At 37.5% G+C, this 243793-nt stretch overlaps 30 protein-coding genes across 62 annotated transcripts; 11 read left to right on the top strand and 19 right to left on the bottom strand.

The window, feature by feature from the left end:
• Positions 1 to 2945: 2945 nt before the first annotated feature.
• On the bottom strand, positions 2946 to 6546 carry LOC122404956 (enolase). 2 transcript variants are annotated; one of them, XM_043409370.1, is made up of 7 exons: positions 6397 to 6546; positions 5763 to 5868; positions 5308 to 5481; positions 5015 to 5172; positions 4488 to 4788; positions 4119 to 4405; positions 2946 to 3997 (listed from the first exon to the last, which is right to left on the bottom strand). In XM_043409370.1, exons 2-7 carry the CDS (start codon positions 5823 to 5825, stop codon positions 3676 to 3678), a joined length of 1305 nt encoding a protein of 434 aa, XP_043265305.1. In that variant the 5' UTR covers positions 5826 to 5868; positions 6397 to 6546; the 3' UTR covers positions 2946 to 3675. The 2 variants fall into 2 exon arrangements, with proteins under 2 accessions (XP_043265305.1, XP_043265304.1); XM_043409369.1 differs by lacking the exon at positions 6397 to 6546 and adding an exon at positions 6206 to 6227.
• A 1238-nt stretch (positions 6547 to 7784) lies between these two features.
• LOC122404681 (breast cancer metastasis-suppressor 1-like protein) lies at positions 7785 to 9339 on the bottom strand. Of its 2 annotated transcripts, XM_043408864.1 has the most exons (3): positions 9229 to 9339; positions 8607 to 8828; positions 7787 to 8527 (listed from the first exon to the last, which is right to left on the bottom strand). In XM_043408864.1, exons 2-3 carry the CDS (start codon positions 8822 to 8824, stop codon positions 8053 to 8055), a joined length of 693 nt encoding a protein of 230 aa, XP_043264799.1. In that variant the 5' UTR covers positions 8825 to 8828; positions 9229 to 9339; the 3' UTR covers positions 7787 to 8052. The 2 variants fall into 2 exon arrangements, with proteins under 2 accessions (XP_043264800.1, XP_043264799.1); XM_043408865.1 differs by lacking the exon at positions 9229 to 9339 and having other exon boundaries at positions 7785 to 8527; positions 8607 to 8839.
• A 1161-nt stretch (positions 9340 to 10500) lies between these two features.
• LOC122404660 (casein kinase II subunit alpha) lies at positions 10501 to 16216 on the top strand. Of its 3 annotated transcripts, none has more exons than XM_043408829.1 (8): positions 10501 to 10662; positions 11795 to 11948; positions 12052 to 12163; positions 12252 to 12464; positions 13186 to 13380; positions 13465 to 13816; positions 14245 to 14322; positions 15792 to 16216. In XM_043408829.1, the coding sequence occupies exons 2-8, from the start codon at positions 11854 to 11856 to the stop codon at positions 15914 to 15916; spliced, it is 1170 nt and encodes a 389-aa protein (XP_043264764.1). In that variant the 5' UTR covers positions 10501 to 10662; positions 11795 to 11853; the 3' UTR covers positions 15917 to 16216. The 3 variants fall into 3 exon arrangements, with proteins under 3 accessions (XP_043264764.1, XP_043264763.1, XP_043264765.1); XM_043408828.1 differs by having other exon boundaries at positions 11717 to 11948; XM_043408830.1 differs by having other exon boundaries at positions 11717 to 11948; positions 14245 to 14338; positions 15792 to 15888.
• A 3325-nt stretch (positions 16217 to 19541) lies between these two features.
• Positions 19542 to 21418, top strand: LOC122404590 (ubiquitin-like modifier-activating enzyme 5). Its single transcript, XM_043408675.1, has 6 exons — positions 19542 to 19887; positions 19974 to 20109; positions 20211 to 20407; positions 20475 to 20661; positions 20747 to 21083; positions 21144 to 21418. The coding sequence occupies exons 1-6, from the start codon at positions 19748 to 19750 to the stop codon at positions 21311 to 21313; spliced, it is 1167 nt and encodes a 388-aa protein (XP_043264610.1). The 5' UTR covers positions 19542 to 19747; the 3' UTR covers positions 21314 to 21418.
• Positions 21419 to 21422: 4 nt separating this feature from the next.
• LOC122404589 (actin-related protein 6) lies at positions 21423 to 22937 on the bottom strand. Its single transcript, XM_043408674.1, has 3 exons — positions 22724 to 22937; positions 21691 to 22662; positions 21423 to 21611 (listed from the first exon to the last, which is right to left on the bottom strand). The coding sequence occupies exons 1-3, from the start codon at positions 22795 to 22797 to the stop codon at positions 21482 to 21484; spliced, it is 1176 nt and encodes a 391-aa protein (XP_043264609.1). The 5' UTR covers positions 22798 to 22937; the 3' UTR covers positions 21423 to 21481.
• A 351-nt stretch (positions 22938 to 23288) lies between these two features.
• Positions 23289 to 36624, bottom strand: LOC122404587 (dynein axonemal heavy chain 7). The gene is made up of 26 exons (XM_043408673.1): positions 36500 to 36624; positions 36141 to 36414; positions 35697 to 36077; positions 35182 to 35275; positions 34674 to 34828; positions 34305 to 34590; positions 34061 to 34222; positions 33537 to 33748; positions 33348 to 33465; positions 33033 to 33276; positions 32732 to 32978; positions 31776 to 32660; positions 29395 to 31690; positions 28726 to 29327; positions 28295 to 28581; positions 27962 to 28215; positions 27589 to 27885; positions 27039 to 27534; positions 26700 to 26954; positions 26092 to 26582; positions 25677 to 26030; positions 25134 to 25600; positions 24676 to 24833; positions 24341 to 24587; positions 23870 to 24275; positions 23289 to 23794 (listed from the first exon to the last, which is right to left on the bottom strand). The coding sequence occupies exons 2-26, from the start codon at positions 36404 to 36406 to the stop codon at positions 23507 to 23509; spliced, it is 9948 nt and encodes a 3315-aa protein (XP_043264608.1). The 5' UTR covers positions 36407 to 36414; positions 36500 to 36624; the 3' UTR covers positions 23289 to 23506.
• A 5963-nt stretch (positions 36625 to 42587) lies between these two features.
• Positions 42588 to 46235, bottom strand: LOC122404581 (muskelin). 2 transcript variants are annotated; one of them, XM_043408665.1, is made up of 11 exons: positions 45793 to 46038; positions 45467 to 45609; positions 45185 to 45389; positions 44891 to 45083; positions 44582 to 44817; positions 44245 to 44525; positions 44008 to 44182; positions 43731 to 43934; positions 43410 to 43601; positions 43090 to 43332; positions 42588 to 43008 (listed from the first exon to the last, which is right to left on the bottom strand). In XM_043408665.1, exons 2-11 carry the CDS (start codon positions 45484 to 45486, stop codon positions 42769 to 42771), a joined length of 1989 nt encoding a protein of 662 aa, XP_043264600.1. In that variant the 5' UTR covers positions 45487 to 45609; positions 45793 to 46038; the 3' UTR covers positions 42588 to 42768. The 2 variants fall into 2 exon arrangements, with proteins under 2 accessions (XP_043264600.1, XP_043264599.1); XM_043408664.1 differs by lacking the exon at positions 42588 to 43008 and adding an exon at positions 46079 to 46235 and having other exon boundaries at positions 43039 to 43332; positions 45793 to 45862.
• Positions 46236 to 46455: 220 nt separating this feature from the next.
• Positions 46456 to 51120, bottom strand: LOC122404501 (ubiquitin-protein ligase E3C). Of its 2 annotated transcripts, none has more exons than XM_043408498.1 (5): positions 50671 to 51120; positions 50110 to 50581; positions 49501 to 50036; positions 47373 to 49417; positions 46456 to 47283 (listed from the first exon to the last, which is right to left on the bottom strand). In XM_043408498.1, the coding sequence occupies exons 2-5, from the start codon at positions 50559 to 50561 to the stop codon at positions 47116 to 47118; spliced, it is 3201 nt and encodes a 1066-aa protein (XP_043264433.1). In that variant the 5' UTR covers positions 50562 to 50581; positions 50671 to 51120; the 3' UTR covers positions 46456 to 47115. The 2 variants fall into 2 exon arrangements, with proteins under 2 accessions (XP_043264433.1, XP_043264434.1); XM_043408499.1 differs by having other exon boundaries at positions 50952 to 51120.
• Positions 51121 to 51800: 680 nt separating this feature from the next.
• LOC122404463 lies at positions 51801 to 58686 on the top strand. The gene is given in 5 exon segments (XM_043408412.1): positions 51801 to 51981; positions 52786 to 52969; positions 53049 to 53242; positions 55212 to 55477; positions 55480 to 58686. Coding segments are annotated over 5 exon segments (3456 nt in total). The 3' UTR covers positions 58111 to 58686.
• On the bottom strand, positions 52829 to 55191 carry LOC122404464 (carbohydrate sulfotransferase 11-like). Its single transcript, XM_043408414.1, has 4 exons — positions 54620 to 55191; positions 54234 to 54553; positions 53975 to 54161; positions 52829 to 53894 (listed from the first exon to the last, which is right to left on the bottom strand). Exons 1-4 carry the CDS (start codon positions 54722 to 54724, stop codon positions 53382 to 53384), a joined length of 1125 nt encoding a protein of 374 aa, XP_043264349.1. The 5' UTR covers positions 54725 to 55191; the 3' UTR covers positions 52829 to 53381.
• A 138-nt stretch (positions 58687 to 58824) lies between the features above and the next one.
• On the bottom strand, positions 58825 to 62293 carry LOC122404857 (solute carrier family 2, facilitated glucose transporter member 10-like). 2 transcript variants are annotated; one of them, XM_043409162.1, is made up of 7 exons: positions 62140 to 62293; positions 61362 to 61766; positions 60740 to 61291; positions 60224 to 60570; positions 59907 to 60135; positions 59605 to 59822; positions 58825 to 59491 (listed from the first exon to the last, which is right to left on the bottom strand). In XM_043409162.1, exons 2-7 carry the CDS (start codon positions 61705 to 61707, stop codon positions 59477 to 59479), a joined length of 1707 nt encoding a protein of 568 aa, XP_043265097.1. In that variant the 5' UTR covers positions 61708 to 61766; positions 62140 to 62293; the 3' UTR covers positions 58825 to 59476. The 2 variants fall into 2 exon arrangements, with proteins under 2 accessions (XP_043265097.1, XP_043265096.1); XM_043409161.1 differs by having other exon boundaries at positions 59574 to 59822; positions 62140 to 62292.
• On the top strand, positions 62291 to 67961 carry LOC122404858 (NF-kappa-B-repressing factor). Of its 2 annotated transcripts, XM_043409164.1 has the most exons (8): positions 62291 to 62417; positions 62904 to 63144; positions 63223 to 63356; positions 63466 to 63703; positions 63768 to 63894; positions 63957 to 64126; positions 64187 to 64360; positions 64444 to 67961. In XM_043409164.1, exons 2-8 carry the CDS (start codon positions 62969 to 62971, stop codon positions 64604 to 64606), a joined length of 1182 nt encoding a protein of 393 aa, XP_043265099.1. In that variant the 5' UTR covers positions 62291 to 62417; positions 62904 to 62968; the 3' UTR covers positions 64607 to 67961. The 2 variants fall into 2 exon arrangements, with proteins under 2 accessions (XP_043265099.1, XP_043265100.1); XM_043409165.1 differs by lacking the exon at positions 62291 to 62417 and having other exon boundaries at positions 62440 to 63144.
• A 162-nt stretch (positions 67962 to 68123) lies between these two features.
• On the bottom strand, positions 68124 to 78021 carry LOC122404855 (prohormone-4). 4 transcript variants are annotated; one of them, XM_043409154.1, is made up of 9 exons: positions 77891 to 78021; positions 77398 to 77493; positions 77107 to 77304; positions 76933 to 76967; positions 76660 to 76822; positions 75582 to 76588; positions 73656 to 73787; positions 71486 to 71638; positions 68125 to 71165 (listed from the first exon to the last, which is right to left on the bottom strand). In XM_043409154.1, exons 6-9 carry the CDS (start codon positions 75709 to 75711, stop codon positions 70972 to 70974), a joined length of 609 nt encoding a protein of 202 aa, XP_043265089.1. In that variant the 5' UTR covers positions 75712 to 76588; positions 76660 to 76822; positions 76933 to 76967; positions 77107 to 77304; positions 77398 to 77493; positions 77891 to 78021; the 3' UTR covers positions 68125 to 70971. The 4 variants fall into 4 exon arrangements, with proteins under 4 accessions (XP_043265092.1, XP_043265089.1, XP_043265090.1 ...); XM_043409155.1 differs by having other exon boundaries at positions 75582 to 76822; XM_043409156.1 differs by lacking the exons at positions 76933 to 76967; positions 77107 to 77304; positions 77398 to 77493; positions 77891 to 78021 and having other exon boundaries at positions 76660 to 76887.
• LOC122404854 (syndetin) lies at positions 77486 to 84185 on the top strand. 4 transcript variants are annotated; one of them, XM_043409150.1, is made up of 10 exons: positions 78251 to 78374; positions 78515 to 78624; positions 79234 to 79749; positions 79830 to 80512; positions 80595 to 80973; positions 81107 to 81397; positions 81498 to 81968; positions 82038 to 82159; positions 82234 to 82423; positions 82505 to 84181. In XM_043409150.1, exons 2-10 carry the CDS (start codon positions 78580 to 78582, stop codon positions 82613 to 82615), a joined length of 2808 nt encoding a protein of 935 aa, XP_043265085.1. In that variant the 5' UTR covers positions 78251 to 78374; positions 78515 to 78579; the 3' UTR covers positions 82616 to 84181. The 4 variants fall into 4 exon arrangements, with proteins under 4 accessions (XP_043265086.1, XP_043265085.1, XP_043265084.1 ...); XM_043409151.1 differs by lacking the exons at positions 78251 to 78374; positions 78515 to 78624 and adding an exon at positions 77486 to 77547 and having other exon boundaries at positions 82505 to 84185; XM_043409149.1 differs by lacking the exon at positions 78251 to 78374 and having other exon boundaries at positions 78398 to 78624; positions 82505 to 84180.
• Positions 84186 to 84398: 213 nt separating this feature from the next.
• Positions 84399 to 89352, bottom strand: LOC122404856 (ADP-ribosylation factor 6). Of its 3 annotated transcripts, none has more exons than XM_043409160.1 (6): positions 89148 to 89352; positions 88419 to 88530; positions 88201 to 88304; positions 87921 to 88119; positions 87618 to 87801; positions 84399 to 85227 (listed from the first exon to the last, which is right to left on the bottom strand). In XM_043409160.1, the coding sequence occupies exons 2-5, from the start codon at positions 88498 to 88500 to the stop codon at positions 87659 to 87661; spliced, it is 528 nt and encodes a 175-aa protein (XP_043265095.1). In that variant the 5' UTR covers positions 88501 to 88530; positions 89148 to 89352; the 3' UTR covers positions 84399 to 85227; positions 87618 to 87658. The 3 variants fall into 3 exon arrangements, with proteins under 3 accessions (XP_043265095.1, XP_043265094.1, XP_043265093.1); XM_043409159.1 differs by having other exon boundaries at positions 84399 to 85181; XM_043409158.1 differs by lacking the exon at positions 84399 to 85227 and having other exon boundaries at positions 87404 to 87801.
• Positions 89353 to 90396: 1044 nt separating this feature from the next.
• LOC122404717 (UDP-N-acetylhexosamine pyrophosphorylase) lies at positions 90397 to 92899 on the top strand. The gene is made up of 3 exons (XM_043408938.1): positions 90397 to 91418; positions 91595 to 91991; positions 92070 to 92899. Exons 1-3 carry the CDS (start codon positions 90940 to 90942, stop codon positions 92604 to 92606), a joined length of 1413 nt encoding a protein of 470 aa, XP_043264873.1. The 5' UTR covers positions 90397 to 90939; the 3' UTR covers positions 92607 to 92899.
• Positions 92900 to 93866: 967 nt separating this feature from the next.
• LOC122404718 (mannose-1-phosphate guanyltransferase beta) lies at positions 93867 to 96080 on the bottom strand. Its single transcript, XM_043408939.1, has 6 exons — positions 95868 to 96080; positions 95383 to 95606; positions 94921 to 95317; positions 94680 to 94841; positions 94354 to 94585; positions 93867 to 94275 (listed from the first exon to the last, which is right to left on the bottom strand). Exons 2-6 carry the CDS (start codon positions 95533 to 95535, stop codon positions 94107 to 94109), a joined length of 1113 nt encoding a protein of 370 aa, XP_043264874.1. The 5' UTR covers positions 95536 to 95606; positions 95868 to 96080; the 3' UTR covers positions 93867 to 94106.
• Positions 96081 to 96727: 647 nt separating this feature from the next.
• LOC122404716 (trithorax group protein osa) lies at positions 96728 to 117359 on the top strand. Its single transcript, XM_043408937.1, has 22 exons — positions 96728 to 96837; positions 96937 to 98352; positions 98539 to 98658; positions 98765 to 98971; positions 99321 to 99380; positions 102693 to 102825; positions 102953 to 103048; positions 103153 to 103484; positions 103567 to 103960; positions 104257 to 104382; positions 104454 to 104635; positions 104830 to 104871; positions 105590 to 105787; positions 106551 to 106770; positions 106854 to 107030; positions 107658 to 107768; positions 107950 to 108109; positions 108177 to 108435; positions 108761 to 108929; positions 109040 to 109350; positions 109888 to 110127; positions 110357 to 117359. Exons 2-22 carry the CDS (start codon positions 97495 to 97497, stop codon positions 112322 to 112324), a joined length of 6363 nt encoding a protein of 2120 aa, XP_043264872.1. The 5' UTR covers positions 96728 to 96837; positions 96937 to 97494; the 3' UTR covers positions 112325 to 117359.
• A 3476-nt stretch (positions 117360 to 120835) lies between these two features.
• LOC122404715 (vacuolar protein sorting-associated protein 13C-like) lies at positions 120836 to 136217 on the bottom strand. Its single transcript, XM_043408936.1, has 52 exons — positions 136077 to 136217; positions 135891 to 135998; positions 135674 to 135800; positions 135295 to 135442; positions 135012 to 135223; positions 134749 to 134923; positions 134189 to 134673; positions 133882 to 134103; positions 133704 to 133816; positions 133417 to 133625; positions 133178 to 133344; positions 132985 to 133102; positions 132618 to 132920; positions 132369 to 132501; positions 132070 to 132300; positions 131863 to 132002; positions 131703 to 131800; positions 131434 to 131633; positions 130452 to 130631; positions 130188 to 130380; positions 129931 to 130100; positions 129472 to 129855; positions 129235 to 129401; positions 128895 to 129156; positions 128691 to 128757; positions 128146 to 128483; positions 127939 to 128074; positions 127532 to 127824; positions 127280 to 127448; positions 127015 to 127206; positions 126697 to 126938; positions 126253 to 126517; positions 126020 to 126174; positions 125755 to 125957; positions 125350 to 125686; positions 125078 to 125290; positions 124544 to 125020; positions 124203 to 124472; positions 123753 to 124109; positions 123504 to 123683; positions 123310 to 123444; positions 123036 to 123187; positions 122789 to 122957; positions 122518 to 122711; positions 122257 to 122443; positions 122052 to 122186; positions 121857 to 121974; positions 121667 to 121787; positions 121539 to 121605; positions 121334 to 121479; positions 121130 to 121256; positions 120836 to 121049 (listed from the first exon to the last, which is right to left on the bottom strand). Exons 1-52 carry the CDS (start codon positions 136215 to 136217, stop codon positions 120906 to 120908), a joined length of 10275 nt encoding a protein of 3424 aa, XP_043264871.1. The 3' UTR covers positions 120836 to 120905.
• Positions 136218 to 136634: 417 nt separating this feature from the next.
• On the bottom strand, positions 136635 to 145967 carry LOC122404714 (zinc finger protein 91-like). 5 transcript variants are annotated; one of them, XM_043408931.1, is made up of 11 exons: positions 145536 to 145967; positions 143657 to 144024; positions 142939 to 143169; positions 142670 to 142870; positions 142170 to 142583; positions 141591 to 142061; positions 140876 to 141163; positions 139903 to 140334; positions 139705 to 139841; positions 139510 to 139631; positions 136635 to 139354 (listed from the first exon to the last, which is right to left on the bottom strand). In XM_043408931.1, exons 2-11 carry the CDS (start codon positions 143978 to 143980, stop codon positions 137370 to 137372), a joined length of 4605 nt encoding a protein of 1534 aa, XP_043264866.1. In that variant the 5' UTR covers positions 143981 to 144024; positions 145536 to 145967; the 3' UTR covers positions 136635 to 137369. The 5 variants fall into 5 exon arrangements, with proteins under 5 accessions (XP_043264866.1, XP_043264865.1, XP_043264869.1 ...); XM_043408930.1 differs by lacking the exon at positions 145536 to 145967 and having other exon boundaries at positions 143657 to 144586; XM_043408934.1 differs by lacking the exon at positions 145536 to 145967 and having other exon boundaries at positions 141930 to 142061; positions 143657 to 144586.
• A 2219-nt stretch (positions 145968 to 148186) lies between these two features.
• LOC122404921 (isocitrate dehydrogenase [NADP] cytoplasmic) lies at positions 148187 to 150648 on the bottom strand. The gene is made up of 2 exons (XM_043409308.1): positions 150135 to 150648; positions 148187 to 149910 (listed from the first exon to the last, which is right to left on the bottom strand). Exons 1-2 carry the CDS (start codon positions 150318 to 150320, stop codon positions 148702 to 148704), a joined length of 1395 nt encoding a protein of 464 aa, XP_043265243.1. The 5' UTR covers positions 150321 to 150648; the 3' UTR covers positions 148187 to 148701.
• Positions 150649 to 151726: 1078 nt separating this feature from the next.
• LOC122404920 (cullin-3-A) lies at positions 151727 to 158968 on the top strand. Of its 5 annotated transcripts, none has more exons than XM_043409302.1 (14): positions 151727 to 152686; positions 153953 to 154336; positions 154421 to 154624; positions 154707 to 154886; positions 154970 to 155386; positions 155539 to 155709; positions 155981 to 156088; positions 156165 to 156342; positions 156409 to 156641; positions 156723 to 156892; positions 157004 to 157142; positions 157225 to 157352; positions 157438 to 157496; positions 158765 to 158968. In XM_043409302.1, exons 1-13 carry the CDS (start codon positions 152627 to 152629, stop codon positions 157460 to 157462), a joined length of 2397 nt encoding a protein of 798 aa, XP_043265237.1. In that variant the 5' UTR covers positions 151727 to 152626; the 3' UTR covers positions 157463 to 157496; positions 158765 to 158968. The 5 variants fall into 5 exon arrangements, with proteins under 5 accessions (XP_043265237.1, XP_043265242.1, XP_043265238.1 ...); XM_043409307.1 differs by lacking the exon at positions 158765 to 158968 and having other exon boundaries at positions 154970 to 155344; positions 156409 to 156478; positions 156533 to 156641; positions 157438 to 158533; XM_043409303.1 differs by lacking the exon at positions 158765 to 158968 and adding an exon at positions 157763 to 157781.
• Positions 158969 to 159468: 500 nt separating this feature from the next.
• Positions 159469 to 161574, bottom strand: LOC122404922 (ubiquitin-conjugating enzyme E2 L3). 2 transcript variants are annotated; one of them, XM_043409310.1, is made up of 4 exons: positions 161045 to 161190; positions 160778 to 160873; positions 160353 to 160539; positions 159469 to 160285 (listed from the first exon to the last, which is right to left on the bottom strand). In XM_043409310.1, exons 2-4 carry the CDS (start codon positions 160844 to 160846, stop codon positions 160116 to 160118), a joined length of 426 nt encoding a protein of 141 aa, XP_043265245.1. In that variant the 5' UTR covers positions 160847 to 160873; positions 161045 to 161190; the 3' UTR covers positions 159469 to 160115. The 2 variants fall into 2 exon arrangements, with proteins under 2 accessions (XP_043265245.1, XP_043265244.1); XM_043409309.1 differs by lacking the exon at positions 161045 to 161190 and adding an exon at positions 161218 to 161574 and having other exon boundaries at positions 159471 to 160285.
• Positions 161575 to 161960: 386 nt separating this feature from the next.
• On the top strand, positions 161961 to 165647 carry LOC122404962 (conserved oligomeric Golgi complex subunit 2). The gene is made up of 12 exons (XM_043409387.1): positions 161961 to 162184; positions 162254 to 162481; positions 162561 to 162827; positions 162902 to 163203; positions 163283 to 163400; positions 163461 to 163783; positions 163872 to 163938; positions 164014 to 164194; positions 164265 to 164544; positions 164635 to 164815; positions 164875 to 164954; positions 165467 to 165647. Exons 1-12 carry the CDS (start codon positions 162113 to 162115, stop codon positions 165495 to 165497), a joined length of 2130 nt encoding a protein of 709 aa, XP_043265322.1. The 5' UTR covers positions 161961 to 162112; the 3' UTR covers positions 165498 to 165647.
• Positions 165648 to 165656: 9 nt separating this feature from the next.
• LOC122404964 (transmembrane protein 183) lies at positions 165657 to 167583 on the bottom strand. 4 transcript variants are annotated; one of them, XM_043409391.1, is made up of 9 exons: positions 167461 to 167583; positions 167231 to 167325; positions 167066 to 167146; positions 166876 to 166980; positions 166735 to 166806; positions 166506 to 166647; positions 166226 to 166427; positions 166002 to 166160; positions 165657 to 165935 (listed from the first exon to the last, which is right to left on the bottom strand). In XM_043409391.1, the coding sequence occupies exons 1-9, from the start codon at positions 167466 to 167468 to the stop codon at positions 165669 to 165671; spliced, it is 1131 nt and encodes a 376-aa protein (XP_043265326.1). In that variant the 5' UTR covers positions 167469 to 167583; the 3' UTR covers positions 165657 to 165668. The 4 variants fall into 4 exon arrangements, with proteins under 4 accessions (XP_043265326.1, XP_043265327.1, XP_043265328.1 ...); XM_043409392.1 differs by having other exon boundaries at positions 166506 to 166644; XM_043409394.1 differs by having other exon boundaries at positions 165659 to 165856.
• Positions 167533 to 169823, top strand: LOC122404963 (tRNA pseudouridine synthase Pus10). Of its 2 annotated transcripts, none has more exons than XM_043409390.1 (7): positions 167533 to 167668; positions 167773 to 167924; positions 167985 to 168089; positions 168240 to 168547; positions 168618 to 168802; positions 168895 to 169020; positions 169096 to 169823. In XM_043409390.1, exons 2-7 carry the CDS (start codon positions 167787 to 167789, stop codon positions 169719 to 169721), a joined length of 1488 nt encoding a protein of 495 aa, XP_043265325.1. In that variant the 5' UTR covers positions 167533 to 167668; positions 167773 to 167786; the 3' UTR covers positions 169722 to 169823. The 2 variants fall into 2 exon arrangements, with proteins under 2 accessions (XP_043265325.1, XP_043265324.1); XM_043409389.1 differs by having other exon boundaries at positions 168618 to 168829.
• Positions 169824 to 170093: 270 nt separating this feature from the next.
• On the bottom strand, positions 170094 to 171756 carry LOC122404594 (aurora kinase B). Its single transcript, XM_043408683.1, has 7 exons — positions 171618 to 171756; positions 171407 to 171532; positions 171132 to 171323; positions 170940 to 171074; positions 170707 to 170865; positions 170393 to 170624; positions 170094 to 170308 (listed from the first exon to the last, which is right to left on the bottom strand). The coding sequence occupies exons 2-7, from the start codon at positions 171517 to 171519 to the stop codon at positions 170219 to 170221; spliced, it is 921 nt and encodes a 306-aa protein (XP_043264618.1). The 5' UTR covers positions 171520 to 171532; positions 171618 to 171756; the 3' UTR covers positions 170094 to 170218.
• A 174-nt stretch (positions 171757 to 171930) lies between these two features.
• LOC122404593 (DNA repair endonuclease XPF) lies at positions 171931 to 176997 on the top strand. Of its 2 annotated transcripts, XM_043408681.1 has the most exons (18): positions 171931 to 172070; positions 172155 to 172208; positions 172617 to 172725; positions 172796 to 172975; positions 173056 to 173236; positions 173315 to 173467; positions 173549 to 173662; positions 173733 to 173881; positions 173961 to 174115; positions 174195 to 174426; positions 174502 to 174670; positions 174791 to 174958; positions 175035 to 175172; positions 175241 to 175456; positions 175512 to 175685; positions 175745 to 175885; positions 175964 to 176152; positions 176286 to 176997. In XM_043408681.1, exons 3-18 carry the CDS (start codon positions 172658 to 172660, stop codon positions 176445 to 176447), a joined length of 2589 nt encoding a protein of 862 aa, XP_043264616.1. In that variant the 5' UTR covers positions 171931 to 172070; positions 172155 to 172208; positions 172617 to 172657; the 3' UTR covers positions 176448 to 176997. The 2 variants fall into 2 exon arrangements, with proteins under 2 accessions (XP_043264616.1, XP_043264617.1); XM_043408682.1 differs by lacking the exon at positions 172155 to 172208 and having other exon boundaries at positions 172001 to 172070.
• An 869-nt stretch (positions 176998 to 177866) lies between these two features.
• LOC122404591 (KH domain-containing protein akap-1) lies at positions 177867 to 196098 on the bottom strand. Of its 3 annotated transcripts, XM_043408678.1 has the most exons (7): positions 187965 to 188207; positions 185618 to 186454; positions 185032 to 185544; positions 184702 to 184917; positions 184494 to 184624; positions 184330 to 184426; positions 177867 to 177956 (listed from the first exon to the last, which is right to left on the bottom strand). In XM_043408678.1, the coding sequence occupies exons 2-6, from the start codon at positions 186408 to 186410 to the stop codon at positions 184331 to 184333; spliced, it is 1749 nt and encodes a 582-aa protein (XP_043264613.1). In that variant the 5' UTR covers positions 186411 to 186454; positions 187965 to 188207; the 3' UTR covers positions 177867 to 177956; position 184330. The 3 variants fall into 3 exon arrangements, with proteins under 3 accessions (XP_043264613.1, XP_043264614.1, XP_043264611.1); XM_043408679.1 differs by lacking the exons at positions 177867 to 177956; positions 187965 to 188207 and adding an exon at positions 195941 to 196098 and having other exon boundaries at positions 181700 to 184426; XM_043408676.1 differs by lacking the exon at positions 177867 to 177956 and having other exon boundaries at positions 181700 to 184426.
• Positions 178141 to 180544, bottom strand: LOC122404592 (probable inactive peptidyl-prolyl cis-trans isomerase-like 6). The gene is made up of 10 exons (XM_043408680.1): positions 180257 to 180544; positions 179985 to 180173; positions 179850 to 179912; positions 179620 to 179772; positions 179345 to 179550; positions 179096 to 179246; positions 178800 to 178986; positions 178546 to 178739; positions 178338 to 178471; positions 178141 to 178264 (listed from the first exon to the last, which is right to left on the bottom strand). The coding sequence occupies exons 1-10, from the start codon at positions 180485 to 180487 to the stop codon at positions 178141 to 178143; spliced, it is 1632 nt and encodes a 543-aa protein (XP_043264615.1). The 5' UTR covers positions 180488 to 180544.
• Positions 196099 to 243793: the final 47695 nt, after the last annotated feature.

Below are 243793 nucleotides of genomic sequence, written 5' to 3'. Positions count from 1 at the left end.
AAACAATTAGAATCGATTGTTAAAATTATAGAGATTTTTAAATAACAAATTTCAAAGTACAAATTTATACTTACGTTGTTTGCTCGTGGTCCACCGCCCGATACCCCCCGGGTGCTGCTGCTGGTTCCCAGGATCATGTTCAGAAACTGTAAGAAAACTGTAAGAAAACAATTAGAATCTATTATCAAAATTGTAGAGATTTTTAATTAAAAATTTCAAAGTATAAATTTATACTTACGTTGTTTGCTCGTGGAGCATCGCCAAATAATCCTCTTCCGTGATGCACTGACTCTAATTCCGGTAACGAGGAGTTTAAATTTCAAATTGAAAAGATAATTAATTTGATTGGAAAGTATTGAATCAGATTACCGCGACCGAAGATTCAAATCGGCGAACAAATGATTCTATTATCGCGATTCAGAAAACAGAAAGAGCCACGATGCTCTGAAAGTAATTTAATACTGCGTAGAAAACACTGCTTCTATTCTCGCGTTTGCCTAACACCGCGAACGACAACGTGCTCGGGGTCACTTTGCCCCGAGAAACAAACTTGTTGCTACGCACGATCACTGAGTCTACCGGCCGCATTGCGCGCGGCCAACAAATTTCCTGGAAAGAAAACAGCTGAAAAGAAAGGGACAGGAGACAAGAAACACAACAAGCACGCCTGTGCTTAGCCTACTGGTTTTCTTTTTTCATCTTCTTACAAGAGTTCGTCAACAGAAATACTGCTTTACTTAATACTATTGTATAGATAGTTTGCCACGAAGGCGAAATATTCTCGATCAATGAGAATTTCAACGATAAAATATTATCTACGAAAATAATTACGTACAAGTAATTATTCAATTTATAAATATTATATCACTAAGTTTCATAGTTAGAGTTGTAAGCATGATTATGTTTGCTTCATCGAATGTGAGAATATCCGATAATTTTTATAAATATTCCGAAATTTGCAAAAATTAAAGTTCGTTAATTATTTATGCTTTAATAGCATATTCCAACTACGTGGTTTCTACGTTTTCTTAAACTTGCATCGAAATATATATGCAAATTGCAATTACAACGATTCATAAAGAAATATAAACGATCAATTAAATGAATAACACTCGGAAATATTCAATCGCGATCAGAATACAGTTAAATATAAACTATTCCAATTTATCGTCGATATCTACCGACGCCATTTCTGTATACTTCGATATATGTATATCGAAGTGGATAAAAAGTTTGTCAAAGATTTTCATAATTTATTTTAACAATGATCGACTACAAAATTAATATCATGCTTGCAACAAATAACGTTATAAAGCGATAAAAATGAATAAATATTAATATGAATGTTAATTTTTGTTATAATTGTTTAAACGTTACCAATAATGTTACCAATATTCTCTTCAAAATTTGTCGACTGGTCTGCCATCTGTTATGGTGTCGTTTACGCGCCAATGAAACTTTCCCATGGCGTCGAATTTCAATCCGAGACTGCAACAGAAATGAAATACAAATTAAATCATAATTAAACAATAATTGATAATAACGAAGAAATATTAAAAGGTTAGAAACACGTATGTACCCCGTTGGTCGCGAAACGCCGACACGTCTTGGCAGGTTCCAACAAGTCTTATTATTTCTTAATTTCGAGTTCCAATAAGAGACTGCAACAGAAACGAAATAACGATGCATTAAAGTACGCAAACGATTATTACAATTAAGTAATGATTAAATCGAAACCGTATTGCAAGAGATCGTAAGCAGTAATACGCGAGTAGTAATAGTGGAAGGATAAACAGGTTAGAAATACGCACCTCGGCCGCGAAACGCCGGTACGTCTCGACACGTCCTGCTATGTTTGTTTTCAAAGTACGAATGATGGCCGTCCGCTGTGCTCGGCAACGCTCGCGAATCAGGCGGCGGGGTGGGGGCAGCTCCGATGTCTCCCGAAGCTTGCATTACGAATCCGAGCGCTGCCTCAGGTAGAAGCCGCGGATAGACTGATTTTAGCACATTATTTACAACTTTAACTAGTCAAGGAAACGCGAATAATTCGTACTTTTCAACTCGTATGTATTTACACGCAACTAGCTGCTGCCTATCACACTAATTCAGTTAGTTTCTCAACTGACCGCCATCCGTGAGAAGAGGCCGCTAAAATCATCTGCGAATTTTCAGGTCGGTATGGCAGTCAGATTCGGCCGCGAAAGATACCGACCTGAAAATTCGAAACTCATATTAGCGGCCTCTTCTCATGGATGGCGGTCAGTTGAGAAACTATTCACTGAATTAGTATTGGCAACAATTGTAGTGTGTGCGTAAATACATGTTAGTGCCTATGGAAGAGATTGAAATCCATTTCTAAATCTGTTGGTAATGTTTCGAGTGACCGTTACCATTCTCGTGTCACTCGCAACGTTACCATGAATAGTTTCTCAAACTGGCCACCATCCACGAGAAGAGGATAAAAATCACAAATCAGCTCCCAATTTTCAGATCGGTATAGTGTGTAAAATCTACTCATATACCTCGTCTGTGCATGAATATGGCAATGGAGCTCTAGAACCCCAGAGAAATAGGTCGAAGAGATACATTAGATGCAACGTCTATTTGTATATCTCGTCTATGCTATTATTAACAATTTTATTTTATATTTAAATGAACTATTTTAAATTCGCGGCCATTAGCTCGAATGCTATTCGCGACGAATAACTTTCGAAGGATCTGTATGAAATTTATTCGTAACATTTTTTTAATGATAAGTATACTAATAAGTACTATTGGGGGACGAGATACTCCGCCTAATCCTTTCTACTGTTTAGATTCTTGACTTGTTTTGGGGTTTGGTCTGCGATCGACTTACCCAATAATCAATAACATAAAAAATACAGAAAATTAGGTAAATTTGTTCTCCCAATAGTAGATAAAGTTGAGGATTATGTTAATACATTGCAGATTATAATTTTATTTATACATTAACATTTACATGTATGCTCGTGATAACAGAATTTCTGTAAATTTTGTATGGATATATTTAAATAAACGTCAATTTCGTGATTGACCCTAATTCTTATTCAAATACTTCTACTGCGTTTATTATGTATGACATTCATACTCATAACATTTAACAATTATCATTATGTTTATTTATGATTTTGTGACTTGCGTTTCTCAATTGGCAGATACCAGGCATTACCATTCTTTTATACATTTAATTGTAAAATCTGACCTAATTCAATCGAATGTCGAATAAGATCCAAACATTCATAAAGCATACAAATAAGGAAATTAACGATAATGAATAAATATTTTCATACATCCACATACCTCGGTTGTTGACATTTTTTCAAGTGCACTGGTAACCTACCTGGATTACGCTGATTAAAATGAGTCTGTAATAATCCAATTATCACATGTTATCCGACACATTACAATAAACTAGTGCAGTGATATTTCGATGATATCTTTTTTTCAGTGGTTCTATATCTTACACTTCGTATCTGAATCTATTCTTACGATGTAAGAATTTCCACAACTCATCACGCTACGATTACAGTAAAATCATTCGACTCTATTTCATCAACACAATGTAAACGGTCGTACAAGTACTAGTTCCATTTGTGTTGCAGTATATATTAACTAGAGCATCATGTTAATAAAATGAATAGGTAGAATGTCTTAAGCTTGAGGATTACGGAATTTATCGCCTGCATACTTGGCAGCTGCGCCCAATTCTTCTTCAATGCGAAGAATTTGGTTGTACTTGGCTAAGCGCTCCGAACGACAAGGTGCGCCAGTCTTAATTTGACCAGTCGAAAGTCCAACGACCAAATCAGCTATGAACGTGTCTTCTGTCTCTCCAGAGCGATGAGACACCATTGTACCCCAACCAGCACTCTTGGCGAGCTTGTGAGCATTGATCGATTCTGTAACGGTACCTATTTGGTTCACCTTCAACAATAGGCAATTGCAAGCCTTCTTTTCAATGGCTGTCTTGATCCTGTAATGCATAGACAATATGCCACACTGTTACCGAGTATGCTCTATTACGTATACATATTACATTTTTCGTTAACCCGAAACAAAATTAAGGAATACAATTATTAAATGAACAACGTTACCTTTCAGGATTTGTGACAGTAAGATCATCACCCACGATCTGAATAGGAGTAGAAGATGTCAGGGAAGTCCACGAGTTCCAGTCATCTTGGTCAAACGGATCTTCGATGGAAACAATGGGGAAGTCTTTGATAAAGTCCAAGTACAAGTTCTTCAAGGCTTGTGGTTCCAAATACGTGCTGGGATCAGACTTTTCATTCTTGAAGTCCAAATCGTATTTTCCATTCTTATGGAATTCAGACGCGGCAACGTCCATACCAATCTTTATTTTTCCTTCGTATCCAGCAACCTAAATTTTATAATTTTACAACAATCAGTAATGTATAGAAATGTTTCGAAATACTTAATAACTACAAGAAATTAACACTTACTTTAATGGCATCGATAATTAAGTTTAGAGCTTCTTTGTTTTCCAAAATATTGGGAGCGAAACCACCTTCATCACCGACTGCAGTGGCATCAAGACCAAACTTCTTCTTGATACCAGCCTTCAGATGATGGTAGACCTCGCTACCCATCTTCATCGCTTCTGTGAAATTAGCAGCACCTGTGGGTAGGATCATGAACTCTTGCATTGCTAATTTGTTTCCAGCGTGTGAACCACCATTGATGACATTGAAAGCTGGAACCGGCAGGATAATGTTGGCATTTCCTGCTAATTCTGCGATATATCTGTAATTAAAAAATAGTTTAAAAAATCATTATTATAAACAACTAAATTCCATCATAATTAATATATACTGAGCAGCATGAACCTTGATCACCTACATATATTATACAATTATGTAACGTATTGCAACTTCATTAATAAATATACAGAATAATTACAATACTAAATAACCGTATCAAAATTGTAAAACGTTTCATTACATATAAGTTAGAAATTTGATTTACTTACTTATATAATGGCACTCCCTTCTTGGAAGCTCCTGCTTTACAAACTGCCAACGAAACACCCAAAAGCGCATTTGCGCCAAGCTTCGATTTGTTCGGTGTGCCGTCAAGTTTCAATAAGAAATTATCGATGTCTGTTTGCTGAGTAACTTCCAAATTTGCCTGAATAACAAATAATTAATATTCTGGTATTATATTCGTGTTAACGAAAGAATCACTGTAGGTAGTACTCTTTAGAAACGGACATTTATTTATTTCATATTCTCAAAAACTTTGCATAGAATATATAATACATACCTTCAACAATTCAGGTGTAATGGCACTATTAATGTTGTCTACGGCTTTGAACACAGATTTTCCATGGTATTTCGATTTATCGTTGTCTCTAAGTTCCAAAGCTTCGTGAACACCGGTGGAAGCACCAGATGGTACTGCGGCTCTGAAGAGACCATTTTCTGTTACAAGATCAACCTGTAAAACACACATTGTATTTGGAATAGTCATAAGAGCATGATTAATTTATGTTCGATAAATCTAAATATATTACAATATATTTCTCGCATAGTGACTAAAAACTCAATAGCAATAAATTATAATTTTTATCGTCGTGTAGTTGTTACATGATCAAAGTTTATAAAGTTATTTATGTGTTAAAAGCTACTGTAATAAAGGAATCTTCTTTTTAATAGTAAGGACGTTGTTATTAAAATATAACTGTATGTATTAGAATATTATATTTTACATAATCTTACCTCTACAGTTGGGTTGCCTCGGGAATCATAGATCTGTCGTGCCTTGATACTTTGGATCGGCATTTTTTCACAGTAACTAATAGTACTATACTTGGAAATTAGAAATCTACAACAGACATATCATTTAAGTTGAATGAGAAGTGTATTAAACCTTTCAAAATGTACAACCATAATTAATAAAACGTCCTAATGAAGAATTCTGGCTCTCTTTAATCCTAAACAGCAATTTTTAAGTATTGTATAATTTGAACGTTTTAAATATATTACGAAAAATTAAAATACCGGTACTCGACAATGGAATCTGAATAGTGTAGTATTTGACCTTGGTCAAGGTCACTGGAGAAAATCCGAAGATATACATTAAAATAAATTATTTCCCCGGTTACAAGGTCTCGGATTCTTAAAATTGATTGTGATCTTCGCAAAATATTAAGAGTAATGACCTTGGAGTAAAATATAGACACGTAGCACACGCGGTGGTTATTCGGATCATTTTTTTTATATAATTCCGAGAGAAAATATCACTTCGAAAAACTCATGAACGGTATCTTGATATCTTCTGTAACATGAACTGATTTTTGAAAATATAAATTTTTTTAAAACGTCGAACAGAACTTGAATGAAATTTGCTCACCTAACGTAACGTGTGACAACCCACTTGAAATGTTCGAAGTAGAATGGTACTCTTCCGAATCTGTCCTACAGTTGACCTCGAATCGTAAATCTTTGCTATCGATTCTAAACCTCTCACGAATGTAACCGCAAAAGCGCCAAAACTAAAATTTCTCGTTCAAGGCTTTTAATCGCACATTTTGATCTCTTTATAAGATTTTAAATTAAAATCTCAAACTAAATATTGAATTCAATTTTGAATATTCTAACGACTAAATAATAAAAGTTAAAATTACCTACTATTTTTACACAATCCCCGGCTGGTTATAATTTCTATAACAATTAACCATCTGTGTTTTGTGTTATTCATGATCCATGCTGGTTACTAATTTGCAAGCGCGGGAATTTTTGAAACATTGCAAAAACAATTTTGTATAACTAAATTATAAATAATAACTAATAAAACATATAAAAAATTGAGCAACAATATAAATTAATTTGTAACATTAGCATATGACGACACATCTGAGTAGGTACAGTGAGCAATGATGATTCTGTCATAAGGTCACAACCCATTACCGCCATCACTCATGTTCTGTGCACAACCATAGAAAATTATTTCCCATCCGCTGCTAAACGATGCAGATTGCAAGACAGACGTGTGCGTCTTTGCGAAAGGAGAAAATCGAGTACCAATACACTAAGATATTAATTTAAGGTGTATCCTCATCTCCAGACTACATATTAAAGTCCGCATCGTGTGAAGTGGACAGTGAATAACGCACATCTACGTTTGCTCATATGCAGTGACTTAAGTGACGATCGTTTTTCCACTGGCGGCGATTCCCGTAACCTTGCGTCAGAATCGCCGCCGTCCAATATACGTAGATACAAACTACTAAAAGATGATTTCATTTCATTTTTAAAGCAGGCACTCGCTCAATGCTGAATGACGTACCACAGCGCAGTGTATAATACTTTGATATCTTAATTATTTATAATTATCATAAATATACAAATTAACAAACTATTACCAACGTTTATGTATTAAAAATATTTGTTTACAAATAACACCAGTATTTTTGTTGAAAGTTTATTCAAAAATATGGAATATATTTATTTATTATGATACAATTTGTACATGATCAATGATATAACATTGCCAAAAATTAAATAAATTGGTCTTCGAAAACGCAATTTTGCAAATAAATTTTGAACTGAAAATTTCTATAATTTTTGATATTTTCAAGAAATTCGTTTTACAAAATCATTTATAAATAAACTGAATGCGATTAATGTCATATGCAACAATTACTTAAATTAGTTTTTTTACACTTAACAATACGTTATTTTAACAGCAAAGTATAACTATTACATTTTTTTAATTTAACGCTATATTCACAAGTAGTTAATATTTATCAGTTCATAAATTGTTTTCTGAAAGGCATAAGTATTGTATGTGGTATTTTTTTCCCACAGGTCACACATATTTGAATGTAGTTCAAAATGGTTTTGTAGAGATCAAAGTCTTATACAGAAAGGCACCCTATACAAGCATTACAAATGTAAAGAAATCGCCAAAATTGCCCTTAAATTGTTTATACAGTTGACTTTTATGCAAGAGCAATAATTGACATTATTAAGACATTAGAAATTTTGTTTATAGTTGCATATAGCATTAGATTATTTCAGTTTTCCGACTGCTTAGGCTTTTTTTTATCAATGCCCAATCCTCAAGAATATCTGCATCATTGAGCATGTAAACAATATAAGGCCCAGCAACAGTAACAGCCCTTCTCCTTTCGGTATGATTTCTACGCCTTCTACCAGTCGAATTCAGCCACAAATCCGCATGAATATCAACATTGTTTCTGTCTTCCTCTAATCTGCGAATCTTTTCTTGTAAATCATTATGAATACAATCCCAGATTAATTCCTTTTCACTTTTAAAATTTTGTAACGCAGCCTGTTCTTCCGCTAGGAATTTATTTTGTATATTTTGTAATCTATACTGCTTTAGTACACCGGCTACTTCAGTTTTTGTTTTCATATTTTCTTTTAAACGTTCCAACGGTACTAAATACTCTTCGGACTTTCCGACCCGAACTTCTCCTAATTTTGTATCTACTTGAGTAATTCTTTCACGGTACAGTCTGAAATTTTGTATCGCATACATAATAGCAAAACACGTTTCCGTCCAATAACATTTCTAATACGAAATAGGTTACTTACTGCTCTTTGAGAAGAGTAAACTGTCGTTCTAAATCTACTAGGTTTTCCATACATTCATTGCGTCGCCTTTCACATTCATCTTCATCCATTTCCGAGGAGTCATCGCTATCGCTATGCTCTGCACTACTGTCACACGATGCAGAGCTTTGATTACTTTCATTACTGTCATGCGACATTTCTTCCCCTTCTGCCTCCGATTCATCTTTAACGCTTGGCATCTGTCTGAGCGTTAAACTTACTTATAGAATTAAATTAAAAAGAAATTATGCGTGAGAAAGTTAAAAATTTTCGAAGCACAAGTACATCTCATTTAATTCTTCTTCATCGGGTCATCTACGTTACTGTATAAATTTCTATTACGATAATATAACCTCAAATGTAATGTTTACAATGTTTTTGAACCCTTTTATTTAAATATCAATGAAATAAAACGAAAACTTATGTACGAATATTTACGAAGTTCAGTTAAAAACGTTAAAGCAAAAAGGTATATTCCAAAAGCTCTAATATTTCTTCCACACAGAAATTTGCAAACATTCTATCGAAATCCTACACAAGGTACAGTATGGAAATATCCTGATAAATAACTTCGCTAATGTTTACATAATATCAATGTACATACTCGCTATGAAACAATTTTGTTTATTTGTATAGCGTCGCAAAATATTTAGTGTCCTGGAAGACAAAATAACGTCTGTCAAGTGCCACGCGAAGCAACCATTTGTAACTGATCATACAAACTACGGCAGAACAAGAAACAGTAATACAACGAGAGTCTGATTTTGTACCTGATAGAAAGAATACGCATCATTTATGCGTCTCTGTCTATCTAATGCAAAATCGGACTCTCACAGCATTGCTGCCTCTCGCTGAGCATGGCTCGTACTAAAGTCGGCGGTCTCCAAACATGTGGAGTTCTTGTTGAGTATGCGCATTAAAATTTTTAAAGATGCAGAGTTTTACAATGTAACACCATTATTGCTATCAACACTTTATTTTGAATTTTTATATTCTCTCTTATTGACACTTTCACTCCAGAACTGTTATTATTATGCATAAATAATAATTTACATATCTTCTATTGAATCTGTACCTATTCAGAACACAGCGTCATGCCGTTTAAATAGTGTTATAAGTCATAAGGTTCTGTTTACATAGTTTTTGTACTCGTTGGACGGAGTATGTATATTTACATATGTAAATAGTAAAGGTTAATAAGGATAAAAAATATGAAAATCAAATAAAGTAATAAAAATACAACTATATTTAAAAGTAACTGTTCGATGAAAACTTTATCATCATTTTTCGGACCTGCGATACATTCCTGACAAGAAGATGCAGCCAATAAGATTTTTTCGCGATCACATGGTTTTGTTTACTCGAGGTCTGTAAAACACTGCAGTACATATACACAAATGCACATAATTTTAACAATGATTTCGATTGGTTAATGTATTTACAAATAAATAAAAACATGTGCAGTTCCCTCAATAAAGATGTAAAATTCCTTTTTCGAATAAAAATTGTCTCAAATGTTTACTACTTTGTTTTCAATTCATTTCCCTAGCAAACATTGTTTTACGTAAAATAGCGTACAGAAAATTTCGAAAATTTACTATTTACACTTTCTCCGCCTAAATGAAATATGTGAAGCGTATATATCGCATGTATGGCAATATATTTCATTGAAGTAGGTATCGTAGTATTTTTACAAAATGTTTAAGGAAACGTAGAAGATTAGCAAGAATTTCAACATTCTTAAACGATTGGTTGACATTCTAAGGAGGTAGCACTGGCAACGAGCTTTCTCTCGAAGACACCGCGAATGGTTTAGAGGCTGAAAGTTTTCAATCTACAGAATTGAAATTTTGTGGCAGGTTTGTTGGCTGCCATCTTGGACCTCGCTCGTTTGAGAAGCCGGCCGCCCGCAAAAATCTTCGAGTTTCACGCGTTCTCGCGGCCTCACGTATTCCGTAAGCGGGTTGCGTGATTTCACGACGAATTCGTAGATCTGTTGCGGTCAATCTAATCAAGATTCGGGTCCGGAATGCATTAGGTGAGTTCAAAATAAGTCAACGTTAATTTCCTGATCGCGATGGCGTGTGATTTATCTCGTACATGTGTGTTCGTGTCCCTTGTGCTTGTGCGTGCTTCTATTCCATGTAGCAGATAGTAGATTAACTTTTACTTCGATTCATAGTCTTCGGTGAAGATATTACCTTTTTTTACGTACAAATGCCTCCTATACAGTCGTAATTGACGTTTCGCGAAGTCATAATTACAAATTCCTGAAAGAAACCGGGAGTCTTCCACGAACTTACAATCAATAGGCATCTAAGGAATATGCAGCTCAATCGTTGCAATTAGTGAACACGTTTTAGCATTTATCAATCTCTCGTTTCATGGCCTAATTTGTCCCCTTGTTATTCTACTCTATATCGCATAATGATTCCTGCTAAAGTTGTTTTGATTTTTCTAACCGCGTAACTTAGAATTTCGATCAGATCTTGAACGATGTGACACAGATGCTTTCAATAAAAAATACATTGTAAAATTTAGAAAAGAATTTGCTCGTATATTGTGTCATTCATATTTCTAACAAATTTAGAAAGTGATTAAAGGTTACTATAGTATTTAAGTTCTTTACATCCTATTTATTTTAATTGTATATAAGAAATATTGATTGTAATTTAATAGAAATTGTTCTCTCTTGATGTGTTACATTTAATACAATCGTTATATAATTAAGTAGTATGATTCATCTTTGTATATGTTGCTATATTGTGTACACGTATTAGCCATGATACGTATACGATGCTTTGACTTAATTGAAAAGGAAGGTTTATGAACCTTGAGAATAGCAAATTTCATTATAATCGTACAGTGCCATTGTTTTCCTATTATCTTATCAGTTTTATAAAAAGTACTCCGTTCAAGCTCTTAAATAGATACTTGTTCGATATATGCGATAGTTAACAAAGCACGAGTTAGTGTTTGTCATGTTTGACTAACATATACTTGTATATACGTTTTAAAATCATTCACTTTCTTTAGTCGCATTAAGGCAAATAATTTTTTCCATTTTTAATGTGATTTTTTTAATGACTCAGGTGTACTTTTTTCCTCGCGCATTCGTAACTGGGTGAGTGGAGGAGATAAAATAACTAGCTCTTATAACTTTTTGATAGACAACGGTGAAAACATAGCAATCAACAAAACAAATAGTAATAGTGATATATCGGAGAGAATGGCATTACCTAGTAGAGCGCGAGTTTACACCGATGTAAATTCACATAAATCTAGAGATTACTGGGACTATGAATCCTATGTTGTTAATTGGGGGTAAGTATATTTAATTAAACATACGTATATGTATATATTTATATTTGTTCTTATTTTACTTATTTATCTTGCTTCGTTCTCTTTTGATTTCTTTATTACGTAGGCAACAAGACGATTACCAGTTAGTGAGAAAATTAGGCAGAGGAAAATACAGTGAAGTGTTCGAAGCTATTAATGTCACAAATAACGAGAAATGTGTTGTAAAAATTTTAAAGGTATGAAAACACAGTTTACTCTTTTTAAGTAAATAGATTATGCAATTGTTCTGAAAATATATAATTCTCGTCTAATTTTAATTTCTAGCCTGTAAAAAAGAAGAAGATAAAAAGGGAGATTAAAATCTTAGAAAATCTTAAAGGTGGGACCAACATAATTACACTCCAAGCAGTTGTTAAAGATCCAGTATCGAGGACACCGGCACTGATCTTTGAGCACGTCAACAACACAGATTTCAAGCAATTATACCAGACGCTAACAGACTACGACATAAGATACTACCTCTACGAGTTATTAAAAGTGCGTGTATTGTTAAGTGCAATGGAACCAAGTATCAGTCCAATGTGAACCTTCGAGATTATTATTTCGATAGATGTAGGTGTATATCATAGGTTCGAAGAAGAGTTCGAAAATATTTAATTCTCACAAAGTTATCGTTTATTGATGCGTATAAGTTTGTCGTCAACGATACAAATTCAGTTTGACGCTAATTTTTACGAAGCACGTTTTTAACCCTTTCGATGCTGCAAAAGATTTGAACGTTCAAATGATTTATTTATAGTAGCATTTTAAGTTCTTATGTGTCAGAAATTATTCTTTTTTTTTTATCCTAATTCCTTAATAATATTATTAACGTACACGAACAAGGTTTTTTATTACATAGTATAGTAATATGTGATGAAGTAACATATAGATAGCATATTTAGTTAGTAAAATTTAGTAGAATAAAATGCAGTACTCTTAGAAGTGTGTTCAGTATAGAAAGGGTTAATCATTATTGTAGTATGTGAAAGTGTGACATTTTTCTATTAAAGCTAAAGATTCATCATTTTTTCGTTCGTCAAAGAACATAAAAGAATCCTTAGTTTCAGAAATTTTTAAAATTTTCGGACTCGTGAATATTTCTTTAAGTAAGTAATACGTGGATAATGCTCAACCCACTTTGTATCTATAGCCATATAAGAAGTAACGGGACATTAATAAACAACACGACATTATTCCATCTTGTTTCTGTGCTTAGGCATTGGATTATTGTCATAGTATGGGAATAATGCATAGGGACGTCAAACCGCACAACGTTATGATCGATCATGATAATCGAAAGTTGCGGTTAATCGACTGGGGTCTAGCAGAGTTTTATCATCCTGGTCAAGAATACAATGTACGAGTAGCTTCGCGTTATTTTAAAGGTCCAGAACTACTCGTAGATTACCAGGTTTGCATTTCTTTCCTATTAAATGTTGAACCGTATATTGTAATCACATTAACTGACATCGCATTTATTTTCTTCGTGTTGCAGATGTACGATTATTCATTAGATATGTGGTCTCTTGGGTGCATGCTCGCAAGTATGATATTCAGGAAAGAACCGTTTTTTCACGGACACGATAATTATGACCAACTAGTTAGAATCGCGAAAGTTCTTGGGACAGAAGAACTGTTCGAATATCTTGACAAGTATCACATCGAATTGGATCCACGTTTCAATGACATACTAGGCCGACATTCGCGCAAACGCTGGGAGCGTTTCATGCATTCGGAGAACCAACATTTGGTGTCAGCCGAAAGCCTCGATTTTCTTGACAAACTTTTGCGCTATGACCATTTTGAGAGACTCACTGCTCGCGAAGCCATGGAACATCCTTATTTTTGTAAGTACACGTAACATTTAAATCTTATTGAAACAATTAAAAATTAGGCCAATAGTGCAGACCATTTTCTCTTTTAACGAATTGCACCTCCAGGATGTATACTTGATGATTTCGGTTACCCACGAATAATGCTCTTATAAACCATATTTTTTTTTATTTACCCGAAATTATTCGAATAATCCACCATTAGCTATATCATGGTGTAGTTGAGGTTTCGATGATACTTGATATTCGAATTGTATCGGTACTACGAAGAATGTCAATAAGCACTGATTATTAAATCAATTACTACTTTGGTATTTATTTAATATTTTGATGCAAAGTGCTTGGAAATTATGTATCGATTTTTAACGAGTATATTATTGGCCCCGTTATTATAGGAGGTATGTTATACTCTGAGCATTAATTTCATACCACTCTTGTTTTAGATCCGATAGTAAAAGACCAAGGTCGATTAAACATGGCATCATCGTCACCTACTCCCATGACAAGTTCGTTACCTGCAGGTGAGTAACGGGCCAGGTAATGTCAGCTCCTCAATTTCCAATTTATAATTATTTAACCATATCATTCACGTATTGCTGAATCGACCACGAGAACGCCATAAACATTCATTCGCATCCTCGAATACGATGCGTATTGATTAAAAACATCCGTGAAATTCGTATTAATACGGACACGCAATTTCTATTTTACGATATTTATAAAGAACGAAAGAATGCCGTCGGGGCAACGAACAACGTTGTGTTTATATCGTAATGTTACCGGATAAACCGTTATTCGGTTGGCGCACGGTTGTATGCATGAAAATCGGCTATCGACATCGTTCGGAGTCGGCGTCCAAAATGTTTAACGAATTCGCAATGGCCAAGCACCGCTCTTCTAAAGTGTTCAAACGTTGAGCGTGGAAACACATTTATGTTGAAATGTATCGTTAAAATAAGGTAGATATTTGTCGGGCACCTTTCTCCATTGCGAGTATGTTAAAAGGAAGAGAAAAAAAAAACTATGTTACGCTTTACGCAAGGTCGTTCCAGGCGTCTGGATAAAATGAAATGGAAATTTCTGGCCCCGCTATTGCCAGAATATGAAAACTTCGCCAACAAATCATCTTTCGTCATCGGTGATGTATCAGACCTGTAGAATTTCAAGGGCGTGGAACGACCAACGCGGTTTATAATAAATACGATAGAGAGAACGTACGAAATAATGTAATAACGGCCCTTACAAAGCAAAGCGATCTTCTATTTTTTACGAGCGATATATATGTTTTTATTTTTTACAGTACATTGTGTACATTAAAATTTCCGATATTCACGACAGCTACGTTTTTTACCTTTTTTTCGTTTTATTAACAATTGAAGATCGTTTCGAGTAACCAATAGTATGACTAGAGATGCGACTAAAGAAATGTGTGATTTTGAAATATGGAAACGATTCAAGTCTGTGTCGTATAACGTCGATTGATCGTGAAATTAGAATAAACTTGTATAAAGCGCTGCCGATTGTTTTTATGTCGTCGCATCTTCTCGATACTGATAACAGGATGAAGCCGCAAGTGCCCGGGTATCAATACTTGCAAGAAAATGTTTGATTCCTCACGAACACACATGGTGAATATTATAAAATAATTATTATATTTGAATGCGTGATCTTACCACCAATAACTATGGACAGTGTAACACGCTCGTGTTTAATTTTTTTTGTATGCAAATTAAATTCGTTTGATTTTAAAAAGTGAGCGTAGCGAGTACGCGCGAATTCCAAAAGATACAGTTTGCAATCTGGTGACTGATAATCAATTTGCAAACGTGTCTTTCTGCCGAACAATAGAGCATCGGTGAAACGACAATAGGACTTGAATTGCTCGATCATTTCAAAACAGGCATTTTTTTTCTTTTTTCTTTCGTTTAGTCGGTGTTACATATCCATTTTACGAGAAAGATTTTACGAAGAATCAAACATTTTCGTTTAGGTATCGACACCCCGCGCAACCGGCTTGATCTCATCACCCCTAAGAAACTGAAGGAGAAACTCAAGATGACGGAGGAATGGGCTCTGTATTCCGATTTCACGTACGATATAGAATTCGAAAAGTGATCCTTCCATTCCACCTCGGCTCGCAAACATAAGAAGACATGTACTTCCTACGATGGTGGACCACTGTTTACGCGAATGGCAATTATATTTCAAGCGATACATAAAGTTCTACGTTTTAGACATTCCTTATTCTACAGCTTGGGAATCACTTAAGAATAAAAGAAAAGAAAAAAAAATAAATACAGATTTTGCGTCTGATGTAATCGAAATGTAATCTACCGTGTACGGTTTAAAGTCGTAACAGAAAATGGAAGAAGACGATGACGAAGACGAAGACGAAGACGAAGACGAAGACGAAGACGAAGACGAAGACGAAGACGAAGACGAAGACGAAGACGAAGATGAAGAAGAAGAAAAAGAAGAAGAAGAAGAAGTGGGAAGTAATCGATGTGTTCCGAGAGCGTTGTCGAGCGTATGACAAACGTTTTAGTAAACGAAAGCTTACGATGATACAGGATACACAGAAACCTATGGAATCGAAGTACGTGCTCCGTCCATATTGGCCGGTGTGCATGTGCCATTAAATACCTTGTACGTTGCTTTTCTCCGTTTTGTAATTGATTTGTACGGTACTATCCTTTTACTGACGCTGCTACTAAATGTCACGATTACGGGAGACCTGTAAAATGCATAAAAAAATGCAATTATTAGATCATGTTTTGTCATTCGAAGGATGATCGTTATTACACGACATTATTACGTGAAGAGGACGATGCAAAGCGAAAACCAACACGTATATTTTGCATCCATACACGTGCGTACGTACGTCGACGCGCACGCCCATGCTTCAACACACCTCTCATACACACACACACACACACACATCTACAATACAACATATACACATACACCACTCACACTTATACATGTACCTTAGGCCGCTCGGTTTAGTACTTTTAACGATGATAAAAATGTTCGTTTATATCTGATACAATAATAGTTGAATAAAATGTTTGTTATAGCCAAGTACTCTTTGTGCTCTGTGAATACCTATGTATCCAGTAATAAATGCCACCGACACGTTGGTAAGGCATTGTTAATCGGAGGACTTAAACAATACTGTTTCGAAGCGGTGGATTGAAATTTCAAACGATTTGCTAATTTTGTGCTTCGACTACGATCATTTTGTTTCTTTTTGTCTGTCACGTTAAACCGCAGTGGTTCTCATTGTTCAATGTCGAGAATTCACAGACACCTTAAAAACACTTGGCGTCAGCAAAAGCCTACCGACACGAAAGATGATATATACAATACCGATAAAGATAGAAGGAAAAGAAAATCTTGTATTGCTGTACATTTGTACGCTCGATGCGCTGTTCCAAAACTTTAAGTGTCGACAAACACGCGATCAAAATCGATCGAATTATTTCGTATACAGCATTACCAATGTGTTTCTTATAAAATTGAACGTGTAATTATTTATATATAAATAAGACAATTTATTATGTACATTTGAAAAATATTCATCGCGCGCGCGCGCGCGAAAGAGAGCAAGAGCGAGAGAGAGAGCGAGAGCGAGAGCGAGAGAGAGAGAGAGAGAGAGAGAGAAAGGGAGAGTGAGAGATACGTACTTTTAATGAATGTATAGGAATAGAGCACACTCCACTTGTACACCGTGTCCTTTCGTATTATTTCGAAAGAATTCGTCAGTTCCTATACGTATAAATTTTTGCGCATAAAGTACGGTCAATTTGATATACATATATATATATATATACATGTATATACATATATATACACGCACCCCACAGAGACACACACACGCACACACACACACACACATGTATGTATGCATATATATGTATATACGTACATATATATATATAGCATATATACGCTAGCGTATTACCAACAAATGCGTAACCGATTCAAGCGGAGTGTGAGTAAAAATTCGAGAAGTAACGCGTGGCTCTCGAATATTATCGGCTAAAAAAGAAAAATAGTACTGTTCGCTTCTTATTCTGATCACTGCGCCGTTTTTGCCTTATTATCGTGTATTTTAAGATTTTATATGTATATATATGTATATTTTATTTTTCAATAACGCATAAAAAAAAATATATATACATATATACATATACACAGAGGATAAGTGAAAATATAAAAAGGTAAATAAGAACTGTGCGAGGCGAAAATACTGCGCTATAGATATTAAAAGATGTAAAAAAAAAAAATGAATACTCTGTGTAATACAAGTAAACTATAAATACATTTTATTTATTCTGCTTATGATTGTCGTATCGCTTGAACGCACGATAATTACTGTTTAATTTCGAAGTAATTTTTACGTGGCAAGAACGGCGCAAACGTACTTGTTTGTCCAAGTTTGATAACCCTCCCTGTTCATACGTTAAGTTTATGATAATCTAGTTTAGTTTTATAGGAAAACAAAAAACTATTGATTAATTACTATTTAAATCTGCAAAATGAACTTAAACGAACAAAACAACAAAAAACAATTAAAGTAACGAATGTCATTAATATAATTAATATATTATGCTCCGTGAATTTTAACTTTGATACTTTATCTTGCAAAGTCATAGTTTCGCGGTATTTTGAAAGCAGAATGTGATGTTAATAGACAAGAATCGCTGAATAACGCCATTCTGTCGTTATAGTGCTTTACGGGCCAGTTTTTCGAATTTTTTTTTCCTTTCTTTCATTTTATTCGAGAACGGTTGTATTCTGGGTGAACGAAGTGCACTGAATCTTTTTATCGTACCGAATGCATGTACGTTCGATGTTTCTAACATCTCATTAATACAAATGCCAAAGCGACAAAATGAAATCGTTTACAGACTTTCTCGTTTTTCTGTTTCTCTCTTCTACTCTGAAAAAAAAAAAAAATTAGTTTATTTAGTTCTTTTAAATAAACGTGGTATTACTTGTAAAATAAAGTATTTTGACATGGTTGAGGTATGACAATAAAATTAGCCGAAGTGCACGGAAATGCTTTGATTTAAACCTCATCGTCGACTACAGAAGCATTATAAAAATGAAAAAAAAAAACGACAACTCACTGTGTATTACGCGACCTCATGTTTTTTAATGTTTTCGCATATTTACTCCCGAAATTAGAAACACGATGATTAAATAAATAACGAAAAGTTATAGACTTCTTTTGTGCGGACACGAGGCACTTGCGCGTATATACGATGTAACGATACATACATGATTTACAACAAAAGAACGTTGTAACAACACTAAAATAACAGTGCTGTATAGGATTAATTAATTAAAAGAAAAAAAAAGGAAATACAATTTCGTTTGTATTAAAAGAGCGAATTCGTTTAATTATTAAATTTACCCTTACCACGTTTATACGTTCTGTTTCGAATTTGTTCGCTTATAATGATGTATATGATTTATTTATTTTTTTAAAAACATTGATACACATAAATAAAGTATAACATATTTTCTAAATAAAAAAAAATCTGCTTTTTGACCTTTCCAAGTAGAAAAATAAAGGAAAAAGCGTATAACGAATCATTGAAAGTACGGGAAAATATCAAGATTTTTGGAAGAATTATAAAAAAAATGACTGCTTGAAAGTTCATTACTAAAAAATAGCAGGTTATGTTTTCGATTATGTAATTTTTATTACAAAATTTTTTACTCAATGGCACGTATTGAGCTAAATTTACGTAGTGCCATTTGTAAACGTAATAATTTGAATCAAAGATTCCATAAATTTGATCCTTGCCGTGGGGTGTACCTATTGTGACACGCATTCGTGAGCATACTTTCCTTCGCGATCTACGGGCGATCTGTGTGCGTTACACGGTTAACAGTTACTCCGCGTTAGCCTCTCGATTGATTTTAAATTCGACGATGGACGAAGTGGAACTATTGCGGAAAAGAGTAAGGGAACTCGAAAACAAATTGCTAGAACAACAATGTAAAAACACGTCGATCGCCAGAGAAAAGATAGAACATATGTCAAGCGAAGTGGTTGATTCAAATCCCTACAGGTGATTCTCTTTTGTACTGTATCAAACATTTTCTATCTCGAACGAAAGTACAAAATATTAATATTATGTTATTGGTTTCTTATTAGCCGATTAATGGCTTTAAAACGCATGGGCATAGTGGATAATTATGAAAGGATAAGAGAATTGACAATTGCTATAGTTGGAGTAGGTGGAGTTGGTAGTGTAACTGCAGAAATGCTCACAAGATGTGGAATTGGAAAGGTAGTTATTTTTACCATTGTTTGAGGATCATCACCGACACATATATGACACATGGTGGTGAATGCGTTAATCTTTTAAACAACGAACATTACAAATTTCAGTTGATACTTTTCGATTACGATAAAGTGGAAATGGCGAATATGAACAGACTTTTCTTTCAACCGTATCAAGCCGGTCAAAGTAAAGTAGAAGCAGCTGCAGCGACGCTGCAAAATATTAACCCTGATGTAGACATCGAGACGCACAATTACAATATCACTACAATGGATCATTTTGATAATTTCATGAACACCATAAGGTATAAAGGAATAATGCTTCGAATATCACAAGTTGCAAAACTAACGGATATTTTACTTTATTTCTAGTACGTCAAGTTTAAGCAAAGGTCCAGCAGACTTAGTATTAAGTTGCGTAGATAATTTTGAAGCACGAATGGCAATTAATACAGCTTGCAACGAGTTAAATCAAAAGTGGTTCGAAAGTGGAGTCTCAGAAAATGCCGTTTCTGGTCATATTCAATTTATTATTCCAGGAGAGACAGCCTGTTTCGCGGTAAATAAAAATAATAGTCGAAATACGAATGGGTATAAAAAAAACTTACGAAAATGGACCAACACTTAACTAACATTATTTTCAGTGTGCCCCTCCGTTAGTAGTGGCAGAAAATATAGACGAAAAGACTTTAAAACGAGACGGTGTATGCGCAGCATCTTTGCCAACAACTATGGGAATTGTTGCTGGTTTTTTAGTTCAAAATGCATTGAAGTATCTTTTGAATTTTGGCGACGTGTCTTATTATTTGGGCTACAATGCTATGCAAGATTTCTTTCCTAAAATGATGTTAAGACCAAATGAAAACTGTGATGATAGATATTGTAGGGAACGCCAACAAGAATACGCGGCAAAGCCGAAACCTCAGAAAAAGGTCGAAGAAATCGTCGAAGAAAAACCTTTACACGAGGATAATGAATGGGGTATGTCAATTAGTTGTATAAAAATAAAATTCCGACTTAAAGGATATTATATTACCACAGGAATTTCACTCGTCGACGAGCAAGAACAACAGATGACTGAAAACGAGCATCCATCGTTAGTGGATGTGAAAAAATGCTCTAATACACCATCTCATTTGCAAACAAATCAAATTTCATCGGAATCTGGTCCGAGCTTAGAAGAACTTATGGCACTAATGAAATCTATTTGATTTTTACCCATCCGTGATAAATAATTGTATTAATATTATATGCATTCCATTTACACTTTGCATACTGTTGTCAGTTATAATTTAATTTGTACAATTTGAAAATAAACCGAGATTTTTATTGTCATATGTACAAATCAATTTTTAGATTGATTAGAAAATTTATTAAAGTTAAACATCAAACTTTTCAAAACAAACGTTCTGCCCTTCCTCCTCATATTCTTCTCTGGTTACTAGGAGATTTGAAAATATTGAATCTTTTGAAAGTGTTTTACCGCCATACCATGAGTATGTGATTGGACTGCAAAAAAAAGTAATAATAAATTATTTAGTTATCGAAATTTTTAATTGTATTAAGATGAATTTTAATGTTTATTTACTTCTCGGGTAAATGAACATTTATCGTGTATTCTGCCGGTGCGAGGCTTCTAACTTCTTTATAAATTCTTTCCTGGAATCCAGGAAACTTTGCATTTCCACCGGTAAGAATGATATTCGACAAAAGATGAGGCCATGTTTCTTCTTCGCATCCTTTCAAACAATCCATAATTGCTTCTGGAATGCCCATTTGTCGGATGCCAACATCAGAGGGGTAAAACAATATTTCTGGTATTGCAAATCTTTCATTGCTCAGGCGTAAAGTCTGTTGTTCGTTAGGGGGCTCTGGATTTTTAAGATAACCACGCCTTAATGTTGTATAATCAGGTAAAACATAGTCCTTGATTATAGGATTATTTTCCAACTTATTTTTCGCAGTTTCCATGTCTTTAAAAAACTCTTGAGAAACAAAACACGAATCCTCTTTCACCTGATTTATTACATAAGTTTCATCCATGACATGAAGTTGTCGATAAGATATAATTTCTTTGAGATGATTCGTAAGAAGTTTACCACCTACGTCGATGCGTCTGATACCTTCTTTAACTTTGGTATCATTTACGTAAGGTACTATGTGCGTGAAACTATATCCGCTATCGACTACGATACAGCACTTGGAATTGGGATTTTCTGTTTTATATTGGTAACACGAGAGGGTAGTGGAATTAATTCTTAATAGACTTTGACACTCATATTCTTCGAAGAATATTTCTGTTATAGCTTCTTGAACTGTGGAAAAGTTGAATAAAGGTTCAGTGACGATCACAGAAAGCTGATTTAAATTTACTGGACAACACTCTTTCGAGAATATGTAATCCCATACAGTTTTCTGAACGTCCCAGTTAACGAGGTATCCCTTTTGAAACGGTAAGATGTAAAAAAGTCCAGACGCGTCCCGGCATTCTTCGATTTGATTTCCAACAAATGGCCTTCGTCGTTCACTTTTTGCTTTCATGATGCAATTAGGAACTAATCTATAAGCGAGAACATATAAAATTATCTTCGTTAAACTGTTAATTTAATGTTGAAACTCACTTCGGATTGTCGGAGGCTAACCCAACTTTTGCGGTGTTGGCCCCATTATCGAGAACAAATGTAGAACTGCTCATGTTAACGGCACGATTAAATTAAACGATAATCGAAAATTTCAGCATTTCTCTTTAACCTCGTATGTTATAGAATTTCAATCGGAAGCATTTGACACGAAAAATCAAATTCTTTCGCCGAATCATGAAAAACGCTTCGAACGAGCGCCATGATGTTTACATGTGAAACGGAAACATTGCGAACTTTGTTTGTATAGGGGGAATAGATATATGTATATTCACTGTAGTAAGAAATTCATGTTACAAGCATTGCAAAATTAATAGATTAAATTAATAAATTTAATTATCCAGTTGACAAAGTAGAGCTAATCCTCTTTTAATCCAGTGGCTGACGGGATATACCGTATCTAAAAGTAGAGACAATACGAAATTCGTCGAATGTCCGGTTGTCTTAAGAACGCCATAACGCGCAGAAGTGATGTAAAGAGGACATTCGTATCGTTGCCCGACATGCAGCGAATCCACATGGGACGGTTTCATCCAGACGATCGGCATAGGTTCCCAAAGGATTTTCGGATAACTTTCTTCGAGTAGCATACTCGGCATATCCCATCTTGCACCGACCAGATACATGCCGTAAACGTAAACGCCATCCGTTGGCGAAGTATTTAACTCAAACGTAGGAAATACCTAACGAATTGCGAAAACTATAACGTATCTTACAATTTTTAAATGTCGCCGCAAAATCAATGTCGATTTAGTCGGATTACAATTAAGAAATGCATGAAACGAGAACCTTGTAATCGAAATCGATTTGATCGATGGGTATCTTGTATTTTCTTGCAAAGTTTTGCGTGGCCGCTGTGAGGAAACCGTGCGCGAACGAGAACCCGGATATCCAGAAAGTCTTTGGCATTCCCTCTGTCAACCATTTTTGGAAGAAATTCAATCGATCGAGAAAGTCTTTGACGAAGCCTGATAATGGTTTCAGAGTCGGATAGGCGCACGCTTTCGTCCAGGACGGTGGTATTTTCGCGTTCAATATATGAATAGCTAAAACCTGTATAATTGGCACACGTTGTACAATTTTGATTACAGTTTTTTGCCGAAAGCTTTTGGCAGCCATTATACATACTTCGAGCGCAGGAGTCATCACTATTAGCCCTTCCACCGCTTTTTCAAGCATATCGAGGGATCTTCGAACTTCGTACAAAAGAGTGTTGTACCTCTCTAATTCTTGTATCAGTACCGTGTTCATGGATTCCATGTACATGACTGGATATCGTTTCTGCGCTTCTTCGATGTCGAACAGCGCGGGCATTTTATCGTATATGTCTTTTTTTATGTTCAGTAGTATCTCATCCTGCTTAGAGGTATCGCCTACCGTCACCGTTCCCTGAATCAACATCATCGATTCGAAGAAATTGTTCGCCAGCTCGAGGTCCCGCGTTATTCCTGCATTCATATGCAATCCGAGCGTCTCTGGCGGTGGATTCAAAGGAATCCCTTCGATCTGCTTGATGTAGTCTTCGTATTCGTGTCTGTCGCGCGTATACAATGGAAAAAATAATAAACAAGTACAACATTACACGAGGGATCGCTGTACCTTTTCGGTAGGGAGTATTCCTGGCCGACGACCGCGAAAGAGTAGTTCGGATCCGTGATCACGTCTTTGTTAAAAAAATCCTGCAATATCGTATTCAAGCATCTTCGATCTCTGTCGTCCGTGACTCTGCCACCGTAATTGCACTCCCCTGTGAGATACACGATCGCTTTGAACGGAACGTCGCTGTAATCGTTTATGTACAATTGAAGTTGTTGGGCGGATATTTGAAGGTCGGATTCGTTAAAGCCTACACCGTAACAAGAATATTCTTTCGTTATTTGTTTTCTCGACGCTTGTCAGCCAGCGCAATAGACAAGGAACAAGGACAAACGAACCATATTTAATGTTCCAACCCTGCGCTCCGTAATTTCGCCTCTCTTGCACCACGGCGTGAAAGAAACACAAAGCGTAGAGCAGCTTCGCGTACGCTCTCTTTTTCTTCAAGTCAGTGTCGAAAAAGTTTGGGTCTCTGGCTGCCTCGGATTTGTACGATCTATAGTTTTACACGCAAACATGAATTGTTCAAGATACTTATACTTGTATCTTACAAGTGTTGTGGGGTCCATTGCTTTCCGTACTTGCCACCAGAGGGACCGTTCCTCTCGCAAGCGCTCGACCAACCTTCCGTTTGTATTATACACTATTCCTCGACCGACTACCCAATATCTTGGCGTCTAAGGCAGGGTCTGCTAGGAGTCCACTAGCAGACTTGTGACGAAATGCTTTCTTCTCCTTTCTTTTTCTATCTCTCATCAACAGGACCCCATAGTGTCTTGCATAATATTTGTCTTACCTCATGATGTTATTCTGCAACCCGGTCGGAGGTTCGTTGGTCATTTTGACGCCATTTTGCAGAATCGTAATAGGAAACTGATCCGAAGGATAGCTAGTGAGCCAGAGACGAAAGTGGGAGTGCGTGTTAGAAGGATCGAAGTGTTCGCAGATGGCCTCCAGCGTGGGCATCCAGGAAGCGGCCAGGTGACAGTTTTGCAAGCAGATCCACTCTCCATCGCCTTGTCCTTTGTCGATTAGCTTCTGAGCGATCGGCCCTTGGCCTTGCCCCAGCGAGATCGAATGAAATTTCTCCGTGAAGTTCATGCTCTCCGCAAAGTTTGTCAACGCCTCCATCGGATCGGAGCCCGGAGAGAGGATAAAGATCAACGGTACCAGGGAATTCGAATCCGCGAAAGACTTGGAGATATCGAAGGGCGGAGGTACGATGAAGTGTAAGCCCATTCCGGCCTCGACGAATCGTTGTATCTAAAAAATTTCGTCTTCGTGAAAAGAAAAATTTAACCATAGATAATTAGCAAAAAGAGTTGTCGTCTATCTTTACCATGATCATCACTTTGTCGGTTCTGATCATTCTTACGACGATCAGCTTTTGAAACGGAGTCAAAGTTTTCTCCCACGGATCCGGTATCGGTGAATTCTCCGGGTCCAATAAGTCGTAATAGTCCTTCCACGCGTTCAGGTTTCGAAGGAAATTTGTCTGAAAGTTGGCGAAACTTGGTAGAATGCGCACTCTGCAAATCTCGCCCCACGATCTTTCCGGAAGCCAATCGGACGCGGGATTTCTGGGGATTTCAGCCAAGGCGACGCCTCCGGTTAAAAAGAACGTTATCTCTTCTTTCGTGATCGCGTTCTCCGTCAGTAAGATCGTCGTGTACAAAACGAACGAGTATAAGACCTGATTGGAAAAGTCAGTTAGAAGACTAGCAACGTTAATCTCTATCACCTCGGAAACGTACCTTGTCTTTTTCGAATAACGATCTGCAAACGTTCTGGTACAGGGTGTAAGTGAAAGTTTCCCGCAAAAACATGAGCCTCCTTTCGAGAATTTTACTCCTGTTCGCAGTTTCGATGGAGTTAACGTACAAATTGATGAACCACATCAACGAATACTGATACATCGGATCGATGTTGGGTAGATCGGTGATCGTGTAGTACAGAGCAGAACTATGTTTCGCAATGGGTTTGTAATTTTGACGAAAACCTTCGATCTGCGTTTCCGTCTTTTTCGCAGCGGATTGTTTCTTCAATATATCGATGGAGAGGATCTTGGACGAGTCTAGGATCTCAATGGCTTCCTCGTCCTCTAAGATACTCGCACCGGATGCTGATAACGTCCTCAGAATATTGTCTTCCACTTGCTGTAAAGCTTTTCTATTCGCGGCGCTCTGAACGATCAGATATTCTCGCTTTTCCTGCAAATCTGGTCTTTCCTTCGCAACCACTATACCTGTTTACAAAATGCACATTAGAGTGGACCTTATATTTATATAAGAAGACGTTTTTTAACTACAGAAAACAATTTTTTTTTATGTTGATTCTTTTTGTTACGATATCTGAACAATACCTAAAAGCTGATCCTCCAAACCACTTATCGTTAAGGCAAAATTAATCAGCGTTACTTTGTTGAACACCTCCGGCAGGTAATGCGGATTGCGTAGCTTCGTTGTGATGTATAGTCTAAAGCGTAAACTATATTCGATTACTTTCTCGCCAAGCGTGATGAACCACAGAGCAGCCATTTTGTATATAGATTTCATTAGAATAGGATCAAGGGGCGCCGCCAGTTCTTCGAGAACGTTTTCGATCAGCACTGGTTTTCCTGAACAAATACATTATTTCTTGATCAAACCTAAACAAAAATCACCTGATTATTATTTACAGAATCGTTCCACGTTAGAAGTACCATATTCTATAGCTTGTTCTATAATATCCATGTAATCCGCATCCGTCAATTTCACGATCTCGAGTTCGTTCTGTTTCTCCATATTGCGGATCCATCTGTTCGCTTGGCTCTGAGGATCGACGAACAAACTCCACCTCTTCGAGTTGTCCATAATGATCGCGTTCTCCGTGGAGAACGAGTCCCGCGGTAAACCGTAAATATTCCAAGAATTGATCTTAATCTCGGATCCCAGGACCTCGACGAAGTCGTAACTATCCGAGCACGGTATCCTCAAGTTTTTCACGTAAGCTCTCCATTTGTCCAGACTCTCGACGCGATAGTTCGTCGTGAACGGTCCTAAGTATGCTATCATACCGCACGAGATTAAAATATCGCCAGGCAGAGTGTCGTAGGACTGTTGTAAACTCTTTGCTGCCGCTGTCCAGCGGTCCTTCTCACCCCCCAAACCGCTGATTAATTTCTCGGCCCTCATCAGTTTGTTCCTACAGTTTGTCACCTACGAACAAATCATCTGTGCATCATTTACAAGCTCGTATACGTGTATACGTACCTCGTTTTCAAGCTGAATTTTCTTCGCCAGGGTTATTTCCAGATTTTCGTTGAGGATGGCCAGCTTCTCGGTGAGCTCGGCTAGCATTTCACGCCTCTCGTTCAAGAACTTGACGGTATTCTCGTAATCGCGCTGCGCGTCGTCCAGCTTTGCTCTTTTTGGCGCGACGACTTTCGCGACCTCGTCGTACAAAACCATAGCTCTGACCCATTTGCAGATGCCCTCCGCCGCTGACGATGCTCTCGCTACGACTTTTGGCTCGAAGTTTTTGTCCGTCATATACTTCTCTTTAATTTCCTAAAAGTACCGAGATGACTCCTCTATTTCTTAGGTTCGACAGGCCCCTATAAATACCATGGTGGACAGAGCATACCTGCATTATGCGCACAGGAATGTTGTCCTTATCGTACTGTCGCAAGGTTTCTAAAAATCTCATGTCCCCTAACAAACGTTTACTAGGACTCCAGTAATCTATCACCTTCCTACCAGTCGCAGGATCTTCGATTTTGGCGGGTGGGATGTCCAACATCACGCATACTGCGGCCATCACGAGCCTCACTCCGGCAGGAGGGCTTCTCATCGTTCTTACGACCGCTATGTCAGCGGGCTTCAGTGTGTTCAGAGCCGCTGCAATTGCAAAACGGCATAAGTAAAACATAGAAATGAATTTGACATAGCTACTAATATTACTACCACAAAAATGTACCAATCGCGTCTTCCAAAGCTGGCAAAGCTTCCGCCAGGTCTGCTTCGCACTCCGTCTTCAGATTCATCGCGATTTTGGCCTGCACGTTCGCCATGTCCTCGTCCCTCTTTACCATGATCCTCGTCTTCTCAACGCTTATATTCTCCGTCTCGATCTTCTTCATAGTCTCAGCCGTTTCGTTCGCTGATGCTTCGAGTTGCGGCCGCAATTCCGACAATGTTATTCTCATTTGGTCAATTTGCTCAGCCGCGTATAGCAGTTTATCCAATCCGTTGATGTATCGATCTCTGGTGTGGAAGGAGAAACAAAAAGAAGTAATTATTTATTGCTTGTTCGTCACCAGAACGACTACCCTAGCCTTACTACCATAGCAAAGTGCGCCACAATACTACTTCTTTTCAATAACGAAACGCCAGACTGATTTTAAGCACCTGGCGAACGTAAGTTCTTCTTGCTTCTCTTTCATGAGTTCCGAGTACGTTCGTATAAGGTCCAGAAAGCCCGCCGTTGTGATGTAAGTTTGTCTACCGGTGAGATTATAAAATCGAACGCTGATGTCTTTGGCGCAGACGTGAAAATATTTGCTGGAGGCCACGGCGTTGACCTTCACTTCTTCGTCGACGTTGATGTCGGTGGTGCTGCGCAGAGCCACCTGCTCCAGGGCGTCCTCCGGCCAGACGTCGAACCAGTCGATCGTGCAACAATTCACGAGGCTCGGGTACAGACGTAGCCTGATCCTGAACGTGTCTCCAATGGGGCTGAAGCACAACAGTATGTGCAACTTCTCTTTGCAACGGTTCACGAAGTACGCCAGGACCGCGAGGACCGATATGTCCAAGTTACGGTTGCCACCCTGCGCTGCTAATCGTGTGGTTTCGATAATCTCTTGCCTCTCTTCTATGGTGAAAAGATTGGGCACTTCGCCAGAGTTCAGCAAGCTGTCTATGTCGTTCAGGAAAATTTCATCCTTGATTTGTCCCTCCGTGAACAGAAACACGTGATCTTTTCCTGCGCCGCCGGAATTCAGAAGTACCTACAGACAATTGTTAATAAATTAGTAGGTGTATGGTGTAACAACAAAAATTAGAATCCTTAAGAACCTTTTTTATATCGTCCCTCCACTCTTGCAAGCCATACGTGCTACCTATCTCCGGTTGAAACAGACCCTGACCAACCATACTGGCAGCCAATCTCGTTAGCGACTGCCTACCGGAACCACCCACGCCTACCATCAACAGACTACCGCAAGGAATCACCAGTATACGACATATTCTCGCGAGATGCTCGAGAGCGTAACGGAACAGAACAATGTCCAATTTGTGCCTATTCGTGAGATTGTAATCTTCCAGACAGGAGATCGCCACTTCCAAGTACTCGTCCATCGACTTCACTTCTTCGTAGCGACGATCAGCAGGTATAGTGTCCACGTCCATGAAGTTACCGAACAGAAGACTCTGGAGACTTTCCTCCGTCAAATGATCGTCGAATTTTGGCAGATAGCCGAACACTGTCTCGAACGATTCTTTCAGGTTGCTACCGACCACGTCCTGGATCTTCAGAAAGAGCCATCGTCGGTCGAATTCGTCGACCAACCGATCCCCGAAGACCCTCAGGATCTCGTGGACCCACAGCTTGGTAAAGTCCGTCTTCGATTCGACGGACTCCTCTCTGATCATCACGCATCCGGTTATCACGCGCGCGAAATCCCGCAGATTGAAGAGATAGTGAGACTTGGTGGGCGTCGGTCTGAGCTCCTTCTGAGCGTTACGATAGACGTTCATCGTCGCGCCCACGATCTCCATGATCGTTGGCATAACCGCTGTAGTGAAGCCGTTCCGTTGCAGCCCAATGAACGCGATGGTCGTGAAGATTCTGGTGACGGTGTCCTCGGAAAAGTTGCTGATGCTGAACAGATTGAAGTGCCTGAGAAATCTCTGGTAGAGCTCCTGTCTGCTGCCGCCAGGCGGTGCCATGGCGCAGACGAACATAGTGTCGAATATATGAATGATTTCCGGCTGTTTGAGGTCGAACCAAATTCCATGGTCGAAGAATTGCCGCAGGAGTTCGATGGGTGGCTGAGAGCCATAGGTTTCTTTCGCGGGCATGTTGACGTCGTCGATGAACACGACGCAGTGCGTACCGGGTAGCGGACCGTACTGGGTCCGGCGTCTCCTATAGAGCTTCAGCACGATCAACTCCTGGGTCTGCGCGGCAGTTATCTGCGGAGTGAACGTGACGAAATGCGGCAAGTATTCTTCTTCGCTCAGCTTGTTCATGATCAGGTCTTTGATGTAGATGCTCTTCCCGGTGCCTGTTTCGCCGTATAGAAGGAAACGTCTGCGATGCTTAACGTGCTTCAGGAATAAGGTCTGATACTTGACGGTGTCGATGGTGGGTATTATCATCTGAACGATGCTTCCCGTTTCCAGGAACTCCTCTTGCCTCGCGATGTCGGCATACCGTCTCCACGCGCCTCTGCCCCGGTACGTGTAGAAACAATCGTGTATCAACTCGTCCGTAGGAAGAGAGATCAAACCTTCGACGAGAAATTCGGGCAGCGGGTGTTCCGTTTGTTCGTTCTTCCACAGGCTGAGATAATAGGCGTTGAACTTGGAGCGGGAATCATGATCCAAGGTGCCAGCAGCGCCCCAAACGACCGAGAGCAACATGGTAGCCTGCATCCACGCCAGGATGAACTGCTCGAACGTTTTGGGATTCAGTTCGACGGCGTCGTCCATGAAGATCTGGAATAGATTCATGGTCGACAGGACCTGATGAATCTGTCCAGCGGTTATGATCACGCGACAACTTTTTCGGATGAATTCCAAGCAGGGATCGATCAGCCACTGGAACAGTTGCTCGATGATCTCCTGATGGCTTTCCTTCCAATCTGGGTTGAGGATGTTCAGCCAGGAACGGAAGAACGGCTGCCAGCCCAGAACGCGCGGCTCTATGTAGATCATCCCGCAGCGGGACACCGTGGCGGGCGAGGCGTGCAGAAGGTCCATAGCCTCGAAGATCATCGACATTTCGTTGGACATTTGCATCACCTCGCCGGAGGTCAGGCAGAGCTTCTTGTTGTCGTCGAGGACGGTGTTCAGGTTCTCGATCCAAACGGCGTCGACCGGCCCGTCGAAGATGATCCATTTCCTGTCGGGTGTGTCCTCCATGCAATAGTTCCGGAACGCGACGGCGCACACGCCGTCCGTCCATTCGGACGAAACCGGGTCGAAGAACCCGTACAGCTGTCCCAAAGTGATGGACTTGGGATTGATCGTGAAGTACTTGGTCACTGCACCGTTCTCGTTGCCCCACTCGTGCATCAAAGTCAGAGCCGCGGCCAACGTGTACAAAACCGACGTTTTACCACCGAAAGGTTCTCCGACCAGCATGAATCTATCAAAGCAATTTTGCGGATAAAACGAATCAAGGAAGATAGCTTGATAAATAGCGTATCCAAATAATAACAATTCTAACAAACCCGTGACGCACGATCATCATTTCGAACGTTTGTATGATCTTCAAGAGGAAACCATCGACTGGTTGTAAGTTTTCCTTTTCTACGACTTCGTGGACGGCCTTCAAGAGCACGTCGTAACTGGGCGAAGGAAGTTCCAGGCCGGGGAATAAATCGGAGACGATGCCTTGGAACAGCGGGACGTCGTGGGCCAAGAATTTCGGCAGATTCACGTCGATCACGGATCTGAGCAAAAGCACCGACTCGTCCTCCAGCGGGAATTTCAGTTTTATATTCTGCGCCGCCGTCAGGACTGTTTTCACAGCTCGCATGCCGTAGTCGTAATGGGATTGCGTGGACAGTTGCTCCGAGCAGAGTTTGTAGGTGGTGACGATCTTCGTGGACAGTTCGCGGGCGGTGCTGAAACCCGACGAATAGAGGAAGATCTCGGCGATCATGGCATAGTCGGGTACCATCATCGCCACCGTTCTAAAAAGGACTTTTAGATTGTCGGGCAACTCGGTGCGGCCTGCGTAGCCGGGATTCATCGTGATGCAAACGTAGACGGCAGGGTTTAGCTTCAATTCCGTCCCTTCGAACAAGAACGTCTCCATTTGGCCGCGCACCGCTTGGATGATGCAGAGAATTTGCTGCGCGACCACGGACAGCACCTCCAGCTCGATTCTGTTGAACTCGTCGAAACAGGACCACGCTCCGCAGGACGCGAGACCTTTGAAGAATTTACCCATGTTCTTGTAGTCCAAACCCTCGGAGCAATTGAACACTACGCACTGCACTGCTATCGCTCTGCTCAGATCTTTCGTAGTCTCGGTCTTGCCTGTACCAGCCGGACCTTCCGGTGCTCCGTTCAAGTGCAAAGAATACGCTCCGATCAACGTGCGATAACATCTATGATAAAATTTTAGAAACACATTACTGTTGATATCTCGATAACGAAGTCTTGAGTTACGTGACAATACCTATCCGTTAAAGGGGTAATGACGAGACGAGGACAATTTCCAATATACTCGTACGCGTACGGCACTGTTGTGTATATAATTCTGACAAATACGTCGTCCTCCCAATAATAACGCAGTTGCGCCAACCATTCGAAGTCCGTCTCGTCCGTGATCTTCTTGTCGATCAAGGACTTGACGACGTCCATAGCGTGCACGTCCAATGTAATGACAGCGTTCAACGTGGTTCGATTTTGCTTTGAGAGTTGCCCTGCGCAATAGATCTTCATTAGCAAAGGTGAATGTTTCTAAATAGAATCTTGGCTACCTCGGACCAGCTCGACCATCTCCAATACTTGAGACATGAGATTCGCGTAGAGCGTTTCCATGGCGGAGAGCATGTGAGTCATCAAAACGTTTTGAACCTCCATGCTCCAATAAATTTGGGAGACGCATAGCACGACCATACCGGGCCATATGAGCACCCACACGACTCGCTTGTTCACTTCGTAATCTAAGTAGCTCATGAGGACTTCGTGCCTTATAGACTTTACCATTTGTTCCTCGACCTGTGATTCGTATTTCCAGCTTTCTGCCTACTGTTGACCTTACGTTTATAAAACTCTATAATTGTGCATACCTGAATGAGCCACCGTTCCACGCAACCTCTCGCTTCAGCCGTTAAGATTTTATCCTGCATATTGACCACCTCGTTGTCTTCGCTAAACATCGAATATATCTCCATTTGATCGTTAAATCTGTAAAGAAATGTTAATGATACGCAAGAAAATGAATTTTTATTCGTTAGCCGGTGTCTCACGTTTCTTACCCTAGTTTATTTATCCCCTCGAATAATTTTCGAAGATGAGGTTGCACCCGCATAGGTTCTTTGGTCTCGGACAATATCTCGAGCATGTCGTCGTTACTAAGGAAAAAAAATCGGGGAAAGAAAAGCCTCTTCTTCTCCAAGTAATTCAACACGCCATCGTTCACTTTCTCCATCAACGTATTTGCTTCTAGCATAATTTCGAGGAGACCCACCTGAAGATCATACACTGGTCGGTATTGATTTATGATAATGATTATGATTATGATAACTAGACTGCGGATGTTTATGCATTTATGGGAAATTTTAATTTTCGAAAAGCTACAGAATTTAGTTAATATGCAAGGATATAAGAAATACTTCAAGTAAGGTACAAATTATTATATCTACAAAGCTCCAATTTCATTAATTTTATTAATAAAAATATGAATGTGCATGAAGATCCGCAGTCTAATGATAACATTTAATAGAGTAATTCCCTTCAAATGAAAGTATTACTGCACGGTGTAATGGATTTTTCCGCTTACAGAGCCTGCGGTTTCTCGAACTCGAGGATCCTTAGTAACGCCGTTCATCGCGCTGCGAAATATTCGATCGACCTGAATGAACAGCATCTCCTCTTCGGGCAACTGAGCCACGATATCCCTGCTCGAAAATATGGGTAACAAATATATCCAGTGTACTTGTACCTATCACAAACGATAACGATCATAAATTGAAAAAATCAAATGTACGCGTAAGCAAGAAATACGAAGAATTTTTTTTAAATACTTTGGTCCATTCTTCGATCGTCGATTGCATTCGTAATAAGAGAGAGTAAAATTGTTTAACTTCCTCCTCGATTTGCTTGACGAACGCCGATCCCCGCATCGCTTGGACTTTTATGATGTGCTCCTCCAAAAGACCTTGAATATCGTCGAGCTGCGACAAGATATGCACACCCGTGTCTTTGTACGACACAGTGGTGAATAACACGTCGTCCCACTCGCTGATCATCTTCGTCAACGATTCCTCGAGCATCTGTTCCTTCGTCGCGCTCGTGCTTATCATTTCATACCTTGAGACACAGAACTGAATCAATCGTGATGTTACACACCATTACCGAGACGTCGTTCTTTTCTCTAGTACGGATTTTGTTACTTTTCTAAATTTTCCATCAGATCCATATTTATAATCTTTCGGAAGGTTGTACCAGCGTTGGGAGTAACGTCGAATCCAGATATAAGCGACATTTCATCCCAGTGAATTTGCCGCACTGCCGGATTTCGGAAAACCGCCAACAGAGGTACGTATTTCTGGATCGAGATAACGACAGCGATAAGAAAATGTCTCGATCAGGGATTTAGAACCCGATTCGGTTCTCAGTTTCATAAGTAACTCACGTAACCGGGTTAATCAATGCACGGAGATATGATTAACCCGGTTAACCCGCTCATACGATGGGTTATACTATTACGATTAACCTGCTGCTACTACGGTTTATTCTGCTACAGTTAACTTCCTTCACAGCTGATTATATTATAGGTTATGTAACAGGCGTATTCGTTAACTAGTAGTCGCAGTAGTCAGTATGACAGCATACAGTTTACGTCCTTAATTTCGTCAATTACGTTAAGGTTTTAAATCTAATCTATGTCGTATGAATCACCTTAAACCATTTGATGTCCTCGATGAGTTGGTGGCAAAGGTTTAAAGGCGCCGGTTGCTGAAACGGATCCGGATCGTCCGGCGATCCTATGAAACTAAGATACGCATATAACTTAATTAATTAATTTGTATGTACATATTTAGTTGTCGCAAGATTGAAATGCTATACTCGGGTCAACGAGACGAATCAGCGAAGAAAAACGAAGCGTTCGTGCGATATCCACGTGGCCCATGCTGCGGCTGCCAAAGGACACTTATGAGTCACGTTCAGAAACGTTTGTTTACTTTTGCTGACTCGTCTCGTTGACCAGTGTATAGATGGTCTGCATCACTGTGTTTGAAAATGAATTGCAATCCGAGATGAACGCTTCTTGCGTTTCGTAGCTTATTCAAATGTAGGAGATGATAGAGAACGAAAGACGAAGAGGGACTGAGAGATGAGATCAGTGGTGTAATACGATCCAGTGTCGAATAGCCGTGTTAGATAACAAAAAGGAAAAGTATGGGATCCTTTACCCGTGCGGATAGCTTATCGCAAGTTCCATTTTTATTCTTGTCCTGTACTGTTTGCTGATCTTATTGAAATCTCCAAAGTACTCGGTTGACTTGTTGTCGATATCGTCCGCATCCAAGTACTCGAACGGGCCATCTAACCAAACGTCACGGCATCTCTGCCAGCGGTAACCGCGATAAATTAAATCGTAATACGGCATTATGTTTTCTTTCAGTTCATTGATGCGAGGATACTGAGAGAGAGGGTACTGAAAGAGCTGCTCCTCGTCGTTGATCGACTTTATCCTTTCGTCCATACGTTCCAGGTCGCGTGCGAATTTTCGCATGAATTCTATGTACTCCCGTATACGATTCATGTCGTCCATGTCGTTCATTATCTCCAACCTGATAATAACAAATTAATGACACAACTTCCACTATCGGGTCGCAAATCTTATAAAAGTTAACCTGGGAAACATGTTCTCGATTTCTTTATTCACGACTTCGATTCTACTTTGGAGCTTGTCCTCCAGCTCGAATTTTATTTGTTCGTAAAGAGCGCTGCTTTGATCGAATATCGGCCTTATCCGCTTCAGCCAATGGATAGTAGTGTTATTTAGCTCAATGTGATCTTTGGTTAAAGCTGTCATTTCAATTAGAGACGCCATCATACGCAACGAAAGAGTAATCTTTTCTTCCAATGATCTCATTAACGTCGACGCGGCCCATAACATATATTCGCCTAAAATAATACTATCTTTATTGTATAAAACGGTACGTGTGGTGTAAAAGACGTTTTATCACATTTTATGCGTAAATAAATATACCTAATTCGAGCAATTCTTTGGTAGTGTTGGGGACATTCGAAGCTCGTTCTCTCACAGTTTCAAACGCGTTGCAAATTTCAAGATTGAAGAGACGATGACTCTTTACCAGTTCCTCGATAATCAGTTCGCGAGCTTCTTTCGTATATTGAAGGAGACCAGCTTTCGCTGCGACTTGATGGATTATGCCTACTGAAAAGTACTCGTGATCCGGCTGAAATAATTATTCATCATAAAAAAGCACGTACTGTTATATAAATAAGAAGATCGATTCATAACGACGTTTGTACGTGTCTATTGAAATAATTTAATAATGATTTTGATTCACGTAGTCGGTCGAAAAGATTTGGCGCTCAAACGTATCTAATATCGAACACGATGGAAATTCATATAATTAAAAATCGTTGATACATATAATTTACCATGCCATTTATTTCCCAGATAAATTGATTAAAATCTTCGACTTTCATCACACACTCTTGAAAAGAACGTCCCATGCTGACATAAGCAACGATGTCGCTGTGTGTCTCCGGACCGAAAACAACGCGAAACTTTTCGTAGAGTTTCTCGACGTAACCGGTTAAGGGCTGGAAAGTATTTTGCAAAATGTACGCGACTCGTCGATGCGTTTCCTCCAAGTACCATTCGGGTAAAATAATTTTGATGTATTCATGGTCGGATTTTACACCGACCCAAGTCTCCAATGGCTGCAGTTGCTGTCCTACGTGACTGATTTGATCGATTATGTTGTGAAATGCGACGCAAATCTCGCGCATAGTTGGACTGAGGAACAGCTCGTTCTGCTCGCATTTCAATCGCAACTACGAGACAGAAAACATCGCATTTGAGTAAAATCGTCCTTCCTGAAATTAGCTACAACGGTCATCTTTCGATTATCGATCGACGAATCGTGATGGCGGTTCAAAGCTTACGATCCTGATCGATAACGTTTGACCTCAAAACAATATTTCCCTCTTTCCTCGACCGACAAAGCAGATTAATTGCATACTTGGAACAATGGTACAGTTTCCCAGCTCTTCAAAACATCGAGCAGATGTTCGATGGAGTTTATCATGTGCGTGATCACTTGAAGAGCGAGCAAATTGTTCGCGCAGTCGAAGAACTCGTGTATCGATGGCGGGGGTACGTCGTATAGGTAACGCGGTTGAGAGATCAGTCGCGTGATGTCACTGTAGTAAGTGCTACTGACGCCGAGCGCGCCTTTTTTCGTATCCGCTTCCACTAGGTCCAAAAACCTTAAACGGTGCAGAAAATATAAAGAATAATTACACAACCGATATCTTATCTCGCGTTGCGTTATCATTGTGCTGTGAAAATAACTGAAACGATCAAAATCCTCGCAAAGAAAGTGTACGCGAATGAAAAAACCAACGAACTATGATCGCGCGTGTGATATACAGTGTTATTTCGAGCAGCGTGAAGTGTGGAACGAGCGACAGAATTACGTGACTCACGAAGGACCAAAACGAAGTGCAAAAATACTCTGATTTTAAATTTGAAGAAATATACAACCTGTTGAAATCGAGACAACCCAGTTCCCGGTAACGTCCGAAATCGCAAATCCACTTTTGCATGAGAAGATGCGCTTTAGCCACTATGTTTCTCATCAATTTGTGGGGTAAGTAATACTTTTTCATGATTGCACAGCGATTTTTCAAATACTTCGGATACTGATCCGTTCGTCCGGCGAGTTTGAATGGCGGGATTGGTATCAAGTCCTCGTTACATACTTCTTGACATTCTATCGCGATCACTCGTTTCACGGCCTGTTCGTGCATCGCTCGATGATATCGTGTTTTAGTTTCGTTCAGTTGATCTTCGAAGATATCGGCATATTTGTATCGTAAGTTGGGCGCTATCAAGTTTCGTATGTTCTCTTCCCATTCCTAAAATAGTTCAAATCAAACCGCGTTATATTGTACTCGATTGTATAATTTAACATGCGTACAGGGAGAAGGTTGTGCGCGGGCAATTTGTCCGCGAACTCTTTCATTCTCGTAAAATAAACGCATTGAGGCTGTTCCAATACACATTCGTGAGCTGTTTGACAAACGGTTGGGTTTCTTTCATGGTGGATCTTCGATCTCGTGATCGTGGATTCCAGCACGTTGTGCACTTCTTCCATATCGAGCTTGAAATAATGATCAGGGAATTTCAGGCGAAGAAATTGGAGACTCGTGTATAACCCCTCCAGGAACAAATTATTTTATTACGAAATGAACAAGAATATGACAATGTTTCTGTGTTATGTAATTGAGAAATTTAATTCTGTACGTTCATTCGCAATTTTAATGTGAATTGAATTGATTGTTTTAAATATTTAAAAAAAACTAAACGTAGACCCTTGAATAGGTTAACTAAAGATACAAACACGCGTGTACCTTTCCCAGTCTGAATATATGATCGGGAAATTCTTTCATGGTTATTTCGGATAAAGAATCTTCTTTTGCGTCTACCATTTTTAATCAATGCTTTCGAATAAATTGTTTCATGTCTCGGTCGGTTGACAAATGTATGAATTCAGCAATAAAACTGAATACTGCCGAATGTTATCGCAAACGCGGTATCGTACAGATAAATGAAAAATAATTAGAGGTACGTTCGTCGTGTATCGTCGTTAGAGCGAGAAATTTATTTTAAATGATACATATTATAGTAAACGCGAACAAAATATCATTAAGAAAATAGATTAAAAATATGAAAAGTTACACAGTTGCGGATTAAATTATTGCGCGCGAATTATTGTTGCGAATAGTCCATCTTCTTTGTTTCACAAAATGGAACGTGAATCACAAAACAATGAGAAATTCCGTCTTCTTCAGTTTTACCGTGAATCACGTTCCACCCTGTATATGTATATGGCACACGCTCATCTTGAATCTAGCATTTTAAACCAAGCGATAGTCAAAATGATAATAAAAGTTAAAATAAATGCATTCGATTGACGTTAACGAAACGATTATATTTGAACATAAAAATTGATATAATTACGCTTAAATATTATAATGACAAAATTGCCACTAAATAAAGAAAAGACAGTTGCTTGAGAAACGATTGGAGATGCAAAATTAGTCTATCAGACTGCGCCAATACGTTCGACGAGTATAAGTAAAAAGAGTATGTAATATAAACGCGAGTCCAAGAACGCTTTGTAAACAAGTTACGACAGGGGAAAAATGGAATATTTTTTCTCTATAAAGAGACTGTATTGATTTGTGTTTTATCGAACGATCCAATGAACATAAATGAATTATTTATTAACTATGGCAAAAAGATGGTGTCAAAACATTATAATTAATAAATAATTAACTTACGTTCATTGTCTTGCACGATACAACTCCTCATCTTTCTTATCTTGTATATGTACAAAAGTAAAAGAACAAACTTTCAAATTATTAATACTTTTGCTTAACTTCGGTTGACAAATTAAATTTCCTATTCTATTATTTGTTATTATCGAGGATTATATTCATTTAACCGCAGTCGTACTTGTTCAAAAGTTTGTAAATAAACAAAGTATATAATTATCGATTAGCTATAATCTGGCGTGTATAACTTCTACTGTATCTTTCGTGTTTAATACTTTTCTTCGAGTAGCATTCTCATAATGCATTTTTGGACGTATGCTTATATAACAGTTTCTTCTTAGTTTTAGGACATATTGGCATAGTTTAATACTATACATTAACAAGCAATTAAAAAACAGTTTGGTAGAAGCGAGTAGATCGTACAAATAGAATGGAAGTATGAAGCGCCTACGACTTAAACGATAATCGTAATTTTAGATCGTTATAAATCGCACGTTCGCCCGTCTCATCGACCAAAAACTTGACGATGGTTTTTTTTTCGTAATCGCACGTTAGTTGACTAGAACTCCGAACATCACGTCTTTACAACTCTATCGAACGTTCTCGCCGATTTTGGTGATAAAGTGTTGAGATAAAATCCTGAGATAATTCTGATATTTAGTATTCTGATATATATATATATATATATATCTTAACATCGTGGAAGTAGTATTTCTCGCTGGCTATACATGTACGCAACGTTACATCCCTTATTCGTAACTCTCTCCTCTCGTGTATGAAACGGTTTTCGAACCTGGCCCGATAAACATCGAAGACACTCGCCCTGTACACCTTAATCGCGCTTAACTATCCGATTAACAAACAATTAAGTATGACAGCCTTTCATCAAAAAAAAAAAAAATGTTTGGTATCGTTCTCGTCGGAAAATCTGAGAAAGACCACAAAAGCGTTAAAACAACATATCTGGCATGGTCCGTTCACGAAAGTTTCACACCCGTTTTCGTTACTTTTATACCTAACGCCACTTGTTCCGTTGTTTTCTTTTCTTATAAAGTTTCGCTATCTTATCCTATGACCGAATTGTACAATCGTTTCGTTCTTCAGCGCGTAAATAGTTATATACAAAGACACACTTGAATCACTTCTCCATACATCTCGTACGGTCTCTCTCGATAAACTTCGCAATAATTACATTCTCACTGCTTCGCGTGTATCCGCAACGGAACTAGGAGCAACTGCTTACAACAGATCTATCGATAAAGCGACGCTATATACAAGATGTTTCACGTTGCGTATTTCATTGGATAACGCTTACAGTCAGCGATGGGACGTTCGAATCTGTGCTTGAAAGAGATTCGAAACTTTCGAGATTGTGAAATTTTTAATCGTTTCGAACATTCTTTTGATATCGGTCAATTTATTAAAATTTAAACAGCTATTGAAATTTATCAAACGCATTTTTTTTTAAGTTTACGAAAAGCTTTACGAATCTATAAATTCATTTATTTGATTATTTGTACAAAATTATTTATTAAGACTTCAAGACCAACCAAGACCGAGTAAGATTTTTAACTTCCAGCGTCGAATAATGTTCGAAACGATTCGAATTTAACGTCACAGATTCGAAACGATCCACCACTATTTACAGTACAATGGAGTTAACAATAATGATGGCTTTAGCTATTTACTTCTTACAGTCATAGAATATATACAAGATGGTAAAAACAAAGCTTGCGCAACGAGTCGCTTTTTATACAAATTCCTATCTTATAAGCAAAAGAGTTGCTATATTTGATCTACTCTTTCCATGACAATGAATAATTAAGTAGTGATGCATGACTGATGTAACATTCAAAATATATCGCGAGAAAATATGTATAAATGTATATACATATTTATGTGTGTATGTTTATGTATATGTATATGTATATGTATAATGTACATTTGTGTGAAACGAGTTCGAGCGAGAAAGACTAAAAATAATTTCATGTCCATTGCCATGGGTAGTTAAGATCGCAGGATATCTCTTCCTAAATTTCTAACATTTCTCACGAGGCATTTATGGTAGACTTACAACGTGAACATGAATGATTAATGTGAGTTCTAACTACGTGGTATGATATATAGACAATGCTCGCGCAACTGTAAAGTGTATAAAATATTTTAAATAGTGAGCGAAGCCAGCAAAATAGAAGAATATACGATTTCTAATACATCTCGTATCTGTTGCATTTGTCCTTTTCTCATTCTTACTTCTACGTTTGACGAGTTTTCGTTTCATGAAAGTCTACGAAGCCTTCTTTTCACATCAAGTGAGGATCTTTTAAAAAATAGTCTCTCTGTAATTGTATCTTTTTTTTCTTTCTTTCGATAACAGTAACAGTAATTTAAAATTAAATTAAAATATAATATTATTAAATCAATTCAATTTATATTAAAAAATTAATCGTAACGGTATAGTAGTTATGTTGATCACATTTTATGGAATAAAGTTTGTAAATTAAATTAACAAATTCTAAATACAGAGAGAACACAGGTAGAACAGTCCAATGCAAACGAAAACTCAATACAGAAGACGTAAATGTACATATTTAATTATTAACTTGTTACTTAGATGTATCACAATGAAGTATATATATATTAGTATCTTTTTTTGTAAGCTATCTTTATGCGAATGAAATCAAATTTAATGTATATATATATATATATATTTATATTTATATTTATATTTATATTTATATGTACATGTATATGTTTGCGTGTGTAAATCTTCCTTTTTAAAACGATACAAACAAGTACACTATATAAAAATAACGTTTCCTTTTTAAAGATAAAATCACGTTTCAATATCATAGTAAATATCTTTGCAAGAAAACAAAAGGAATCTCTTTGCTTTTTATTTTCAGGCATTACTCTATTGGATTTTTTTTAGTTACTGTTGGATCATAACGGTAAAAGATAGATCAAATTAGCACGCGGTTGCGTCAATGACTCCGGAAAGAATTCTGTTAGCTTATCGTACAATTCAGTTCTTAATGTGTGAATATCACGCGTAGTTGGACAGTACAACGACGTACCGATGTTAACTAAATTTCCTATCACGCTGCCCGAACTGTTCGAATTTGTGGCTTCTCCTAATAAAGAGTTTTGTTCTCTGAATAGAATAGACGTTAACAATTGAAACTGTAACGAAGAAATGCATAAAGTTCAAAATGCAAAATCAATAAAATGTATTCACCCGTTACTGATAAAAGATGTTAATACCTCTTTTGTCTGTTCCACATCGTTATGATCGATAATCTCCGACACTTTCGTCTGTAAATACTCGAGCGCTTCGACGCTGTTGTTCAATGCTAGCTCTTCAAACTTGTGCTTTCTAATAAGTAGTTTGCATCTTTTTAGAATTTGTTCATGAGAGGGTCTACATAACTTTAGTTGCCAGAAATCATCGAGCCGTAAGTTTCGAAGACGGGACCTGCCAGGATTTCCACCAAACAAGTAATGAACCTAACGAATAACAATAGTAAAACCCTCTTATAAGCTACAACAACAGGATAGTTTCTCGTAAATGGCATATAACGAACCTTCTTCGCGTGATCGTAAACTAATTGATGAGCGAATCGTGGGCACGGTTCGTAATCTTGCATTTTGTTCCAATATTTCTCGCCAACGTTCTCGTTTCGATAAATGCAAGACCACTTATTGTTCTTAATATTGTAAACCCAAAACGAATGTTGTACGTTATCGTCTCGTTTATCTTTGTCTTTGCTTAAACCCTGAGTGAAAAAATAATCGAGAGGAATTTAAATATCGTCTCCTTCGATATCAGTTTTTTAATAAATAATGATAACGGTTGTTAATTGCGTCGTAATCATTTTCAGTAATAAGAATTTCACAATACTAACCGATAAAACGTAAATTTCTCCTAATTCGGGATCGATCGTCGCTCTTTGTGTATAACCGACTGCTGGAACGTGATTCGAATCTTTTGTACTAAAATCATTGAAGCTTATGTGCTCTATGTGATTTGTATCAATTTCGTATGTGAAAAAGTCACTAAGGTATTCCTTGCCCCTTTGACCCGCAAAAATATACAGTTTCCTCAATCCCTGCGAAAAAAGTATAACTTTAAAATCATATTGTACTAGAAACAATTATGTAAATAACTTTTCGAGTATATACCGGATGGAATAACATAGAATGTCCGGCTCTAGATCTAATCGTTGGTACATTAGTAGGGCATGTTCTCGCAATATCGCAGGCAAGTCTATTCCATGTACCAGTTGGCACATGATAGGAATACAGTCCAGAAAAAATTGGTTCGGTTGTGCCTGGTACCATACCGTGCTCGTCGGAACTGTGGATCAAATGAACGTTTTAAAACGCTAATTGCTACATTTATCGTGACACAGAGCTTACTTTGTCGGGGAAACAAGTACGCGGCCACCAAAAATGTAAATGGTTCGCTTTTCAATATCCATAGACATCTGATGATCAAAAATTAATTGGGGCCCTCCTACAGCTCCTGTATCTTCTGAGATTTGTGTCCAATGATCCGATTCAATATCATAAACGAAAAAATCACTTTTCAAGTTTTCCGGTATTCTATATTGCGTGTCTAGGTATCTACCAAAGGTAAAAAGTTGTCTACGTTCTGGATCAAGGCACATTTTATGACAAGATCTTGCGCTTGGACCACCCTACAATTAGACATTTAAGTTTTCTATCTAACATCTATTCTCCTTCAATTACTTACCACAGTTTCAGTATCCTTACATATGATGGTCCATTTATTAGAAGCTATACTGTATGCCCATAAATCCGATAGGTCTTGATTTCCATCCCATCCACCAAAGAGGTAAACAAGTTCTGCAGATGGATCAAGTACCATTTGATGACCGCCTCTCATTCCAGGCTTAGGATCATTAGTCGACAATTTCGTCCAAACTGCTCTATAAGTCTGAGCATTGATATAGTCGTTCAAAAGACCCACTGCAAATTGTGTTACTTTTTAAAACTGTAGTGATTTAACTTATAACACGAGGACGAATAAATGGAAACTCACTCATAACAGCGTTACTTATGAAACGTTCGGCTTGCAGATGATCACCCTTTGTAACTAATAAATCATACAATCCTGTCATTCTGGGATCTTCCAATGGAACCCCAGTGACTCTCTGTAGAGTTTCTACAATTTCTGGTTGCTCGAGTCTCCTGAAGTGTTTCATACATAGTCTTATAACTTCTTTTTGACGATACTGTCAAAAAATAAGAGAATGTTACTTAGTGGTTGCTCGGCGTATATGTAAATTGACTGTATATGTATATTTTACAAAAAAGTACATATTGCTTTATTTACCAGATTGAACCATTCGATATAAGGCTTGATAATTTTAGGATTGTCGATACCAGTTAATCGTACATGCCAAATAGAGAAATGAAAACTGGGTCCCCAAGATTGTAATGGAAGAATCTTTATATATTTAATTGGGAAGTAATTCTCTTCGTTTCCTAACGTATGTTTCAATTCAAATGTTTCTGACGTAGAGTCATTCTTTAATCCACTGAAAAGATACAAGTACTCGTCAATTACACACGTGTATTTACAGTTTCACTTTAAATCGTAAGCTTTTCGACCTACCTTTCTAAGAGCTCCATCATATTTTCTGCTTCTAGGCTACCGTACACTTTAAACTTTTTTATATTACACACGTGCGTTTTCTCATATTTACCAAACGTAATTGTTTTCACAATTGAGGGGCATTGCAATTTCAATATAAGAAACTGAAAAATCAGGATATTCGTCACATGTATTTATGCTTTCATACATTATATTAACAATATTCAATGTTAAATTTGTTCGGTGAATTAAATAAAGATTCGTGGATCGAGCATTTTACAAATTTTTTTAAAGGCCTCTTCGATTTTGTAAACATATAACTGTGTTATTTTTTTAACAATGTTTACCTGTGGATGATTGTCAATATCGGAAGACCAGCGTGATGTCTGATCCGATGGCTTATCTACGAGGATATTTCTAAAAGAAAGAAGGATAACGTTACTGTTAAGTCTCGTATGAAATCCGGCGTGATCGAGGCAGTTATTTATTTTATAATTTCACGTATATACGTGTTCGCTTTTCATCGTGACCGTTACTTTAGGTTAGAGAATCGTCATCAGCTAACAACCATTTTCTAGCCTGTAATTACGAAATTGTCGTAAGTAAATTGTTAAATAATCGGTAGATGCTTACTCTGGCACGTAAGACGACGAGAAGCTGGAACACTTATAAATTTTAAACTCCAAAACTTTCTGAAAATCGCTATTCTCGTTGGACGCCATGTTACACAAATGACATAAGCTTTAGCACACACTAAACGTGTGTGCCATTTTCATAGATATATATCTAAGGATGAGCGCCATGTGAAAACATGACCCGGTGAACGGTAGTAGTGTATGACAATATACATACTTGAAATTAATCATTTATGCTAGGAACTCTACTAGACTTTTTTTTACATACTTTACGATTCTTATTTGTTTACAATTGTAATAATAAAACATGAAACATTACCATAATAACGTTCAAATTATGTATTTGTAATAGATGTGTGCAACACTTGAGGGTTTCATTTTATTTACACACCGTCTTAACGAATTCATAAATACATATATCCTACTCTTTCATGTACACTAAAAGTAGATGTAGCGTCTACGTTGTGACGAATACAAAACATAAAAATATACACAATTTACAATTGTAGACCAAGGGCAGAAAATTACAACAAAAAAAATATGGTTTTGTGTATATATGTATATAGTATGACGTGTGTAAGTTCGCATATATATATATACGAACAGAACAACGGACATATTCTTACAAATAATACATTTTGTTCTCTGTACCGGTAGTAGTTTTCTCGAGATGCTACCTAATTAATTGGCCCCTCCTGACAATATTACATGTTTATTGCCACGTTCGATGGAGATTTCGTAAAACTGTTATGCCCCGTTACGAGTATGTACTAATATCGACCTATCGGCGGGCGAAACATCGGTTCAAACTGAAATCCATTTATCATTGTTACTAAACGAACATTGTACATGCGGAGCACTTGGTAAACACCGAATCGTATCACTTATCGATTATTAAAATATGACAGCATTTACGTTCGTATTTCTTCCTCTCAAACACGCACTTAAATCTTGATTACGTTTGCAATGTTATATACAGTCAGGTATCACCGATTTAACTAGAAGGGTTCACTTAAGTGTCAGAGAAAATCGGGCTTAACTCAGTTCGAAGCCTGCACTAGCTTGTATCGCATATAAAAGTTTTTCGCGTAGAATTTTCTCATTCGGAAACTTGGGAAGTTTCAGTAGATTCATACAGGTACTAGAAGTTGGCAGGTGGTCTACACTGCCAGCTTGTTGAATGCAAAAAGGTGGCTCGAGTTCCTGAAAAATTGAAAATGTCTTACTATTAATTGGTCGAAAGGAAATAAATAGAAAAGAGACGATATACTTATTGCTTCGTTCGTGCATACCTTGAATCCAAGTAACGGGGGTTGACTACAACTGGTGACGAACTTGAGCAATTGTCTTCTTTGCTGGTCGTTAAATTCATTAACGACCTTCCAGAAAGCAATGATCGTTGGATGATCACGGGTATAGCCTCCCGTGTAGTTGGTATGCATTTTCAAGTCGTTTACGTCGACGGGAATCTGTGCACCCGATATCAATACCTGCAGTTCTTTGTTACTGAACATTTGAAGCCAATCTAAGGGTATCACGTTACCAATGCCACGCTTGAATGCGTAACACTGTGCTCTGATTTGCTTGTTCAGCTTATAATCGGCCATCAGGTGGATATATTCGATACGATTGTGATTTGTAACAGGGATATTGGCACCGCTCGGTTTCAATTCATCGACACGTCGTTCGCCTAACTCGTCCGACAATATGGTGAAATCTAAGCCAAGATCGGCAACGTCGCCTTTGTAACTTTTCAGATATAAGAGGTTCCTATACATAATTGGATCTAAGGAGGCTAAATGATGAACGTCAACGTCAGATTGGCGGCCAACAATTTTCGATAGGAAGAATTCCGCGAACGGTAGTTCGACCAACAAATTCTCGTACAAAGCTTTTCCAAGAATTCTACCAATAAAGTAATAATGTTCCGGGAAATCTTCGACCAGCAAGTGTACCGTCGGATTCGGATACAGCATGTTATCCTTAGTAAGTCTGAAAAAGCCTCTGTTAGGGTCGACGCTTGTTTTTAACAGTTCCGACAAAAATTCTCTAAACAGACCGCCACCGTCTATACCAGGCTCTCCCACCCCAGCTGAATTAACGAATTGCACGCGCATTTTTAATCGTAATTCGGATTCTTTCTTTGGCGATAACTTTTGGAACGCATCCTCGTACAAGTAGTTTCTTCTTACCGATAACTTTATCGACGGTCCTTGCATGAAGTTTGTTACGTCACCTTGCTGTTCTGTTTTGTCTCGATAAATCAACGATTGAAATACCACTACTCGATCACTAAACGGCACAACGAATGGTATCTCGCGAAGGACCGTCAATGTTCGAACTTCCTTCGAGGACAACGGTGGTCCCTTCTCTAGCTCTTCGCGCGTGAACACACGAAACCCTTGGAATAGCACGTACCCTCTGAGTCTACTTCTGCGAAACGTGAAATCTTGAGGTCTATCTAAAGGTATTGCAATGTTCGACGCGATCCAGTGCCCCTCTGGACAGAATTGTTGTCTTAAGTCACGGGTATGCAACTGTCGTAGCAAACCAACTGTTACTTTGAACAAATGCGTCCACATTTGCGTATCCTGTTGACTCTGAATAGTGCACGACGGACCAAGAATAGCAGTTTTGTAATTATCTCTCATAGTAGGTCGGCTATCGGGGAATGCAAGCTCGACCAAGCCCAAACAGACGCCTTTCAAATGACTCGAAAGCACTACCAATTCCGAAATCGTGAACGGCATCGCCTGTTGTTCATTACTATCCAATGCCTGTTGATTTTCAATGAAGAATTCCGTATCGTGTAACGTTGCGATAAGTAAACTGAACAGCGAACAAAAAACGGGCAATAGCGGAATTATTTTTTTTGTATCCTCGTTCGAAAGTGTAAGTCCCTGCGATATAATCTGCAGCAGAGGCGTCGCTTCACCAAATAACGACACTTGACAAACTGAGAGCAGAGCACTCCATAGATTCTTCAAAAACATCGGCTTGAAAGCGAGCATGTATAATAATTTATACTTGTGAATAGCTAATTTGTTGGTAATCAGCAAATGATGACAGAGTTGGCACAACGGTTGCAACACGGCAGGATCTTTGCTACGATCCACCGCTAAGAGTATTTTCTGAACGCGTTGCTGTTCATTCAGCATTTCTAAACACTGATGTAAAACATCGGCTTCGTCTTTATCGATCATACTCGCAATCGATTCTGTGTCCGAATCGTCTGTGTCTTCCATGTTTTCTTCGGTAGCTAACGGGACTATTGACGAACTCGTAGATGCAAGAACTTGCAAATAGTTAATAAGAACATCTTTAAATTTACATGTTGCTGTAATATAAAGAAAAAGTTGTTATTTTATATTCCGTGTTAGTATTCATAATTGCTATTCTACCTCATTTGTATACACTTACAAAATCGATTCGATTCTAGAGATAAAATAGAATAAAGTAAACTTATTGTAGGCTCGATCTTCATTCTGTTGATACAATCGATTAATTGAATGTATGGAAATTCTTTGAATTCGCACAATGATGGGATAATAAACATTCGAATGGGATCGGACATTCTTGGAGAAAGTATACTTCTACAAAGTTCCTGTAAGACAAGCATAGAAAAATCATCTTTCTGATCTAAAAAGGAAATCAAGTCCAGAGGTCGCTTTATCATATCCACTAAACATTTTGAGATCGGGGTTGCTGGGATAGAAGTTGGTTCCAACAAAGGTGGAACTTTCTCGTTTATCAATTTCCTTAACTGATCAAAGTATTTATGCTTTATCAAATATACAAAGATGGTTTCTAGATGTTTATAACTAAATTCTCTTAAGATCTTTTCTGTATCTTCTCGACTAGTAAAAGTTTCTAAAGCTCTCAATGGTATAGCCAATGAATAAGCTCCATCCATTAAGGCTTCTGAATTATATTGTATACACATACGAAGCATCCACCTGTAAATATATTTCTTTAATATCATGGCATAACATGCACAAACATTATAGCATATTGTTTGTAAAAAATTACCTTAATCTCCACAACCACTCTGGACAGTTTATACATTTTCGTTTAATTTCTTGCTCGTGCTTTAAAAAATGTTGAAACGTCCAAACAAGTCTACCAGTATCCACGGTATAGTCGTAAAAGAATAATAATTTTCGAAAATATATTGCTAGGTCATCTAAATTCAAGTTTCTACGACCAGTTATTAGTTGTTCCTCGTCAAATTCCTTCCTCACGATCATTCTTACATGTTTTCTAACAACAAAGCCACGTACAACTGCCTGAATTTTTAATACTGCATTGTGTCTTCTACGCTGCTGCTCTCGCTTTGAACGTTCAAATTGCACATGCTGCAAGAGAACTGATTTCTCTGATCGATCGTTCCTCCTGCTTGCACCAGCTAAATTTTGTTGGGGTTTACGCCTGTAATCTCCTTCGAAAATATACATGTTGTATCGAGGTTTCTTCAATGGCATAACACCCCTAATTCCTATTGCTAAAACAAATAGTAAGAACAATTAATATCAACCTGTTTTCGATTCACTCGACGAATCCAAAAACAGGCAATGTTTTGTAAAAACTTACCATATAAAAAGGGGGGAGGGGGGACTTGATAGCAATTTTAGATGACAATTCACTGGCCTTACTAATATGTATTAAACACAAATATTTCCAGGAGGAATGTCATTTCATAAGTAACATGATACTTTGCGAGTATTTTATCGCTTACCCCCACATCTTTGAGAATATTTAACCCCATTTGAAAATTAATGGCATCACCGACCTCACTTAAAATTTAAATTTACTTCTACGTAGAATGAAATTTTGTTCTCGTCGACAAGGTTAACATTTATAGAAATAATTACTTTTGCCAATTTACGTTTCGGTACAGTTTACGTTGAAGATCGCATGACAGGCATATTATCGGAAGTTCGTTTATCTCGACGCTATGTCAGCAAAAAACAACTGACTGTTAAGCTAGATCGTACATTATACGTCCAGTCATCAAATCTTCGCCATATTTTATTTTATAGTCGTATTGAGAAACATGTACACGATGCGCCTGCGTGTACGGAACAGTAGTGTGCGGTAGATACCGTTCCTCTCGTGTATATAGATAATTTTTTATTTTTATTTTTGGAAGAGTAATAACGTATTCTTGCATCAATGTCAACCGAATTAAAATACGATTTTTGTTACATTTTTTTCTGAATTACCTTGTGTACAAATTTTATGTACAAAAGAATGGTGATTTCCAAACAAATATTTATAAATATCAAGGGAGCTTGGCTTACAACCCGTGCAAATTAACTGCACGAGAGGAAACTGAAAGAAAACGAGAAACTTTCGGGTATTTAACGTTCGTTAAGTCAAATTTAGATTTTATACAAGACACCACGATGGATTAGGTCGGCAGAATGGTTTTGATTGGGGCGTATCTCGCTTGAAAATGAAAATTCCAATAATGGGATTGGCTGTAATTGATGTTCGTGTCGGTGGTGTAATTGTGATGTTTTTTTTTTTTTACGAGATGTCTTCGGTGATTTAGATTTCAGAAGAAACCGATTGTTGCTTTACGTTTGAATATGCCGTGTTTAATAGCGAAATCAATATATCAAGTTTACGTTGTGATATGGTAGAAATAAAAAGTATGGATAGTATATGGGTGATTTTCGAACGCGTTCTTTGGTCTATTGTGTAAAATTAAATCAAGAATGGCCGGGAAGATGGCGGCGGCAGAGTTAAAACATGATAATGTTTCGTGCTACGAAACTGTGAAAAGAAATGTATCAATAGTAATATCGCACAGAGAAATAGAATGTTATCAGTTCAGATTGTTAGACTTAATTTACTACTTGATTTCTGTCAGTTTTTTTTTCATGGATATAGCAACAGGTGAACAAAGACTAAAAGTGTACTATATATTTTCTGTATTTTATTCCGAAATACTTTTTCTTTTAGCATAAAATAATAGAAATTAGCCGATAAATCTGAATATTTTTAACATATGCAGAGTATAAAGTAAAACACGAACATTCTTACAATTTTGTATAAATTGTTTACGCTTGTGTACGTTTATTGTAATATAGTAACAATTATGACAATATAGTATTTACAAATTAAAATGGAAAATTTAATGAATATGACCGGCATCGAAAAATTCCGTTTTTCCAACATTTTACTGTGTAATTTCGTGCGCTGAACTAAAAATTGAAAATAATTTTTACTAAAAATGAAATTAAATCACTGGATTCAGTCACTGAACTTTTTAATTTTTAACTGAAAAATTGCATTTAGAAATTCGAATAATTCAAAAGTAACTTAGACCTTTCAATTGGGTGATTGTGACACTTAGTGACTGCACTTCATTCTGGCAAAAGATTTTTTTCATTTTTGAAGCCAATGCATAAAATTACACAGGAAAAAGTTGATAAAACATTTTTGCCAAATTTATTCAACATTTCATATGATTTTTGTGATTATTATATTGTAAATACTTAGCATAGTATGAAATAAATATAGACTGTAATCGAACAATGTATCTTCAAATGAGATAATTTAATTTAATTTGTGCTTTTTAATTTTAATATTAGTTGTACTAAGATGAAGCTGTTTTTTTTCTAAAATCCACAAAAGCATTATTCGATAGATGCACCCATGGAATACGTGGAAATTATTATAAAATATGTTTTTTTGTAGATAGTATTGTATTTACGAAATACTTTTTACAAGGCCAATTTATTTGGGGATGTTTTGCTTTGAGTTTTACAATTCTACCTGCTGGCGTTACTCAAATGTTTAGTTTAAGATGGTATCACAGCGACGGTTCTATTAAAGCTATACATTGGTTGTTACACTTTTTGTTCTTGGGAATATTACACAGGTATTATTTAAAAAAATTTTCCTATCGGCTTACAATTAGTTCTTGTGTTTCTTTTGAGGGAAAATAATTTTATTTCTAGGTATTTAATATTACTTTATGCTACGATATATTCATTAAGAAGCAAACAATTTGTGAAGGATAAAAATTGGGTGTATAGACAGGAAAGCGATATATGCATGTTGCATTTGTTTGAGTCATTTATGGGAGCTGCTCCACAATTAATATTGCAGCTGTATGTCATGGCAGTATTACGTCGTACACCATTGTGGACAAGTAAGAACAATTAAAATAGTTATGAAATACAGAAGATATTAATTCCATGATAGAGATCATTATTGCGGAAGTTCAGGATTAAATGCAATTATTTATCACATTTATAGTTTTATCGCTAATGGAAAACATCTTATAAATATTATATAGGTAAATAAGAAAACAATTTAAGATCAGTTTCATAAACCTTATTAATTTCATCGAGCAATGATCTAGGAACATTTTGCATATACTCTTTAACCAAAGCGCTAGTTGTAACCCCGCGTGGATTTATATTTCTTAAATCACTTTTTTCGTATAGATATTCGCTTAAACCTAGTTCTTGTATAAGGAATTGTTGATCTCTATCAAACGTATCAAATTTTAAAATGTAATTGTACTTAATTATACAAGGTTCGCATGTATTGACAAATGGTGCCCAATGTTCGTCAAAGTATTTTTCCTCTACTATGAAACGAAGAAATTCTGTAAACGTGGGTTCTAATTTGGTTTCATTTGGTTGTCTGTATTTATGATATTTGTGCACAATGTGTCGTCCAAATCTTTTATAGTAATAATCTCTTCCTTCTATGTGCTCTAATTTATCTCTGTACGCGGATACAAGACGTTCAAACGGGTGACGAACGATCAAGAATTTCTTTGTTTTATTTAATTTCTGTAACAGAAATCGTTAATGTTTTGTAGTGTCTATTTGATACCTCTATTACTTTCTTAATTAGTTGTATTATTTCCTACTTGGAAGGCTTTCTTGATGTCTCGATCGCGTGGAAATGCTTTTCTAACAATGGTATTAATCTGTAAAATATCTCTCCGAATCAATTCCATAGCTGTCTCTGTTAATACTCCCCCAAGTGTTGCAAAATGCTTCATCCAAGTTGAACTTGCTGCTTTGTATATAGGACACCATGATATTCCATGTGTTCTGTATAATACAAATATCGATTAATTTGTGTTTTAAAAAATAATAGACTGGAACAGAATATTCTATACTTACGTATCGATAACCATGTTTGACAATACATTGTCCAAGTTTGAGTCTGTTTTGCCAATGATTTTACAATATTGTTCTAATTCAGCTTTCCTGATACTTAATCGAATCCTAACATTTTTCATTTCTTCCACGGACAAATTAGTTAAAATAAGTTTATTGCTAATTAGATTGCTATGTTTATAATTTCCATTATGGATATAATTTACAGTCTTTAAATGTTTACTTATGTGTGAGCATGAAGTGTATAGCAAATTCAATAAGAATATAAGTGACATAAATACTACAGCTAGTATCATAATTAGTTTCACTAATGTAAGTTGCCTCTGTAAAGAAATAATATGTTAGCACAAACACATTTTACTTTGCGGATTGAACATAAAAATACTTACATGTAATCCTGAGAACACGTTATGAAAAACGTGTAAACATTTTACTTTTAACAAGTACGAACGTATTATTGTTTGACTTTCGAGTTCAGTCATTTTTATTGACATTTTCTATATTCTTTTTCTGGATATATGTATGAAATCTTCTACAGTAATGATACTTTTATTACAGAGGGAATGTAATTTGTAGAATTTGAGAGAAAACTGGAGTTAAGAGACTACATATTTTTACTTCCTTTGACCCGCCCCCATAGATAACAGAGGCAGGAACAAAGATATCATGGACAGTATTCTATCTTCCTGCAGAAAGCACTATTTTTTTATGTTTAGAAACTTGTTGCATGGCTACTGGTTAGATACTCTATCGGGAAAAGCTTACAGCACTGTGACTTTAAAAATAATGTTCTCTGAACGGGGTGGGTGTTTTAAAAGTGCTAAAAATAAAATGACTTCCAGCTACCACTCTCTCTCTGACCAAAAAACTTGTAGAAGTAGTAATTTCTGTATATCTCGTAGAAATACACATAAGAAACGATATTTGCAACATTTAGCAATGAATTGTATTTAATTTGTGCTTAAATGGACAATCAAACAGGTTTATCCGCCATAGTGTCCTTTTGTTCGTTGAGCTGGGCTATAGGTACATATACAAAAGCAATGCACAAAATAAATCCAGGCCATAACGAGACAACATGGGTAGTATTGACTCTTCAGGGTGTCTGGCGGGCTGGAATGCTAATGTCCAGAATAGCAGTATTGGTTTTAACGGCAATTTGTTTACAGGAATGGTTTTTATTATTTCTTGGTAAGTGTACCAGCATGTTACCGCAACAGACTTCTCAAAATAGATTTCTATCTTTTACATAGCTGCCCGTTCCTCTCTGAATGTTACAGGACTCCATTGGCTATTTATGACCGTGTGGGTAATTCTACAGAACACAGACTTCTGTCCCACCTTATGGGAAGAACGTATTTATAATTGTATCATAGGATTAATTTATTGCTTCGATTTTTTTAATTTACGTGTTGGCAAGTCCCGGTACAGAGTACTTATCTTTTACACCATCATCGTGACAGAGAACATAGTGTTTTTAGTTGTTTACATATTGTGTTTTAAAGATGCTATTAAGACCGAGGAAATAGCAATAGTGGCGAGCTTGATAGCCGGAGGGATGATGATCGGTATGTTGAGTATGTTGTTTTATTACGGTAAGTTTCATCCATCGAAGATCGGCGGCGGTACGCCCAACGACACTGATAAGAAGTCCGAGATGACCACCGATAATATAGCCGTTACTCCCAGATCGTTTAAGCAGTGTTATCCCAATTCTTTGTGTTCCATCGATCATTCTCAAGGGACTGTGTCCGAGGAAGTCACGGCGGACAAGCAGTCGTTGTTGACGAACATTGTACAGAGTTCCGAGTGCGCGGAGAACGGCGTCATCAATCGGAGCTGCAAAGTCGAGAACGAGTCGAAGGCCGCGGTTCGCGTGGTGTCGGAGTGCGAGTCGGCACACAGTAACTTCTCGAACGACGAGGAGGGCACTTCGTCGAGCGCGTTGCCGAAAAGCTCGTTTCCCGCATCGGACGGCGCACGAGAATTTGAAATTCAAAACGACTGCAACGATGCCACCGAGAAGGCCATTCACCGCCAGAAACGCAGAGGCATTTGTCTGCCGACCACTCACGGCCTGGACATAGACAAGGACGTTTCGACGAAGGATCCGTCGCAGAAGCGACGCGGGATTTGCTTCTCGACGCGACTTATCCTCGAGATGGAAAACGAGGCGGACGAGACGGTCGCGGCCGACCAAAAATCGATGTCGGACGCGAGCGTGAAATGCGACGAATCGGAGGAGCAGCGCGACAATCTGAACGGCATCGCGATGTTGAGGGACAGGCTGGAAACGCCGACGATTTTCGACGGCGAGAAAATTTCGGAAACGGAAAAACTGACGAAGGAATTGCAACAGAGGGACGAAACGATGAGTTGCGTCACCTCGATACACGACTACGAGAACGTCTGTCCTCTCGGCGTTGCCAGACCACCCTGGTGCATCCGTAGCTGGAAAGGGTACACGGATATAGAGACGTACATCCACGACGACAGCGTTGTTCGCGATAGACGACGGGACACTTTGACGAGCACCACGACTGGGACGACTTACAGTTCAGAGTGCTCTGACACGACGTGCGCCAGCTCGGTGCTGAGGGGAATTCTGAAGCAAGACGATTACCTTGACACGCTTGCGTACGATCTGATAGATCCTCGAGAGTTAAGAGCTTTGTACAGCGAGGACGCGTCCCTGGCCGCGAAGAGGACTTCCGACGTGGACGAACAGAATGCTACGCTTTATATCGCGAAGCCGGTAGTGATAGACGACAAAGGCGGGATGTTCGCGCTAGATACTATCATGGAGGAACACGAGGACGAGAAATTCGAGTACACTCGACCTGGTTGCGATTCGGTCAGCACTTTGGTGAGCACGATCGATCAAATCAGAAAGTACACGGCTGAGAATTCGCCGAGGCACGTGTTTCACACGACGGGCACGCAGTGCGAGGATTTTTATCCGAAGAATCTGATAAAGAAAGCACAGCTGACCAGAGCGTTGTTCAAGAACGATCTTAAAGATCCTGTCACGCGCAATAGAAATTATATAAATCGTTTGGATGACTCGGAGTCGATCGTTCGAGGGAAGTGTGAGATAGACGCGATTCGAGATTTCGTTAAGTATTGCGCCATAGAATCGATCAAAAAGACACCTCTGATAGATGCGATATTATCCGATTCCCCGATCTTAGGCAATAAAGCGAAGCTGCAGAAACAGGTGTCCATCGCGTACGGAAAAGACGACTCGAAAGAGAATGATCTGTACGTTGAGATGAGTCCTTTAGTACCTGTTGAAAACGTCGAGGTTGTACATAATAATTTATCCGAGCTGTCCGTGTCCGAATCTGTCAACGGCAATCGCGAGAACGTGACGCCAAATATCTCGACAAACTCGAACTCCGGTGATACGGAGAAGACAGAGCCGCCATCTTGCGATAAACGTAGGAGAGCGATCAACTATCCGAAACGAAAATTCTCATTGTTGAAGGAAAAATTTGAATCGAAATCGCAGCTAGTTTACGTCGTTACGCCGAACAATGCTATTAAAATAGGACAGTCTTCCGAGCTGGACGCACCGAAGAAAAACGTTTCGGTTATATCGAAAAGGACCATGGACGTTTCGACGAGACACGACAAAGAGAATTTAGCGCCTGTCGCGACATTGAACGTCGGCCATACAAAAAACACACCGAACGATAGATCTCACGCGAATCGGGAGAAAACTGACACGATCTACGAAAACGATAAGTCATTGTGCAATACCGATTTAAACTTAAAAGAGAGGCGACACATATTTTTAGAGCAAGTATTATCGCCACCGAAACTTTTGACTTGGAACAAAAGGAAATCTTTCGTTGGATCCACCGTGAAAAAATCTTAGAGAACTTAGTTTTAGGATTTCCAAGAATCGGAAGAAATTACAATAGTGATTTAATTTTATTAACTCTTAGACGACCGCACGATTTTCTCCTATCTTCGATCAACCTCGGATCTAAAGTACTTAACTTTAAAAACGTAATCACGGTATGAGATTAAAGAGATTAAGAGGAACGATTACCGATAATAACAAGTATTAATTCAATTAAGTTAATAAGTTATTACCGAAATAATGAGGCTGAGATCCCCGATGGACCTCGCACGGTTGTCTAAGGGTTAATTTATCTTTTAGGCTAGAACTTTTATCAAGAGTGATATTTAGTTTAACTTTACGGAATAAATGTCTTCCTGTATTCGTATCGATTATCTTTCGTCATGCGATAAGAAATTAGTGAAAGTAAAACATGTATATTTATTTTCGAAACTGATTCCGACGCGGAACCGCAATAAAGTTATTTTTATAAAGTTCTAAACAGTAACCAATTTGCGAGGAGCATTATTTTCACGCATCAGAAGAAGCAAAAAGATTCTATAATGTACTTTATCCGTTTTATTAAGTATGTAAATCAGTTACATCGTTGCCAAGTACGATATTACATTATACAATATTATAGATCTGTAATAATTATACATATGAAAATTATTTTTATATACAACAATGTTATGTATAATAAAAGACTTTTTTTACATAATAATATATATTTTAAATGGCACCGGAAAACATCGCATGTCGTTACTATACATAGAGAAACTACGAGTATTAAAACGAATTCAGTAAATGTTAATATTTTAAAAATTCCCTAGAAATAGCGCAATTATAATAATTAAAAATAGTTCTATTTTTATTACGATGTGACGTACAACATACACGTGTCTATCTAAATGTCTAATGTATGTATTTGTCAACGTAACTTTTATCAGTGCATTGTTCGACTATACTATAAAATGTATAGTTCGTTATCATTTACTTAATACTTACGTTTCGTTCCTAATCACGCGTTCTTAATTACATTTTTCATGGAAATGATTGCATCGTGCAATGTGACACTCGAAGAAATAAATTAAAACTAAACAATCGATAGTCTGGATAATTATGCATATGTTAATGCGAGAAGGGCAGAAAATGCCGAAAAGAACTAAATTAAGAAACTAGTCAGTCTTTTGTATTGAAATGGGATTGCATGTTCAACATTTTTTTTTTTTTTTGTTACGTCCGTGTGATATGTAATACAACGATCGGCAGTCGGAGAAGTTTTGTTCGAATATGCACGCAAGCGCGCGTTATTAACGCGCGATGCCTTTTGAACACAGTATTGCACAAATAAGTTACGAACTTTGTTAAGTTTTTGCTAAAATTAATAGTTAATCACTTAGGTATAGAAAACCTGAAAAATCAGTGGCATTTTAAATGTTTTTCGCAGACGCATCGTGATTGTATAATAATTACTCTAGCACGCAATATCTCACCTTATATCAAAGTACTTTGCCCGTTACTTACATTTTCGTCATATTTTTTTATCCATTTGATATGACAAATTAGTGGTAAACTACGCAAATTGTTACATATCCGTGTCACGAGCGAAATTTTGCGTATCTCTTGAGCTATTTGATGCAGAGATTTGCCTTTCGTCTCGGGTATGAATAAGAAAACGTAAAATATGGTGACAAGACACATAAAGCTATAGAACAAATACGATCCAGCTAGTGTTAACGATTCTGAAACAGAGTAATTGTATTTGATATACATACTCACATATATGTTAACGATAAAGCATTTATTTTGAGCGATATGTAACTTACTGGCCATAGCGCTGACCGATTCTGTAGCGATGATGTGGGTCACCCATATTACAATTGAAATAAAACTGATGCATTTTCCTCGTATCGCTGCGGGGAAAACTTCCGTAAGATTTAACAGCGGTACAGGACCAAGTCCTAGGGCGTATGCTGCCTCGTACACGAGCAATGTTACTACTGCCAAAATACGTAACCCACCGGTAAGACCTTCGGAAACAATGATATTTTGCATCTACGACGAGAAAAAAACGTGCTTAGGTACTGGACTGAAACCTCAACGGGTGAAAAATTCGTGAACGCGATAAACAAGGGATATATACTTCGCAAGACGCTTTAATTTGAGTCCATGTTTCAGGACTGGGGGCAATTATGGCCAACGGAGTCGGAAGCAATGGAAATGGCGGTGGAGATCCAGCTGGCATAGTGTTTTGAATTTTAACCTCCTCGTTGTGATGATTCTTACAATGTGTATTTACAATATCCAAGCTGTCGTCGCCCCTGTCTATAGTAGCTAGCAACGACAACAATGATATTGTTGTCATGCAAATAGTTGCTGATGTAATTAACGCTGTCCGACGTCCACACCTCTCTACTATGATCAGGGACAGCATGGTACTGAAAACTTTAACGACGCCCAGGGATATCAAAGCTGTGATTTCAGCAACATCTGTGAAACGAATAAAGTAGGGATTAAGTATGAAAATACTCGGTACAAACATACTACTATTTATGATAAAATCATAATTTTGAAAATCTGAGAAACAAACGAATAAAACTTGTGTTTAAAGTAGAGAAAGGATATTTTCAGAAATAAGAAGTATGATTTCAACACTTACTTGAACAAATACCCAACAATGCAAACAATCTCGGCGCATAATACAAGACTTGTCGTTTACCAGTACCTTGTTGCAATATCAATAAAAAAACCATGATCGTCAGAGTCTCGAAAACCGAATACCAAGCACTTTTGGACGGTGTCTTCGAGACATTCGCCATTCTCTTGTAAAGCAAAAATGGCGGGGATCGTTGAAGAAATATAATAGTAATGATACAAGCGGCTAAGGCGGGAACGGCTGTAATGCCAATCGAAAATCGCCACTGGTAGTCTATGTTTTTTACGGCAGCGGCTATAACGGATACTAAAAATCCGGTGGCTGTGCCCAACTGATACAACATTATATTGTATCCGCGTTTATTCGGGTCGGATACTTCTGCCATATATACGCAGTGCGCCACTGCCGAAATTGTTCCCGAATAGCCGCAAATTACTCGCGCAACGAGTAATAAAATATAATGATTTGCCAGTGCTGACAACGTGGCACCAAAAGTTAGAAAAACTAGTGTTAATATCATCGTCCAGCGCCGACCGAACGAGTCAATTAGAAAACCTGTAACGTGTCGATAGTATTTATTTCTGGATTATTTATCATATATGAACGACGCTCTCGTGAAACTTACCACCAGTTACACCGCCAAGAAGCGCCCCAATGAACCAAATACTAATAACAAAATCTCTTTCGAAGCAATTTAAGTTGAATTCATGCTTGATTAAAGGGGCTATTGGTTTTGCTACTCCCATGTCGCATCCGAAAGCAATACCCGCCAGAATTGCAACCGTGGAAACAAAAACATTTTGATTACCAGACGTTAACGGCGTTAAGTTATCATTTTGCTTAGGGATTGGTTTTCTCAGATTTTTAGGAGGTAGACATTGATAATCTTCGTTTGGAACTTTGCTTATAGACGTTTCGATAGTTCTGTTTGCACTGTTTAGTAATATCGCTGTATCCTCTTCATCTGACATTTTTCTTCGATATAAGAACAGTTACAGAAGATTCACATCAAAGTAACTATTCCAAAGTTCTGAAAATCAGTTGTAAATGTAAGAACGATCGATGAATTTTATAAGAACATCTTGACTCAATTTCTTTGTTAATTTGATTAGAATACACATTGAGTTTATGTTAAGGATGTCAAGAGATACTGCCATTTTTAATAGAATGTACAGAACTTTGTTCAAATTTATATTCTATTTACTACTGGACTGTTTTTATTGTTAAGAACAGTGTTGCTTTGTAAATGGCATGTTTTATTTACTATATAATCAGCTGTATAAACGTTATGAGAAATAATGAAATTATTGACAAAGAAATTGTTTTGTATTTTCGGAATTATTTCTGAACATTCACACGATTAACTCGTGTTATATGCAAATTAATTCAAACACGATACTCACCATTTACGTGAAACACAGTTACAATAATTACATTCACTGTTCACGTTATTTTTACTCATTTGACATTTGTAATTTGGACTCGTAGATATACGAATTGACAGTTCTCATGAGTATTCAGGTTCGCAGCGCCATCTTGCGAATCTTTAGAAATAAAAGGACTTCAAGTTTGCGCAAGAGCAAGGCACAGTCGCACAGCCTTACTTTTCTTTTCAAAGGAGGAAAAATTCGACGAGAAATTTCAGTTCTAATAAAAACAAAAACGTCGTTGAACTTTTGTGGTAAGTCGAAGTTGTTTTTAAGCGATTCGAGTTCTTGAAATTTTCCGCGGATGTCGATATTTGTCTTTTTCGCATGACTCCGTCCTTAGAGTGTGTCGTGCGTTGTACTGTACGACCGATACAACTACGAATTTATTGACATTAGGTGTAGGTTGATCGAAGTATTTTTCTTTTGATTCCTATATCAAATATTCTTGATCGAATAAACTGATCAAATTAAATACAATTAAATTTAACGAGCTAGTAGCTTTTATAGAGATTTTCTTTCGATATCTCCGAGGTCATAACCTAAAACCAATCTGAAAACAGTAAAACATTCGTACGATTGTTTTGAAGTAAATTTCTTTTCTCTTCTAATACAAATATTACGTGAATCGTATGAATCCGTAAACGTTTTCAACCAAACGGAAATAATTTCGAAGAATTGATAAAACAACGAATAGAAATAAATTTCATTTGTTGTATCTTTTTGGTACACCGTTGAAGGTTATGTTACATACATATTAAGACGTGTATGAATTGATAATTTGCCCCACAAAACACATATTTTGATGAGAATGAGCTCGGATCACGATTGGGACGTAGAACAATTCAAAACAGAGCACGAGTGCGACGAACATTGGGAGCTTAGACGTAAATTTCTGTTAGCCCATAAACACAAATTTCCAGAAGATGAACTGGTTTGTTTGGCCCAAGTATTTTTTAATGTCGAATTACTAGGCTGCAGGTATGAAATTGCTTTCTTTTAGATCGCGACGTGTATTTTGGATCGTTTTTACATAAATTTTAACGACGTTTATTTTAGATATCCCAAAGAAACAATGCAGCTAATAGCTGAATTAGGTAAAGACATTGTTGGGGATTATAGAGAAAAACAAAAAAAGAAATTACAAAGAACATTTGTTAAAGCTTCGGATGCCGCTAGTTCAAAGGTTAAAGGTATATCAAAGAACTGTGAGTTATACGGTTTGTTAAATAGTATTGAACAAATCATAATAAAGCATACTTTATTGTATATTTCATTCTATAATGCTGTAATGTTGTTCAGGACTCAATGCCCCAAGGTCTACAAATAAAAGAAAAACAAAAAGAAAAAGCACAAGACCATCTAGCAACTCAAAAACTAACGAATTACCTATTAAACGGATCGAGCTACAGGATTTTCCGTTTGGCGATATCGTATTGGTGGAAAGACCGGACGATATGCCACAAACCATACTCACTTGTGCTGTAAATGCATCGGGGGGAAACTTAGAATGGAAATATGATACGATAAACAATTCTATGTATGTAATAATATTTGTTTTATCTTCAAATGTATGATCTGAATTAGTCATTCTTTTTTTACAGTAAATGCAGCATTTCACTCAATTCAATACCGTTGGCACAAGAGTGCGGTTCTACTCGAAAGCTGGCGAAGAAAGAAGCATCCACTGTCGGATTACGAGAACTTCGGAAACATTATTATACGATTAAAGTTTGTAAACGAATTATCTTTTATTTTCCTACTTGTCGGATTTTAACAATTTCCCTTTTCAGATTAAGCATAATATAAATACAGATGCCATCGTGACTACGACAACGATGAAAAATACATTGAAAGACGATTCAATATCGGACGACAACATTGGGAAGAAATTAATGAAGTTAATGGGTTGGGCCGGCGGTGGTCTTGGCAAATCGCAACAGGGAATTACTGAACCTGTTACGTAGGTATATTTTTCCATAACGTTCAATGAAAGATATAAATATTGATTATATTGTTGCAGTATTAAGCAACAAATTAGTAGAGAGGGCCTGGGATTAAAATCCAATAGCTATAACACAAATGATTTACAAACGAAGTCTAGAGGTATTATTAGGAAGTATCTCGCAGGTGATATGAGAGAAGATCTAATATTTTCTGCTGATTTTACCAATGAAGAGCGGGCAACGATCCATCAGTAAGCGCAACGATAAAATCTTTTCAAATAATTTATCGAATCGACAAGTCTGTTCATCGAATGAATCATTTAATGTACTGTAGGATTGCACGACAACTGGGTGTGAAATCTCACAGTTACGGCCCTAAAGCTCAACGAACATTAGTGGTTTCTCGTAAAATAGGCGTCCGAGAATTGGTCGAAGAATTAAGAGGTCTTGGGGGAGTCACAAACAAATACGAATTAATCGAGCCAACCGAAATGTAAATGAAATAGCATAATTATTTTCTGAACATCGCGTAATTTCAGTACAAGCATTTGCAGATATAAGTAAACGTACATCAACATTATGAAAATTAAACTGAAATATATATATACACACATATATATATATATGATTCACGATACATTTTATCTCAATATTGTTATTATCTACCATGATATTTTGCAGCTTAAAACCAATATCTGAATAAAATATTATTTTACTAAATAAATATACCCAGGAGAATGTAAATCGACTAAACAGTTGTATAGTCTTATGATAGAAAATTGCAACATATTGAAAAGTGTATTGATCAAAGAATGATTTTACGGAAGCGAAAAAGAAGATTTCATAGTAACGTAAAAATGGTGTGGTCAGGTACAATTTCAGTTCTCGTGAAATAAAACTGAAGAAACGTTCACTTTATTTAATGATCAATCGCGCGCTAAAACTTATCTTCCAAGAACATTGTATTTGTCAATTAATAGAAGTACAAAACTTTAAGAAGCAAAATTCACTTACAAGTGTACGGTACGTCGCAGTTGCCGTATAATAAGAATCTTTTTGGCAGTAGAACAATTAGAAATCGAGAAAATAACATAGACACGAACGGCGTGTGATTTTTTTTCCATTATAATTATCACATTGTTAAAATCTTGATAACTAAGATGGTCAATTGCGTTTTTTATACGTATACGTATGAGCGCTGTTTACACTCCATCGAGCGGCGACAAGATCCGATGCTTGTTCACGCTACAAAACATTGTTCGATATTGTTTGCAAGGAAAAATGCACGTTTCAAGTTTGTTTTGATTTTAATTTCGATCGAATCCTCTCGAAATTCTGTATTTGTTCCACGGTTTTTATGGACGGATCGCGTAGATATACTCTGTTACGTTGCAATTATTTCATTCATTGATTAAAGATATCGATCAAAGTCAGTTCAAACTGAATACATACTTTAATCGTATAGATTCGATTGAATTTCGATAACTACAATTTTTGTTTACACAACGTAATATGTAAAGAAGGATAAGCTTGCATAAATTATTCTCTTAACCAGGGATTTTAACCCTAATCCAAACAGTTTCGTAGAATAACCAGCTTAATTAATGCATGAAGACGTGGTTAATTTGGTTAACAAGCTCTTACAGCGAATTACAATGCTACGGTTATCCACTCTTACGAAGTAAGTTGCTAATTAATTTACAATGCATCGCTTCCAACAGCAATTGTCCGTGCAAACAGTTTATTTACCCTGGAAATAAACAAATCGGTGTGTAACCATGGTCACTAGAAGACTTTCCGAATAGCACTTGTCTAGAACAGGGGTGATGAATTTTTCCGCCAAAAACCTCAAGATTACCGCTACCACTAAAGCAATTTATAATGGTACGAATATGTATGTCCTAATTAAAAGAAAAACTACATTTTAATATAACCATCAACATGACGGATTTCAATAAAATATGTGCAATCAATGTCTGTAAATTTAGCGTTAATGAGATTACGATTAGGGTTAGGAGATTGTTTGAATCCCTGCTCTAAACATCGTGTATCAAAAAATGATTAGATAGTACACCATGAAACTTTAAGATGTAAACATTTTATTGCATTGAATGCCAAGCCAATTTTATAACAATTTTTCCAAGCTTTTCACGGTTTATTTCACTTTGGTCGTGAAACGGTATTTCGGATCGTTATTATATTCTGTAATTTAGAATTTTCAAACATCTCAATTTAAATACTATTCGTGAACGAATTACGTAAGCAGTCAGCGCTTTAAATCAGACATATACGAATTTAAATATTAAAAACGAAGCGTTGCATCGAAGGTCTGAAAGTGGATTCGACCATTTTATCATTCTTAGTAGTACAAATCGTTTAAAATCAAAAAACCACTTGAATTAAAAACATTAATAGCGGTTACAATCTAAAATGGGCAGAACAGATATGTAATCCCTTACACCAAAGTATTCGAATGTTCGTTCTCAAATTTCGAGTGAAATATGTATGTTAAACTGAAACAGATGTAAATGTTTACATTCAGTCTATCTATATCCAAGCGGTACTACTTTTAAGTCCGTGAAACATTATGAACGTAATTTTTGCTAATGTTATTAGTAAGTTGCTGGACTTAAAATAATGCTAACTTGAAAAATTACTAAAAATATTATAACTTTCGATAACCACAGATAGTGAATATTTACTAGATGAAGACGGATTAAGTGTAAATATTGTTAAAACATGTTGTTTTAGACCTTTCGGTTTAACATAGATATTTCATTTCTTAAATGTAGTAAGTACAGGCATTCGAATACTTTTGTGTAGTTACGTGTGTATGTACATGGCTTACACACCCGTTCATAAGTCACAGGACACTTAACGAATGTGGAGTAAAAACAAATTAACACTGTGAAGCAATGTAAATCATAAAATTAAACTAACGTTTTCTTATTCGTTACATTATAAAGGAAATTTAGTTTATTTATTTAGAAAGTGGTAACTTAAAATGAATGAATGTAACAAAAAAAAAAAGATAATAAGGTAGCTTCAGAAAATTTGATCTCTGTATCTTAGGTACATTGTTCCAGACGAACAAAATGTCCGGTGACTTATGGACGGTATTATACATGTGATTCACAAACTCCTTAACACTAGATCCAGCAAAGGAGTCAAAATGATATATATTTTTCAATATTTTCCATTGCTCTTGATTGTCCATAAAAATACGCGACGCATATTTACCGGGGAAACGTAATTTTCAGCCATAACGCGTATTCGTTTCGTAAACAAGTAATTTCGATTCCTTTGATAGAAAGCGAGTGTACGCAAGTAGTCGGTTAGATCCAGTGTTAATATCGTTCCGATCTAATTAGTAGACTGGTGAACGTGTCGAGCGTGGATAGAATTTTTGGATTGTCTTTCGTTGGAATGATACAAAATTGATGCTAGAATGTATAGTAAATCAGAAGTCATGCAATGTGGCGTGTAACGAGCATCGAACAGCCCGGTCGCCCCAAAAGCGATGGAAACATTCACGCCTGCGCACATGGGGGGGGGGTGGGTTCGTATTTGGTTCGGATCTAAAATTCCAGTTACCATCGGAGCGTTCTCTTAAATGTAACGTCGAGATTGTGGGGCAGAGGAGGGTCGAGTAGGAGGGATAAAAAGGATCAAGATGCTCGTGAGCGGAGATTCGGAGCGCCTTGATCCCTTGAAAACGTTTCATTCCTAAAGCTTACGCGACACTTTCCCTCGGATTCTGTCCTCGGTCCAGGCCCTACTTTGGACCGTAATTGACATTTGGAGGGAACGTTTTACACACGTATCATCCTTTCTTTTCTCCACTTTTTTCACATTTTTATTTATATACCAAAATATTATTATATATATATGTATATATATATATATTATTATTATATATATATATCTATGTCTACTATCTGATAAAAGTGACTCTCTGTCGATTCATAGATAATTATCTATATATGTATATGCATATGTATACATATATGTATATACATATATATGTACACATAAATATAATTAGTTATATTTAATTAGAAGATATGTCATTTGGTTGACTAGAAGATTACGCTTAGTAGGTAGAGATATGTATGTTTTTCATCGTCGAAAGGAATGTCTCTCGTGGATTGGTAGCCGTAGTTGTTGTTCCCCGTGTCCGCTGTTTGTATGCAACGTGTTCCGTTTGATTTTCATTCGTCGAGATACAGAGACCAAATACCGTCGATCGTCGAATCGTTTCGTAAAACGGAGAACCCGGCTCTACCCGAGAGAATTCGGCACTCATCTCCGTTAAAATTACTGATATGTATCTAGACTGATATGTGTTGCGTTATCGTAATGAAAATATTAATACATCGTAGCACTGTATACTTGCTTTTTTTTTTTTTTTTCTTTTGTCTCTTAAGTAAGGTGCGCGTTATACCCTGAAGGAACGCGATACGATGCTCGATTTGTACCTGCTTCGCTTCTCATTCTTAAAATAGATATATGTATACGTACTCGTGTATACAGAGCGATCAAAATACGGATCAAAGGATCCAGAGGCGTACAACTTCGACGAGAATTGACAAAAATTTTCATTCGTGACAAGCATTCCGCAAATCCCTCTTTTTCTAAATTCTGGCAAGTACTATACACCTCGCGATACCTCGATCTTCTGTTCGAATCACTCTGTATACACTATATATATATGTATATATACGCCTATGTGTTTGTATACGCGTATACATAAGTTATTCGTGTATTTATATTCGATTGAAATCGATCGGTTACAGAATTCTGCGATACCATTTTCGACAATCATCCTTAGGTTCGATCTCGTTACGCCAAAAAGACCGGAAGTCCTTGGTAGGACCATCGTGTGGTGTACTGTGCCAGCAGTAATCGTCGGTTCGCAAGCATGTAGGTGCAGTGGACGACGTATAAATCTATAGAGTTTCCTAACATACGCGGTGCAAGCTGATCATAGACGAATCGTTCAGAATAAATCTGCGCTTTCGATCGATCTTTTCTCGAGGCTAATCACGTTTCCTTTGGGTCGTATCACGTGCATTCGATGTCCCGTACGCTAGGGACAATTCATACGAAAGACACGTGATAGTATCCACTGTGACAATAGCGGAGATACACTCGCCAATATACGAATAATTACATTTTCATTATAGTCTATTACGTTGTGCAAAATCTTTGTAATTTAGCTCGCTTTGTCTCTTATATATTTGATGTATATACTATTGTTCTCTCCTGTATCGTTATTGTTGAGTATATGTCCGCGACTGTGCATCTGCAGAGGCGGGATTCACGCATACGCGAACGAAACATGTCTATTGACACGAGTATATCGTGACCAGATCAGAAGCACAGCTTCAGTAATAATCGACAAGTGTTATAAGAACGCATGGGAGCCTGGCGACGGCGAGATTTTCAAACACGCGAAGCATTATAAAGCATTGAAGGAAGTTTTCAAGTTTCCGTGTTATCTCGACGAATAAATTATTCAATGCTGAACGCGTTTTATCCGGATCCGGTTTAAATATTAATTATCGGTTGAAACGAATCGGCGTGTGCAGCGAGCGCACGAATTGAAAGAACAGATCGATAGATACTACGCTTGAAGCAATTCACGCTCGTTTCTCTACCGACTTTGTCCCTTTTTCTGCTCTTAGAAACATATTATAGCAATTGATTTTATTTCACAAGCATCACAAGCATCAAACAATTGCTCTAACAGTTTCTCGAGTTTCAGCAGCGCATTGCAACTTCCGTGAACTATTACATGTCATCGAACGTAGGTGAATCTAACACACTGGTCAACAAATTCTAAACAATAGTTTGTACAGAATCCTGTCAGCTTTCATGAAATTAATACTTTGTCTTTGTTAATTCACCACAGTTTACATTTAGTCTCCAGCAATAGTCTGCTAAAATTGTTCGAATTTAGCTTTAATTATGGCAATTAAAAGAATACATGTTTGCCGTCGACCAGTGTTATTGCTTCGAAAACGAGACACTCTTCTTTCATGTATTTCGTACCACCGTTAAGAACAAAAGCAATTCCGATTATTCGTATACATTTCGATGCTTTTTCCCCCTAAACGAATACAGCAACGTAACGATAGCGTTCGATTAATTTGAATCGTATTAAATATACTAAGAACCGTGGACGACAGGCGTGTGCGGAATACGTGTTTCGAGAAATCGCGTGTCGTGTAACGGGCCGACGCCATGCCGGCCAGGGAAAGTAAACGACGTTAATTAGTATCGATCGTCTGCTGCGTGACGGCCGAACAGAGCTGCCCGGGCAGAATATAATTAATTGACCTGGTAATTACTAAGCTCCTGGACTCCGGCCCTCGTCGCGATGCCCTACCCAGCCTAGCGTTCGTTTCTGGTTTTTTTCCTGTAATTCGACCGGTAGCGGTCCGTAACACGAGAACGATAAACAACAGGCGGGCGTCCATCGCGGCGCGATAGCGAGTACGCGTCGATAAAGGTGCACAGAGAGATACGGGAGAGCTTGTCGACCCTTGACATTTCGCTGGAAAGTTTAAACGTTCGGTGCTCCCATGCTTCCCGGGAACGAACAGGACTATATATCTCGGTGCTCGCCGGTGTCCTTTGCGAAGCAAGACGGAGAAGACATCGAGAGGAAGCGAGCGGAGAGGAAACGAAAGAAGGAGGAGCGGAGATAGGGCGTCGAGGGTGTTCGGTGAATGGCGAGGGTCTCGCGAAACGGATACGCCAGGGGACCCGGGACTTGAAGCGACAAGATAGTGCGATTGTAATACGATACAGTCAACGTGAGAACGCCTCTGCAGTGTTGTCTCAAAGGGATGCCCGTTCAATCGAGGAATCCGGTCTTCACCAGCTTCTCCAGGAAGAACTTCACGTCGCCCAGCTCGGAGTCCTTTATCCCGATGGATTTCAGCATGCCCAGGTCCCCGTTCTCCACCGCCATGAACACGGAGCGCAGGTGCTCCAGGTCGGAGCGCATCAGGTGCAGGGCGGCGCCGAAGTCCTCGATCGTTTGCGATTCTAGGAACGCGGATTTAAATCAGATAGGATGTTATCGTTAAAATTCAGATTGGGGGACCAACGTAGCCAAGAAATTAGCTAAATCCCATTTTTCGAGGTCCTTTGGTTACTTGACCATCGACGACCACGACTATGAAAGTTATTTTTATTTAATATCTTGCAAATTATCAAATGCCCGTAGTTAAAATTTTGTATCAAGCACACCCTCGACCTTACAATTTTGATGCTGTGAATGTTTACCATTTCTACCTTCTTCCATCTCGGTTTATGATGTTATCAAAAACGTTGTGTTTCGGGGTTGGGGAATTAGCCGAGCTTACCAGAAAGTGCTATAGCCACCGCGTTCACTCCACCGAGAGGTTTTAGCGTGTCCCGCGCCTTGGTCCCGAACAGTTTCTCGAGATAATTAGGACCGTGACTTGCCAACAACGATTGCAGGAAACTGGCAGTTTCCTCTACCGGTGGTCTCTTAGCTGAAATACGAAACAAAGTGTTGATTGATGCTTATACGTACTGAAACACTGATAAGTGAAATGTAAAGTACAGTCACAGACGAGGTACACGAGTAGACCTTACATCCAATGTATTTTTTCGCCCCATTTTTCTTTTCATTACCATTTTCGTGTCACCCTCAACATTACCAACAGGTTGCACAAATGAACGCAAAAGGAAGTGAGACAGAAAATGAAATTACAGAATCATTCCTTGGTCACGCATTATATTTTCGATAAAGAATTTTTTTCTCGAAAGTACGTAGGATTTTGGGGGTATGTGTATTCACCAAAAATGACTGTAATTGTCCCCCGCAGACAAAAATAATTTTTCCAGAACGATTTGAAATTTTTTAATTTTGTCAAAAAATTTGGCCACCTACTCGAATTTTTTTCTCGAAAATGGTTAGGATTTCAAACGTATGTCTATTGACCAAACATGATTGCAATTGACCCCTGCAACCGACAATAATTTTTCCAGAACGATTTGAAATTTTTTTTTTCGACGTAAAATTTGTCCACCTTCTTGAATTTTTTTCTCGAAAATGATCAGGATTTCAAGGGTATGTCTATTGACCAAAAATAATTGCAATTGACCCCTGCAACCGAAAATAATTTTTCCAGAACGATTTGAAATTTTTTAATTTCGACGTAAAATTTGTCCACCTTCTTGAATTTTTTGCTCGAAAAAGCGTAGGATTTCAGGGGTATGTGTATTCACCAAAAATGACTGTAATTGTCCCCCGCAACCGAAAATAATATTTTCAGAACGATTTGAAATTTTTTAATTTTGTCGAAAAGTTTGTCCACCTTCTTGAATTTTTTTCTCGAAAATGATTAGGAATTCAAGGTTATGTCTATTGACCAAAAATGATTGCAATTGACCCCCGCAACCGAGAATAATTTTTTCAGAACGATTTGAAATTTTTTTTTTCGACGAAAAATTTGTCCACTTTTTTGAATTTTTTACTCGAAAATGCGTAGTATTTCGGAGGTATGTGTAATCACCAAAAATGATTGTAATTGACCCCTGCAACCGAGAATAATTTTTTCAGAACGATTGGAAATATTTTTTTCATCGAAACGAACAGAGAATTGGAATAATCCGACAATGAAAACGGACACAAGGTTACGAGGAAGTTTCCATATGGCACGACTAGAGTACGTTCAAAGGTTGAGTTATACTAGTCCGGTATTACTACTTCCCTACCTATTACGAGGCTAGCATCGCTAAATTGTGCAGCAAAACATCGATAAAAAGCATCCCAGTCTGAAAACAACCAGCGTTGTTTCGCGAAGTACAGCGAAGAAGTAGCTCCGTAACTTCATTAAATTTATAATAAGTTCGTGGAACTTTTACTGAACTTTGTAGTCGATTGGAACTTTCGTAATAAGAGGCTGGAAACCGCTTTAGAAAGAAATATCATAAAAATTCACGAACATCTTGGATAATCAACGAACCAGAGACGTTGCGCCTAGAATTTTTCCCTTCTTTAAAAATATAGCCAACCTGAAACGAACTGATTTTATCTAAGATTTGTGGATTCAATCGTGGGGCGTTTACGGATTTCGAATTTGAAAGAATTTAAAAAAAAAACTGCACAATAAATTTAAACCTAAACGTTGATTCACCTGGCAAAAATACAATAATTAAAATGTAGATTTTCACTTTGAATTTTAGGGGCGATTTTCATCTATTGAACACGTTTCATAAAAATTGATGATTTACAGTTTGATACGTTCCCTTATAACTAGACTGCGGATCTTTATGCAAATTCACAATTTTATTAATAGAATTAATGAAACGGAAGCTTCGCAGAGGGCTGTCTCAACCCCTAAATATAATAATTCGTATCTTACTTTAAGTATTTCTTATTAAAATTTCCTATAAATGCATAAACATCCGCAGTCTACTTATAACTCAACTGAAACTGTGCGATTGGAACAGATGGATTTACGGAACGAACCGGTCGTGTTTGTAATTGAAAAGGAAATTTACCAGCTGTGCACAATCGTGTATCTTCGTCGTAACCGTCCTGGCAATCCGGCGCTCCATCGCAGAGATACTGAATCGAGATACATATTTTGTCTCCTGGACACTTAAACGGCTCGTACGGACGACAAGCGTCTTCTGTAACACGCAAGAATAAACATTGTTCAATCCCCTCAACTTACACGTCGATTACATATTTCTTTTTAATGTTTTACCCAACCACTTTGTTTCACAAATACACAAACAGGTAAATCAGAAACTTCGAGACAAGAAACATGTGCGTAACACGTTCGCTACCACGCGTTTACCAACACCGATCAAGAAACTAAATAATAGTAACACGATTTTACTCTAACACAATTTATCGAAACAGCGAATTTGACAAAAAAGTGTGAAGATAATTAACGAATTCGTCCAAGAGATTTGTGCGCGTGGCAACGTTCAAATTAATATGCATAGACGGCATTTATTGGTAGTCAACAGCATGTGCGATATTGACCGAGCAATATTAAAGAGGGAGAACGCGATCTCTTACACGCGACATTGGTGCTGCAAACGGTTTCTTTTCACTAACGTTTAATGGACTATTAATTTCATTACTCCGGAGCGACCGTTCGCGGCACTTTCGCAAATTAGAAGGGGGGTTCTTAAGCTGAAAACCAAATATTAGTAACGTTCTGCGTAACATTTTAAAAAAATACATTTTTGTAGCATTCTTTACGCTGAATCGAAATATGAATGAAGCAATTTACCGTTCGTGACGTTTTCCCAAATTAAAGAGCAAGGGGTAATTTAGTTGCAAATTGAAGGGGGGTTTTTAAGCTGAAAACCAAATATTAGTAACGTTCTGCGTAACATTTTAAAAAAATACATTTTTATAGCATCCTTACGCTGAATCGAATTATGAATGAAGCAATTTACCGTTCGTGGCGTTTTTCTAAATTAAAACGGAAGGGGGAATTTAATTGCAAATTTTCTAGGTAATATTTGAGAGAAAAAAAATATATTTTTTAAGACAAAATGTATTAAGCCAAGGGTTAAAGGAGGTGGTAGATACGTACTCGTTGCATGATCATTACTGGTACTGGTCCCATAAGGTACCAATACTAAAATAAAATAAATTGTTCGTAAACATATGTCTACAAGACAGAACATAAAAATGACTTTAATCCTTGCTGTCTTGTTTGATTTTTAAGTTAACCAGAAGTAACTCTGCGCCTTTCAAATACATACACATGGAATGGAAATTTATTTATATCCTTCCTGTACGATATTACCAGCTAGAGAATCTAATGCTAAGAAGTGTTCGTAAGTGTACGTCCGCCACTGTACATCGATCGTTCAACCACGAAACGTCGGTCGACGAGGTAATTCGAGCTCTACTCATTACCGTAAGAAACTTAACGCTGTTTATTCTTGGACGGAATTTACCCTTTAAGTGACGTTTATTGCTTGAAGCGATTGAGCTCTACTCACTGACAAAACGGACCACCTCTCCGCTCATTGAATCGAATGAACAACGTACAGCGTATCACGGTTCGTCTTCGTGATACGCTTAGTGTACCACGTGGACTCAAATTGCCACTTAAACGACGCTGCCTTAAACCGTTATAATAAATTGTACAAAGATTACAATTTATATACGATACAACATCCCGGCTGTTCGGCTCGTCCCTGTCTTTTTACATGTTTTTCCTAAAAAAAAAATTACCAGAATAAACCCACGGTGGAGTTCTACCGTATTTAAATGCGAATTTCTAGCAACGATGCACCGAAACAGTTCGTCGTCGCCATTTATCGTACGCGATTTCGGTTTAATCGCATAAAATGCGCGGGACCGTCCATAGTCCAAGAACAATTCTCGTGCGAGCGTATCGTGGTTGCGTTCGAATTCGATTTTCGGCCAAGTTCGAGGCGAACACGGTGACTTACCTGTACGCTTCGAGTTGAAGTGACCGTAAAATCGACTCAAGTCGATCGCCATGACGGCACGCGGAAAAACAACACACGTACTGAGGGCGAGGCTAAGCGCAGCCACGCTGGTGCAGAACCTTTGGACCATTCTCGGCCGGCAAACGGTTGACAACTCTCCCGACGAGCGTGTTCACGCGTACTGCGTGGTTTCTTTTGGTCGGGCGGGTAGGCGACACGGAACTACCCTCTACAACGCGACGCGAACTGTAGCGAATCTCGAGCTTGTACGGGGAGAAACGACGTAAATCGAAGGACGATTGTCTGTACGCGCACCGACCCCTCCGAGGAAAAATACGAGTACGATTGTTCGCCTCCACTCTTCCTTCTGTTTGGCTTTTTATTTTTTTCTCTCGTTTTTCACAGCCACCCACCGTCTCTCTATGACTCCGAGTGGCTGGCGCGTGACACGGGGTGCATAGGCACTGTGAACACACCTGCGTACGTACGTACCATACATGCCGTGTCGAGCCGTATCACGATCCCCCACTCCTCGCGATACCTTTCCTCGGCTGGGTGGGGGCTCGCGTCGGAACCCGTTCGGCCAATCGACTCGCGGCTCTCGCTGCCCGCGACCAATCACGGCCACCGACATCAAACATCCTACCCTGATACACCCACGCAACCCTTCTTCCGCCGAGTCGCATCGATTTCAACCGCCCTGCGCCCGTGCGTAACTTTTGTTTATCGTTATAACGTTGCGTTTACGCCGCGATAAGAATACGCGGGCAGGATATGCCTGCCGTGCGCCACCTTTGGGAACCAATGGGAAATGGTTCGTACGATTTCGAGGAACTCGCTATTTAATCAACTTAACGCGCGACCTCGACCTCGCCCAAACAATTGTCTTTCTCCATGGCGAGCGGGCTCAGCGAAATTTTCATAATTCCGTGCAATATCTCCAGAATACAATTGTTATGTCGAGAAGGGGCTGTCTATTCCCAGAAAATGTTGACACCTCGGTGTTTCTACAACAAAATAGAATGTTAGTTGAATAGAACTACTTCTAAATAATTTGTAATTATCTTTTCTGATTTACTCGTGATCCTGTTGCCTTAACAAACATTATGATAACTCTTCACAGTTAATCTTCTAATGTAAATCGAGCTAAAATCAAATTTACTTCTCCTGTGTCAATAGACAACGTACTGGAACTGCGACGTATCTGTTAATTTTCTCCATCGCGCATTATAATTGGCGGGCTGAGAATCAGAGGTGTTCGAATATCAAATTCGAAAAATTTATATTAACATCTTTTTTTCAAATCTTGAAAACATTGTCTGTTTGAAAAATGATAAAAAAGAGAACAAACCGTTTAGATACATCATAGTGATGCAAGTCCACCTTCTGAGTTCGTTAGAAATAAAATGGCTGCATTAGTAAAACGTACAAGTATAGTCTGGATTAGGAAATTCCGTTCATTCAAAAATTATGTGCATTTAATAAACAAAATTTCTATTTTTACCGACTACAATAATTATCTTACCGATATGTTTATTTTTCTCTTTCGTTTGCCCTTTTTTAAATTCGGCACAATACGAAGACGAACTTCGAAGCACGGTAAACTTGTCGAAGTTTTACACAGTGATTGATCTGCATGATTTTTAAATGTTTCTAACGGCTATACTTTGTACAACTTTTTTTCTTTGCACCAAAACTAGGTCTACTTTAGTTTCGGAGATACCTATTAAGAAAAATATATTAGTATCTACAACATATCACACCGTGATTACATCGTTTGGCGATTGTTTACGCTAACGGAGACGTCTAAAGTTACATCGGTCTTTGTCGATATGTGCATTTGATATTCAGCTTTGGCTTGGATCCCGATTTTCATACAGTTATCCTATCTCTTTACAGTACATTCATACATCTGAAACAAATACCGATTGCGTTGTTAAAAGAAACGACGCAACGACGAAATGACGTAAGTCGGATGCGATTAAGACGTTTGAAAACCGAATGCGATTTCAAAGACAATCGCTAGCTAGAAGCACGTAGTGTATCGCATGGCTTCGTGAATTTGATATACATTATTCATACTCATCGATAAAATACTCTAAATATTGAACGCGATTCAAAAGCCCAAGCTAACCCGCAAACACCGCATCGTTTAAACGTCATAGTAGTTAATTAGATTTTTGATCGACTTCGATCGACAAATTGATCAATACTTCGCGTTGCAATATTACGTAATAATATAATGAGTAACTCTTAATTGCAACGAGAACAAGATTGTACGCCCCATGTTTTCGCGCGTGTGTACTTACTTTGAAGATAATAAAAAAATGTCGACGTAACTTTCCGAGTTTGTAGAAACTTTAGCCGAGGCTACAAATTTCAGGGATCCAGTGAAAAACAGAAAAAAAAGTCGAGCGTAATTTAGCTCCGTGTTCGCGTAGTACATAGATACGTTTACGTATTTAACAAGCATTAAATTTTCTTTAGCGAAAGGTTCTAAATTCACGGTGTTAACCATGAAACATTTTAAATAAACATACCCGATTGTTCGGCACGAATACATTAAGCGTAATGAATATGTATAACATTCGAGAAATGCGTATGAATATATTATCGAATTACTTGCCTCGCTATATTTTACAAATAACAGCATTAATTACATGTATTATTTTTCTACTATATACGAATACTGTCTGAAGATAGCAATGCCTGAAAATCTGATATATTGATACGAACTCGCAACTTTCGCGGTAACTTCGTAACCTACATAACCTGAGAAAAATATTGATATACGTAAGTACGCACATAGGTACATACTTACTAGGTGTTCCGATTGTTCTTAGAACGTATCGTTCAAACAATAAAATGGTGTTAATAAAGTAATTACGACGAGATAATGCCGATATTATTTGCTATGACAATTGCATTGACAGAAACGCCACGAAATCGAGTAAACAGATGAAAATGTGTCGAACCGAATTTTGAAGAAACGAACAGAATGGAGGATCTAAAATTTAAATTCCTTGGTCTTATTAACAAACAGGTAAATAAATTTATATTAAGTTTGCGACGATTAAATATTATTTTACATGTAACGATAACATGACCACGATTATCCTTTGTATTTTGTGCTGGTGCTTTAGGTTATGTTGCATTGGTTTTCTACATGGTTTTATGATCTATTTCATGAATTACTTTTGTACGGTTTTAATGTTGCTTCGTGTTAACCACTTGTGCTGGAATTAATTCTCCAATGTGCGTTACCAAACTGTTCACGATAATTCCAAATGAACCATAACTCGAAATTAAAGGACACGGTAGCGTTCCACACCAAAATGTCATTTCTATATAAATTTTAGGCAGACGCGTACAGTAAATCTGTTTGTTAATAATTTTATATGGAATGATAAACTTCAAAGCAATATGAAATAAGAAATGGAACAAGAAGTTTCATACAATTCCAGGTAGTTTCACTGAATTTTTTGTTCTCTGCACAAAACTTAGCACCCTCTTCGAGGGCTTTTTTTTTAGCAAAGTTTTCAACATATCGCTCGCTTGTTACACGACATAAGGCTTTCGAATAACAAAGTTATTCCAGCACAAGAGGTTAAAAGAATATAACCTAGCATTTATATTTTTCATTATTGTTTAGAATGCAACCAAAGTACCCCTTATGGGTTTACATTCAGACTTGCTCAATCCACCGGAGACACAAAAATTAGAAGACGTACAATCAGAAGCCGACCAGTCGACGGAAAGTGAACCTGTCCCTGATCAAGACATATTAGAATCCATCGAAGAAATTTATTTTAATACAGACCATAATTTTGATTCTAGTAGGCACGAGCTAGAAAAATTACCAAATGTTTTGCAATCCAAAGAGATCGATAAATGTTGCAAAAAGCTTAAACAACAACATCAGGTCGTTTCGAAGAAAGTTCTACAGCTTATTTTGCAGAAGCAGAATGCTTGCAAAAAGGAATTTGAGAAAATCTTGCTGATTCAGGAACAACTGCAGGATGTTCTAGAAATATGTAGAATGGGAAGAGCGGACTTAAAATTAGCTGAAAAGCAATTTACGACAGCCAGCTTGGGAATACTAGCAAATTATCAAAAACGTCAAATTATAGAGGAGTTGTTAAATAATTTAAATACTATAAAGACATTGGTACGTTTTTTCCTGATTTTACTTAAATTATTAATACGATGAATGCGCCACAAATTGTTGCTTTTATTTTTTCTTTGTAGCAACGTACGGGAGACCGATTACAGGAGCTTTTGAATGAAAAGAATTATCCTAGAGCAATTTCGTTACTTTTGGAATGTCAAAGCGCTGCGCAGACTTATAAGCATTTCCATTGCATTGCTGCTTTAAATGGAAAATTACAAGATATTTTAGAACAAGCGGAAGAAGCATTGGATATTATGCTTTCGAAAATGTGCACGCAGTTCGATGTAACTATTTATACATCGATACAAGAAGCATATTCTCTATTAGGGAAAACTCAATCTGCAATAGATCAGCTGCACATGCATTTCACAGCGGCAATCCACAATACTGCCTTTGCTGCTGTTCATTCGTACGCAGGTGGGGACACGAAAAGGCAGTACAAACAACTCTGTCAATCTGTGCCCTGTGAAAATTGCATTGCTTGTCTAACAGAACTGTGTAAATCGCTCTGGACGATATTAAGCTCCTATTACTTGGTAGTAAATTGGCATAATACACAAGAGAATAAAGTAAAATTTGATCCTGACGTTAAAGATTTAGAAGGGACTTTTAGCAAAGAGTATGTAAAACATAAATTAGGGAACAGTATGATTCGGGTATGGCACGATGTCGAAATGAAAATATCAATATTTTTAATGAATGCTGATTTAACTTACATCAAATTTGAACAATTTGTTCAAGTTTTGGGTATAGTTAACAGGTAAAAGAATGTTAAGCTATCCCGTGTTAATTTTGCTATAGGTTAAATATACGTTATGTTTACAAGAAAAAAATATTTACAGATTAATGGAAATTGGAGAAGAGTTGTGTGGTTTCAAATCGGAAAATTTACAGGAATCTATACGAAAACAATCATTATCATATTTCTCTCATTATCATGCATCGAGGCTGGATGAACTCAGAATATTTTTAGAGAATGATGGTTGGGAATTGTGCCCCGTGAAATCTAATTTTGTAGCTACTCAATTGCAAGAGTTTAAAAGTTTAAAACCGTCGCTGAATATTTGTAAAGTATGGAATAGTTTAGATAACTCGAACGTTAGCGAGAATGATAATCCTATGGGGTTAGAATGGGTTCAAAAATATTTGGAAGGAGGCGTATCCCCGTTTTCCATAGGTTTAGACGATACGATGGACGAAGATATTTTGGTAAAGAATGAGGTATGATGTTGTTTCGCGTAAAAATAATTTACTACTGGAAATTAATCGAGTTTTTAAATGAACTGTTTCTTTTTTATGTATTTATTTGATCATCTATAAAACATATGTATCATGAAATGCACGTATCGTTTAGGACAATCCACCGGGATACTATTCCGATGAATCAGACGACGATATTCCTGATGAATTGAAGCACGAATACGTCGATGACTCGGATCATGTTAAAACGAATAAAAAGAAATGCAAACTAAAACAATCAGGACCCATGGTGACGAACACTACGTTAAGTATATTGCGCGTTTGTGGTAAATATCTACAAATGTCGAGACTTCTGCGCTCGATCGCGGTCACTGTCATACAAAGTATGATACAATTTTATGAACTGTGCTTCTACACGGTACATTTATTCTTTACTTCGGATCTTGTAAGTTCGTAGTTCCATATACTTACGTATACACGTATACAATAATGATTTAAATACACAATATTTGATAGCGACGATGAACGATTTTCGTTTCTTTCAGCAAATAAATAGCGACTCGTTGTACAGTCCAAAGTTAAAATTATCATTGGCAAGAATTAAGGAGAACTTAATTATCTGTGAGAACGATACCGAGGACAATATTAAATCGAACTCTGATAAAGTACAACAACCGCAGCTTTCTTCCACCGTAAATTTATCACAGCCGGAAAGGCTTCACGGTTTGATCGAACGTATCGTAGCAGTGGAGTCTTTGATATTTTTGGGCCAGCAATACGAAGGCTTAAAACCGTATCTGGAACATCTTATCGCGACTAGTCCGCAGCGCGGTTTCCTCCATCAATTTTATATGCAAACAATAGCGTCGACGACGGATTTAAGAAAGCCGGTATATATGGCGGTTGCGTCCCAAGCATTCGACGTTACAAACATTTTAATTTTAATGAACAAGGTCAATTGGGAGGTGACGGATGTCATGTCTCAACATAGTGGTTACATTGACTCGTTGCTTCAAGTATGTATATTTTTAAGTAAACGTGAACAATTTATTATTTATGCATTGAGATTTTTGTAACACACACAGGAAATAACCGTGTTGAACGAAAGACTGGAGAATATTGGAAGTTGTCTTCCTTTGTCAAGCGATGTATATAACGCCGTTTGGGAAAATGTCGCACACCTAATAACTCATACTTTGGTAGAAGGGTAAATAATTCTACATATTACGGCTTTTCTATCTTTCCTAGCGCTTGCCTTACCTGTATCGATACGTGTTATAGATTCTCGAATGCCAAAAAGTGCTCGAACGGAGGTAGAGCACTGATGCAACTCGATTTCACGCAACTGAAGTCAAAATTCGAAACGTTAACTTCTCTAAGACCGATGCCGCACAGAGAATATGTCGAATTATACATTAAAGCATACTATCTTCCAGAAAATAGTTTGGAAGAGTGGATAAAAGAGCATAAGGTAATTAAATACATCGGTATTATTTTACGTATCGTTGTATTGATATTTTTAAATAAATTATCGTGGATGTTTATATTACAGGAATATTCTGTAAAACATTTAATTGGCTTGATTTCTTCGGCGTATCAGAATAATAAGAAAACTCGACAAAGATTAATAGCATTAATAGAAGAACAACGGCCCGGTAGATAGCATCAGGCTATACATTATAATACATCTCAAGACTACGTCGAAATAGGAATTGCTTGAACCACGAATTCATAGAAATAACTAACAGAGGAAGAAAAATGTATTTTTTTTTCCTTGTAAATATTTGGAAAAAATATTATTGTACCGCTGAAGTAAGTGGGTCAACTTAATATCTCTCTAGTTTTCATGACAATTACATTTTTTTTTTTTAATCAGCGTGTGTATCTCGGGTCCATAATATGGCTTTTAATCGGGGGTTGAAAAGCTTCCGAAGGTAACTGTTTGAGAACCGAAATCGATAACGTAACAGTTTCCAATTCCTGGTTTTAATAGATCTGTCGAAAATTAGTTTGTAAAATTAAAGGGGTATGTGATAAAATTCAAAATCTAGTATCACTGGGATATACATCGTTAAATAATTAAACGAATCTCATATCGAAATTTATAATTATTATTAGATTCGTACGATACCGTTAGTAGTCCTATACACATGGAGATTTATTAGAGGTTTTACTACGAGTTTCGTCGACCGACCTTCGTGCTGATCATTATTGACGAGATAGACGATCGATGAAATTTGTGAACAAGGGTTCCGGTAAACCCTTTGTTATGTACGAGTCGCTTCGCGTATAAACATGTTTAATACAATCGTGTATTTTTCACTCCGTATAATAGGAAACGTATAAAATTTATTACAGTATTAACGAGATTTTGAATGAAAAGTTGCGTGCGCTTTCAATTTCGAAATTCAAACGTTATTGGATCTGATAATGGTAATAACTTTACGTTTGACTTACGCTTTTCTATACTTAAGTTCAATGGTCGCTAACCTTAAAGAATATAGAAGCTAACTATATAAGGTTTACAATTTCGATGAACTATACGTGTTGAAAGTGTATAGCCAGTGGCAGATTATTTATTTATGTTCGCAGAGGTCCCGCCTAATATTTTAAAATACCGTGATTTAAATGGAAGAAAAGCAAGGCATCGATTTGTATTTAAACGTTTTATTTGTATAGTAAAATATGTAGAACAAAGTTATAAGTACTGACCAATAAAGTCAAAATAAATAAAAAGATAATTTATTTGGTTGGTTTGGGGGTCCCCCTGATGCATGCCAGGCTCAAGGTGTACACTTCCGCTGACCATGCAATAATCTGCCACTGCTTTTATATACATGTATGCGCGCGCGCGCGCGCGCGTGTGTATCTATAATATGTAAATGACAAAAATGGAGAGAATTTTTTGGAAACAAAAATAGCTGTACTTCTAGGGTATACAAACGTTAATACGGGCAACCATAATTCGTTTCTACGATCGACAGTTCGACAACTACTGTTTTTTTTTGTCGTTGTAGAAACGCCGATGTAAATATTATTCTTCGTATTCGTTTTATTTTTATAGATCTTTTCATATATAATATAATAATTGAGAATATTTTTTAAATGTATGTTATTTCTTATGAAAATTATAACATCTATAAGTTTGTTGAAGTTACGATTGAATTTTTTTTTGAACGAAAATCACAATCTGTCGTTTCTTTGATATTTTTTACATTTCCCTGTCGATTTAGTAGCAGAATATTAATTGGATACTTGCAAAAATGTTTTAATGTATTTTAAAAACGATTTATAAATATTAGGTGCAATTACAAATATCATATTCAAATACATAGTATTTTCGCATTTTGAAAAAATGCTCTTATAATTTAAAAGTGTCTTTATTATACAAATAATAATAATTATTATTATAATAATAATATACAAGTACATATATTTTTTCCAGGTTTATCGGTTTTCAATTTTGTAAAAATTACCGTTATTTATCTATATAATATTTACTGTAGTATTACACTTATCATATATTTATATTGTAGCTTTTACTTGTACTAAGAACCAAAAAATTCTATTGCACCTTTAGTTGCTACTCGCAATAATATTTTAACATTCACCACTTTGCGAGAAACAATACTGTTCTTTAGCTAACAACTTTTTACACCCAGGAAAATTTATATAAAACGATGATCGATCAATACGTATATTATACGAACACGTGTAACTGTCTCCTGTTTGCTGATTAAAAAGTATTTTTAATGTTTCGTATAGCTTTTGTAAAATGAAATAAATAATTGCAGAAAAACAACTTTTCTACGTGTAAAATGAATTTTCTAATTACGGACATCATTGTCGTACGACTGAAAAAGAATTGTTTTTTATTTGGTTTTCGAACAGTGTAATTTAATAATATTCATCGATGTTGGTGCATTGAGAATTCTCTGGCTAATAGTATAGGTCAGCGTTTCCCAATTTTGAACTTCGTGGACCGTTATCGTTAACCAAGTAAAATTTATAGTTGATAAAAAAGGCGATCATGTTTTCTAAATCTACTTTCAGTTTTCTCAAAACATTTAATTACAGATGAAACACAGCGCCTTGAATCATCGCTAATCTTTTTAGAAATAAACGATCCATGAAGTGATTGTTAAGAAACGCTGATAATTTATTGAAATAACTGATTTTCTTCCTTACTCCGAAGCGTTTTATATTGAGCCCTGCATTCTGAATGGCCCCTGTTAAAAAAAATTGTTGGAAAATATAAAGGATACGTACTTGTAACTGAATGAACAATGGATACGGTGATATCGATTGCTTACTTTGACAATAAATCTGTTTGACAATGTTATGTACTAATATTATGTAAAGACGTATGCCGTAATAATTATAAAACTTGCATACGCCCGTTCTGTTTTTTTTCCTTAAGCAAAATCAGTATCTTGATTATAAATACTTTTGTTATTTCACATTGAACAGAGAACGAATAAATATATTGCTATTAGATGAAACTCGCCTTCTTGTTAAAAAGAGAATTACTAAAATATATGTTGCAAACAATTTTACTATCGCTTGTAAGATTTGTATGATCTCAGGCTTTGGAGATTTAATACTGCAATATGTACTCTATGGTTACAAAACATATGTTACAAACTATCGTGAATAAAGTTCGAAAAACGAATTTTCCATTGGTTATAAATTTAGTAATTCTCGATAACAAATAAGTCGAATGTGAAAAAGTGTTTGCAACTATAAAATAATGTGTAACTACGCTTATATTAATTTTTTTTTTTTACGTAGAAAATTCTATTTGACGTCACACATAATTCATATTTTCCCCGATTTCATTTCTTTAAATTTTAATTCAGTTATAAGTACATTATTCATACGAATAAAGTTTATTGCCAAAATTTGTTTGCCGTTTCATAATATTAAAACATGTTTTTTTTTTTTCTTTAACAATAACTAGTCTTCAACAAAGCTACTCCAGTTACAATTATTCCATCTCTTTCATTTACAATTAAAACAAAGGAAAAACAAAAAATGACACAACATTATATACCTTTCATATGAACACAAAACTGATGGTAATGATGCAGTATAAACATGTATAGCCATAGAGCACTATTCAGTACTAATGAACACACCTAGGAATAGTACATTACATCTTTTCCAAAGCCTGTCCATGACAGTTAAACATTAGCTAATCATTTTGCACATTATCTTTCATTAAATGTGACGCTTAACGTTAATGGTACAGATGCCAAGAAAATGATTCCGACACTTGTATACCTGTATAATCATTACCAATATTTCGTGTAAAATAATACAATCTGTTAAAATCCTAATGCCTTAATGTAATTGTGGAATGCAAATAAAATTGTTGATAGAGCAACAGATTGAAAGGATAACATACCATTGTTACTTTGTTTTAGTTATAATGTGTAATTCTGGTATGCGTTACGAAGTTCGTAAAAAAAAAATTTCTTTCTTTTTTGTCGAATTAATAGTTCATATTGATAAATACGTTTATCACTCTTATTCTACAGATTATTACTTAAGAAGGAAACAAACTGAGACTCGCTAAAAACGTATCTGACTCTTTCCCTCTGCGATCTAATTCTAGTTTTGCGTTATCTGACCACTTAACTGGTAAAAAATATTGGCAGATTCGATGCTGTTACGTTTCGAGTAACATTGTTCCTACTTTCCTTCTCTGTTTTTTATTTTTTTTTTGTTTTGAGCTCGTAATAATAACAGATTAAAAATGTCATATTAAATCCCGTGATTTGCCATTTGTGCGTACAGAACAACCCCATCAGTATATATACGTGTGTTTACGTATATTTAATGCATTTTAATGAAAGTAAAGTATAAAAAAAAATATGTATATAGAACCGTGAGAAGTTTTTGAGGAAAAAAAAAGAAACAGTAAATTGATCGATATGCGTTAAGATGTGACTGAATTGGAAGACGATCCAAAAAGGAGAAAAAAAAAAAAACGAATGGAACGGCGAAGTAACTTTTTAAGCAAATGGTTGTTTACAAGAATTTATCAATGAATAATATCTTGGTGCTATATGAAGCCAATAATGTAAGTGCTTTGAATGTTTACTCACATATATCAATGAGATTATATCTATGAATATTATGTGATACATATTTATGTAACATTGACAACGACCAATGAAAACTTAACTTCATGTCTGTGTTTTGGGCATGACAGTTTCAATTAATCATTGTATCAATGATTATTCTCAAATTGAAAAGAATTTTTATATAAATGCATCCCTTAATATCATAAATGGCTCTCATCATTTTTGTATTCACTTACAATTAGTATCCCATAATACGATACACACGCGCATATACATATATATAAATTATAGTAAAATGTTGAACATGATAATCTAATCAATATTGTAATAGCTATTTTCATGGACTTCAATGAACAGTTAGTAACAAAGTCTATATCTTTTGGTACTTCGATAAATTTCTATTTATATAGTATTAGTATTACTGAAACGCACAATTCAATATTAATGGTTGTGTTACATTTGCTGTTGTACGCTTAAAATGATCTCTTTTTCCCTTATGGATCTTTACGATCATTATCGGTTGCATTACAGAGCCTCTACATGATAAATAAAAATGAAAATACAAAGCAAACGTACATTCTTGGTATGTGGCTAATCGATGAAAAATAAATATTTGCTCATAATTTATGATTACTGGTCAACCATGTAAGGCCTTCATAAAGCCCATCACCAGTTGTGGCACATGATGGTTGAACATACCAATTCCTGTCTCGTATCCTAGTTAAACCCAACTTTTCTTGTATTTCGTGCGGTTTCATTGCTAGAAATTTTAAAATATTCAATATACCAACGTTCTCTCTTTCACTCATTTTGTATACGCGTGCATGTGTGTAAATATCAAATCTTTCAAACACATAACCGACAAACATTAATACTCACCATCAGGAAGATCTTGCTTATTTGCAAAAATTAAAATAATAGCATCTCGCATTTCTCTATCATTTATAATTCGATGAAGTTCTTGACGTGCTTCATCAATTCGATCTCTGTCTGCACAGTCTACTACAAAAATAAGTCCTTGTGTTCCAGTATAATAATGACGCCATAATGGACGTATTTTATCTTGTCCTCCAACATCCTGAACGAAAAAAATCAATTTGTTCAAGCTACGAAAATTTCTGCGATAATGTGGTAAAAAGATTTAAGATCCATTGCTTACCCAAACATTGAACTTAACGTTCTTATAGGTAACTGTTTCTACATTGAATCCTACAGTTGGTATAGTTGTTACAGACTGTCCTAGTTTAAGTTTATATAGTATTGCTGATATATAATTAAGGAAAAACTATCGAGTACAAAACACAGTGCAGTTTTAGATGTTCTTTTCCTAGTTTTCAAAATGTTCTATGTAAACAAAAGAATACAAATAAAGGATACTAGTTTTCCCAGCAGCATCCAATCCTAACATAAGAATTCGCATCTCCTTGTTGCCAAAGATCTTTGACAACAACTTGCCCATCTTGCCAGCTGCTTCCTACACGCCTGGCACCTAAATTTAACAAATTTCAACCTTTAGAAAAAATTATTTACCTACTTTCTAAACGTTTAAAGTGCAACAACAACATGGCAAATAAAATAACAAGTTTCTTTGATCTTTTACTCCCAAATTAATAGCAAATATTTTTCGGCATTATTGGGACAATTTCTCATACTAAATATTCTTCTTAGAAAAATGCGGTGTACCAGAAACAACGAATTCTATTAATCTCTAACCTATATCTGAAATTTGTTACTTTAAAGTATGAATAACAATTTAATAAATAGTGCAACTTTTGAATATCGTTAAAACTCAAGGACGTTTCCCCTAACCTATCGAAACAACACGTATAATTTAAATAAACAAACGTTAATAAAATAATACAACGCGAATAAATTCTGTGACACATTCGGAACATAATCGGGTACACTATTAAAAATTTTGTTAATTTAAAAAAAAAAAAATGAGCAATAGACCGCGGAATAATACCGAACAATCGTCGCGATAAATATTCCGATCGGTCGTGTAACTTGCATGACAATTGATGACGAATTTTTTTTTAAAGAAATCCTTCGAGTCAGCAATCGCTCGAAGGAGTGTAACACGAAGCAGGCGTAAATGTAACTCACCGAAATACATTTACAAAGGGCGAGTACTTTATCATGAACGCGTAGACATATCACATCGCTGCACATAACTTATCGTTACAGCCGTAATATTGCCGCAGCATCGCCAGAAACGTTATTTAGGCATGTACAGCATGATGTCTCGTCGTAAGTCACAAGCAAACACGCGTGTAACTTGAACGAAAAATCGCGATCACGTCTGTATGCATTGGGGCTCTGACAGAGAATTTAAAGCGCCACCGTCTGTCGCGATCTTTTACTAACCCGTAATTGGCGATACGTTTAAAAATTTTACATCGCGTCGGGTCTAGACGAGTATATATTTCTATTTGGATGGACAGCATTAAAAATAATTACAAGGCTTTGTTAGCCCACTGTCACATGCGACACGTTCAAAATTAAAATCGACGTAACAGCGAAGATTATTACGATACAAATGCATCTTGATGACTCAATACGAAGCATAATAATATCTACGAACGTAAGCGCGGTACCGGCCTATACGGGCCATCCAGTAATTTATAGCATAACTGTAAGGAGGGACACTCGTTTAAAGGTAAATGAAGAATGTGACATAAAATATTCTTATACAATGCTCTGTTTAGGAAAATGAAATTGTTTCGATGACATAACGGGCGCAGCATCCATACTTACGAACATGGATAAGGTAATAAAATTTTATGTATTGTAATTCTATATTATGTTATATATTACATGATAATTACATATCATATTACATTCCACGTATAATTAATTAATCATTATTGTTACGAAGTTACAAATTATATACCTCTTGTTAATCTTTCTTGACGCACCCTTCTTTAAGTATTTAAATATTTTTCAGCTCTACGTGTCTACGCATGCGCACGCCGGTAATCAACTGATTAACCGATTAAAAACGATTAAGAGCATAGATCTTTTCGATGAACATCTGTCATATTCTTATTATTACTCCAATTATTTTCAAGGTTTTCATACACGAGTAATCGTACATAATTCTAATTTTATGAAAGATTTAACACTTGAACATGAATCGATGCTTCAAATATTTAAAAAATACCACATAAAAGACACGAATATTATTATTTTTTAGTTTAGAATGACATTCAATGATTACAGGTAACGTAGGTTACAGATGCTCTCTTGGAATGAATTTTAACGTTATTGTCATGAGTATCAGACTCCAAAATATTTTAGTTTTGTATGGCCGGAATGCAAGGTCGTTGGTTCACTTCGCATCCTTTCACTTTCCGCTGTCGTTCGTTGTCGAAGAGATATAAAATTGTCTTCGGAATCCCCGTGAAGTTATTGAAAACCCTTCGGTTTTCTCAGCCGTATCTCGTAGATAAAACGGGAAAACGAGCCAGTAATATCGTACGGCTACGAAAGGTTGCGGTCTCGGTGTTTATATTTGAGACCCGAGTAAGAAACGATGATCTTTCACGATCGTCGTCGCACGTTCGTAAAAGTAAAATATGTTAGAAAGGAAAAGGAGAATCGACAGAGAGGCTGGAAGGGTGAGAGGGACCGATAAGAGAAATCGAATCAAATGTGCTACGTGGAATCGTGAAAGTGAAGGTGTACCCCGCTCTACCTATGAGTTGGGTTAGGTTACAAACATCGGCAGGATACCTGTTGCTTGACACGTTTCAAATACATTCTCATTGATGCTAGAAGCACAATACGTATCGTCAGACGCATTTTTTTATCGCATTAATGATAACGGTGCCACGATAACGGAATACTGCAATTGTTGACAGTGCACTCAGGATTGTCAAACGGGAAACATACGAATATGGAGTCACTTCGAAAAAGTCTCGTCGATTGTGGCCAGGAACATTTGTTAAGATTCTGGGATCAACTGTCAGAAAACGAGAGAAACGAGCTTTGCAAAGATATACTTGAATTAGACCTTGTGGAGGTGACATCGTATTACCAGAAGGCAATATGTACTTCCTCTTGTATGCTCACGAACACATTAGACGATAAAGTATCTCCTATTCCGAAAGGGAATATTGCATCTGTTAAAACAACGAACAAGGATACGCTGAAAATGTATGAGAAATTAGGATTGCAAGAAGTCGCGGATGGCAGAGTGGCTGTGTTATTGTTGGCTGGTGGTCAAGGCACTCGACTGGGAGTACCTTATCCCAAGGGCATGTACAATGTTGGATTACCTTCTGGTAAAACTCTGTTTCAATTACAAGCAGAAAGAATACTTCGTTTGCAAAATATGGCAGAGGAGGAATGTGGGAAACGAGGAGAAATAACATGGTATATATATTATTTTTATCGATACAACGATTTAGAAATTGTATAAAAGTCTATATCTTGAATAGAATAATGTTTGTTAATGTTCATGACTTCCAGATGGAAGCCGTGAACATCGATAAGAACTCAGGCTGCTAAAGCCTCGAATCTCAAAATAATATTTAATTTTTTCTCATTAGGTATATATTAACCAGCGAAGCTACCCATGATACGACCGTTGCCTTCCTTAGCGAACATAATTATTTTAATTTGAAAGAAAGCAATGTTAAAACCTTTATGCAAGGCATGTTGCCGTGCTTCACGCTCGAAGGTAAAATTATTTTGGACCAAAAACATAAAATTGCTAAAGCACCGGATGGAAATGGAGGATTGTATAGAGCTATGAAAGTACAAGGAATATTGGATGATATGACGCGACGTAACATTCGTAGCGTCCATGTTTATTCAGTTGATAACATCTTAATAAAAGTGGCTGATCCTATTTTCCTAGGATACTGTTTGTCTTCGTCTACCGATTGCGGAGTTAAAGTCGTAGAGAAATCATCGCCAAACGAACCAGTAGGAATTGTCTGTAAAGTATGTTTATAGACATCACGATCATTTATAGAATACCGTTTTATTATTCTATTTTTTATATTATTTTCGTTACCACAGGTCGATGATACTTATCGAGTCGTCGAGTATAGTGAAATATCGAAAGTAACAGCTGAATTACGTCATGACAATGGACAGTTGGTCTACAATGCTGCAAATATATGTAATCACTACTTCACGGTTGATTTTCTGTGTTCTGTTGGTAATGAGTACGAGAAGGAAATGGAGTTGCATGCTGCAAAAAAGAAAATTCCATATATCGACGAAGATGGGCGTAGAAACGTGCCTACATCGTCGAATGGTATTAAAATAGAAAAATTCGTATTCGATGTATTCATGTTTGCCAAAGAATTGGCAGTTTGGGAAGGAATTCGCGAGGAAGATTTCAGTCCTCTTAAGAACGGAGATTCCGCTGGTCAAGATTGTCCAAGCACCGCTCGCAGTGATGTACTTAAACTTCATAAAAAATGGTTACTAAATGCTGGAGCGACAAGTGTTACAGACGATGTAGAGGTAGCTCCTTTGTTATCGTATGCAGGAGAAAATTTGAGCCACGTACAAGGACAATCGTTCGGTGGTCCTTATGTTCTGGAATAATACAATCAGTTATTGTTCTGCATTGTTTTTACAGCAGCGAGATTAAAGTATATCCTTATACTTGTTAAAGAAAATCTTTAGCTCGTTGCATAAATACAAGCTTCATTTTTCTGTGATTTAATGAAAAAATTGAGAACTTTAAGGACGTTAAGAACTTCGAACGACTATATCAAAATTTTATACCAGCGATAGAAAAAAGGAATCGTACGTTTTAGTCGCATTACGTATCGAATCATAAAATATGAGAAACAGTATTTCGTATATACGCATATATACCTTCATAAAATGAATTAAGCCAGAATAAAAACAATGTGCAAATAAATTTTTAAGAATTCTTCGTATTTTTAAATACAATATAAATCGTAATGCTTTAAATTGCATTATAAATATTGACAATTTGTACATCTATATGAAGAAAGTATAACAAAATTCATATATTTTGACACTTTGCATTTACAAACATTTTGTATAGTCAATACAAATGCAATAAAAAATGGAGGAAATTTTTAAATAATAAAGAAATGCATATTCATTGATAATACACCTAAATAGAACTTTTGCAACGTCTCTCGTTCTATTGTAGTCTTTTTAACCCTCAGAACTTCATATATACAAAATCATGTGACTGCAATAGGCTCGAAACAGTACAGGGCTAAGGAAGCAATCGTTATGCTTCAACAGATTTTACCATTCTCTACCATTGATTTCTTAATATTAGTAATAGTATTAAATAGGTATAATGGTCATGGTAATGGGATAGAATATTTACCAGGAGAACAAATTGAAAGACTTAAGGTGAAGTCAATTGTTTTATTATTTGGTTGTGGTAGTATAAAATTACTTGAAGTGGGAGGACGTTATCCACCGGTGTTTCAACTCGTATCTAATAGCAAGCAGGTAGTAAATTCTAAAATTTAAAAATTATTGTGCGATTTAACATATAATTTAAATTGAATTGTTACACAAATCAAGAAGTGTTTTCCAGTAATTATTTTATTTTTAGTCCATGCGTACTTGGTATGTTATGAGAAATTACAGATGTTCATATTGATAAAATGACTACAAATTTCATTAGTAGATGGATTCCATCGCCATTAAACAGACCATGGGCTGACGTCGACATATTTTAAGTTAGTACAAATACTTATACTTTTATTACCATAATTCTATTAAAATTTTTTAATCTAATTTTTCAATTAGAATTTCCAAAAAATTCATAAAAAAAGTCGCTCAAAATATTCCTCTGGAACCTGAGATGTTGAGAGCAGTGGCAGTGTAAATATGTCTGTTCTCAGTATATGACCGCGGCTGCAATAGTGACACGAGGATTGCCAATAAAGTTGATTTAAATTGTAAATGTAAATACGATACAAACGAATACAAATATTCGATATTAATTTACATAAGGTTAAAAAAGCTGGTAAAAACTTTTTATTTATAGATTTTGTAGTTTGGTCATTCATTATGCCCAATGTGTCTACTTTAAAGTATTGTCTTTAGTCACATTATTATTTGTGGTTCCGGTACAGAACTGGAAATACTTTTGTGAGGTAAAACCTGACCTCCGTTTATGTATAATTCATCCTTAACGATCACGTCTTCACCAAGTACCGTAATACCTTCCATCCGGACCCAACGTCCTACGACGCTCCTCCAACCTACGATGCACCTGTTGTAAGATATTACGTTATTATATATATATAATAATGTTTAACGAAAATATCGACCATATTGTTTCGAAACTTACCCATCTAGCCACGCATGTTCTTTTATTATAGCCGATTTAAGGATAGTACTTCTTTTGATACAACATCCGTCAGACAATACAACACCAGGACCGATTGTGACATTAGGTCCTATTCTGCAGTCTTTTCCAATCTTTGCTGTTTCGTCTATTAAAACGTTGCCTACCACACCTGGACCAGAATATAATTTTTCTGGGGACTTCTGTCTCAAAAACGTCAGGTACATACTCATTCCTACATAAATCAAACGTAAAAAGATAAAATATACACCTTTATATTTACATATTCCTTGCATATGAAACAAAAACAAAAACTTTGAGGCATATACCTTTAAGAAAATCTTTTGGTTGTCCGACATCCATCCAAAATCCTGTTAGTTCCATTGCATACAATTCTTCATCCTGAGCCATCAGTGGAAACACTTCCTTTTCTATACTTGTAGGCTTCAGTTCTATTCTTTTTAAGACACTTGGATTCAAAATGTACATACCTGTAAAATTGTAACGAATGTTGCAATTAAATATTCGAGAAGCAATCAATTCTTCTATTAAAAATAAAAGAGACAGAACCTGCATTTATTTTATTGGAGATAAATTCTTGAGGTTTTTCTACAAAGCTTTCTATTTTCCCATCATCTCCGTAAACAACCACACCATACTTTGACGGTTCCTCCACTTTAGTAACAACTATCGTACCTTCTTTACCATGACTTTTATGGAACTCGAGAAGTTGCTTGAATGGAAAGTCACAAATAATGTCAGAATTTAAAACAAAAAATGGCTCATTATCCTCAGAGCAAAGAAGGTCGTGCACAAGCGCGAGCGGTCCTGCGGTACCGAGAGGTTTTGGCTCGTGTGAAAATATTAAATTCACTCCCAATTTTTTTGCTGCATCGCCCAAATCTCTTTCCATTTCCTCCGCACGATACGAGACGGCTAGTATTACCTCTGTCACATTTGTTTCCACCTAACAATCAAATTCATTACGATTAATTTATCAAAGTTTCAAATGTATTTAAACATTTAACGTACCAAAGCCTCTATTTGATGTAGAAGCATAGGTTTATTAGCAAACTCGATCAACGGTTTAGGTCGACTTAACGTGAGCGGTCTTAATCTAGTTCCATATCCACCGACAAGAATTAATGCACGCATTACTCCTGATTTTTTCTTTTTCTGTTGCATTATTCTCTAATGTTTATTAAAAAATTTATTCATAATAATATGAATTATAAATGAAATCTGGCTGTTTTTATCTAAAAAAAATTAGAAAACAGAAATATTAAGAATTGTGAAAGAAACAAGCAATATTTTCTACATTTGCAAGGTATTGATACACTTTTTTTTCAAATAACATAATTGCAATCGTTACAGAGTGAAAATTTTTTCAAGTATGCTACCAAGAGAATGAAAAAATCTGTAAAAAATCAACAAAATAATAACGTGCGATAATAATTTATTTTCCCGTGTTAATTACAATGTATTCTTATTTTTCTAAATTTTCGAAAAATACATACCAGCTATCTACATGTCGGCTCATTAAAATAAAGCTATAAAATAATTATTACTGTTTAACATTGCCACGTAGGATTGAAATACCGCGTACACGTATGTATATATTGACACACATAGGTGATAACAACACATCCATAGTTATTGCTACCCATACAACCGTACGGTATGGAACACTATACTTTATATTTATGATATTACTCTTATCGGAATTTCTACCTTTCACCTTCGAGTAAATTTTTTTTTGTAATTAATGTTACACCGCGTACCGCTTATCGTCGGTAACAAACTTCAATAAACGCCACGCTATTATTTTGACCACGCTTTTTACGTTAATATTAATGACTGTTTTCGCTTTTCAAAATCATCTAATTAAAACCATGTTTACAATTGCGTTTTTCTTTTTTTCTTTTTTTTTCATTTAATTTATTGGTAATTCCGTGAGCTTGGATTTTTTTATTGTTCGACAGAACATTTCAGAGTTTAACGATCGAGATGTACAGTTACAATAACTGCAATAGGTATTTAAAATTTTGATTATTTTCAGTTAATAGTAAGATCTTGATTAAATTGCTTTCGAAAAATACGTGTTGCCATTTTCAAAGTCTGTAGCTAATTAAAAATCGCGAAAAAAATATTGCACAAGTTCTTTTTCCCATGGCATGATTATTTTTTAGTTTCTAGAGGATTAGTATTCTGACGAACGACGTTCGGAAAATTTAAAGAGAAACGCATATTGTAAATCTTTGTTCGGTTATTGTTAATATAAAAAAAAAACAAGGCTAAACATTGCACAGGAACGCAACGTTACTGTATCAAATCTATCGTGTCATAGCACGTTAACCTGTGCGCTTGCGCCAGAGTGAATAGTTTATGCATGGGATCACAAAACAAAAAGAGGCAATCGTATTATAACATAACCGATTCTTTTCATCTTCGCGCTAATTTCACGACAACGAAAAGAAAGAAAGCAACGTAAGTGATGTCACGTTTAATTTACTATTTATCATCTCTCTTCAGGACGATTTATCATATTTCTATACTTTTCTCTAATTTTTTCTTCCTCGATATTAGATACATCGAGACACAGCGTATTTGTGTCAAAATATTGACACCTATAGAAGCCATCGTGACGTTACATTAACGATCAAGATAAATCGGCAATCGCAAAGAATAAAACGTTACAAGGCAATTGGTATTCTGTTTATTATTTTAGACATTACATGATCGGAGAGTTTTCATTATTATGTAGAATTGTGTAGTGCTCGGAAAGAGGATTCGATGAAACCACGGTCTTAAGAAACGTCGCTGATTGGAGATTAGCGTTTAGGGTACCACCAGTTCACGGCAGAGCCACAAGATGGCGTAATACGTGCGACGCTGCTTTTGACGTTCGCGTATGAGTTTTTTTTTTTGGTTCCTTCTACTTTGAAAACGGCAGGAAGCGAAAATTGTTTGTACGGTGCTTAGTGCTCGCTGGTTTGATTGAGGATGTGGTGGAAGGTGTTGAGTACGATAGGAGAGATTCAACAGGAAAGGATTTCGATTTCGAGCACATAGTACGCGAGACACACGAGGTCCCGCGATTGGCCAGTTTATGAGACGACGATGGCTCCGTGAGGAGAGAAGAACATGGCTGCGACGCAAGCCGAGAGCCAACAAAACGATGTGAAGCTGAACGAGTCCGTGAAATGCGCCCAGAAACGTTCGCAAGTCGGTGGGAATATTGCGAGTGTTAACACGAAGCAGCAGCTGGATCCAGAGCCGGGTGATAAAGTGCCCCGGGGCGCGGCCCAGCTGCTTAAATATGTGAATCGCGGCGGGGACACGGGTTTCGAGATGAGTCAATACCGCGAGGACATTGGTGGACACACTGCCGGTGAGGTAAAATCACCCAGAGAGGCTGGTCAGGCGCCTCAAGAATCTATCGGCAAGCAGGAGCCTATCGACGCGCCCGGGCATCCGAACCATCCCGGACATTCGAACCATCCCGGACATCCGTTCACGCCGAACGTTATACGCGATTACTCGGACGAATATACCAACAAATCGAACGAGTTTCCCTCTAAGTCGTTGACCGATTATCCGGGCAAACAAATACCAGAGTATGTGGGAAAGCATGGAGATTTCCAAGGGAAACAGTTGGATTATCATGGTAAACACATAATACATGAAAGTGAAAGAGTTCATCGTCCCGAAATGGAAGAGCATTATGCACCTTCCAAGATTGAATCGCGATTGGCATACGTAGGACCTACGTCGAGCAGTTTTCCGGGTCAGCCAAAGTTTCTATCGGGACAAAGTATATCGCAAGCTACCGGTCCGACACCAACGTTGAACCAGTTACTTCAGGCATCTACACCTGTGCATCGGTTTCATGGAAACTATCCTGGAATGGGACCCGAGCCTTATCAACAACCTTGGCCCAATCAGCGGCCACCGGTTGTTCCTTCGGTTTATCCCCAACCTGGTCAACGGCCTCCACAGACGGTAATTTTATTACAATTTTTGTTCGTACAATTTGTATAAACTATGTTTAGATGAAAGGAAAATAAGTTAAAAAACAAATTACTGTTGTTGTTTACAATAGTCTATGTACACTCTGTTTTATTATCAGATATAATGTTTATAGTTTTGTTCGTTGTCTCATATTTGAATATATTATGCTGTAAACAGGGATCACCAAGATTACACGCAGGGCCTGGAGGACCAAGTTCTCCAACTCCTATGCCATATCAACAATATACACGTTTTCCTACTCCTACGAGATCTCATGCACCATATAGTCACCATCAGGTATATTTGAATAATGTTTTTGCGCAAGTTTACAACATATAGTAATTGATAACCAATTTTTTAGCAATGCGATAATTAATATTAATTTAATGGTTGTTCCTTTTAGCTAAACTCATATACTACGCAAACCAGCCACCCTTCCAGTCTATATACAGAACAGAGGGGATGGAATCAAGGTGGACCACCAAATCCACCACCACTTCCAACTAATCAAGCTAATCCTTCCAGTCAGTCACCCCAACGTGCTCTTTCTCAATCTCCAGCACCACCACCTTCGGCATCTCCACAGCCACAATCAACCAACCAATCGCAAGTAAGTTACACCTATAAGAAATATATTTCTTGTTTATTTCAATTTTCACTTTGCAAACGAATATAGAAAATACAAAGACATAAATGTATAAATATATAATTATTGTTGTAATTAAAATCTTTGGGATAGGATTCTTTTATTATTTTAGTAACAAATGTACATCCCTTTTGTATAGAAAATGTTTTCAAGGCATTATTGTTTACTACAAAATTTATACAGACATTTGAATTTACAAAGAAACTTAGTTCTTATAGAAGTAAAAGAAAAATAATTATTAGTTGCTTATCTATATGTTCTTTTCCATTCAAGTTAAAATTTATAATAACAAAGAATTTTTTTTTGTGTATAGAGTTTTCACAATCTGCAGCAACGATCCACAACACCAAATACTCAAGGAATCGATTCGGGGGTGAGTGTTTTTGTTATCTCAACACTTACATATTAACATACACTATATCCTAGCAAACTCTATAAAAACTCTATAAATAGCATGCTTTTGGATCGCCAAAGATCGTGTCGGATACCTTTCTTTACGAATATTTGTATTATAAACGCGAAAAAAGTTAGGATTCTTGACAGTTCTTTTAAATTTCGCGTATCTCGCTTTAATCTTAATTATAGAGCACATGCGCACAAATGCACGTGTGTACACGTGTTATTGTTATTTTATCTTTGTGTTCGACGATTGGTCTCGAATCGATTGGAAATAGAAAAAGTGACGAACGACGTAGTCCTTTATCGGTTGAAAGAGTTAGTTATTGCTAAGCAATTCTAATTTCACGTCGCATAAAGTGCCATTTGATCTTGGATACAGTGGACGGAAGGTACTTGAATACTTTCCTCGTGTAAAGAGCAAGCATGAGTGAGCGAAAGGGAGACCTCTCGAGTATGGCTTGCCTACGGAAGGAGGGGCAGGGTGTGGGAAGTGGGGATGGAGAGTAAGCGACTTGTAGAGTTCGATTAGGGCGCGAGTTGCGCGGCCGCTGGAGCCCCAGATATTAGCGACTTCCCCTTCTCTCTCGCTCCCTTTACGTGTATGCGTGTGTGTCCTCCCTCCCTGTTGGCTGTCTCCTTTCCAAACACATACATTTGCACGCGTTTCGCACACGTACACATCCCTCCCACGGCACATTCGGTCTCTCGCTTCTTCCAACATAGATGGGCGGGTTAGTAAGAGGCCGGTGTGTAACATAGGTTACACGGGTGGGTACAGGAGAGAGGAAGAGCGAGCGTGCGATTCGCTCGAATTGACGTGGTGGGGAGAAAACAGAGTATCCGAGGCAGTTCCCCCCACCATTTCTGACGTTTTATATCGTTCAGCTATATTCGGTTCGTTAGATCATGCAACTGTCACTCTGCGACATGCTATCGAACTTCTCGTATTCCCATGACGCGGTTCAAAAGTGTCAAATATAGTTTAAACGTTCGATGAACAGTTTGTTTAAAACTACATTAAATGCAGCCTTATTTATTCGTATACAATCAGGAACCTTTTAGGTACCCGTAAATCATTTATTTGTCATAAACGCAGGGATAAAAATCAGTCTAGCGTAATATTTAATTTTTCCTTTTCCCCTTTTCTTTCGCATCGCAGATGCAAGATAATTAATTTTACGTATGGATGAACTTTCGTTCAACGACTAACACCTTTTATATAGCATGTTGTACAAATATGCTTTTGAAACTGGCAAGGTTTTACAAAAGTTGAATGTACTCTAATTTAGAATGGCTATTGTGTCATCGAATCCGTCTTATTGCGATAGCGACGTTACGGCATTAACAGATAAATATATTATTATATAATATCCCCAATAATTGTCTCGAAGCAACGTAAATTTACTCGTGTTTTATTATCTACGTAGTTCGCTGTATAACGCGCGCGTTACTTTGCGCTAATAAAGAAATATTTATACGATGACGTACGTTGCTCCTATACAGAGTAATAGGAGTCAAAGATGTTGAAATATTTACGAGATAAATGTTGCAAAATTTAACCGTTACTTTTTTTAAAATAGATTACTGACGCTTACACTTAAAACATTATCGAATACAATTCAATTAATATGTTATACATTTCCATTTAATTCATCTTGTTAGAAAAGAAAAAAAGAGTTCACTTCCATAGTGTTTGGGCTTTAGAGCAGTTTTCTCTTTCGTGTGTATACTCTCTCGGGGTTTTTGGAGCACACGGGTGCTTTTCGTCGAACTACGGCGAAAACGACCGACGGTTACCGAACGCTTGCCGCGCCACGAAAGAACGCCCTCCAACGAGCAGCTAGACGCGAAATCTGTAAACCGAAGTCACGGAACACTCGATAAAAAGAATCACGTTTTTAGTTACTCCCGGCCACGTATACTTACGTAGACGATCAACGCTCCGAATTCTAACCTATTACTAGCCGTGAGTCTGACGATCGAACGTAGCCGTTCAGGATTAAGAATATTGGAGGGTTGTTCCTTGCGATACGAAAGCGCTGTGGGGCTTATTGACACAACATGCGATGGTCGAACGAAGCACACGGTGAACCAGCAGCAGTTCTATAGCGCACTGACAAGATTATGCCCGCTTTCATATGGTTCTAAACCACCGACTCTCTCGACTGCACATGATCCGAGTACGATGTGTTATTGTTACACGAGATTCCCGTATAACATGTGAAAATCGTACGGAGAACATACGAATCGTTCATGGTGGGTTTTGTCGTAGTGCGCGGGGTAACGCCTCTCCTTCGATTCTCGCGTCGTGCAGAGAGTCCTTGTGTCCGACACCGTGTATACTATACGTTTCATGATACATCCGAGGAAGTCTCTAATCGTCTTCTGTACGGATGAATTGTCCACTGTCTGGTAGGTGTAATGATGTGCTCTTTCTTTCTCACTCTTCCCCTTCTCTTCGTGTTGTCCTCTCTCTTTCTCGCTCTCGCTCTCGCTCGTTCTCTTTCTCACACGCACACAGGCATACATTCGGCCCCTTCCCCCCACCTCTATCTTTATCCATTTATCTGCTATCTTTTGCCTATCCCTCCATCTTTCTTTATATCTCGGTACTCGTTCTCTCTCTCTATTCCCCTACTTCTGTCTCTTTCTCTCTCGTTCTTAATGTATCATTGTGACGACCTGTGCGAAGTGTTACGTGTATATATACGCAAATGCACATGCAAAAGAATGAATATCATTGAAACATGTGCCTGTGTATGACGTGTTATGTTGCACCGTACGATTAGTATATCGAATACCGCGTGTAGTGTATATCACCGATTTTCTCGTGGCCAAAATGTGACAGCGAATAAAGCATATTACGTGCAGAGGATAAATTTGCGTGTCGTGAAAAGTGATGTCTTTCGTCGATCGTTTTTCATCGAGAATTCGTTTATTTGATTTTATCGATATACCAACATCGTCTGTGATCGTGTTAGTGAGTCGCGCGGTCGTGTAAATTGATTGAAAAACGATACAAGAAATAACGTATCGAACGATTGCTCAAGAGTGACTTCAGTGCACATAACCCTTTCCCGTTTACTGCCAGTCGCTTTTTATACATTTTACTTCAATAATGTTATGCTGCACGTTAGTATAGATTTTATAAATCATTCTAAACAATTACTAAATTACAATTAATTTATAATAGACACAAGATATATGGTTCTACTTAAATCTTTTCCATTGTATTTTAATTCAACCTTGGCTTGTGTAACACAGTTCTCCATTGTTTATATTGCAGGAATTATCAGGGCAAAATAGTAATGATAGTTCAAATGGACCAGCTTGTCCAGGAACACCAAATTCACAGGGGATGAGACCAACCCCTTCGCCTACAGGATCCACAGGTTCTCGCTCGATGTCCCCTGCTGTTGGTTTGTTCATTTTCAGTTCTTATATCGTATTAGTTAGACTTTATCAATACGTAGAATTGTACTTTAATTATAATTAAAATAAATCTTTTGACCCTGTAAATTGAGCTTTGTGTTTTTCCTTTTTTAGGCCAACAAAACGTTCAGATGCCTCCACGTCCGTCAAGTAGCCAGTCAGATGGTAGTGGACCAGCACGAATGAGTCATTCTCCTATGACAACACAAGGTAAACAGGGAATACTATATATTTAATTTTATTATGAGATAGAAAAAGTTCTGTGTCTTTTTTTTTATGTAAAACATTTATAATGGAAATGTTTGTAATTTCAGGAGCATACCAGCAGCCATTGGGTCCTTCATCACACATGCATAGCTATAAAATGAATAACACTGGTCCTGGTGTTGTTCAACCAGGATCTGGTTCTACAAGCCTTGGTGGAATAAACCCAATGGGTGGTGGGATGGGATATGCAGCTGGTGGAACGGCTGCTGGTCACCCTGGGGGTTATCATACGCAAAGTACCTATCCGTCTCCACCATCACGTCCACATATGCAGTTTCCACAAGGATATCCATCGCCAGCCAATTCACAACTACCACCTAACAATCAATATCAGGCTCCTAATAGACCCAACAACTTGGTGCAATATTCTTCATATACAGTAAGCTTGTATAACAACTTTGAAGAATAGCGTGGAAGTTGTGAGTTCGTTCATTCAATAAATATATATTCTTTATTTTTAGCATAAAGTGGGATTTAATAGCGTGTCACCGGGAATGCCACCTAGCCCGGGACCACCCCAAGTCTATGGAGGTAGTAATACAACAGGCATGGCACCACCAGGTACTCCCGGAGTGGCTGTGATCGGTAATATGGGACCTCCAGCAAGCTCTATGGGACCTCCACCACCATCACCTAATCATGTCAGCAGTCAGCCACCTCCAACAAGCTCGACTGTGCCGCATTTACATACTCCTGCAGCCACACCACCACTCAATCATGAAGGAAGTCCAATGCCCCCACCAAGTACTACTCCTAATTCACATCCTACTTCGACACCAACACCAACCAGTCACAGTTCTGCAGATCTTACTACCGAGACCTCCAACGATAGTGGAATAACTACTACTGCTTCAGGTATTTGTCTTTTTCAGCTGTATATACGTAGATACCTAGTTGTGCCCCCACTTATGTCCTTGTATATATTAAATGAAGTTTTCTTTTCATCAAGGAATATTTTTAGAAATTTGTAGTCTAATCAAAATATTCTTAATCTCCATCTGATCTTTCTTTCACCCTCTAATATATCGTATTTATACAATTCGACTTATGCGAAAAGCTCCAGAACGAATTAGTCGCAGAAGTCGAGGACTTACTGTACTTCTCTTCTAGTACTTGATTCATCTACGTTAAAATATGTATTATTTCTCTAGGAACATCGGCTATTAATGTCACATCCACCTCGAGTGGTACTGTTACATCTGTAATAACAACTGGACCTGATGGAACATCTTTGGATGAAGGATCTCAACAATCTACGTTATCAAATGCATCAGCTGGTTAGTATATAGTTTTAAAAATACATTAAATTTTTTTTTACATAAAGATACATAAATGTACGTCATTCTAGCTTCTGGGGAAGATCCAGCATTTACACCAAAGGTTCGGAAAGAAATGATAGGAGGTTATCACAGCCATCCAACTACGCCACAAAGTACAGTTCCATCTCCTGGTGCCGCGAGTATCAATTCAATACACGAAGAATATCCTGATATGAACAGTCCTGGTTGGCCACGTACTCCCGCTAGTCCTGTATGTATTTTGTTTTATCGTATGACTCTTTAAAAGTTTTTACATAACAGTTCACTACTTCGTATGTATATTTGTATCTTTTATACGCATGTTTAATGTTTCCACATGAAAATTCTATGAAAGATATACGATTCAGGGTTAATGTTTTTATACTGCAGCCTTTTCGATTTTTCAATATTTTATATATTTTACAGGTTTTTAACAGTCATGTGCCTCAAGACCCGTACAGATCTAAGGTTACTGTTTTTTCACTATAAGTATTTATTATACTGTTGCAAAAGATACCACTTACACTGAATGCTTCAGCTTTGTTTAATCCCGATAAATCTTAGTACCCGCTTAGCAATGTCCTTTGTTTTTCGTTATAACATTTCCCTTTTCACAATTACATACTTTTACAAAAATAGTTATATATCATCCTTTCATTTGTCTGTCATAAAGTACTAGTGTGTTCTCTGTATTTTTTTTTTTTTTTTTGTACAATTGCTTATAATGTAGTCAACAAAAGGTTATTGAATAGCAAGTACAGTTTTTTATACACGTTTGTGTATAAAATACATTTGCTATTTATTAACTTCAATAAACAAAAATTAAAATTCAGAACACAATAATCTCATGAACATTTTATTTGTTAATTTTTTTTATTACCAAAAGAACCCTACATATTACTTTGCTTCGCATAGCTGCATGATACCTTCGATATGTGTTTTATGTTCAACCATCATTTAATATAGAATTCTCAGAAATAGCACTTACTGCATGAAAACTGTGGGTTATGGCAGCACTTAACATACTCAAACAAAAGTAATAACGGTTCCAAGTCTGTAACATACAATAATATGAGAGTATACGTGTAACATACGTTCTTAGAAATAGTACATGAAAATTTCAGAACAATCATCTGTAATACTTATTAAAGGGTAAGCTAATGGATGTCACAAATGATTATTGCAGAAATCCGACAGCTTGGCAAAGCTGTACGAAATGGACGACTCGATGGAACGAAGAACATGGCTGGACAAATTAGTTAGCTTTATGGAAGAACGAAGAACACCAATTACAAGCTGTCCTACCATCTCCAAGAACCCCCTCGACCTATTTCGGCTATACCTCTACGTGAAAGAGAGGGGGGGCTTCATGGAGGTATGCAAGGTGCAGTGTAGTTCCATCTAGCCCTCGGTGTCTACGTAGTTTTTTTATTGTCTCTATGTGTTCACATTTTTCTTTTCCAAATATTTGTATACACATCTAGATGCCAAATATTCACAACTCGGATGATTTTCATCCGAGTTTCGTTTTGGCATTTTAAAGTATCTACAGTCGTTGAAGTACTTGATACAACACAGAACACGCTTCTTTATGTTTGCGCTGAATTGTGCATGATCACATTGTATTTTCTTCCCTTTTGTTTCTATTTTTTCTTTTTTATTTCTTTTTTTTTTTTTTTTGCTATTAGTGTTTCTTTTTTTCGTTTTCTTGTATACTGTATGAAGTATGAGAAAAACAACAAAGAAGTCTTAACACGTCTTTTCTTGAAGTAGTCATTCAACGCGTATGGAAAACGCCCTGATCTACAAACCTTGGTGCTATATGGAATTATTCTAATAATCAGCGAAGATAAACTTTTAATATCGATATAATAACGGTAATTCGTTTCGATTGTACTCTTGTCTGTTCGTTTCGTTTTTCACACTTGCATGGTCAGGAGTCGAAGCATTTGGACGTAAAAAATGAAAAGAGCTGGTTACTTTACCAAGCCGGTATTTCGTTTCTCTTAGATTAGTCGCCGTAATGATTTTTGTTCCACGTGTTTTTTATTTTGCGTTTTCGAGATGCAGATTTTTGCTGTTTGGATTTTGTTCTGGAAAGCTTGGCACAAGGACTAACGAGGAAAAATGACGTTAATTCTCTATAGGTAACAAAGAACAAAACGTGGAAAGACATTGCTGGTTTACTTGGCATCGGCGCGAGCAGTAGTGCGGCGTACACGCTGCGAAAACACTATACAAAGCATTTGTTGGCGTACGAATGTCACTTCGACCGTGGAGGTGTAGATCCTCAGCCCATTATAAATCAAGTTGAAGCTGGTTCGAAAAAGAAAGGATCGAAGGGAACTGCCTCTGTACCCTCACCAGGTGGGTGTTACAAATATCTTCATAAGATGTTTCAAACTCGTTTCGATCAAGTAATATAACCGTCGTGTTTTCTCTTCTTTCAGGGTCTTCCAATTCACAAGATTCCTTCCCTGCAGCTGGATCGAGTAATGCTTCCATGGATGGTTATGGAAGTTACCAAAGTGGTTACACTGGCGGTACACCCGGAGGACCTTCTTCAGAGTATACACCTCCTCCTCCTAGACCTCCCAGCCAGAGTAGTGCTCCTTCTCCTCATCAAGGTAAAGAACGTATACGTTATTCTAATATGTTGATACGTATTGCTTTCATTCGATATAACGTACACTCAATTCTTTTTTTAAATGGTTTCGATTCAACACGGTCCCAAAATTAATTATTTAAAAAATGTCTATTATACAAATACATGTTCTTACGTAGGACATTTGTGACACCAATAATTAAATCTTGAAGTTATTAGCGAACGAACCCCAAAATATTTTATATACTCTTGATCTCTCTACGTTACATTGAAAATCATCGTATCTTTTTTTGAAAGGGTAATGTGATAAATCGGTTACACAGTTCAGGTCATGATTGTCTTCAAATATGAATTTGATTTTATTTGGTACAGTTAAATACGTACATTTATTAAATACTTATTCATACAACTTATCATATAAACTTTTTTACACATTTTTTTGGGGGGGGGGAGCTTTCCCTTTATAAATAGTTTTGTTTCCTTTTTACATAATGTATGTTTGAACATATTTTCCATGTAAAAAGAGAATTGAGTGTATTTGGTTGGTGTATGTAATGTTGAAACTAGTCAATGTGAAATCCACCAACCTAATAGCTGTACGTACAATCTTGTGAAAGGAATTGCGGTTGAGAGAATGATGTTCTGGCAGGTGGTTCGAACCAGGGCGGGCAGAATAGTGCGAAACCGTTCGACAACGGCGTGGGACGTCTTCCTCACAAGTCGAACGCAACGCCCTATCCTGGTCCACTACGAACCCCAGGTACTTCTCTCTTCCATGTCTCCTTTCACGACTCACTATGTAATACATTTCTCCTCTCCGTCAATGTTCCTTGTGTCGCTATTTACTTGTTATAATTTTCTTCTCATTATTTGTGACGTTGTTACAATCAAAAAAAGGTTCTTGACGACGTGCTCTTAAAATGAATTTGCTTGCGTTCAAGGTATACAACAAGGCAGTTATCAGAACACAGGTCCCTACCAAAACTATTCTCAGGATCAATATATTCGATCTCAGGGAAACACATTGGCTCAACAAGGGGAGTTCAATCAACCCTATTCACAGAGGTCGCATTATTCATCTTACGTACCGGATGTTGATAGGTGAGAAATAAAAGTTATGCAGGATTTTGTGCGAAAGGGACAGAACTTGACTGTAAGTACTGTACAGAGTGTATCCTGGAGGAAACATGCCGCCGAACAACGCCAGCGGACAGGATATATACAATCGATATAGTAGTAGTCAACAACCTGCAAACTATCCAGCAGGAACACCACCTAACGCAAGAAGTAACAGCTATCCATCTGCGCCGCAACCTCATCCAGCTACTGTGCCCCAACAAACTGCTACCAGTCAACCCTCTTCGCCTTCCCAGCCTTCTGCTGCTTCATCCTATTCTTGCCCTCAGGAATACTACCGACCGGAACAGGTGACGTACATCTTCATCTCCTATCTCTTATGTTTTCATTTCTCAAAAACTATCATTTACTCCCGAACTGAAAATGAGTATAAATTATAATAATACAGGAAACCTAAAATAATTTTAGTTACAGTATTTTTCGTAGACATTTACAGTCATTATTATTAAAAGGTATGTATCCCACATAATGTATTTCTTCAATTCCTTGTGAGACATTCGATTGTTTGTGTTTAAACGTGACACAGTGTATACAAAGAAAGAAAACCGTAATTCGTGTAGTGAACAGCAAATTAATTCACAATATTATTGAATCACAATATAATCCATGTTAAAGGGTGGTGGGTATGGAGCTCCTGCAGGAACTCAAATATACTCGGGTGGTGCGAGCGCAAACAAAAATATGCCACCACCGCCACCAGGTCCAAATCCGCCGAGGCGTCATCCTGATTTTGCCAAAGACCAACAGTATCCTCAATATAATCAACAGCGACCAGCGTATCCAGGTAAATCAATTGTTCCATTAATGTAGCGTTGGTAATTAAATGTATTTTCCGTTTTCAATATTTTGTATGAGCGTTTTATTAAACGGCATGTGATAATGTTATGATTGCAGGATGGCCAAATACAACCAACCAGTACAATAGTAGTAGCGGGAACAACAGAGTTCAATATCCATCTCAGCCACCGCAGTCGCAAACGCCGCAACAGCAGCAACAATCGCAACAGCAAACGCCGCCAGTTGGTCCTGTTCCTGCTACGCCTTCGACAGGAGTAATTGCTAGTAGTCCACAGTGGGGTAGTCAACAGCCAAATAGAACCACACCTCAGCCAACTTTGAACACTATAGCGCATGCTCCTCCACCGTGGGATCATCGTTATACGAATCAACCGTCCCCTCTTTATTCTGCACCTGGAAATCATCAGGTACTTAATGCATGGTTAACTTTCACTAAAATCTATATCAGTACTATTTTCAAAAAGATAATATGAAAATGATGTATCATAACTACATATCATAGTGTGAGCTTATTCCTTCTTATAATTCCACAATTAAATATCAATGTGATCTTGGATTTACAAAAATAAGCAAAAGCACACATTTATTTACAAAAGACATTGGTATATTAGAACACATTTTTTTCCTTAAGTAGCATTATTTCATACATGACACCATTTTGCAGATACGAAAATGCATACTGAACAAAAAATAATGTAAATAGATGGAATCGTATTTAACATGCCTAGTCTCTATGATATTCTTATAGAGTCATACCCTGACTCACGTAGTTTCGCACTCATGTTGTTTTTAGTAGTGACACGATAGACGTTGATTCAAACAATCAAATAAATACAAGTACACGGTAAACTTTACTTCCCTAGTCAAATAATAAAAAAACCTATCTGTTTGTATGACTGTACTTCGCGTTGAAGTGAAGGGTAATACACGGATGTTGTTTGCAGAATCAGCTTGGGATAAATCCTATGATCAGTCAACAGCCTACGTCAAAGAGAGAAATGACATTCCCTCCCGATAGTGTAGAAGCAGTAACTCCACTTCTTTACAAACGGCGAAAACTCACGCGAATCGACGTGGCACCGGTAGAAGCTTGGCGCATTATGATGACACTACGATCAGGCCTATTAGCTGAAAGTTGTTGGGGTCTCGACGTACTGAATATTTTATTATTTGATGATTCATCTGTGAGTTTCATATTCTTTGTTCTTACTTTGCAAGAATTTGAGCCGCTCACTTGCCAAATTGATTAACCCCGCAAAAGGAAAAGCAAAGAAATTGACAAAATAAAATACATTCTTTCTTAAGCTTCCCTTTAAAATTTATAGCGTTAAGAATAAGTAGAGCTAATCACTTTGGCTCGTAAATGGCTCAATTAATGAACGTAAACACTAACTAGTCAAAATAAATTTACAGGTAAGTTATTTCGGGTTAATGCATTTTCCTGGGCTATTGGATGTTCTGGTGGAGCATTTCTCCCGTTCCTTGTCCGACATGTTCGAATCACCGTTAGTGAACGAGGACGATCCAAACTGGAATCAATCTGCAGACGGGCCCGAAGTTGATCTTGGCGCCGTTACACGCCCCATCGACCCCGAGGATCGAACCAAACTGCTTTCGACGTCGAATTACACATTTTTGTCGAGAAGGGGTCGTCCAGTAAAGATCGTTCCAAGAGACGAGGATCTGTTTGTCTTAGACACTCGGAGGACTTGGGATCATCAAGATTGCGAACTGGAAACCGAGCCTTGGCAAGTCGACATTAACACCACCAAGTACATAGTGACCTGCTTTCAATCTGAAATAGGATCATCAGCACCGTTTGCGCGTCTACTCAGAGACGAGAAACCGCCCTTGCTTCAGAAAGAGGTAGAGTGCACGGACTCAAAGGACGAAACCAAAGCGGATGCCGGTATGCTTGAGACGCCGGAGTTTTCACAGAAGACCATCGAGCCCGATGAAAAGCCGAAAGAGATCAGCGAAAAGAAACAGCTGGATAAGAAAAAGAAAACGAAGACCTTGAGCGACGTTCTGTCGAGGATCAAGAAAGAACCGGTGGAGATGAACGATCTTACGAGAGAGTTGTTCGAGAAGAAGAACGACGGATTCAAGAAGGAGTGCGAAACCGAGGCGAAGGTGAACAACAACATGGGCGAGCACTTCGCAGACATACAGAAGCCCGACGAGGAACTCGTTCCGACGCAGAATGGATTGAACGATAACGCGAACAACGTCGAGCTCGATAAAACCGTGATCAAAGTGGAGAACGAGGAGCAAGACTCGATGACGAAAGACGACGATAATAAGGAGGGACCAAGATTAAAAATAAGAGATCCGGCGGGAACGTTGAAGAGGAGACGAATAAGCGATTACGAGGACGAGAGTTATTCGAGGGACGAGGCGAGTTTGTACCTCGTCACCGAAACCCAAGACAGCCTGGCACGACGTTGCGTTTGCCTGTCCACGATCCTAAGAAATCTCACGTTCATACCGGGCAACGAGGCCGAGTTCGCGAAGAACGTAACGTATTTGAGCCTTCTCGGCAAACTGTTGCTGCTGCACCACGAGCATCCGGTCAAGACGCAAAAGACGCGCAACTACGATCGGGAGGAGGACGCGGATTTCGCGGACTCCTGCAGCAGCTTGCAAGGCGAGAGCGAATGGTGGTGGGATTTCTTGCATCACATCAGAGAAAACGTGCTGGTGATGGCGGCGAACATAGCTGGTCACATGGATCTAAGTCAGCATCCGGAGGAGATATCACGACCGGTCCTGGACGGATTGTTGCATTGGGCGGTGTGTCCCGCTGCACACGGTCAAGATCCTTTCCCCACGGTCGGCCCGAACTCGTCTCTGTCGCCGCAGAGACTAGCGCTGGAGGCCCTGTGCAAGCTCTGCGTCACGGAGTGCAACGTGGACCTGGTCGTCGCCACACCGCCGTACTCGCGACTCCAGAGACTCTGCTCCGTACTGACCAGGCTACTTTGTCGAAGCGAGGAGCAGGTGCTGCGCGAGTTCGGTGTCAATCTGCTCCACTTCTTGTCCGCGGCCGACAGCGGTGTGGCGCGCACCATTGCCCTACAGACACCATGCGTCGCGTTGTTGGTGGCGTTCATCGAGCAGGCAGAATCGAGCGCACTGGGAGTCGCGAACCAGCACGGATTGGCCGCATTGCGCGACAATCCCGAGTCGATGGGTACCAGCTTGGACATGCTACGACGCGCGGCTGGCACCCTGTTGAACCTCGCCAGGCATCCGGACAACAGAACTTTACTATTGCAACACGAATCCCGGCTACTCGCCCTGGTGATGAGTCAAATTCTGGATCAGCAGGTGGCCGCGATCGTTGCTCGTGTGTTGTTCCAGTGTTCCAGGGGCGCGTAACTTTGTTAAGACGGTATTCTCATTTTTCTTTTGGGCCCGCGGGTGTGTTTATCCGTGTTTGTTTAGCCTCCCTTGTGTAAAATGATGACCTTTTTCCCAAGGTGTTGAAAAGACAGCTATAATTATAGTGGCTGCTAATTCTTTAGAGAATACGAGAGAGAGAGAAGGGGCGAGAGAGAGAGAGCGAGAGCGAGAGAGAGAGAGAAAGATACAGTGTTCCCAGACGGGTGGTACCATCGGTCAGGGTGTGAATTCTACGTGTGAAAATAAACCCGAAAAAAAGGAGTAACACTCTTTCCATTTGAAGCTTCGTTTGCGAGAAAATTCAAGATTGAACATTTTTTTCAATACGCACGCGTATTTCCCCCCAGATTTAGGAATGTATATATTAATAAATAAGATGTCGCGTCAATGTGTAGATAATACGTTTATTATTAGTTACGTTACATTAAATGAATTGTACAAAGTGTCGACCTTGCTGACGTGTACATAACCACGCTCTTCTCATCAGTGAATCGTGGACTGATGCCACAACGTTTCGTTGCTTTGTCGGATCGGAAACATTTATTATTCTTTCGTTCAACCGTGAAAGATTCTCACTGGTTTGGTTTCAAAATACTAATTCTACTATTTCTTCAACGTGTCTAGTGGATCAAGATCTTGCTGGTAAATTTATATATATACACAATCAACATTGATGTCATTCATTTAGTAATAATCGTACGTTTTGCGAGAGAATCTTAATTTTCGTATGATAAACAAGGGTGCATCCTACGATGCACGAGTCGACTATCCCTGTTTAGACATTAACTTTTTCATTTCGTTTGAGTGTTTTTCTTGGATCGTGCGTGGATCTTCGGATAACCACCGGTGAACGTGTCGTCTATTGATAGCAAAATCTGGAGTAAATGTCGATTCATCCGTCCATAAAATGTATGATGTAAACTGTTTGATCGTTATCATACTGTTGAAGCAACTAGTTGCAAAAGCTTAAACGTCTCAAATTATCAGGTTTTTCGAGTTCCTCCGCACCGAGTATCTAGTAGAGATGCATTTTGTTTTTATGTTACAAGCGGGAATTATATTTATTTCGGATCGTTAACAACGCTGTTAAAAACTGCTGTGTCTAAATTTTGCAGATCCTTTACGACTACCAGATTTATGATAATCATAAAATGAATCGCACTCGATTAATCTATTGTTTTGTTGTCTGTAATACTCAGCTGCTGCTGTTGCGCTCTAGTTACAAGCCCCTAACGCTTTCACCTTGTCAACGATATATTCACGATTGTTGTAGCGAGACATTGTTACAATCGAGACCCGATACAAACAGACTAAAAGTAATCGTATGGCGGAGGGCGGAGTGTAAACGTTACAGAAGGCAATGAATATGGAAGTGTTAGCGAAAAAAAGAATGTTTTTAACAGGCACTTCATCGGAGAGCTAGTATTAGTGTGTGCATACTCGAAAGAATTTTCAAGCTTGATTTTCTTGTAAACGGAGCTTCAAACGGAAAATATTATTACTTTTCTTTTTTTCGATTATATTTTTACACTTCAAATCAACCGCCGTCCAATGTATCGCTCGTCCGGGAACGCCCTGTAGCGAGAGAGAGAGAGAGAGAGAGAGAGAGAGAGAGAGAGAGAGAGAGAGAAAGAAAGTGTGCGCGCAAGAAACGTAGAAAGGTATAGAAAGCGTACGAGTGAAAAGGAGAGAAAGAAAGAGTGGAAGAAAGGGAGGGAATAATACACATAGAGCAGCGAGAAAATAATGGAAATGCGGGATGGTTATAAAATGTGTAAAAGGAACAAAGTGTCGATATATAAACGCCATGACAGCGTGTGGTTGTAGTTTTATATCGAGTAAACTCGAAGTAAGAAAGTTAATTATTGGTGTTAGCAGCGAGTTAAGGTATAATTCGACGCGACTAACATGATAACGTCGGATATACCTTTCCCCCCTTCGTGAATTGGAATAATATCGATAGTGTAAGATATTTACATAGTTAATGAAAAGAAACGGAAGTGGAACTGACGCAAAATAGGAATGGTCAAGTACGACGAATGAAATAATCGTGATGGTGATGCAGAGGGGCGGAAGTAGCGATAGAGGGAGAGGGAAATGGAGTAAACACGAAGACGTCGAGGAAAGATGAGAGGACGGAGAAAGGGAAAAGTAACAAACGATTATTAGCAGCATAATAATATACAGGGTGTCCCATTTTAATCTCCCCAGGCAAATATCTCGAAAGGGTAGTGAAGATACGAAGAAATGGTACGGGACAAAAGTTGTACGATATCAAGGGGGGCATATCCAGTCGTCGTTTGTTTGACCTTAAGATGTCCTTGACCATGCTTACGGAGGTTAGTGTCAGATTTTCAAATTGAAACCTATATTTTTCATAGGACTAGGATTTTATGGTTACAATTGCTTTCTGAGCAACGTTCTGTATTTACATTCGTCAATCCGAGGTTTAAAAAATGTTTCCACCGTCTGATAGTAAAGTTCAACGAAAAGCTTAAATGGAAAGATTTTCACTATTGTGAATCTAGCAATATGTTAATATTATAGTAACGAATGTAGTGTAATGTGCGTTTTGAATTTGTCTTTACATCTCACCACAATATAATAAGACGAAAAACATGTGTTCTTATTTGAAATACCCAAGGTGACCTTAATTTCTCTATGAAAACATACTGGTTTCAGAATCTTTATTGTTGTCATCTGTTGTACACTCGATACCAATAAATTTTTGTCCAAACTTATTCTTTTTTGTCAGAGGCCCCCCTTGAAAGAGATGGCAATTTATTTCGAAGACTTCTATCTACGTTAAAAGACCATCGATCTTGACGGAGCACTGGACTAGAAATCAGCTACGTACGAAAAGAGTAGGCAAATTACGAAGACTTCCAATTTGTCTAAGGCTTGTCCGAAGATTTTCTGCAGCAACTCTTAATTCACAAAATTAAGTACAAAAGAGCTTTTTATAAGACAACCATGATGTACAAAGTCCAGCCATGTATCTCACGCTGTGTACATTGGATAATGTTAATGGCGCAGGTGCATCAAGTTTTTAAAAAGTTCATATCTCGGGAATGGCTCATGCAAAAGATACATATCTGTAGTACTTTGAAAGCGTATAATGCAAGCTAGAAGAATATACAGAGGTTTCAATTTGAAATATCAACATTGACCTCCAAGGACATGTTCAAGAATATCGTAAGGTCAAATAATGGCATCTGGAACTGTCCCCCTCGATATCGTACAACTTTCGTTCGAAACATTTTTTCGTATCTTTACTACAGTATCCCTGCTATAAATGAGCGAAAGCACATCGCGTTAAGCGTGAGAATGTTGTCCTCGCTACTAGGAGAATCAGCTTCAGAATCAGCAAAGCGATTAAAAAAGTACACCATCCAAATGGCTTATTTACAAAAAAAACAGATGAACCTTAAATTTGTTTTCTGAGGTAACTATCTAGTAGCGTAACGAGATTTTTTTCGCTCATGTTAAGCAACAACTTACCTTTTTTTATCGAGCAAGATTTATTACTTTATTAGCTGGCACCCAATAGATCTCAGAGAAAGTATTCGTTACTTTGTTATACGTGTATTTTTTGTTGGCGTTTCTATTGCGTTTATTTCGGTGCAACTGCTTCGTCGATCCTCGACAGATCGCCAGTAACAAACAGAAATCGATTGAGTTGATAAACATGTGCAACGCGATGAGTATCAAATGTGCAAGAAGCATGTAAACCGATTTTTAAGGGTCTCGAAAACCCATCGTTCGTCGCGTGACCCGCTTCGAGGTGTGTCTCGTCGTTCAAGAGGTCCCTAAACGCATGTTTCACGCGGGAGCACTGTATCTTTCGAGATATTTACCCCGGGAGATTAAAGTGGGACACCCTGTATAAAGAATACCGAGAGATGACGAATGAGACAAAACTATACAAAAAAAAAAATCTGTTTGACGAACCTTAAAATCGTGCGATGCGAAACGATAATATCGGAGTGATGATTACAGTGTTCCCACGTTAAATGTACGTTACTTGGAACCGAAGAGGCACACTGATCGAAAGGAGTCAACGTTCTTTGCGTTTTGCCACACGGCGGAACGTACAGAGAGATAGAAAGCGAAGGACGAAGATCAACTGAGTGTCGAGCTCGTTCTATTCGAATATTCGTGCGAGGCAACAACGAGGAAAAAGCAAAAACTTTTTCAGTTTTCTTTCTTAACATATTCGAGACATTTTCCTGATTAAAATGAGTTCAAAAACGACTTAATTTAGATAATATTTACATGTACATAGCAAATTTCTATAAATAATAAAGTTGTTTCGTACCATGAGCCTCGTTTCTAATTTACGATAAATATAAATAAAAACAAGAACACTTTTGGCTTTATTATATTAGAATTTACGATAAATATAAATAAAAACAAGAACACTTTTGGCTTTATTGTATTAGAATGTACTATGTACGTTTAAATATTATCTAAATTATGCAGTGTTCGGTCTCATTTTAATCATGGAAATTGTCACAGATACATTATAAAAATTTTATTCAAAAATACAGTAGTTTTGCTTTTTTTCTTAGCGTTGTTTCGCACGAATATTCAATACTGAATCTTGTCAGACTATTCGGCGTCCGACATCTATAATGTCACATTAATCGCTTCACTGATCCCATAGTTGATTTCCCTAGTAGCGGGGATTATAATTTTCACATTTAACATAATGTGCTTTCGCGCATTTATAGTGGGAATACTGTAGCGGGGATAAAAATTTTCACATTTAACGTGATGTGCTTTCGCACATTTATAGTGGGAATACTGTATGTATATAAATATTAACGATATAATATAATGCAAATTTTTATATTTGCATGTTTTGTGCTGTAATTAGCGAGTAATTAAGATATTTTGTAGATAACACACATACACGTACACACACACACACTACACACACACACACTTCCATTGAATCTTATTCGAACTGCGCCGCGCCGCGCGTGAGAAGTAACAAAACGAGGGGGAAGAAAAAAAAAAGAAATGAAGATACGAAAGGAATACAAAATACATAATGCGGCGCGAACGCCCCACGGTGGTTTACCTTGCGATAAAAAAAAACAAAATATAAGAGAACAAAGGCGTAGTCAGAATTTTTGTCTAGGAAGGGGCAAATGTGCTAGACTAAAAACTTAATTACTAATTACTTATTTTTTAATATAATATTACAATATTTATACAATAATCGACATTGTATTGAACGCTTGTGATTCTCGTTATCTTTCGATGCTACAATCGCGTTGCACCTTTCGGTTGTTTATTTTCAAAGGAAAATCGAATGTAAAATTTATTTATTCGTATGTAATTAGGATGGGGGGGGTTACCGTGCCCCCCGTTTGTCCCGACCTGACTACGCTCTTGTAATAGAAATGCAGCAGGCCACCGAAAGTCTCGACTTTAGAAGCACAGGCAGAAACTAGAACTGAAGAAAGACATTATTAGAAAAGGATGGAGAGATCGATGATCACGAGCGAGCGAGAGATGAAAGAGAGTCGAAGCGTGAAAGAACGAACGAGAGCATCGAAGAACGGTGGAAGAAAACAAAAACCGAAGCTGAGAAGAGAACAATTAAAAAATAGCGTGATCCTTCTGCCGGAGAGAATGCGTATGTTACGAATGGCGTGTGAATGGTAGAAAGGGTATGTATATACGCGAATGATTATTTCAAGGGCGAGCAAGAAAATGAGAGAAGAAAAAAGGCAAAGACGAATATAGAAAGTTCACAACGTTAACGCGTTCACGCCGGGTGTGTATCGCCGGTGGTACACACGAACGACCGTCCCAACGGGTCGCGTGCGCCACTGGTGGTACATAACACGATCGTTCTGTCGGGCGGTTTGTACCACTGGTGATACAAACGGATCTGATCTAAATTTATCTGTCTTTTTGTTAATAAAATTAGGAAAAAGTTTGTAAATGGACCGAATCTAGGCGATTGCTCGAATCTGAATAGTTACCATCTAAATATATATACTCGTATATATATTAATACTATTCGTACCAATTAAAAAATTTATTACTGTAATCGACAGATTTATTTAATTCATTGCATTAAAGAAAATTATTTATTTTATAACAAAAGGCGGTTAATTTTTATATAAAAAGAAGAAAAAAACGCAAAACGTCGTAGCGTTTGACTTTTTCACAGCACCCAATATTGTTCAGATAATTTTTCACAACATTCTCTACATCGTTTGCGTACGTTTCTCGCCGAGCCTAATATGTTTCTATAAAATGATTGTTTTTTTATTTTTGTTTGTTCTTTTTTGTATATTAACAAAAGAGATACACTGGTCGGATAAACGACATCATGCGATCGAGTTCGAATCAGCGACGCCCGATGGAAGAAAGTACAAATAAAATAGAGCTGCGCCCACGGTAAGGCACAAGAATCACGGCCCCCCCGTTGTGAACGCGTTAGACGCCCCGAGCCAGTTTTGTTTCGCTTTCCATTTAGGCGGCGTGTAAATATAGAAAAATGCGTCTGTTTTTTGAACAAAAGTTAACCAGCAGGAAATTACATTTTTGTTTAAAATGTTTCAATAAAGTCCATTGAAAAAAAAAATGTCTAAACACATTGTTTTGGAATTTATGTAAATTGCTATAAGGTATTATTTTTTTTTTAAATTTGACACTGTTGGTCCCCAGGGACCGACGCCGCCTAAACGGAAAGTTTAGTGCCGGTCCCCAGGGACCGGCATGGCGTTGTTTACCCTGTTAAAAAAAGATACAGGTTAAGGACAAACTTACAGATTCGCCTCGTCAAGTATGAATGCAGAACGAGAGAGAGAGAGAGAGAGAGAGAGTGAGTGAAAAAGAGAGGAAGGATAAAGGGAAGCGAATAACGAGGACAAAACAGAAAGGAACACATGCAGTTTTATGCGCGCGCGGCGACCCGTCCGCGTGCGTGAAAATTTTGCGTGTGTATCGAACAAGAGGTAAATGAAGGAACGAATGCCTCGGTTGCGTGCACGAAGGATGGGGGTCTGGTAGAAAAAGGGGTGGGGAATAGTGTCTGTGAAATAAACAAACCGCTAATATACACATTATACGAGCTTACGAGAGAGAGTGATTGAGAGACGAAAAACGTAAGCGACGGTAAAAAGAAGGAGGAAAGTTTGAACAGCGAGTGTGGTCACGCTTTAAGGTAAAAAAGAAAGTTTATCTAAAATATTTCACGTATTTTGTTTTTGGTAGATATTTGTTTTTATTTTTTAATTTCTGATTTCGTTCTTGCTATTCTCCGGAGTTACGGGAGATCTCTAAAAAAAAATAGATAATGTTTAATCGCAGACTTTGTTTTGTTTCGGGATAAACGTAACCGAATGCCGTTGCGATCAAATTTGAACACGTAGCGTAAAAGTACGTAATAAGAGGGGGGGGTGTCGACGAGTAGTAACGTTAGCGATAAATAACGGTTCAGAGGAACGGAAAGAAAGTAAAACAAAGTAGAGAATGTTTTTTCGGTGATGTAAGAAATGAAATATAAGCGACGGGTAAAAAGAAGAAAAAAAACAAAAAACACGGAATTTTTAAATCTTAAGCTCTCGATCGTGCCATTAAACGATTCTAATGGGATGTATTTATAATCTCAAGACTTTATGCTTTTTAAAGCGCATATGTATCGTAAAAAAGAAACTAACAAGTACTATCCCCCCGCCCCCCATTGTCAGCTTTTGCACATATTTCGACGTTTCTTACATATACATTTACCTAATGTAACGAAAATGGAAAGAGAAAACAGAAAACCACCCTCATTTTTAACGTCAGTTGGATCGACGGACATTTTGCATTCACACCACCTTCCATGCCGGTACTTCCTTTTTCATTTCATAGAAACAGAATAAAACGAACGAACGGTGTTTCAGTTCCCACGAGGGTAGCGTATGTATAAAAAGAAAAAAAAAAGAAACAAAACGATCAGATTCGACATTGTTCGAGGATAATTTGGCGAAGAGGACGAAGGAAAATGAAAAAAAAAAAAAAGAAAAAAAAAACACAAAGGATGAGGTAAATAAGTTAAACAGAACACTTTCCCTGATCCCAGCTTCTCCCTGACCCCAAAGTATCCTACTCTATAGATATCTAAATACGTGTAGTTCTTAAATTATTTACTTTAGTTCGAGTGGAGATGCCTGTAAGTGTAATTTACTAAGACTTTTTGTAAATAAATTATGAAATAAACTAGACGTACTTTATCCAAATGACTATATAATATGCAGATATATGTCTAACTCTCTGAAAAACAAATCTTGATAATAGCGATTTAAGGGAAGAGAACAAACTATTGTGAGAGTATGATATACTTGAGTATCTTAAACTTGTGATGGCGTAGAAGATTTCTGAACTATACGAAAGTTGAAAATGAAACAATTGTATTTGTAGGAAACGATGTTGCTTTTTAGGTATTGATTTTCAATATAAATGAAAAAGTACTGCGTTCGTCAGAGAAATTTATTGTGCCTGATTAAATATACAATGATCTTTTTTTTTTCTTTTATAGTTTGGATTCCAATTATACAACTTGCTTTGAACATATACTGTTCTCCATATTCAGGATCATGGCTATATTTATTTTCTGGCATAGCCACTCCAGAATATCCGTCGCTTCGCTTTCCAAATACCAGTCTGCAACGGGCGACAAAGCGTCACCTCCATTCTGTGGGTAAGATCAATTCATTATGCTTTACGTACATACGTGCATGTTAGATTTTATAATAGATATACAAAAGTAAATACCTTGTTCACATGTAGAATAAGTTTATTGTTAACTACGGTCGAGGGTGACAGCAACTGATGAGTTTCTAAAGTCCACTTTACATTTAAAGATCCCCATGTACATCCTTTTTCAATGAAATACAATCGTCTAAACAAGACGTCGAATTAATAAAAGCGTATTATCATAGACAAATCAAACGTTCTGTTATATTCGTGTGTACTTACTCTAAGGACACAAGAGCTATATGTTTTCCATCGTTAGAAAGAGCAGCATGCGCCCAATATGTATCCATTTCGACACAGGGATTCTTGTTTATTATACTTAGGAAGTGCATTCCTTTTGCTTTATGCGCCGAGAATATCTCAATTCCCTAACAAAAGAACACATCTTAATTTAATATTACTTATTAAAAATTTTAATGCGCTTTACCTTGTATGGATTGATATAGCGTGGTAAGCGTATCCGGGATATAAACTTATAACCTATTTCTTGTGCCCTGAAACATACGATTCAGTACAAACGTGTTAAATTACACGCAACGTTATTTCGATTAGTACCTTTTTATGATATCTGGTATCATTTTCGAATCTTTCAGTAACGAACTCTCATTATTAAAAAATATTGATGTCTTCTTTCCCAATGTTTTGAAGAAATACTTCAACTCTTCTTGATGGATACCTAAAAATTATAACATCGAGTAAGAACCTTTGTTATCGTTGTCTTCGATAGCAAACATTCTGCACTTACTATTTATAAATGCAGTTACCAAGCTGCATGTTTCTAGTTCGATTTCTGTAGAAAACGAGGTACGAATCAAAGGATTCGAAGGAGGTACATCCTTATTTTGAAAGCATGGCTCTTTTACCTGGAATCAAATTTTTTATTGTCATTTAAGATCATCAGGAAAATGGAATTATTGTGTTTTTCGGATTTTCGATATACCTTAGATGGAATTGTACGTAGTTCGAAATCAAAATTAAATATCGAATTTTGTATAGTATCCGCGGTAGCGTACCCCAATTGACATGCCACCTCGTGGCTCAGTTTCTCCGCTATTTCATCTCCGCACAAGATCAACTGCAAAGGATGTTGGAAAATAAGATTTTTAAATATCAGTGAAACATTATTCGATTCAATTTTCACCTACAGTGTTAGACTCGTAAAAGTTGTCTCCGGGCGATTTAAAATTATAACCGTATTGGTTCCCCAAGACGGTGGTCGAGCGAATTAAAACCTGAAATTGCTGAATAATTTGAGCCTCGTAAGATCGCGAAAGATCCAACAGAAGTTCCGTATTGTCAACAGTGATAAAACTTCTTTGATAACAAGGGAGCCTAAAATACGAAAAAACGAAGTTCGTACATGACAAGCGCATTAACTCTAAATATATTATCGTATACTTCAGAACCTGAATTCAGCATGCTTCTCAGATCCTCCCTTTTCAGAGTACTCAAAAATAAATTTTACGATATTCTTGTAATCTGCGATATCACTGATATTATAAATATTAGGTCTCTCTGTATCAGCCAACAATATTAAGCGTATTAAGATTGGAGAAATATACATATCTTCTATCACATTCTTCCTCTTAACAGTTGAATTCTACAATCAAGTATGTTGCTATCAATCTATGAAGAATTTCTTAGTACGAGTAATAGAATAATTATAATCGAACATACATAATTACTTTTGTTGGAAGGCAAAATATGAACGCTCGAAACATCCTTTCTCAATTTTGCGGCAATAGAATATTTAGTTTCTGGTTTCCTTGGGATCAAGTTGATCAAAGACAGAAGGAAACCTTCCTGTAGATTCAAGTCAAATTCTCTGATTATAACACAAATGCCTCTGCAAAAATATGTTCGACGATTATAATAAATAATATAGCGAACATTGATACAAATAGATATGATAATGATCACGCACTTGTAAACATTATAATTCCACTTCTTCTGTTTCAAGCACGCAAATTCTATACAATGCTTCAATTTATGACTCCCCGCGTAATTGATAACACTTTTCTGCAAATTTGAGTACAAGACAACTGGAAACATAGTGTTGCGAATTTGATTGTCCACCTAAAATTCATGTCAAGTATTTTGTTACGTATCCGAGCAATAACAAATATAATATTTTCTGAGAAGTTGTCACAATTTATAACTTCTCAGAAAATACTGTAAAAAGAACGACGTATTTATACCTGTATTCTATGCACATAGCCTTGCAAATAGGTCAGCGATAGAGATTTTCTGCAGTGTAACCAAATTCCTGGAGAATAGGTTCTTCTTAGCTTTCCAAAGAACGGTTTGGTCATGTGCATTTTTACAAGGTCGATCTGAAAAGTCATGTATACATTCATCCTGCTCTATGCTAAAAATTTACGAACATACGTACATCAATTAAATTATCTAACTGCGCCTTTTTACAAAAATTTACATATTTGCTTTCGATCCAAGCACTCAGTTCCAAGGACAAACTTTTCCATTTTCTACCAAAGTAAAGTTCCCAGTGAGCCGCAGAGTTCGTTATATTCGCGTACACTAATTCCTTTAGAATTTCATTGGATTTTGTCACCTGCAATGCCATCGATACGTTAAAACAGCATCGTCCTTACTCCCACTTTAGCGATCGGTGTGTACTTACGATGCTAATGCCGATACCAGCAAAAGAAAGGAATATCTCCTTTTTACTGGATTCAGGATCGATGATATTTTTTGCTTTTAGAAATACCGTCTCATGCTGCGTGAACAGTAAGACTCGCTGGTTACTTTCCATGTAGCTCACCCAATAAATTATCGTTACGTCCGATTGTTTCTGTTTTAACATGGACGATTTTACATCGTCGTCGCACGTATTGCTTTCGCTGCTGCTAAAACTTCCAGATTTCGTTTCTAGCCATGCTGATTTATTGTTTAGCTGTTTAACGGAAGATGTGGAAGTTTGTACGCCGTTACATTTATCGACGATCACAAGGGGTACAACCTCTTGTCCGTATCCGTCCTGAAAGTAAAATAATTGTGTTGGTACTATGTGCCTTCTTCTCGTGGACACATGGTACAACAGTAATGTAAGGATGATGATATACGTCTGTACCTTCTCGAATTTTGCGCTGTATCCAGTTTTTTTATTGTTATATACATTCCAAATAAGCTCCCTGGGCTTCGTAGGATCGTCCCAAGTGTACAACAGACTTTGAAAGGGATTAATAAGGGCTACTTGTCCTAAATTGTGTTGACTGATCTTTAAAAATAGATCGTCACAAAAATTATCTATTCTTACGGGTATATCGCCAGGCATACACTTTTGGAACGTAACATAAAACGGGGAATTGATGCCACCTTCGATTTCTACCCTGACTGCCGACTAGAAATTAACAAATTCTCTTACCATAATTTCGAATTTTTATTTTAACTAAAAACGTCTCGATCACTTACGCCGTTATCCATTCTCAATATTGTTTTCCCCGAATGAGTAATGTTGAAGTGTTGAGACACCAGTTGACTGTTCCTCCATTTTATTCGCATTCTCATTGATTCCGTGACTGGCCAAAACGGCATGCTCTGTCCAGATAGAAGGTCGTTCCACAAGTCCGCTTGATCGTTTTCTTCCATGAACCTCAAAGTTCTTTTCAGTTTATTACTGATGTAGAAATAAGGTAGGAACGTTATGATCTTGGTGAAATTGGGCGAAAGACGGGAACTTTCGATTTCTGTTAAAATTTGGTATTTCCGTCCGCGTTCTGTGTCTTTGCACACGATCAAAGACATCGAAGTGATCCCTTCCAGCCCAAATGGCAAAGACCATTCGGATTGATGAGCTCTTAATCGAACCGTGCCCTTTTTGTTATTTTTCTGAGAGAATACTATTAGTTCTTCTTCCGGTAACTCATTGATTGCATGAGAATGACACTCCTAAGAATAGTAAATTGTTAAGCGTATTAATATCCACATTGAAATCGAGCAACTTACCTGAATGAACAAAGGCAGTCCAGATTTATTTATCATCCAATACTGAGACTGAATAACGATGTGCCAACTTGTAATTTTACACAGTTCTATACATAATAGGAACGGCTTTGTTAAATCTGACTCGCTGTCCGCAGTCATTAAAATGAATTTCCTTTCCAAGTTCGTGTTCAGTTTTGATGTACCAGTCCAGTACGCGCCCAAATAATTTGGAATCTATGAATAATTATCAAAACTCGATTCAAGTCGATAGTTTGTTACATCAACGTACATACCTTAAAGACAAATTGAATATCGTTGTTACAGTTCAATGAATGCATATTAATCTTCTCCCCTGGCTCAATTTTCAATTCGTAGTTAATAATAGGTATGTTAACATCAATAACGAATGGTAGCTGATTGTTGAAAATAAGAGGCGAGTAAATGCTTATCAAGTAGTTCGGTACTTGACAACTTGGTCTTACGGCCAATGGAATTTCGTTGCAAGAGACTTTTACACAGAACACAGAATTACTTTCATCTTCTTTCATTTTGCAACAGATATCCTTAGCTAGATTCATCGTTGCGCTTAATTCTTTCCAAAAAATCCCTTCTTCGCTGACTTGGTACTTTCTACGACAAATGGTTCTGTTTAAACATAGGATTCAATAAAGTTACATAGTTTCTAGGCTTCCACTTACTCTAAATAAGCAGGCAGTATATGTATAGGGAAGTGATAGGCTATGTATAAAGGAATACTGTAAGTAGAGTCAGGTTCAATGATTGTCATTCGAATGTTGTCGTCAAAGGGATTTGTAAACTTCCCGATACACGTGAGTCCCAGCTTATCCAACAATGATTTCTTATAATAAAGACCCAGAGCATAAGAAGTTTCGTTTCGAAACTGAAATGAAAGCACCATTGTAAAATATAACAAAACGAACGGACAAGTATTAAATATTTTACCTGTAAAGGGGATCGCACAGTAATCGTACGATGCAAATAATTATCAATCGTAGCTTCTATAACTAAGTGATAGCGAATCTCGTGCCTGATAGGTCGAAGCGGAATTAGATTGCAACCTTTTCTTTTAGGACAGTATACTAATACATCGTCAAACCCTATGGATATGAGTAATTTAAAAAAAAAAATTGCTTTTCAATATATTTGTATATGTATGTAAAAGAATGAAACAATACCTTGGAAAACAATACGTAATACTTCTCCGGTGATTGTCTTATATATTCTGATCGATGAATCATCTTGAAACATTTCCCCGATTGGCATCGAACAATTCTGTAAATTTACGTCTGGATCTATAAAATCCATTTCGTTTTCACTCCACTGGGGGCTACCGGGGGCCGATTGGGCCTCTGGTTCCGGACTACTCGGAATACTAGGCGGTGAATCGGTATCATGAAACTCTTGACTCGCTATAACGCGAGTAGCATTTTTGCTATCTTCCTGTAACGGAACAAAAACAAAATCATTTCTGGAAATACATTCTTAACGCATTGGCGTCAAGCGTTTCGAGTAGTCTTTGTGTAACTTTCTAACCGATTGATGTTTTTCAGATTCTTTAGCCTGGTATCGTCAATGTGTTTAATATTTAATAGTATATTAGTCGAAGTGTATATACTAACGTCTTCCGCAGCGAGAAGCTCTATGCGACTTTCGTGGCCAATATAATTTTGTAGATTCAATTTTTGTATACTAGTAAGTATAATTGGTATTCCGCTGGTAGCTTGCTGAAATGCGTTCAGAAGAATATCCGTTACAGCGATTAAATTCGGAGTAATGATAACGTTGAGTTTCTCTTCCGCGGACACGGTGATGTAAACTGCCAAATCGTTTGATTTGATCGATTCCCGGCCAAGGGGACCAACTGTAAATGAAAATTTGTTGCATTAACGAAATACAAAATACATTGAGATTTTTAAGGAAATTTATAATGTCCTTACAAGAATCTACGTTGCATTCCGGTGTTAATTCAAGTCCTTCGTCTTCGTTCGTGCTAGAATCATCGCTTTCAGAATCTTCTTCTTCGCTACTATTATTGTTAAATAAATAATTAGACGTTCTCGTTAATTTTCTCTGCCTTTCATCATCATCCGTGTCAGAATCTTCCTCGTACGTCGAATATAATTCTGTCTCTGAAACACTTGTGCTTATTTTACTTATATATTTATGAATTATAGTTAATCAAACAATCGTAATTCGAGGTACCGTTTGGCTTTGGTACAGCTGCATGATCCGGAGTTATAAAAACCATGTCAGTAACGTCTTGATCGGTGCTTCTAAGACTTCTCTTCTTGGTATTCGATGCATCCAGTTTTATCTGCTGATATGGATCGGTCCAACTAGAATTTATCATAAAAGCTTCACCGTGACGCATCTGAATATATAATCAAAATAACAGTTGGTTAAAGACAAATATGTAGACAGGATAATATTAACTTCACGCGAGAGAATATTTACTTTCAACATTAATTCCCACGATCTGTAGTTACTATCATCCTCCGAACACAAATCGATCAAAGGTTCCCAGCTTTTGTAATCAGCATTGTAACAGAATGCATTCAATTTTATACTGGATTCAAAATTGAAATCATTAAACCAATCGTTTACCGAGGCTGTGACTATACTCTCTATTTTTATAACAGGAAGCCTTTCCGTCGAGTATTCGATCTCTAATAACAACCGAACTACCAGCGGTTTTAAAGTAAAAGTCACCACTTGCTCGCTGTATTCGCATACTAGATTCGAATCATCTGTAAAATATGATTTAGTTTGCCAGTTAGTTAGTTAGTTTGCCAGTTAGTTAGTAAGTTTTACAGTTAGGTGAATATTTAAATTAAACGAAACTGAACTATTAAAACACTTACCATCGGCAAGCTTCTTATACGGCACATTTGATATTTTCTTTGGCGTCCACAAGTTAGTGTGAATGTTTGCGTCTTGACTTTGAAATTTTTCTTCTATTTTTAGATTACCACCAAAACTTGTAATTTCGTTCAGTATCTGCAAACAATATAAGTATTATTCTCCAGTAAACGAAACATCTCTTACCATAAATTTAAAAAAGCACTTACATCGATAAATGTGCGTACGATGTCTGCGGTTAGGTGAACATTGATAGTGTTCACAGCGACGATGTATTGGACGTTACATTCAGGCGCTTCTTCTTTTCTGCAAATTTCTATGTCGCAAGGACTTAGCAACCAATACGAAGTATGTTTCGAATAATTCCCCTGTCTTTTTGATTTAGCACGTACGTCGGTAAAAGTGCAGACAATCGACGACGAACAGCTGTGCCTGCTGCTTTCGATCGTCACCTCCGCTTGCAATAAAATCACATGTGCGTTGCTTGCTTTCAGATCTCCGAAGAATAAAATCTCTGGTTTGTGTATCCTCACGGATACAGAGGCATCTATATAATCATACAAAATAGCTCCGTTCAACTCCATGGTAATATAATCTCTCAACGATTGCAAAGATAAACCACAGTGTACATGCATAATTATATAAATGCATTACAAATGTCAATTCCATGGCCTTCTAATTGTTTAACTGTTACACCGTGTATAATTGAAAAAAAGAACAACGAAAGCAACGGCATTTAAATGTGCGTAAATACCTGGTTCCTCCTTAAAATATTGTGCGTATTTTAATTTATCTTTTTCTGCACTGGTAATGTCCCTGCTCTTGATTTAAAATAAATATATTTTGAAAAACATATTCAACGTTACCAAATGGATACACGGAACGCTCAAAGTAGTCGCAATATACTTGAATAAGAAAGTAAAATGAATTTCAGTCGATGCAAGAGCCAATCACTTACTACTGTTTGATTGTTGCTTTCGTAGCCATGATTGATGATTCCTTCATCGACCTGTTCGCTTGGAAAAGAGTCCGTGATGTATCGTATTAAATGCATTACGAATGGCACGGACAGATTTATTCGAAATTCTTGAATCAATGCGTCCAAACATTTCTCTCCAGCCGGGGCACAAGTGTACGCGATGTCAACGATAGGCGACATCGATACGGATATACAGGATTCAGGATGTACCCCTATTAGTTTCGCAGGCGACTGAATTATCCTTCAATTCGAATTAGTATATTAGTATTAACAGTTACATTAAAAGTATGAAGAACAAAATATATTTATAAATACTGACGTTCTCATGACATGGGAATCTTTCCGGGTGTCTTGCAACATGCAGCTTTGAAGAGACAGTTTCATCTTCAAACTCTTATCACTGTAGAACGCGTACGTAACGATCATCTCTCCAAATATTAGCCTGCATAAACCACGATTCAAGTCACGAACCGGAGAACTCAGTACCTAAAATTGAAACAAATGATTTAAATGGTTAATAAAAACTGAAAAAACCGAAATTAAGTTCCGCGTATACCTCTTCTGGATCTAAAAACAAGTTCAGTTGAAATCCATCCATAGTTAGCTTCGAATTAATTTCGCAGACAGAATTCTCATTATGAGTGAGAAAATCTTCCAATTTTTTCACCATCTCGTCTTCTTGATCAGATTTCTTGGATTGACTAGCCATGGTAGAATGCGGCTCATTTTCATATGAATCTTCAAACGGTATAATTTTTGAAATGTTATCTTTCCACACTAATATAATAGATTTCAAATCTCTCTGGCTTAGATTAATGTATATCGTGTCTATGGAGCCTTGTATATTGAATAAACCATATATTTGAAATTCCATCGCGCGACGATACTCGGTTTTTCTCTTGATATCAAAGTGAATATGCACGGGCTCGACCATGGGTTCCTGCGAGCAGAAATTTAACATGATTTAATTTATTGATTTAATATATTTGCATATTTAAAAAGTATTAAATTTTACTTGAATTATCAGGTCGCGGCTCAATGTCATAATCGCTCTAGATATAGTCATGTTCTTCAATTTCACCAAAATATTATCAATTATCAATTGATACGTGTCGTTATTAGGTGTTTTGATATTTTGAACGGATTGATCGATCTTTTTGAAAAAATTTTCAACCGACAGTACACCTGAAAGTCACAACGCAAGCGTCAATGTTTATGTTTATGCTTTTTACAGATAATTATTGATCATACATAGTTTTCAATAATCAGGACCTGTGTTTAATACTAGGAGACTGCTCGAAACATCCTTCCACTGAGGCAGAAGAAGTATCGGGCCTTGAATGTCAATAAAAATATGTAGCTTTGTCGCGCTTCTTTTAAACTGCTTGATACCACTTATCAGCTTGTTGATTACATAATTTTTTAACCACAAACAATACGTTGAAGTGAACGGTGTTAAGAAATGCTGCGCAAATACATAGAATTCGTGATTATGATACTCTTAAAATATTAGTAGAACATATGTGAAGTTCGTACCTTTAAATCGTGCAGTATTTTAGAAATAAGTACGCAATTGATTCTCCCGATAGAAAGCTTGAATGTTCCATCCGACATTACATCGTCCTGACTCGTGTCGATGTCAGAACACGTATACAGTCTTGGCATATGCCTTACGTACTTTAGATCAAGAACTTTATCCTCGTCCGTAGTCAACAGCTTGTAACAGAACATAGCAAGTTCAGTACGCATATTACATTAACACTTTAACGACCGCCCGTCTACGCAGTCAAACGTCGCCAGGGGCCGGCAGTATTTTTGAAGAATTAATTTTAAAGAACTTTATTGAATTCACGAAAAAGTTAACATAAAACAAAAAAACAACAACAATTTAACGACAAATTTAATATTTTTCCTTTGTATGATAATTATTAAAGCAATCGCCTACATGTAATGGTATTTTACATGTCTTGCACATAAAATATGTAGGTTTTCTAATTTTATTTGCATAGAAAACATGGCAATCCCTTCGTACACCCTTTTTTATTGCCGATATTTGAACTAATTGATGTTTTATTCCTCCAGTTAATCTTTCCACTGGATTGGAACGAACGACGCGATGATGTAGTAGGCATCATTAGTAGTTTTAATCCACGCAGTTCCTAATTTAATTAAAAAATCATGGTAATTTGAACTAGAAAACGCGCGCGACACTAGCGCTTATACGGCAGCTTAGCGTACTATACCAACGTCGACCGGCGATATTTGCTCCATAATTTACGTGGTACACCACTGTAGTTTAAAATCAAAAATTAAAAATTTGCCAATAATTACCTAAAATCAAAGACGTGGCGATGAAATACGAAGCCAATAGTAATATCCACGCTTGTTCACATTCATAAATTATCACACAAAGAGTGTGGTACTGGCCCAACAACCTTCGGCGGTAGCATCACACACATGTTGCGTGATCGGTCGTTAAAGTGTTAAAAATACAACAGAAATAGTTAAAAAAGCTTACTTTCGAATAAAGAGTCTCCTCGTTCAAATCTTCCACGGACAAATGTCTAAGATGCGCACGCAAAACCATTCTTTCGTTAGCATTGTAAATGCAATCGTTCTCCAGCCCCAAGATTTGAATTTCCAACAAATCCAGGTCTTTGTCGCAAAATTTTAGAACGAGCGCGTTAAGCCTTGCAGAATAATTCAGTTTAATTGCACCTGAGAGAGGATAGAGTAGAAACATTTGACGATAAACGAAATTTACAATAATTTTATCATATGTCGTACCAGGAGGAATGGGTGGATCGTCCTCTTTTGCTTTCCACTGCACGATGCTATGGAATAACTTCCCAGCGAAACCAATGATATCATTGTCTTCGAGAGTGCTGGAAAAAATAGTACTTATGAGCGAAACAATTCATCTTTGTTAAGGATAAGAATAACTTACTTGGCCAAATTGTACCAATATTCTTTTATTTTCAACAGAGCGGGTCTGTGAAGATTTACATTGACGTTCAGTATGTTCATGATGAGGGATCGCTCGATGCTTTTAAAATGGGATTTAAAATCGGGACAAGTCGATTTCACCTAAGAAATTCCACGCTTAGATATATTTTACGCAATGGACAATAATTCTAAGTGATCTGTAGAGTACCTTACGGTATGATACAACAAAAACTTCATGGGGTTCCTCGGTAGATATTAATTCCAAATATGATCCCGTTACACCGGCGTTTGTTTTGTCCACCAAAAGAACAGACCCCACGCCAAATTGTATAGCAGGCCCATACTGCATTAACGCAGTTTCAAGATACAATGCGTGCAACCGTAAGTTTAAATAAGGCTCTTCCCTTCCGTGATTTATCGTTATCAAGTGGACTGATAACTGGAAGTTTGAAAATATTATTAGAATACTGTGAATGTACTTTATAACAAAGTACGTGTATGTAGCACCTCTCCAATAGCAAATCTTAATAACAGATTGATATGGTTACATGGGGAAATGTTATCGTCGAATCCAGACAAATTGATAGTCTTCGAGAGTAATTCCAAATCTTCTTCACTGACCTCGGAAGACACAACGCTCCTATAGCGTAAAATAATTGTCAACTGTTTTGTATGCGACTAACTGAATAGTTCGTGACTCAGCAAAATATTAAAAAAATATATCTTATGCGTTAATATTTAGTCTTACTTCGTTACCTATCGAGTTTTTGTTTCTGCACATTGTTCGTCAAAAGTTCCTTCGTAACGTGCGTAAATTTATTCTGCAACGTTATGACCGATAACAGACATACACTGCGCTGCACAGTTTTCAGTTCTTTCATCGTTACGATGGTCTTGTTCCAACTTTTCTTAGAATCGTGTAGTTTCAAATCATTGTCATATTTTTCAACATTCTTTTGATACGTCAACAATAATACATTCAGGAAATGAACGATCATCTGTATCTTATTTTCTGATAAATTGAACTTTATACTCGAAATTGAAACGTTCACTTTGGTCCTAAAATATTGGGAGACAAATTAGATTAAATCTGATTTAATGTTAGCTGAAAATTAGAAAATACCTTGGCAACTGATGGTATTCCGGTCTTATGTTGTATGATATAGTTGTGTTTGCCTGTATCTTTGGTATAAAATGAAATTCGGAATCTTTTCTTTTCCTAGCAGATCTCCAATCATCTCCTGTAGTATAATAAGGGATATTAAACACAGAAGTATCAGCTTGTACAAAGAGTACATAGAGATAATAATGCGTACCCGAATGACAAAATAAAACTTGTGCCCCAGAAAATTCAAGGTGTATTCTATCATACAGTAATTCTTCTAATTCCATGAGCGTCGCGTCTTCAAGTTGTAAGTTCGTCGCTTGAAGTTCGTTAGACACACTCACATCACCAAAATCCATGACAAGTATATGCCCGCCTCTAAAATCCCTTTGTGTTATGATAAAGACCAACCACAATTATGCATTTATAAATGTCACGTATCAAACGCACTTCTGTATCGATCCATGTTCAGGAAATATAATGTACGGCCCTTTGATATCTATCTTGAAACTAATCCGAAGCGTCTGAGAAACGATATTGTCAACCAGAACCAAGAAGTTTCCTTTTATGTATTCGTACAATTTGTAAGCCCACAGAACTGTGGTTTGAATATTCGCATCGTTCAATTTAAAGAACTGAATTATCTCCATCGTGGCATGCTGAAATATAATAAAAGATAATTACAATAACAATGCACCTATATATACACATACATTTGTACATTATATTGTTATTACATGATAATAAGTCACTTCGATCGATTCCAGTGTTATGGACACATCAAAAGTCGGATCCACATTTTCTCCATTTCTCTCAAAGTCCACTGCCAAGAAATTGGTCGATACATTTCCTAAGTAAACAAATCATAATAAGATACACAGTGCAGAAAATTTCTGAAAATTATTATCGTTATACCTGTTAAAACATTATCCACTGTGATTAAAGGTACTAGATCACCTTCCAAGGAAACACCCTCGACTACGAAACTCTCAGCTCGAGCAGATACTTTAAAAGCAGAGAGTACAGACTGTATTTCAATGCTTGTCAGAAATTGAGTTATAGTTATAACGAGAATTTCTTTGTCATTATTTAGAAGACTTAAACAAGAATTGGCTAGGGTGAAATTGAATTTATAATCTGAAACAAAGTATAAAAAATTACATTTACTATTCTTAATGAATCTATTTGGTTTGTATTATTGTCTAAGCTTTCAAGATTGTACCGATCGGTTGCGGTAATTTTTCCAATTTTATCTTCCTTCCTGATGCGCTATTAATACTTTGATGAGACAACTTTCGAACTTTTTGTGTCTTGTCATTCTCAATATTTGTATGTTGTTCTTCTCCAGTTAAAGATGTATTTTCCGCGATCTTTTGCATAGAAATACCAGCATTCACATTTTGGCATTCTTCTTCTATGGTTTTATTTTTCAATTCCTGTCTAGCATGTTCTCGGGCAATCACTATATTCAATATTGTTAAACAATCTTCGTATTTTTGTAAATCTAGCTTCAATTCCGTGTCATTCGGCCGAAGCAAACTCTGCAGACATGTCTCCTTGTACTTCCTATAATTCTTTCTGTGTTCGATCACTCTTGCCCAAGTGTAGGGTTTTATGTTATACTCTAAAACTGCATTATAGACATACTTCCACCAAGCCGATGGGCATTTCTTCACAGTTTCGTTCGGGCGATATTTAACATAGGGTCTAAAATAATATTTATTAATCGCAGTAAACAAAATTGTATTTTATCTAAAAAAATATTATAAATAATTTACGGACCTATTAATAATTGCACGTAATAATGAATCATAGAGGCGGCAAAACGTAATGTATTGCGTTTCGGAAACTTGCATCGCTACATCGTGAAGAACAATGTCGACCAACATACGAGACATCTGCGCCTCGTTTCCTTTATGTATGATTATTTTTATCTTTGCCGTGAAAGGCTTTAGAACTAGAAAACAGTTAGTATTGTTAATTTTTCCAAACACTACAGTTACATTATATTCGAATTAAAGAGAAACACAAGTTCATACACTTACGAAATTGAAATTCCTTGTTCTTCATGCCAAAAGTTTGCAGAGATCTGTGCATTATATCCTTCCATTCTAAAAAACTAGATATGTCCCACTCGTGATTATTGTATGGAAGAGAAGATTCTGTGTCATGATCCATATATATACTCAGAGATTCTGCCCGTACTAATTGGTAAATCGTGCTCGTGTTACTTGCACAGACACCAGGTTTCCATTTACTAAAATTTGTTTAAGTTTAATATCAACGAAGAAAATGTAATTTAAACAAATAGACAAAAGAGATAGCTACCTGTTCGTGGTCATCACAGATATACTTTGTATGCAGATGCCACAAGCGCATAAAGATTCATTTAACTTCTCTTCGTACCTAATATGTACATTATTTATAGATATCTGAAAATTCTTTGTCACAGATGCCAATAGATTATCGAATAATTCTGAAAACAATTGTAAATATTAATGATTGCAATATGAAGCATATATGACCTATATTGTACATTGTCCTGCATGTGCCATACTTCATTGAATTCAGTGCACACTAACAGGATATCTCTGTAATTTTTCTACTATTTTTATCAAAATTTACAGAGATATCCTGTTAGCGAAATACAGAGATTTATGAACAAAGCCATTGCGATAAATGTTTCAATTTTTACTCTGTAAACCACCTGTTCTATACGTGTCATCTTCTTTTAAATCTTCCAATATCTTTTTCTTCTCCGCTCTCGTCAACTTCTTTTGTACTTCTGCATTATAAGTGCCATAAGCAGCAGGTACTGCTACTATATATACATCCTTAAAAGCAAAAATTTAAATATTACGTACCAACGACAAGTCATCGCAATGCTTGACAGTAAGTAATTTTAAAAGTAACAAATTTCCTACCTCTATGCAAACTATAATGGGTTGAGAAAATAATCCGGACCATGGTATCTTTAAAACTATCTTTCCTATTAATCCTACTTCTACTCTGATGGGTAGACCAAGCTGATACTGCAAACCATAAATTATTAGGACGAGTCTGTCTATTTATTTAATTAAATTTGAGGGAATTATTATAAATTCGCTTACCAAAGCCTCGGGTTTTAATTTAAGATCGATGAGACACGTATCACCGGAAAAGATACCAACATTAAACTGTTCGGTGTCTAAATCCTCGACATATTTGCCCAAAAGTCTATTCAGGAACGCCGCTATGGCACCTTCGAACATTGTTCCGCATTTACGTAGAACTACTGCGTTGTTTACTTGTCGCGTTCGGTATAACACGGTTTTCTAGCACGGGTTTCTTTCATAACCTTAAGAAATTCGTAAAATAAATTTTGTCATGCGCGAAAGTACACCAGGAGGATTGTATTGATCTTGTTTTCTCTCGCTTTGGGATTCCCGTGTTAACGCAAATACGTTAACACCTATCTACGCCTACTCGAAAGATTTCTATCGAACATGTGCTTTGCAGTTATTATTTTAACAAAAAACAAACGTAATAAAATGAAGTCTATAAATTTGTAATTGGTCCACGGAGACGAAAAGTTTAAACTTGAATTAAAGAGCTAATTCTTAATAACGGTCTCTCGAATTGGAAAGCATTACGGGATATATAAACACCAATCTTTAATAGTACTTGTTTATTATTGTATCGTACAAGATTGATAGTTTTAAGTATTATATACAGTAACGTTAAACTACGCCTGGCAAAATATTCGATAAATCAACAAAATATGGCATGTCGTCTAAGTTTACACATTTACGACGCAACGAATCTCAAAAGTATCCAGCCGGAAGCCACGACCATGATCAATCATCACTTACAATTATTGTAATAGACATTATTACCGGCAAAAGATTTTTTCTTCGATACAAAGCGCCACAAAATTCTAATGTCACCACCAAACACAGTGTGATTCTAGATCTCTGGATCGGTGAAGATCTATAAAAAATTCTGCCCGCAGAATTGTTCTTGACCGTCTTTTCGAAAGTTAAATTTTTTTACGATTGCATTATATTCTACTAACGGTAGAATTCTGCGGATAGAATTTTTAATAGATCTCCACCAATCCAGAGGCGTGGAATAACACCGTGGTGGTCGTGATATATAATTTTGTGACACCTTGTACATGCATACAAATAGATAGTAATGATAAAAACCGAGTTATATTAATTTCAATACGGACTCGTTCGATAAAGATCCTACGATACTTATGTTACACTTTGTCGCATAGCCTAATAATCGAAAACATAACAATTTTTTAACGGTTCTATTATCAAAGATCTAGAAAATGCAATGTAAACACCTAAAATATGCGATATACTAATATTATATACACAAAAATATATACATATTACATGATCCTTAGTATCGTTTTAAACGGCCAAATGTTTCGTCTCTCCTGTGTTAGGATCCACTATAACTTTTTCCTTGCAATTGTTCACGGTAGACGTACCGCCGAAGGAATTCGCATCGGCGAGCGGAAAGAATCTTCCGTCCGCGCATTCTTTAAACAGTAATTCCGCAGCCTTTTGTTTCTCTTCTTTACCATTCGTCGCTATTTTTCTCATTGTCAATGTCAAAAGTTCTATGATGAGATAGGATTCCGGTTTGTAGAGTCTCGTGAAATGTAGCCTGATATGTTCGCCGACATTCTCATCTTTACGCGGTATATAATCGCAGTGTGGACAGGACGGTGTCATTCTCTCGATGCCGTGTCGACGTTTGTGGGAATCCAACGCGTCTTTGTCGCACGTGGAGAACGGACAACTTTGGCAGCGTAAAGTCTCCACCTCCTCGTTGGGCGACAGAAGCATTCCCTTTTTCTGTAGCAGTAACAAAGATTGTTTATCTTGATTCGAGGCTTGAACCCCGCCGTAATTCAACATCGATGTCCCGTTCACGCATATCGTCACCGCGTTATTCGACGACTTCAGAGTCTTGCCCGAACGAGACACAGAGCCTATATTGTCTGTAAAGTTGTCGCTGTCGATAGTAATCGTGTCGTCCTCGAATTGTCTGCGCGAGGCTTGTGCCTCCGCGTTCGCCTGATGTTTCTTCAAATGTTGAATGTAATTGGCATAGTACTTAACGGAATAGTCGCAAGTGTCGCAACGGTATCTCTGTTTCGCGCCATGCAACGTCAAATGAACCCTGTACTGTTCTCGTTTCTCGAACGCAGAGGGACATTTGTGACACTTGTACCGTTTCTCTTTCAACCGACCGTTCCTTAGATAACCAGGGTACACGAAATTGGGGTTTCCACGCATGAAGATTCCGAACTGTGGATCAGGGGGCGGCGACAGATTCGAGGTCAATTCACTCGCTTCGTTCTGCCGTCGATGAACGACCTGATGCTTCACCAGATTCTGCGCCGTTTTCGACGAATAATCACACTCGGTGCATCTGAATCTGTTGTTCGATCCGTGCAACGTCATATGGTACTCCAGAGCGTCCAGCTTGAAGTAACGAGCCGGGCATTTCGCACACGTGAACACTTGATTACCCGTTCGTTGATTCGCGTTGTTATTGAAGCTGTTGCTCGAGTTTTCAGAAACTTCCACAACGATCCACGCGATTGCGGCCGCGGCCGAGTTGGTCGAGTCTTGGCCGCCTGCTTCGACGCAAGCCGTGGTTGGAGGTGAGTATCGTTGCGAATGGCCGTACAGAGACAATAAATACTTGGTACGCTCTTGATACTCCGTAGAGTGTGCTTTTTGGTGGGCTAACAGATGGGCCGGTTGGCGGGCAGCGTACGAACACCATTGACAAGAATAAGCTAATTCCGTGGAATGGTATCGTAAATGGATCCTCAACTCTTTCTCGCATAGGAATCGTGCCGGGCATTTGCTACAGCAGTGTACCAGCCTCGAATCTCGCAGATCAGGCTCTGAACCTAACACAGGAGGATGCGTGAATCCGAGAAGCGTAACTAAGTCGCTCAATTGTTGCGAATCTGGTCTCGTATCGTCTACTAGACAGTGAACGGTACCCAACGACCCGGAATGCATGTCCGTGTGAGTAACCATCACGTCTCTTCGCGTACAGGTGAAACTACAATCGGTGCAAGCGATCACGTGTCCATGATTAGGGGAATCGAGATGCATACTTTCGTGATCTCGAACTTCGGCACGTCGCGAAGAAACGAAGGGGCAATGACGACATTTCAGCATTTTTGAGAGCGTACCGTCCGGGCGAGTCACCCAAACTAATGGGGCCTCTGGCAGCGCTCGGGTATCTAGAAGCAGCGGTGGCGGTGTATTGGAATTCTTTGAAGCGTTGGCGATACAAGTCACATTGTTCTGCGTAGTTATATGAATCACCTGTTCTACGTTCTTCTCTTGTTTCATTCGATTAATATCTGAAATAACAAAAATCAAGGCTTAAAAACTGTTATAATATAGGTTTAAATTCTTAAAACAGTTACGAAGAACTGAAACCGATATAATTCGACTTTGAAATCCTTCATGATAGTTTCAACCAGCTCAAACACTGCAAAGAATTTGTTAAACTTACTGTTATCGATATTCGAAGCGTGTTGCGATTTATATTTAGCAGATGTGTAATTATAGTCCATATTTTGTTGATGAACAACAGCAAGTTCTTCGCCGTGAAGTCTAACGTGGTCCAATAACTCTCTGCGATAACAGGAGAAGTAAGTATTTTCTAATAATGTTATGAATACAGTTATAACGGTACAGAAATACATACACTTTCGTGCTGACGTAGTACGGACAGAGGTAGCATTTGAAAATGGCTTCCAAGTTCGGACGATGATGTACTCTGTGCATTGACAAAGTTGTAGCATCGGGCGCGGAAAATGGACAGTCGCCACAGCCAAACGGATTCTATAAACAAATAGCATTCGAGTTAATGTAAAAAATATAATAAGTATTCAAGATAGCATACTTTTTCTTCTCCGTGGCGTTGTTCCGATTCGTTGTGAGATTTCACGTGCAACGACACAGTGTCCCTATTTGAATGTCTAAAGTTGCAACGCTTGCACTTCCACATAGTGCGTTTGCTTTCTTCCGTGATCGAAGTAGAAGGAGATCCGCATTGTCCATGCGTGGAGATCAAATTATTTTTTAGCACAGATTGTCCTCGATTTCTAGCGGCAGCTTTAAGCGGAGGCGGTGGTCTCAGACCAACATTAATACTATTAGCGTTATTACTCTCTTCGTTCGTGGACACGGTTGAAACGGGAGTGGACGTAAGCTCTGGTGCTTGTAAATACTCATCATTGTTCATTATTAACAGCTTAGTCGGCGGCTCGTCGGAAATAGATTCTTCCACGCTACGTTCTTCCATGTTTTGTTCGTCCCATGACTGTTGCTCGACCTAAGAAAGAAACAATAACGCTGCAATGAATTCTTTTTATCCATCGCATTTAACGTACACGCGCATTATTATATTTGTTGCACGGCGGAAAACAAACTTGTAACTCAGCATAAAAACGAAATTGCTCGGCACACTGAGAATTATATTACAAAAATTAATGTCACGTTCGAGGCAATGGAAACATTTTGAACGTTATCATGTCGGTTCCATTTACTAAGAATATGCTTGTTATTGCAATCAAATTTGACATCATAACACCAATCAAGTGTCCAAGCGCTTCGATACAGGAAGTACATTTTTCGTTTGTAAAATTGTTGTTCCGTTGTTCAGTTTTTACATGTATTATCCGTCTTCTACGATTAACTTTATCTAAGGATCATCACTCGTGCTTGTCACAGAAAGAAAAAATTGAACGAAAAAAAAAAAAAAAACAGCATTGAAACAAACTATAGAAAAATCAGTGCGCCTATAAAAATCGACAAGCACTGTCACTAATAATGTGAACTGGTTTGCTTAATGTAAGTGAAATTTGTGCTTTCACCTGTGCAAGATACTTGTTATACTTGGAATAATTCCGTCGACCTGTTTCATCCGTCATAAGTACCCTGGCAGTCATATGAACTGGATCTTTAGCTGCTTTAAGTTTAATATGTTTTGTGATGTCCCACCGCCAGTTAGAGCGATACGCGCACAGGGAACACTCGAATGGCTTCCGATTTAAATGACCGACAATATGAACGTGAAAGCGACTTGCGGTGGATGCCCAAAATGGACAATGCGGGCATTTGAATACCCGTCGGCCGCTTGGATGTGTCGAGGCGCCTTCAACCTGACAAAAGATTTTACTGCCTTTATCAAAATAAACTGTTAACACGCTCGAAACACAACGGGCTACGGTCTCGACTGTCATAAATAACATTTAAAGCACATTCTTAATAATAAAAAGAAAAAAATAATCGTGGAAAAGAAAAATATAAATATAATTGTACACAATATTTATCACAATAGCGTTGCATACTTGAATGAAAAGACTTGTGGCTTCAAGCTGAACGGAAACGTACTTTAACTATGATTGTTTCTAATGGCCGTATGGGGTGCTTGCAATCAAAAACATTTAGTGTAAAATACGACGTGAATAGAAAATAGTCAGATCTGTTGACTCTCGTATTGCAATTCTCATATTCATTCGTGTGTTCGTTTATTGTTCATGTGCACGCGTTATGTAAAAGTATATTATTTCTGTAGAAACACCATACCGATGATCCAGAAGAATTCAGTCCACTGAGATTAACGTCCCAATCCGTTTGCGCAGGGAATGCATATTCACCGCGATACGAGGTCACACGTAGTTCTGAACAATTCGATAATTTTTCTAAGCTACTGTCTATGGACGTATCGTTGCTTGTCGAGCGACAACACTGCATATGCGCTTGTAGATCAGTCGAACTTTTGCAACGTCTTCTGCACTTAGGGCAACGCGTTGTACCCACAGATACACTGAGAGCAGTGTGGTGTGTTTGTTTGTGACAAGCCAGCTCCTCCATGCTACTAGCTTTAAAAGTACACCAGCATTTCAAATCGTTCGTAGTACTTACAGCTACCTCCGCTACTCCGTTATTAATTGACGCCGATGTTGTAAGCTTTTCCTTTAACTTATCAAAGAAGGACGCATTTTTTTTTTCAAACAAATCTGCTGCATTATTTGCATCCTTCTTTAAGTTGCTGGCCTGCAAAAAAATCAATTCCTATCGTTAAAAAAATTATAAACACAACGAATTTACGAATTTTTATGTATATACATATATATATATACTAATCAATAAAAAAGAACTCACTTCTTTATTCCCATACAACTTGGCCAATTCCGTATCTCTGGCTATTTGTGCGAGTTCTGGTCTAACTCTCACTCGTGGAACTTTTAATAGTGTAGTGGAAGGTCCACTGGTACCACTGCTACATTTACTAGGACTCAATGGTATCAACATTGGCAGTGGTTTTCTAGATTTATTAGGTGTAAGCGGAGCATGACATTCTGCTAAGTGTCGTTGCATTTCAGAATCCCATGCAGTAATAAATTGGCAGCCTTTCTCTTCGCATTTTAGCGCTATGCACTCTGCATTAGCTATTGCAGTTCGTTTATCATCTATGGAATTCATTGACTGATCGGAAACGAACGAATCTCCAGGACTGAGGGACAGCATTGTACTCCCAGATATATGTAATGTTTCCCGAAAGTCACTTGCACCCACCTGAAATATTAAACACAAATTTTCACAGATTTAGACACAGATTACGCCTTAGAATACAGGAAAATATTTATAAAAGAAATTATTACCTGATTATAACGCTTGGGACTATTTCTTGGTTTGCGCTCGAAAGGTGCATTAGACTTGTGGTTTGTTTGACCTACAGGTGGCTCATGATGATTGGTCTCGTGCACTGTTAAACTCTGCCTGATATCAGCTGTGAAATTGCAAACACAACACTGAAAAGCACCAACTCCTCCATGATTTCGAGTATGTCTGTCCAAATTCCACTGCAAGGGTATATTTATCATTATTATTTTGTCATATAAATTTATCAGTTTATAGAAACTTCATTGACCTTGTACGGTGTACGAAAATCACAGGCATCACACTTGATCATCGGCATAGAATGATATTTTACATGTTTTGTATAACGAGCACGTACATGTGTTACATAAGAACATTTAGCACATCGAAAGAATCTTCTTTTTAAATGATGCACTCTTTGATGTGTTTCAAGGTCCCTTGAATTTAGTGCAACATACGAACACATTGAACATCGATTGCCAGCATCGCGTACAAATTTTCCCTAAAAATCATTATATGCCCATTGTAGAGTTAGTAGTAACTCTATTTCAATAATTTTTGTAAATGATTTTTTAAAACATTGCTATAGATTACTCTTGTCCCATCTATATTAGACAAGACAAGAATTTCTATTAAATTATTAGCTATAATTTCTGCCCATAGATTAAAACCAAATTGTTGTTGATACTTCGAATGGATAGTAAAATGAATATATTGTTGCAACTTAAAACATAGTTATAATTTGAAAACAAGACGATAATGATTTGTATATAAACTTCTTTCGATATCTTTCAGTCTCAAATCAATCTCTGCAATACAGTCCAGATTCTATCAAACAATATTATTTATAATTCTGATTTTTAAAAAAAATTCGTAAAAGATCGTAATTACCTTACACCCGCTATGTTTCTTTTCTTTAAAAAAAAGAGAGAACAGCAATTTAGTCATTGATGAAATTTGATTTTCGCCCATTTACAATATCAATGTACCTTTTGTTTGTGCTCCTTTTTCAGATGATCGAGGTACGCCTTAAGACTTGATAATGACTTTGATGGTTTGCATGTTTTGCACTCGTAACTTTGAGAAGGTCCCGAACCGTCGAGGAGGCCATCATGATCGCCCTTCAAGTTGCTCTTCGCGGATCCATCATTTTTGTCATTGTACGAGGTCTTCTCGATATTATTGTGCGACTCGTGCTCTCTCATCGCGATTCCTTGTCGGTCCTCTTTAAGGTTACCTTCCTTGCGTAGCTCGGTCTTGAGCTGTTGAGGTCGTGGACGAAGTGCACGCAGACGGGGCAATCTTCCTGACATCTTGGACAAGGCTCGTTCTGTCCCACGTACGTCCTCTCGCGTTCCTGTCGCGCATCGAGATACCCTTTTATTTCCCCTCAATCTCCTCCCAAGCGCGCGTATCTTTCAATGGGGTAAAAAAAAGGAGAACGACATTCACTTCTCCGTCGGTCTACTATGTTTTCTCCTTCCCGATGACATTACGCTACGAGCCACTATTTCATGGTCGCATATTCGCGTTTTCCACTTTCGTGTCGGTCTCAAAATGATTCTTTTCACGATTTAGATCATCGTGAAGCAAGGTGTATGGCTTTATTTCAGGTATAATACTCGCGCCGGAAGCTCCCTTCGATTCTCGATTTATTGAACCGCGACAGGAGACCTTGTGGTGTACGTTACGGAAGTACGAGTACGAAGTACTCGGTGGTCGTGCGATCTAGAGGCTGCAGGCCGCCATATTTTTTTCTTGTCAATGAAACGGCTACAAGGAAGAAGGCGTCAAAGCGTTCCCGCAAAGGAATCCTACTTTTACGAGAATTTAACTCAAGATAAATACGGGGACTAAAACGATGTAATTTTGTTGGTTTTCCCCTACCAATTTTCGTAATGCTAACTGGATAACAATAGAACCCGTCGAAACTTCACGAATGTACGTCGATCACGCGAAACCGTTTAATTTCTATGTTTACAAGATCCGTCTAATGATAGCTAAACATGGAATTTTGTTAGAGCATCAAAAACTGAATAGTTACATTTCATGTCGTACGATAGACTTGAATAAATTACCGCTGAAAATTAAACTAGGAAACAACAATTTAAAATAATATTTCGGACTTTTAAACACAATAATATAGATTGTAATAAATTGAAATAAATCAATTTATTTAATGTAACGGTCATTGAACTGTTTTCTTTTCAACTAGCGATGAGAAAATAATTAATTAATTATTCCACATTATCACGTTATAAAAATTATATGACCTTTGTATCAGTTTCTTATTAAAACGCGTTAAAATTATTTTTTTCGTTGGTCAACGATCAACAATTTCACAATTGCGAACATTTATTTCAACGAAATGCAGTTCGGTAACCTTTTTCCAACGTAACGAATGCTCGCATCGAGTATAATTATTTCGAATGGCTCGACTTTCCTACTACCGACATCCGGTTTACACGATACGACGGTCGATCGCAGCGGGTCAACGTGTCGTCGAAACGTTAATCGTTTCTCTGCGCATGCATTTCCTTCCATTTTTACAACAGCTTATATTCGTGTGCCTTTATAATAGCGAAGTACATGAATTCCGTATGATTTTGTACGAAGATAGAAAAACGTCTGACGCGAACGATCCAACGGAGAGCGACACGATAGATGAACAGAGAAAGAAGAAGATCCAGTTTCCCGACACGCGTATGCGATTTCCGTTTCTCTCCCGGCGATTTCCGGTTTACAGTTGAACGATTGACCAACAGACACCGTTTAAAACGTGTTGCACGCGTGTGCGTGTGCGCGGAGCCAAGAGGAAACGGGGAGGAGTGAGAAATTCAACCTCGGATTCGTCAATAGAAAACAAACCTCGAGCAGAGTTAATTCGCTTGAAGCAGTAGGTTATCTTCCGATCGAACGACCGTTGGAAATAGGTACGTCGATAAATCCCCACGATCCGAACAGCCAACCAGGTGCACCGGATTTACCATCGCGACTTCTTACGATTTTCGATGACCGAGAAAATCGGATACGCTCGCTGGACCCACGGTTCCCTCCCTCCTTCTCTCCCTTTCTCCTTTTTCTCGTCACGGACTCGCTCGTCTTATTATCTCGATACCGTGATTTATCTTCGGAACACCTCGTCGTCGTCGGCGCTAACAGTAGCCGACAGACCGAAGGATGAATTGTAGTAAGACTACGAAGACCGAGCGAACCAGCAGCCCCTCCCTCCTCTTTGACCGACTCGGACAGGAACGTTAGCGATGCCGAAGTGGCGCAGGTCGGGCGCCATCTGCAATTCCAATTCTGATTCCGATTCTGGTGTCCACGGTACAGTCCTCGCACGCCCCCACTTCCTCTGGCTGGTCTCTCCTGCAGCCCTCGACGGAACAGCAAGAGAAAACAGTCTCGACGAATTCTCTTCGAGATTAAAGTAACAAATAATAATTTGAAATAACAGTTTCTTCTACTGAATTAAACTGCATTGCAAAAACAAAATGGTAGTAAAATAGAATAATACGATATTCAGACTTATAGAAAGTATCAAGCTGAGAGAAAAAGGAACGTCGATCATTGCCGATGACATCAGTAGTGACTTTATTGAGTTGCTAAGAATTAATTAGTACATTGAACCGTATTAATTTTGACTTATTCTACTGTTACTGTCTTTACTTATTGTTACTTTGGTATTATTTTCTAATTAAAGACTATGGCAAAGATAAGGTGGTCAGATTATTATGCGAAATGAAAAAACAAATTTGTCGTTTGAATATGAGAAACGAAGAACATAATGAGACCTTCAGCTTCTCCTTTAATTACTTTATTTAATTATTCAACAATGTACATTTTTAGCAGCACCGTTACAAGAGTTTATACAAAAATGTAGTTAAATATTATCAATCTTATTTACTGGTTTTTTGTCCACCGTTAATTCTTCGTTCAGGGGGCGTTTTTCGTCGAAACGATTAGGCCGCTTAACAGGTGTTAAGTTTGTATGTTTTATTGTTCTACAAAATTGTCTTCTGACTCACAGTCATCCAATGGACTCTTGATTCCTAAAATTCTAGTTCTTCAACGAACCACTTTTTGTTATTGATTCCTCTTTTCCTTTACAGTTTTCGGCGTTTCGTTCCTTATTCGCGGTGCCGTGAAGTTCTGTTTGTCGGAAGCTTTCTCGATCGGTATAATAATTTTGTTATTTCAGAGATTGTTGACTGTAAGCTATCCTCGATTTGTTCGTTTTAATATCATCGGTTGTGAGGCAGAAAATACTGTATTCCCTAAAAGCATGCGTGTTGTACATATGGTCTATATTTGTATTAAAAATATTTTATGAAAGTAATTCTTTTTATAAAAGTAAAAAGTGAAATAAAATATTTCTTCGTGAGTATTTGTGTTCTTTTTAGTTTTTAATTAAATTACAAGGTAGTATATTACAGTCGGAAGTACATTATTTGTAGTATGGTAATTTGCATTCCAAGTTATAGATATTGGAAACATTTCTTCGTCTATATCATTTGATAATTGATTTAACATAAGCTAAACGAGCATGGTCTATCAACGACAATTTACGAAAAATGTAAGTATGCCAAGTTAGCCTAGATGCACATGAGTCGTGCGTTGTCGTTGCGTTTCTATGTTGTTCCTTGTCGTGCAATTGAAAACAACGAAGACAGACAAGACCGGCGATCCCATGTCTGCCTTGGTTGTTTTCAATCCCAAGACAAGGAAAGACATAGTAAACGCAAAGGCAACGCACCGCTCATGTGCATCTAGACTTATAGTCATAGCCCTGCATAAAAACAATTCCAGGAGAAAAAGAATACGCGAAACAGATACATATTTTCTACACGATACATGGAATGAAATAACAAATTTGGTTACACTATTGATTGCATAAAAATAATGAAAATGTTTATTAATCGTAATGAGCATAGAATTTTGAACGATATTTATAGTTATCGTATACAAATCACGGCACAAAGAAATAATGTTTTTATCAACTTGATGTCTGACTATTTAATTAGTTATTGGTCACAATTATTCATTAAAATACAGCTTGTTTTTTGCTGTGCATATATAAATAATACGATATTTTTGCAGCGTACGATTACTTTTTTTATAGAATGTTCTGATGATAAGATAAAATAACTCATCGTAGAATAGTCTTCCGATATCGACCGATTGATAAATAAATTATTCTCCATATTTTCTAATCCATATATATTGATTTGTCAATTACTTCACCTCGTACAGTAACTTTTGAATCAGAATGAGACAAATGCATGAATGTACTAAATAACCATGCATATGTATATCAAATAAAAAATGGAATATACTGTTGTAGTAAAACAAGATCAATCATTTTTCTTGCAATCTCTTATCATTAAACTCGAAAGAAGAGATAGAAGGATGTTGGAACGAATGCAATATAATTAAAAAAAATGTATTTATCATTTTTCTTTATTTTTAAACGCTATAGAAACAACCCGTTACAACATATAAGCAACTATATCATCGAAGAAATTATTCAAATATTGCGTTAGTGTGCAGTTTGTCAAAAGTTTATTATTACTTTTGGAAATATATCGCACATTTTTCTGATGAATGTATTTAGAAGGTTATGCAATCTAGAATGACGTTGCAAGTTGTGATTCGTAAAAAACACGTAATTTCAAAGTTAAACATTTTTATATATTTTATAGAAAAATAGTTGGTATATAAAATTCTAAGCAGAGTTCGACTAGAGTTATAAATGTTTAGGCATAATCATTTAATGAAACGATCATAAAAATATATCTGTAAATCACAATTACATAATTCGTAATGACGAAAATAATCTTCTTCTTCTTGATGAAGAAAGGATAAGGAAGTATAACGTTCGATTTCTTTTAATTTTATTTACGTGCTGTTTTCACAATTTACTGTATGCGTAATAAATGTAACGTTTTCCCCCAACCCGCGATATTTATAATTCGTCTTATATGTGTTTTTAATACTTTGATTGTATCATACAAGGACAATCGCTCCCAAGTCATTTCCATTGCTGTTTCAAGTTTTCTGCCAATTTATCCATAAATGCGAATGTTTCTAAGTAGTCAGAACTAGTGACATTATCAGCGCCTTTAATACAAATTGCAAGATCTTTTGTCATGAAACCCGCCTCCATAGTATTAATACAGACTGCCTCTAAAGTTTCTGCAAATTGCTTAAGTTTGTCATTGTTGTCCAATTTCGCTCTGTGAAGCAAACCTCTTGTCCATGCAAATATCGAGGCAATTGGATTAGTCGAGGTCGGCTTTTTTTGCTGATACTGACGGTAATGCCTAGTGACTGTACCATGAGCAGCTTCTGCTTCCACAGTACGTCCATCCGGGCAAATTAAGACCGAAGTCATCAAACCCAAGGATCCAAATCCTTGTGCCACAGAATCAGACTGAACATCCCCGTCATAATTTTTACAAGACCATACAAAACCACCCTCTGATTTCATCGCGTATGCTACCATATCGTCTATTAATCTATGCTCGTACCAAATCTTCTTTGCTTCAAATTGCGCTTTATATTCTTTCTCGTATATTTCTTGGAAAATATCTTTAAATCTGCCGTCATATTTTTTAAGAATTGTGTTCTTTGTCGAAAGATACAAAGGATAGTTTCTTAATAGAGCAAATTTAAAGGAACTATGAGCAAAGTCACAAATGCTTTCGTCCGTATTATACTGAGCTTGCGCAATGCCAGGTCCTTTGAAAGAATGTACCGTGAACTTTATATTTTCTCCACTGTCTCCAGTCCATTGTATTTCAAGTTTACCTGGTCCAGGTACTACAAAGTCTGTAGCTTTATATTGATCGGCATGAGCATGCCTACCAATAATAATCGGTTGCTTCCAAGTATTTACCAAGCGAGGAATGTTTTTACAAATAATAGCTTCACGGAAAACTGTACCGCCTAAAATATTTCTAATAGTACCGTTGGGGCTTTTCCACATTTGTTTCAAATTAAATTCTTCTACTCTTTTCTCATCGGGCGTGATAGTAGCGCATTTGATTCCTACATTATATTTCTTAATAGCTTCTGCACACTCTACTGTTACATTGTCATTGGTTTTATCTCGATTTTCAATACCCAAGTCGTATGTGTGCAATTCAATATCTAAAAATGGTAAAATCAATTGGTTTCTAATAGCATCCCAAATGACGCGTGTCATTTCATCTCCCAAAACTTCAACAACAGGTCCAACCTAAAATAATTTGCAATAAGGATATAGCAAGAAAATATAAAAATTATTTTTATATAAGACTCATTCATTTTTATTTATCAAGTAAAAACAATTCTCTTCGTAACATGGATAATATATTCGTCATTGACTTAAGTATTATTAATTAAAATTCATATACGCGTATAGTACGTACATATATATGCTACATAACAAATGTCTGTGACATTACGCTACTGATTGCTTACCTGTATTTTCACCATAGCTGTAGATGAAACACTAAATGCCCTAACAAGAGAGTATCTCAACTGATCGTGAGACGGACAAACTTTCAATGGCGGTATCAACGATGAAGCAACGTTGTTACTAACCAATTCGATATTAGCGACACTCTTTATAAAATTTGCTCTGAGGAGACGGTGGGGTGAAAACATGATAGCCTTACCCACGTTACCTACTTTCGTGTTTGTACTATTCTTTTTAATTCTATACGTTCACAAAATCTTTTTTAACCAATATCTCTTTAACGGATTTAATTACGTTCGTAGTTTTACTTATCGCAAATATTTGTTAACTTTTTCAACTAAATTTATCTTGACACATATATAAATATCACGCATTAAACTTTCACAATTTCTATAAACGTTCTTTCTATCTTGTGTATCTTACACTGTATTACAAAATGCTAATGAAATCGACGTTAGATACTTGTATAAGGACGTTTTAAATCAGTAATTTCTCTTTAATGATAAACCGTTAATGCTAGTTTCCCTTATCTATAAAAACTTTATATAACCTTTGGAGTTTGTACCATGATGGTAAACAATGTCTACGCACGAAAATGTACGCATGGTAGCCATATATTTTCGGCAAACACATTTGTAAACAGAATATTACATATTCGTAAAATAAAATTTGTACCGAAGAAGAAGTAAGAGTTCTACCATTCTGTGAAATCATATTTCGTTTAAGTATTGAACGAAACCCAAGTCCATATAACCTTACGAAATTAATTTAAATTTGATTGTACAAAGATGTACAGTTCTTCTACGATTACTACCAATTATATCTAAAGAATGAGAATGCATTAAACGATTGCCAACAACTTCTTTCACGTCCTTCGAATTTGCATTTCGTAGGTATACATGTAAATCTCGATTAATGCAAGGCCAATGTAAGCAAAGCACATGAACATCACAAATACATAATTCCATTTCACGGGTTCGTATGCATACATAAATAATTACAAAACACATATTCGGTTAATTTGATAAAAGAAAATTTTGCTAATAATTAGTACGAATGAAGCTTCCAACAAAATTTGAAAGTATCGATTATTATTTTTCTAAGTTAATCGCATAGTTGCGTGAAAATGAATTCCCCTCTTCAAACTCTTTGAAGTTCGAACATTTCGAGCACACAATACGAAAATAATTTCCGATTTGTATGACGGCGATCGTAAACGAAAAGTCAGCTTTTCAAGCGCCAAAAATGAAGTGGTCGAATGACACGTTTCATGTAAATCATCCTTTAAGTATCGAATTTCTATTGGTCGTTGAGTATTAAATAATTATTTTTAGTGCACATAAGTCGACAAGTTATTTTTTAATTCAACTTCAGAAATAATGTCTCAAAATAATGTTTTAATCTTTTACCTGGAATTATATGTTTTATAACATAATAAATAGTATCTGAAGTAACTTGTACAATTCATATGCGACGAAAGAAACGTGATTGGTCGCGCTCAAGAGATAACGTTGCGAAAACTATAGGAAGGCCGATCCGAAATCAGCTACGTTTAGTCGCGGTGATTTCTAAATTTCTTAAGCGTTCTAAGCCGAATATGTTAGTTTTATGCCGATAGTGTCAAATTTAAAGTCGAAAGCGTTACGCAAATGCAATATACGAAGGGTATAGATTTTGTTCGTTTCTCGACGTATTGTGGAGTAGTGAAATTCATGATGTCTAACTCGCAGCAGTATTCGTGATTCATGCGCATGGAGTGTATCGTGAATGGTATATCGTGTAACGAGCATCTAGTCGAGTAGGATGGAAACTCGAGTTTTCACGAACCGAATCACACTATGCCTCGAAAGACGCTGAAAACGTACCGACGATCACGTTAACGTGTTCAAGGACCAACGAATATTCGTGTACGGTCTTTTTTCCCCCGAAATCTGACAGAATTCGGTTTGTTGACAGGTGCGCGATATTTTCTTTTTCCGTTTTGTTTTTCTCTCTCGTTTCACCTACGTTCAATCCCCCTTATCTGTTTTTCCTCTCGTGTTCGTTTCCCTTTGCCCTTTCAACCCTTAAGCGCCTTATCCCCCATTTTCATCTGCCGGGCAAAAAAGAGAGCACCTCTTTACCCTCGCCGCCCCTCCTCCCTTGTATTCGTTCGTTCGCTCTGTCGCTCATATTTTTCGATACTCTGTCTATCTCTTTCTCCGAGCCTCTCGTTTTCTCTCCCCCTCTTTCGAGAATCGCGTATTTTTCTTTCTTTTATTAAATGTACACGATAACAAGACAATTTTCGGTTCCCCTGCATATCGTAAACGTGGATGAGTGAACGTATTTTCGTGCGGTGGCCGATCATCATCGGCCGTTCTGCCTCCTACGTGAACGTGAATGCTCCCTACGTTTAACTGGTGTCAATGTACACACGGTGTAACGTTATCGTAGCATCGGTGGCCAGAAAGCATTTTTAAAAGGGATCTTCCGTTCAACTAGAAAATTCGACATGATGAAGAGCAGTGCTATGCTTAAGAAAGAAAGTAAGATGCGCATACGTGCTTTTCCGGTGAGTACTCGCTTGTCGTTTGCCTTTATTTTTTTAGCCTTGTCTCGTTTGGACCACCGAAATTCTATTTCTTTCTCGCCCGTTTCTTTTCTTCGTTCAACCTACAAACTCATACATATACTTTTCAACTTAAATTTACATACACGCATATATGCACTCACACATATACACATGCGTGTGATATATGTATATATATTTTTTTTATAACCTGTTCTTTTAAACTATATGCCAATTGGAAAATTGACCATATTTCTATTTGTCATAATTGCTTATAGAAGCACATAGTTTTTGTTACGTGATTCTCTATCTTAAATCTAAATTTGATATTTTGACACCTATAAATGTATATAGGAATATATCATTTAGATGTTATTTACAATTAAAGTGTTTTGTTTTTTCCACATATCAAGGGTCATTTTCAATATTATTGTGTTCTGCTACATGTATGAACGTATCGGCAGGAATCAGTTCGATAAATTTATAGTTGCTATAGTGGCATAAAAGAGAAGCAATGAAATATAAATGTTGCAATGTTATAATGTTTAACGATGAATTTCAGTCTGTCCTGTCATTAAAGTTTGGAACATTAAACTGTAATTGTTAGCCACTAAATTTTTAATTATAAAATTATTCGTATTAAGTTGCATGTTAAATAATAACACAACGTTAAATTAAATGAAAATTATCTTTAATATTTCAACTATCAAAGGAAACATTTGTGTATCATTTTATGGTCATGTTTTATACAACTATATGTAATTTATTAGGAAACATTTTTGTATTATTTGTTTACTTTAATTATTCCAGTTATTAAAGTAAATGTGACAAGTAATTAATGTTTGTTATCAATAATTCTTTTACCTTCATATAATAAGATAAGATATTATACAATATATATATATATATATATATCTGTAAAGTGATAAAACAATGGTCTTTAAATATTTTTGTTACTGTAGTATAATAATTTTATATAAAACTTGTACAAAAAAGGAAGAAATTATGACTCAGCATCGCGATCAACAAAACATTAAAAGAAAAGCAGTACAACTAATAAGAGCAACTTGAATACCCTTGCAACGAATAATATTATTAGGGTTTCATCATTCATATATTTAGCAATTACAGTTGTATTAATTTTATCTTAACAAAATCACTTTCTTAATTTTCTTTCCTATTTCAATATAAGCCTCTTAATTCTTAAAAGTTACTCACTTATATCCATAATAATATATTTTAACATTACATATCTTCTTTTTTTTTTAGACTAATATGGATGAAAAGTATGTGGAAAATATTTGGGCTTTACTAAAAAATGCAATACAGGAAATTCAGAAAAAAAATAATTCCGGCCTTAGTTTTGAAGAACTTTATCGTAATGCTTATACTATGGTCCTTCACAAGTATGGAGAACGTTTATATACAGGTTTAAAAGAAGTTGTAACACATCATCTTGAAAATAAAGTACGAGAAGACGTATTAAGATCACTCCACAATAATTTTCTTCAAACATTGAATCAAGCTTGGAATGATCATCAGACGTCAATGGTGATGATTAGAGATATTTTGATGTATATGGATAGAGTGTATGTTCTGCAAAATGATGTAGACACTGTGTATAACTTGGGTCTTATCATATTTAGAGATCAGGTGATTCTTTACGAATTAATAACAATAACAGGACAAAATCCATTTTTCAAATAAATGTGCAATAATTTGTTTTATTATTTTTAGGTGGTCAGGTATGGTTGCGTAAGAGACCATTTAAGAGAAACATTATTAGGTATGGTAGTAAGAGAAAGAAGAGGAGAAGTAGTAGATCGCATTGCGATAAAAAATGCCTGCCAAATGTTAATGTTACTTGGTATTAACAGTCGTCAAGTTTATGAAGAAGATTTTGAAAGGCCTTTTTTACAACAAAGTGCAGAATTTTATAAAGTAAGAGAATCTTTTGCATATGTTTTCTATACCTATTCTTTGCAAATTTTTTTTAAACTGTTTTGTTTTGCACCCCTTACAGATGGAATCTCAGAAATTTTTGGCAGAGAATAGTGCATCCGTATATATAAAAAAAGTTGAAGCTAGAATCTGTGAAGAATCTGACAGAGCAAAACACTATTTAGACGAGTCTACTGAACCACGAATAGTAGAAGTTGTAGAAGAGGAATTAATTAAAATTCATATGAAAACTATTGTTGAGGTATATAGCGTGTTACTTAATACTTTATATTTTGTATATTTTTTAGCCTTCTTAAATTAATTATACTTTTTTCTTACTTACAGATGGAAAACAGCGGTGTGGTACACATGCTCAAAAATCAGAAAACCGAAGATCTTGGTTGTATGTACAAATTATTTTCACGAGTTTCGGATGGCTTGCGTACAGTATGCGATTGTGTCTCACAGTTTCTTAAAGAACAAGGACGTGCCATGATTCAGGAAGAACATGAATCGACAACAAACGCTGTTCTCTTCATTCAGAATTTGTTGGATTTAAAAGATCGTTTCGATCATTTTCTTCACTACTCGTTTAATAATGATAAAAATTATAAACAAATGATAGCTTCTGATTTTGAATACTTCCTCAATTTAAATACAAAAAGTCCAGAATACCTTTCACTCTTCATCGACGACAAGCTGAAAAAGGGTGTCAAAGGGGTTAGTTCAGTTAATTGTATTTCTATAAATATATACTTAACGGTAGGTAGTACCATGAAATGTTATTAAATATTCTCTATCATATAAAGAATCGTGCATTTGAAAAACAAACTTGTTTTTAATGCTTCAGATTTAATAGGTAGTTGTTGTATGACAATTTATATTCAAGAAAAGCGTTCATTAATGCATTTTAGATGACAGAGCAGGAAATTGAAGGTATCCTGGACAAAACCATGGTTCTGTTTCGATTTCTCCAAGAAAAAGACGTGTTTGAACGATACTATAAGCAGCACTTAGCCAAACGTCTTCTTTTAAATAAATCCGTCTCCGATGACAGCGAGAAAAATATGATATCTAAACTTAAGGTAGATGTTTGTTTTCGTTATTAACCGATTTAGTCCGTGAGATGACTACAGTCATCGCAAAGAGATTGAGCAGCCTGTTTTTCTGTTACGCAGTTTTTTAGTTAGAATTTTTTTTTATTTGATTGTGCACGTAGTTTAAATTCCGTCCAGCCGTGTTTACAGTAAGAGATTTAAATCTGTACTTGAAAGGTTAATTATCCATATTGAAGTTGACTTATTAATGCTTGTACTTAAACTACGTATTGACGATTATTTTTTAATTACATTATAGACTGAATGTGGGTGTCAGTTCACATCGAAATTGGAGGGAATGTTCAAAGACATTACAGTCAGCAATACTATCATGGATGAATTTAAAGATCATGTCCTTACATCCAATGTAAGTTTCATATTCAATATATTTAGAGTAATTTCTGATGGTTAGACAGCTCTGCTACTTTCTTTTTGTATTATAGACAAATCTACACGGTGTGGACATAAGTGTAAGAGTTTTGACAACAGGTTTCTGGCCGACGCAATCCGCGACTCCTAAGTGTAGCATGCCATCAGCTCCGCGGGATGCTTTCGATGCCTTTCGGCGTTTCTATCTCGCTAAACACAGCGGCCGACAGTTGACGTTGCAACCACAATTAGGTCCGTTAAATATCATTATCTAATCTTCTTTTGTTATTTGTCATTTTTATTCTATATATTTTTTAGGTTCCGCGGACTTGAACGCCGTGTTTCACGGGCCACGAAGAGAAGAGATCAGTTGCGGCGATACACCTTCGTCTTCGAGTTCCATTGGTAACGGAAGCGGTAGCACTAACGGTAATCTATTAAGTCAGCGTAGCAGCAGTTGCGGAAACACTAGGAAACACATAATACAAGTATCAACTTATCAAATGTGCGTGTTAATGCTGTTCAACAAGAGAGACAAATTAACGTATGAGGTCAGTTCAAAATCAATTCTGTAAAATCGATTGTATTGGAATTTCGATGTTTCACAATACAATCTATGAAACGTTGTGTAGGAAATTCAAGGTGAAACCGATATTCCAGAGAGAGACTTGGTTAGAGCGTTACAATCTCTCGCAATGGGTAAAGCTACACAGAGAGTATTACTAAAGCATCCCCGTACAAAGGAAATAGAACCTTCGCATTATTTCTGTGTCAATGACAGTTTTACCAGTAAATTACACAGGTACCGCGATTGTACTAAAATAACATTACCGGAATTAATCGCTTCGCGATAAACGAAATTTATTTGAACCTATTCGATATCACATTGTAAATTGCATATAATTTTACAAAGAGTGAAGATTCAAACAGTGGCGGCGAAAGGCGAATCTGAACCAGAAAGAAGAGAAACACGTAACAAAGTTGATGAAGATAGAAAGCATGAGATAGAAGCTGCTATCGTTCGTATTATGAAAGATCGGAAACGCATGCCTGTATGTAACACTGCTATTCTTACGTTTCTGGTTATTCATGTGCCTTAACCTGTTCCAATTTTACTTTTTACGTCTTTTCCAGCACAATGTACTTGTAACAGAAGTAACGGAGCAATTAAGAGGACGTTTTTTGCCTTCTCCCGTAATAATTAAAAAACGTATCGAAGGTTTAATCGAACGTGAATATTTGGCACGCACGCCAGAAGATAGGTGCGTGTAACTTTTAATTAGCATTTGCATTTATCGTAATATAAAATTTTAACTTGCTATTCATTTCGTTAATTTCGATTTGCAGAAAAGTGTACACGTATGTTGCTTAATGCTCGAATTCAAATGTTGGATCTGTACAAACATGTAAGTATTTTGTAATAATACATATTTCTTTCAACGTATTTCAATGTTTCATTATACTTAGCCGATTAATTTGTATCGTTACATCATTAGTTTTCATTAATTAGAAATTGTTATCGTCTTTATTATTGTTTCACAAAGATAATTAAGATTACCGCGATTGAGGCATTCCACATCACAGCCCGTACATCTCTAAAAGAATATCGATTCTACATTCCATTAATTATTGATAGTACTTTGTAATAATACACTTCTATTTTACATTTTAGGTTTTGATAAAGTATCACGGTTAAATAATTTTTCGCGTTGAATAAACTTATTACATGTGCTGCGTATTATACACATTATTATTAGACAAGATTCTTTTATTTGGCTCAAAACCTAGAATTTAAAATGGAAACCAATGATAAAAAAAAAAAATTAATGATGTTACAAAATGAATTGGTGTTTAAACGATGTTGATTGCCTCAAAATTTGAAGAAAACAATTAGATATATTTTCAATTGACCAGTTTGGTGGAAAAGGTTGACGTATTAATCGAGAACCGTAAACTTTATACTCTCAAGTTTAAAACGAAGATTTATGAATATGTTCTGTAATATTTATGACATCCTCTTCCCTGAATTCACTTCATTGTATTTCAGTCATAAGCGGTTAAATTGACTGAAACTTGCGATAACACCGGCTATAATAGAATATTGCGATTTAAATTCAATAGTGTTTAATTAAACAGATGTTTCTTAATGATAAATGAAAAATAAGATACGATTGTTAAACACGATCTACACATCGTTCTTATTACAATTAAGGAATTTTTCTACACTTGTAAAACTGTGATTATCTACTATCATATACAAACCACCTGGATGTACCATGAACTTCGCTAAAATATTGGTGTTATACCATGACTTTATTTACGTTTATGGTTATCTATTATGTGTGTACATAAGCAGTGTGAATGTATATCTAAGAATATATTTGCCTCATTTTCAGTGTTCGATGTTTTATTTTAAACATTGTCCATGTCCTTCTACAAACTTGCTATGCTCCTTTTTTTCCAAATTTTTATCTACTTAAGACTGAAGTTGATTAAGTTCCATATGTTATAATTTAATTATACAAGCCAGAATTCAAATCAATAAAAATACTAATGAGTAAAAGTTTTGGTACATTCTTCGTGACTTCCACCTCTTCCACCTAGCTTATCAGTTATTTCATTACAATCCAGAATTAATTCAGTTCTTCGTTAAATCATAGAATATTTATTGTAGTATGCCAAAAGTGGAATCTACGTATCTGTAACAGATGTGGAGTTTATTGGTGGAATTAAAAAAAGTGCGCGTATGAGCTTATATAAAAAATGAAGAACTTAATAAAGGAATGCGAAGTTATGATTGAAAATCGTATTATATTATAGGCTCGAGTGTCGAAAGATGGATAGCACGTGAAATGCATCATATTTTTATTTTGATTTATATCTTTATTTATTAATATAGAGTTTTAATATTTAAACAAAAGGTTTTACCTTTTCTTACACAAACTGAATAAAAAATAAAACCCTGTAAAAGCAATCCTTAGTTCGAACACGTTTTAAATACAATACGTCATGATAATTCTGCTCTACCTTTCCTGTACCACTTTTTAACGATTTTTAGAAAATAAAGTCTATCAATAGTCATGTATGTGCATCTAAATAATGGTTTAGCAAGGTAAGTTTAACAACTTGATATATACTTAATTATTTGCTGAGAAAATTAAAAATTTTGAAATTGCTATTATAATATTATTATGTCGCTATAATACTCTAGAATTAACGTTTTAATTATTCTGCGCTGCAATACTTTGTATGACACGACAAAATTAAGAAGGATGCTAACATAATTTCTTAATATTTAATATATTAACGTTACATCAGAAACAAAAAATTACATATATGTAAAGTAGTACCATCAATTATAATTGTATGTGAGATTACTAAGTTAAAAATTAATATCATTTAGGGGGATTACCGGAGTTTTATATATTATTTAGGAGATTACTGAGTTAGAAATTAATATTGTACATTAAAAGGTGAAATCAAGTTTTCAATATAACACTATAGAAATATATCATTACCAGAATTAACATCAAAATGCGATTATAATATCAACTTGATTTCCAATAATCACGCAAATTTATGTACATTCATGACGATTGTTTAATGTTTACAGGCTCGATTGATATGTATCGACAAAATTAAAGTTGCAAGAATGTATTTCCCACTATTAGATGTAAATGCAACGTTTTAAAATTGTTACTGCTTCGCTGGCAGCAGAAAGAAAAGAACAGGCGATACTCTTCAAGCCTTTAAAAATCGTACAGAACGTGATCACGTAACGGTTGCAAATACGAATTGTATACAATATCATACAGTTAGTTTATCATAATTTACTTTGCTCTGACAAGTTCATTAATCCACTTTATAAACATTACAATTTGCACGTATTCATATCATTGTTGGTAATTAACCAATACTGTACACATGTATCTCAACTTGTTTTCATGTAACACATAAGTCTATGTTGGCTTGAATTAAATTAGCTGTCGGGCGGCAGGCATCATGGTGAGTAGAGCCACTCATGGTTATTCGTTGGAGGAAGATGACTCTCGCCTTTTTTCCGCGTGCTTTTTTGTAAATTCCTCTGCGTTCTTTAAAAATTTTTTCCTATCCTTTAGAAATTCTTCTGCAAGATCTGCCCTCAACGGATGTTCCGGTTCTGGATCATTCACTAACGCTATCAAAGCTTGTACAACTACAAATAAACCAAGGCAGTTATGCTTCTCAACTTAACAACAAGATGAATTTAAATATAAGTTTACCTTGATCCGCCTTTGTAGCCGGTTTCCAATTTTCAGCACTTACGATCGGCAAGCATACTTGTCCTTTTTCATCCACGTTAGGATGATATATTTTTGTCTTGAAGTTTATTCTCGGGGGTTTAAATGGATATTCTGCAGGAAAATTTATTTCAATACGAAATGCCCCTTTATTATATGGTGGGTTATCCTGAAATGTTTCGAACAAAGACAATTGAAATTCTGAATTTAATAAAAATGTTGCGCCATATGCATTTGCAATTTGTATTACAGTGTACGATATACTTTTAAGAGTTGTTTATACAACCGTATGAATATCTTTAAACTCAAAGTGTTATATATTATTGTATACATTTATAATTATCTCTATAAGCAAGATTAGGTTAGGTTAAGTCGCCAGACCCAAAATTATTATACCAAAAACATACCGGCAGTATAAGGCCTTGCCAAGTAAGAATATTCGATTCGTCTACTTGGATATTTGTAAAATGTTTCATCAACGTCGCTCTTATATCACAGAGTTCCTAAAAATGGAAAATAGTTATCGTCCGAAAGTATCATTGAAATGTGATGATAATGGGAACAATTTCAGCGCAAGTAAACGAATGCATTTCGATAATTTTAAAAGAATCATAAATGCCCATAATAAGATTGAGAATCGGAAAATATTCAGGAATAATAATAGAAATATTAACGTTCTATATCACGATCGAAAACCTTGGTGTCATCAGAAGTAGGGATGTCATGGAAATTCTGTTAATCGACCTACACGACAAACGTGCCATAATTTTCGATGATATTTTATATCGGTCTTATACACATCGAATTTTCTACACGATCACTCCTACTGACAGAAACTTCGAATTACCTTTTGCAATCTTCTTATAGCTGCCATTTTGAAAATAAATTCCACTAAAACTAGCAAAACTTGTCAAGCTCTTTAGAGATGGCTTGCAACTATGTTCTGTCCCCGAAAATTCCCCAGCGTTCCGTAAGAAAAATTGTACAAAAACGAAATTTTACAAATATTTCTTAATCGTATTTCGTGTTACAATACTGCCTTTGTATCGATGCGAATATAGATATTTACTGTCGATTATGCGAATAGAATCGTTATCCCATTTATTCGTCCAGCTGTACGAGTACACGCGCATGTAGCTGCACTACACATATATATTCTGTACACTGCTATGTACGATTAAAGTTTACCTAAGAATTATCTGTAAACACAATAATTGCCGTTAAAAGAAGATAGGATTTAAATGGTTCAAAATTTCAGGCACTTTAAACAATAAATTTGATCGTGTTTTGTAATTTTAAGTTAAATAAACAATTCATGCTTTGTTCCGTGTCATCTAACTTAAAATGTTTTCGTTGATAAATTCTTATCCAACACGATTATCTACTTTTCTTAAACATTCTGCATTTTCAATTCATGAATGTTTTATGACTTTCATTCTTATTACAGACGTCGAATCAGTGTAGTCAGATTTGGCATAATTGAGTGCATCAACGACGACACTAGTAACGACGAACTTCCTTAGCGTCTAACGAAGATATGATCTACGGTCTACGGTAGATCATGTTCATCGTGTCTAGTGTCACCGTCGATGCACCCAATTATGTCAAATCTGACCACACTGCATCGAATTCTTCGAATAAAAAATTGCGAATACATCAGTTTATATAAATCTGTTTGCAAGCAAGAAGCTGAGAGTTAATGCGACGAAGTAGTAACATTTCTATACAAAAATTCCCTCACCATGTCGAAAGAAAATATTAATTTACCTAAAGCTCCAAAAGACTTATGTTTCATGGAACTTGAATTCATTCAGGTAGATTGCTATTGTTACAAACATCAAACAATACAAATACAAATCAATTTGATGGTTTGTAATTTTCAGAAAAATTTCAATGTCGATACCTTCCTCCAAGAGCACAGAAAAAGTTCAAAATTGGAGACAATGCGAGATGATTTGGGAATATATTTAAAATTATTGAGATCTGCGATGATTGATTTGATCAACAGAGATTACATAGATTTTGTAAACTTGTCAAGTAATTTGATTGGCCTAGATACAGCTATCAATGACCTGCAAACACCATTAGGTCAATTAAGAGAAGAAGTAATGGTAAATTAAAGAAGAAACTCTTAAATAGCTAAATGTCTATGCGTAATGCTCTAACTGTATTTCATTTCTTTTATGGCAGCAAGTACGGCAGACGTTAGACGACGAGATTGCAGCAGTTTCTAATAATATAAACGAGAAGAAAAAAATCAGAGAATACAAACAGAGTCTGTTTAGTCTGCAACATATTTATAAATCATTGAATAAGCTATCGTCTGTGTTATCTCTAAATGCATTCCTCGAAAGCCCCACTAAAATAGATATTTTAGAACAAGCTGCCGCGGAACTTAATCTGTTACAGTTTCACATGTCCAGGTGTAAATTAGATATTATAAATGATAAGAAGAAGGTATGCGCGTGTGTAATAAACCAAATAGTCAATTTGTTTCCATTGTTATTAAAAGAGAAATAATTTTACAATAGGAAGGCGAACAACTTGAGCAATCTTACATGATGCATCTTAATGAATTTTTCTTAGCATGTATACAAGAAAAAAATTCAGCTCTGTTAATTCGTTGTTTGAGAATTTATGTCATACTTGACAAAATAAGGGATGCAGAGAATTTAGTAAGAAAAGAAGTTGTTGGTCCGCTGGTCCACAACGTGATCAATGTTGAAAATATACAAATTGACTTACTCGGTTTGCAAAGTATCTATAACAGATTGTTAAATATTTTGAGTGTAGAGCTCAAACAACTTTTATATATTACACTACATCCTAATAGGTATAAATTTCATCTTATCTCGTATAAAATTCAATTTTATGCATTATTATATGCAAATCATGTTTGATCTTTGTTTTAGATTTTCCGTAAAAGGCTTTAATTTCTTAGTAAACAGTTTTTGGATCGACGTGGAAGAGAAAATTGAGCAATACATAAAATGTATTTTTGCTCCGGGAGATCCAGTATTATTTCACTCGGTAAATAAATAAAAAGAAGCAAATAAAATAGAATTATTTCGTAATGTTTCATCATTTCAGAGATACGTAGCGACTTTGGAGTTTTTAGAAAAATTAGAAACTGAATGTGTCACGCCTGATTCTTTGATTGCATTAAAAGAGAACGAACAGTATAAGAACTTTCTGAAGAAGTGGAATTTACCAGTATATTTTCAAATACGATTTCAAGAAATAGGTAGTGTCGTTGAGTCGATTTTAACAAAATCGATATCGCCAACATCCATAAAAGAAACTTTGGATTCTCTCACTCAAAATGAATTTTCTCTTCACGCAACGCACGTTGTGTGGGAGAATCTGCAAAGAATTTGGGCCGATGATATATACCTTTATCAGCTCTTTCATCAGTAAGCATTAATATTAATGATGAAAATAGTAACTTTAAAAAGAAATAGTAAAATATCATAAATTATCACTACCAACTTATATCTTTAGGTTCTGGAAATTTGGTCTCCAAATATGTGCCAGATATCAAACGTGGTCCCAAACGGCGCTCAAAGAAGTATTAATATGAAATATTTTTCAAATTATGTATTATATTTAAATAATAGATTCTAACTAGATGTTTTGTGCAAAGGTATGGTCGATGGAAAGTGATGTCGGTAATTTCAACAAAGCAGAACATTCCACGAAACTTAATTTCTTAGTATGTTTATATAAGGATATAGAGAAAATGATAAAAATGCTTCCCTTCCTTCTGGAAACTGCTCGAAAGAAACTCAAACAACAAACTCCAAGAGTATTAAAATTATTAGAAGGTAAGAACGTTAGATATTAGTAAACGTTAGATATTACATCGTTTAAACTTATTTGTTCGTTTTTCCGTAGATTCTCTCGACGAAACTACAGAAAATTTAAGAACACTTTTGCCATGGGTCTCTGAAGAAATTGTGAATGAACTTTTGAGACAATGTGTAACTCATTTAAAACAAGTCAGTGACATTCCAAGATTATTTAGACGAACGAAGAGAGACGTACCGACAAAACCATGCGCCTATGTCAAGAACGCGCTTGCTTTCCTCATTAACTTTCATTCAAATTACAAGAAAGTTATACCAGATAATGTTAATTGCTGGTTGGAATCAGCTTTCTCTTCGCTGACTGAACAGTAAGGAGTCGTAACAGAAACTATTTGTATTTGTTAATATTTTCATCGTTATTTTATAATAAATTTATATTTTGTATATATTATTATTAGTTATCTAGCTTCCGTGACAGACGTGTTGACCTCGGTACAAAAAACTGAGGAGAGTTTAAGGAGATTGAAAAAAATACGTGACAAATCCACGGGTGCCCTTTCTTCTGAAGTTCAAGGAATCAGCGACGATGAAAAAATACGTATTCAACTGCAAGTTGATGTACAAGCTTATGTGAACATGGTAAGGTTTATTATCAAATCGTTTATTTTCTCTTACATAAAATTTGTCGCATGTTTCAGATTAGTGAAATCGAGATTTCAACTTCGAATGTACGCTATATAGAAGAGCTATTACATGCCGCTGAAACATCAACAAGGAGGTAATGTTCTTTTCAATTGCTCCCTTTTGTTCTCAAAGAAACGAAAACATTTCTTCTTCTTCTTCGAGATTACCTATTTATTGTTTCTAGGTGTACATTAGGTTTAATGACAATACTTTTTATACAATATCCATAATAAAAAAATTAACATATTTTACGTATGTCTAATGTTCAATATTTTTGGCGATTTTATGCAATTTCAACGATCAAGTATTGAAATAAAAATTTACTTAATATGTTTACCACCGCGCCTTCGTCGAGTCTCTTTTTCAAGTTTTTCAAGTTTTGTTTTTGCCCATTAATTAAACGATCAGAGAATGAAGTGATATTTGGTGAGAAATTCAAATAACGTTGAAATGGTAAGTGTAGAATTTAGAGCCATGTTGGATAAGGATCCTAAACTGCGTCTCAAACAAAAAATCTCGATAGTTTATTGTCCCATCGCTTTTTAATAAATCATCGAAATTCTCCTGTTCGAGATTTACGATTTAAGACCCGCTAACGGTTTTCAGAGATACCGACGAAAATACTCATCTGACATAGACCTCAGACGGGAATGAAAACATTCGATAGAACGTCTATAGCGTATGTAGACTTGGCAACGAACGTGTTAACGGTTAAATTAATGTATTATTTACATACATATATTTATATTATACAAGTTGCGCTTACATTTTATTTACGCATTGGTAAAATATGGAATTCTTTTACATGTTAGTCCTGATCCCAAAAATCACTTTGTGGTAATTCGATAGTGGTAATCGTGTCTTCGTGAGGATAAAGTGGGTGCCACCAATCTAAAACTTGGCAATTAACAACGCTATTTAAAATCACTTGGTTCGTTAACGAGCTGGCGATGTTTGATGTTCCAAAACCAAGTTGTAATCGATGTTCCTTGAAACCTGGCATCAAAGTCATTGTCACTGATTGTAAAATTAAGCCGATTACCAGTGGCAACATACTGTATTTTAAACAAATTACCTATAAATTTCACAACAATATAAACTCTGTATTATAATGTTAATTGTTTTATAAAATGATAAATACCCTAAGTACTTTACAATCCTCTTCTGGATTTGCAGTTACATCTTCCAATATTTCAAGAAAATCTCTCGTTTTACTCTTCCGTTTTTCTTTTAATGTGTTTCTACTAGAGTTCGGTACTTGTTTTAATTTGAAATAAAAATACCATCGCAATTTTCCTTCCTAACAGAAATCGCAATATTTAAATTAGCGTAAGATATTATCATTCGTGTTTTTATATTGCTTACTTTGTGCCACATGCTACAACATTTTCTTTTTACAAGGGAATGTGGCTCATCTTGTTGCAAGTAGAACACATCATTAACTTTTCTGTTCAACACAAAGTAAGTGTAATGTAACGTTCTGATAACAGAAGCACGTAATCCGTGCATGTGAACCATGCAATGCGGTTGAAGACGTTCGGGTAAACCAGGTATAAACCTATAATAACTATAATCACGTTTCGTTTATTATCATCGTACTAATATGCAAGATGACAAATATTATTTATATAAAAAGTTAACTTACGACTTGTATAAATGAAACCAAAATTTGCCTGTCGTTGTGACGTAATAAGAACTTCTACATATTCGAGCAAACTTTCCTACTGCCTCTGGATTAATATATTCGGATATAATAAACCACACATCCAATGGATAGTCTATACCTACTAAACGTTTTAAAAATATAATCCAATTTTTATCGTTGTAATTTCACTGATCTCAATTTTATAAGTTTCGTTTCATCTGTGTCTTACCTTCTGTTTCTTCTTCCGTACTTGCCTCGGATATTCTTGATTTCCTATTTCTTCTTTCGTTCGTTAGCACATCTGCACAGTTTCAGAAAAATTTGAGGAAAAAATTGAACAGAATAAAAAGATATTTTCAAAATAATCTACCTTTGCTGTTCTTCTTAGATTTGTCCACATCGAACGGATCAACTGCATAATTTTCATTCATTTTATTTAGCAGCTCTTCGTCTTGCGTTGCGCCTTTCAGCTTCACTGTAAAACAAATAAAAATGATTCCTGAAAAAATACAGAGGTGAAATCTATCGAAATGCGTTGGATAAAAGAAAGAAGGAATAACCTTCAGAGGAGACGTTCATTGCAGCCTTTTTGAACCTCGCGTGAGTTCGCGACGTATTTGCGAAATCGTCGATGGTAACATCTGTCGTAGAAATACAAAACAGATAATTATTCGAGGAAATGTACTATTTTTAGGTGATATGATAATTGTAAAATGACAATTAACCTCCAATCAACCTGCTATTTTCGTTCTCCGTGTTTGTCTTTCTGCTTGATTTTTTTCGTAATATCGGCATGTCGTTGCGCGGTACGTTATTACATCTAAGAATTCATCAGGTACTTGTTACAACAAAATAAAACATAAAATTTACAAATATTTACACTACAAATAGGCCACACTGTTAACCATTCGTCATTCTGCTTTGCAGTCGATAACACGTTCACAATATCGCGTACCTAGGCATAAGTATTTCGTTCAACGTGATTCACATTGTGCCGGGTTGCATTTTCTCTCTTTTCAACACCGATAGGCACTGTTGATAACCGAAAGAACGATATAAAATTACGTAAATTTTTACTGATTGGCTTGAAGTATGTTGCACTGATAAGACATGTCAATTTTTCAAATATAGTCGATTATTTTAGAGCACATGCGTTTCAGTTGGTAGGTTAACATAAACTTTGTATTTTTTGAATGTTACGAAAGAAGGAAACGATACTATTTCAAAAAGCAATTTAATTCATGTTGAATATTAAAATGTATTGTAGAATTTCATCTACAAATGAATCTTTCCGCCGAAGAAGAGAAGCGCATCTTTGGTTTTCTGCAGCAACGAAATTATTGCTTAAGATGTTGTTTTCGTTTCATTGGTTGGCATTCACCAGAGTGTTTTCAGAATCCTTTTAAATTTGCAAATAGTGTAAGTTACATTTATGATGTTTTTTATTTGCATTTTTCTGACAAAATATCATTTCCACAGTTAGGATATATTGCTGCAGAAAATACTTCTTCTAACGATGAAAAGCCTTGTCCAGCTTGCTTGGGGATTCTTCAAAAACCAATGCAAGAATCTGTTATTCAAAAAGTAAGTTAAAATGTTTTATGTATAGCATAAGATAACACACTGATCAAGTTTTAAATATCATTTTTATCATTGCAATATATTGTTTCAAAAATTAGTGTTTCAAAAAACAAAAATTTTGTTGCAAAAGTATAATAATAATTTTCTAAATAGATTCAAGCAGAAGTGGAAAAACAAAATTATGACAGCGAGACATTTATAACCGCGTTAACAATACCTACGTGCGTGGGCCTTAGAGAGCGCTTATTACACATGCAGTGCAGCCTTGAACTTGGTCTTTCAGAAAATACATTGATCAGCCTCAAAACAAAAATACAAACTATTAAAGATATTTGGAAATTGGTAGTCATTCCTAAAGTAGAACAGGCTATTAAAAAGAAAGTGGATGTAACAACACCTTCCGCTTTCCTCATTGAAATCATCTTATCGTATAAATACAACGAGAAAGAATGCGAAGTCTTGTAAGTCAATAACATTTGTGTTTTCATTTAAAATAGACAGCACTATTAATGGCATTTCTTTTTGCTGTAGATTAAGCAAGTATAAGGGGACAAAAAATGTGGTAAACAAACGAAAAAGAAAGTTTAATGATACTAGATTTAGTAAAAAAAGTATAGAAACTTTAATGACCAGTATAACGGACGAAGAATTTACTGAATATTTTAAGGACTTCTCGCTTGAGACAACTGCAAGCGCTGATGTAGAAAATATTATGTGTTCGCATTCAAGTATATTTGTAGGAGGTAATGTATCATATTGGAAATATAAAGATAATATAAATCATACATATCCCGTATCATAAATTTAGGTCGATACAACAAACTGTCCAGAGAGCTTAGTCAGACACCGTGGTTTATAAATGGTGAAAAAAAGATGCAAACATCTGTTCAAGATATACTGTGCAATCCTATCGCTGAAGCTATAGGAGCTCAATGTAAGTTGAGTATTTGATGCAAGAAACAATTTCGTTTAAAATATAACTTTTAATATAAATTTTACACACATGCAGCTATTAAATTTTTATCGTCTGGACGGGAAGATGTGGACGTTAGAAATATACACTCTGGAAGACCGTTCGCGGTTGAATTAATAAATCCTCGAATTTCCAAAATAACGGAAAAGGCATTATCGGATCTAGTCGATAAAATTAATCACTCTTCCCAACAAGTACAAATCGCGTCAAATTTAAAAGTTTTATCTAGACTTGATTTGAAAACACTAAAGGAAGGTGAAAATGTTAAAACAAAATTTTATCGAGCGCTTTGCATCTGTCGTAATATACCTAAGGACACTGTACCCCTTGAAAAATTGAACGATCTAAAACGAGTACAGATAGTACAAAAGACACCGGTTAGAGTCTTGCATAGACGGCCTCTTAGTCCGAGAATACGTTTAATATATGAAATGAGAGCTCGCTGGGCAAAGCCTCAAGAGTTGAAGACATTATTGAACACCACAAACGAAGACGCCAGTGTGTTTTTTGTATTGGATATTAAAACGCAAGCTGGAACGTATGTGAAAGAATTTGTGCACGGCGATTTTGGACGGACCAAGCCAAGTTTGTGCGACATTCTTAATGCCGACGTTGATATTGTCGCATTGGATGTGACAGGTATTAATTTAAATTGGCCATGACAATTGTTTCAATATATTGAATATTGTTGTAATTATAAAGAATGTAAATTACTGTACTTATATATTAAGTGTACTTGTTGAAATTGATTGAAATATATTTTCAGCCCAATTAAAACCTTTTACATTCTGTTGGTTTGTCTCTTCTAAAAGAGAAAGTTTTCTTTCCTCGACAAAAACCATCGACGCGCGTGTTGCGTATCGCGTTTCGAGATACAAATCAACAGAGTACATCTGTGTCCCTTCCTTGGCTTGTTTATGATCTTTTCAATCTGAATGTTTCTTTCAAACTATGCAGACGTGCCTTCCAAGTGTTTCAAATAATATTAAAGCTTAGTTAAAAGTAATATCGATCGATTGTTTTTTATTCCACCACCTTATTTCCAATAAATTCAATTACAGAAAAGAAAAAGTTGGTCGTGTAAAATATGATACGTATAAAATACTTTTCGTCTAAAAACTTTACAATTAATAGTTATCCCAATGAAACTAAATATTTTCTACCAATGTACTTCCTTGTATTTCATTATCCAATAATGTTTCTTAACAGCAGCCATAGAAATTCTTTCCGAGCTTTTTCGTTTAATTAACTGCAATTAAAATATATATTACGATTTACATGAACAAGAAAATGTATTAAAGACAGAAGTAACGTGGGTACAAGAAGAAATTACCTTTGATATAAGATCTCTTGCTCCAGGTGTAATCTGTTCCGGCCATTTAATATTTATAGTTTTTATTTTTAAATACGTTTCTTGTTGCGAGTCGCTAAGGAAAGGCGGTGAACCAACCAAGAATTCGTAACAAAGAATACCCAAACACCAATGATCAACATATATATCATAGGTTTGACCTGTTACCATTTCTGGTGGTAAATAATCCAGTGTTCCGCACAATGTATTTCTCCTGCAGTCATGTATATTCTTAATAGTGTTTCTTTTATATCTTTTCCGAGCCTATTAAATAAAGTAATTTTTAATAAACTCACTTGGACGATGGCGCATGAACAGACCAGCCAAAATCTGCTAATTTTATGTCACCGGTAGACGTAAGCAACAAATTTTCTGGTTTTATATCTCTGTGAATCACATTATTGCTATGGCAATATTCCAACGCGTCCGCAACTTGATAAGTATATTTTGCAGACCTAACAAACAAAACGATAGTTTATTAAAAAACGAATAGGTTCGTTAGATTATAAATTGTTCTGGGAGAACGTACATATGTTCATTGAATCTCTCGTGAGGTTGACGTTTTAATTCTTTATACAATTCTCCTCCGGCTGCAAACTCTAATACAAGATAAATACGTTTGTGGTCATGGAAGTATGTCAGCATTTGAAGAATATGGGGATGCCTGAAAATAATATATTATGTATATTGGAACAAAACTAAAACGAACAAATATAGTTACTTCAAATGTGTTTGAATTTCAATTTCACGCATTGCTTGCTTCTCCACACGTCCCTTCACTAACTCCACTTTATACAAAGTTTTCAAAGCGACCATATACTGTGTGGTTTTCTCCCTTGCCAAGTATACCCGGCCAAATTTACCACGACCCAAAGGTGCGCCAATTTCAAAATCATCTAGGCTCCATTGATATCTACAACATGTTATTATCTTTTTAATAACGTAGTAGAATATTCAGCAGTTTCTATAATAACGAAAACAATAAGTTCCACATACCTTGAACCTCTAGCTTCTATGTGATCTTCCATTTTACACAAAGTATTAAACACAACATCCTTATATTCTTTTGGAACGTTGGAAGGAAGTTTAAATGTTTCATTTTGCATCATAGTCAATTGCACCCTAAAAAATTTTCACATTAGTCTTGTGTTTCTCATTTACACAAATGTAAGAGAACCTCATTTTATGTATAATATGCTTCACGTACCTTAAAATACCTTAGAATTATAGTTGTCTTACGCTGAGTATCTTATAAGATGTAAACAAGTAATTAATCGTTATTACACATTCGACGGACTTCGATACTTCGTTTCCCACACTTTAACTGACATTACTTTTAATTCAAATCTTTAAACATAACCTAACGATTGAAGCGACATCTGCGAATGTAAATCACATTCGGTTTTTAAACGGAGGGATTTAAGGCAGTATTCTCAATGCCGTATTCATAGTCGAGTTTCTAACAATCGACTGTACTACGAGCTATACTGAATTATACCTTAATTCAATATTATTTTTTAATAATATTAAAGAAGGTTAATCGTTTTACATTTTGTTCAAATGGTATTTTATGGGGATTAAGTCGAACAAATTTGTAGTTGCATATCAATCATGTTAAACTGCACTGACTATGAAGATGAATTTTAATGTTATCGTTTTGGTAAGGTAAATTTTGTAATATTTGTAACATTATACCTACAAACTACTTTATTATTTTAATTAAACAGTATCATTCCTATTTTAGTGGGTACCCTATGTGTTTGTATTTAAGGAGAAATTATTGATAAACTTGCAACAGGTTTGTATAAATATTATAATAACAATGAAATTCCAATTAATAGTAAATAATAGTAAAGTCAACTTATAAACCTAATGAATATTGTCCTCAATCTGCTACATTTGGAGAGGATAATATTCTTATTCCTAATAAGTAAATCAAGAATAGTTTAGTCTAATACAGCAATTTTTAGTTTTTGTACCTCGAGAGTATTTTATAAGAAATTAATAAAATGTTAATTTATGTTTATTTTTCTATATTAAGTGTTAAATGATTACATTTTATAAATATTATTATAATATTTCTAAGTTGGGAAATTGTTTATTTACAACTTTTTATGTCTTTTTATACAATTCACTTTTAATGTTTCAGGAACAAAACATATTAATGTTAATATTTATATAGTTTCTTGTTGTTTATGCTTGGTAGGTGACTGCAATGATTTTTACTAGGTAAATTTATAAGCAATCATGTTGGAATACGAGAATCAAATGTTTTTGGAAATACTCCATGAGGATGGTTTGGTTGTTACAGCAAAGTAATTACATATTATTTTGTTTTTTTGTGTCATATATGATACATAATATATCACTGTATTGTTATTTTAGGGGACTCGGAATAGAAACTGTATTTGCAAATATATTAAGAGCTCACACAGATCCTGGAAACCTAATTATAGTCCTGGGGACTACGAATTATGAGGAACAATACTTCATTGACATGTTAAAATCTTTTGGAGTGAAACATCTGCCCCGCGTTGTAACTTTTGAATGCTCTTCCGACGAGAGGTTGGAATTAATATTTTTCTATATTAATTTTAGTCTTTGTTTTCAATGTCATTTATTAAATTATTATTAAATAATTACAGAGCAATAATGTATCTAGAAGGCGGAGTGTTATTCATATCAGGTCGAATTCTTGTAGTAGACCTTTTAAAAAATAGAGTTCCGTTAAATTTAGTTACTGGAATTCTTGTATATAGAGCCCATAATATTTTAAGATCATATCAAGAAGCATTTGCTCTTCGTTTATATAGACAAAATAATAAAGTATGTATCAAAGAAAATGATTAGTATATATATAATGTAAAGTGATATTGTTTTTATTAATTCAATGAATTTTTATAGACTGGTTTTATAAAAGCATTTACCAACTCTGCATTAGCATTCACTGTTGGATTTATGCACGTAGAACGAATAATGAAAGCCTTATTTGTCAAACAATTGTATTTATGGCCACGTTTTCACACACTTGTAAATAATAGTTTAGCAAAGCACAAGGTAACATTTCATTGTATTGTTCTACTACGATATGACGTACACTTTATATTAAAAATTACACAAAACTATTTTATTACCTAGCCGGAGGTCATCGAATTGCATGTAAAAATTACACAAAAAATGTTGAACATTCAAACTTGTTTACTCGATGTGATGAACTATGTGGTAAAAGAACTGAAAAGACTTAATAAATATGTAGGTATAGAAATTTTTCTAACAAATTATACAAAGAATATTAAATCTCATTTACAATTTATTCTTGCAGTTAGACTTAGACGAATTAACCGTTGAAAATGCAATAGCTAAAAAGTTTCACAAGCAATTGCAATCGCAGTTAGATCCTATTTGGCATCAGCTTAGCTCAACTTCAAAACAATTACTCTCTGATTTAAAGACGTTACGAGCTCTTCTCGCGTAAGTATTTATATATCCTAATTGGTTAAAAAGAGTAACTTGTTTTAAAAAACAGAAATATTTGTATAAAAATATGCAGATGTTTAACGTATGAGGATTGTGTATCATTTTATGCAATGTTAAACCGCTTACGTACTATGGAATATGCTGTAAAAAATAGTGGGTGGTTAATGTTAGATTCTGTAGACAGCTTGTTCAAAAATGGAAAGAATAGAGTTTACAATGAAAAGAATGGTAACCCTATTATTTACATAATTTATGATAAAAGAATATTTACATTATCTTTCCCGTAATCGAATGTAATTGTGTACAGAATTTAAACCCGAAGAAAATCCAAAATGGAAGGCTTTAACGGAAGTGTTGCTCGAAGTACAGCATCAAAATAAAAAAGAAGGAAGTGACGGAAATAGTGAAAAAATTCTTATTTTAGTACACGATCGTATTATATGTTATCAGTTAAGAAATTTGTTAACTAAGGGTTTCAAAGAATATTTACTTCACGAGGCGATGAAGAAACTTTCTTACAAAGGGACAGAAAAAATAAAGTATGTAATTAATGCGAAATTAATATACTATAAAGCGTCTATCATTAATTATACTTTATTTGATCATTGTAATAGCGAGACTATAGAAAAAGAATCATCGTCTGATGAGAAAAATAAGGAGGATGATACGAACGATAACGAACAAGATACTTACGTATTAACTCAAAAAGTTAACGAAGAAAATCAATCTAATTCATCAACAGACGATAACAAGCATGAAACATTATTTGAGGATTGTTCACAGGTAAGATTTACATATATCGTTTTGTACCATTTAATCTTTTGACTGTCTGTAGTCAAAGGGTTAATGGAGATTTAATATAAATATGTGAAAAATGTAATATGACCTATGTTCCTCTAATAGATGGCAGACTTGGATTTAACAAATGTAACAACAAACGCGCCTGTTATCATAATACAATCTTTGAAGAAGTACGGTGATCCAATGTCTTTACATCGCGCTTTAGCAGAACATATGCCAAATAATATTGTTATGTACGTAGCTGATATTTCGGCTGTGCGGCAAATTGAAGTATGTATTGAAATAGATTTAGATAATTTATGAACGAAATACTGTTATGGATATTTGAATAAGTATACCTTTTCAGATTTATCAAAATAATAATCCATCGATAGATTTGAAAGTATATTTCTTAATTTATGAAGGTTCTGTAGAAGAACAGGAATATCTTACATCACTACGACGAGAAAAAGAAGCATTTCACAAATTAATCAATGCTAAAACTGTAATGTTACTATATTATAAATTTATATGTGTTTATATGTATCCTAATTGTATGTTTTTATTCTTCAGACTATGGTCATTCCTGAGGAGCAAGATGGAAAGTCTGATTATTCGAGTCTTGCACCGGAAACAGATACAGACGCGACAGAAAATACACGCAAAGGTGGAGTTCCAACTCAGCCTGAACTTCCTAACACTGTAATAGTTGACATAAGAGAATTTAGAAGTGAGCTGCCTGCCATACTATATACACGAGGCATGACAATTGAACCTATAACGTTGCAGGTATGAATTCGACCACTGCTCATGGTATATTTTCTTTATTTAATATTGTTTGTAGGTTGGAGATTATATTTTATCACCGGAAATTTGTGTAGAAAGGAAAAGTATTTCTGATTTAATTGGTTCTTTGAACAGTGGAAGATTATACAATCAAGCTGTTTCTATGACAAGACATTATGCCAAACCAATGCTTTTGATAGAGTTTGATCAAAATAAATCATTCTGCTTTCAGGTAAATATTATTTCTGTACTATGAAAAGTATTTGAGATTTTTTAATTTTGTAATTACAGGGCTATTACTATGCTAGTAAAGATGTACAGAATATGTTCGTAACTTCAAAACTTCAGTTATTGACTTTACATTTTCCTCGATTGAAACTCGTATGGTCTCCTGGTCCTCATGCAACAGCACAATTGTTCGAAGAATTAAAAGTAATAAAATAAAATTACAACGAACAAAAGGTCACCGTTATTCTACTCGTTTTATTAATTTTCAATAAAAATTTGTAGCAAGGAAATAATCAACCGAATGCAGCTATAGCTGCTCAAATTGGATTCGAAGAAAATAAACAGGCACCGGAAAAATTCAATCCACGCATTCAAGATTTAGTTGCCAAATTACCAGGAGTTACCACCAAAAATTTGGAAACAATTTTGAATAAAGGACAATCATTAGATCATCTCAATACGCTTACAAAGGTATTAAATTTATAATTTATAAATATACATATAATTGTATATCAAATTTTCTAGGATTAGTTCACATCATGTTTTTAAATAATACTTTGCATTATTTTATTTAAACAAAATTTTAAATTTACATATTTTGCAGGAGGAACTTACGAAAATGATCGAAAATAAGAACGATGCACAAATGTTATACAATGCGTTTCACGAGAAAAGCTCTCCGGTTGAAGAAAAATCAAAGATAGTTAATAAAAAGGTTGTATTCAAAGGTCGTGAAAAAAAATTGTTCACTAAAATCAAGCAATGATGTTTGAATTATATTTTAATTATATATGAAATTTGAAATCATGTTCACTGTGTGATATAAAAACAATTATATGTAGATAGATTTATTTCCTGCTTCCCCTTAGGGTTACACTTCCTCCCCACCTTACATTTCCATCTCTCCCTTAACCTAACTTATCCTACTTATCCTACTTATTCTACTCTTACTCTACTCCTCACTGCCCTTACATCCTCCCCCCGCCGCTTTTCCCCTCTCTCTCATTTCCTTTCGCCGCACGCTCTTATCCTAATCCTACGCTACTCGCTCTCTCTCTCTCTCTCTCTCTCATCTCCCTTCGCCGCACGCTCTTAGCCTAACCTTACGCTACTCGCTCTCTCCCTCTCTCCCTCCTCCCTTCTCTCCCACTCCTCCACCCCCGCTCGCCCTCCCCGCCGTCGACTTCCATTTCCGCCCTTGCATTCCATTCCTTCATTCACTCCTCCCCTCATCCCCCCCTTCCCCCCTCTCCACCTCTTTCTCTTTCCTCCTGACCTCCAGCCTCTTTATCCACCCCTCCCCTCCCCCTCCCTCGTCCAAAATCTCCCTTATCCTTTCCCCGATCCCCTTTCCCTCTGCCTCATCCCCCGTACATCTCTCCAAAACGTGCTCCCATGTCTCCTCCTCCCAACCACATACCCTACATCTCCTCTCTTCCTCATCCCCCCAGTACCTCCCCCCCCTCATCTCGTTCCCCATCCTATACCTAGCTAGCCTTCCATACCTCACTTCTCCCCACCCTGCCTTCAGGTACCCCGGTAACTCCCGTCCCACCAACTCCCTGTACCACCTATTATACCTCGACTGCACCACTTTTCCCCATCTCTCCTCTTCCTGCCTCCTCCCATCTTCCTCCTCCCATCCCTCCCAGCCCGCTCGCCCACTTGCCCCTCCCTCTCCTCCCCTCAATCCTCCCAACCCTCTACACCCCAACCTGTCTCTCTCCCACGCCGACAATTCCTCTCCCCCTTCCCTTTCCCTTTCCCTTATCTCTTCCAGGCACCACCTAGCCAACTCCCCTCCCTCTCCCCTACTCAGTTTCTCCTCATATCTCCCTGCCCTTCCCTCCGCCCACGTCCTCAACTTTTTCCTCTTCGTCTCCTCCCTTACCATATATCCTGGCGTCCTCCAGTCCACCCCCAATGACCACCTTATATACCTCTCTTGCATCCTCTCCATCTCTTCCCTCTCCCTCCACCCCCAAATCTCTGCCCCATATCCCGCCACCGTCCAGACCAACGTGTCGAACAGCCACATCCTCCTTCCCCAGTCCCTCTCAAACTTCCTTTTCCCGATTCCCCATGCCTGCCTCATTACCACCCCCGCCTTCCTCACCCTATCCCTAACCTGCGCCTCCTGACCCCCGTTCCTCCTGAACACGTACCCCAGGTACTTACCCTTCGAGCCGCCTAATCATACTCCCCATCTCTTCCTCGTCCTTCGCCACCATCACCAGGTCATCCGCATACGCCAGCGCACACACTCTCCTCCCCCCTATAAAAAAAAAAAAAACAATTATATGTATATAGAGAATAAAATACATTTTTATTTACTAAAATTTAATACAACTTGAATATAAAAATTTATAATAAAAATAAGGAACTTATTGAGACGCTAACGTGAAGTACATTTATAAATGTGATTTTTATTTAATTTTTTATTCTTCTTTATACTTCGTTTATTGATTTATATCAAAAGTTTTCATAAAATATAATATGGCTGCATTTAATATATCTTGTAATAATGGTGTACAAATTTTCGAAACACGTATATCAGAATCGACTTGCTTTGCTTCAAATATACTGCAATTAGAGAATTATATAAATGTAGTTAAATAATAACTACTTTTTCCTAGTTGAAAATTAAATGTCTTACTTAGCAGTTTGTAAATCTCCACATTTATGTGAAATTTCAGTCTTTGCAACAGTTTTCGACGCTATTTTGTGTGCAATTTCAAATATTGTATGTATAATTTCACAAGTATCAATCGAGATATGTTTCGAACAAAACTAAATAAATCATTGCCTCTGTTATATTTATAACAAATATGTATATAATTCTACTTTATTATAATTCAACTTACTTTATAATCTTTATAACAAAAGATATAAGCTAAAATAATTTTAGAAATTTCTACAATAAACATTAATTTTTCTTTCTCTGTCATTAAATCAGGCTGAAATTTTAACAGTAATTCACGAAGCATGTCTGTACTCGTGATATCATAGTTTTTTTTAGAAATTAGGCGAGTCTCTTCACACAGACACATATCCGCACCTATAAAAAATGTTTGATGTACAATATTGATATTCTATATAATTTACAATCTGTGTATACCTGGTAAATAATTAATTGAAAGACAACAAAGATCATTCAAATATCGTTCTGCCGTTAAAATCGACGCTGTGTCACAAACATTTCTATCCACAATATCATCAAGCCATGATGTGTTAGAATAAAAATTAAAGGCAATATCACTAAGTTTCATATCTTCTCTGTCAACACTTATTGATGATCGACATTTCTATAATAAAAGCAATAGTGACACATATTCAATTGCAATAATAAGTTATGAGTGAAACTAATTATAATCTAAATTAAAACATTAAACTAATGGAAAGAATTTTACTAACACAGATAACTTTTGATTCTGTCTCCATTATAGGTTCATCCACAAAGAGATAGTCTCCGCAACATGAAATTACTATTTGCTTTATAGGATGTTCGTAGTACGTTGACATATTCTCTAAAATTTTTAAAGTTTCTGCACCGTCCACGAGTTGACTTTGTATAAATTGTAGCAATGAATTGTTATTTTATAATTCATTAATTTAGTTGCAAATAAATACTTATACTAAAAAGATTGTCTTTACTTGACTCACCCAAAAGCAACATAGAAATAATTCATCCAAGGATTAGGTTTTAAGCATACAATAAACTGAGATTCGTTGCAATGTTTTCCACTATTTGCTAATGAAAGGACTCCACGACGGTCATGGGGAATGCAATACGATTCATCAGGTATTGTAATATTACTTACAGATTCCTCGTTTATTTTGGGTAATGCAATACCTGTGACGAATAAGATCTCAGATTGAATTTAAAAGCAGTTACGCGATACTAATGAAAATTTAATGGAACATAAAGAATAATACACTTTACCGCCGCATTGAAGCCATCCATTTTTTACTATGCGATGTACACATGTATTTATATAGTAAGAATTATTGTAACATTTTGTTACATCATCATATCCAGTACAAAGATTTAAAAAATGTTGGCAAGTTAATGGTAATAAATCAGAATACAACTAAATCAATGAAAAGTTGAATAGAATTATTTAATAAAACGATGTTATATAAAATCAAAACAAATTTAAATTCTTACCATAAATATAAATGACCCAATGGTACAACCATCTACAGTGAATGTAAAGTAAACATATTTTCTCTAGAATTTAATAATATTACATTATTATGTTACTTACATTCTTACATGAAAATATTATGCAAAATAATTTACTTTGGATTTTTCCATAAATTGTTTATACCGTTCTGCTGCAAGAGATTCATAATACCCTATGCCAATAGGTAAACAAAAAGTATAAAACTCACTTATATAATGCAAAAGGTTCACATCACAACCGATAAATTTATCATTTATAAAGACTGCTACAGGTTGCTTTAACGACCATATTTTACCTCCAATTTGCTAAAAATAATTATACATGAGTTATGATTTGTATTAATATTACTTACAGGCATACTGTATTATGTAAAAAAAATTATAATTACCCTTTTTCGTTTTTGAATGTATTCAACCCAATTCAATTGAAACATTTCTATAATTTGTGGCCTTATAAATTTATATGGTAAATGTTGATGTAACTTTTCAGCCCATATTCGAGCCTTTTGAAAAGCAACAGTATTTATAACACCTACTACTTTAATTCTAACATAATCGTCATCAGCCAAACTTGAAAAGTGCTTTTTCGATAATCCATTTTTATCTTTATTTCGTATCATTATATTACTAAATATATTTAAATCTTCCTCTCACTATTCTATTTAAACAATGACTAAATTTTTACGAAAATACATGAAACTAATTCAATGTAAAAACAATTTAAAAAAAATATATTCCCAATTATGGCATGAAGGTAGTTCCATATATATACATACATGACATTTAAAATGCATATTCACACATAATATCTTTATATACTGTGATAATTTACTTTTGTAGATGGTGAAATTTTTCGTCGAAAAAAAATTTTTTCGAATCATTCTGGAAAAATTATTTTCGCTTGCGGGGGTCAATTACAATCATTTTTGGTGAATAGACATACCCCCGAATTTCTACGTATTTTCGAGAAAAAAATTCGAGTAGGTGTGAAATTTTTCATTGAAAAAATTTTGTTTCAAATCATTCTGGAAAAATTATTTTCGGTTGCGGGGGTCAATTACAATCATTTTTGGTGAATAGACATACCCCCCGAATTTCTACGTATTTTCGAGAAAAAAATTCGAGTAGGTGTGAAATTTTTCATTGAAAAAATTTTGTTTCAAATCATTCTGGAAAAATTATTTTCGGTTGCGGGGGTCAATTACAATCATTTTTGGTGAATAGACATACCCCCGAATTTCTACGTATTTTCGAGAAAAAAATTCGAGTAGGTGTGAAATTTTTCATTGAAAAAATTTTGTTTCAAATCATTCTGGAAAAATTATTTTCGGTTGCGGGGGCCAATTACAATAATTTTTGGTGAATAGAGATACCCCCGAATTCCTACGCACTTTCGAGAAAAAAATTCAAGTAGGTATTGAAATTTTTCATCGAAAAAAAAATTTTTCAAATCATTCTGGAAAAATTATTTTCGGTTGCGGGGGTCAATTACAATCATTTTTGGTGAGTAGACATACCCCCGAATTCCTACGCATTTTCGAGAAAAAAATTCGAGAAGTTGTTGAGATTTTTCGTCGAAAAAAATTTTTTCAAATCATTCTGGAAAAATTATCATATCATGATAACATAGCCAGATATATATGTATAATTTTCTGTCTCACTTCCTCTTGTGTTCATTTGCGTAACTTGTTGGTAATGTTGCGAGTGACACGAAAATGGTAATGGGACTCTAGAGCCCCAGAAAAATGGGCCGAAAAAATACATTGGGTGAAAGGTCTGCTCGTATTCAGTGGTACACCGCATCAGTTATAAGATCAATACAATCTATCGGGATGTATTAAATGTGCATGTCTGTTGCAAGAACATTGTCGGTTATGTTACATGCGGTATCACAAACGAGGTATACGAGTAAGACCCTACACCTTATGGACTTTTTTGCTCCAATGTCCAATCTGACTCGAATCCATGAAAATTCGGAGGTGATTATAGCGACCTCTTCCCATGGATTACGATCAATTGACAAACTAATCACTGAATTGTGATGTAAGGTAGAAAGTAAAGATAATGCGATTAAAATGATGCAAATTTAATGAGAACGCTGAAGATTACATTGAGGTATATACAAAATGAACTTAATTTAGTTAACAATGGTAAATGAAATACGATATGGAGCCAGATAATGCGATCTATCGTTTCCTATGCAACGTAAAGGGCTACGTAAAATTTCTGAGACCGATGTAACAAAATTATTAACTGTACCTCTGTTGGAGAATTTTAAAAACGTATCAACTGTATAACAATTTCATTACGAGAGATATTATCGGAACACTGCACTGGTCGGTATAAAACATTTCGATGAATAAAAAAATTTTCATTTCGCGACGGTGGTATTATTAAGTACATATGATTTAATGCAAGCGACTTCGTGACTGTATTCTATGCATATTCCTAGGAAAGTATTTCTGTCAGGTTAGAATTTCACCAACAACATTTTACCAACAACAGTAAATGTTAACACGTAACAAGTTTTAGATGTGTTCGCATCTAAATATATTAAGAAATTTCAAATGATTTATTTCCGATTTTTTGACACATTTACAGTAATTTGTATAAGTAATCGTTACAACGTTTTAGATAGAGTTCTGAATTACAGAGAATAAATGAAACGCTTGATGCAATTGCCTGAACAACATATAATTACATATACTTAATAAATCATATAAATCCTCTATATCGTTATAAAAAAAACAAAACGACCAACCTTTTCGTAGTTAATTCGATGGCGGTGTATCAATTAAAATGCGATATTATTTTCACTAAGAAACTTCAACCGAAACTTAAAAAGCGGAAAGATGACAGTTTACTTGCTGCAAATTCCGAAGCAAGTTACAGGAAGAAGTTATTAATATTATCATTACACAAGAAAAATTAAGTTATATATATATATATATATATTTAACTTAGTTAAATTAATCAATATATATATTTATATGCGATAAGCCTCTAATGTTAAGTGTATAGATAATATCGATAATACCGTTTTTAACAATTTTAAGACAGTCATCCCAATTTCTGGGATAACAAGTTTTTCAGGACTTTTATAATATCAAATACAACATGACGATACCTATATGTACTAACTAAAAGGATCGCGTCAATGAACAAGTTTGACCTGTAATAGATATTACGATCTCGCAGAAGCGAATTCCCCGATTCGATTGGAATTGTTAATAACGCGGCAATGATACAAAATCACTTAATTTTTCATTTTGTGTGTTGAGACATGTAAAATATATAAATCTACTATCATTATCTTGTCATATTTATCATCGTGTAGAGCTAACTAGCGCCTTACAGTTTTCTTTTTACCATTATTATTAAAGACATATCATAAATATTTTATAAACGGCGAAGTAATGTTACACTATGTACAAAAGTATGATCAAAATCTGACTATGCAAAACTAAATATGCAAATGCAATAAACAGTTGCATTATTTTTTTTTTTCAATAACAGTCTCAGAAATTGCATTTTATTCATTGTTTTTTTTTCTTCTTTTCGTTTTATTTTCAATTTAAACTTAATATAAATGGTTTTCAGGTTTGTATAATAATTATTGAAGCCGCCTCAGTGGTATCTGCAGGATTTGTCCTACGTACGTTCCGTACAACGTGAAAAAAACGGCAGTTTCGAAGATAAAACTATCACGGAGTAATTTTTTGCAATTCAAGAAGAGCTTCTTCGACCTTTTCGCTACGTTTTAAGAACACATAGTACACTATCATACCGTAAAAAACCTGTTCCTACGTTATAAATCGTTTGGATATTATATTAAATGTACACAGGTCCTTTTCATTATATCTAACCTTCTTAATCGATTTATGTCGCTAGAATGTGGTGGTCGATTATCGTACACTTCAATGGCATAAGTGAAATGACAGAAACAAAAACGTTTTGTTCATGCGATCCCTTCACTATAATGGTCCGTAATATCCGATCTAAACTCTCTTTCCACTTGGTAAAGTGGAAACATTATTAAAAACAGCATCATTAACCATGCACATAAAAACACCACATTCTAAACATAATTCGCATTTGTACTTGTCGTAAATCATTCATGAAGAGAAATAAATGCTTATTAAATATTACTCTCGTTCACCCTAAAGTGTCCAATGATACTGAATCAGCATGAAAATTATACTATGACGTGAAAAATTAATTGTAGTAGAATAAATATATGGAACAGAATTTTTAAAAAAAATCACTATTTTCCACGACTCTCGGCCAAGAGAAAGTATCTAAATCTTTGTATCGAGAAAACAAAATCATAGAATATGAAACTTCGAGTATGAAAATTACTTCCAACACGGATATAATGACTATAAAATTATACGATCACGTATTATCACCGCACAGTTTTTTTATACAGCTCAATTATTAAAGACTAAATTTTTATTCATACCTCAAGTGAACGATACATCTTCTTCTGGAACTATGCTCTCTAACGGTACAAATTCCGCATACCCACGAGCTACCAATTCATCAGCAAGGGATACCACCTATGGAAACACAAACGTAACGTAAAAGTTATTTAAACGTTGGTTATTTTCATTTAAAAATACTCACCCCGTGTTTCTGAATATTCAAATAGAGACTAACGTATACGCTTGAATTTATATAACCTTCGATTTGAGCTTGTCCGGAAATACCAGAACACATATGAGCAACTACATTGTAAGCCTCTTGAGCCCACACACCTGATACAAAATACGTAATTAAATATAAAATGATACTTAATTAAACAGTAAAGAATAAAAATACAAGGATGTCCTACCATTTTTTGGCTGCACATTCGTGAGGAATATTTCAATCGCTTGCAACGGTAATGCAAGGTAATCTGACCTAATCTTTCTCATTTCTACATTACTGCAATACCAATAACCCCCGTGATCGACAAGCCGCACTAAATGCCGCTCGCCAAGAGGATCCGGTTGCTCGATATATACCCTAACCCACCTACTGAACCATTTTGCAACGAACACCATACCTTCTGTAAATTACAACGTGCGATCTTAGTGAATGTAACAACGTAGAGGATTATTTTATTAATTTGCACAGAAATCTTTGGATATTTGAATCTAGATGAAGTAAAACGTAAACCTACTGCTAAGTTCATCCGGAACTGGTGGTGATTCTGTCGTGTTATACAATAATGTCATGCTTTCGTCTAAAATTCGCAAGGATGGGTAGGTAGGATGAGTAGGAAGCTGCACGAAGAATCTGTTTGGTTTCACTATATGACATACAACAACGTCGTTGTTCACACCCTCCACTAACGACAATTGCACCAGTTCTGTGAACCACGAGCTCTCGTTTAGCAATGTCAATTGAAAAATCTGTTCGAGAGTGACGTGCGGATACTTCTTCTTCGGAAGCTTTTGACGTATCATGTCCAGGGCAATGTTGATCCCTTCCGTGGAACCCTCTATGCTACAAATCTGCTGATCTCTGAATATAGGATTATGTCTGATGATTATATGAACTTTGGCTTGCTCACGAATGCTTTGTAAGAAACTACCGTGACGGCCGATTACTTTTCCAACTAAATTCTGTGGTACGTTAAATTCGTACACCATCGGGATTGCATTGTCCTTCGCGTGACCCGTGATACTTCCTCCTGTAACAAATACACGATTACGACCAGCGTCGGAACATCCTAGACTACGTTTCAATTAATTATTATACCGTACCCTTTCCACTGTCCGTGCTTCCTTCGCTCCTTGCTTCGTCCGTGACGCTGCCCTCCAAAACGCCAGAAACCGGACTGTGATTGGCAGAGTCCCGTTCGGATAACGTTTGCACTTGAGCTTTCGCGCTGTCTTTTATCGGGGTGACAACAGGTGGCTCGTTACCCGGAGCGTAATTGCATTTATTATTTGTCTCGTTCTCCCCGTTTTTGTCAACAACCTCCAACGGCGTGTCTTCGGGAATTGTCGTTTGCTCTTCCTCCTCGGTAACATTCTCGAATATCTTCCTCGCGTTGGTGCTCGAGTCGACGGCGTTTTCCGCGGAAGCCACGCTTCTGCTTCTGACGGCCATGTCGAAGTTACTCGTTTTAGGATTGCTGCCCAGCTGTATGTCCATTTTGTGGGACGCGGAGCTCAGAAAATTGTGCCATCCTTGATCATCCTCGGGCGTTATCGAACGCATGGAAACAGACTGCGAGCCGTTCTTCCTTTGAGGGATATCCAAGCTCTCGCTTCTCTTTCTCGGGCTACAAACCGTTTCTTCTGTTGGTTGACAAGAAGAACTCACCGTGAACGACTCATCGATTTGCATATCAGAACCGCGGTAGTTCAAGCTAGATTTCACAGTGGCAGCTTCCTTCTCGGAATCGACGACACCTTCGTCGGTGCGATCTGGATTATCCACTCCGCCTGGATCTGTTCTGTCCACTCGACGACGTTTATACCACAGAAGGCCGATAATAAGCGCAAAAGCTGGGAAACTCCACTTCACAATTTGGATATGAGTAGGTGACATGTTTCAAATCCACCGTAGCTGTTGTTGTTGAAGAATTTCTTATCCTAAAATAAAAAAATTCAGAATATCTTCCTTTATCGTTTGTTTGTAAAAACATAAATATTAACGCATCTCAAAGAATCCAGCTTTTTGGCATTGCGTTGCTGTTATTAATTTAATAGCGCGTTCCATTGGAATTGCATCGATAGTGAGAATTCGGAAACGATCGAAAATAATGGTACAAGTTCGCTTTTACACCGACTGTGCAAAGTCGATGAAATTTAATTCTTCGTCAGATTCTCGTCTTACTCGGTTTCCTTTGTTAATTATCGTTCCACAAGCGTAACTTCCGGCCACGACTACACTCGATGGAATAACTTAATTCAGGAAAGCATAATTGAAGACTGTTATAATTTCGTGAAGTAAACAGACTGTACGAGCAAACATTTCGCACTTCAAATGTAAATGATTAAATGCGAAATCGTGTTGAAACATTAAATAGATTATATCAAAAATATTATGATATAAACTATACAAAAATATATTTTATAATCATAATTAAAATTATGTTATTTTTTATTAACATTAATTGATACTATCTCTGTTTCCGTACAAAGTACAGAAATTAATAATATTGCGTCAAATTTAATTAATGGATATAGGGCAGAACGTTTCGAAAATAATTTAGATATTTCAATTATAAACCTACATTAAACATTTATGTACTGATAAAGTTATAGTTCGTTCGGCTAGGTCAAGATTTTAATTGATTTCGCACCATTTCAAACAAACATGGTTCAAATTTTAACAGTATAGGGAGTTTCAAAGTTTAACTTGTGCGAGTCGCGGCAGAATAAATAGAAATTCGTGTTACATACGGTGCTTCGAAGTAAACGTGATACGAATTCAAAGAACACGGTATAAATTCGAACTGTACACGAAGCGAGAAAAAAAACATGTAAATTCAAATTATAAGGGTGTTCTGGGATACACAATATACAGGATAATCCAAAATATATGTTTGAGATCAAGGTTAAAGGGTTAAAAGAAAATGTAAAAGGTGTGAGCAAGTATTTGAAAAAATCGAGCGTGCTTTTTGAGTCGTCCTGTACATTGCAGTCGCCTACGCCAAATGCGCGCCGAAGGTTTCCATCTGTGACGTCTAAAGTTCAAATAAAACGCACGATCGGCGGTAAAAATTTTTCGAAAACGATAACGAGGCGAACAGAAACATTCTTGCAGGAAGAAATAATTAAAATTCTCTGATCTACGTGAAACGATACGTTAGGAAAAGACGGAACGGTACACATATGTAACGATATTCCCTTTCTCTCTGCGCCTCTACTCGTAACCGGTAATTTTCACGATGCAGAATTACGTTCGAAACGTCCGTAATTTCGTGCAACTTCTAACACGAATAAATAAAATCTTAACCTCGTCCGCGAGATAATTTTATTTCGTATGGTGGACGCGAGCAATCGACGTCGAACCAAGGAAATTCAGGGTACATTGTAGATCAGAAGGCAAATAGATCTACGACGAAGGTCGAACTCATAAACGTTTAGATTCACGTACCGTCGTTACATCCATGCTTACTGCCATCTGTGAACGTTGGTAGAACAAACGGGCCGGTTCGGTCGTTTTCTAAACGTCGGTGTCGTTAAAAGGGAATTGAACGTCTCGTAATAACGAACGATTAATCGTGGAGTCGTAGGGGCGCGTGAAATAATTCAGCAAGCGAACCGAAGGCACTCTCGCGTTAACGTGACTGACGCGGCACTGCGGTTTGCGGAACGACCGCGGCATTCAGCACGTGGTAACTCTGGAGACCAGTTCGACTGGAATCGCTCGCGATTGCGCAGACGCGATTACGTTAAGCGGCGCTCACACGGTGATAACGTTGATAACGTTAGATTTACTTTTTTTCCTCTACCTTTTCCTTCGACGAGACTCGTTCGATCAAATAGCACTTAAGTTACATAATGTCGTAGTTGATAATATTGCGCGCGACAATGTAACGAGTGCCGTTTTGAATGTTGTTCCAGTCAAGGAACAAACACTACTTATAACGAAACAGTCCTTTTACGACACTGTTCTTTATCGAGGCGTTTGGATCATCGTGGTCAAAGTGTGAAAAGACACTTATAAGATGCAATTAAAAGATATTTTGTGATTTGGCGACGTCGTGCGCCCTCTACCAGTCGCTGCGGCAACTAGAAAAGTAGTGGAGGGGATAGAGAGACTTATAGCGAGTACGAATGAGAACTTATAACGAGAGAATTCTGTAAACCCTTTAACTTCTTCGATACTGAGATTTTTCTTGGTGGAGTGGGCCCCTTTTTAATGGAGTTGTACAGTGACGGATCTAGAAAAGCTCGATTGGAGGGGGGAGGGACTAACACGAATACAAACGAAGAAAATTCGAAGTTTCAAGGATTTCCCTCTTGTATTCGCCGCTGTAAATATACACATATCATATGAATAAATTAGTAAAAATATACATAAAAAGATTGTGTCAAAAATTAATTTAATAAAACTTAAAAAAATTCCAGTCATTTTCAGATGCAACAAAAATGAATTCAGAATTTGTACAGCATAAGGTTAGTCGTATTATGGTATTTTTTTTTTGTTTTAGATCAACTTCATTGTTTCAATGGAATCTGATACTTTTTTTATTCTTAGTGTAACGATGGATACTTAAACGATTTCAACGAACTATGATACAAGATCATTGAAGGTCACAGTATATAGGACATGATAGAGAGATGATAGACTATAGGTATCGATACAATGCCTCACATTTTCCTGTATTGTTGGTTTAGTCTGTGGCATACATGTAAACGGATAGATGGCAAGAACAATGACGGATACCTTGAATTGACATTGTTGAGAAATATTAATTACTCAACCTTGTGTCATTAGTGTCAATACAACTCTTAGTCAATGATTAGTATCGAACAGCTGTGTTCGTGTAATCATTTGTTAGACTCAACAAATTCTATTTAACGAGTAACAGATAAACAATTGTTTATCTTCTATTATTCAAGTAAAAGTTTTGCCCATTTTCGTCGACAGTCCATTCTACAACCGAGTCGTAGAATGAATCAATTTGGAACAGACAAGACTTTCTCAATTCTGCTGGGCGATGACCAGTAACGGGATCGAGAGCACCTGGGTTGATCACTATGAAAGTGGCTTAAGTCAAATATCTTATATATGTATATATATATATCATATATTAACGCAATATGATATAAAATACGTGATAAATTGAATTTTGAACAGGGGTTTAGGTATTTTGCCCAAATATTTTTGAGGTTATTTTTCAAGATCCGCCCTTGTCCTTTCCAATAATGCGAACAAGTTGGTCTATTCAGTTTCTCGTAAAACGAATACTGAAAGTAAAAGGATCAAAACTGTCGTTCAAAGGAAGAGATTATGCAATGCTGCATGAAATTATAGGTTTTCATCGCATGGGCGTTAACACGGGACACGATTCCAAACAAGCAGGTAATCAAACACGAGCTAGTCGCAAAAATTTTTCTGCTAACACGATAAAAACAAAAAAATACCGATGATTGATAAAGTAAAATAAATCTACCTTGATTCATCAAAGTTAACTATAAATCATATACGTAAGTAAATGTCAAGCTCTGGACCCACCATCTTGGGGAAAAAAAATATTTGTCAAAACAATAAGATTTTCATCGTTCGAATGTTTGGAATCGCCAAACTGCTTCTTCTTTCCTTGTATAGAAATATCTATAGACGTGAAAACTTTCTCCCCTTCGTTTTCAGTAGAATTTTTATAGCGTGTCGAAAATATAATTACGTAATAATAGATTAGAAATTCCGAATACTTTTAGATACTTCGTACGCGAAAGCGATAAATGTATTACATCATTAGAAGATTCCAGCAGTCACAATTGAGTAAGGATGAGTTGCAAACGTAAGATACATAGTAATGCATAACTACGATTTGTATTCCACGATCTACATCGATACAGATTGTGAGCATATTTGCACGAGTCATATTTCCTATCTAAATAAGTTTCGAAGCTTTTCTGCAAATATTTTTCACTATAAACTTCATCGAAGTTCACGATAATATACAATTGTAGTTATAAGCATAATAGTAGTAATTATAATTTACAATCGTAACATGGGTGAGGTTAGAAAATTATAAAATAGTTTCTAAACTCGTGTTTCCTTAACCTTCACGAATGTTTCATTCGTCACGATTACGTGTACTAAGCTAATTAATTAACTGATTAATGAATCGGTATGTAAATTGTTGTCGAATGATTCCATCGGTAGGTTAAGTGACCAATGGCCGCTTAATCTTCTACGATGCACCGTGCACGAGTGAGAAAGGAGATTGGTCGCATGTGAGGTATGAACGCGATTTGAGCTCATGCTGTGTGAAACGGAGAAGGGATATGCACCGGAGGAAAAACAAAAAGTTAAATTAAAATGAAACCGGTAACTGTTGTCCGACAGAGATCGGATCGGCGAGCAGTCACTCGAGGAAGTGGGTTACGTGCAGTTTCACGCGAAAGAAAAATTTAGAAACGAAAAACAAAAGGAACCGGAAGATTATGCACAACATGCCCATTAACTCTCTTATACACCATATCGAACAATTTTCAATGAAAATTTCGATCGTTTGAACTTTATTCGCATTTAAACTTGTTACACAAATTTGTAATGTCACGATCTTATGTAAAAGAAAAGGATGTTTCTTAAGACCATATTGTTCGAGATTTTAGGACCACGTTGTTTTAAATGGTTGACGTATTTCCATTGATGGACTATTATCGTCGACAAGAAAGGCAAATTCAAGGCTGCAACAGACGAGAAGAAAAATTTAAATAAAGAAATTAAGAGGTTAATGAGACTAATAAAAAAGGGCATTGAATCTTTTGAAAGGGAACCTAACCCTACTTCGTCTGCGTTATTTCTAGTCTCCGCCAGATAGTGTAACAATCGCTTTGCTAACTCTTCGGAAATCAACTCCCTAGAGATAGTTCTCTAAGCTGTCACTGTACTTACAGCATTCTTGTATCCTTAGTCAGTTACAGGTTAGATTTACCTTACCAGGATGCGAGAATATTTGTATCGCGCGAAATGAAATCTAGGTCCTTTCGTTACTTTTCCAAGCTACGACTAAACCATTCTGTGAGCTGCAACATTGATTCCAGGCGGTAGACCGGTTCCCATCAGGAAGCTGCCTCTCCATTTATACATACTAATGCACATTCGCGCGTACGTGAGCTACGGAGCTTCGGACAGCTTCGGGGAGTCGACAAAGAAGACGAATATGAGTCTTTCTTTGTCGTTCTTAAGACACCTCCAGTCGAATGAATGGTCAAGTTAATTTCGCAGATAATAAACACTTTTGATACATTAGAATCTCGAGAATAATTACTATTTACGTAAAATAACGTTAACTATGGAATAGTTACTCTTTTTTAAATTCAGAAAATTATTATAAAATGAAGAAACCGCAGTAAAATCTTTTAAAAGATATCCATATCTAGCAGTTGGCGATTTTTTATTTAAATACGAACAATTCAATACATTGATAATTGAGATTGAAGCAATTCTGAATTCACAACCTTTACTCCCGCTATCCTCTGATACCAATGATCCGACACTCGTTCATTTCTTAATAGGTGATTTGTTGTTGTAAAGAGTCATTTTTTAAATATTCCAGATAATAAATTGTCCTTGTGGCGACACATTCGAAGGGTCAAGAGGCATTTATGGGTCACATGAAATAACGATTATTTGCAGAAGCTGCATAAGCCAAAGTAAATGGCATTTTGGAGATTATACGCATTAAGGGGTTGCTTTTAACGTCTATACGTGAAATTGGGGTACAACTACTAGCAGTAGCTGTAGTAGATATAGCCATTTAGAGCCTAACCTTGTTTGCAAAAGTAAAAGCAGGCAATTCGACTGGGGGTGATTAGAGAGGGCCAAAGAAAGGTTCACATTCGTTTTCTTTCTCGATTCTCCGAAATCGTCCGAAGCGCCGGAACTCGCGTACGCGTGAATGTGCATTAGTATGAACGAATGGCGGGGCAACAGTTCCCTAATAGAACCGGTCTGCTGTCTGGAATCACTAGACTGCAATCGTTTATAATATTCTTTCATCGCCCCAAAGATGACATATATCAGTTCCAACCACGGTCAACGTATCGATAACATAAGTGTACACGTTCCTACATATATTGCGACGAAATGTTGCAAACGTTGCTTAATTTGTTTCGCGTGTACAAGTCTATTCGTGGACAGAGGGCGACACCCGCCTGATCTGGTGATTTTACTTGAGCAGGTTATCACGCACAGAAGGTGGGCTATTCAAAAAAATTCTTATTGAAATAATCGTTCCAAAAGAGATTTATTCCAATAAAATATTCGTAGAGTAAACCTTTTAGAATAAAGAGTAAATTGAACAAAAAAACAGCCAGAAACATTCCGTGTCGTTTGTTGAAACTAAATTCAACAAATTATATTTTTATACACAAGCTGATATTCCAATTATTAAGTAGCAATTTGAGACGTTTTTTCGATTGACTATTTAAATTTTCATTTTTCCATTGTACAATATTTAATATAAACTATTGTTCGAATTAAATTTTTGTCGTTTCTGGTTGGAAGACGTATAGATACGCGTGAAATAAAGATGATCGTGGTTCAACGTGCTCTTGGAATGTTCAACCTGTACGCAGAACGATGAAGTAACCAGGCACGGGTAAGAGTATCGAGCAGAAGGAACAAGAATACATAGTTCGCGAGAAGGATAGCGAAAGCCATAACAGAAAAAGGACACGCAAGAACCTTGCTGCTCTTCTGGATCACGTTTTCTTACAAGCTTCCCAGCGCCCTCTGTGGCCGTTACACAGAACTAATGGCCACAGTTCAAATCATTCGCGAGTGGCAATTATTCTTCCATAAATAACTCGTAATACTTGATTCTCGGAAAGAAAAAGAAAATATGTATAATTCGAACAATATGTTAAGGATCAAAGAAGTCACAGATCATGGCCTGGTTGAGAGGGATGAATACATCGAGCTTGTTATAAAATTTAATAATTGCTACAATGTTATACAGGGTGCAAACCCTAGGAAAAATTTTAATAGGGGATTCTAGAGGCCAAAATAAGACGAAAATCAAGAGTACCAATTTGTTGATGGAGGCTTTGTTAAAAAGTTATTAACGTTTAAAGTTCCGCCCGTAATGAATTTTTTTCTCGAAAATGCGCAGGATTTCGGGGGTATATTTGTTCACCAAAAATGATTGTAAATGACCCCCGCAACCGAAAATAATTTTTCCAGAACGATTTGAAATTTTTTTTTTCGTTGAAAAATTTAGACACATAGATTTTCGGTAAGGAATTTTTTTCTCGAAAGTGCGTAGGATTTCGGGGCTATGTGTAATGACCAAAAATGATTGTAATTGATCCCCGCAACCGAAAATAATTTTTTCAGAACGATTTGAAATTTTTTTTTTTCGTTGAAAAATTTTCGGTAAGGAATTTTTTTCTCGAAAGTGCGTAGGATTTCGGGGGTATGCGTAATGACCAAAAATGATTGTAATTGACCCCCGCAATCAAAAATAATTTTTCCAGAACGATTTGAACTATTTGAATTTAATTGTTAATAACTCTTTAACGAAGCCTCCATCAACAAATTGGTATTCTTGATTTTCGTCTTATATTGGTCTCTAGAATCCCTCGTTAAAATTTTTCCCAGGAGTGGCTGAACACACTGTATAATCATTAAATATAAGTCCCAATAAGTTTGTTACTAAGAAAAGCTATTCATTATAAGAAATATAAAAAATTGCTTATGTATCGAAGTTATTAATTAAAAAGCCCTTCAGTACCTTCAGCCAGTTACGCTTGTGAAGGATAAGAGAACTACTTCTTATCATTAGAGATTATGATGACTTTGATACGTTTATATCTGTCTACATTGTACTTGTAATGTTGATAATTGTATATATATACACACATTCATGATAAATACTATCTATTGCAAGTAAATTGGCGGAAATCTTATGTTTCAACTTTGTCGATTAAATGCGCGACCTTGTGCACGCGTAAACATTTACTTATTTACAAAGCAAACGCACAATAAATCAGCTTTATTAATAACAATTTTGCGCGCTTGTTAGAACCAGATTTTATGAAACATTTCAAACTTTGTACGCATCTAAAATAAATATGTACTTTCTCCAATACGTTTCACAAAATTATATAAAGACAATTTTGAATAAATGTATATTTAGGCGGTTATGTTTCGTAATAATTGTTTGTATATTCTATACGAATAAAATATAATTAAAATAATAACAACGAGCACCAAAAGAATATTTCCATTGATAACAACCTTAACGAATAAAGTATAAATCAAGGAGACATATATTTTTAGCGAATATAAATTTCTTCGTCAAATTATCGTTGAAACGAGCACGATAAGAACGAAATTAAAATCAATGAAATATTTGTGATTTGGAAACTGCTCTACGATTTAAAGATCCGTTTTATTTACAAACAAATCCGGACTAACTCTTTGCCAGGGCGATTTCAAGTTTCGGCAAGCTGTCGCGTGTTTTCAATTTTCGAACAATTAACCGACGACTCCAGTAACCAACGAAAATAACCAATACCGTATTCAGGGCCAGCTACCTTAGAAAGCAACTCGTTGGTGTACGAAACGGATGTATCTTAGAAATAGCACGTAACTAAAAGCGACTCCGTCGTTGACCCTTTAAATGTCCGTACACAGATGGAGGGAACAAACAGAACCAACACGCCACAGCCACTTACATGTGGAACGCGTCGTTTTTAGAATACTTTACCGACCGTCGCTAATAATTAAACGGGATAATAAACACGAACCAGCGGATAGCGTTCATTACAAAATTTACGGTGGAACTTATAAATACTACGATCGATGTATATGAATGTATGTCTTCGATCGTGCAAATACAATTTTACCGTGTTCTACGAACGTCAATTTAAACACGTGAAAAAAAACACGCGTAACGGTCGTGGAATGGTCTACAAATACGCTATAACCATTTGTCTACACCTAATGTCACCTTCCAAGAACTTTCTGATTGAGTTTAACTAAATCAATATTACGCTTTACGAGGGAAAGAATCCGTGTGGGATAACAGTCATCGAGAGAACACGATTATCAAAACACCGGTTAGCCGAGATGAAGCATGTCACGCGTTTCAGGTAACTGAATTCTGTCCCGTTTCAGACGACCACGCGATCAGCCGAATTTCGGCGAGGCAACTGCATGCGACCCATAATATAATATGTAACCACAGTCTCCGTAGGAATCATGTACGAAAACGATCATGGTCGATAAACAATCGAATTTTGTTAACTGAACATGTGTCGTGAATGTCGCGATGGATCGATTTAAGAGTTGTACGATCTTCAATTGAAGATGAATAAAAGATAACAAAGGAAAACCGCTAGACGAGTAGCACGAGCATATGGTCTGCGTAAAAATGATCGACATACCTGTGTAATTAATAGTAGATCGGCATTCAATTATATATCAATCGTCTGCACGTCTGCTGCGAATAATTATGATGAACGTTCTGGCACACCAAATAACCAACTTTCTTCGGATTTTGTAGAAAATTATACCATAAGAACACAATGTTTTTCCTCGCACACGAGAGACAATATGGCGGTACAAATTCGGGCACAGCATGTCCGATATGATGCGACCGCAGCGCCTCTCACGACTAACGGATAACTAAATCGTGGCGCCAAATGTCACTCCACTTCAAATTCTAAACACACGGAAAAGTTTACGAATGCTACATTTGGATAATCTGTTAACTTAAATAAATAGATACTTGCAAGAAAACAGCCAATATTTGTTATAATGCAATGAATAATCAATTTCGTGTTGGAGAATAACCAATTTCTACTGTTTGATGACTATTGCCATCTTCTGGGAAAGAGTTAGTACTATGCATTGATACGATATCGAGTACTCCGTGATAAGTGAAACAAATTTCTTTGTTATTGATCGTTGCATATACAGGTATCTGTAGGTATAGGCCACGAAGATTTTCGAAATATAAATCAGAGACGAGGTATAAAATAGAATACAAGTAGACCTTATCATAGACGAGATATACGAGTAAACCTTTCACCTTATGGAGTTTCGTGGTCCAATCTGACTGCCATATCGACCAGAAAATTCGGAGATGATTTTAGCGTTCTCTTCTCATGGATGGCGGTCAGTTGAGAAACTATTCACTGAATTAGTATTGATAGGCAAACAGCTGTAGTGTGAGTTGACCATGGAAGGAATTAAAATTAATTTCTGAATCTGTTGGTAACGTTGGGAATGACACGAAAATGGTAATGGGGTTTCGAGACCCCATAAAAATGGTGCGAAAAAATCAATTGGGTGAAAGATCTACCTGTATACTTCGTCTGTGACAATACTCTTGAATCTTTGATGAATCAATGAGAATTAAAACTAACCTAGCGAAGAAGTTCTATATTTACGATGATCTATGCAAAGCGGATCGCAGCCAATTTGCTAATATCATTTAGTTTTTAATTGATAATTGCATTACCCAGCTAAGAGCGATACGATTATTAATTAAACGGTAATTAATATTACCCAGGTCTCACCACGTGGAGGTTGCTGCGAATGGAGACCCGCCCTAACCGATTCCCAACCACCCTCCATTAATAAAAATCTTCTCTGACCCACGATCGTTGGTCGAAAAAAGAAACAAACGAAAGTGCAACCAATGAAAGATGCATAACCAACAGAGAGAGTTAAAAGAATTTTCAAAAGAATTTGTCTTCAAATAAAAATAACCTGCCTAACATAATGGTTAACCAAACACCTGCCTAACTATAAATCGAAATTCGTTTATTATATCAAGAAACAATTCGAAATTCGCAGCCATTAGCTCGGCGTCACCCATGAAGAATAACTTTTCTGTCGTGGGTGACACCGATTACCAGGTCTCACCACGAGGAGGTTGCTGCGAGTGGAGACCCGAAGGGAGATAGATGGAATCAAAGTTCCATCGATCTCCCTTTTAGCTAAGCTTAGCTACCAAGTAATTATTTCGTTTGAAAAGGGATGAAGCTAAATTATGGGATACGCGACGCGACGCGATGCTGAACCGTGCAGCAGATCTTCGGATCGAATCAACACTGCCCTTGGTAGATTGATTCCTATTTCTAGCAATCGATCTATCATGGGTAGGCGACTAGATCTTTCGGACAAACTGGACGGCCGATCACATGTTTCGATCGATGAAACAGCGGTGATCGAAGCTAGGAACCGGAGAACGAGTCGAGAGAAGCTACTTGTTAAATAATTACTTGGAAATATTGGGAGACGCGTACGATAGGGACTTAAAATTAACGTCGAAGCTCGAGTCTGGTCAAGTTGAAGCTAAAATTCGAACGATAAAAGGAAACAAAGTTCCTTGGATGTACCAAGCAATTATTTGGTTAAAAAGAGGGACGAAGTTAATTCGAGGGACACGCGACGCGACACGACGCGACGCGAAGCTGAACCGTGCAGCGGATCCGAGGATCGAACCTACTGCCCTTGCTAAACTAGATCTCTATGGGATAACGGACGGCTGCGACTCCGAATCTAAGGTCTCCATTGCTCCAACGCAACCCGCCGGGAGCCCGAAGGACCCGACTCAAGTTGTCTGACATAGAGAGAGTACCTCTGTTTCAGTGTCGACTTCCGCTGGAAGGTATGCGTTTCCGCAGGATACGGAAACTCCACACCTTCCAGCAGAGTACCATTTTCCCTGGATCTAGCTACCAAGGGAAGGCGGTTAGATCTGTCGGGCCAGCTACACGGCCGATCACATGTTTCGATCGATGAAACAGCGGTGACCGAAGCTAGGAACGAGGGAACGAGCGAGAGACAATCTACTTGTTGAATAATTGCTTGGTAGGGCACGGAGACACGTATAATAAAGAAGGCTTCGACTTTAATTTTAATACTCGCGACGAAGCTTAAGACTAATCAACTCGGAATTAAAAGTCCCTCGGCGGGCGCGGCGTTCTCCCTCGGTGTCCTTGCGATTAATCCAAATTTAAACTGAAATCAAAACTAATACTTATATTAGTGAGACATGGTAGGAAATTTAATAAACGCTTAAAAATAATCTATCACCTAGCTAAAGGGGCTAAACGTAAAAATAGAAATCTTATATCGATCAGTGCCATCGAAACAAATATGGCATATCCATCGACACCATGTTTTACGTATCAAAACGAACATTCTTCTAATGATCGGTATCGTCGAAACGAATACAGTATATATCATCGACGCAACGTGATACAACTCGAAACGACCATTCGTAACAACGATAGGAACTTGGATCGAGACACCAAATTGAATCAACACCAAACAATCAAACGAAATGGAAGAATCAAAGAAAGTACCTCCGCAGAATATTACGAGAATTCGAGCAAGAAGGTAAAAATAAAAATTCATGGAATCGTGTAGAAACGAATATAGTATATGATTGAAAACAATACTACATTATTATATCCTGCAATACTATACGTATCAAAGCAATCGCATAAATTCGACGAACAATGTAAAAGTAGAAACATAGAAAAGGAACATTCGTAATAACCAAATAAAATCAGATAGATAAATACAGTTGAATTCACATCGAACAAACAAATGAAAATAATAAAATATAAATAAGTGGAGTGGACTTACTACTTGTTGTCAGTACATAGGGTAGTTACCATAAGGGCCAGCTGTAAAGTAAGAAAATATTCATATTATAGCAACATCGGTTAGATAAACAAGGCAAAATCAGTTCATTGAAGCAAAATTGCCATCAAATGATAGAATAGAAGAGGGGAGAGAATTTTTAAACAGTTCTTACCGTTGGTCATCACCGTCCGGCACTGGTCAGTAGTGGTCAGTAGTGGCAGGAACGCGAATCAGCACTGGTCAGTTAGTGGTCAGTAGTGGTCAGTAGTGGTCAGTAGTGGTCAGCTGTGGTCAGCGCTGGCCAGTAGTGGTCAGCAGCGGCCAGCAGAGGTCAGCAGCGGTCCCCGGTTCTCTTCTGGCCATTTGTACACTCCCGAATTCGCGACGCGACTGAAGAAATCTTCGCAGTGACCCTGCTTATATGACTAAGGTGATGAAAGGGTGGGGAGACCAGTCAGAGCCAAAGTTGAAGATAACAGGTAAGACTGTCTCGTCTACAAAGAAACTATTTCGATTGGTCCCACCTCTTGACCATTTCTGGATCTTCACTGGACCGCTGACCTTGATGTCCACCTCACTGTTGACCACCAGTGACCATAAGCTAGTCATTGTTCATCATCGACCCATTAAAACCACCACAAACTCGAAGATTAAAGCCTTCTTATGATGATCCTCTTACAATTTGATGCATGATCTTTTTAACATTTTACGATAGCGTTCATGCCACTAACGATAGGTCTATTCTTTACCTCGTTTATGTGCAATAGGTATACATGGGTTGGAAAATAAAAATGGGCAGTTGAGACTCAAAATCGTATGCAGGTTGACAGAAATCGGATTTCAGCTGTTTCGAAAGCAAGAAAGAAACACTCACATTCGCCATCTTTCTTGAATTCCCGAAGCTGTCCAAAGCACCTAAGCTCACGTACACATGGCTGTGGATTGGTGTGCGTAAATTTTAACGTCCTCGTCGGTTGAGAAACTATTTACCGAATTAGTATTGATAAACAGCAGTTGTAATGTGAGCGTAAATAAATGCGATTTGACTATGGGGAAGATGTTGAAATTCATTTCTAACTCTGTTGGTAATGTTGCGAGTGACACGAAAATGGTAATGGGGTTTCGAGACACCAGAAAAATGGTCCGAAAAAGTACATTGGGTAAAAAGGTCTACTCGTATACTTCGTTTGTGCTTACACCCTATGGACTTTCATGGCTCAAGCTGACTGCCATACCGACCTAAAAATTGAAAGGTGATTTTATCGTTCTCTTCCCATAGATGGCGGTCAGTTGGGAAACTATTCGAATTACCATGGTAGACATACAGACTGTAGGGTGTGCGTAAATATATGAGTTGACTATTGGAGGAATTGGAAAAGCTAGTCGTAAAAGTTGACCACCGGCAATTGATTATTTAAACTGGCCCTCTATTTTATTTTTACGCCATTTTGAATTAGTAAAAAATTTGACCTAGACATAGGGCGATGCGGAGTAACCTTGGCGTTGAAACGCGTGCGCATCGATAGCCTATTTTTAACTACTCGATCTCTATGGCGTTTCTTGAATGTTCAGTTACTATTCTGTACCATTTCACTGCAACATTCATAATGAAAATCAAGCCATCGGGTAGCTCATGACATTAGCGCACTTAGGGGTGCGTTGACTCTCATAAAAATGTATATGGTAATAAGAACGACATGCTTCATATCAACAACGGTGTCCTATGACGCGCAACGCAAATCTGAAAGATTTATTTCGATTTTATATTGCCAGACTTGACGCGTGAATGCAGGACCTTGTCAATAAAACAAATAATGTTTGCTCTAAGATCGCCAACAGTTTGTGGTCTGTCGGAGCAAATGAGAGACAGAACATGGTCCTACAAGTAAAACTGTAATGGCGTCGAGTCGCAAGATCTTGGTGCCCCCAAGGTGACAGCTGCGATTCTCGAAATAATCATTGAAACTCGATCTCACCGAAGCGATAGTTTTAATAAACCATATAATAAATTAATAAATTAATAAACAAATTTTAATAATCTCCGTGTATTTCTCCGCGATTGCCTGTAAAGTAAATAACAAATATGGCGGCTGTGACAATTGAGATTTCCGTCGCTCTCATTGGAAAACTTCTATACCAGAAAATGGTCGTTGGAACGGATAGGTAAATGAATTCCGATTTCGACGGGTAAGTTGGGAAAATTCAGTATGCAATCGTCTAGAATCCGAAGGTCTCTAGATAATCAGCGAGATGTTTGATCTGGATGCGCGGCATCGGGACGCAAGGTTACAGCGGTCGTCGGGTCAGCAACACCACGGCCGCCCCCCCTCCTCACCGACGCCCCTGTCCCTTCCCTACCCTCTCCGACGCTCTCGCCCTTCCTTCCTTCCTAGCCCTCCTCCTCGTCCAGCCCACCAGCCAGCCCTTCCTCCCTGCCCGTCTTTCTCCTTTATTTATCCGCGCGTCGGTCGTGCCACGGTGCGCCATCTTCTTCGGATCCGGCGAGATTCTTATTAACAGTTATTACGCCCGGGGTTTCTTTCTTTTTAGCGGGATCTTCATTTCTTCGGATAATGCGTCTCGTTCCTTGAATGGCCGAAAAGCTTTCGAACGGCCGTCGTCATTAGCGATTACGCCGCGTCTGGAAACCCACCGGTGGCGTTATGAACAGATTAATAGAACCTGGACGATTCAAAACGCGGGGAACCCCCGCGAGGCGAGACGTTCTTTCTTACCAACCGGGAATTTCTTTCTACCACCAGATTCGATCCTTTATCTCGATCTCTCGACGATCCCGCTACCGTTGCAGCTGCCTGCAGAGTTTTCTTTCAAAATCGATTACTATCCAATTATGTATCGAGTGAATACACGAACCTAAGTGCTATTTAAAAGGGAGAATAGTGTTAGCAACGAATTCATTTTTATTACTAGAATCGACACTTTATTTTAGGTTATGTTTCACAATTTTTCTAAAAGTTTAATTAAAAATAATAGCAGAAGAATGCATACAATTTTAATACATTTCATCCATTCATTTCATTCAGTCATTTCATTGCTTTCCAATTATGTATCGAGTACATACACGAACCTATGTAGAATCGACACTTTATTTTAGGTTATGTTTCACAACTTTTCTAAACATTTTCGTTTTACTAGAAAATTAAAAATAATATTAAAAGAATGCATACAATTTTAATAAATTTAATCAGAGTCATTTCACATGCAACCGGAAACATTCGTGTTTGTTTATTTAGACGAGGCTTTTGCTAACTTTTGATCCATCGATAAGCAGCTTACGTTCTAAGCCACCGAAACACATCATTTTCGATCGAAGTTGCGAAACTTCTAAATAGATGAAGCTAATATTTTATTTGATGTATTTGGGAAATCAGTTAGGTGTCGAGGGCCCAGAAACTTTTGTGTCTTTTGAAAATTTTAGCCACGGAGGGAATAATTGAAATCCCTCGATCGTTATTTTACTTTTCCCTCCGACCTTGAGTGTTATTTTAATTTCGAGTAGTAGCCGGCTCATTTGATTATTACTGCTTTACCAGTGCATTTACCCCTCCGATTGTTATCCAATGCGGTAGTCGAGCTGTCCCCAAACAACGGGATGGAGGGGGTGTCTGGGTCACCCCCTCTCATGTTTGTCTGCCTGGCTGGCTAGCTTGCTGGGGTTCGCAACCCCAGCTTTCGGCGCAGCGTACAGACTGTGACACCGAAATACACCGATTGTTTACATCGAGGCCACGTGTATTAATCAAGAGTATTGATTAAACAACCGTAATGACTAAATAGGATCGCGCTGCACGCTTTCTGAACGCGAGCTACCAATACGAAAAACTTTACGTTAATCCTGCGTCGAAGAAAACCCCAATGCTCCCATCGAACGAAGAAGAACTACTCCTATGGCTTCGTAACATGGATACAAAAGAATCAAAAAAATGAATGTAACAAGATATAGTTCATTGCCAAAAGAACAAAAAATGACTCGAGATGAGTCAGTACAAAATTACCCTCAAAATTAACTGTCTATTGACACAATTTCCTTAAGTTTCCCAAATGGCACATTTTTGGGGCAGAATCTAATAGTATAAATGCAAAGAAAAAATAAGCTGATTTAAAAAACTAAGAGACTGAGTTTTCTTAGAAATGAAACGAACCGTTTGAATTAATTTTTGCCCGATAAGACGATAGGTCTCCGAGTCATCTGCGTCCGCAACTAGGGAGAGGAGAGTCGATGATCGAAGGCGAACGATTAAAATTGTACGTTGCAATTGTAAATTACAGATAAAGAAACAAGTTCACTGGTCTCCCGATTACGGTACCGTGACCGTAGTTTCTGTTTTGTTGGCAATCGTTAACCGTGACGAGGCGAACGAAAGGGAAAACCAGAGAAAATTTATCACTTTCGTGGCAATTGAAACGATGATCCCGTGCGCTAGCGCTCTCTAATAACGCGAGCATCCATTAATCTTAATTAACGGAGAAAGTGTAATAGCTAATTGCGAAAACGTTATTAGCGAGAGCCACGCTCGGGTTTTGATTCGGTGATCCACGGACGCACGATAGTTTTTCGATCGTTCTCAAAGAAAGAAGATCGTTCCACGACCGTGGATATTTCGTTTTGCACCAAACATTGTCCACGTTTCTATCTTGCGAAGTCCTTGTGGTTTGCTTTTAAAAAATTTCAAGGAAGTTAGACATTGTTAAAAACGGAGTGGATACAAGGTGATCTTTTGATCCAACGTTCTTTATTTTTTGTCGAGGAAGCAATTCTAATGGCGCCCTATTTTCTAGAGACGCGGTGAACGCATTGAAGTCACGTATTTTTCAATTAATTTGACCAGAAAGCACCCTTAAACGATAAGGAAAGGCCAGTTTCTGTGACGAACGAATGCATCATATTGCGTTTATCGTGCGTGGGCGGTGCAACGGTTTATCAGACAGACAGGGTTTCGCACCCCGTACCATCGACTGTAAGGGTAGGGTTTTAGGAGCAGCTAGAATCGCGGTGGAGGGAGATTCGTCTGCTGGAGGGGGTGTCTGGGGCAATCCCCTCCAGTCTGGGGGTTCCCAAACTCAAACGCATTTCCCGGGGTTCGCAAATCTCGCGTTTGTTCCTGGTCGACGCCGCTGAAACTTCGCCTTCGATGGCACAGTTTCGACAGAACTTGCCCGTTTCGAACGTAAATGGGCGTAAATTGGTATCAGCGATTTCCAGACGGATTATTATTTCCGTCGAAGCACGCGAGGTTGAAATTCTTAACAAATTTTTTACGTTAAATATTTGCCTTGGCGATTACGACGATACGATACATTTTATCGTAACGTATGATTTTCTTGTTGACTGTCAGGAGTGTATCGATTCGACCGAGCCCGGTGGTAAATATGCGATTCTGCGTAACAGAATCGGCTAGATTCCAGGTTCAAGAGAAGTCCGGATGTTCCGGTGAACGCATACCCGGTCGATACGTGGAATTCGTTGACATTGATCCAGCGTATTCGCCGTATAGCTATCGGTGAGTCACCGTGGCTCAGTGCCCTTCAGCCAGCTCCTCCGTTCGTTTCCTAAACCGGACAACCACGGCGCGGCGAATATTCGATCGGCTTTCGCCGCGTTCAGCGATGTTTTCTTTTTATTTTTTCACGCTTTTCGCGCGCCATGGACACTCGTTTTCAAATTCCATTATTTATCAGATAGATCGTCTTTGATCAGATATACGCGCCGGGGAATAACTTTCTAAGCTTCCTTTCGCTGGAAAATGAAACGCAAGATGGGTCTCGATAGGACGAAAAGTTTGGACGCTAGAAATTTTCGATTCGAGGTTCAGGGGGGGTTTCGATACGAAAGAATCGAAAGCTCCGGGGTGGATGAGCGCGTACGGAGTCGGATCGATGGCTGTACGAGTGTTAAAACTCGGCAAAAATGAGCCGGAGGAGCATAGAAGTGGCACAATTGGTTCAGTGGGGCGGTGCCCCTGCGGCCTTGGCTCGGGACAGTGAACTCCGTGGCCATGCGAAACGCGGTGCCCCGTGGACTTCTCGCCCCCTCCCCCTCTCTTCGAACCATCGGCCAACCCTCGTACAGCACGCTGTTCGAACGCATGCTGCACCCGTTTCGCCGCATATGCAACGTCCACTCCCGGTCGTTTCACTCGGAACTGGGCCCCGCGAGCCTGGCAGCCAGACACGCACGACGCTCGCCCGACGCGCCTGGCTGCGTGCGCACTCGCCCGCGCGCCTGCGCCCTGGATATCGCCGGATCGGTGACGAAACACGAAACGAACGTCGCGCGCAGACGAGGATGCTCGGAGTCGAATTTATACGACTGGTCGACAGATTTTCAGGAGGCTGATATTGGACTAAGCTAGTTAGAATGTTTATAAAATATGATAGGTAGGGCCAGTCGTATATTTAAGGGTCGTAGGGGAGCAATTACACCCCTTGACATGAATATCCATTTTCTATCCAGTGGAATATTTTTATATGTAACAGAACAGAGACAATCACCAGATAAAAACACTTCTTCGTTTTTTATGTCGATGTTCTATATAGCACACCATACACAAGCATTAAAATAGAAGATATTACATTTAATTTCGTCTATAAAAATAATATTCAATCATTTTCAGTTTATCGAAATACAGAGTCTAAGAGGAAACAATTTCATCGATTCTTTTTGCTCAACATATTCAATGGAAATGAAATTCTGTAAAAATATAAAATTTGTTGTTTCTGATGATTGATTCGTATATATTGTGTAGTTTCTGGTGTCCGAATATTAATGCTAGTCACCGTCGATGCTCAAAAGTTTACGGAGTATCGTATTGGCGCCCATCATTAGGAGGGATGAGCGAGAAAACGCACGAAGAAGCGAGAGGACGAGTTTACGAGCTAGACCTGCGGAGAGCGTTCACCCTGCCTGGTGCGTCGGCCCTTCGCAGCGTTTCTCAAACCTAAGCGTTGTCCCGCATCCAGGAGGTCAGCCCTTAGGGAGAACGGTCCGAAGGGTGTCGGTAATATAGATAAATTGGGGTTGACTTTTATGGAGAATATTGATGACGCGATAGGGTCGAAGAGACGATCGAGTCTACAAGACAGAGACAGAGAAATTCTAATCTTCGAGCGACGATCGATGCGAGTTTCGAGATCGATTGAACACGCACGCTTGAAAATGGTAATGAGATCGAAGCACGAGGGTAGTCAGTCCCAAAGTTGCAATAATCTATCGTGGACGTTACGACGTTGTCGAAATGTTTACGCCGAATCCTGCACGTGCAACGCCCTGAAGGGCCCGGCATAGCGTCACGATCGTCTTTTTGCCGCTTCACCGAAGTCGCAAGAATTCGAAAGCCGAAGGACATCCGCGGAGACAAGAACACGCGAGAGCATCGTTTTCAAGCGTATTGACGCGTGCGTCATATACGCAAGCGTGCATTCTTGGTCTCGCATTCCGGCCTGGAGAACGAAAGAAATCGCCGTGCAAACTATAATATCAACTCGATAGTTGAATTTCCATCGATTTCTGCAAAGGTCGATACCATCGAATAGAAAAATAATTTTATTTTGACTATCACTGGCTTTAAACTTTTATCAATAAAGGTGTGAGTTATGACGTTTGGTTCCAGATAAAGCTATTTTGGTGGAAACCAATATAGGATCCGCTGGAATAGTCACCATTTTAATTAAAACGTTCCTATACGACGCGTGATTTTAATGATATTCTTTCAACATGTCCATAGCAAAAATGTAATAAGCAGACTGCGGATGTTTATGCATTTATGGGACATTTTAATTTTCAGAAAACTACAGAATTTAGTTGATATGCAAGAATATAGGAAATACTTAAAGTAAGGTACGAATTCTAGGGGTTGAGACAACCCTCTACAAAGCTCCAATTTCATCAATTTTATTAATAAAAATATGAATTTGCAGGAAGATCCGCAATCTAATAATAAGTATTTTTGTAATTAATATATTTTCAGGAGTTATACGTGGACAATATTAGTATTTTTTGCTCGTATTATTGGAGAAATTACTAGAAAAAGACACGTTTAACGTAAAACGAGAATACTCGTTTCCCGTCGGTAATGTGTTCATATTAGAATTGGCGCCTGAGTGGGCGTAGAGTTGCGCTTGCGCGAGCATCGGGTTGCCCACTGTCAGGGGCACTTCGAACGGGAGGAATTCATAAAAAAGAAAATTTCTTTATAATTTCTTCATTATTGTTTTTTATCGTAGATCTCTAATTTTTTATTAAGAAAAATGATAATTTGATTGCAAGTTAAGTAACCAAAATTCATTAAAAAATATCAATATAAAGGACGTATAAAAACTCGTTAAATATTTCGAGGACAATTCGATGTTATTTCATATTTTGAACGCATTTTTGACAAATTTCCCATCATTTAACAGGAAAGTGATGCCTTTTTTTATTCCTTGCAAGACACTCTATAAAAGATCATGAATTTTTCATTTCCAGATGATGTCAAAAACGAGCAATTTTTAACATCCTTCTTTGACTATCTTCGTAACATCGATGTCACTCAGAACTTTTTCGATTCTCTTGAGTAGAACTAATTATATTTCATCCCTCATCTGGCCAATTATGCTGTTTACTTTCGTTTGACAACAGTCAAGAGAGTGATTGGATTTAGGAGTTTGAAACGTACAGTTTACGGAGTGGCTGTGTCCTCTAATGAAATATGGCCAGTTCGTTTCGGGCATCCGGCAGCCTCTATGCTCCGTTCGGCGCAGCTGTTCGCGTGTCCGCGCGGCATTGGGCATTGCACTCGGCGCTTCTCTCGAAGGCGGTCTCCCGGGTTGATGCACGCGGAATGCAGCCCGAACCCGGCCGAGGATGCACGAGGCTGTCTCGGAGCGCGTCGCGCGTTCGCAGCTGCAACGGTCATCGGGTTCGATGCACTCGCGCTTCTGCACGCACGATTCTGCACGAATGACTCAGCCGACCCCGGCGCACGAGGGATACGACCTTGACCCGGCTGCACGTAGGTGCATCGCACCTTCGCCGGGAACTCGCGTGGCCGAAACGCGGCCTCGCGAAACGGCCACACGGCCATTCACCATCCCGAAATTTCACCGCTTTATTTATTTTACACGAACGGAAACGCCCCACCATTCGCGCAGAACCAAAATTTCACCCTCGAACGGCCAACCAAAATCTTGGACAATCGTTTAACCCTTAAGCAGACTCTCAATTAATTAAAAATAGAAGATAAATGGTTTACTACGAAGCCGATAGTGCTTCGTAGAAGAAGAAGAAGAAGTAGACTCTCAATCTCAACTGAACTATTTTAGTGTTGATTTTTACCAAATTGGTGAATGGAAATCAACTTTCCTTTAAGTACAGCATTTAAAATAAAATTTTCAAATAATTACATTGATATGTATTAAACAGTTATTAGTTTTAACTTGCAGAGGGTAATGAAATATTTGTAAAGTAATTCTTTTATTGTTTTTAGCGAAACATTGCATTATAAATAGGAATATGTAATTTTTCTAGCTACGAAAAGAAGAGTCTAAAGTGTGAAACCATCTTTGACAGACTAGTCGATGCCATCCTCAGATAGCGAAAAAATAAGCCCGGAAGAAGGAAAACATTAGACTGTTTTAATGTGTCTATGTTAATTTGTAAATGGATCTGAGAATGAAACTAAAATATTTGGTGGGATTGTGGTGGTAGCGTTTCACAGTTGCCACGTAAAGTAATTTTCGCGTCACTAATTGAAGGTTAATGGACCGCTGCCAGAAACGCGAAGTCCTTTGTCAATCAAAGGACCTAGGCGCAGTTAATTTGCCCACACGATATGCATAGTTCAAAGTGTGTTGTCCTCGGCGATCGGGTTCAACGTCTGCGCGGACGGGAATGAGACAAAGGCTAAAAGGCTCTACCTCCTCGGGGTATCTTTATAGAACACAGTGTCATCGACATGCGATAGGGTGTATCCATTGTAAAGGTCAACGCAGCTATTGTGAATAACCTCGCGCGCGAGGGTCCACCGAGTAGGGGATATTCAATCCGTTTCACCAACAGACACGATTGAACGGAATGTAGTCCCTTTACCTTGAACGCCCAGCGATCAAATACATTTATCGATCGCGAAGATCTAATAAGATACGTCTTTCATTATCTGCAACCCAGTGTCGTTCTGAGTTCTGAAAAGATCTCTTTCAATCGCGAATTTGTCAACTACTATCCCTTTACAATTCACAATTTTCAAATTTCTTATTTTGTAATTATTGAATATGTAGGAATAGATGAATTTTTATGATCTGACGTAGATCGAAACAGTCGAAACGATGGATTCAGTAACTTAGTGAAAAATTAAAATTAACTAGCAAACTGTTCACATTTTTATTTTCTGTATGTCTTCTTGGCGATCTCCCATTTGACCAAGAAATAAATCCAAAATCCATGTTCTCCATTGCTGTTAACGCTTCAATTTTCACATGTTGAATCCACCAATCCACCAATCCATGGAATCTTGAATGAATTTCAACCATTTGTGGAAGTAAAGAGTATAAATTCTATCGCGTCCGCGTCTATTCCGGAAATGCTCTACTGCCAGTTGGAATTGCCGTAGTCGCGTAGTTTTAATTACCTGTACTTATCCTAACGTTGAATGGATAATTATCGTGGACTTTAAATCGCCCGCTCTTTTCCTTGACTGGCTAATAGTTCCCAAGGGAATGTTTGTATCTGTTTCACGCTTCGAATTATAGCCTGACACTGACAGTGAGAGTCATTTTACTCCTAGCTGGGCTCTAATTCTTTCATTCGAAAGTGAAAGTTCCGCTGGAACGAATCGAAATTACAACTAATAACCAAAGCACGGTTTCTCCATAAGTAATACGCATTGCAATTAGAAATTAATTAAAAAATGAAGGTGTTTTTTAAAATACTCTAGTTATACTACGTACATACGTTATTAATTTATATCGAGAATTGATTAATATAAAAATATCTATTTTACCCCTTCTGTGCTTTAATCCTTACTCTCGATCTCAACAGAATTATTTTACTTAATGTCGATTTTTATCAAATTGGTAATTGGAGATTAACTTTCCTTTAAAGCATTTAGAAAATAATGAACTAATGGAGGATTGCATAAATTTTCAAATAATTACATTTACATATATGTAGGATTTAAAAAAAAAAGAATTGTATTTGGAAGAAATGTACAAAAGATATAATTATATGAACGAATTTGAAATCTTTTAATCACCAAGCACACGATCTTTTTACACAAATTAAAATTACATTAATTGACAACACAAATTTAAATCCCGTCTAATCACTCGTTACTCTTTGCCCGTTGTCTCGCTGTCCCTAGTAACCCCTTCTTTTTTTAACAAAACACTTTCAACCCTTTTGCACATAAGTTAACATTGAACCAAACTACAGCGTGACACAAATATTCAACACAAATCTCCTACATATATTAAACAATTGTTAAACTTGCGGAGGTCCCAAAAATCCACTTAGATTGTAATAAATCTATGCCTTGCAAACTACAAGCTTTGAAGCGACTAAACCAATATGGCGGCTACCACAATTGAAGGTTCTATCGTTCCTATTTATTACACTTCCCAATAAAAAAGTATCACGTGCCATCCTTTGTCCCTATAAACGAAAACATGCCACCCTTCGTGGGGCAAAATGGCCGCGTATCGCGGGAAAAAGGTACCAAAATGGCGGTCCCTCCGAAGCAAACGAAATACCGATTTTCTCGACTCGCGTCGAATTAGAAAATAAAAGGGAAAACGGTGAGAGTGCTCGAGAATCGCTCGAAATACCGTTAGTCGAGCGAGCATGTCCGATTTCGTAACTCCCTGCTAAAAAAACGAGGCAGTCGAACGATGTCGCGGAACGAAAGTTCCCTGGTGGATGACTGGCATTGCCGGGGCTCTCGATGCGTCTCCGATAGATCTAGGCGAAAGTACGTCGGGTTTACGCCGGTTGGTGCATCGTCCTCCAGGGTGACTGTCCAGGAATAGCTCAGGACGTGGCAGTCGGGTGGTGGCTGCGTACGTTCATCAGTTCAAGGTTAGGAGCGCGCGGGCCGTCGCCACCGCGTGGTAGCGTCAGCGTCCGCGGACCAAAATACATCCCCCCGCTGATGTATAAATACTTAGTTGCAGCACTTGGCCGATGGAAAGGGACAACAGATCCGTCGATGCATGCTGGTAACCTTGCTGCACGCGTCCCGGAATCGATGGAGCGATTTAAATAATTTATGTATTTATTTAACCAGGAAGAAACGTCGTACGTAGAGCAGGGGACAAACATTTAAATCGAGTCTTGATCGGTAAAACAGTTCATCGGTGAAAGCTCGTGCTTATTTTTAGTTCTTTTTCTTCCTTCGAATCGGAGGGTTTCGGAACATCGAACGGAGAACGACGGTTTCAAGATTGTCATATTGATTTTCAGAAGGGCATCCTTCCTCCCGAATCGAACACGGTTCCAAGAAGTTTACACATCCTATTCGAGCATCTCTCATTTTTCCCTCTAGATTGTTCGTTTTCTCGGTTGCCACGATAGTATCACCCACCGAATTCGACCGTGGAGGCTGTCGAAAGGAAATACGGGACGCTCGTGTTGATTTTAAAGTCGATATATTATCGAAACGCGCCTTATCGATATCAAAGAAGAACTCGAATCTCTGAATTTCTTTTATTTTAATTCTGGTAGGTTTCTGAAACAAGTAATCTCACTTTAGCAGCGCGTTCTACTTATAACGAGGATGAAGAGTTGTATAAATCTGAATTTGCAAACCCATTCTTCCAGAATTACGATCTAACCACGCCAAGAATGCTAACCGACTTTAGAATTGCAAATACTGTTATCATTTTATTTCTGTGTCAGAGTGTCTATAGTAACTTTTAAAAAATTAGTATTTTTTCGTAGTAATTACTGTACCGATACTGTAGTTGCGCACACGTAAAATATTTAGCCTTGGTAAACGTTACGTTCGCCCTTTTATTCGTACTATAATTTCTTTTTTTGTTATGCTAAATGTATATACATGTTCCGTTCTCAGACGGAATTATTGTGAAACGTCTGCAAGGAAATTTTATGTTTCGAAGCATCTGCTAACCAGAATCAAGATACCATCCCTCGTAGACAATATTTCGCGTTTTTATAGCATTCAGCCCCTCGAGCTACTGGACTTGGATGTTCCCGTAACGCGCATGGGGTTACAACTTGGAACCCCTGTTGCCATCTCTTTCGGCGTCGGGCAGCTTCACTCCATAAAAGGCGACTCGAAGAGTCATTCAATCAATCAGAAATACAGAAACTTTCGAACTTTGCCTCGAAAGTTAAGCACAAGTTAGTGAAATCTAAAAGCAATCGAAATTCAATCTTTGGGTTCGATTCTCGTCCTAATGCTTACGACCAGCAAAATGTACCTCCCATTCAGACATAATTTGATCTCCTTTCTTACCGAAAGATCCTCGAAAATATTAAACATTTATCAGAAAAAGTTTCATAGTTACGCCCAAAAAAATTCTTGAAAATTGTCTTTGTAATATCCACATTATTGTCTTAAATAGATCGTGTCGTTAGGGGCGTGGAAAATGGCGCAGAAGATTTCTCCCCTTTGCACTCCTATGTCGAGTATGATTCGACATCAATTTTTATCTCAGAAGCTCCTTCGTCAAGTCCCACTCGACATTTTTGCAAGTCCAAACCAAAGAGATATCGTACACTTGGAACTTGGACAAAATACAACAACAGTGTAAATAAAACAGATATTTTAACAGGTAAATATCAAATAAAACACTTGAAGGCGTTGGGAGCTGCTGGTAACAAAATTTAAATAGAATTCGGAATGCAAAGGGTTAAAATGCTTGCGACCAGCAAAATGTACCTCCCATTCAGACATAATTTGAACTCCTTGCTTACCGAAAGATCCTCGAAAATATTAAACATTTATCAGAAAAAGTTTCATAGTTAAGCCCAAAAAAATTCTTGAAAATTGTCTTTATTTCCAGTCGTCAGAGTGGTTTCCCCCCCTTGAAGGTGGCTACCAATATCCACATTATTGTTTTAAATAGATCGTGTCGTTAGGGGCGTGAAAAATGGCGCAGAAGATTTCTCGTCTTAATGCTTACGACCAGCAAAATGTATCTCCTATTAAAAGACATAATTTGAGCTCCTTGCTTGCCGAATGATCCTCAAAAATATTAAACATTTATCAGAAAAAATTCTTGAAAATTGTCTTTATTTTTAGTCGTCAAAGTGGTTTCCCCCCTTGAAGATGGCTACCAATATCCACATTATTGTTTTAAATAGCTCGTGTCATTAGGGGCGAGGAAAATGACGCAGAATCTTTCTCGTCTTAATGCTTACGACCAGCAAAATGTATCTCCCATTAAAAGACATAATTTGAACTCCTTGCTTAGCGAACGATCCTCGAAAATATTAAACATTTGTCAGAAAAAATTCTTGAAAATTGTCTTTATTTTTAGTCGTCACAGTGGTTTCCCACCCTTGAAGGTGGCTACCAATATCCACATTATTGTTTTAAATAGCTCGTGTCGTTAGGGGCGTGTAAAATGGCGCAGAAGATGGTAGAAATAAAGGGCAGTTCCCCGAGGGAACCAGAGTCGCGTAAATGCACCAATTTTGATCGGTCCATTGTACACGACGAGCTGGGGACCCGATAGGCCGATCGCAGCGAGGGTGAACTTGACTTTCTTAATGCAGCACAGGTTGTCCACCACTGCGTCGTCATCGGCATCGACCACGCCAACCCCCGTCGACGTCGTCGTCGTCAGAGGGGTCGAGACAGAGGATATGAAAGTCGGAGGGCGAAGTGGCGAGGGTGGCCGGGGCCAGGGTGAGGGAAAGTGCAATGTCTGTCTGCTCCATTCCCTTGGTCGTCGTCGTCACACATCGAGACGGCCTCCAGCTCGTCTGTCGCGCACAGGAGGGGGGAGACAAAATGCATATACAGCGTGGGAGGACGGGCGACGGGGCGGCAGACGCCCCGACAGCGGTAAACATAGTGCTCTTGAAAAATAGAACACTCGTTAGCGTATTCGAGCGTATCGTCGTGTCAGAAGGGAGTGGAAGGGCTGACTTTCTTGCCCGCCCTCTTTTTGTCTACTGCTCCCAGGCCCAGGACTCCGGCTCGGTTCGGTTTTCAAAGACCGATTTAACGAGGATCCAGAACGCCATTCAGTTTCAGTTTTATCCTTTCGAGCGGGGGCCGCTCGCGGACGGACGCTCGCCGCGATATAACGTTAAGCTTCGTTAAAAATAATTAAAGGCCTCTCGCGGGGACCAATGGAACTTTTCGCTTCCTTCGGTCCGCTTATTTGTTCCGCCTAACGCCGGAAGAAGGATACAGGTTCCTCCTTGGAAATTCGATTCTCTATTTCTTGCAACTGCAACGCGGTATCAGCTTTTATTCGTTGGTAATAAATACGGTCCTATTAATTATACAGAATGGTCGATAACCTCTGGGAAAAATTTTATGGGAGACTCTAGAGGCTAAAATAAGACGAAAGTCAAGAACGCCAATTTGTTGATTGAGGCTTCGTTAAAAAGTTATTAACGTTTAAAGTTCTGCAGAAACGAGATATACGAGTTGACCTTAGATGCAATGTATTTTTTACAGAGACCCATTAATACGCATTGTTTGCATTTTGAAACACTAAAATCCACCAATCCATTCAGGAGTTATGATGTTTTAAACATTCGCATGAAATTGCAGTAGAATATTCCTGGTCAGACATTATATTTTCAGTAAAGAATTTTTTTCTCGAAAGTGCGTAGAATTTCGGGGGTATCTGTATTCATAAAAAATAATTGTAATTGAACTCTGTAACCAAAAATAATTTTTCCAGAATGATACGAAATTTTTTAATTTTGTCGAAAAATTTAGGCACCTACGCGAATTTTTTTCTCGATAATGCGTAGGATTTCGAGGGTATGTTTATTCACCAAAAATGATTGCAATTCACCCCTGCGACCGAAAATAATTTTTTTACAATGATATGAAAATTTTTAATTTTGTCGAAAAGTTTCACACCTTCTCGAATTTTTTTCTCGAAAGTGGATAGGATTTTGAGGGTATGTGTATTCACCAAAAATGATTGTAATTGATCCCTGTAACTGAAAATAATTTTTTCAAAACGATTTAGAATCTTTTTTTTCGTCGAAAAATTTAAGAACCTACTGGAATTTTTTTCTCGAAAGTGGATAGGATTTTGAGGGTATGTGTATTCACCAAAAATGATTGTAATTGATCCCTGTAACCAAAAATAATTTTTCCAAAATGATACGAAATTTTTTAATTTTGTCGAAAAATTTAGGCACCTACGCGAATTTTTTTCTCGATAATGCGTAGGATATCGAGGGTATGTTTATTCACCAAAAATGATTGTAATTGATCCCCGTAACCAAAAATAATTTTTTCACAATGATTTGAAACTTTTTTTTTTGTCGAAAAATTTTCCTGTTATTATGGCAGTCAGATCGAGCCATAAAAGTCCATAGGGTGTAAGGTCTACTCGTATACCTCGTCTATGATGATCTTGGACTCTGCCCTATTGATCCAAAGGTCTATTATCTAAATTTTAATCGGACTTTAAATTGTAATATCCTTATTTTTCGTTCATGACGTTTTGTTAGCCACTTTGTTTCTCTTCAGCAGCACTTTTTTGAAAGAAATTGTTAATTATCCGCTGAGAAGCGGTTTTATCGCGTTCCGGAGTAAATATACGAGCCAAGAAACGTGATTTTTCGCAGAAGCGATTGCGTTCTCCCATTTCTCCGAATATTTTTAAGGGAAAGCGTATCACGATCCACGAAGTCGGAAGGCAATTTGTCATAGCAACGTGGAGAACGTTCGAGTTGGGTTTGGAACGGGGGCATTGGTGCCATCCTGGCTGCTGCAGCGCCGTGCCGCAGCATCCAGAAGAACAAGAAGATACCAATCGTCCGGGCCCATCTTGGCACAGTTTCAACAGAGTTGAATGCACCGTCTAATTTTATGCACACCCTCGGAACAGTGTTTTTCTCTAGGTCTAGTGCAAATACCTCGTCCTTTCGCGTTTCATTGCTTCGAACTACTACCAGTAATTAAGCAAAACTAAGAACCCTTATTATTACATTATCCCAAATACATTGACAATATATAATAAAATTCATATATCTTGACACTATTGCTAGTTATCCCCCAGTCGAGATTAAGAATCGTTTAAAAATAATTCAAGGAAAGTACGCATCGTTATTCATCGGAACGCGTCGCGCGTACGTTACCTTTGAAATAATGGCTGATTTACATGACATACGATCCAAGCAATTAGTCGACGATTGATACTAATGGCGGACACTGGACGAGCGGAATTGAATTAAAATTGCAGTCACAGATTTGTCGTTTGGTCGCGGCTTCGCCGGAACAACGGCCGAAGATTTCATCAAGAATTGCCGGCGCGCTTCCGAGGAATTGCAAAAGGATGCAAATGACCAGGGCGAAGGGGTGAAGTCGAAGAGGGTGCTCAGGACGCATGCGTGGTCTGAAACGTGTTCTTGCACAGGTTCGAACCGCGACTACGTAACACAAGCATCAGACAGGGACGAGGGAGGAGGGATTAGCGTTCGTCTGATGTGAAGAGCCACGAGAAAGGAGGCTCTCTCTTTTGAATGTCAATGTCTTTGTCTCTTGGCCGCGCCACTGCATCCCGTGAAACTGTTCCCACTGGCGTAGCCTCGGGGGTTCGTTTACCTACCACGTTCCGTTCGCAGTTTCGAAATATTTCCCGAGGAATTTTTAAAAGTTCAACGAACGATCGTAGATCCTTCAATTCGCGTTTCTCGATTGTCCAAGCTCAGTTAAATCTGTTAATTAATTTTCAACAAAATCGTAAATTGACCGTAGTTCGTTGCTCTTCGTACAAAGAATTTTAATAGATTGTCTGACGGTTAACTTCGATTTAATTACGTTATTATTAGAAGCACTGTAAAGCTTAAAGACGATTTAGCGTACCGAACCCGTCTATTTATTCGTTCGCTGGTAGCTCGAAGACATTTTAGTACTACGATAATAGAATTAGCAAAACCAAGTAACCAGTCGTGCCAATGTCTTCCAGAGACGAACGTTTCTAGCTACGGAGAGGGAGACACCCATCTACATTGTGCAACAACCCCATGACCATTGATTTTCACTCCCCAAATAGCCGATATCGTCCTCGAGACGAGACACCCACGAAAATCCAATAAAAGCAGTCTCCGTCGCCTGCATCTTACGACCATCCCTCGTAAGACACTCCGACACAGAATTCCCATAACCCTTTCCCCCGTAAACAAAGACCGAGCCCCGGAGTGGCGATAGCGAGCAGTCGATTAGACAGGGGCGAAAGTAGCGTTACGCTTCGATCCACCCCATAATCGTATTCCTGGCAACACGAAAATCGGTTTTTGAGCCAGGCAGCCAAACAAACTTTTCAACCCTTAGACACCGACGGGGGGAACGCTGTGGAGCTTCGCTGAAGGGGTGAGAGGAACCGAGACACAGACGAAGTCGTAGAATTCAATTCAAGGGACGGGAAAGGAAATCGTCGGGTCTAGCCTAGAGGGCGGAGTCGAAAAGACGACGCAAACAAGGAAATGGATGTACAATATTCTTGCTTCCAGGAACCAGAATACTACGATTAATCTTCAAAATATTGTCCACCACTACTGTACCGCGGATCGTCAATATTATTGAACTTGTGATCAACTGTGAAATACCTTTCTCCAAAAATTGTGAATTTAGATTTTTTCACGATCTATACATAGTTCTGTTGAAGATCTGTTTGCATTTGTGTATTCCGTGGAGGCCTATTGTGTATGATTACAAAAGAGAGGTCTCGAGGCCTGACGCCCACTTTTTGATGAGGTTTCTTGTAGTAGCTTTGTAGTTTCTGATATATTTAACAAGAACTTACAGAAATAGAATTGCGTTTAGCTATAGCAGTTAGTAGCGTGTGTGTAATATCTTTAATATTAAAAATTAAAGATACCAAGTGTTACCAAGTTAAATAATTTCTGCAACTTCGATGACCACCAAATAGTCGGATAGAACATTTGGTGACCAATGTTCGAACTACGAAATCTGCCAGTTCGCGTATTTACATTTAGGGCCCGTATTTAGGGGCTCGTTTTCGACTGGTAAAATATGATCGCCAAAAGGGGGTTCCGAGAGGGGTGTAGCAGGCCCACTGATTTATGTGCCGCGTCCAAGCGAGCGGGCAGTAATGTTTGAGAAACACTGCGACAGACAATGGACTACCGTGATCGTATGACGCAACGTCACGATTACTTGCTGAGTTACGACAAGCAGGAGCGATCGAAGGATCGGAAGCACCTCGACGGAAATTATACGATTCGAGGCACGTTGCGTCGCGTCGAACCGGTACGATCGCCCCGCCGGTAATTGATCATCGCCCAGGTGTTGATTGTGTTCTCAAAACTGCTGTCAAAACAAAGTCTCGTCCCAAATTGATGGCCGAGGCGAGGTCTCGGTGCTTGGAAACTGGTCCATACGCAGTGACCGTAACTGCATTAACCCTCTGCACTTCGAATTATATTTCAATTATGTCAACAGCAGCTCCCAACTTACGCGTCTTATTTGAAATTTACGTTAACTAAAAAATACGGCAATTTAACATCTTGACGTTCATGCCCGAGTCTGACCGCTTTGAAAAACAATATTTCTTTGATCCAACGGGTTTAAGGGATGATAATATTTGTTTTCCCTCAAATTATACATTGTAATTAACAAAAACCGTATTTTTAGAAACAAATCCAATAAAGAAAACTGATCATTGTTGGTTAACCCGAAAAATATGGGCGTTAAGGGGTTGAACAAACAGAGGAACAAACAAACTCAATCAAATATCCGTTATGCTTATACTATCGTTGTATTTTGTAATTTTCAAGTGTATATCTCTTGAAACAATTTCCAGGGAGCTTTAGAGTGTTGTTAGTTGACAAAAAAAATGTTCTCAAATAAAAGTTGAAAAATTCGATTTCGAATCATCGTTTTCTAGCCCAGTGTGCATCGTGGTAGTAAAAATTCGGGTATCCAGGTTATCGAACACCCTCGAATACTTGGAGTGTTACTAAATCGAAGATCTTTCGTAACGAGAGAGCTACAGAGCGTGCCTAGCGCGTTTACGCGTCGAGAAATTGGCGGCAAAATGGTGGAAACGGTTTATTCGATCAACTGCTGGCGAAGGTGACCCTAGCCAGCGGAGGATTAAACGGTGACCCCATCCCTGGCGTCCTCGTCCCGGTGGAATTCGACAAGCCCGATCCGAGGAAAGGAGCGCAGAAACAAAAATAGGGTCCGCGACATTAGGTACGAAATAAAAGTAAAAATAGGAGGACAAGAAACAAGGTGAAGGAAGGGGGCAGCGCTGGGACGCGGTGGAGGAGGAGGGGCGGCGGAGAGGTATCGTCTGGCTTCGGGGTTCTGGAAGGAGATTGTAGGCTAGGGAAGGTAGGAGGTTGAGGTCGTCGGCGCTCGCGGGAACGAGGCATTGACCTCCAGTGAGTTAGGATGTCTGCCGGTATTGATTCGGCGGCGGTGCAGCGGACTCGGGGGCGGCGAAACAGGAATACGGGAGTACCGGGATGTCGGAGAGGGTTGGCGGCCTGTGACGCCTGGAGGGACGACACCCCGTCGGCGAGGGGAGTAGGAAGTGGGGGGGAGGGAGGGTGTGTTGGAGCTGGCCGTCGTTGCGACAGAGACGTAGAGCGGCTGCACGAAGGGCGGAGAGAGAGAGAGGGTGCAACGTACTGGGGCAAACTTTCCTCTCGCTCCGGGGTCCTATCCACGTCGGTGCGCGTTCGCACGAGCAAAAAGAGGACCGTGCTCTCGCAGACAGGGCGGTTGCCAACCTGAAAGACCTATTAAAAAATTCTACGGAACCGGAGCCAGTTCTACGAAGATAGAAGGAGGAATCGTAATGGAGGTCCTTTCGTAGCCGCGCTCTCTCGACCGTCCTGCGCGCCTCTTTCACGAGGGGTGGGTTTCTCGTGCCGGTTACTCGGCCGTAGGACCGAGGGGTGCACGTTTCTGGAGCGCTGCTGGCTGTCAAGGTTGAGATCAATCTTTACGCCGAAGAGGGGCAGGGCAGGGGTTGTTTCGCCTTTTGCAGAGCACCGGCGGGGGCATTTAATCAGTGGGAATCTTGTAAATGACGAGTCGCGGTCCACGGTTTGCGACAGGAAGTCGATGAGCGGAAACGTCTGAAAGTCGATTGCCAACCTTCGCTTGGGACGCGATATTCTTTTCGCGGAATACGCGTTGCAATTATTTTTATGATCGATTTTAATAAACGAAATTGTGATTTTATTTATTAAACTACTTTAGTCTCGTCTAAATTATTCCAGACGTTGCTCGAACCGTTTTGTAGGTCTTTTGTACAATAGCGAAACCTCGAACATCCGAAGGTCGTTCTTTTAAATAGAATCGTGTACTTTTCTCTGGTATTGCTTCAGAAAATACGAAAATAGTGATTTATTTTAGATTTTCTTGCGAATTAACGTTAACGTTAATATGCCAAGCCAATGAAACTTGACGTCAGCATTTAAAAAAGTATCTCAAGTTCGATTTTATATACGAGTTTGTTCGTTCAAAGATATTGCAACGCATAATAGAGACCTTCAAACGTCCGAATCATCCCCGCCAATAACTGCGCCCACGATCTTATATTCTCGTTCGGCTCACCCTTGCAGATCCACGGTTACAAAAGCGAAAGGTCTATATTCAGGGTGTCGTAATAATTTTATCTTTCTACGTCACGTCGTTTTCTACGATACTGCACGATTTCGCCACCAGTATTATACAACGGAAATGTGTATTTTCATTTTAGACAGATGCCTCGGGAGGAAACGAAAGTCACCTTAGCTTGTTTCACAAGGTAACGTATTTAATATTATCCGATACGTAAATAGAATTTTATGAAAGACATAAATAATACATAGCAAGTGTATTACCATTAAAAATTGTATTGCTCTCACCAGTCTTATTAAAATTAACACATTTTTACATTCACGAGGCATTCGTAAAACAAATCTACTCTTTCTCGTGGCCATTCTTCGCACGAACAAAATTATATCGTTCGTCAATTAACGAAGATTCCAGTTTGCCTGGAACGCGTGTACGGAAACAATGGATCACTCTTTTCGTCGCGTTGGTAAATCTTTGGTATTTGCATATACGTAACGGGACACCTCGAATATTCCCGTCTCGCGTCGAGGCATCCCTTTTAGCGTTTGTACATCCAACAAAAGGAGTCGATCATTCGTCTGTCGTTTGCAAGTACCTGCATTAGCGGATCTCGTTACAGAAACCGTAGCTGGTTTCGCCCGGAGAAAAAGGGGCGGTGGTGCAACGGGCGAGATGAACGGTGGGTCGCCCGGACACGGGGGCTGGAATTCTGCAGACAGGATGGCGACGGCACTGGGGCGAACTTTCGCTCTCCTCGCGCCGCACTACCACCACTATGCCGCTCTGTTCCGATCCGTGACACGATCGCAACCAGGTGGAACTTCGTCGCCAGGAACAAGACGCTCCTGCCCCTTTTAAATGCCGGGACACGCGATTCCTGGACATTTAAAGGGTTACGTGTGCCCAAGCAGCCGGAAACTATCGATTTCCCAAAAATATTCCGACTCAATTCAACGATTCTCCGTGGAAAAAATGGAAGAAAATTGTTTAATCGCGAGGCCAAACCCTTCAAATTGACCACGAAAATGACCACCAATTGTTTTTAGACAATTGGAAACTAGCCATAATTCGTCTCAAATTCAAGAGTCATATTTGGATTTATTTTCTTTAACATTTAATTTTGAGAATTTTTTCATATGTGGGTGACGTGGCAATCGATGTGTCAAGCAAGACTCGACTTGGAAGGTTGCACTTGCAATAGATGAGTACTGAATGTGACTATTAAAGTAACTCTCTTTGTGGAGATTTTGTCAAGAATGATTTAAAAGAAGAGTCTTTATTAGCAGTTTAGGTGGAACACGAACCTCGAGTTGAACTATTTTAGAAAAGATCATGTGGATTTCGTTTATCCAATGAAGGATCCAATCTAGTGGCCGATTATACCATCCAGTCTGGTTCCTAATACACAACTATTTAGCATACACAGACGTCATTAGAATACGGGGTCCGTGTACATTGTCGTGGAAACGTAGTCTACAAGCGGAGTCAAGGAGCGTTCCCCTCACTTCGTTGTACCCCTCGAAACTGATCTTTCCAACTCCTAATAATACCTTCCAAGCTCTTTCACACGTGCACGTGACATCCACCACACCTAAACACCAGTACCTAAACACTATAAATGGGAAAGAGGAAGATCAGTCTTGGGTGGAAACTTCCCATTACACATGTTCCTCTCACTCAGAGATTAGCAAAATGTTGAAACTTTATTGCACAGTATATTATTTTAATTAACGTTTATTAATAACTAATATATAGTATTAGAGAAGGTACAAAGAAAGACAAAGCGGTATGACACGTGTTACAGTTGGTACATTCCGAGACTGATCTATAGATCAATACGAGATCCAATAGGTGAGACGATTAGGCTTTATCTTGGTACTCCTGACACAAAATTCTTATCTAGATACAAACGTTGAACATCGAATGAAAATTTTAATAAATTCCTGTACGTTGATCTTATTTTGCATGATATTATTGTGAAATTTCCTGTGAAACCAGATCTTCGAAAGTATAATAATTCATAGACCCTGTGCGCGTTAAGCCAGCACGAAACACTCCGTTCTAGTAAGACGAATTCCGCGGATGATTCGCGCGACGTGTACATGTGTTTACGACGGGACGTTCCCGCCATTAAAACTATAATAACGTCGCAGAGAAAATCCCATTTACGCTAAGCCACTCGTCGTACGAGAATTCGGCCGCGCGGGGGTGGAAAGGCGAGGGTCCGTTCCTCGCTGCCATTGAAATATAATCTGGCAAACCACGGCTCCCAGGAAAATCGTGCCAACAACTGTCTGCCCTCAGACCCTCCTTTTTTTCGACTCTGGATGAAACATCCCTCTGCACCCACTTTCCTTTCGACGTACATACGTTTTTCAACCTTCGAACGTAACTTGGGAGACTTCGTTTCCGCTGTTTCGCACAAACTTTGAAACTTTGTGCTCGTTAGAATTCTCTTCGAATGGAATGCAACTTTAAAACAATCTGCACAATGCCTGTTTTACGTCAAAAATTCAGATCTCAGATTTTATTTTAGGTACGAGTTGTTTGTGCTACGTTTAAAAATTGCAATGCACGATCCAGTAGATCTCGAACGATTTAAAAACGTTCGTGGTTGTAGTTGCGAAGCATTTCGTTTAAAAAGACGCGAATGATTAGGTGTATAAAGAGCTCCGTAATGGGAATCCCCCTTAATCCGGGTCTCGACGTCGTAGCTGCGTTGACACGCAACGGGGAGGGACGCGGCCCGATAAAAATCAACTTTTCACCCCAATTGTGCGCGTAGAATCGAGGCTCGTGCGCACTTCGGCGCGGAATAAAGGCGGTACGGGGAGAGATCAGACAATTCGAGTGGAGTCTTCGCGGCTGCATACGCGATGAGAGTGTCCTTTGCATGAGCGGACATGAAAGGAGTGCGTCCTGTCTGCGTAGGATAGGTTGCAACACAGCGGACGACGACCCTCCGCGATCGATGCGCGATTTCAGGAGGGTTGCACGCCGACATGCCAAAGCCATTTTTAATTAATCGAAATTATGCGCCGTGCTCGAGATTACCCGGAACGGTCTTCTTTGAAACGGACGATCGAATTTTAATTTCTCAGTTTCGTTTTATTTCTCCGAGATATATTATATCAACAAGAAACAAGGTACTTTGTTTCACTGCACAAAATACTTGGACGAAATGTTGGGATAAAATGAAAATACGGATACGAGTAATACCATTAAACCTAAATATAATAATTCGTATCTTACTTTAAGTATTTCTTATATTTTTGCATATTAAATGCATTCTGTAGTTTCTTGAGGATTAAAATCTCCCACAAATGCATAAACATCTGCAGTAAGGCAAGGGGTTAACCCTATGCACTCCGAATTATATTTCGATTTTGTTTGATTTAAAATTTACGCTAACTAAAAAATAGAGCAATTTAAACAGACAGAGGAACAAATAAATTCAATCGAATATCTGTTTCAAGTGTATGTCTTTGGTTTGGACTTGAAAAAAGGACAAATGGGACTCGACAAAGGGTTAAGGGGTGTATCAACGTCTAGTCGCCCTGTAAAATTCACGAACATTCGAAATTCCTGTTACATTTGTGCAACGACGACGATACACGAAGCTGTTACGCGGATTCCACTGTTAAATCGTCGTTCCCAACCGTCGTTGTGGAATACAAATTTGATGTAATTTAAGTTGCGGACATGCCATGTAAAATTCAATTGTCCCTCAGTGTTCTTCCGCCTCTTTAATCTCCTAAATGGCCGGTACACGTTTCGCCGTATAAAATATGCGACGATGCAGGTAGGACTCGTGCGTGCACGATTCGCGAGAAACACGCGGATATCGCTGGATTCGTAGCGTTTGACGCACGAGGTGTTTCAGGCCCGTGCAGCATCGCGTAGCCGTGAATACATTGAAGTAGGCGCGCTACGCTAGAAAACAAAAAAGAAGAAAAAAAAAAGAAATAAATGAAAGGAGAAGAAAGAAAAGGTGGAAGGTTCATCCGTGGAGGGCTGTCTGTCTAGACGGATCGTTGTTCGGTGCAAACTGTGACCGTGAATTGGCGACGATGTAGTCGCGGCAGAAAGGGACGAAGCAATAACGAATAGTGCCTGTAGGTAGACTGCGTGGGCGATGCATTGTTTTCAGATGCGCCCCCAAAACTCCCGCGAAGAACGCAACCTTCGCAAGAAACCACAAGTCCTGTTCCAGTTCCATTCTCGAGCCTTTCGCGGCGGTTATTATCGGTAATTCTCTCCTGCCCGAGCTTTCTTGGAAATTCGTGGAAGCTTTTAAACGGTGATCCTCGTACGTTTCGATAGTATCGCGTAGAGTTTCACAAAATGTGAAAATAAATAATGGAAAAAAAAATTCGAATTTATAGAGGTTGGTTTTTGGGTGAAAATCGAGTAAAAAAATTCGCCGAGTACGCACGCACTTGACTGTACTTGGATCGAGCTCGAGTGGCCGCTCAAGGCTATTTCCCCCACCGCCATCGCGCCAGACACCACTCCTGCCTTTACGCCTTGCCTCGTTTGCCAGGCAGAAGCGTGTACCTACAGATTAACGGAAAGAGACAGCAGGTAGAGTTGGTGGGGATGGCCAAGCGAGTGGGGAGACCCTTCCAGTGGCCTTCAGCGGCCACTCGATTTTGTTTGGTCTGTGCAATTCGAGCTGCAATATGAAACGGAATGCATTGTTAAACAGGCTGAATTGCAACGAAATTTTATCCCCACGAGAACTGAATGCACATAATTGTACGTAGCATGATACCTTCGTGAATTCTGTGCGTATAGTTATTGTTAGTGTATTCTGATTTGACCGATCGATGAGTTCTGAGTTCTCTGTGACGTCTGACTGCGTTCTTGCATCAACTCCAGCAACTTCGTATGGAAACTTACGAGTAGAGAGTAGACGTGTCTGTGTATGGTCACCTCCGTTGTCATAGTTAACGAGAGAGCTTTATTCAGAAATTGCATTTAATATACCATAATATCCCCAATTCAGAGTGTATTTCAGGTAACAAAAGTGGCATGTACAAGTATCATTTTCGTTCTCTCGTCGCTCTATATACGATGACATAGTAACTGATTACGCGAGGCACCTTAAATACTGTCGTGGTGTCGAGCATAATTAGACGCGTTCGGGAACGTTTCAAAGTGGCCATTGCCCCCGAAGCTTAATGACCCCGTGACTGTGCAGAAGCAGCTGGCCAAAGGCCCCGCATATCGCGTGCACGTACACTTTGCACGGTTATCGCTCGAATAATAATATTCTGTGTACTCGGCGAATCGGTCTAATCGAATCTACTCCCGAACCGCCGATGAAAAACTTTGCGGAGCGCGCGGTAATCGCGCAAAGCCGGCGCTAGGTTCCTTGACCTGATCGCGAGTGGCGTGACCTTCTGGCACCGCCTACAAACAAATTACTGTACGCTCCGCGTAGGTACGGCACTCGAAAGAAATTTTGCATTATGCTGCTCGTACATACGTACGACGAGAGGGGCACGGAGTTGGGAAAGGAAAAACGAAAGATACGAGTGGCTCGTCTTGGGTGTTGCTGAAACCGAATTTACGCTTCCTCGCTTTCGTTCACCATGGCGGATGATTCATTTACATTCGTGTATCAAAGTTTCTTAGTTTTGTTGAGGTTTTACTGCACGGTTGTTGAAAAAAACAATAAGCGGTGCGATACGTGTTACAGTACATTACAGATCTGAAAATCAATACGTGATCCAACAGGTGGCGATCGATCACCTGCTCTACTTTATCGACGCAAGTGAGATTTACGACTAAGTTTTGTCTTTTAAGTCCTGACTAGTTTAACGACTACTTTACGTTTTGTCTTATTCGTGGAAAAAATCATAGTTCATGTAGGTACTGTCTTAAGAGAGGAAATTAATTATGACCACCTGAAATATTAAAGTAAAATTCGCAAAAATTAGAAAGCTACAGAAGATTTAGTAGATGTAGAGGCTAGAAACTAACTTTACTTCGGTACATTCATTTGAAACTCTTTTATTATTTCTGCTGTGGTAATGCAAATTATTTCTGAAGACTAGTTTTGGAATTTAAAAAAATATTATTAATCGTACAGAGCAAAAATGAAATTTAATTTCGTTGTGATATTTATTTAATTGGCATTTAAGAACGAGTTTCTGTAAGATTGCTAAGGGGAGTCCGTGGAAAAATACGATTAAGAACAACTGCTATGGATGAAACGTAGAATCACTTCCCCCGTATTTAGCTAATCTTTCTAAAGATCCACGGGGGCCAAACAATCGTTTCCGCTGGATTTCCTTCGACGCGATCAAACACGTGGAAAAATCCATGGGTTCTAATTGGAATCAGGTCCGATTTCCCATGGTGTAGTTGAGACCTGATGGATTAATCTTATTCAGGAGTGTAACAATCCGCTGGGCAAAAGGATTCGAAAGAATGTAACCTTTCGTTTAAAGTATAATTATTACAATACAGGGTGAGTCATTTAACTCTTTCACCTTAATTTTTCTTGCAAACTACATGTTGCTTAAAAACATGTTTCAAACGAAAGTTTGTTTGGTATAAAGAGGGGCATAACACGGCAGTAATTAATTTTTTGCAGTTTTTCTTTCTTATCAAATCTTTCTGCATACTCAACCAGACAACTCAAAGTGTTCTTCGTATTTTGATAAAAAATTAATTCTTGCCGTGTATGCTCCTCTTCGTACCAAACAACTCGAAATATTTTTTTATACACGTGTAATTTACAAGAAAAATTAAGGTGAAAGAGTTAAGTAACTCCATCCTGTATATAAATAAATAAAACACGTAATTTTGAATTATTACTAACTTTGGTCTGTAATGGTGTGTGTTTCGATATGAACGAACCTAGCGATAGTGCACTTTGACAGCCGTTGTCACGCGTACGTGATTTTCCATCCAGAATCGGGACTATTCGGATAGCTTTGATCAACCTCGTTGCAATCTTTGCAGAAGTTAGCCTACCATGAAGCTGAATTCGCTCGGATGATCTCGGATGGCCGCCTCGAACGATCGGAGACGAGTCGACAAGGGGGCGAATCCGTGGCTTTCTTTCGTCGAAGATGACGGGTGCATTACCCGTCGTGGTCGGATGTCTGATTGCGTTGGTTCGCATTCAACGAGACGTCGTGACAGAAAGAAACACGTGGAAGAAGGGGGTTAGGTAGAGGGGTGGGGATATCAATGCAGTTTCAGTAGCAGAAGTGCCTACGCGAGACGGATTAATTGCGCACTTCATCCTCCCTGAGAAAAACCCCATGACATCCCTCCGCCCCTGAACCCACGGTCTCGTTGCCACGCAACTCTCGAAAAGTACTGCTGCCTCGATTCTCTAATTAGCAAGTAATTGGATTCGTTACCCGGTAAACGGCACGCAACCGACACGAACGGTTACGAGGCTGATCCGCGATAGAAGGTTACTACGGAGGATTGGACCCCGGAAACGTTTCTTATGTAGGGTTTTTCGATTAAAGCGATCGAACTTTCCATTCCCATAGCCGCCATATTCTTCGTTGTTCAGTGGAAATACCTTTACAAATCGCCGTAGAGAGATACAGATGATGTAAAAGGCATTGGGAATTATTAAAAGCCATCGAAAAGCACAACTGATGACTACTGACGATTTTAGAGCAAACATCATTTGTGTTATTAGCACGATTGTGTTTCATCGATCTACGTCAAGTTAAAAGAGATTTTCTTTTGTAGATTACAGTTTTACTTCGATTGAAACTTCCGTTATTCTAAATTAAATTTCAACACTAGTGTCACATTTTTAACAGATGGGATTGCTAAACGGCTTGATTGTTCTTTGTTATATTTTACACACGCTATCACTAAACATAAACAAATCGTCATGAAACACTACACTGTGCAACAATGTGTACAAATTGTTGAAAGCTCCGTTCGAGCTTGTCTTCGACGCCTCATTACGCTTAAATGACGTAAGGGTTGATTTAATCGAATACTTACGAATACAGTAAAGTTTATGCTTCAGAAAATTCTAAAAATATATCGTTCTTCGATATTTCAACGGACTGGATTTCATCAATTAGCTGATGCTTGCGTATTGCCACGGTCCACCGCGACACCACGGTTTCCCAGAACTCACCCGTTACTAATTACACAAATTTATTATTTCCTCCGTGGGCGCAGAACCGGAGATCAGATTTCCAATATCGTCCGTGGTGTCACGTAGTCCGTTGAATATTTAATTCGGTCGGAAATACCGGAAAGCACGTAACATCAACGAGATCCCGATCGACGATCCTCCGGATGGCCGGTTACATCGGGGACGTGTGAGATAAAGGTGTCCCGACGTTAAATTGCCTCCTGTCCCTCCGCGACAGTGAAAACAGGATCAAGGTACTCTGTAACGTCGGGTTCCTCTACAACTTGTACCGATTTTCATTTCACTCTTGCTGGAAGAGTGGTTGGTTTTACATGGGAACGAACGAAAAGAATCGGAGAGCAGCAAAATCAATAACACGGTAGAATGTTCGATGTTTCCTGCTGCGAACGGGAGTAATCGTGTAAATATTCCAACGACAGAATACGGACTGAATTTATTGCGTTTAAAATTAATTTGCTCGTTTTTAATGGTATATTGTTAATTACTAAATAGATTCGATGATAGGGGAGACCGGAATACAATAACTCAAAAAGTATCGTACTTGGAATAAAATTATCTGACAGTATTAACTCATGTTCGAGTATTCTGCCGTTTGGCACATTCGATTTTGGAATATTCGAAAATAAAAATAATTTGGATCTGCTTAAGTGCTCGCTACGTGGTCGTATAACAAGATTTTTCAATATAAGCTACCAAAACATCGTGTAAAAGAGAAATTATTTATATCTAACCTTCTTTAATGAGCCCTTACAAAAAGACTCGATCTAACTGCCTGGTCCCCTGCTCTTTTGGACTCTTGCAATCCAAAGAAAATTATTAACCGTTCGCGAGGGCGTTTGTTAATTTTGGCTAGCCGCCTCGTAGATTCGAAGAATGGCATAAAATTACACGAGTGGCTGGGAACGATGTTAAGAACCGTGGTGCAATAGGGAAAACAATAGCGATCCGAAGAACGAGGCATTCGTAGAGTCGGCGGCAGCGACGGGCATCGATTCAGATTTTCGCTCGGGGAAAATACCCGGGGGATGATATCGGATGCAAATTGGAAAGCAGGCTCGTTTAAACACGCGTCGCGGGCGCAATGAATAACGTCTCCGACGTGGAAGTGTTGGGAGGGCTCAAAAGATGCCCCGGCCGTCGGGTTTTAAGTATTCTTTGGCTACGCGAAATCGAGCAGGTCGAGAGAAAGAGTGAAAGAGGAGGAGGGGTGGGGAGGTAGGGCGGGACCGGGGAAGGTAGGGGTCGAGCAGTCGGTGAACACGTTCGCGCAAAAGCCTCAACCGCGTTTCCATGTGAGGGTGCAGACAGGAAGGGGTGAGCAACCCCTTGTCGGCGTCTGGCGCATAGGCGTAGATGCAACGTTCGTGCGGCCTGTGACCGGGTCAGCGAAACCCAGCGAGAATAAACTTTTTCCACACCTGTCGATTCCTCCTCTTGTCGCAGGTGCGCCCCCGGAAATTCCCCGAGTTTCTCCCCGCTTCCTACGCGGAATATTAACGAATCCGCAGGACTCGGGCACCGTTCCCCGCCCCGGCGACATCTCAAATTCCTGACGAACTTATAATGTAAACCAAACAGGGGCGTAAAGCTTTCGAGGAATTTTCTTTACGCGACTTCCTCGTAGACGGCGGGTTTGTCGTCCTATGGAATTAGAATTAGCCATTTTCAGGAACGTTATGGAATCGAATTATTACGCGAAACCCAAACTCGATGCTTCGATTTATTAATTGTATTTTATTTTTTTTATCGAGTTACGAAATATGGTTATTATTAAGTTATGAAAAGAGCGTCGAGGGGACGGGTGGTTATTTAAAAAATAGAAAAGATATCTTCTCCCTTCTTCCAAAAAATCCAGAAATATTCGATAACGATCTCTACACAATTCTCCAATTCTCAACGCGATTAGGGGACGCGTGACCCTTGTTGCGGCCCGCAGCCGCCAATTAAAACTGAAAACGAACGACGCAAGGCTGAAAAAAATCGTTGTTCGTTACGAAATGACGCGAACGAGAGTATCGAAGTCGTGCTAATAATATTCCTCACGGTCGCGTCATCCCTTCCCGAGCGAAGAGCAAAAAAAAGATCCCTGACAATGCAATCGAAATACAAACCCTCGAATGCCGCCCCCATCCCCACCTACCCTCGGCTGAAAGTTCACTGTAACCAGCCAGACAATCTTCAGTCTCAAGTAATGACAACCCACGGTCCGTTTCAACCCTCTCCACCGTCAGCGACCAACCGCCTGCATCCCCGAGCGACCACCACTCCGGGCACCGGGGGTGTCTATGCTTAGGTGAGGCCCGTCGCGTGCGCGCGCATCTACGATGCAGTGGAGGTCATCCACCTGAAAGGTCGGGGTCACACTCTTGGTCGTAGACCGCCGCCGTCGGGACGCGGGGCGACGCGGGACGACGCGGGGCGACGCGGGCGGGGGTGAGTGTGTGTACGCGCGTTGGAGGGGCGGTTATCGCCATAGCAACCCCTACGCGCAGTCAAGGCTAGACCGTAGGTTCTCAGCGGTGGCGCAATACAATGTGTGCTACCGTCTGACATCTACAGGGGGGTTTGGAGGGGGGGAGGAAAAGTACCGATTCGGTGAATTCGCCGTGCGTGATGATTTTTACGCATGTTTAAATTGCGAGGATCGCTGTCAGGATCACCCCCCAAGCCTCTACCATCTATCGTGGATTTATTTTTGTTTCTGTTTATCCGCTGATGCGTTATCAATTACAGCGTCTAGCCGCGGGGGTCGCAGACGTTTCTTCGAACGCGTCGACTGGAATCCGACGTCTCCTCTCGGCTTCTCGCGAGATGAAAACGTTCCGTTGGTCCGTTTACTCGATATCGATCGGTACACGTTTGCCCACGTAACATTTTTTAAGAACTCGCGACTTTTGCCAGTTAAAATTATGGACGAACGTAGGAAAGTATTACCAAATGCGCGAGCGATCGGGGAGCTGATTAATTTAATTTGAAAACCTGCGGACGACTCCGATAATCGACATGAATATTTAGTTTTCGTGAAACTTGAAATAATTTAATAACTACTTCTTGTTAGATTTATTCGAGAACGATCGCGTATCCTTTCGACGCGATTTAACCTGAATATACAGATATAGCATTCGAGTAAGCGTTATTAAACTTAACAATTTGTTTTCTATTTGCGATGAAACTCAAAAGCCAAGCAAGTAAGTTCGAATGTATGCCCAGGGCTTGCAATTTCGATCATTGAATGATTAATTGTATCAAATGCTTTGCAGAAATCGGTATGGATAACGTCAACTTGCAAACCTTTTTCGACCGATTTTGTCAGATGGTGGTATTCAAAGAGATTGGTTCGTTTTGCACCGGGAAATAAAGTATCTTGTAATCACTCATCCTATATTTTACGTGTAAATACAAGTCTCGATGTGGTTATTTATTATTCTCCATGCCGGAGCAGTCTGTCTCGCGAAAGAAAATTTAGGCGTACATGTATTTCCCAGCGTCGCGTGGGTGGTATCTGTCACGAGCGGCATTTTCGTGCGATATTCCGCGAGGATTTGACTGGCTACGGAGACCGATCATTAACGGGAGGATAAGTAGTGGCGAGTACGTAAGTACATAATGCGCGACAAATTACACGGCGCGGTGTTTACGAGCACGATAGCTTTTAAAAATGCAGCTCGGAAGCCTAAGGGTGGCATTACGCTCGAACGCGACGAGGGGCTGAATTACGAGGGAGCATTGAGACTTTCGCAGTCGGTGGCGGTGTTGCGACATGTGACGATTCTCGGCGAAATCTTTCTTCCCGTCGAGCACGCGTCCCTTGTAAACCATTCCTAAGATCATCAAACTGCGTTTAGAGCTTTACGAAATTAGTAATCTACCCGTACGGTTCGAAATCGAACCTGAGAATTATTTGAGTAAAACGATTAAACACTTGTTGTTTGCAGTTTACTTATTACGATTTTAATTATACGAATAACAAAGTTGTTTCAAGGTTTTGTTCCCTGAATCCGCTGTTAATATCACTTCCTCCTAATTACAAATTCAATTTCAAAATGGAATCTCAAGGAGCCCAGATTCTTCCGTCCACAACGCGAGACCATTCCGAAATGTTAGTCCAGTAGGGAGATTTATTTTGGACGACGAATTTGTTTTCGAGAGAAATAAAAATGCAGGATCACGCCCGATGACGTTACATCCGTCTATTTATCCAGATGGGCCACTATTTTTGGACCCATGACCTACCGTATTCCTCGACGACCCACTATTTTCATGCGTGCTCCGAAGCACGAGATAATTCGTCTCCAGATACGTTGACGTTAAAAACACGCAAAATTATGATCGAAAATTATGTCGAACAACGAATAAAATTACTTCGTTCGTTCCTTGTTAAATGGAAATTGCAATTAGAACCGAAGCGATATGTTTCAATGATGAACCGTTGGATTTCCTAACCGTCTCACGTTGTTACAAAAATCATGTCCAGTGACGATTATTTATGTCTGGAGTTTTGGCCATGGGTTCTACGAACTCAATGGTGTTTATTATACAAATATAAGAGTTCGTCACAGTCTTCCAACAGATCTCTTAGAGAACAGAACTGAACTCTTAGATATACCTTCTATTTAGTAATTATTAGTAATTATTGTCGTTTCATTCGAATAACACGTCCCATAGCCCTGCCTTTTCCAACATGAACGAACAAAAATAAAGATGGCGTAGCCCCTTAAGCGAAATTTAACGAAGTTTTTTGGTCGCTGTATATTGTCTGTTTAATCAACGCGGGCTGGCAATCGGCGATCCAAAAATATCCATTCATGGCGGGGCAACGGAGTCGTTTTCCAGCAGACAAAGAGATTACAAGCAGCGGCCGTTGCACCGTGACGATTTGTCGCTGCATATTTTCGTGGTAACCCCGGGTCGAATAAAGGCCGATTCCAACTACGGGCAACGTCGATATCGAGTCAACGGTTCGTCGAAGTTACGACAAACGTTCTCTGACACAGAGTTTACCAGCTAGAGCGATAGAACTTTCAATTGACATAGCCGCCATATTTATATTCGGTAGCAGACACACAGTTGCTCGTCAGATTGAAATTATTAATATTTATTACGTTTATCAAGTACGATGTCTCTATTCTGACCTAATCAACTTGTAAATTTGAGGCCTGAATGAAGCCAAAAGCCCCTTGCATCGTATCGATCGCGTTTCTCGCGGTTTGACAAAATTCAATGTCATCGATAAGCAAATCGCCAAGGCGCGCTAATCGTCGAGCAAACAACAAATATATCCACCGAAAAAGACGATTGCATTGGCGTGGGGATAGAAAAAATTAATACGTAATAGATATTCGTGACCAACTTAAATAACTGCAACGTCTATTTAAGTCTATGTATTACGTTTATGACGAAAAATCATTTTAAGCAAATATATTTGTAAAAAAATTTACACCGATGTTTGGTCGATCGCTTAGCCTACTATTTAAGATTAGTGAGTAAACCCGATAATGAATTCAATGTCAGCCGTGGTAGATTGCGGTGTCTTGATGTTACATAATTCACGAGTATACATTTTCAACCTTGTCGTAGGTCGCATTCGTTTATTATTACATAAAGAATTAATGACAAACGAAATTAAATTTGTTTGGTTCAAGGCGACTGCAATTTAGTTTATTTTATCGTCTAAACAGCTTTCACCAATTCGAGCATTTCCTTCGTTTGCACTTAATGCTATTTTTCTCTAAATCGTATGAATTTTATTTTCAGATGGCAAACAAGGGTACGACGGACAACCGGTTGCCAGAAGACATGTAACGGGTCGTTAAAGCATTTAGGAGTGGCGATACGGGGATTAATGTCGTCTGTCGAACATATATCGTGTCATAACCAATCTCGAAACGGAGATTGGAGGGACGAAATTTGTTTGCTTGTATGAGCAAAACAGTGTTACACCACCCCAAGATTTATCGTCTGAAATTAATATTAGTTACTCAATAAAAAAAAGAAGAACGAAGAAAAAAACAGTCTTCAAATTCTGAAGTTGTCCCTTAGAAAGGAGCAAAATTTAATACTTGGGAAATTTGAAAATATTGCACTTAGAATATAGACTTCGGTTCTTTTTACGTTTGTTTATTACTGGACAGTGCGCGACATCGACGTCTGGCGAGAGCCAATGATATTCTCGATCCGAGACCGCGTTCACGCGATGAAGGCTACGAGGTTAAGGAAACAAAAAACGTTGATACGAAATGCATCCACGTCTGTAGATATGATATCTGAATCAGGAGGGCCGTCCTCTAATCGACCGTGCTCTGTCTCAATGTTAACACAAATTATCACAGGTGATAGGAGACGGGCTTACACCGTCGTCTGTGCCGCGCGATAATTTCGTAACCGAGGCGGTCCTCCATATTTCTCCGCGTTTAGGTCTCTTGCTCACTTGCACTAGCCTAAATTATCCTGTTTTTTACAGACTTACAGACATATGGAGTACAAAACGAAAAAAACAAGCAGCAGATTATTGCAAAAAACCTCAATTTCTCTCATTTTTATCACGACCTTAGTTTGACCGTAGTTTAACCGTAGTTTGTAGAATTTAAAATTTTTATAACCGTATTCTTTGCTTCGGTGTCATCTTTATTACCGAATCGAATTAAATAATAACGAGAAAAGAACCGAAAAGCAAAGTTATTTTAATAATTATATCGGCCCCGCTTTGTTAGCCTGTGATTCACTCGTTCCGCGACCTTGCGAGTTATTGCAGAAGTTCAGATAATTCCGTCGACTTCGGAAACCTTCAAACGTCCGTGAAAAAGCCGCCCAAGGTTTCGTAAATTGTGCTCTCGCGCGACACAATTGTAGCGAAGTTAGAATCTACCATGCGAACGACTTATCACCGGATAAAATCGTATCCCGTGCGTGCGAATGAATTCGTTGAACCGGTGAGACGAGATAAATCGGCTCGAGAAGAAACAAGAAATATTGCGAACAACAGTGCCGATGTTTACTATAAATCTAAAAGCTGGGGAGGGACCGATAAGCGGTCGTTATTAGTCGAGCGTAAATATAAATGCGAAAAAGTGCACATCTCCAACGTTCGAGCGACGATAATTGCCGTTGAAAATATCGCAAACAACTTTGCAGTTGACGTCGAACCGAGTATCGCGAGTGATCCACCGTTACAAAATTAAATTTCTCAATTTTTCACTTTTGCACGACGTAAGATTCTTACGTTTTGACCCGGAGGATGCGCCGCGATCGACTAATTTATGGACAACGCGCGGTAAAAACTTGCCCCAACTGTCAATTCTTTATCAATTCGATGACCTGTTAATATTACATAAATTGCATTAAACGTATCATTATTATATACAGCGTATTCATTATGCAAACGAGTACAGCCGAAGGCTGCTTTTAAGCTTCACCCCGATGTATGCACGGTGTATCCGGTGCGCGCAATTATTCCTTGGAATATTGAAAACAAAAGTGTATAAACTCCATTCTGAGATTCGAAATTTCTTCAGACTATCATCGATAGAGATTTCAATACTACTTTCGATTTTTTTAATAGCATAATTAATTTTTAGTACAACATACACCTAACGAGGTAAACGAAAATGAATCTTTCTTTCTCTACTTTATTCGTTATTAAAATATAAGAACATTACGTTAATCATGAGAGTGTTTGTACAGACTGAACTAAGGTGGTTCTGGAATAACGTTTTGCAGGCAGTTATCAAAGTTGTTAATTGCCCTCGCGAAAGTGTTCCAAGAGTTATGTAAATCGTGGATTTTCATGCTTTTTCTATGAATACGGTTTTGCCACTTTCTTGCCCCGGAGAGTGAAAGCCGTCGTATTAATTAATTCTGAGACACGCGAATCGTAAAACTGGCAACACGAACGCAGAAGTCACGCGAAGCGGCTTATTTGAGACAGGTCATGGCTTTTCCGCCCGTCCGGAGATTAAACTTTGTCCTCCTTAAATTCTCGTTGTGCACTCGGTATCAATAACGACGCGATAAGGAATTCGAGGCTCTTCTCTCTTTTTCCCCCCCCGTGACAAGGCTGACAAAATACTTCGGGCTCGATAAGATTTCGTACGTCGAAGAAAGATTGCGCGCATCTGTGAGTTTCGTGGACGACGATGATCGCCAAAATATCATTCGTAAAATTGAATAAAATTAACTTTAAATAATAAGTGGTTTAGAATACTTTTACTAAAGTCAACAATTATATTGGAAAACGTGGGCCTCGAATTGTATTTCAAATTATCATTTATTTGAACGTTTTCGATCTCTTTTGGATCTTCAATGTTTATCCATACTTGTTGAATAATATTCAAACGTACAGAGATGTGTTTCTCTCCCGGGAGAGATAACTATGTTGGTTATGAGCCGACGATTATACAGGATGTTTAAAAAGGGCAGTGTAAGAATTTTGGGGGCTCGAAACGGAAGTTGAAAACATATTAAAAGTTTCTTATGAAAACAAATTTTTGTTTGGAATAAGTTTAGTTTTGATTAAATTATAAGTATTTTAAAACATGTCTACTTATTCGTAAGTGCACAAAACGATACGCGTTCGAGCTTATCAATTCGTTGAAAATATATCTTCTTCAACGAAACGTGTATTACAGAAAATAAAAGGCGACACAGAGTTTGGCAATCTTCAAATATCGCAGATAAGTGCAAAAAAGGAGTTCATTTAAATTGTTTTTAATACAGTCGATTAAAATTCTGGTTTATTAAGATAACATGCAAAACGTCAGCATTGTATTCTCGCGATTGTACATCGTGTCGAAAATATAAAATGCGTCAAGTTCCGTTTGCGTCCAGCTTGAAGCTCACATAGTCGAACACAATAGTAATTTAATAAAGATAAACAGTTCTATATACTCAGATATTAATTATCTCGAATAAGAATTTATTTAATGTCTTTATTGCACAATTATATAGAGAGTTTTGGTATAGTTAAATGTTGTTTCAAACCTAAATTCGAACATACGTACGTCCATAAATATCATCGTGAGTCGATAAGTATGTATAAAACGTGAGATCATTCGAGACTCATTAACATTGTGAATTTACAAATACTTTCAAATATATTGCATCGTTGAATGTTTAATAACACATAATATTAAACGTAAGGATTTTAGAAACTGCGACTAGTTGTAGCTCTTTTCTAAGAGGAGATACAAAAACGTAGGAGAAAGTTGAATCCCGTAATGGGGGACTGTCTTTTAATGATATAATTCTTTTTGTTATGTAACGGTACAGGTAGGTAGAATATGCACGGTGGGTTGTGTTTTAAATGGAACCATGTTTATATAAATTAATTTGGTTCGTTTGCTTTTCTATTAAATTTTTAAGTTATCTAATAATTACACGTTCATAATCACTTCTAATTCTTATTTTCATGACATTGCATGGGAATGCACATTTTAAAACACCATAAGAAAAAATGGAGTAGTTTCGAACTTGGTTTAAATCGATGAAACGTCTGTTAAGATTGAAACTAATTGCCCAAGTATAATTGCCGTGCAACGTAATAACGTATCGTTTAAATATAAAAAAGCAAGCAAGAAAGTAGACAGATCGTAATGGTACACCCTTGAACACCTGCCGTTATAAGGAACATAATTTCATAACAGAATATATGAAATATCTCCTAATAAATTACGTCCCCAACAGTCGCGTGTTAATATTTTTATACGCAGAACGATAAGAAAAATTGATGCATGTAAAAAGAAATACGTCTTTCCATATAATAAACATGTGCAAGCGCATATTGCATTTTCAACGTTGCAGAAAAAAAACGATAATATCAACAAAAGGTAATCTCCATTGCGAAATTCAACTTTCTCCTTTCTCCACTGGTTGTATCCTCGGTTAGAAAATGACTGCAGATTGTACCTGTTTTCAGAATTTTTCGTCGAAATAAAGAATTTTCAAATCATTTTGGAAAAATTATTTTCGGTTGCGGGGATCAATTTCAGTCATTTTTGGTCGATAGACATACCCTCGAATTCCTACGCACTTTCGAGAAAAAAATTCAAATAGGTGGAGAAATTTTTCATCCAAATTAAAAAGTTTTGAATCATTCTGAAAAAATTATTTTTAGTTGCAAGGGTCAATTTCAATCATTTTTAGTTAATAGACATACCATTGAATTCCTACGCACTTTCGAGAAAAAAATTCGAGTAGGTGGAGAAATTTTTCGTCGAAATTAAAAAGTTTTGAATCGTTCTGAAAAAATTATTTTTAGTTGCAAGGGTCAATTTCAATCATTTTTAGTTAATAGACATACTATCGAATTCCTACGCACTTTCGAGAAAAAAATTCGAGTAGGTGGAGAAATTTATCGTCGAAATTAAAAAGGTTTGAATCGTTCTGAAAAAATTATTTTTAGTTGCAAGGGTCAATTTCAATCATTTTTAGTTAATAGACATACCATCGAATTCCTACGCACTTTCGAGAAAAAAATTCGAGTAGGTGGAGAAATTTTTCGTCGAAATTAAAAAGGTTTGAATCGTGCTGAAAAAATTATTTTTAGTTGCAAGGGTCAATTACAATCATTTTTGGTGAATAGACATACCCCTGAAATCCTACCAACTTTCTAGAAAAAAATTCGACAAGGCCTGAAATTTTTCAAAAAATTTTAAAATTTAAAATCGTACTAAAAAAATTATTTTTAGTTGCAGGGTTTAATTACAATCATTTTTGGTGATTAGACATACCCCCGAATTCTTACGCATTTTCGAGAAAAAAATTCCTTGCCGAAAATATAATCCAAGGCTTCCCCGAAATTACATTCGAATCTTTGAAACATCATAACTTCTAAACGGATTGGACGATTTTAATGTTCAAAAAGGCAAACTACGCGTATTTTGATGGAGAATATGTAGAAATTTTAACAATATTGAAAAAGTTGTTCCTTGACCCCATAAAGTGAAAACTCACACTGGTTGCTATTATGACAAGAATAATTAATATTTTTACACAAAATTTTTGCAAGAAGTATTTCAAGAAATGTACTTTCGGAAAACATTAAACATTTATCAGAAAAAGTTTCATAGTTACGCCCAAAAAATTCTTGAAAATTACCTTTAGTTTCATCCGTCACAATGGTTTCCCCCCTTTTAAGGGAACCGAAGAAGCGATCGAAATTCAGCCGAGTCGTCAGCGTCCCAAGACAGACCGGACGTTAGCGTCGAGAGCAATTAATCAGCCTCGTCGTCGAGCTAATAAAACGAGGCCCGAAATTGGGTCCAGGAAGCGTGGTGAATCCTGATCGAACGTAAAGTATGCAAATGAGAGTCTAGAACGAGGCTAGCGCGGGGTGTAGATCAGGTCGCTGGCTCCGAAGACCGTGAACAAAGACCGGTTCTCGTATGAAGGTCACTAGTTCAATGGCGCCCATATACACGCGGAGGAGCCGCGTTCCCGAAGGCCGTTTCACTTTCGTCGAAGGCGACCAAAAACCGTTTCTTTAGGCCGTGTACGGGGGTACCCTTTCTCTTTCTTTCTCCGCTCTTGCCTCGATTCGCTCCGTGGCCGATCCACTTGCACTTTCGAAAACAGGTTCAAGGCCAAGGAGTAACAGCCAGAGAAGATTCGCTCTTTATTTCGAGACGGCTTCGTACGCCAAAACGAGACACTGCTGCATGCTCCAGATATGGGTCATACTCGCTGCCCTTTCGATCCCATCGTTTCAACACTTTTTACATCTCCAACGGGTTCAAATTTAGCTAGTTCTTCTATTTATGCACCCACACTTGCGTCTACTTCCTTATCATGGAAATTTTGTCGTGTTTTTGGACCTTACTATATGTTTTTCTTGTCAGTGTGGTGGTAACTATATTTGATCGTCAGTCTAATCGTCGACTTCTTGGGATCAGTGATTTTCAATAGTTGTTAGCGTATCTAACTTTGTATACTTTCCAAAATCGTGATTACAATTGATCGAAGGAAGAAATCGGGAACACAAAAGATCGTTTGCGTTTGCTCGAGGTCGTAGTAACCTGGCGCTGTTTAGGCGGTCATTGAAGCAAGTATCAGGGTATCTGGCGGATCGCGAAGCTCGTCGATTTCACCTCCAGTTTGGCCGCGGCGGGTGATAGCGAAGAAAGTTGCGTCTGCGTTCGCCGCGCGCGGAGAAACAGAGTTTCGCTTTCTTAAACGACTCTCACGCTCGCTCTCGACGTTCCCCCGGCCTCGTGGCGAGTTTTCAAGACCTCCGGTGATCGCGATCCGGTTTCTAAAACTCTCGCTGGAGTGTCTCGCTTTCGTTGGGCGATCGCCATTCCGCGTCTACCCACGGAGAACGAAAGTGGAGAACGGTCCGGATGACCCGGCCGGGTCGACAAACCCCGCCGGAATTCCCTCGTGTGACGCCATACCGCTGAATTCGAACTCATTTTCTCCTCGACCATACAGTGAAAGCATCTCCCGATTTCGTCCTTTTCGATTTCGATCGCGAGAGCAACGCGATCCCGGAAGCCCCAGTGTTATTTCAGTCTATGATTTTCCGCCATTTTTTGGGGGCAATCTAAATATTTCCGTGCAACAAAATTCGTTGCTTTATTTACTATAATATCCTTAAGAGAATTTTTCAATGTACGAAATACGTAAAAGTCAAACGAGGCAAGGTGAATTACAATGATTGGGATAGAGCATTGCTAAATCCCAGAGTTCAAAAATAAAAATTCTGGAGTTATTTTATTTTGTGATTTTCATTACATTAAAGTGCATAATAATAATAAAGTGCAAAAATAAAGTGTAAAATAAAAATAATTTGTATTTGTTGAAGCAATAAAAAATTGTTTAAGCTATCAAAACATCGTGTAAAAGGGAAACTATTTATACCTAGCCGTTTTTTTGTTAATAAGCGCTTACAAAAAGGCTCTATTTGACTGCTTGGTCCCTTTAAGGCATTCTAACCAAGCGAATCTAGTATGTGCGGTATCGGGTAGCCGAAGACTATACCGGCAACGAGACCACGAACAAGGAAGGCTTTCTCCGGTAACCTTGAGCCCCGGAGCTACGTGAACTTGAACCAGTCTCGTGTTCTCTCCTTACGTTCGACCTCTGTTTCATTCTCACCGATGCTTTCGGAACCATTACGCCAGCGAGTCATCCGCGCAATTTGTCTTTATACCCCAGAAATCGATCGATTCCTCGATCTGGTCTTCTCTGTAAAGACGCTGACGGGGTATGGGACGACCATGATTTACTCTGGTACGAATTTATCGCGAAAGGTCAACCGTTTCGTCCACGAGGTTCGCTGGAAACGATCCGAGACCGACTAGAGAGTTCGCCACACACGCTGGTTGCTGCGATTTGAACTAAATTAGCGAAACAGTTGCGTAGAAAGTGTAGTACGAGTATAGTGAAAGTGTAACCCAAGCGAAACACCGTTGCACAAACTGCTCACGTTTCAAAGGAGATGACCAGGCTACAGCTGCGAACGACTCGAGCGAAAATGCGGGGAAGATAATTCCGTGCTTGCGTTAATTCCTCGATTTTACGGTTAAAACATTTTCTCGATCACAGATATTTTTAATCACGTTCTTAACCGTATCGCCTTCTTAAAATTTCTATCGTCGATACTCGTTGTTGAATAGAAAATATCGCTGTAAGTGCTGAGAGGATACTTGTTAAAAGATACAGGCGAAGTTTCTGCAAACTATGGGATTTTATATGAAGTACGATAACAAATGACACGACTTATGGGATCGCGTAACGTGTCAGAGGTCTCCGGAGAAAATTGTGTTATTAAAATAGCGAAACACGCGCGTCGAAGACGAGACAAATCGTATCGGTTTGAAGCGAACAGGCATGCAGAGGTATTCTGTAAATAGATTAAACACGCGAGGACCTCCCTTGAGCATAAACCGACATTCAGGTCTCACCCAAATGTTTCTTCTTGTTTGAATCGTTTTGTTCCATTTTTCAGTCGTAGAATTCCCCGCGCGATATTTTTTCCTCTCGGTTGACTTTCTATCCTGGTCTCGATTTACCATTGCACTTAATTTTCCATCTACGTTTCTGTTTTGTTGGTTTAAATTGAGTTTTGGATTAAAGTAGAAATTGTAAAAATTCAATTTTCTTTGATACATCACTGCGTGACAAACAATTTTCTTTTGACCCTCTAAGAAATTTTTAAAGATCAGCGCCGCGAACCGTTTCTTCTACCTGCGGTTGCAATTTTCACCGCACAAAGGGTAATTACCGTTTAAGTTGCTACGTATACGCCATTATTGTGGCTTCCCGCTAGGTCATCATTTGGAACGATACGCCATTGTAGTGGCTCGCTTGTTTATCTCGCGTTGAAAGCCGCGTACATTCCGTGTCAAACAATTAAAGAATTAGTAGATAAATACGGCAACATAGATAATAATTTAAACAACCTTGAAAATCCACCGATCATTCCTTTAAATTGTAAAGTATTTGCTATATCTGAAATCGGTTCACGAAAAGGTGAGGAATATAAATTTCAATCTTCGCGATGTTTCGATCCATTGGAGCATTAAAAATTATGATTCTATCGAGTGTTGAGCTATTTTGCGTTCGTTTAAAAATGATCCAGATACATATTAAAGTTACAAAAACACTTCTACAAGCTCAGAAACGTGTCATAAAATGCCTGTGTAGAAAAATTGAAAGACGTCTAAATTCTGGAGTGAAATAACCATTGAGATGTACTTACTCCACTGTTTCGAAAATAATTACTAGTACTT

This window comes from Colletes gigas, unplaced genomic scaffold (assembly GCF_013123115.1).
Source record: "Colletes gigas isolate AHSC1104 unplaced genomic scaffold, ASM1312311v1 Colletes_gigas_Sc00003, whole genome shotgun sequence".
NCBI classification, from domain to species: Eukaryota; Metazoa; Arthropoda; class Insecta; order Hymenoptera; family Colletidae; genus Colletes; species Colletes gigas.
This window is presented reverse-complemented; position numbering and strand designations above follow the sequence as displayed.

What these genes read in the sequence shown, in the direction of transcription:
- LOC122404587 (XM_043408673.1), bottom strand. Translation starts at nt 36,406, where the DNA reads ATGTTATGGGCCGCGTCGACGTTAATGAGATCATTGGAAGAAAAGATT. An exon ending in GCGATAAGCTATCCGCACGG is followed by an intron (nt 35,276 to 35,696) that starts GTAAAGGATCCC and finishes TGCGTATCTTAG; the next exon opens with TTTCATAGGATCGCCGGACG. An exon ending in AGCTTTGGAAGACGCGATTG is followed by an intron (nt 28,216 to 28,294) that starts GTACATTTTTGT and finishes TTGCAATTGCAG; the next exon opens with CGGCTCTGAACACACTGAAG.
- LOC122404590 (XM_043408675.1), top strand. Translation starts at nt 19,748, where the DNA reads ATGGACGAAGTGGAACTATTGCGGAAAAGAGTAAGGGAACTCGAAAAC. An exon ending in CAAGATGTGGAATTGGAAAG is followed by an intron (nt 20,110 to 20,210) that starts GTAGTTATTTTT and finishes TACAAATTTCAG; the next exon opens with TTGATACTTTTCGATTACGA. An exon ending in GAGAGACAGCCTGTTTCGCG is followed by an intron (nt 20,662 to 20,746) that starts GTAAATAAAAAT and finishes CATTATTTTCAG; the next exon opens with TGTGCCCCTCCGTTAGTAGT.
- LOC122404857 (XM_043409161.1), bottom strand. Translation starts at nt 61,707, where the DNA reads ATGTCAGATGAAGAGGATACAGCGATATTACTAAACAGTGCAAACAGA. An exon ending in TCTTGGCGGTGTAACTGGTG is followed by an intron (nt 61,292 to 61,361) that starts GTAAGTTTCACG and finishes GACACGTTACAG; the next exon opens with GTTTTCTAATTGACTCGTTC. An exon ending in ATCGGTCAGCGCTATGGCCA is followed by an intron (nt 59,823 to 59,906) that starts GTAAGTTACATA and finishes ACTCTGTTTCAG; the next exon opens with AATCGTTAACACTAGCTGGA.
- LOC122404956 (XM_043409370.1), bottom strand. Translation starts at nt 5,825, where the DNA reads ATGCCGATCCAAAGTATCAAGGCACGACAGATCTATGATTCCCGAGGC. An exon ending in GAGGCAACCCAACTGTAGAG is followed by an intron (nt 5,482 to 5,762) that starts GTAAGATTATGT and finishes TGTGTTTTACAG; the next exon opens with GTTGATCTTGTAACAGAAAA. An exon ending in ACTGTCACAAATCCTGAAAG is followed by an intron (nt 3,998 to 4,118) that starts GTAACGTTGTTC and finishes TATGCATTACAG; the next exon opens with GATCAAGACAGCCATTGAAA.
- LOC122404589 (XM_043408674.1), bottom strand. Translation starts at nt 22,797, where the DNA reads ATGAGCAGTTCTACATTTGTTCTCGATAATGGGGCCAACACCGCAAAA. An exon ending in TTAGCCTCCGACAATCCGAA is followed by an intron (nt 22,663 to 22,723) that starts GTGAGTTTCAAC and finishes TCTCGCTTATAG; the next exon opens with ATTAGTTCCTAATTGCATCA. An exon ending in AATGTTCATTTACCCGAGAA is followed by an intron (nt 21,612 to 21,690) that starts GTAAATAAACAT and finishes TTTTTTTTGCAG; the next exon opens with TCCAATCACATACTCATGGT.
- LOC122404920 (XM_043409302.1), top strand. Translation starts at nt 152,627, where the DNA reads ATGATGAAGAGCAGTGCTATGCTTAAGAAAGAAAGTAAGATGCGCATA. An exon ending in TGCGCATACGTGCTTTTCCG is followed by an intron (nt 152,687 to 153,952) that starts GTGAGTACTCGC and finishes TTTTTTTTTTAG; the next exon opens with ACTAATATGGATGAAAAGTA. An exon ending in CTATAAATATATACTTAACG is followed by an intron (nt 155,387 to 155,538) that starts GTAGGTAGTACC and finishes AATGCATTTTAG; the next exon opens with ATGACAGAGCAGGAAATTGA.
- LOC122404660 (XM_043408829.1), top strand. Translation starts at nt 11,854, where the DNA reads ATGGCATTACCTAGTAGAGCGCGAGTTTACACCGATGTAAATTCACAT. An exon ending in TCCTATGTTGTTAATTGGGG is followed by an intron (nt 11,949 to 12,051) that starts GTAAGTATATTT and finishes TTTATTACGTAG; the next exon opens with GCAACAAGACGATTACCAGT. An exon ending in ACCTCTACGAGTTATTAAAA is followed by an intron (nt 12,465 to 13,185) that starts GTGCGTGTATTG and finishes TTCTGTGCTTAG; the next exon opens with GCATTGGATTATTGTCATAG.
- LOC122404854 (XM_043409150.1), top strand. Translation starts at nt 78,580, where the DNA reads ATGGAGGATCTAAAATTTAAATTCCTTGGTCTTATTAACAAACAG. An exon ending in TAAATACTATAAAGACATTG is followed by an intron (nt 79,750 to 79,829) that starts GTACGTTTTTTC and finishes TTTTCTTTGTAG; the next exon opens with CAACGTACGGGAGACCGATT. An exon ending in GTTTTGGGTATAGTTAACAG is followed by an intron (nt 80,513 to 80,594) that starts GTAAAAGAATGT and finishes AAATATTTACAG; the next exon opens with ATTAATGGAAATTGGAGAAG.
- LOC122404962 (XM_043409387.1), top strand. Translation starts at nt 162,113, where the DNA reads ATGTCGAAAGAAAATATTAATTTACCTAAAGCTCCAAAAGACTTATGT. An exon ending in TGGAACTTGAATTCATTCAG is followed by an intron (nt 162,185 to 162,253) that starts GTAGATTGCTAT and finishes TGTAATTTTCAG; the next exon opens with AAAAATTTCAATGTCGATAC. An exon ending in CCCAAACGGCGCTCAAAGAA is followed by an intron (nt 163,939 to 164,013) that starts GTATTAATATGA and finishes TTTTGTGCAAAG; the next exon opens with GTATGGTCGATGGAAAGTGA.
- LOC122404964 (XM_043409391.1), bottom strand. An exon ending in AATGAACGTCTCCTCTGAAG is followed by an intron (nt 166,981 to 167,065) that starts GTTATTCCTTCT and finishes TTTGTTTTACAG; the next exon opens with TGAAGCTGAAAGGCGCAACG. An exon ending in AGGATTGTAAAGTACTTAGG is followed by an intron (nt 165,936 to 166,001) that starts GTATTTATCATT and finishes TGAAATTTATAG; the next exon opens with GTAATTTGTTTAAAATACAG.
- LOC122404858 (XM_043409164.1), top strand. Translation starts at nt 62,969, where the DNA reads ATGAGAATGAGCTCGGATCACGATTGGGACGTAGAACAATTCAAAACA. An exon ending in GATACGATAAACAATTCTAT is followed by an intron (nt 63,704 to 63,767) that starts GTATGTAATAAT and finishes CTTTTTTTACAG; the next exon opens with TAAATGCAGCATTTCACTCA. An exon ending in GGAATTACTGAACCTGTTAC is followed by an intron (nt 64,127 to 64,186) that starts GTAGGTATATTT and finishes ATATTGTTGCAG; the next exon opens with TATTAAGCAACAAATTAGTA.
- LOC122404922 (XM_043409309.1), bottom strand. Translation starts at nt 161,244, where the DNA reads ATGGCAGCTATAAGAAGATTGCAAAAG. An exon ending in CTATAAGAAGATTGCAAAAG is followed by an intron (nt 160,874 to 161,217) that starts GTAATTCGAAGT and finishes TTCCATTTTTAG; the next exon opens with GAACTCTGTGATATAAGAGC. An exon ending in GGCTACAAAGGCGGATCAAG is followed by an intron (nt 160,286 to 160,352) that starts GTAAACTTATAT and finishes GTTTATTTGTAG; the next exon opens with TTGTACAAGCTTTGATAGCG.
- LOC122404714 (XM_043408931.1), bottom strand. Translation starts at nt 143,980, where the DNA reads ATGTCAGGAAGATTGCCCCGTCTGCGTGCACTTCGTCCACGACCTCAA. An exon ending in TACTACGTCAGCACGAAAGT is followed by an intron (nt 139,632 to 139,704) that starts GTATGTATTTCT and finishes CTGTTATCGCAG; the next exon opens with AGAGTTATTGGACCACGTTA. An exon ending in CGCTTCGAATATCGATAACA is followed by an intron (nt 139,355 to 139,509) that starts GTAAGTTTAACA and finishes TTGTTATTTCAG; the next exon opens with ATATTAATCGAATGAAACAA.
- LOC122404855 (XM_043409155.1), bottom strand. Translation starts at nt 75,711, where the DNA reads ATGGTCCAAAGGTTCTGCACCAGCGTGGCTGCGCTTAGCCTCGCCCTC. An exon ending in TACACGATTGTGCACAGCTG is followed by an intron (nt 71,639 to 73,655) that starts GTAAATTTCCTT and finishes TTCGTATTTCAG; the next exon opens with CTAAGAGACCACCGGTAGAG. An exon ending in GGTGGCTATAGCACTTTCTG is followed by an intron (nt 71,166 to 71,485) that starts GTAAGCTCGGCT and finishes CCGCGTTCCTAG; the next exon opens with AATCGCAAACGATCGAGGAC.
- LOC122404464 (XM_043408414.1), bottom strand. Translation starts at nt 54,724, where the DNA reads ATGTCAATAAAAATGACTGAACTCGAAAGTCAAACAATAATACGTTCG. An exon ending in TCAAACATGGTTATCGATAC is followed by an intron (nt 54,162 to 54,233) that starts GTAAGTATAGAA and finishes TGTATTATACAG; the next exon opens with AACACATGGAATATCATGGT. An exon ending in ACATCAAGAAAGCCTTCCAA is followed by an intron (nt 53,895 to 53,974) that starts GTAGGAAATAAT and finishes TTTCTGTTACAG; the next exon opens with AAATTAAATAAAACAAAGAA.
- LOC122404581 (XM_043408664.1), bottom strand. Translation starts at nt 46,167, where the DNA reads ATGGCGTCCAACGAGAATAGCGATTTTCAGAAAGTTTTGGAGTTTAAA. An exon ending in GTACTTGTTTCCCCGACAAA is followed by an intron (nt 44,183 to 44,244) that starts GTAAGCTCTGTG and finishes TTTGATCCACAG; the next exon opens with TTCCGACGAGCACGGTATGG. An exon ending in TTTACGATCACGCGAAGAAG is followed by an intron (nt 43,333 to 43,409) that starts GTTCGTTATATG and finishes GTTATTCGTTAG; the next exon opens with GTTCATTACTTGTTTGGTGG.
- LOC122404593 (XM_043408681.1), top strand. Translation starts at nt 172,658, where the DNA reads ATGTTGGAATACGAGAATCAAATGTTTTTGGAAATACTCCATGAGGAT. An exon ending in GGTTTGGTTGTTACAGCAAA is followed by an intron (nt 172,726 to 172,795) that starts GTAATTACATAT and finishes TTGTTATTTTAG; the next exon opens with GGGACTCGGAATAGAAACTG. An exon ending in TATATAGACAAAATAATAAA is followed by an intron (nt 173,237 to 173,314) that starts GTATGTATCAAA and finishes GAATTTTTATAG; the next exon opens with ACTGGTTTTATAAAAGCATT.
- LOC122404718 (XM_043408939.1), bottom strand. Translation starts at nt 95,535, where the DNA reads ATGCAACAGAAAAAGAAAAAATCAGGAGTAATGCGTGCATTAATTCTT. An exon ending in TACATCAAATAGAGGCTTTG is followed by an intron (nt 95,318 to 95,382) that starts GTACGTTAAATG and finishes TTTGATTGTTAG; the next exon opens with GTGGAAACAAATGTGACAGA. An exon ending in GAACATGCGTGGCTAGATGG is followed by an intron (nt 94,276 to 94,353) that starts GTAAGTTTCGAA and finishes ATCTTACAACAG; the next exon opens with GTGCATCGTAGGTTGGAGGA.
- LOC122404963 (XM_043409389.1), top strand. Translation starts at nt 167,787, where the DNA reads ATGAATCTTTCCGCCGAAGAAGAGAAGCGCATCTTTGGTTTTCTGCAG. An exon ending in GAGAAAGAATGCGAAGTCTT is followed by an intron (nt 168,548 to 168,617) that starts GTAAGTCAATAA and finishes TTTTTGCTGTAG; the next exon opens with ATTAAGCAAGTATAAGGGGA. An exon ending in TTCAAGTATATTTGTAGGAG is followed by an intron (nt 168,830 to 168,894) that starts GTAATGTATCAT and finishes TCATAAATTTAG; the next exon opens with GTCGATACAACAAACTGTCC.
- LOC122404501 (XM_043408498.1), bottom strand. Translation starts at nt 50,561, where the DNA reads ATGCCATTGAAGAAACCTCGATACAACATGTATATTTTCGAAGGAGAT. An exon ending in GAGTGGTTGTGGAGATTAAG is followed by an intron (nt 50,037 to 50,109) that starts GTAATTTTTTAC and finishes ATATATTTACAG; the next exon opens with GTGGATGCTTCGTATGTGTA. An exon ending in CCCCGTTACTTGGATTCAAG is followed by an intron (nt 47,284 to 47,372) that starts GTATGCACGAAC and finishes TCAATTTTTCAG; the next exon opens with GAACTCGAGCCACCTTTTTG.
- LOC122404921 (XM_043409308.1), bottom strand. Translation starts at nt 150,320, where the DNA reads ATGTTTTCACCCCACCGTCTCCTCAGAGCAAATTTTATAAAGAGTGTC. An exon ending in CAGCTATGGTGAAAATACAG is followed by an intron (nt 149,911 to 150,134) that starts GTAAGCAATCAG and finishes AAATTATTTTAG; the next exon opens with GTTGGACCTGTTGTTGAAGT.
- LOC122404591 (XM_043408679.1), bottom strand. Translation starts at nt 186,410, where the DNA reads ATGTCACCTACTCATATCCAAATTGTGAAGTGGAGTTTCCCAGCTTTT. An exon ending in AGTTCCGGATGAACTTAGCA is followed by an intron (nt 184,918 to 185,031) that starts GTAGGTTTACGT and finishes TGTAATTTACAG; the next exon opens with AAGGTATGGTGTTCGTTGCA. An exon ending in TGAATATTCAGAAACACGGG is followed by an intron (nt 184,427 to 184,493) that starts GTGAGTATTTTT and finishes GTGTTTCCATAG; the next exon opens with GTGGTATCCCTTGCTGATGA.
- LOC122404681 (XM_043408864.1), bottom strand. Translation starts at nt 8,824, where the DNA reads ATGCCAAGCGTTAAAGATGAATCGGAGGCAGAAGGGGAAGAAATGTCG. An exon ending in TTTACTCTTCTCAAAGAGCA is followed by an intron (nt 8,528 to 8,606) that starts GTAAGTAACCTA and finishes ACAAAATTTCAG; the next exon opens with ACTGTACCGTGAAAGAATTA.
- LOC122404717 (XM_043408938.1), top strand. Translation starts at nt 90,940, where the DNA reads ATGGAGTCACTTCGAAAAAGTCTCGTCGATTGTGGCCAGGAACATTTG. An exon ending in AAACGAGGAGAAATAACATG is followed by an intron (nt 91,419 to 91,594) that starts GTATATATATTA and finishes TTTTCTCATTAG; the next exon opens with GTATATATTAACCAGCGAAG. An exon ending in CAGTAGGAATTGTCTGTAAA is followed by an intron (nt 91,992 to 92,069) that starts GTATGTTTATAG and finishes TCGTTACCACAG; the next exon opens with GTCGATGATACTTATCGAGT.
- LOC122404856 (XM_043409160.1), bottom strand. Translation starts at nt 88,500, where the DNA reads ATGGGCAAGTTGTTGTCAAAGATCTTTGGCAACAAGGAGATGCGAATT. An exon ending in ACGTTAAGTTCAATGTTTGG is followed by an intron (nt 88,120 to 88,200) that starts GTAAGCAATGGA and finishes TTTTTCGTTCAG; the next exon opens with GATGTTGGAGGACAAGATAA. An exon ending in TAAGCAAGATCTTCCTGATG is followed by an intron (nt 87,802 to 87,920) that starts GTGAGTATTAAT and finishes TAAAATTTCTAG; the next exon opens with CAATGAAACCGCACGAAATA.
- LOC122404592 (XM_043408680.1), bottom strand. Translation starts at nt 180,487, where the DNA reads ATGATACGAAATAAAGATAAAAATGGATTATCGAAAAAGCACTTTTCA. An exon ending in ACATTCAAAAACGAAAAAGG is followed by an intron (nt 180,174 to 180,256) that starts GTAATTATAATT and finishes AATTATTTTTAG; the next exon opens with CAAATTGGAGGTAAAATATG. An exon ending in TTCAATTAATTATTTACCAG is followed by an intron (nt 178,740 to 178,799) that starts GTATACACAGAT and finishes CATTTTTTATAG; the next exon opens with GTGCGGATATGTGTCTGTGT.
- LOC122404716 (XM_043408937.1), top strand. Translation starts at nt 97,495, where the DNA reads ATGGCTGCGACGCAAGCCGAGAGCCAACAAAACGATGTGAAGCTGAAC. An exon ending in CTCGATGTCCCCTGCTGTTG is followed by an intron (nt 102,826 to 102,952) that starts GTTTGTTCATTT and finishes TTCCTTTTTTAG; the next exon opens with GCCAACAAAACGTTCAGATG. An exon ending in AATACTACCGACCGGAACAG is followed by an intron (nt 108,436 to 108,760) that starts GTGACGTACATC and finishes TCCATGTTAAAG; the next exon opens with GGTGGTGGGTATGGAGCTCC.
- LOC122404594 (XM_043408683.1), bottom strand. Translation starts at nt 171,519, where the DNA reads ATGATGCAAAATGAAACATTTAAACTTCCTTCCAACGTTCCAAAAGAA. An exon ending in GAGAGATTCAATGAACATAT is followed by an intron (nt 170,866 to 170,939) that starts GTACGTTCTCCC and finishes TTTGTTTGTTAG; the next exon opens with GTCTGCAAAATATACTTATC. An exon ending in GTTCATGCGCCATCGTCCAA is followed by an intron (nt 170,625 to 170,706) that starts GTGAGTTTATTA and finishes ACATGACTGCAG; the next exon opens with GAGAAATACATTGTGCGGAA.
- LOC122404715 (XM_043408936.1), bottom strand. Translation starts at nt 136,217, where the DNA reads ATGTTCGAAGGTGCCATAGCGGCGTTCCTGAATAGACTTTTGGGCAAA. An exon ending in ATATTTTAAGGAGGAACCAG is followed by an intron (nt 128,484 to 128,690) that starts GTATTTACGCAC and finishes ATGATTATATAG; the next exon opens with ATGCCTCTGTATCCGTGAGG. An exon ending in ATACTGCCTGCTTATTTAGA is followed by an intron (nt 125,687 to 125,754) that starts GTAAGTGGAAGC and finishes CATTTGTCGTAG; the next exon opens with AAAGTACCAAGTCAGCGAAG.